The sequence below is a fragment of the Schistocerca cancellata genome, chromosome 6, assembly GCF_023864275.1.
Source record: "Schistocerca cancellata isolate TAMUIC-IGC-003103 chromosome 6, iqSchCanc2.1, whole genome shotgun sequence".
Taxonomy (NCBI): Eukaryota; Metazoa; Arthropoda; class Insecta; order Orthoptera; family Acrididae; genus Schistocerca; species Schistocerca cancellata.
Window position 1 is genome coordinate 251917109 of NC_064631.1, and position 288358 is coordinate 252205466.

General features: G+C 42.5%; 1 protein-coding gene across 1 annotated transcript; it reads left to right on the plus strand.

Moving 5' to 3' along the window:
- Nucleotides 1-6655: 6655 nt before the first annotated feature.
- Nucleotides 6656-204130, plus strand: LOC126088269 (trissin receptor-like). The gene is made up of 6 exons (XM_049906400.1): nucleotides 6656-6695; nucleotides 6839-6983; nucleotides 40512-40671; nucleotides 65495-65752; nucleotides 101712-101963; nucleotides 203741-204130. The coding sequence occupies exons 1-6, from the start codon at nucleotides 6656-6658 to the stop codon at nucleotides 204128-204130; spliced, it is 1245 nt and encodes a 414-aa protein (XP_049762357.1).
- Nucleotides 204131-288358: the final 84228 nt, after the last annotated feature.

A 288358-nucleotide genomic window follows, 5' to 3' on the forward strand; every position in this document is an offset into this window, starting at 1 on the left:
AGGTTCTATAGTAACGAGCGATATAACAAAATAATGGATTTTCTGATGATAAAGGAAACTGAAAGCAATAAAACAAAGTTTTAAATTTGAAAGTGGCTCGTTCGTTTGCTGATTTCATTATTCAATAATATCTCCTATTAGTTAATGCAGATTTTCTGCAAACGTATAATTAAGTACGTAGTTATTGATTGCTACTAACATACTTCGTCCCTGAAACAGTCTATGTGGTGGTCTGATTTAGCGAGCTATCAGTTTCCAGCTCTTCTCGTGGTGAACTCTGGGTAGTGGGCTCGAAGACACTTATAACTGTGTCGTTCTTAGACGGAGGTCTTGTTGAGCAGTGATGGAGCAATGGACTGTTCGCAGCTCTACGATGTGGTAAGACGCAGTTAGAATGTGTGCTAGTTGTTAATCAATCACAGAGGTCTTGTGGTTCACGTGTGATTATTTTCTTGGTTCGTATGGAAAAATTAAGGGTATAGGATTTCACTGGAACTTTCATGATTTGGAAGCGTGTTTCCCATGTGGAAACCCGGTCTTCGTGCCTGTGTGAGACAAAATACAGAACCTGTTTTCTAGTGATCTGTCCGCATGGTAGAACATCTAAATTCATCACACACCCTATCATCGAGATTTGTTCAGCGCTTTCCACTACATAAAGATTTTGATGTATTTCATTTATTCATTGTGTCGAGAGCTGAGTGTGAGGCGTTTCATTAAAAACTAAACGAAATTAGCTGTCTTTTCCACCTTTCGGCTGCCTGAAGGAATATATACCTAGTTGCCATAGCACACCTACGCTCGATGCACAGTGCACAACTTGCCGTCAATGGTGGTAACAGCTTTCGAGAATTATTACTGGGAGTAATTTCATAAATAGAACCAATCAGTGTGATCGTCAGACGTGCGTGATTTTTCATCACAAATGGGAGGTGTAGAATTTTGGTGATGGTGTCAAGGTCACAGTTTGTTCATTTGGTAAACTGTGTTTATTTGATGCCTTGCATTTGTTTGTTTTAATAGAAATGTGGGTCTACATGCCCATGGTACGATTATAGTGCAACGATACTTGAAAGTCAGATGCTACCACTTCCTGTAAATTCAGTTTACCTTTGTAATGCCTATTGAAAATCATTGCGCTCAGTAACGCTTCCCTGTCAGGCTCATGTTCTGTTCATTTTTGGAGTCTGATGTCCACAGCTTCTGGTTTAGTAATTAGAGTCGCCGCCTCTAGATCTCTGTGTTCCAGGTTCGAATCCAGGCCATATTGAAAGTTTCCTTTTGCTCGGAGACTATGCCTTTGCGTTATCTTCGATGTTTCATCTCATCTTCATCGACCTAAATGGCGTCAGATAAAAAGACTTACACAAACACAACCACACGGGGCCTTCTGGTCAATACTGCCGTGCGATCTTTTCGTTTTGCAGTGAGATCGGAATACTAATATAAATCATGAGAGAGCATTTCTCATTGCAATGAATATTCCGAACCCTTAAGTGGGTAACCCGTTTCTCAAAAAGTAGCAAGAACTTTACAACTTCACGAAACTAATGCAATCTTCGAATGAACATAAATGTTAGTTTACAAAGGTGAAAAAATAATAGAGCGTCGTTAGTAAAAATAAGCTGAATAGCTACTGTCAAATAAATATGAAAGAAAAATAAAAACAGATTACCTGGCCAGTCAGTGAACGGAGTCGTACAATGATAGCAGATGCTGAGAAAGTAAGTAAGCTGCAAAATATTAGGAATATTATAGTTTAAGATCGAAGTACAGTTAAAAAATCTAGTTCAGAAAACAAGGATTGTTATTTTAAGAACAGTTTCAACATGTACAGCCACACAGAAGTAAATTGAAAACAAGTATGATGATAACTGCCTGCTCAACATGCTTATGCAGGTAGTAACAGGAGATGCTGAGGGAATTAGCATAGGAAAAGAGACCCCTAAAGTAGTAAATAAATTTTGCTGTTTAGGCAGAAAAATAACTGATGTAGGCCGAAGAAGAGAGGGTATAAAATGTAGGCTGGCAATTGGAAGAAAAACATTTCTGAAGAAGAGAAATTTGTTCTCAGCGAATGCCGATTTAAGTATTAGGAAGTCTTTTCTGAGAGTATTTGCATGTAGTTTAGCCATGTGTGGAAGTGAAACGTGGACGATAAAGGGTCGGGATAAGAAGAGAATCGAAGCTTTTGAAATGTGATGCTAAGACGAATGCTGAAGACTAGATGGCTAGATCATGTAACTAATGGGGTGGTACTGAAGGGAACTGGAGAGACAAGGAATTTGTGCACAGCTTGACTAAAAGAAGGGTTCGGTTGGTAGGACACTGTCTGTTACATCAAGAGATCACCAAATTAGTTTTGGAGGGAAGTATGCCGATTACAAATCGTAGAGAGAAAATAAGAGATCAGTACTTCAAGCAGATTCAGAGGGATGTAGGCTGCAGTAGTTATTAGGAGATGAAGAGGCCTGCATAGAAAAGGGTAGCATGGAGAGCTGCATCAAACGAGTCTTCGGACTGAAGACCACGACAACAACAATGGGTATAAGCGCATATGTTTCGGTTGGTGACTAAGGACGGCCTACGGTTAGTACTTCCAAGGTTTTTTTTTTTTTTTTTTAATGAATTTCCTCCAACTATACTTAAGATATTATATTTACTTCGCTCTTCGCTACTAGTTTCGACGTTGCATCAACGCCATCTTCATGCCTGTACACTTTGACGAAATCAGTTGTGTGTCGCTCAGTCTAGAAGTCCGCGGTGAGATCATCACATGCTCCACATGGATGGCCGGCAATAACTCCCCGCCACTGAAGATATGGATGACGCAACGTCGAAAGTAGTAGAGAAGTAAATATAAAATCTTAAGTACAGAATTTCATTTTTAATAAAAATCATACCAGCTGTGTCCCACCTTCGTCCAGTTTAAATAAGGGTGTACGAAGATTCCAAGTATATGTCCCAAGAGCAAGCCGTTAATTTTTATTTTTCCCTGGAGTACAGATCAGGTGTTGAAGTGTGGTCGCGTGAACGTAGGACAGCTAGTCTTTACTGACAGGCGTAGTTCACTAACTGGTGCAATTATGACCACGCAGAAAATATAAGCTCGTAAAGTTCGTGACATGTTTGTGGGAAAAGTGTTAGATGCAGAGAAAAAACAACAGACGTAATTACGTGTGATTGTATTGAGATACCACAAATAAAAATACCTACACTTAACACCTCCATCATCCGGTATACTTTTGATTGACTTCCACTAAAAGTAGAGCGGGCGGTAGCATATAATCTTGTTGTAGAGTCGAGGTCCTACAGATTCGTTGATAGTGGGGCAGTGGAAATCCCAGATAAGATTATTTGACAGGTGAAATCCAGTTGCAGCATTGACATGCAGCTGATAGATACCTTAGGAAAGCCGTGGTCAGAAACAAAGAATGGGAACTGTTTTTAATTTGAGTCTGAGACATTAGGTCTTACACAAAAGTGTAAACGGCTACTGTATGTGTGACTGTATTTGGCTAATGTATACAAAGTAAATTTAATACCATAGTCGACGTATTCAGTGTCCTCTGACGCTATCGCCCGGAGGCAATGAAATCAACTGTGACTTGTTGTCATGGTAGCTCTCCGACCATCTTTATAAGCACTGAAGGAGGATGTTCTACCAGAAGTATGAATTAATCATGTGATATAACTTTGCCAAAGTTGACATTAGTGTTCACAGAAAGTGTGGATCGTGATTTCGAGTTCAGTCTAGACAAGAGTCTCTCTGTCTCTGATCAAAAATCCTTGTCGTCTTTCCATGTCATTTAACTGATATCTAGATTCAGGCTTAGGATATCCCTTTTCAGATTTTATAGCTTCCCTACCACGTTCACGCTTCTGAATTCCACGTTTTGATTCGCAGAACGTTGCCACTGAGATCCGAATAGGGGACTATTATGGAAGCTTTTGCCAATGAAATGATGAGATCATCGCGGCAGTTTTTCAATTACAGGCCACGTTAGCTGTGGATACACATCATGCGCCTTGAAAGCAGTGGTTTCCATTGCCTTCTGCATTCTTATGCTGTTGGTCATTACCGATCCTTCCCTCTTGTAGGGGCAGTTCCCACCCCAAGGCGAAGAGGATGCTCTGAATCTCTGTCTGCTTCTCCTCCGTCTTTGACGAGGCTGTGGGCAAAAAGTGGATGACTTGTAATGCTGGAAATCTTTGGCCGCCATTACTGACTATTTTTATTCAAAATTTTTTGTAGTGACATGGTTTGAGCTTGGGACCGAAGACATTTTGATTACTAATCATAGATGCTACCACTAGAAGAGCACCTTAAACTTAATTTATATCATGAGGCACGTCGTAATTCCGACGTAAGTCTCGTGTCTGACATGACTAGTCACTAAAGTAAAAGACGCAGCCTCGGATGAAGAAACGGAGATGGGGGTGCGTGTTGTGGGGGGCAGGGAGTTGGGGTGGGGGGAGGAGCTCTGGGTCAGTTGTGGTTACTGTATGGACGGGATATCGACGAGTGTAGCCTAGCAGACGCTTTGAGAGCCTCAGATGTGTGTAAGTTTTTATATGGCGCTTTATAGTTTTTGCTTACGGCGAGTAGGGCAAAATGAGGCATCGAGATATTTCGTTACATCGATCTCACGATACTGTCTATGTACGGAACCATAATATACAAACATTATTAGAAGTTGTTGTTCATTTCTTATAAAGTTAAAAAAAACATCTCACACCTGAACGAGCAATCCTCGAACACAGTTGAGTACAACATAAATATATTCACGGGAGATGGGGATTTGGGGATCGACATTATTAGTACGGGCTCGAAAGAATGATATTTAAAATAATAGTTCCCAACATTCCGAAAAAGTAATCAGTTTCCTCTTTGTCTCCCTAACATTGGAGACCAATACGTTAACGAATGCAGCTTCACCAAAATTATTCTAGTTTTAGTTAGATATGTGCGAGATCAACTGTTCAAAACAGCCTTAGTAAAGTCAATAAGCATTATTAATGAGGCAATGCTATAAGAAGATATCATTGATCTGATGCTGACATGATGTAACACATGAACAATACTGAGATTCGTATGTAGTAACCGTTTGTGAGACTGATTGCTGAAAGCTATTTACGTGACTTCATATAATGCATATAATTTTTTGAGAGATACGTCTATATTACAAATGTGTTTTGTGCCCGAATTAATGAGGGGAACGGAGATGACATGCTGTAGTGATCACTGGTTCCAACAGAGGTGCTTCACAGGAGTTTCCTGTGTTCAGCGATACTGTTAGCTACGTTGCTGTGAGTAATAGCTCCGGTACACCTTGTTGTATAAGACTTCATACTCGACGGTAAGGAGAGGTGCGGCAACTGTCGTCGTAGGACAACTGGACAAGAAAAGAATTGATATCGAACAAGTTATCACAGTGAATGGAAGATTAAATTAACTTGTATTTCTCCAAACGTACAAAGTATCAGTACAAATGACACGGCAAGAATTATCGTCCATTTCATAATGTCCAAAAGGAAGAAGCTCCCTGCAGTACTTTATCAACTATGATGTCGACTACCGGCGTGTGCATTGCTACAGGTAATGAAGAAGCTCTGAACGCCAATACGCTGAGTCACTGCCGCCGGCCGTCCTATATGGCTGCTACGTACTTCAGTGCGTGTATTCATTCTGAAGTGCATAACAGATGTAACAAAGTAGGGTAGAAAGGTAAAGTCTATAGCGCAAACCCCTGACCGGATTCTCGGCCGACTACACTTGGAGTGCAGCCCTGTGATCCACCGTGGCAATAGGAGGGAGAGATTGGCCGGTCACTCACCTTGCCCGCCTTTCATCCCAGGAAAGAATCCCGTCACTCATTTTGATAGCAGGCTGAGTGGACTTGGGCCATCCGAGAGAGATTAGGACAAGGAAACTTCCCCACCCGCATCCCAAATTGAACCAGTGACGTCAAAAATTCCATCCATGTACAGTTACGGACGGTATGTCAATTCGTTACATACAGGGTGACAATTATCGAAGTACGCGAAATGAAATCGTCGTAACTTCTGAACAGTTTGCGTTATGACGTTCAATCTGCACGGTTGGCCACGTTGCATGATGGAAATTAGTATGCGCGTGCGCTTTGGTTTAGCGACGAAGCCAGCTTTCATTTGGATTCGTTCGTCAATAAACAAAATTGGCGCATTTGTGGGACTGAGAATCTGCGTTTCACGATCGAGAAGTCTCTTCCCCCTCAACGAGTGTGCAACGTCCAATCATGGAATAATCGCTGCGATATTTCTTGATGGTACGATAACCCCAAAAACTTTGTTGAACTGAGAATAGCCGTTCAGGAGGTCGTCGGTACCATCCACGTCCCTACACTTCAGCGGGTCATGCAGTATTTTGCTATTTGTCTACGCCACATAATCACCAATGCGGGAAGGCATATCGAACGAGTCAATACCTAAGCCCGAATATCTGTAGTGATGATTACCTGTTGAGGAAAGTGTGTGCACGCCGTAATTTGTAACTAATATAACTTTTTCATGTAGTTCCACAATTATCACCATGTACGAATGTGATGGATCCACAAGTAGTACTGAGTCATTAATACTCATTTAAACTAACAGCGCAGGGAAATTTGACAGTCTAATGGAGGCTGTGCTTCTCACCCAGAAGAATCCAACTGGTGGTCAGTAATGTTCACAGAACACAGGTGACATAAGTGGATTTCAGATGGATAACATAATGGTCTTAAGAGTGCACATAAGTGATAATCTAATAACTGCTGCCGCGAAGGCACTAAACAACTGTGTAGCGGTGTTGGTTGTGCAGGTAACCTGTTGGTGATCGTGGTGGTGACCATGTCGCGCCGGCTGCGCTCCATCACCAACTTCTTCCTGGCGAACCTCGCCATCGCAGACCTCTGTGTCGGCCTCTTCTGCGTCTTCCCACACCTCTACCTGCAGCTCTACAATGAGTGAGTACCCGGTCAGGAACTACACTTCGTACAGAAGCGTGCTCAACACTTCAGCGTTGTGCGTAACTATCATTTCCATTACCTCATGAACTTTAATTTGTGTGAACTTTTGTAATAGTGATATGTCTTATTAACTTATTTAAAGAAGTTACGAGTACTGAAGAACACAGAGGAATAAATAGTGTTATGAGAAGTTTTGTCCTTCGAGGTTTACAATATTGGCAAATTCTTAATAAATTCGAAATCTGAGTCCTATTGAATACACATCTCGTCCTTCCAAACATCGCGGCAACACGTAGCTGTAATAGGCCTTAATTTAAGTTGCACGGTTACACAATTAGAGACAATACATCTCCAAAAAGAGTATAAAAAATACAACCAACACGACGAAACCTAATGGGTTTTCGCTGTTTCCCTTTGAAGCACATATACGACATATGATGGCACATTGCTATAAGCAGCAAATGGAGGACATATACCGTACCTAATGTTGTTTAGCATACTTCCTGCAACCTGATGTCGAACCATATCGAGTGCCCTCGCCAATCGCACCAGTCTCATATTCTTATTTTCTGCTTTAGTGCCCTCTAGGCCAGTTCCAATTTATTCCTACATCTTTCATTGCCCCCATCATTCTAGTATACCTTCATTGTTTTATTGTTTCCAGTTTTCCTTTCTAAAGACGACTTTTCGTTAGTTCTTCTTCTATTCTGCTGTTATTTTTCCAAGTCGTTTTTCACGTCTTGAATAAATGTGGATGCTACCTTCTTTCCCTCTAGATATTTTAAGATTGTTTCGATTAACTTATAGTCTTCCATTGTCTATGCCCAAAGAATAGTAATCCCCTCTTCCGTAAGGTTTCTGATGCGTCTTTAATGTTGTTAAAAATTTTGTTGTTATTTTTTAAATTAAAAAATCTGAAGAACCTAACATTTTCTTTCGAATTATTTTTTTCCTTTTTCTAATAATTCAAGTCTATACTTCAGTGTCAAGCATTCGCTAGCTTGTAGGCATTTCAATTTCACTACTGTGTTCTAATTTGTTATTTTTCCGATTTTATAAAGGTAGTATTTTTACCTGTACTCTTAATTATAAAGAGAGCTCTTTCCATCTTGTGTATCCGTTCCTATACAGAAGATGTTGCTAAATCATTGTCTTGGATTGTTTCTACTAAATATTTGACTTTTTACCATTTCATTGGGATCAACGTCTGTACTTTTAACCACTAGATCATTTTTCCTATTTGTCGAAAATTTTGTTTCCTCTGCTGACATTCATAGATGTGACACTTTGGCTATGCTTCCAGGAGACTGTCTTCTGTGACTTTTGTTGCTGGATTCCTGAAAATTTTGTAGAATCATGGGCATATGTTCTCGTTTTTGGAAATATCTTTATTCTTCTTCCCGAGTGGTAATGTTTCATGAATATATTCTTCTTTCAAGATTCTCACACTTTTTTCGTTGACGTAATGGAAAAGGAATGGAGATAAGTGAAGCTCGGATGTGGAGTTTGCAGTTGCTTTACGCAACGCATAGGGTCTTAATGTTCCGTGGATGTCCAACACCAGCAATAAGAGGTTCCAGGAGTAGCGTTGGAAACCTTAAAGACTTACATTAAAGGAGAAGCACCTTGCACGTGCTCTGAATGCAATTTTCTTGCCAAAACCTGGTAAATGAAGAGTAATGGATATTGTCTGAAACATGCAGAGACTAAGCTTTTGTACCACTGTGTGTCAGAAAGAAAATAAAATACAATACTTATAGGCATACCAGGATTTAAAGGTATGGGACGTATTGCCTCCTATGTTCTTAAAACGTTCGTTGTTCCTACTGAAGAATCTTTTGTACATGTTAAACCCAAAACCCAAACGTAAAAGTTTGTTAATCCGTCATGTAGGAATAAATGCTGACAGTAAGAAGAATCTAAGTGAAGCAAAATTATTGTAGGAAATTCTGCAAGATGAAATTTTCGAAGCCTTATAGCTAAATTTTATGTCTTATGTGTGAAATCAACGCACAAATAGTTAAATAGATTGAGAGGAAATTCTAGAGGAATGAATTACACACGAAACAACAAACAAAAGTAACATAGGACTGATTAATCTCCTTAAATCTTTTCAGCTGAAATGTATGTCAAATTTATTCAAAAAGGTGCAAGGAAAGAGGAAACCTAAATACCTCTTCATGTGATTTGAAAATTCCTGATCTACCATGTAACGATATCTAAAATAAAAGTAGGGAAACTCAGAACGTCAAAGTACTGTACTAGGAAAAGTACTGTACTAGGAAATGGTAAATTTGACTCTCATCACTACCCTCCTAAAATAAATCCTAACCTTATGCTCCGGAAAATCAAAAGCAAGCGAAACTATTTATTAAGTTACTGGATAAACAACAGAAAACTTTCAAGAGAAAATTAAAATAATACGTCATAGTAACTGGCAAACACTGTACAAACAAATTAACATCAGTCCGACCAAGGCGTCTTCATTTTTCTTCAGTCTGGTTCCCATAATCAACCACAACATCAGAACTGCCTATCAGGTGCCTTTATCTTTTCTAAAGCCAAACTGATCCTCATCTGACACAACTTAATTTTTCTTTATTATTCTGCTTGTTATTTTTGTCAGCAACTCGAATTATTAAGATAATTGTACGGTAATCCTCGCACTTGCCGGGTCTTGCAATCTTCGTATTTGTGTGAATGACGTATTTTTCTGAAATGAACATGGTATATCACCAGACTCATACATTATAGACACCAATGTGAATAACCGTTTTTCTGCCAGGTCTGTCAATGCTTTTAGAAATTCTGACGGAAAGTTATGTATCACTTCTGCCTTATTCGATCGTAATGTTTCCAAAGCTCATTTAAAAATTGATTCTAAAATTGGATCACCTATCTCCTCCATATCTACTTCTTTTTATTTTCCTATCTCGACATTAGACAAGTGTTTACCATCTTAGAGGCCTTGAATGTACTACTTCCACCTATCCACACTCTCCTCTGCAATTAACGGTGGAATTCCAATTTTCTCTTAATGTTACCATCCTTGTCCTTAAGACAATCATTTCTTTTTCTACTTTTTCACATTTTTCCTTCAGTCATTTCACCTTAGCTTCCCTACACTCACTATTTACTTCATTCCTAAGTGACTTGTATTTCTGTATTCCAGAATCACTCTGAACGTTTTTGTACTTCCTTCTTTCATCGATCAGCTGAAATATTCTTTCTGTTACCCAAGGTTTCCTTCGCTGTTACCATCTTTGTAACTATATTTTTCCTTTCAACTTCTGTGATTGCCCTTTTTAGAGACGCCGTTCCTCTTCAATTGAACTGCCTACAAAGCTATTCCTTATCGCAGTATCTATAGACCTAGAGAACATTAAGTGTACCTCTTCATTTCTTAGGTTTTTCCGTATCCCACTTCTTTGCTCACTGATTTTTCCTTCAGCCCACTCGTCATCATTACTAAACTGTGGTCTATATCTCCTCCTCGGTACGTCTTACAATGCATATCTGATTTCAGAATCTCTGCCTGGTCAGGATGTAATCAAACTGGATTCTTTCCGTATCTCCAGGCCTTTTCCAAGTTTACCTCCTCCTCTTGTGATACTTGAGCAGATATTTGCTGTTACTACCTGAAATTTATTGCAGAACTCAATTAGTCTTTCTCCTGTCTTGTTCATATTACGAAGCTCATATTTTCCTGTAACCCTATTTTCAATTTCTTCCCCTACAACTTCATATTATTGTCGGCCTTGGTTTCCTGTCGATTCTGATGAGAACAAGCGTGCCAATGAGCTTTTCACAGTAACTCACTCTCTGCTCTACCTTCCTATTCATAACGAATCCTACTCCCGTTTTACAATTTCCTCTGCTGGAGATACTACCCTAGTTTCATCTGATCAGTGTTCCTTGTTTTCTTTCCATTTGACTTCAGTAGGTTGAGCCTTATCATTTCCCGTTTCAGATTTTCTAGATTCCCTACCATATTCAGACTTCTGACATTGCACTTCCCGCCGCGTAGAACGTCATCTTTTGTTTGGTTATTCAATCTGTCTCATAGTCACTTCCCCCTTGACAGTATCCTCCCGGAGAAGCGAATGAGAGACTAGTCCGGAATATTTTGCCAGGAGAGGTCATAATGGTACTATTTCAATTACAGGCCACATCTCCAGTCTATAGTCCGCCGCTCGTGGTCTCGCGGTAGCGTTCTCGCTTCCCGAGCACGGGGTCCCGGGTTCGATTCCCGGCGGGGTCAGGGATTTTCACCTGCCTCGAGATGACTGGGTGTATGTGTTGTCCTCATCATTTCATCATCATCCAGGAAAGTGGCGAAATTGGACTGAGCAAAGATTGGGTAATTGTACGGGCGCTGATAACCACGCAGTTGAGCGCCCCACAAACCAAACATCATCATCATCCTCATCCAGTCTGTACACACACTGTGCCTTTAATGTAGTGGTTTCCATTGCCTTCTGCATCCTCATGCCTTTGATCAGTTATGATTCTTCCGCCTTTCGGGGAAATTTCCCACCCCAGAGGCAAGAGAGTGCCCTGAACCTCAATCCGCTCCTCTATCCCTTTTTAGAAGGTCATTGGCAGAGTGAGAGTGACTTCTCATGGCCGAATTCACCTGTCACCATTATGACAATGTTTATTCAAAATTTAAGTGGCGGCGGGTTTCGAACCAGGGATCGAGGACATTTTGATTGGTAATCAAAGACGCTATCCCTAGCCGCTGGTCCCGTCCTAGTATTTACATAAGACGCTTCCTTGTCACTGATCGGAAAATGGCAGTACGTGGCCGAAACTGGACATTTCTATGGAAGATTTCAAATAAATCACATTTCAATGCACAATCTTCATGTTTTTTAAGTATTCGTTTTTAAAGTTCTGCAAAAAAATACATTTTACACTTATTAGGAAAGCGAATAAATTCCTCAAAATATTAAGAGAAGTCTTCAGACTCTGATATTTAAATTGGAATTAATATCTAGCTTTGACAATTGCTATAGAATAAGCGGAGTTGCTTACTTTGGTCAAGCTCTTCCTTGATGACGAGGTGTACTTCAAGTCAGTTCGTTTCTCGTTGATGGACTGGCATATGGGGATGGCCCCATGACCGTCAGTATAGTAGTTTTCGTGGGATCGCATTTCAATATGCCATGTATCATCTGTATGCTAGAATAAGAAATGAACTTATAGACCAACTAAGAAACTGCACCTTTAGTTGTACTCAGGGATACGCTATCAAAGCGCTAGAATACGCAAGTAACTAGCTACAAAGCTGAAAAAAACGGAACTTCCATCATATTTGATAATTTTAAAGTAAAGCTTACTTAGAATATTCACGCTACAATGATCTTATGGCATTGTTGGCCGGGAGGCCCCATCCGGGGAAGACCGGCCGCCGAGTGCCGGTCTTATTTCAGTCGACGCCACATAACGTGACTTGTGTGCCGGTGATGAGGACGAAAAGGGCAAGACAACACCCAGTCCACGAGCGGAGAAAATCTCCAACCCGGCCGGGAATCGATCCCGGGCCAACTGCATATGAGGTAAGCGCGGAACCACCCAGCTAAGCAGGCAACCCAAACCATAATAATTTTTGCCCTTTGTAGCCTAAAAAAAATACTTTTATGCAAAAAATGAAACGCCTAGTCCGTCCTTATGATGTCATTTATTGTATGGCTACCCCCTAAGGCATGAAGATGGTGATCTGAAGCACCGAACTGGTAGCCAAACAATTAATGACATCGTAAGGATCGCTGTAGCTGTTTCGTTTTCTTACATAAGAGAACGGCCGTGGCCCTCCAGACCCCCGATCACAGGCAGGGACATACAGAAAATACTTTTGGCCAATAAAAGGAACTGCCACAAAATTGTTTTCTCTCTCTCTTTTCTTAGAGATTTTTAAGGAAATACCTTTTTCAGTAACCTCTGTACCGTTTTTACGCGTACTCTGATCCAGTAGCACCAAGAGAACTGTGTTCTACACTGAAACTCTGAAGGTGGCCGTATTTTTTTCCAACAGATTCAGAATAATTACACAGTGTATTCCAGAAGGAATGGTCCGAGTTCAGGGTCTTTGTACGAATACCATTCGAAGCAAAACAAATGTTGAAAACATGGGCTCTGAGATGGAATGGATGAACACTTCTTCATCATCGACATTTTGAGACAAATCTCTTGTACTGCAAGCTCGTTACTTTCCATATTTTGAGAGGTGGCAGTATGAACTAAAAGAAGGAAGAAATACAGTAAACATGAGCTGTCAGCACTTGTTCATTTTCGCTACTGTGAAATAGAGCTGTTCTAATGAACAAGTGCCCGTACCTCTTAAGGTACGCGTTTTAGAGTCCGTGTTTGTTAGACATTTTTCCTTATAGTAGTCCAGACTACCTCCTCCCAAGATAAGGAAAGCAAAGAGCTTGCAGTGGCAGAGATTTTTGTCACAATATTGAAGATAAGAAGTGCTCACAACTCTTAAGGTATTCATCTCAGAGCAAGTGTTTACTAGACTTTACTGCTTCAAATAATCGTTCGTGTTATATCCTTGAATACTGACTATTCCGTCTGGGACTTATACTACTACAAGCCCTTGCTAATTTTGTGAAATTACAATTAGCGTTTTGTGAAATTACAATTAGCGTGACCACAGCAAAATTGTACGGATAATTCTTACATTAAATGTTACATACTTTGTATGTTGCTACTTGTAATATGTGATACGGCTGTGTTTTCTGTGCTTGCATGGTCCAGGAAGAAGAAAGAAGCTTTTCCTTATATTTCTTAGTTATTGTTTGATTCTCCATACTAAACCGTTCATGTAAGTTTAAAATAACATTGAGATCTGCAATTTTGATACGAAAATGGAGTTACGGAAATTGTTTTCCGTTCTGAGAATTTTACGTTGTCTGAAAAGACGGGAATAATAAGTTTACGTATATAGCCCTCTCCCTTAAACACACACACACACACACACACACACACACACACACACAGAGAGAGAGAGTGAGGGAGAGATGGAGAGAGAGAGACGGGGGGGTACACAAACGGGGGAATGATCTCCCGTACACGTATTTGAAAAAAAAACACATAGTCACATTTCAGCGTGAGAAAATCAACAGTTGAAAATTTTTAAGATAATTAAAAATGTAAAGTAAGTTGCCGGAAAATAGGCCAATACCCATAAACGGAGGCACAAAAGGATTTTCGGGTTTTCTCGAAAGGGCTTGCAGGAGCACATTTATGAGCGGTGTTTCCGGATCATATTTTTTCTCAGTCTGCATGAAACCGCATTTCAGGGAAACGTAACGTAATGAAAGAACGAAATAACCATTTATATTCACCTTGAGAAAGATTGGTGGTGCTGGAAATACGGAAGTAGCGGAGCGTGATGAGAGCGTATTCCGCCACTCACTGACATGATTTGTGCTAGCGCCGGGTCACGGCCTGCTGGAAGCTTTTCCAGTCGGTTCCGATTCAACGACGTTGCTTCACCACACGAGAGTAAAAGGTTCTCACAACCGTATTTTTAGAACTCACCGTCAATCAATAGGTGTAGGAGACTAACACATTCAAAATTAAGAGGAAAATAAATTACAGCCCTCGTTTATTATTATCCATAGTGCTTTTTGGGAACGTTTATTCTTTTAGTTTCCTCACGCATTGGGCTATTAGCTTACTTTAATACTACTGACGCTGTCGTTTCCTATCTGTCATAAAGCGTATCTGTAGTATATGTTTCCTTAGCTTTCATCAGTTATCAGTACGAATGAGATGAATCCTAAGTGATTTACCATTTCATTCTATAGAAATATTTTCAAGCTTTCATGCTTTATATTTTAAATTTAGATCTTATTTCTCTACATCTTATCCATGTACTTTGCTAACCTAATAACAATTCACTTACGTGCTCTGTAAATTAGTGACTTCTATTTCGTTAGTTCGACGCCTTACTTTACACACCTAAGCTTAACATTCTCTCTTCCTACATTTTTCCTTAAATTTCTCTGAAGTTTACTGTTAATTTAATCGATTCATTCAGTTCTAATTTCAGCATAACGTGAAATTTGTAACTCTGAATTAATTCACCTTACCATTTGTTTATCTGCAATAACTATTGTATTTGTAACGTACGCTCCACCTAACTTACATCTTGGGTGGGCTGAGCAAATTACCTGTACTATTTCCAACTCAACACAAGGGTTAAGGGAACGATTGGTTTCAATTAGGCATCTAGCTGCAGAATCAAATTCGAAAAGGAAGATGGCAAGCTCTTCAAAATCAGCCTCGAAAACTGCTATGGGGGCTACTTAGGAAAATCCTAAAGAGAGCGATGGTATAGACTTAATGACTCGGGACTACAAAGAAGACACTATTCCAAAGAGTGAACATAAAATAAAATTGTAATTTATGGGACGAAGCTGACAGACAAGATTGTGCTACCTACAAAGGAATTAAACTAATGCTGCACACCGTACAAAACATATTTTGGAGGATGTTGGATGTAATAGTTAGGTACGCATATAAAAACTGATCATAAAAATAGTACTAGTTTAAACAAGTTGAAATACTGATAACGTAAGAAAAGAAGGTAAAACTCTACGGAAGTGTGGAAAAATATCGTGAAAAAGGGGTCAGAGACGAAACGTCACAAGGAGGGTAACAGTGTTGATTTGTCCGCACCCTTAGCTGAGAGGTCAGCGCGTCTGACTGCCAAGCAGCGGCCCTGGGTTCGACTACCAGCCAGGTCGTGGATTTTCTTCACTCAGGGCCTAGGTGTTGTGTTGTTCTCGTCATTATCTGATCATCATCGACACAGAAGTAGCCGAATGTGGCGTAAGCTGAAAAGACTTGCAAATTGGTTGCCGAACTTCCTCACGTGGGGACTCCCGGCAATCAATGCCACACAATTATTTCATTTCAGTTTGGATTATACCAGAAAAATGAACAAACGATGAGTTCTTTGTATTCCGCCAGATAATGGCAAAACAGTGAAAGGGCACATGATATTCATAGATTTAGGTCAGGAAACATGGAGATGTATGGGAAGTAGCTAGTGCTGAAGAAATATGTGCGTCTCATACAAAACTTATATGAAATGCCAGAAAGAGGTTTCATACAAATGTAGACTTGGAAGAATTAATACCAGTTCGTGTTTGCTTGAATGATGGATCATTGCTTAGCCCCTAATTTTTTGATTTAGTTGAGGACATCTTGTCAAGGGAGCTGGAGAACAAACCGCTATGCTACTAAGCTGCACACTGTTTGCACAGTCAGTTAGTTAGATCCATTTTCCGTGGATCAGTTTTACGATTAATTGTAATGATGTATGCCGGATCATTTTACATTCACATTGAACTCATATGTAAATGTGGCTACATTATGACCATTCACAATTGTTACCTTTCTTCCCTTTTTTTAAATACGGTTTTGAGTCAGTAACTCCTATCCACTACCTTTTACACAACACAAAAATAGGGATTCTTCTACGATCTAGAAGAAGTTGTCAAGGAGAAGCTTTTTCAGTTAGTTTTAAAATTTATATATGATTTCTGTTAGACATTTTATATCATTTCTCAAGTGAACAAACATTTTTGTGGCAGCGTGGTTCATCCTTTTTTGTGCTATAGACAATCTTAATATTTCTTCTGAAATTGCAGTTATGTTAACATTGTTCCTTCTGAATTGTAGTGGTTTAAATACAACAAATTTCATGAGGGAAAAATTACACCATTAGGCAGTAGTCGAAATGTCTAACTTCGTAAAAAAATGTCTACAATATTATCGTGGGTGAGCGCCACATATTATTCTTACAGAACTTTTTTAGTAATGAGCATTTCGTTCATAATGCTGAGTTACCACAGAACGTTAATCCATGTGACAGTACTGAATGAAAACACCAGTTCTTCTGACGAAATATGTATTTCTTGATTGATTACAATACTAGTATCAATCGCAAAAAGAACTAATTCTGCCGCTTACAAATATGAAAAACGATAGTGGACCCAAAATTGACCATTGTGTCACCCTATAAGTGATTTCTCCCCAATCGCCGGCCGGTGTCGCCGTGCGGTTCTAGGCGCTTCAGTTTGGAACCGCGTGACCGCTACGGTCGCAGGTTCGAATCCTGCCTCGGCCATGGATGTGTGTGATGTCCTTAGGTTAGTTAGGTTTAAGTAGTTCTAAGTTCTAGGGGACTGATGACCATAGATGTTAAGTCCCATAGTGCTCAGAGCCATTCCTCCCCAATGAGAAGAATCTCTCCTGCTTACATTGCTTGTATTGTAATGTATTACTTTCTTTATTCTTTCAGCTGAATATGACATTATCCAGTAGTCATCACGGAAAATACAAGCTGGCAATATTTTGTTATTTAGTCCTTGTAAAATTTCGTGAGTGAATGAGTCAACGGCATTCTCATTAGAGTAGATCTTCTGAAATCCAAAATGTGATTTACCGTGTAAATTATTGTTGCTCAGGTGAACTATTACTTTAGAATACCAGAGTTTTACAAAAGTTGTGGAAAATAACGTCACTTGTGAAACGGGTCGATAGGTATTGGAATCTCTTATATCACTTATACAATAGCTTAACTAAATTTGTCTGTAAAAGTGCCCTGAAATGGTGATGAATTACATGTTTCAGGAAAGACAGTGCTTATCGTATGAGAGCAAGTCTTTAATACTCTTTTGGAAACACCATCAAATCGATACAGTACGAGACTTATTTTATGAGAAAATATATAATTTTCTTAACATGAGGATATCGTTTTGTGAAGCATCAGCAAGTATGACGTACAGTGCTAGCTGAAAGACTGGAGACGAGCGTTGAAGGAGAGAGGACTTAAATACAGAAAAAGAAAACTATCTATTTCCTGAGGAGTGGGAAATGTGAAACAGTTCTGCTGAATGGGAAAGACGACAATTTGCATTAGGATATCACTCAAAGGTGACAAGTACTACAATTCTGCACCTTAAGATGTATGTATGAATGCACATCATGGTAATGTGATGTGCGGAATAGGGAAGGAATTCATGGGTCTCAGTGTGACAAAAACACAGAAGTTTAAGTCATTGTCAAAGAGAGGACGTATAAAGTACTCGTGAGACCATCACTGCCCTACAGAGTGACGTCATGAGCAAGTTTAAGAAATCAACACAAAAGAATAGATCTAGACAAGATGAAGATGGTGTGATAAATGTCCAAAGTCTGCAAAATTAACATAACAAATGCAAAAATCGATATATATGCTGTCACCAAAATTGATGTTATTGCGAAGGAGGATACACGCGTGAATTTGTCATTAAGATACAAACTATGTTCCAGACGGTATGACTCTAGTAGCAGAGACATGTTATGAGATCAGAAACGCACTGCAAAAGTGGTGATTGAGAAGGTAGCAGAATGCTCCACGGGTAGAGCACAATGAAAGAAGAACCGGGTCAGACATATTCGAGGTGACCCGATTTCGAAAGAACTGACGCAAAGGTGAATTTCTATATACTAATCATCATTTTCAGTTGATATGGCATCGAATGCGTCAAACATTGTTTGTCAGAGCTATAACTGTAATTTATAAATACACTATTCAGAAAAGTTCTCATGATATTAAAATTTCAAAAAATTAGCTTTTTACAAAACAAACTTATTTCACAAAATCGTCCAATTCTTCTTAAATTTAAACGAATACAAGTCTGGGATGCGACTACTTTCGTTCCTGTTGTGTGTTAAAAACTATAAAGAAGCACAAAACTCAAGTGGAACTTGCTGCACAAAAAGAATTTTTCTTGCTCTTGATGCACATCATTAGCCGTGTCGTGTCCTCTTTCTTCAATGACGGCAGTACAGCGTCTCGACATACTTCGAATCAGCTGTCGAATGAAATCCTGTGGTATTTCTTGCCTCTCCCGTTATACGTCTCCCTGTACCTGCTGTAACATTTCTGCAGGATCTGCACGAGCCCTGACGCTTCTCTTCAAATAATCCCATAAGTGCTCTATGAGGTTCAGGTGGCGACTACATTTTGGTTACTGTAGGACATTGATATTTTGTCGTCGAAGAAAATTATGGACTTAGGGATGCTACATGGTAAAGAGCATTATAGTGGACAAGTAGAAATTTTTCTCCAAGATCTTTGCCAAAGGTCGTACTTGAGGATCAAGAATGTCCCTGATATACCTCTTCGGTGTTAAACCTCTGTTTTTACAGCTCTGTTCTAGTGTCCACTGTAATTCCTCTCACACATCATTATAGTGCCCCCACCAAAGGGACTTTGGCAACATTATAGCTTCCATATTACGATCCCTAGACTTCCCCACACCACGATACGACTGTCGTTTCCGTGTAAGCTCACCCTAGTCTCGTTGCAGAGCTGCACTTTCCTCCAACGCCTTAACTGCCGATGTCTGTGGTCTTCAGCAAACTGCATTGCCCTTTCTTTATGTAATCTGGCTAAATGAGGAACATTATTCTAACGTCTGTACGTAAACTGATTTACGTGGAGTCTATTATGAATTTTTTGATCACTTAACTGCTGTGCAGTAGCTTGGAAAAAAACCTTCTTGTAGTCCACGGTTTTTTTTTTTTTCTACGACACGAGAAATCGAAGTCAGCGATCAACAGCTTTGTTTTCCTTCTACCACCAGAACCTTGCTCTCTTCGAACAGTATGCGGTTCATTGTATCTTTTCTGCAACTTGGACATTCCATTTCAACTTACACCAATTTATCTTGCTGTGTATCGCTGCCAATGATTCTCCTCCAGAAGATCTATTCCACGACTGACTTCCTCCGCTGCTAATTGTCCGTTTACCCTCTTACCCACTCTGTCACATAGCTCCACGCCATTGCGAAGTTCCATACTGCATCCCTAACCTGCTGCACGCTCCACACTCACTTCGTTTTACGCAATGCGTACGTCAGGTCTATCTGTTTACATGGTGAGTAAGTCTAGAAGGCTAAGGATGATGTAAATGTGAGGATAATACGATATAGGCCGGCCGCGGTGGTCTAGCGGTTCTAGGCGCTCAGTCCGGAACCGCGCGACTGCTACGGTCGCAGGTTCGAATCCTGCCTCGGGCATGGATGTGTGTGATGTCCTTAGGTTAGTTAGGTTTAAGTAGTTCTAAGTTCTAGGGGACTGATGACCACAGATGTTAAGTCCCATAGTGCTCAGAACCATTTGAACCATTTGATAATACGATATATTTGTCACTGGTAATGGAAATGCTACAATTTACATTATTTACACGCGTGCGCAAGACCTCAAAGTAGTGATAACCTTTTTATTTTTTACTTTTTTTTACTTATTTATTTTGTTTTTTTGAGTGGTGTACAAATATTACGCGTGTTACAAAACTATTTTATGATGTATGTCAAAGTGGAAGTCAAGAAGATAATTTGCGTAATGAATTGTGTCTTTATAACCGTTAGTATTAGGATTATTAATTCAAAATCTTAAATCACAGACTCTCTAAATACAAAATTGACGGTGTAGTTCCTCTGGTAAGGGGAACAGTCGATTTCCTTTCCTGCCCTTTGGTAATCCGAGATCATGCTCCATTCCTAATAACCTCTGCTCAACGAGATGCTGAACTCTAATCTTCCTCTCCTTAACTACTACGTACAAATGTTCAAATGTGTGTGAGTCCTTAAGGGACTAAATTGCACAGGTCATCGTCCCTAGGCTTAAACACTACTTTAACTCAAACTAACCTATATCAAGAACAACAAATATACCCATGCCCGAGGGAGGACTCGAACCTCCGGAGGGAGGGGCCGTAATACGAACAGACATAACGCTGCGTATGTGATTTTATAAGAAATCATCAACATAAATCCCAAATTTGGATATACCAATTGGTCCCAAATTTGGATATACCAATTGGTCCCGGCGGAATTTCGAGTCCTTCGTCGGGCATGGGTGTGTGTGTGTGTGTGTGTGTGTGTTTGTCCTTAGGAGAATTTAGGTTAAGTAGTGTGTAAGCTTGGGGACTGATGACCTTAGCAGTTAAGTCCCATAAGATTTCATACACATTTGAACATTTGATAGACCAATTATTTTAGAAGTTATTGTATACTTTGTGTTTCGTTACGTTGACAAACTAGACTGTCCAGTCACATTAACGTGATCACCAGTCAAAAGTCTGGGTATACAGCAGCGAGACGTGTAGGGAGAAAGAGAGAAGGAGTTTCTGGAAGGTTCCGACAGGGACGCGGAGCATGCTGACTCCAGTGCTGTGGCCAGCTGCGCTATGGTTCTCGGTTGAGCGTCCTTGGCCCGAAGAGCCCGATAGAAGTGGTCGCACCAGTTCTCAGCTGGGCTTAAGTCTGGGAGTTTGGAGGCCAGGGAAGTACAAGGAACTCATTCTAGTACACGAACACTGCGAGATGTGTGACACGTTGCATTGTCCTGCTGGTAGATGCCATCGTGCCGAAGAGAAACAAACTGCATGTGGGGATTGACATGGTACCAAGGACAGATTCATGCTTGTGTTGATCCATTAACCCCTCTAGAACGACAAGATCAGTCAGGGAATGCCACAAAAACATTCCCCAAACCATGACGCTCCCTCCTCCGCTCTAGACCTTTCCGACGATTGTTGCAGGATGTTTGGTTTCAAGCGCTTCATGTCGTCAACGGCCATCTGTACGAAGGAACATAAAACGTGGTTAATCTGAAAAGGTCACCTGTTGCCACTTAGGAGACATCCAGTTGGGGTACCGACGTGTAAATTCCACCCTTTGTCGCCGATAAACAGCAGTCATCTTTGCTGCATGAACCAGGGACCTCCTGTGGTGGCCCAAATGCAGCAACTTTCACTGAACTGTCATTGAGGAGAAACATTTGGTGGTCCCTTGGTTCATCATGGCAGTCAGTTGCTGGAGAGTTTTACGTGTATTCGTCCGTACACATCTCCGCAGCCGTCATTCACCTGTGCCCTCTATGGCCCGTAGTGTACCACATTACCTCGCCGCCAGTTTTGAGTAGTGCCGGTTTGCTATTCATGGTATACTTTAACCGCGGCGACACACTAATAGTTTAGTTTACAAACCTATTCGTTTCGGATATGCTTCCATCCTCGGTCCGAAATCCAATTATCATGCTCTTCTGGACGTAAGAGGAATCGCTCCGTTTTCGTATAACTACAACGATTGCAGCGTGTTCCGCGTAAACCCGAGTCACTTTACGCATACCCTTCACTGATACTGTTGCCACGTGCCTTCTGTGAGTGCTTACTGCAAATTGACGTAAGAAATTGGCATCAGTCAGAACAGTGTGAGTGAACCTTGTAGTACATTCTAAATTAAATACCAGATACTATTGTAATTGAGATGTTATGTTATTGCACGGAACACCAAATTCATGAAATTGTACCACATAGTACATGCTAGACGTCTTCGCCACACCGTAGAATCTTCTTTTCATCAATCCGGCCAGATTCATAGGGTTCCGGGGAAATCGTTAGCTTCACTTTATGACCGAGAGAGGTACGTTCAGCTGAAACTCACTGAGCACGTGGTGAGCCCTTGAAGCATATTTGTCAAACGAAAATAAATATCTGATATGGACTTTTCCTTTTTTTTAGAAAAATAGTTGTTTTTCTTTCGCCTGCTTCGCAAGAAGAGGCTCGCTCAATTGCTCTATAAGAGTGTCCGCAGGAAATGTTTATCACTAACTGGCAACCGTTTCCAAGAACGGTGCTGCTAAAATGCCGGCGTTTGCTGTCGGACGAACAACAATAAAGTTGTTAAGGGTTTGCTCACTTAACACAAGTAAATATTTGTCTGGAGATATTAATTTGCTGAAAATTTCTTGAAAAGGATGTGACTTGCCATCATACAAAGTATCTCGTAAAAGCAGTCAGTGAAAATCGGAAATGTAAACTTCAAGAAATTAATACGAGAGGCGTTCAATAAATACATTTTTATCTGAAAGCAAGTTAGTTTTATTCCTGATTCCAGTACACCATACTGTTCACCGCTCTTTACGCTACAGACCCAGTTTTTAACATAATCTCCGTTAAATGTGACGGACTTAGGCCCCCTTACTCGGAGAGTCTGTTTGCCCACATGGTACCACCCTACTGGGCGACATCAGAGACAAAGTACTGACTCGTAAATTATCTTCCCGTCATCCACGTACTGCTTCCCGCAAAGTGTCAAACAGATGGAAGTCGGAAGGTGTGAGATCCAGGCAGTAGGGCGGATGAGGAAGAACAGTCCAATGAAGTTCTGTGAGCTGCTCTCGGGTGCCCAGACTTGTGTGAGGCCTTGCGTTGTCATGGAGAAGGAGAAGTGTATTTGCATTTTTTGTGGCTGCGAACGTACTGAAGTCATTTCTTCAATGTGCGGCCGGCCGGTACGCGGGAGGTGGGACAAGTTTGTCCGACCTTGTTGCGATGGTGACAGAGGCCTAACGACTCACCTTGCTTTTGAAACTTCCTGGCACCTTGCTTTTGTTCAGTGCCATGTCTTCGTACACATTCTCCAAGCGCCTTCGAATATCTGTAGTGCTGTGGCTGTCCGCCGAGGAAACACATCTCCATTACCAATGCCATTTTTGAATGCTACGTATAGCGTCACCACCCAACGGATCTTCATTAAACTAAAGATGCTGAAGCCGGTATATTCCACAATATCCCAAAACAAGTACCACATTTTTTCATCCAAAATTGACCGAGAAAACATGTTACATTACTTACTGAACGCCCCTAGTAAAATACACTCCTGGAAATTGAAATAAGAACACCATGAATTCATTGTCCCAGGAAGGGGAAACTTTATTGACACATTCCTGGGGTCAGATACATCACATGATCACACTGACAGAACCACAGGCACATAGACACAGGCAACAGAGCATGCACAATGTCGGCACTAGTACAGTGTATATCCACCTTTCGCAGCAATGCAGGCTGCTATTCTCCCATGGAGACGATCGTAGAGATGCTGGATGTAGTCCTGTGGAACGGCTTGCCATGCCATTTCCACCTGGCGCCTCAGTTGGACCAGCGTTCGTGCTGGACGTGCAGACCGCGTGAGACGACGCTTCATCCAGTCCCAAACATGCTCAATGGGGGACAGATCCGGAGATCTTGCTGGCCAGGGTAGTTGACTTACACCTTCTAGAGCACGTTGGGTGGCACGGGATACATGCGGACGTGCATTGTCCTGTTGGAAGAGCAAGTTCCCTTGCCGGTCTAGGAATGGTAGAACGATGGGTTCGATGACGGGATGACGGTTTGATGTACCGTGCACTATTCAGTGTCCCCTCGACGATCACCAGTGGTGTACGGCCAGTGTAGGAGATCGCTCCCCACACCATGATGCCGGGTGTTGGCCCTGTGTGCCTCGGTCGTATGCAGTCCTGATTGTGGCGCTCACCTGCACGGCGCCAAACACGCATACGACCATCATTGGCACCAAGGCAGAAGCGACTCTCATCGCTGAAGACGACACGTCTCCATTCGTCCCTCCATTCACGCCTGTCGCGGCACCACTGGAGGCGGGCTGCACGATGTTGGGGCGTGAGCGGAAGACGGCCTAACGGTGTGCGGGACCGTAGCCCAGCTTCATGGAGACGGTTGCGAATGGTCCTCGCCGATACCCCAGGAGCAACAGTGTCCCTAATTTGCTGGGAAGTGGCGGTGCGGTCCCCTACGGCACTGCGTAGGATCCTACGGTCTTGGCGTGCATCCGTGCGTCGCTGCGGTCCGGTCCCAGGTCGACGGGCACGTGCACCTTCCGCCGACCACTGGCGACAACATCGATGTACTGTGGAGACCTCACGCCCCACGTGTTGAGCAATTCGGCGGTACGTCCACCCGGCCTCCCGCATGCCCACTACACGCCCTCGCTCAAAGTCCGTCAACTGCACATACGGTTCACGTCCACGCTGTCCGGCATGCTACCAGTGTTAAAGACTGCGATGGAGCTCCGTATGCCACGGCAAACTGGCTGACACTGACGGCGGCGGTGCACAAATGCTGCGCAGCTAGCGCCATTCGACGGCCAACACCGCGGTTCCTGGTGTGTCCGCTGTGCCGTGCGTGTGATCATTGCTTGTACAGCCCTCTCGCAGTGTCCGGAGCAAGTATGGTGGGTCTGACACACCGGTGTCAATGTGTTCTTTTTCCATTTCCAGGAGTGTAGTTATCACCCAAAGAGATAATTAAATTAACAATGAGCAATATGACTGTTGCAATCCATTTTGTGGTCAAGCGACACACGTTGATCAGCCAACACACTCTGCCCACTGCACACCGCTAGACTTAGTGGCGCCTAGTGGCGTTGTCCGCACATGACGTGCCGGGGAAAGAATATGAGCGGAGCAGGACAAACTTGGAATCATTTTGAGGATGGTATGAGGCGCAAATGTGGAAATCCACTGACATGAGCTATGCTGACAAATAGCAGAATTTTATGTCCGATGCCTGCGAACTAACATATAGGAAACGGACGAGATGATCGGTTATTGACGCGATACTGTCGTGAGCGTCTGTGGAAACTGACAGTACGCTGACGAAAGCAAGAACAGAGGTCAGGTGTTGGACTTCCACGCCTCATTACAGATCGTGGACTTCCGAGGTTTGTACGCTCTGCAAAGCTGGATAGGCGGGGACCTCTGGCAACTCTATGGAGCAGAGTGCTGGAACAAGCACAAGCGTTTCGTATCACATTATTCGGCGCACACTGTTGTACATGGGTCTCCATAGCAGACAACGTCTTTCTATGGTGACCTAACAACATCGTCAGTTTCGGCCACAGTGAGCTTATGATCATCCAGGTTGGATCGTGGTTCAGTGGAGACGTGTTGATGGTTGGATGGATCACATTTCTTTCCATATGAGGTCGATGATCGTGCCAGTATACGGCAGACGAACAGCTGCTCGAGATACGAACAGCGCCATGGACGCTTGCCGGTGGGGGCCGTATTATGCTATGGGGGACGTTCACATGGTGTTCCACGGGATCTGTGGAAGAAGTCGAAGGTACCATGACTGCTCTGGTCTTCATGAAGATTACTGTGGACCATTTGTATCCCTTCTTCCTTGATGTCTTCCCCGACGGCGATGGCATTTTCCAGCAGGATAACTCTCTTTGTCAAAAGGCCATAATTGTACTATAATAGTTTGGGGAACATGATCATGAACTCACATTGATATCTAGGCCACGAAATTCGCTGAGATCGTCCCGTGCTCCAACTCTGCACCTACAAGCTAACATCCATAATTTATGGGAAACAGACATCACGTGCCACATACCTGTGGAACAATGGAACTGTGCAGATCAGATGGATTCCATGGCACTCATAATAGCTGCTGTATTGCTTCCTAAAAATGTATCAACACGTTTTTAATCGGTTGGTCATAATACGAGGGTTGGAACTTCAATAGTGGCATCTGTGTATTTACAGCTCGTACAAAATAGGTACGTGTTTCAAAGTTTTATTGACCTTCGAAGTAGTCACCATCATTGTGTATAATCCGTTACCAGCGATGTGAAAGTCGTAGGGTACTCTTAGCAGTGCCAGTTGTGTTGACAGTCCGAGCAGCGCAGTCTATTGCCTAACGAATTTGTAGCAGTATTGAAGCGAATGTCGTGAAATGTTTCCTTCAGTTTAGAAATCGAGTTGAGCTTACGAGGGCTTAAGTCAGGGGAGTGCAGTCGGTGGTACAGCACTTAGCAGCCCCATCAGTCATTGTCCTGCAAAATGATGGTCACGTCCTTCAGAAAGTGTCATCACTTCTGTCTCTAATCTGGTCGTAGGTTGTGTTCCAAAAATGAACAGCACAGAGACAGAAGTGATGACCCTTTCTAAAAGACCTAACTATCGTTTTGCAGGACAATGCTCAAGCACGTAGAGTGCAAGCTGTTACTGATTTTTTGACTTATGGGGCTGCTAAGTGCTATACCACCTACTGAACTCCCGTGAAGTATGCCCTCATGTGTTCAACTCGCTTCAGAATTGCTACAAATTCGTCGGGAAACAGACCGCGCCGGTCTAAGAGTCAACACAACTGACACTGCTAAAAGTATCCTACGGCCTCCACTTCTCTGTCAACGGGTTATATACAATGCTGGTGACTATTTTGAAGGTTAATGAAACTTTGAAACATGTATCTATTTTGTACGACATGCAAATAAATACTTGCCACTGTTAATGTTCCAACCCTCGTATTTTCGTGTTCTTCCACATGAGGTCTGAACGTAGTGTAGTTGTAAACCAGTCTGATTCTGCAAACTGAGACGATAATTCACTCCTCGGGTGCCAGAATTTGGGATAGAGTTTCTGCCACCGGTTAAGGTACGTGAAGTGGGATCATTTCAGACTGCATTGTGCGCTATGTAAAACTGATTTTTCGGGCGGACGAGAACAGATGTCAGACTTTGCCGTTCATGAGATTATTTTGGATGGCGTAGTTACGGTTAACTTTGGTACCGTATTCTGTTCTAGTTTTATTGTGTGTTACACGGTGAGACACATACCTAATTGCGAATGAAACCAGTAGCAGAACAATAAGGGGGGTCTAAATACTTGCTTATTGAAAGGGAATAGCTACTCAAGTGAGAAACGTGGTGCTGGTTATAGACAGTTAGGAACTGTGCCGACTTAGGGTGTGTAACGATTGTCATTCGATTTTATGAGATTGTTTTCAGACTAAACCAGAAATATTTGTGAATTTTTCAGTGGTTTTATTCGCAATAATGCTTGATCTGCACAGTTCCATTGTTCCAAAATTTTCAGTGCAACATAACGGCATTATTTAGTTTTTCAGTAGTTACTGTATCGAAGCTGCCAGATGAGATTAGTCGTTTGATGGCAGCATTCGCTATCATCGTTATGAAGTAATTAGAGCTTTCATGAAATGTATACTGACACGTAAAGTGCAATTTCTTAGGAACCTGAAATTTTTTAATTAGTGAAATACATACCTCTTACCACGCAACTTGAATGGGGTAAGTGGAAGGAACTTACCAAACAAGTCTGTCGTGCACGTACCAGGGAATATAAAAGAAAGGAAACAGTTTTTATGTGTAATAACACCCAGTCCTCTAAATTCTGTGACTTAACCATTACTGATCGAAGTACTCTATTGCTGTAAAATTTATTAGTGTATAGAGATTTCTTACTTTCAGTAGTTATTACCTAAGCTTTATCAGTCTTTTTCTTATTAATTTCACGGAAGATTTTTGTGCCAAAGCATGGTGAGAGCATTCGAGACAAATGGAAACATATGGTATGTAAGTCATAAAGGAGAAGTATCCAATTCCCAAGCCACATTTGGAAAATTAATAAAGGAAGAAGAGTTTCGATGAGAAATTTTCATGGAAAATGCTCGGAAATATGCAGTGTACTATGAGAGCGATCCTAAACTACGTAATACTGAAAAATTATCCTAGATAACGATCTACTGAAGGTTCTAATGTGTTTATCAGGTAGAGTATTCTACAAGGTAGCCGTTTTTCGCTTTCAGTATTGCTGCTACGAAAGATTTCCAGTACACAGTATCCTGTCGATTTGATATCTTCTTTTATCCCCTCCTGATGAAGTACTAGTGCTGTTAGAGTCCTTTCACAAATTATTAGCAGTTGCTAGCGGTGTCATTTCGTTAAGGTACCAGATGTCCCCGGAAACAAAGCTCCTGGCAGTTAAAAAGTATAAAACTTGGATCGACCGTGCGCAGTTAACGTTTTCACAGCACGAACTTCTTTCACCTAGATACGAGCTAGTGTAAGTATCCTTGTAAGAATCACAGAGTACTGTGCTAATTTGGTCAGTATTACTTTCCTCTTCAAATCAAATGTGTGTGAAATCTTATGGGACTTAACTGCTAAGGTCATCAGTCCCTAAGCTTACACACTACTTAACCTAAATTATCCTAAGGACAAACACACACACCCATGCCCGAGGGACGACTCGAAATTCCGCCTGGACCAGTCGCACAGTCCATGACTGCAGCGCCCTAGACCGCTCGGCCAATCTCGCGCGGCACTTCCCTCTTCGCTGATCACATTTTAAAGTGGACCCTACCACCATTACCCAGAGTAACGTCGAGCATAGGGTAACTTTGTTCTTATAAATAAAGCAGTGGATTATCATGAGTAAAAATCTCCTAAAAATTTAAATTTTAGAATGTTTTAACACGTCACTTTGATTTTATATATTACGCAAAGCAAATAAATATTTACTCTTGGCGAATAGAATGAATGTGCTCTAAACTAAATGTTTCTCCTGAGTAACGATGACTGTAACAGTTTAGAGGATTTGCTTCTGATGACTTTTCTGTATACCGACTAACTTATTTGGATCAAAATAAGATATTTCTCTTAATAACAAAGGAAATTTATTCCTAATTTGACTCCATGTTCAAAATGTGCTTCACAAATGTTGTCTAGTTCGTGTCAGGTACTTTTATTGAAGTAAAAATTAAAAGATAAAAAGGTCTGTTTGAAAGTGGACTTAAAAATTTGCTTCTCAGTTGCATTCAATCTAAGCTCCACCTAGTCCCCTGTAACGAGCTTGCATTCTCCTTGTTGTCCATGTGGAAGTGGAGAACTGCTTGCCGCTGAAGTTTGTCTCGCTCTTCGACGACAGCCCTCCTGAAGTCATCCAGTGATGAATCACTCCAAGCGTCTGCTGGTCCCAAACTTGCTCAGTAGGGTCTGCCGCAGTAGACGGCACAGACTCTCTCTTATTTAGTTTTATGGACTTCATGTAATCAACGTTAGGTGTGTCGTGTGCCCATGTGCTACCGTTTGCAAAAACAAACTCACAGCAGAATTGTTGACTGTAGAGCTTCCAATATATCTCTCATTTTAATTTGACGAAAATTACGATACACGAAATTATCAAACCTAACTTCCATGATTTTGATTGTGTTACATTTTTCATAGTCTTGAGAATAAATAAGAGGCAAATGTTAGATCGTCTATAATTTTAATTTGACATTTCAAAACACTATTTTTTACTTATCTTCTGCTCTTGGTTCATTACTACTAGTTATTATTGACACGGTTTCTTAGTGCACTGATACTGCTTGCAAAATCGATTCCAGTGTTTATTAATTAACTAAATGTCACAGACTATTTCTTTAAAGTTTCCACAATTTATTTAATTTCTCAGCCAATCATTTCCAAATAACATAAGGTCCGTAATACAAATAACAAAACAAACCTGCTCGACATAAAACTAAAACTGCTGCCAAATCATAATACTGACAATAATAGTTCATTGGTACTGTGAATTTTTTTATGTTTTGAACTGTTTCAGTGGTGAAAGATGTTAATAATAAAATTAATAATTGAAAATGCAGTTTTAATAACTAAAATTCTCATTAATTTTTACACAAAAAGACAAATCTCGACAATATTTGCGAATCAGCACCGCCTGTGTGCAGACGCAACCTTCATTTTTTTTTTACCATTCATACATATTTGTGCTTGGTTTGAATGTCGTGAGGGTTATAACATAGAAGTAAAAAAAAATTAAAGTCAAGTACTGTGAGACTTATTTATTAAACTAGATTTTTTTTTTTTTTTTTCATCAGTCTACTGGCTGGTTTGATGCGGCCCGCCACGAATTCCTTCCCTGTGCTAACCTCTTCATCTCAGAGTAGCACTTGCAACCTACGTCCTCAATTATTTGCTTGACGTATTCCAATCTCTGTCTTCCTCTACAGTTTTTGCCCTCTACAGGTCCTTCTCAAACCATACTGTGTACTCATTAGACTGTTCATTCCGTTCAGCAGATCATTTAATTCTTCTTCACTTTCACACGTGATAGCAATGTCATCAGCGAATCGTATCATTGATATCCTTTCACCTTGTATTTTAATTCCACTCCTGAACCTTTCTTTTATTTCCATCATTGCTTCCTCGATGTACAGATTGAAGAGTAGGGGCGAAAGGCTACAGCCTAGTCTTACACCCTTCTTAATACGAGCACTTCGTTCTTGATCGTCCACTCTTATTATTCCATCTTGGTTGTTGTACATATTGTATATGACCCGTCTCTCCCTATAGCTTATCCCTAATACTTCCATAATCTCGAACATCTTGCACCATTTTAAATTCTCGAACGCCTTTTTCCAGGTCGACAAATACTGTGAACGTGTCTTGATTTTTCTTTAGCCTTGCTTCCATTATTAGCCGTAACGTCAGAAATGCCTCTCTCGTCCATTTACTTTTCCTAAAGCCAAACTGATCGTCACCTAGCGCATTCTCAATTTTCTTTTCCATTCTTCTGTATATTACTCTTGTAAGCAGCTTCGATGTGTCCTCATCTCGTGGTCGTGCGGTAGCGTTCTCGCTTCCCGCGCCCGAGTTCCCGGGTTCGATTCCCGGCGGGGTCAGGGATTTTCTCTGCCTCGTGATGACTGGGTGTTGTGTAAGTTTGGTTTAAGTAGTTCTAAGTTCTAGGGGACTGATGACCATAGACGTTAAGTCCCATAGTGCTCAGAGCCATTTGAACCATTTTTAGCTTCGATGCATAAGCTGTTAAGCTGATTGTGCGATAATTCTCGCACTTGTCAGCTCTTGGCGTCTTCGGAATTGTGTGGATGATGCTTTTCCGAAAGTCAGATGGTATATCGCCAGACTCATATATTCTACACACCAACGTGAATAGTCGTTTTGTTGCCACTTCCCCCAATGATTTTAGAAATTCTGATGGAATGTTATCTATCCCTTCTGCCTTATTTGACCGTAAGTCCTCCAAAGCTCTTTTAAATTCCGATTCTAATACTGGATTCCCTATGTCTTCTTAATCTACTCCTGTTTCTTCTTCTATCACATCAGACAAATCTTCATCCTCATAGAGGCTTTCAATGTATTCTTTCCACCTATCTGCTCTCTCCTCTGCATTTAACAGTGGAATTCCCGTTGCACTCTTAATGTTACCACCGTTGCTTTTAATGTCACCAAAGGTTGTTTTGACTTTCCTGTATGCTGAGTCTGTCCTTCCGACAATCACATCTTTTTCGATGTCTTCACATTTTTCCTGCAGCCATTTCTTCTTAGCTTCCCTGCACTTCCAATTTATTTCATTCCTCAGCGACTTGTATTTCTGTATTCCTGATTTTCCCGGAACATGTTAGTACTTCCTCCTTTCATCAATCAACTGAAGTATTTCTTCTGTTACCCATGGTTGCTTCGCAGCTACCTTCTTTGTACCTATGTTTTCCTTCCCAACTTCTGTGATGGCCCTTTTTAGAGATGTCCATTCCTCTTCAACTGTACTGCCTACTGCGCTATACCTTATTGCTGTATCTATAGCGTTAGAGAACTTCAAACGTATCTCGTCATTCCTTAGTACTTCCGTATCCCACTTCTTTGCGTATTGATTCTTTCTGACTAATGTCTTGAACTTCATCCTCTCTTCATCACTACTATATTGTGATCTGAGTATATATCTGCTCCTGGGTACGCCTTACAATCTGATATCGGAATCTCTGTCTGACCATGACGTAATCTAATTGAAATCTTCCCGTATCTCCCGGCCTTTTCCAAGTATACCTCCTCCTCTTCTGATTCTTGAACAGGGTATTCGCTATTACTAGCTGAAACTTGTTACAGAACTCAATTAGTCTTTCTCCTCTTTCATTCCTTGTCCCAAGCCCATATTCTCCTGTAACCTTTTCTTCTACCCCTTCCCCTACAACTGCATTCCAGTCGCCCATGACTATTAGATTTTCGTCCCCCTTTACATACTGCATTACCCTTTCAATATCCTCATACACTTTCTCTATCTGTTCATATTCAGCTTCCGACGTCGGCATGTATACCTGAACTATCGTTGTCGGTGTTGGTCTGCTGTCGATTCTGATTAGAACAACCCGGTCACTCCACTGTTCACAGTAACACACCCTCTGCCCTACCTTCCTATTCATAACGAATCCTACACCTGTTATGCCATTTTCTGCTGCTGTTGATATTACCCGATACTCATCTGACCAGAAATCCTTGTCTTCCTTCCACTTCACTTCACTGACCCCTACTATATCTAGATTGAGCCTTTGCATTTCCCTTTTCAGATTTTCTAGTTTCCCTACCACGTTCAAGCTTCTGACATTCCACGCCCCGACTCGTAGAACGTTATCCTTTCGTAGATTATTCAATCTCTTTCTCATGGTAACCTCCCCCTTGGCAGTCCCCTCCCGGAGATCCGAATGGGGGACTATTCCGTAATCTTTTGCCAATGGAGAGATTATCATGACACTTCTTCAAATACAGGCAACATGTCCTGTGCATACACGTTACGTGTCTTTAATGCAGTGGTTTCCATTGCCTTCTGCATCCTCATGTCGTTGATCATTGCTGATTCATCCGCCTTTAGGGGCAATTTCCCACTCCTAGGACAAGAGAGTGCCCTGAACCTCTATCCGCTCCTCCGCCCTCTTTGACAAGGCCGTTGGCAGAATGAGGCTGACTTCTTATGCCGGAAGTCCTCGGCCGCCAATGCTGATTATTTATCAAAATTTAGGCAATGGCGGGGATCGAACCAGGGACCGAAGGCGTTTTGATTATGAATCAAAGACGCTACCCCTACACCACGGGTAGACCCGTGTTAGTGTTAGTGTTAGAAATAAATAATTTGTACCTGTGTGTATTCCATATTTGTCTTAAAACAGATCTGAAGATGGCAGTCTGCCAAAATCCGTCATCCACTTGCAGAAATAAAGTGCGATCTGCTTTGACAATTTTTGTATAACTGAGTCATCTAGTCCATTCTCGTAGTGAGTTGAGTAAATGCCTTCAAAAAGAAAAGCCCCGAATATGCTCCCATCTTTACGCAGAATTCTGACGAAAGACATAATTTATAATGCAGTCAGACCACATTTTATACATGTACGTAAGAGTTTGGAGTGCTCTCATTCGTCAATGGAAAGAAATGGATGTATAAATGAATATTCGAATGAAATTTGAGATTACCTTTCCTTAAAGGAAGTTTATAATTGGACTCAGGAAACCTATAACTGATCTTCCTTTCATGTAGATTAGGTGCAATAAGACTGCGTAACTTCTTTCCACATAAAACCTTCAACATAAATATGTACATCAACCCCGTCGAAAATAATCTGTTGAGCAGCAACTAATCTCGAACTCTCCGCCGCGCCTTCTAAGCCGTAGAGCATACAAAGAGTAGAAAAAGTACTTGCTGTCTGCAATTTGCAAAAGATCCTTCTAGTTGGAGCTTGGAAAAAGCTTTTGCTGATTGGTCTTTTGCTTACAATTAGGTATCTTTCTGCTGAAGGCACAATTCTGATTAAAGTTGTACCTGCAAGTGAATGCACGTTGCAAAACTAATACAAATCACGTAATCAGTCCCATATTTAAAAATTCATTTCATAAGTGAGAAGGGGATGAAAATAAATCGTAGAAGCTTTAGTTTGTTTCTTGACTATTGACCCTCAAACCATAACCGTTCATGCAAGAAACGTTATAGCAGCGCGGACGTGCGCCACGTGGCATACAAGGTCGCCACATAGGAAAGAACTGAACAAAGTAAAATTGTAGATGAATCAGAAAAATCTTGAAATCATTTATACGCCTAAAGCATGGATGAACTAATGAAAAACCGATAGAGTGATACGTGCATCCATGAATAACTACCTTTCTGAACAAAGGATTTTAAGTTTTAACGCAAGGGAAGGAACATGCAAGGTCCAGAAAATACCGCTAACACACATTACTGCGGGCTGCAAAATACATCCGTGCCTAACTACATTTCTTTTTGCCGGATGCATTAGAATGGCCATCACAAAATGACCGCAAAGCAAACTGCCACACCAGTTTTCCGCATCAAAACGTGGAAGCCGCAGTCACGAACACGATCAGAAAAAGAGCAGTACACGCGTTCAACAGGGCTCACAATAGTACCTACCGGACCATGCAGGCTTGTGAGTGGCCTGTACCTACTGACTCCTAGTTGCTGGCTAGAAGATAGGCCTTTAAACGCCTAGCCAAAGACTGTAATATCTTAGGTAATCAGTCACCTGGCACAGAATGTCGTAGCAACATGGTTATGATTCAGAACTTGTGGAAGAATGAAAAAATTTAGAATCTTGATGAATCTGTGTAATACATCACTGACAATTCCCGGTGCTCTCGGACTTAAGATAACTCGACTCTCATGCCTAATGAAGCTGTGGTGGTATGCGTAAGGTATTTTCTCCTTCGTAGTACTTTTAGCTATTCTACATCTCTTTATCTCAAACAAAAACTACATCTGGGTAACTTCCTGGCAGATTAAAACTGTGTGCCGGCCCGAGATTCGAACTCAGGACCTTTGCCTTTCGCGGGCAAGTTCTCTACCAACTGAGCTACCCGAGCACGACTCACGCCTCGTCCTCACAGCTTCACTTCTGCCAGTACCTCGTCTCCTACCTTCCATACTTCACAGAAGCTCCCCTGCGAACCTGGCAGAACTAGCACTCCTGAAAGAAAGGATATTGCGGAGACATGGCTTAGCCACAGCCTGGGGGATGTTTCCAGAATGAGATTTTCACTCTGCAGCGGAGTGTGCGCTAATATGAACCTTACTGTACCGCTTTGTCCGCGAAAGGCAAAGGTCCCGAGTTCAAGTCTCGGTCCGGCACACAGTTTTAATCTGCCGGGAACTTTCATATTAGCGCACACTCCGTTGCAGAGTGAAAATCTCATTCTGGATAAGTCTGGGGAAGTTGTAAAATATCAAGAGTGCTATACACTAGTTTTGAGCAGTGCCATTCGCGAAATTCACTTTCGCTAAGCTGTATGTGATTTATTGTTCTGTCTGGGCTATCTTTCAAGGTAAGAATCTAATTATTAAAAAAAAAAAAATTCTTGGCACAACACTTAACACTGAATTCTCGGTGCACTCCAAATCTAAAAGGCACTTTTGAAGTATACATGCAGTCAGATTTATTGAGATATTCGACAGAAGAAAGCATGACGAAATTATTTCATGGGGCGAGCAAATCATACGAGACACTCGAAATAACTTCATACTCCAAAATGAATACAATAATTCCAACTCCAAACAAGGAAGCTGTTGTAGATGTGAGTGATATCAACCCACCATTTAAATAAACCATGACTACAAAAGACGGACACGAATTATTTATAGAAGAACGAAGTAACTGATAGAAAATGACATCAGAGGTGGTCATTGTGGGTACGGGAGAAATGCACGAACACATGAGGCAGTTTTGACACTTGATCATACTTTTAAAAAATGAAAACCAATATCTACAGCACTTGTACATATAATATGCTCTTTGAAGTTCTGAAGATGCCAGGGATAAATTCAGAAAAGAAAATATTATTTATAAATTCAATAGAAATCACACAGCAGTTATAAAAGACGAATGGCATGAAATGGAAACAGTAGTTGAGAAGGAACCGAACAGGAAGGTAAATTTTAATTCAAAGAAAAAAAAAATGAAACCATAAGTTTCACTGGTGATTTCATAGCTGTTAGCAACGACGAACGGCCTGGAAGATCAGGGAACGTAATGTCTAAGGTCTTGAAAAACGATTGATTGTCAGAGGGATATGAATAAAACAATTGTAATCCAATGTAATAGATCCAATCAGGAGATTCTAAGTGAATTACATCAGGAAATGACGTTAGAACTATTAAGTGAGGTTTTACACTGAAGAGCCAAAGAATCTGGTACACCTGCCTAACATCGTGTAGGGCCCCCGCAAACATACAGAAGTGCCGCAACACAACGTAGGATGGATTCGATCAGTATCTGAAGTTGTGCTGGAGGGAACTGACACCGTGATTTATGCAAGGCTATCCATAAATCTGTAATAGTAAGAGGGGGTGGAGATCCCTTCTGAACAGCACGTTGCAAGGCATCCAAGATATGCTCAATAATGTTCATGTCGTGGGAGTTTGTTGACAAGCGGAAGTGTTTAAACCCAGAAGATTGTTTCTGGAGCAACTATGTAGCAATTCTGAACGTGTGACGTGTCACATTGTCCTGCTGGAATCGCTTCAGTCCGTCGTAATGCACAATGGACATGGATGGATGCAGGTGATCAGACAGGATGATTACGTACGTGTCAGCAGTCAGAGTCGAATCTAGATGTATCAGGGGTGCCATATGACTCCAAATTCACACGCCCCACACCATTACGGAGCCTCCAACAGCTTGAACAGTCCCCTCCTGACATGCAGGGTCCGGCGATTCATGAAGTCTTCATATTCGTACACGTCCATCCGCTCGAACTAAACTGAAACGAGACTCGTCCGAACGGGCTATATGTTTCCAGTCAACAACAGTCCAATGTCGGTGTTGACGGGCCCAGGCGAGGCGTATGGCTTTGTATCGCGCAGTCATGAAGCGTACACGAGTGGATCTTCGGCTCCGAAAGCCATATCTATGTTGTTTCGTTGAAAGATTCACACGCTGACACTTGTTGATGGCTGACCGTTGAAATCTGCAGCAATTTGCAGGAGAGTTGAACTTCTGTCTCGCTGAACGATTCTCTTCAGTTGTCGTTGGTCCTGTACTTTCAGGATCTTTTTCCGACCTCAGCTATGTCGGAGATTTGATGTTTTACCGGATTCCTGATATTCACTGTACACTCGTGAAATGATCGTACGGGAAAAGCCCCACTTCATCGCTACTAACGGATATGGTGTGTCCCAACACGTTCAAACTCACTAATATATTGATAACCTGCCATTGTAGCAACAGTAACGGATGTGACAACTGCGCCAGACACTTGTTGTATGTAGACGTTGCCGACATTGCGCCCTATTCCGCCTCTTTTATATGTCTCTGTATTTCAGTACGTATGCCTATACAAGTTTCCTTGGCGCTTTGGGTGGAAAAGTAACTGACAACGAAAGAGGTGTACATGGTATAACAACCAGTCCGGCAACAGTAAAAAGCGTTCCTAACAAACATAAATTTGTTAACATCAAATATCAATTTCGGCGATATGAAATATTTTATTGAGTGTAGTTTTATGTGGAAGCGAAATGTGAACTATGAACAGCGTCTGAAATGCTCGAAAGCCTGGAATTCTGACGGTTATTTGGTTACATTGTATAGCAAATGAAGTATCGAATGGCACTGAGGAGCAGTGCAATTTGTGTCACAATTTGACTGAAGTAAGGGATTGCTTCATAGGACACATCGATGATGGTAGGTAGTCTATGTATGTATGTGTATGTATGAGGGATAAGGGGGAATTGTGGAGGGATTCTATGAACTTACTAAAGTAAGTAAGTACAAGTAGATGAACTTTGTGGTAGTTATGCTGAAAAGCAGGGGTTTGCAAAGGACAGACTTGCGCACAGAGCCGCATAGGCTAATATTCTTAGGACCGAAGACCCCATCACCACAACAACAGCAACAGGAACATCACTGAATCTGTTTACGGTTTAACTATTATATTCCCGCATGACCCGCAAACTACCAATGATCTTAAGTACAATTAATCTACTTGAAAGTTGGTAGCAGCTACAAACTGAACATTGTACCGCACTGTATGAAATTGCCAAGTAATACAATCTAATTGGAGTTATATGCAACAAAAACTGGATTTTCTACATCTACATCTACATCCACGGTGTGTGGCGGAGGGTACCTTGAGTACCTCTATTGGTTCTCCTTTCTATTCCAGTCTCGCATTGTTCGTGGAAAGAAGGTTGTCGGTATGCCTCTGTGTGGGCTCTAATCTCTCTGATTTTATCCTCATGGCCTCTTCGCGAGATATACGTAGGAGGGAGCAATATACTGCTTGACTCCTCGGTGGAGGTACGTTCTCGAAACGGCAACAAAAGCCCGTACCGAGCTACTGAGCGTCTCTCCTGCAGAGTCTTCCACTGGAGTTTATCTATCATCTCCGTAATGCTTTCGCGATAATTAAATGATCCTGTAACGAAGCGCGCTGCTCTCCGTTGGATCTTCTCTATCTCTTCTATCAACCCTATCTGGTACGGATCCCACACTGCTGAGCAGTATTCAAGCAGTGGGCGAACAAGCGTACTGTAACCTACTTCCTTTGTTTTCGGATTGCATTTCCTTAGGATTGTGCCAATGAATCTAAGTCTGGCATCTGCTTTACCGACGATCAACTTTATATGATCATTTCATTTTAAATCACTCCTAATGCGTACTCCCAGATAATTTATGGAATTAACTGCTTTCAGTTGCTGACCTGCTATATTGTAGCTAAATGATAAGGGATCTTTCTGTCTATGTATTCGCAGTACATTACACTTATCTATATTGAGATTCAATTGCCATTCCCTGCACCATGCGTCAATTCGCTGCAGATCCTTCTGCATTTCAGTACAATTTTCCATTGTTACAACCTCTCGATATACCACAGCATCATCCGCAAAAAGCCTCAGTGAACTTCCGATGTCATCCACAAAGTCATTTATGTATCTTGTGAATAGCAACAGTCCTACGACACTCCCCTGCGGCACACCTGAAATCATTCTTACTTCGGAAGACTTCTCTCCATTGAGAATGACACGCTGCGTTCCGTTACCTAGGAAGTCTTCAGTCCAATCACACAATTGGTCTGATACTCCATATGCTCTTACTTTGTTCATTAAACGACTCTGGGGAACTGTATTGAACGCCTTGCGGAAGTCAAGAAACACGGCATCTACCTGGGAACCCGTGTCTATGGCCCTCTGAGTCTAGTGGACGAATAGCGCGAGCTGGGTTTCACACGATCGTCTTTTTCGAAACCCATGCTGATTCCTACAGAGTAAATTTCTAGTCTCCAGAAAAGTCATTATACTCGAACATAATACGTGTTCCAAAATTCTACAACTGACTGACGTAAGGTCTATAGTTCTGATTTGGTATACGTTTAAACGAAACGTATTCACGCAACTGAAGTGGAATTTGGGTGTTATGCAGTAGGTAAAGTCTTGCTTGAACAGCTGCAATAAATGAGAGAGAAACAAGGGTACGCCGGCCGCGGTGGTCTAGTGGTTCTAGGCGCTCAGTTTGGAACCGCGCGACTGCTACGGTCGCAGGTTCGAATCCTGCTTCGGGCATGGATGTGTGTGATGTCCTTAGGTTAATTAGGTTTAAGTAATTCTAAGTTGTAGGGGACTGATGACCATAGATGTTAAGTCCCATAGTGCTCAGAGCCATTTGAAACATGGGTACAGATTATTTCATATGTAGCAACTACCTACAGATATAAACAGATAAAGTCTCTGCAGCACATGCTTATATCCAGAAAACTTATATCAGCAACGCAACGCACAGCAACCGAAGTTGGAAGAGAGGTACGGCCCAGGCAGGAGTCGTGGTAAGTCTAAATGGCATAACCCGTATGTCGACGACGATTACAGCGGTCCACGCTACTGGACAGAATCTTAATGCAATTGACTGTTGTGATTGGCCGTTTATGGGTAATTAACCTTTAAAAACCGACGTCAAGAAGCCAACTTAAGGAGTATGCATCAAGTAGTGTAATTTCTTCAGATTTTCTGGTTAAACCTATGTACCTTGCAAGCAACCGGGTGGATCTGTTGCAGCTGGCTGCTCGGTGAGGCTATGTGCAAGATGACGGTATTCGTCCACACTCTGAGCTACACGGCGTCCATCCTCATCCTGGTGGTGATCTGCACTGAGCGCTACGTCGCCATCATACACCCCATCGCCTGCCGGCGCATCCTCACGCCGGCTAGACTCATGGTAAATTTCAGCCGTATTTTTTTTTCTATAGTAGCCCGTACAGCGTCGGAAAGGCTACGTAGGTTAAACTATATGTGCACTCCTGGCCAGGAAAACTGCAAAGTAACAAAAGTTTGCCCGCCCGTTTAGCCGAGCGGTCCAACGCACGGCTATCCGGAGTGGGAAGGAGCGCCTGGTCCCCGGCACGAATCCGCCCGACGGACTTGTGTTAAGGTCCGGTGAGCCGGCCAGTCTGTGGATGGTTTTTATGCGGTTTTCCATCTGCCTCGGCGAATGCGGGCTGGTTCCCTTTATTCCGCCTCAGCTGCACGATGTCGGCGATTGCTGCGCAGACAAGCTCTCCACTTACGCGTGCACCACTATTACTCTACCACGCAAACATAGGGGTTACAGTCGTCTGGTGTGAGACGTTCCCTGGGGGGGGGGGGGGGGTCCACCAGGGGCCGAACCGCACAATAGCCCTGGGTTCGGTGTGTGGCGACGGAGGTGTGAAGTGAACTGCGGTAGCCGTCGTGGGGTTGTGGACCACTGCGGCTGCGGCGGGGACGGAGCCTCTCCGTCGTTTCTAGGCCCCCGGTTAACATACATACAATACAATACAACAAAATTTAAATTGGCATGACGAGAAGTATATGTTTAGATATAAAAATAATTGCCATTTCAGCGCAATCGCCAAAGTAGTTAGGCGCAACACACCAACTTTTGTGAGTTTCTTCGCCAGCAAATGGCGTTCGATTGTTGTTTCTGATAGTGTTTGCGTTATGACTTGAAAAAGAAGGGGAAACATATGAGGGGCTGTCAAATGAAAACCGAACACCCGCCACAACGTGACTGTGGAATAGCTAGATTCAAAGTAATCACGATATACGTTAAGACATTTATCTCACTGGAAGACGAAAGGGTCAATTCTCTTTTCGTAGAACGAATTCGGACGCTGGTGGATCCACAAACGCACCGACTCTGCAATTTCTTTGTCCGACTGAAACCGGCGTGCACACACGGCCTTCTTCAACTCGTCAAAGATGTGAAAGTCACACTGAAAGACACGAGCTGTAAGAAGGATGTTACCGTGTTTCCCAACAAATTCGCTGAAGAGTACTACACATGCACACAAAGTTGACACTCGTCGCTGTGGCTAATTGGAGCGACCGTAAAAGCATTTCCAATTTACAGTCGCTCCCATCAACCATCGCGCCGAGTGTCGATTGTGTTTGCCAGAATAATAGCTTTCGTCTGATTGCCAGAAGGGGGGTGGGGCAGAAGGATGATTTCGTACGTTAGCATTCCTGGGAGGTTGGACTTGACGGTGCGTAGTAGCTTGCGCGAAGTGTCTTCATAGCGCTGCACAGTGCTTGTGGATCCGCGATGGAGAAACTTGAAGGGCAGAGCGCACCTGCAGTCGAAGGTCATCATGACATTTGGTGCCACCATTTCAAACTCGAGGGTAAACGGCATAGCTAACACTTGAAACATCCCACATCTCCCCACTAAAGAAATCCATAACTATATATGTTTGACATAGTTACAGTTTGGGGGCGATCTGAAAATTATGTTTTCTTGAAGAATCAAATTAGCCAAGATCGTTAGCAATTCATTTTACTACTGTGACCGTTTCCGACAGATCTACACTGTCGTCGTTGAATGGTTGAAATGGCTCTGAGCACTATGGGAGTTAATATCTGAGGTCATCAGTCCCCTAGAACTTAGAACTACTTAAACGTAACTAACCTAAGGACATCACACACATCCATGCCCGAGGCAGGATTCGAACCTCTGACCGTAGTGGTCGCGCGGTTCCAGACTGTAGCGCCTAGAACCGCTCCGCCACACCGGCCGGTGTCGTCGTTGAATCTTGTAACATTGTTAGTTGTACATGCTTGTTACAATATGTGATTTCACTTTGGCGTAAGAAACGTGAGCATCTAATAATATTAAAAGATCCGATGATGACAGTGTAGATCTGTCGAAACCGATCATAGCAATAAAAAAAGTGCTAGCGATCTTAGCTAACACTTCCTGGCAGATCAAAACTGTGTGCCAGACTGAGACTCGAACTCGGGACCTTTGCCTTTCGCGGGAAAGTTTGGAAAGTAGAAGACGAGGTACTGGCGGAAGTAAAGCTGTGAGGGCGGGGCGTTTTGTGCTTGGGTGGCTCAGATGGTAGAGCACTTGCCTACGAAAGGCAAAGGTCCCGAGATCGAGACTCAGTCCGGCATATAGTTTCGTACTGCCAGGAAGTTTCACATCAGCACACACTCCGCTGCAGAGTGAAAATCTCATTCTGGATCTTAGCTAACTTGACTCTTCAATAATAATGTAAATCCAAAATTGTTGACACAAGTTCCGGTAAGGTAGTGATGTGATTACTCTTCGGTGATAGGGCCCTGTGTTCGGCGAGCATCTCGAGCGTGAAACCTAAGTCAATGCGCAGCGCTAAGAAAACACTTTGCGGAAACTGCAACCCGTCATCGAGTCAAAACAAGCTGGTTGCTATTGGACGGAATCATCTTGTTGCACGATAGCGCCCACCTGTGCACTGCCGATCAGATAGTGGCTACAGATGAATGATTTTGGTTGGCAAACATTGCACAATCCTCCACACAGTCCGGATTTATCACTGTGTGATTTTCACATCTTTGCCGACCTGAAGAAAGACATGCGAGGACGTCGGTTTCAATCAGACGAGGAAAAGCAACAGTGGGTGTGATTGTGAATCCATCAGCAGCCAACCATGATCTACGAAACATGAACTAATCGTTTCGTTTCCCATTGGTATAAATGCCTTAATGTGTAACGTTCTGAATGAAAAAGTTCCATATGTTCTGTTGTGGCGGGTGAAGATAATGCTGCACTTGTTAGTCAGGATCTCACCATTGCCATGCGAATATGGAGCAGATGGGTTCAGCAGGCCCATACACAGTGCCACATAGAACATCATCAGTCCTATCTGACTGACACTCTGCCATGCAGGATCATACAGTCACGTCACGTATCTTGAGTCAAGAGATGGGTATTTTTGCCACAAGATAAGTCTCATTAGACAAGTAAACCTAACTAACCTAAGGACATCACACACATCCAGGCCCGAGGCAGGATTTGAACCTGCGACCATAGCGGACATGCGGTTCCAGACTGAAGCGCCTAGAACCGCACGGCCACACCGGCCGGCTTCAGCCAGGTGTCCGGATACTTTTGATCACATAGTGTAACTAAGGTAGCTGTACAGGAGTTTTTTAAACATCAATAAAGTGACCTAACGGTAACACAACACATTATTGAAGTGCACTTAACAGTAAAATGGCGAACAAGACAGAATGGTCACAGCACGCCTGTTTTTACGATGAACGGCTCGGGTCTTGTACGCTCTTCAAAAAGCCATTGAAAATAATTTTGCTAAGTTTGTTAACAACGTCTTTGATGTCTTGAACTCTAGAGCCCAAAAATATGATTATTAACCTCTGCGTAGTGGATTTAGAATGAATCTCACAATTCTGAAAATTAGTCTAAGCATATTGTTAGATATTTGTTTAGGAATGCTTGGTGGTGATAGATTGTTGACTTTCCAGAAAGATTTCAACACTCCTGGGTCACTTCGAAGACCTAAAAAGTATTAAATACGTTTATGTATTAACTTTCATACTAAATCAAGATTGCTTGGAACTTTTTTCCGTGGGTACGAGGATAAGATATATTTTACCATAACCCTACGCTATTGGAAGTAAGGAACAGGGTACGTCTCCTTATATTGTCGGATAACGGAAGCGATATTTCTTTCTCTGAAACACTTCAGTTACTGAAAAATTAAACGCAGAGTTAGTGTGTCGCCGACTCATATTCTGCATCCCTAAGTTTAACTGCCAGTGAGCTCTGTGTAAATGTTGTTAATGATTTACCTGTGCCAGAAATCGCAGAAGCTACGAATGTCGAAGAAAATTTATTAACACACATTTTAACAGTGTGTGATGAGGCGTCTCTGGTGTCCTTCCAGATTCAGTGGAGTACATTGCCGGTTCCACTGCATTTAAGTGCCAAAACATTGATAAATCGTTAGGTTTTCCAGTAGCAAAAAGTGAAGTACAGGAGCCTTATGCATACTCGATACCAATTACATCTGATGGTGGTCTTTACTCTCCAGCGCCAGCATGGACAGACAAAGGGTGGCAGTTTGTAGAAGAATCTGTTATTTTTCATGTAAATGCAACGAGCAAAGAAAAAGTAATGTTGTAAACTCTCTATGCTCTATTTAGAAACAACTCAATTATTGGTTTTTATATAATAACGAGACCATTTATAAAGATTAGGTATCTGAATCAAGAAGCAAAGTTATAAGTCATGAAGAAATGTGCCATAAAGAGGATGCAGATATGAACTGCATCTTATTGAGCTACTTTTCATCTTTCAAATTATCATTTATTTAGTCCCAGTACGTAATACATGTGTGTTTTCATTTGTCAAACTGTGTACTCAACCAAAAAAAAAAGGTAAAATGAACGTGTTACACACCACAGCATTTGTGGTGCGACGCATCTGACGTATAGTCAAATTGCTTTGCCGCACTGTGCATGCTCACCTTGACCTCAGGAGACTCCAGTTATTTACAAGCATTTCTGTCGGAATAGCCACTCCTGGATTTACCCACATTCCTTATTCACTTCCATACAGTACACGTAAGGTATGTGGTGTAAAGCCCAAAGTGGGGTTAAAAACCCTCAGCGAGTTTTCATACTGACTGACATCGATTCAGGAGTTGGATTCCAGGTGGCAGGTTTGTCTTACTGCAACATTTTATTCTAAGCTCTAGCTCGTCCCGACAGGTAGCTCTAGAGGTGAGAAAATGAGGTAAGTCTGTTTTTTACTACTCACATGTAGCTTTTCCAATGTTTTACTTGAACGTTGTTTAATGTAGGGTTTGAAAAGAAGAATCAACGAATTACTCGTTGACACTAGTGCATTTAAACTTCACTTCCGCATAGAAATAATTGTACCAGTTTGTCCGCAAAATCAACACAGGCACCTTTCGCAGAAAATGGAGAAATGGGGCAAATACCAGCAGTTGGTTAGTGGTAAATCCCAGCAGCTACAACAATCTGACGACAGTTAGCTGTGATAACAGCCGCAAAAGATGACATTCAACACACACTGCGTGAGATTATGTCAGTGAAGATGTAATTACACTGTGTAAAATAAAGATTTAGGGTAAACTTTCTGATAAAGCATTAGAAACTCTGCTTCTAACAAAGAATGAATGAAAGAAGAATGCAGGGGAAAAGTATAGCTTCTTACTGAGAATAAAAGGCGTTCCAATGAAACAAAAGAGCATACTATTGAAAGAAAACGACGTAAATTAGATTTAATTTCATCACTGCCGAAAATTAAAGAAAACAGCCGTCAAACAGTCAGCTGATTATTCTTCAGACACAGATTCAGACTTCTCACCTTATGACAGTAGCTTGGATATAGCTATGGACATATTATTTGGCAGAGAAGTATCTGATGACGGAGAACAAGTGGCTGTGAGTTCAAGGAACAATCAGAGGTACTATGTTTACTAGGCACCTCGATAGCCTAGCCTGGGTAAAATGGTTAAAATGGCTCTGAGCACTATGGGACTTAACATCTCAGGTGATCAGTCCTCTAGAACTTAGAACAACTAAAACCTAACTAACCTAAGGACAGCACACACATCCATGCCCGAGGTAGGATTCGAACCTGCGACCGTAGCGGTCGCGCGGTTAGAGACTGAAGCGCCTAGAGCCTCTCGGCCACCGGCGGCCGGCTAGCCTGGGTAACTGAAGACTTTCAGGTTACTCTACTAATCCTCTATTCACGGAGCAGAAAGTACTATTTTTGCACAGATATTTTTATGCATTACGTTCAAATTTATGTGACATATCAGTTTCATATTGTGTAAGGTAACTTGACTAAGTTATTTTATTACTTAGTCATCAATTTTTATCCCTGTTTATCTAAAATCGGAGTGCGGAGCTCTAGCCCGTTTTATGGAGTCAAATTGTAGATTTCTCTATAATGAATGATGCTACAGAGCTAGAATTTGGAGGGGTATAGGTAACAATCCAAAAAAGGATTTCAATAGGAAATCAGGGGAAAATCCACCACTTCGAAACCATAATATTAAAAACACTGAAAATTTCGGAGCTTCACCTCCTCCTACCCTACATTCTCGGAGATGCTTCGGTTTCATGGTTGTACAGTTATTTTTTTAGTGTGAATGCTCCCTTTGCGTGTGTCAGTCCACTTCTTACATCCCCGTTGTTTCGTACCTCACGCGTTATTTTGCTTTCAAGGTAACTGAATTCCTTCGCTATGTCTACAGCGTAGCCAGGAATTTTGAAGTTATGGTTGACACGCAAGTCGCCGCAGTGGCGTCAGCAAAAAATACTTGCAATACGGCGGCCGAACCCCGAAGGCGATATCCCGGCCAGTAAATGACATACGATCATTTCATTTTGAATTTACGTTTATCACGGATATCATTTTTACTATTCCTCATTACTTCCGATCATCTTTGATTCACGGCAAGTCTACTTTCTGTGGTCTGTAGATGGTTCATTCCATTCACGACGTTCTGTGAACCTTTCTCAAATTCACAGAGGATAGGCGGCATCAGCAATTCTAGTCGCTGACATACGTTCGTCCAGAAAATTAATCACAGTCCTGAATCATTCTTATATTTCCTTCTTTGCTTATTCAACAAGCTGAATAGTAGACCAGAAAAACTGCATTCGTATCTTGCAGCCTTTTTGACCCGAGCTTCTCTCTCCTGGCATTCCAGTCTTGTTGTTCCGTCTTGGTTCTTCTTCAAACATTCCTCAACAAGTATCCACCTTTAGCCACAGTCATACTTATTTCACAGAAGAGCTCAAAAACCTTCTACCACTTTACATTGACGGCAAATGTAGCTGGTTTTATTTTCTGCAGTCTTGGTTACATTACAAGGCGTGACGTCATAACTGCCACCCTGCGCTTCTAAATTTGCTTCTTAGGATACAGAAGTCGTAAGTTTTTCTGTTGAGTATTCACCAGTCGTTGCTCTCCCAGTATTATCAGTCATCTACCCTACACGTGTATTCCGATCCGGTTACAATGTACAGAAGTCGCGGAACAGGTTTACAAGATAGTGTAGTGAATTTACCCAGTAAAAATACCCTCGCAAATTAAATTTCGGTTTACCTGCTTTGCAGCTAATAACGTTCTAGCCATTGCTAATGTTTAGTCCGTGAGACGGTTAGACAAAGTTCAGCTCGTTGTCGATGAATGTAGACGGCTTTTCTTTCTAACCATCCAGCCACTCACATCAGCAGCGTGGTATGAGCCAAGAATTGAGAGAAAGTGTTGCAATATCGAGTTAAACTAATACATGATTAGTATCGGTCTCATCAGAACAAGCAGTATTCTGACCACTGTAACAGAAATTAGCGCCATTGTATTACGGCAAAAATAATGAAGAAATTGTTAAAAGAAAGTATCTTGTCTTGCAGAATATGATGAAGGTATTAACGAACTGATTAAGAAACATATGAGTAACTCTTGACGAACATACAAATCATCAGCTGATGTGCATATTAAGCTTGGCGCTTTCCCTGAGTAATTGTGCAGTAGTTGAATCGGTTTTCTTCACTATTTATAAAGGTCTTACTGAAGTATAACGGCTTAGGAAGGTATTTAACGTAAAATATTTCCATGACGATACGTTCCGCATACGCTCAGCAGTCCTTTATATTGTGGAAGTTGCAATACCCAAAATGAAAAACCAAAAAGACTCAAACCTCACAGAAACTGTAAAACAGTGTACCAGAACTGAGTGGTTCAGCCCAACAGCGTCTTCGAATGTGAAGTTATCAGGTCAATGTTACACCAAAAATTGGAAATGACTGTCAGTTTGCCGGCCTATGTGGCCGAGTGGTTCTAGGCACTTCAGTCCGGAACCACGCGACCGCTACGGTCGCAGGTTCGAATCCTGCCTCGGGCATGGATATATGTGACGTCCCTAGGTTAGTTAGGTGTAAGTAGTTCTAAGTGCTTGGGGACTAATGACCTCAGATGTTAAGTCCCATAGTGCTCAGAGCCATTTGAACCATTTTTGAACTATCAGTTTGGTTTGTAGAAGCCCAAACGAATCACATACCTGTGAAATGCTAAGTAAGTAGTATTTTCGTGTGATTCATGTGCCAATCTGTCGAACAGCCGATTTGCAACATATGCTGTCAAGTTGTAAACCATCTCTGTGAGACCACCCACACATCCACCCACCCACCCACCCACACACACACACACACACACACACACACACACACACACACACACACATATATATATATATATATATATATATATATATAGTGTGCTTGTGAATTACAATGCATCATATACTCCACAGCAGTAAAACATAGTTTCGCGACAATTCTTCACAATTCATGGCTAGTTCAATGAAAATAACATTGTCACCGACAGCTTGCGGTGGTGTCGGAAGGGGAGGGCACGACATTGTTGCCTGTGAGCCGCCTGCCATGTTTGACAGGACGCTACATGCACCTACAGAACATGCAACAGGCGAGCATCTGGAGCGCGGTTAACTAACATTGGCTGGGCCCAACCACTCAACTTGCAGAAACATCATTCACAAATTTATTTGAATCGAAGTATATCCACTGTATTTCGCTAAAATTTATGACGAGATAAGAAGACTGAGTATTGTGGAGCCCGCAAAAAAAAGTACTATTTGAGATTTAAATGCTGTAATCTTGTCACGCGGTGTATCATGCCCGTATTGGAACCTGCTTCTATAGGAAGCGTTGCCAGTTTCGAATAATGCTCGAAGTATGCGGTCACGTGCTCCTTCATGAATAAATCAGCTGTCTGATTGGCTTGTGTAATCAAGCGTGCTCTAATGCATTCGAACTGTTTCCTCTCTCTGACAATTCACACGAATCCTATTTGATTCCACCAGCGCTTTTAGGAATCCTAAGCGACTATGTTTCATCACAGTTAACAATGTGACAAACAAACGCTAATTTCAGTACATATGCAACAACACCTTTATCTGGGACGTTTAAAAAAAGTGATCCATATTCCTACAGCAGGAAACACGTGTCAGAACTGGAAACAACTCGTATAAACATAAGTCGGGAAATTAATCGTTTTTGAGATACGGATAATTTTATTGGTGGCGACAACGGTCATTACTCACAATGCGATCTATTGGAGATAAAAATAATAATGCAAAGTATCTTCAGATAGTAATAATGAATTATCTGGCTAAGATGTCTGTTTTGGGGTATTTCCTAATTTATGTTTTTAGTTCTACGTATAATAACAAATGGAAATCTTAATTAACAAATACTGGATAATACCTGTTAATAAAAGTAAAATCTTTGTGATTTTAGTGACTTGTATTGTAACATTGAAATGTGATACAGAAATACCTTTTCGTTAAACGAAAATAAACTATATATATATATATATATATATATATATATATATATATATATATATATATATATATATATCAACAATGCCGTTAAATTTCTTGAAATAATAAAGTACGTTAGATGTTCCGCATTTCTGTAATGAATTATAATTTTTTGTGAATACATTTTCATGCGAACTATAGGGAAGGGTGATGAACTTACACCAGAATTACCACTTTTGTGTCCTGCGGATCACTAGTGTTCCATGGGAATTGAGTAAATGTTCTTCAAAGTCTATTAACAACATCGTGGTTTTTATTCGACATTTTTCCTATACTAATAATTTTTTAAAATGTTATTATAATTTCTGTGTCATTAGTTAAGAATTTAATAAAATAAGTTTTCTCATTTTTAAAATTTCATTTATTTAAAAATAAACAGGCTTTTCATTTGGTTACCAGAATTCTCAAAGTATTCCATCAGAGGAAAAGTTTGGTACCCCTCACCAAGAGTATACTGTTCCTAGCAACACATGGTGTGGATCGATTGGTACTTCAGTCTAGTGACTAGTTTTCGAATCACATGAAATGACGTAAGCAAATGCGTACTAGAGATCGCCATAATGAGAGTTGGATTAAGATTCAGGGTGAAAGAATATCAGTGATAAAATTCGCTGATAACTTTGCTATTATCAGTGAAAGTGAAGAAGAATTACCGGACTTGTTGAATGAAATGGCCGGTCTAATGAATATAGAGTATGAGGTAAGGCTAAAGCGAAGAGAGTCGGAAGTGGCGAGAGTAGCAGACATCAGATTAGCGATAAAAAAGAAAGTAATAATAGGGTTTCCTACTAGAAACATTGATATGTAGGGATCCCAAAAATACATCTGGAATGCAGTGTTTGGAAGGGTGACGTTCTGCTGAGGGATTTCGTCCGGTTTCATGCAATTTCCCTCTTTATGATAATTCTGGGCCGCATACTATGACAGTCCTGCAGCGTATTCGATGAAAAAAAATGGCTCTGAGCACTATGGGACTTAACATCTATGGTTATCAGTCCCCTAGAACTTAGAACGACTTAAACCTAACTAACGTAAGGACATCACACACATCCATGCCCGAGGCAGGATTCGAACCTGCGACCGTAGCGGTCACGCGGTTTCAGACTGAAGCGCCTAGAACCGAATGGCCACACCGGCCGGCGTATTCAATGAGACATGCTTTGTTCACAGACCCTGCAGCCCGGATTTGGCTCCCTCCGATTTTATCTCTTGCTCACATGAATCTCTGGCTATAAGGAGAGCAATTTGGCAGAGATAACACTTTCAGACCAGCTAGGGAATTCGAGGAAATCACAGGAGTCATTATATGACGAGGGGATTGGAAAGTTGGAACTAGGACTGTTGATATTTTTAGCAATATCGGGAATCCGATGTATCGATATTTTAAAAAAATATTGTTGCTCACCTTCCATATATCGAAAGAATCATCATATATATATCGATATATCACCAACATGATACATACTGGAAAAAAGAAATATCGGTTGCACTATATAAATATACTGCCAGTTTTAGAGCTGTGTATTTAATTTTCTATTTATTATTCGATACTCTGCACATCAAGTTAGCAGCCTGTTTATTCCCCTTAGAGCAAGAACTGAAAGGAAAACGATGCACGTTCATGCTTGGCGTTAACCACTTTGCTAACAATGCTAATTGCATATAAATGGAACAGTAAAAGGTGTCAGATGGGTCCGTCGTTCGGTTTCCGTCACATATCGGTTTTGTGTGGAACACTTCATATTGACTTCCCTGTTTCTTCATTTCTGTAAACGCCAGGAAACTAGCAGCTGTAGCGTCAAAATTGCGTGGTGAAGTTCAACATTGCAGTTTCTGTCGGTAGCGTCGAGCGCTGATTACGTCAACCTTTCCCTCACGTGCCTCCGCCCGCCGCAAAAACCATTCTTGTCATTTAGATTTTTGTTCATCAGTTTCAGCAGTTGTTTTTGAAGCATACTGATGGGAAGAAATAGCACAATAGTTCCGTTAAAAATTATTTTTTAGCACAATTGTTGTGCTGCATCTTTACATCGAATATCTTGTTAGCCTATTCGTACCGCCCCACACCCCACAGTGCAGTCGGACTTCTTCTTTGTGCAATCTGTACTTTCTTCACATAGTAAAAGAGAAAGACTCGATGTGATGTAAGCTCGAAAAATAATAGGACTCCTTGGCACAGTGAAAATAAAATATTGTTCTGCACAATTTCAAAAGAACAACTGAAATATTTATCGAAAATTGCGAAAAAATATAATATAAAATAAAAATGTTGATACACGATTTTGCCATGTCGATATCAATGTAACGGTGAAATGGATATTGGTCATATATATCGATATTTCCTGGAACTAACGATATATCAGTATATCGATATGTATAGTGAAGAGATCTTGTTGGAACCACGCAACAACAAATGTATATGTAGAGGAAACAGCGAAATCTTGCAAGTAAAATACTTTTTTTATTTTCACTTTGGTGGCTGAAACGTACTTCCTGGTCTCCCATCTAAGAATTTCATACGATTTTACTTTTCATCAATTACCGTAACCGTTTCGACAATCTGTTCACGAACAGGCTACCACTTCTTAACTATTGGACACTGGAATGCAGTAACAATCAATTTCTATTAGGGTAAAGTTTACGAACGCCTCCAGTCGCGGCAAACACTTGTGCACACCGCGGTAAAGTGACTGCACTAGCAGTCCTGTGCAGTCCACACGGCGTGCTCACCTGTTCTGTGAATGACGCATCATTCCCCGGATAGAGCTGTCAAATGCAGAGAGAGGCTAGCTACGTCCCACAGTTCCCCAGTTCCCTTGGCGGCTGCCCGTCACAACCCACGGCAGCTGTGCCCGCCCCCACACCACCACCAGCCGTACGTCTCATCAGCCAAATGTGACAGCCGCGCTGAGGTTTCTGACCTCTGTGCTAGCGTCGAGAGCCTGCAGACGATTTCTCTAGAGTAGGTACGTGTCCAGCATACACTTCTACCATCAATTATTGTTGTACTTCTCTCTGAATTAAAATATTCCTGCCACAGTGCTTGAGGTACTTAAGTCGCATTCTAGAATTTGTAGGATTTAAAATGTTCGTCTTCTCACACAGTTCAGATTTTCAAGGAATTTTTTGTATCACTTAAACCAAATGCTGATTGTATGAAAGGTTTTCGAACGACTTCTTATCCGTTCTTGTCAATGCCGATATAACTCTGCCGGGTATAACACGTTTGCACAATTCAAGTCTCACGCCACCCGCGACGTTACTTACTCGCTGTTGTTGCTTAGTTAGATAAAAGTTTGTAAATTCTCTAATAGGTTATTGTTTCTTATCATTACTAGGCTTCAAAGACTCCATAAAAATTTGCAACTGCAATGCCCTAAGCCCATTTGAGTCAGCGACACGTAGTAAATCTCGCCAGAAATACAAACAAAATCTAAGTCTCCTTGTGTTATTATATTAAACGATCACCCATATCTTCGATTATCTTTTTTACGTATCCACATTCGCTATAAACTCAAACTACGGTTTCCGCACTCTGGTGTCTAGTTCTGATCACTAGCCACTGGTGAGTTCGAGCGATTTTCGAGTGTTCGCGGTCAAAAGGAAAAGAGAATTAGTGCACTGCGTCGTATGAATGGATTCATTGCACCTACACGCGTGCCATGATCAGTGGTTGCTTGTTGGCAGCACGAAACCCCAAGTGTCTCTGAAGTCTATGGCTGTCTTCCCATTGGCACCCAACACACTCGTAGCGACCTCACACAACGGCATTCGGTAAGTGTCTTTCCGGAGAGTCTGCGACATTCAATTTATTTAATTATTTATTTTGGGGAAGAGAGGTCTGAGGACATCAGTCTACTGACTGGTTCGATATGGCCTGCCATAAAATCCTCTATTGTGCCAACCTACTTCACTTACATACACTGCATGTTATTTCTTGAATGTATTCCAATCTCTGTTTCCTACTACAGTTAGTCCACTCAACAGCTCCCTCTGGTACTACGGATGGTATTCCACGATGTCTTAAGACATGTCTTACCTTTCTGTCCCTTCTTTTCAGTTTTTTCTGTACCTCCCTTCTTCGCTGATTCGGTGGAGAACATCCTGATTTCTAATCTTGTAAGTCCACCTAATTACAAAATCCTTCTACAAAATCACAAATTAAACGCTTCGAATCCCTTCCTTTAAGGCTTTCCCACAGTCCGTAAATCACTGCCATACAACGCCAAACGTACATTCTCATAAATTTCTTCCTCATGTTAAGGCAGATATTTAATACTACCAGACATCTCTTGGCCGCGAATGCTGCCCTCCCCTCCCCCTCCTCATTTCACTTTGGTAACTTGCTTTTTAAATACTTCTTGGTCCTTAAGTTTGTCTAGCTCTTGCAATTTCTTGGGATGTACTTAACATATTGCTGTGCAACCAGCCCCATTCTTTTTGTGGTATTTCATGTTATTGATTGAGTAAGAAATAATACCGGGTGCCGATTTAAAAGAGACACAAGTTGTTGTTGAAACTAATACTTGTTTACTTTTTAGAATGTCTCATAGTATTTGTTTTCATGAGCCCCTGTCTTACATTCATACTAGTGAAATACGTTTTAAAATATCTGTTGTTGTTCCAGAGGTACTTGGGATAAAAAGTTTAACTGGCCCACACTATTGTTGCTTTACAAACCCATGTGATTCTCTTAGCTACGAAACGTGAATGAATTTCAAAAAGAGCAATTCCCAAACGTAGAGAATAAGAAGTAGAAATAAAAGTGAATCAGTACCAAGAACTCACCCGGTTCGCTGACAAAAGTGCCCTTAACTAAAAAATAGTGTAATAAATCGCGTCGTTGTGCATCGACGTAACACACTAGGAGCAGAAGAGTCGTAGTAACGCCGCGACTTCACGAAGGATGACCGAAGGAACGTTGTAGGTGTTGCGACTTTTCCTTCCCCAAATTTCTGTAACTTTTGTTCTAATTTTTCCAAGCAGAAGGGTACTAACTTCTTTTTTGCAACTGGTTGATGATTATTTCGATGTACACGTCCAGTTACTAAAGTAGCTTCCTAAACGCGTGTTTACCAGGGCCATACTATGCACCAGTGTGTGGCCATAATAGAATGAGGCGAGTTTGTTTAAGGAGGTAGCATTATCAAACAAAAACAAAACAAGTACGTTTTTCTTAGCAGTTTTACTCTGTATGAAAACCTATACTCTAATTTTTAGTTCTACATAATTGCCAGGAATATTGAGAGAACCAGCTTTGAATACCATACTCGTAGAAATCGGCCTTCTGAGCATAACTTTTGATAATTTAATCGTTCTGTAACATTTGCACAAAGCGCACATATTAATGTTTATGAACGATGGGATCGTACAGAAATAGGTGATAGCTCTTAAAGATTGCCGTACGAATATGCTTTATTACTAACGAAGTGCGACCTTCAGGCATTACTGAAGATTTGGCACAGAAATATTTCGACGTTAATAAAATTGGTAAGATCAGTCTACTTGCTTCATTTTTGTTTCAGACTGGTACTTACTTTAATAAACACTTTTCGTATTTGCGTCAACAGAACATGGCAATATTGCCCTGTGGCTGAGCAATATTGGTGATAAAGCAGGCCGTTGCAGTTGTTTGCCGTGGTATGTCGGAGGTGTTGCCGGTGTTATTCACATATGATGGAAAATATTTCGCGTGCCTGTAAATCCTTCCACTTGACCTTCAGCCTTGCGTGCTCTTTGTAGCGCCAACGACGCTGCCGTGCCAAGCAACGTAAACCTAATGACGATACACTATCTTCACTGTGGGCAGATTAGAGAACCATGAATTTACGAATGTAATACGCACATCTGCGCACAGAACTTTGGAATACTTGAAGTAATATATACAGTGACTGCGGTCTGAAGAAGGATGTTCTCACTGCTACTGTCGTGGTAGAAGAGCTGAGTAGAGAACCATAACTGTATTCTTAAATTTGTAAAGTAAACAACCAACCAAATGACAGAAGTTTATTGTTCAAAACGATTTCGGGCTTGCAGCCGGTCGTCGTAAACTTCATTGCACGATATTTCGGCTGGACAACTGCCAACTATCTTCAGGTGAGCCGAACGAGAACTGACGAGGACGATTTTTTTTCTTTATTGCTATTTTAAACACCTTGTACAAAGGTGGGCTGTCAGCAGCATAGTACGTTGCTCTGCAGCCACGAGAGGTACAATAAATGACGTAAAGGAGGTACAGATAATACAATAAAAATGGCGGGCAAAAACTGTAGACACTAAAAACTATATACACTAACCCGTTTACGCTGGACAAGAAAAAACACTAAAACCTGTTGACACGGCGCACAAAAACAAGGACGATTGCGACGGCACAGGTGAACGGTGGTGGCGTGATGGCGAAAGAACACCAAACACAAACACGAAGGCACACACACGAGACACTGATGGCGATAAGCTCCGGCGCGCGAATGTCCACTGAGCGTGTACGAGTCTGGGGACCTGCCAAGAGAGGAGGAGGGGGTGGTAGAGGGAGAGGGGAGAGCAGAGATGCCCAGGGCAGGGGGGATAGTGGGGAGGAAGGAAGGGAGGAGGGGGGAGGGGAAACCCAGGGGAAGAGTGGTGGAGGAAGGGGGGATGTGGGGAAAGGAGAGAGAAGGGAGGGAGGGTGCCCGAAGGAAAAAACACAGGAAGTGGGGGGGAGGCTCAAAGTTGATAGGAGGGGTAGATGAAAAAGGAGGGCATCATCAGGGAGGAGGAGCTGACGGAAGCCACCTTGGGAGAAGGTAAGGAGGGTGGAGAGATGGAGAGTGGGTGGGACAAGGGAATACAGGCGCAGCAGTGGGCAGGGGTGGGAGAGGATGGGTGAGACAAGCAGGTGAGGAGGATCGAGTTTACGGGAGGTGTAGAGAATCTGTATCTGTTCGAGGAAAAGGAGGAGGTGGGGGAACGGAATTAGGTCGTACAGGATCCGTGTGGGGGAGGGGAGACGGATGCGATATGTGAGGTGGAGAGCATGGTGTTCAAGGATCTGAAGGGATTTGTAAAAGGAAGGAGGGGCGGAGATCCAGGCCAGATGGGCGTAACAGAGGATAGGGCGGATGATTGATTTATAGGTGTGGAGTGTGGTGGAGGAGTCCAGCTTGAGGAGACGGAATCGGGAGCGTGCCTTGGCTTGGATTGACCAGAGATGGGGGGTCCAGGAGAGGCGACGGTCGAGGGTGACGCCAAGGTACTTAAGGGTGGGGGTAAGGGCGATAGGACGGCCATAGATGGCTAGATAGATATCGAGGAGGCGGAAGGAAGGGGTGGTTTTGCCTACAATGATCGCCTGGGTTTTGGAGGGATTGACCTTAAGCAACCACTGGTTGCACCAAGCGGTGAACCAGTCAAGATGGGATTGGAGAAGGTGTTGGGAACACTGCAGGGTGGGGGCAAGGGCAAGGAAGGCGGTGTCATCGGCAAACTGGAGAAGATGGACGGGGGGTGACGGCGGCGGCATGTCCGCCGTACACAAAAGGTACAGAAGGGGGGAGAGGACGGAGCGTTGGAGGAGACCGGAATGCCATATGTGGTCTTAGGCACGTTCGAGGTCCAGGGAGAGGAAGATTGCAGAGCGACGGGAATTAAGCTGTTCGGAAAGGAGATGAGTGTGGTGGAGGAGAAGGTCATCAGAAGAGAAGGACGGCCGAAAGCCACACTAGTTAACGGGAAGGAGGCGGTGCTGGCGGAGATACTGGTGGATGCGTCGGGTGAGGATGGATTCCAGGACCTTGCTGAAGACCGAGGTAAGGCTGATGGGACGCTAGGAGGAGACGGCGGACGGCGGTTTGCCGGGTTTAAGGACCATCAAGATATGGGAGGTTTTCCACAGGTCGGGATTGTAGCCAATGTACAGGACTACATTGTAGAGCCTGGCGAGGGTGGAGAGGAAAGAGACAGGAGCTTCACGAAGGTGGCGGTAGGTGACACGATTGTGACTAGGAGCGGTGTTGCGTTTTGTGCGGAGTGTAGCAATGAGATCCTGTGTAGTGATAAGGGCATTGAGTTCCGTGTGTGCAATGTTGTCCAAGTACTGGAAACCAGGTGCGGGGGGAGGGACAGAGGTATCAGTTCGATCGCGGACATCCGGGAATAGGGAGTAATCGAACTGGGGATCGTCGAGGATGGAAAAGACATCGGAGAGGTAGGAGGCAAAGTGATTGGCCTTACTAAGGGTGTTAGGAAGGGGTGATCATCATGGAGAAGAGGATAGTAGGGGGAGGGTTTATTTCCGGTAAGGCGAGGAAGGCTGACCAGAACTTGGACGCGTTTATAGGAAGGGTAGCATTCAAACGGATTCATATAAGTCGCCAGTCCCGGCGTTTCTTAGCCGTGAGCAAGTTTCGGATGTGTCGCTGGAGTTGCCGGTGGCGTCATAGTGTGTCCGGGTCACGCGTTTGGAGGAAGGCACGATACATACGGCGGGATTCACGGAGGAGGAGGACAGCCTGTGGGGATAAGGTAGGACGGTGGGGGTGGATGGCGACAGTAGGGACGTGGGCCTCCACGGCCTCAGACATGGTCTGCTGGAGAAAGGAGGTGGCATGGGTAACATCGTCAGGGTGGTGGTAGGTGAAGGGGTGGCTATCGATCTGGGTGGAGAGGGTATCCCGGTAGGCATTCCAGTCAGCACGGGAACGAGGACGGTCTCCGCTCCAGCTTATATAGTGCGCTGATAGTACTGCCGCTCATGCGCTGCAGTCGCGGAGACAGAAGGGCCACACTGCCAAGCGGCAGCGCCTTCGCTGGTGGAACTGCACTACTCAGCTGCCGTCGGTTTTGTCGCTGGCCGCAGCTATCGAAGTCTTCTGGCGTCTTCGTCTCGAGCAAATTTCGGAAGTGACGGGATTCTATGCGTTATTCAATTGGTAACCACTGTCACGGTTCATTAGATTTCCCGCAATGCGTATTTCAACTGATTTTTTGATAATGGATTCCCTAAAAGTTATTGCTGTAGCCAAAATCGAAGTTTTGTCGTACTGTTACTAAATGATATTGCTAAATCGTCTGCAAACATCAGGCAATATATAGATAACACACCTCTACCTAAATAGATTAGTTGGTCAATATTGACTGCTGGTTTCTTTTTGTGCCATTCTTGTATCAGTTTCTCAAGGACACAGTTGAAAAGTAGTGAATGCATTCTATCTCATTATCTTACTCCAGTTCTGATTGCAAACGGATCATCCATATATTTAACGTTGGACTTCGTATATGTCAATATTTACACACGTAGATCTCGTTACTTGAACATCTAGAAAAGTCATTAGCGGTCAATTGAGCCGTAAGCTTTCTGAAACCAACGAAAATGGAGCCTAAATTTTTGCTACATATTCTCTGATGTCTTTGGATTAGCTTTAGGTACAATATTTTCCTTGGACACGAACGGTCTGGTCTGAATCCTGGCTGATATTCACAAATTTCTGCTTCAAGTTGTTTCTGTGCTCTATCAAGGAGACAATGGGATAGAATTTTATATGTAACTTATAGTAGTTCGATTTCCGTGTAGTTATTTACGTCTGTTCTGCCTCCCTTCTCGTGTAATGCGGGATTAACCCATTTTTCCAATCTTCTGGAATGTTTGCCAAATGTCTTGCATAGTTTTAGTGATTTTTTTCATGGTGTTCGAGCCGGCTAATTTGAGAATTTCTGCTAGGATTCCATCTTCCCCAGATGCTTTACTGTGTCTTGGGTCTTTTCACCTGTCTGACAATTTCTTCTTCATCTGGGTTAACGACCATTTTATTTTTATTTCAAACTATCTCTCTAAATTTCTTGAGTTTTTCCACCAAAGCGTCTCTTACAAAGAGATATTTCAGAGAGAATTACAATTAAGCTAGGTATACCTCCTTACTAAACAGCAGTAACCAAAAACGGAAGGGTGACCACCTGTGAGATTGTAAATGGTATACAGTCTTTCGCACTGATAAAGGCCTGAACAGTTCTCGGAAGAAATGTCGCTACGATATATTCATTATTCTGGACAAGTTATGTATCTAGCAGCAGTTCACTAATTAATGTTTAGGAAATAATTCGCTCTCCTTTGTTGCTGTTTCTTGTAAAATGCAAACGCAGGACAGCCGCACTACCTTTCACCAGCTCTCTGTCGCCCATTTCGAGGCCATACTGTGGCCTGCGTAGATATTCATGATGTGGAAATCTGTTACCCTTAATGTTGATGAAAATAATGGATCGTTTTCGCAAATGATGTTTTATGTAATTACTTGCGAATGGTTTTTGTCTCAGTAGATTAACTTCAGACCAATCGGTGGCACTGAGACTTTATAAAACTTCTGCGAGGGAGCTGAGGAAGTACACATCTATACACCTTACACAGAAATTCATATACAATAAAATTACGTCAGCTATTATACTGTAACGCTAATTCTCACTTTTTAGTTGTTATAAAGGGTTTTTAATCCATTTGTCAATTATCTTTGATTTTTATGCATTTTGCCATGTTACGTGTTATACATTCGTTATTTGTCATGTTTCAATGCTCATTAGTTTCTTCACTCATTACGGAGAGGGCGACAGAGTGACACCTCTACACTGTGTTGATAAAAGTAATGGGATACCTCCCAACAACGTGTCGGACCTCGTCTTGTACCGGGTGGTGCAGCAACTCGACGTGGCATCGACTCAACTAGTGGTTGGAAGTCCCCTGCAGAAATATTGAGCCACGCTGCCACTATAGCCTTACGTAATTGCGAAAGTGTCACCGGTGCACGATTTTGTGCAAGAACTGTTCGATAAGATTCATATCGGTCGACCTGGGTGGCCATATCTTTCGCTCGAGCTGTGCAGAATGTTTTTCAAACCAATCGCGAACAATTGTGAGCCGGTTGCTTGATGCATTGTCATCCATAAAAATTCCATCGTTGTTTGCTGCAAATGGTATCCATATACCCGAACATAGCCATTTCCAGTCAATGATCTGGCCTGGTGGATCAGACGACCTAGAACATTCCAAGTAAACACAGTGCTCACCATTATGAAGGCACCACCAGAGTGCACAGTACCTTCTCGACAACTTGGATCCATGTCTTCGTGGGGTGTACACCACATTCTGACGCTACCATCAGCTCTTATTATTGAAATCGGCTCACCTGACCAGGCCACAGTTTTTCAGTCGTTTTGGGGTCCGAACGATATCGTCACGAGCCCACGAGAGGTGCTGCAGGCGATGCCGTGCTGTCAGCAAAGTCGGTCGTCTGTTGCCATACCCGTTAACGCCAGATATCGCCGCACTGTCCTAACGGATACGTTCGTCGTACGTCAGACAATGATTTCTGCGATTACTTCACGCAGTATTGCTGACATACCTAAACGATCGCCGCTGCTGTCGGTCGTTAGTGAAGACAGTCTGCCACTGCGTTGTATGGGATGAGAGGTAACGCCTGAAATTTGGTTCTCTCGCCACACGCTTGACACTGTCTCGGAATACTGAATTCACTAACGATTTCCGAAATCGAACGTTCCGTACTTGGGGCTCCAGCTCCTATTCCACGTTCAAAGTCTGTCAATTCCCGTCTTGCGGCCATAATGATGTCGGAAACCTTTCCTCATGAATCACCTGAGTAAAAATGACAGCTGTACCAATACAGAGCCCGTTTGTACCTTGTGTACGTGATATTACCACCATCTGTATGGAGGCATTACGTTATTCCATGACTTGTCATTTCAGTGTACGATTGCAGCTAGAACCAGCTCGTGGTTCCAGCTAATTTGGTATTGTCAGTATATCGTCTGTATGAGACACCACTGGAGATCATACAATAGTAATTTCCTGGTGAATAAACTATAAACTACGAATTCCTTTCAATAAAACTGAGCCGTGTTCTCCTACCTCTGGTACATCGCCAGAGGGTGCCACGGTGCTTAGCGTGGCATCGCTGGCGGCTTTCGGAGAGAGAGGAGGTACTAGCGTACGGGCAGTTGGTGGTAGGTGTCCTGCGTGGACGGCCGCGTTTCCGACAGAGCGACGGTGATTGTTCAATGAGCGTAAAGTTGAAATTACTGTTATAACCAAATACGTCGTTGTTCTGTGATTACTAATAACTTGGCCAGATTACTACCTTCCGACAGAGCGCCGTTGAGTGTTCAATCACTGTACAGTCAAAAATACTGTTAACAAATGTTTTACAGCCACTAGCAATTGAACTCTTTGCTTGTGACTTGGTTGATAACAAAGTTTTAGGTTTTTAATATATATATATGAGTCATCTAACATTACCGCTGGATATATTTCGTAAACCACATCAAACAGACCGAACGTGAGGAGAGAGGGGCCATCATTTCATCATTTGCTGCACACAATTGCAATCTCTGGCGTAATGAATGTCGTACACGCCGCAGTACATCTGGTGTAATGTCGCTGCAGTCTGCCACAATACGTTGTTTCATATCCTCTGAGGTTGTAGGCACATCACGGTACACACGGTACATCATGGCCACCACATTGAACATCTATTGGCCTGACATGTCGGGATACACTCTATTCCACTCCGTAATTGAAAACGGAAACCACGTGTGTACGTGTACCTCACCCCTCATGGTAATGTACATGTGCGTCCGTGAAAAAGACCAATAAAAGGGAGTCAGCATGTGGACGTAATGTGCTGGTCCAGTCTCTTCTGTACCTAAGGTCCATCACCGTTCCCCTTGGATCCCTACGTAATTCGGTGCTCTCCGATACACACGATCGAACAGCGGAGGAGTGGTACTCAAGCGTCAACTTTACGTTACGATATCTTCGGATGTAATTAACATTTTACAATGCAACAAACGGTACTGATTACGTATTTGTTTATATGTTCAGATGTGCTAACAAAACTAACGCGGTTCCATTTTAAAAAACGTAGGTTTGCGTTAAAAAACATACTTCCGTGCATTTTTGTATGGTTTGTATTAAACAATTACACTAGCCCCTCTCTTCACGTTCAGTCTGTGGAATCGGTTCGTCAGTATTTGATGTGGTTTACGAAATATATCCAGCGGTAACGAGGTGACTCACCCTGTATATATATGAGCCCCTTCTACGCATGAATATGTTGGGTCGCAACAGGTCTGGCGACTGATTATTAGCGTTTCCAGAAAGATAACAAAGTTCTAGTTATATATATCTCACGAAATAAGCATCAAACGAAAAAAATACAAAGAACGAAACTCTTCTAGCTTGAGGGGGAAACCAGATGGCGCCATGTAGGCCCGCCATCTAGCGGGCCAACCATAGCGCCATCTTGTTTCCCCCTTCAAGCTAGACAAAATTTTGCGTTTCACGCTTATTTCGTGAGATATTTGGCCCAGTCACGATCAATAGACCACCATATATACAATTGGCCATTAAAATTGCTACACCAAGAAGAAATTCAGGTGATAAACGGGTATTCAGTATTCATTGGACAAATATATTATACTAGGACTGACATGTGATTACATTTTCACGCGGTTTTGGTGCATAGATCCTGAGAAATCAGTACCCAGAACAACCACCGCTGGCCGTAATAAAGGCCTTGTTACGCGTGGGCATTGAGTCAAAAAGATGGCGTGTACATGTACAGTTGCCCATGCAGCTTCAAGACGATAGCACAGTTCATCAAGAGTAGTGACTGGCGTATTGTGACGAGCCAGTTGCTCGGCCACCATTGACCAGACGTTTTTAATTGGTGAGAGATCTGGAGAATGTGCTGGCCAGGGCAGCAGACGAACATTATCTGTGTCCAGAAAGGCCCGTACAGGACCTGCAACATGCGGTCGTGCATTATCCTGCTGAAATGTGGGGTTTCGCAGGATTGAATGACGGATAGAGCCACGGATCGTAACACATCTAAAATGTAACGTCCACCGTTCAAAGTTCCGTCAATGCAAGAGGTGACAGAGACGTGTAACCAATGGCACCCCATATCATCAAGCCGGGTGATACGCTACTATAGCGATGACGATTGCACGCTTCCAATGTGGGTTCACCGCGATGTCGCCAAACGCGGATGTGACCATCATGATGCTGTAAACAGAACTTGGATTCATCCGAAAAAATGACGTTTTGCCATTCGTGTACCCAGGTTCGTCGTTGAGTACACCATCGCAGCGCTCCTGTCTGTGATGCAGCCTCAAGGGTAACCGCAGTCATGGTCTCTGAGCTTATAGTCCATGTTGCTGCAAACGCCATCGAACTGTTCGTGCAGATGGTTGTTGTCTTGCAAAAATTCCCAATCTGTTGACTGAGGGATCGAGACGTTGCTGCACGATCCGTTACAGCCATGCGGATAAGATGCCTGTCTTCTCGACTGCTAGTGATACGAGGCCGTTGGGATCCAGCAAGGCGTTCCATATTACCCTCCTGAAATCACCGATTCCATATTCTGCTAACAGTCATTGGATCTCGACCAATGCGAGCAGCAATGTCTCGATACGATAAACCGCAATCGCGATAGGCTACAATCCGACCTTTATCGATGTCGGAAACGTGATGGTACGCATTTCTCTTCCTTGTGCGAGGCATCACAACAACGTTTCACCGGGATACGCCGGTCAACTGCTGTTTGTGTATGAGAAATCGGTTGGAAACTTTCCTCATGTCAGCACGTTGTAGGTGTCGCCACCGGCCCCAACCTTGTGTGAATGCTCTGAAGAGCTAATAATTTGCATGTCACAGCATATTCTTCCTGTCGGTTAAATTTCGCGTCTGTAGTACGTCATCTTCGTGGTGTAGCAATTTTAATGGCCAGTAGTGTGTGTGTGTGTGTGTGTGTGTGTGTGTGTGTGTGTGTGTTTGTGTGTGTGTCTTTGGTTACAACAGGTCTGAGAATTAACTTAACATTATTGAGAATTGTGCCCCATTTGTTGATTTGACTGTGTAGTGACCAAAATTTTGGTATATCCTTTTACATACATTCTTCCGACTTAAGTGTTGAGAAGACAAGAAACGTCGATATTTATGATCATTGCAGGGCCAGCAACATGCATCGGAAGATGTTCCGCACCCAACCGTGATCTATTTCGCTGTACCTTGGGCGCGTAATTAGATTGAGAGAATTGCCTATTCTGAGGTGCGCCACTCGCTATCTTTGTCGGAGCCTGTATTGCTCGATGCCCCGGCACTTGGCCTAGCCCTCCCACGTACATTCCTACTTAACGATAAATCCAGACTTTAGTAGGCCCATATCAAAAATGTAGAGTTGTAAAATTTACGACGGTTTATTAACAATCTAACGTTTTTGCCCCTTTAGTTTTCTACGGTTCAAGGACCCTCTGCTGTAGTTGCTGATGGAGCCTTCTGCACTGTGCGGGCAGGCGGTGGTGGCGTGGGCGTGGCTGCTGGCGGCCGGCTACTCGTCGCCGCGGCTGCTGTGGATGAAGACGGTGCGGCTGGGCAATCAGACGCTGTGCGCCCCGGACCGGTCGCGCTACGACCAGGGCCTGCTGGACGGGCTCACGTTCGGCCTGCTGTACGTGCTGCCGCTCGCCGTCATGCTGGCGCTCTACTCGCGCATCTCCGTGGCGCTCTGGCGCAGCAGCCGCGGTCTCTCGCCGGCGGGGCACTGCCACCAGGTACCGTAGCCTCGACCACCTGCTGTGCAGGCGTACCAACATTGCCCCTGTATATTGACTTTTGCTGCTTGCACCCAATGAAAATCAAAATTTATAAATCCTGTGCCTCCAGAACCTCTCCATTTGCTAGTTTAGGATCAGAGGAACAGTTTAAAACAAGTGACGCACACATACTTTCGCGGCGTAATGATTTAGTCATCAGACCTGCCTGGGTAGCCGAGAATGCTAATGCGCTGCTTCCTGGACTCGGGTAGGCGTGCCGGCCCCGAATCGAATCCCCCCGGCGGACTAACGACGAGGGCCGGTATGCCGGCCAGCCGGGATGTAGTTTTTAAGCGGTTTTCCACATCCCACTAGGTGAATACTGGGCTGGTCCCCACGTTCCACCTCAGTTACTCGACTCGCAGACATTTGAAAACGTTCGCACTATTTCATAGCTTACTCTAGACGCATGCAGCTGGGGTACACTAATTCCGTCCTTAGGGGTTCGGGGTGGCGACAGGAAGGGCATCCGACCACCCTCTGACACTAACATTGCCAGATCCATAGTAACTAGGCCGACCTCGCTTTGAAGCGGGACAATGGCCCAAAGAAGCCGATGATGAATGGTTTAATCATCAGATATCACGCATGCAGCAGTACGACATTTCTCGGCAGTATACTTTTCGCCTATCTTCAAAGTGAGTTGATAGAATGAAGCAACTGCATTCACACTTTAAAGATGAGAGCTGCGCCACAATGCCTAAGGTCACACAGATCGCAAGGGTAAATGGTCCAGAATGGAATTTTCTCTCTGCAGCGGAGTGTAAGCTAACATGAAACTTCAAGATCACAACTGTATGCTGCACTGAGACACGAACTCGGGATCTTTGAGGACGGGACATGAGTCGTGCTTGGGTAGCTCAGTCAGCCAGCAAGGTAGCTCAGCGTGTTGGCTGACTGCCCCTGTAATTAAAAAAAAATAAAACAAACTGATTGAAAGGATCAAAGATGAAGTTGAACGGGTTTCATGTGACATCCACCTCGACTAAACCCAACGAACAATAACGAACAAAATTGACGAAAAAAGCGAAAGAAAAGTAGGGTCAGCACCTGCCTGAAAAAGGCGGAGGTCCAGCACACAGTTATAGTCTGCAAGGAAGTTTCGTATCAGCACGCAATCGGCTACAGAGTGTTAATTTTGTTTTGGAAACATCCTCCGGCTGTGACTAAGCCGTGTCTCTGCAGTAGCCTTTCTTCCAGGGATGCTAGTACTGCAAGTTTCGCAGGAGAGGTTCTATGAGGTTTGGGAGGTAGGAGACGAAGTACTGGCGGAAGTGGAGCTGTGAGGACGGGTCGTGAGACAAGCTTGGGCAGCTCAGTCGGTACAGCACTTTCCTGCGAAAGGCAAGGGTTCCGATTTGTCGGTGCAATAAACAGTTTTAATCTGTCAGGTAGTTTCAGAGTAAAAGATGTTGATTTGTGTCAAATACCGCAAATCTAGCGACATCTTAACGAGTCGAAGTTATGGTGTTTCTTTTTTTTCTCATCTGTATGCTGCATGAGAATGTTGAAACTGTAGCGTCGACTTCATCTAGGACTCGGTACTGAAGGATTTGATTAGTAGGTAGCGGTTTCAGCCTGGACAAAGAATGGAATGTGGAGCTTTCTTCGATATACTCAGAAAGACGTCGCCACTATGCTGCATATCTCTGTATCGATCGAGCATCGGACCACAATTTCAGTTCACACAAAGCTCCATTCCTTCTGTACTCTTCGACACAAGCGCAGAATTTAAAATAACGGATGTAAGTGCTGTTTCTGCCGTCTGTCACTTCACGCGGCAGATGGGGGAAAGGCTATGATCGAAACATTTTTTGATGAAGTGCAATTTCTGCTGCTGCACCCCCGAACTCTAATGGATCGGCCCAAAATACGCTTTCCACTAACTACGTGTCTCTGAAGTTTGTTGGACCCGAGGTGAGCTAGGAATGAAACAATAAGGCTTATGAAATTAAAATCGTAAGTTCGTAGGCTAGAGTCAGTTAACGTAAATATTCCTTGTATGGTACCAATCATATCACACAGTAACCGTCACTGAATAAAACTTACTTTTCAGGCTCGACTTTGGTGGTCATTTTCTTGGTATGTTGGTATAGTGTACTATCCGGGGTCTGTTTCATTTTTCCATGACGTCTTTACTAAGAATGACATCGCGCTACAATTCAGGAAGACCATTTAAGATGTTGCCTCCTATGGTGGACGGAGTGAGAAATTCTAATTTATTTAGTGGGGTGAAAGGAGTGGCGATCTGCTGTTGTCCATAGCCCAAAACAGTGTAACCCATGATTTGTAGTCATCGACAAAGGGAGAGTATAGCCCTGTTTCCCTCGTGCGAGCCCTGGGTCGTTGTTTGTTCTATCCGTACGACTCTTACGATGACAGCGAGGATGGTACGAAGCTACAGCCAAGCTCCTTATCACATATTATGGTGTTTTAATATTGGAATGGTGTGTCGTCCACCACTGGTGGCTTCTACTGCCCAAGCAGAATGTGACTTTCGTGCACCAAGATGCATGTCGCAAGTACCATACCGCTCTCGCCGATAAATACTTATTTGCTATCACTGCAGTCACAGTCCGCCTTGTAAACGACGGAAGGATGCAGAGCATCTATACTGTCCCTTGTGGAACCTAACTCATTCTGGAGAATACGGTTGCTGTAGATGGTCGTGAAATCAAGCGAAAATGTTTTCCTATTCTGTCACACACTCTTTACGCATTCTGCTGGCTGCCGTTTATCTATGTCCTGCCGGTAGTTCGTTCTTTTATTGCTTGCCATTACTCTGCATATAAATTTAGGAGTATAGACATTGTCGCAAAGCGTTCTCCTCACCCGTTTAAGTTCAGATGTTAAATTGTGAACATTACTTATATGCTGTGGTTGACTGATCAGAGGTTGGATGACAGTCCCTCTGTGCCGGGATTGTGGTACGATTTTGCATGTAAATACCTGTCCGTATGTGTTTGCTTCCAAATACTCAAGTCATAGCGTACCATCGAATATCATTTACGCTTTCACATCTAGGAATGGGACTGCACAATGATATCTACTAACTGCAGCATAACCTGAATCTTTCTGCTCAGGGTGTTCAGATAAGAACCCTCTGCAGGTCTCATTCCTCGTAGAGAGTATATCGTTCACGTGTCTGAAACAACATCGTGGACGTTCTGAAGCTAAACTGCCGTTACAAATATTCAGTGGGACAATTGATAACAGCAGAGCTCAAATCCTTGTGCTGCAGGAAACCAGTATAATAAAGGTAATCACACCTTGCACCGCAAGACTAGTTATACAAACGATTTTCCGGAATTGTGACATGTCTCGCTCATTAGAGTGGTCATGATTAAATGTCAATGGATCATGGACAAACAAGGTACACCAGTGGACTCAAAGGAAAGTCACTAAAGCCATGTCCGAAATGTTATATATTTTGTACAAGAAAATATGGCTCGAAACTGAAAAACGTTTTATGTTAAAAAATAAATTTGCACGAAATGAAACCAACGTATTAAAAAATAAACGCAGTGTCTTAAAAAACAGTGCTCAGACGCTGAAAGCCAAAGCAATACGACTTCTCCATTGGAAAGCAATATAACAGCGATTCTGCATGTCATAGATCCTAAAAGACCTTCACACCTTCCTGAATGTATGTGGCACCAGATGGCTGTGTACAGGTGACTCAGTATCCATACATCACAGCCCAGTGTTCAGTGGGCGAGTTTGGAACTGGCGCTCGATATCGTCTTTCCATAAAGATCAGGCAAATTGATGGCCGAACATCAACGAGAGTTCGCTGCAATATTCCTCAAACCGCTGTAGCATCATATGGACTTGGGAGATCAGCGGTTATCCTGCTGGAAGATGCTATCTGCCTCGGGAAAGACCTCAAGCATGAGGGAACGCAGCTGGGCCGATATTATGTTCACGTAGCCCACAGCTGTCAAGGCGCCTTCGCTCACTATCACAGGCCTCATGGTAGCCCAGGTGAATGTGCCCTATAGCATAACACTGCCTCCACCGACCTACACTACTGGCCATTAAAATTGCTACGCCAAGAAGAAATGCAGATCATAAACGGGTATTCATTGGACAAATATATTACACTAGAACTGACAAGTGATTACATTTTCACGCAATTTGGGTGCATAGATACTGAGAAATCAGTACCCAGAAGATCAAACTCTGGCCTTAATAGCGGCCTTGACACGCCTGGGCATTGAGTCAAACAGAGCCTGGATGGCGTGTACAGTTACAGCTGCCCATGCAGCTTCGACACGATACCACAGTTCATCAAGAGTAGTGACTGGCGTATTGTGACCAGCCAGTTGCTCGGCCACCATTGACCAGACGTTTTCAATTGGTGAGAGATCCGGAGAATGTGCTGGGCAGGACAGCAGTCGAACATTTTCTGTATCCAGAAAGGCCCGTACAGGACCTGCAACATGCGGTCTTACGTTATCCTGCTGAAATGTAGGGTTTCGTAGGGATCGAATGATGGGTAGAGCCACAGGTCGTAACACATGTGAAATGTAACGTCCACTGTTCAAACTGCCGTGAATGCGAACAAGAGCTGACCGAGACGTGTAACCAATGGCACACCATACCATCAGTCTGGGTGATACGCCAGTATGGCGATGACGAATACAAGCTTCCAATGTGCGTTCACACGGATGCGACAAACATGATACTGTAAACAGAACCTGGATTCATCCGAAAAAATTACGTTTTGCCGTTCGTGCACCCAGGTTCGTCGTTGAGTACACCGTCGCAGGCGCTCTTGTCTGTGATGCAGCGTCAAGGGTAACCACAGCCATGGTCTCCGAGCTGATAGTCCATGCTGCTGCAAACGTCGTCGCACTGTTCGTGCAGATGGTTCTTGTCTGTTGACTCAGGGATCGAGGCGTGGCTGCACGATCCATTGCAGTCATGCGGATAAGATGCCTGTCGTCTCGACTGCTGGTGATACGAGGCCGTTGGGACCCTGCTGAACCCACTGATTCCACATTCTGCTAACAGTCATTGGATCTCGACCAAAGCGAGCAGCAATGTCGCGATACGATAAACCGCAATCGCGATAGGCAACAATCTGACCATTAACAAAGTCGGAAACATGATGGTACGGCCGGCCGGTGTGGCCGTGCGGTTCTAAGCGCGTCAGTTTGGAACCGCGTGACCACTACGGTCGCAGGTTCGAATCCTGCCTCGGACATGGATGTGTGTGATGTCCTTAGGTTAGTTAGGTTTAAGTAGTTCTAAGTTCTAGGGGACTGATGACCTCAGTAGTTAAGTCCCATAGTGCTCAGAGCCATTTTGAACCATGATGGTACATATTTCTCCTCCTTTCACGAGGTATCACAACAACGTTTCAGCAGGCAAAGTTGGTCCACTGATTTTTGTATATGAGAAAACGGTTGGAAACATTCTTCATGTTAGCACTTAGTAGGTGTCGCCACCGGCGCCAACCTTGTGTGAATGCTCTGAAAAGCTAATCATTTGCATATCACAGCATCTTCTTGCTGTCGGTTAAATTTCGCTTCTGTAGCACATCCTCGTGGTGTAGTAATTTTAATGTCCAGTAGTGTAAATAAGTCGCATGATTCAAAAAAATGGCTCGGAGCACTATGGGACTTAACTTCTGAGGTCATCAGTCCCCTAGAAATTAGAACTACTTAAACCTAACTAACCTAAGGATATCACACACATCCATGCCCGAGGCAGGATTCGAACCTGCGACCGTAGCGTTCGAGCGGTTCCAAACTGTAGCGCCTAGAACCGTTCGGCCCTCTGGCCGGCCGTCGCATGATTCGAACAGCCGTTAGCCTAGGTACAGCATATTAGGACTTAACCTTCGTCATGCTGCGGAGGCCCATATTCAACAATTTGCGCTGATCGCTATAGTCGAAAACATTTTACTCGTCGTTCAACTACTGACCATAGATGATAACGGTAGTAGTTGCCGAATAGCCTACTGGTTTCGCTGTTTAGCGACATGTTCGTTCCAAGGCGCTGCTGCCCTTTGACAATGTGCCATATGACCATGGACTTACCCTTATCGTCGCTAGACTGAGTCTCCAGTTGTCTCTGCCCCGTTTATTTACTTTCCTCGCCGCGTTACGTGCCCTTTACACCGACTGGTGGCTTTCGGCCTTATGGCGGATAGAGGTTATTTGTTTGGCCTCATCAGTGTGAGTTTCAAAATCATAATTGTTCATATACTCTTCTACCTGGGTCATCCGACGTCAGACAAATCCTGTCAGTGAAGGTTCCATTCCAAGTGTTGCCTCTCACATCTTCTCTGACCTATCCTCACTGTGGTGAGGTTTTCGTATTGTTGCTTTCTGCAGACCTATAGGGCCTAATGTGATGGCATGGAGACGGTTTGTGTACTGTCGGCTAGACAGAGACCTCCTAGTGACCTCTAAAAACGAAGCAGGCTATTACGACACCTTCTCCTCAGGGAAGCTAAAAGCTATAATTTGGAGGCAGCGTTAATCAGCTCGTGCTGTTCATCATGGATGGTCACTACTGTGTAGATCTTCGTTATTTTGTGTCTCACGAAACGTTCACTGTTACTACGGTACTGCTACAGTGTACTCCACATTCAGCGGCCAACCTCCCGTATTAATAGCCGTTCTTATGATAAAGAAGCTATGCACTTCAGGCGTAAAGTTGAAACGAGGCTTTGAGGCCGACAGACAGCCGACAAGTAGTATTGTTCTTCACACCACCTCTCGTTCCCCACACGGGAGGCGATGAGATGCAGTATTTTCACACCGCCACATCTCGTCACATGAAACACTGATTTGAGTAACGGAAGAGGCCAAGAGCCATTTATTTGTCAATGTATAGTAAATAACTACGCATTGTAATAATGTATTTTAACGATTTACAAGGAGAAATGAATCCAGCGCCACTGACGCGCCTAAGAAACCATAGACTAATTCAACGCGCATATTAAAACGTCGATATTAAAGACAGACTCTGAAGTCACTTGAGTATTACAAAAAACAAGCGCGCAACGCATCGTCACTGCCGGACGATATCTCTGTCTTTTTATCTCCTGTATAATAAGGACGCACCATTACATAGACGTCATTACAAGATTTGTAATTTTTTTAAATTTGTTGATAAATACTGTAATTTTGTTGCGTGTGTGACTATAATGTGTGAAAAACACAGAGTGGTTAATGAATGGACATTTCTACGCGATTACTAAACTTTTCAAACCACTCAAGCTCAGTCATTGTTATTGACGTAAGTGTTAACATGTTATATGTACGTCTAAGTTCGTAATTAAAATGTCAAATACTCTAAATTTGTATTTGCTTAATCATTTACATTCTATGTGCCAAGTTGCCGTGTTTTTTTTTTTTTAACACACAAACAGAGCCAATCGTTGATTCGCGACTCCATGTGGTCTTGTGCACTACGACCAGATAACAGGTATACTTGAAAAAAGAGACAGCATTGGTCGTATATTTTTTACTATCGCAAAATCGATTGTCTGTCACTGAGTGACCATCTTCAGTGCTAGAAGTTAAAAATTTTTTCACATTACGATCAGAGAGTACAACATAGAAAATCACAATTACATCTGCAAATGAACATAACACTTGTTAGAAACAAACCTGTATTGTATAACTTAAATTAGGATGCACTGTTGTCACTAAGCTTACGGCAATCACATAGACTGAGGTCGCTGTTTACCTGCACTTATTCAGCAGTCCTCGGTGTGACGGGCCTTGACACGCCCTCTATGTGACATGTGTCACGTGAAGACATAGTATTACTGGTTTTGCGAATTATTAACACTAACTAACTCTTGTACTTTAGTGAATGGTGTAGTAATTCAAATTTAAAATGTACGTACAACACATAGCAGACGCAGGGGAATATCTAAAATACATTGGCGTATTGTTTTTAAACAATAAAACATAAAATAGATCGATGATAAGTTGTTAGAGTGCAGAACATATAAAAAGCAAAAGATAATGCAAAAGAATAATAAATGAATAACATAAAAAGAGGCGTAACACAGGTTTTTTAAAAAACATAATACCCACCATCTGGCGTGGGAAGTCAGAAGTACAACGTTCGTAATTTATGTAACAAACGTTAATACCAAGGAGTCAAATATATAAAAATAATAACGTTAATACCAAGGAGTCAAATACATAAAAAATAATAACAGTACGAAACTGCCGTTACTTAATAATTAAAATGCCGTGCAAATATAAGGTGCGAACAAGTAGTATACATCAATCATCGAGAAACCATCATGAGGAAGGACAAGTAATAGTGTCACTTATACCAAAATATACATCGTACTTTAGAGAAATTAAACATAGACTATGCACTATATCCAGCTACGAGAACACATATAATGGCCGCTATTTCAACTATCTCAACACATTGACACACATGTTTTCAGTTTGTTTTAATAACATTACTAATTTGGGTTTTATAAAAGATGCTTCTTCCTTTTTTGTTCTGTAATTTGCAGAACTTATGGACGCCTACTGAACATAATTTTACTACAGTCGACATCTCGTAGGCGTTGACACAAAGTAATACAAACCGGTTATCACTTTACGTAATTATTTTTAAGGTATGTTAACAATTCCTTTGCTATTTGAGTAAGTGCTGGATACTACACCATTCACTAAAGTACAAGAGTTAGTTAGTGTTAATAATTCGCAAAACCAGTAATACTATGTCTTCACGTGACACATGTCACATAGAGGGCGTGTCAAGGCCCGTCACACCGAGGACTGCTGAACAAGTGCAGGTAAACAGTGACCTCAGTCTATGTGATTGCCGTAAGCTTAGTGACAACAGTGCATCCTAATTTAAGTTATACAATACAGGTTTGTTTCTAACAAGTGTTATGCTCATTTGCAGATGTAATTGTGATTTTCTATGTTGTACTCTCTGATCGTAATGTGAAAAAATTTTTAACTTCTAGCACTGAAGATGGTCACTCAGTGACAGACAATCGATTTTGCGATAGTAAAAAATATACGACCAATGCTGTCTCTTTTTTCAAGTAGAGCCAACCGTGCCCGACGTGTCATTGTGTGGACAGAACAGTCGAGGCCGACTTTAACATACTCCTCCCCCCTCTTGCAATATTCGTCAAACTGTTTTAAACTGGTCCTTAGGTACATTTTCATTGCGAGTGACGTCCGGGAATTTCTTAGCAAACTTCTCTAATCGCACGTCGCTCGCACAAAGCTTCACTGTTCCACAATAGTACGCGACACTTCCTAAACGGGAAAGGGAGCCAAGCAAGTATATGTCGCTGCCCCTTCTCAATCTGATGCTTAAATAATAATAATAATATTTCCTTACATCAGACACCGGAGACACAGTTCAATCGACGGAGTTACGCTGAGAATGCTTGCTTACGCTTACCTCAATTAATAAGGTGGCCCGTGTCAGGAGGTGGGTGGTGAGTGCGAATGGCCTCACTCTCAATTTCAAACATAATCAGTTCTGTACATCTAGAGGTACTACACCACTGGTAAGTGTAACACATAGTGACAAAATTATAAGCAGGGTGTAAAGTTAAAAATTTTTGGTTTTCCATGTTGATGAGATTTTAAAAGGGGAGAAGTACATTTTGGAACTCCTAAAACAATTTAGGACAGTTGCATTTGCACTTAGGATAATTGCAGCTCTTAGGGACAGACAAATCAGTAAGTTGACATATTTTGCATATTTTCATTCAATAATGACATATGGAATAGCGTTGTGGGGCAACTCATGTTCCAGAAACAAAGCCTTTATTGATAAAAACCGTGCTGTAATAATAATATCTGGTGCTTATCAAACAATTACTTTGTAGACATCTGCTTAAGGAATCACTCATTCTGACTAATAATTCACAGCGTGTTTATTCTCTCATCATATTTTCTGAAAATAATCCACTCCAGTTCAAAAGGGACAACACTGTGCAAAATTACAATACCAGAAGAAGAAATGAGATTAACTACTCCACATTAAGATGGTATTTAGCACAAAAAGAGGTGCACAATGGTTGCAACCAATAATTTCGCCTCGCGGTGTAGCCGAGCGATTTAAGCTTAGGGACCGATGACCTCAGGAGTTTAGTCCAATAAGACTTACCACATATTTCCAACATTTTTTATAACTTACCACGGAGTCTTAACACGTGACAGACACAAACTAAAATATTAAAACAATCACAACTCATTGTATTCTGCAGAAGAATTTTTCTTGATGTAGTAAAAAGTTGTAAATGATCAGCCTGTAACCATATTTACAATTTAATTTGTTTTTTGGATGTAAAATGACTCGTTCCGCATCATTATGTTATATCGTGCTAATGATCCTTGAAACATGAAACTGACTTCATCGACGCACCAGCGATTTGGTAGGCGCCTGATTTACACGCTTTCAAGTGACGCTCACTCACTGCGAGTAGTCGATTTTGAAGTCAAAGTCGCTCATGTAAAATGGGCTACAATCAATTGGTGAATGATAAAAGCTTACTAGCCCTACCAACATTTCAAAGACAAGCTAAACACGTTTTTTGTAATCTTTCCTTTCACCTCTGCCACATCCCTGGTCCTGGGAAACTGTTTGACGCTTGTCCTATCACGAGCATAATAATCAAAAGGGAGCCGCTGGCGCTCCATTAAGTGAAAGATCCGTTGACAAGCCATTCAAAAATAGCGAATCGTAGTAATATCTGTTGCTTTTTAGCTTGCAGTGAGATCAGCCAGAGTCGTATCGTGGGAAGAATATGTCTCAAACAATTTCCTGGCTGCTCTTATTTAGAGTAGTTTCCGTATATCATTTCTAGACCCTCCCTTAGCAAGTCAGCAGTGATCTCTTCATACACCCTTTTTGAATCTCAGCTGCAGCTCACCTGACGGCCATACTGCTTTAAAATATTGCCTTAATTTGTTCCTCGTATTGGATACATAATAAATAAGTGTATAATAAGAAGGGAAGAAAGAATCTGTTGATTGGCATACACGAAATAATAACTAAAAAATACTAGAACTAAAGGTGGATTAAAGCGTAAAGAGTTTAAAGGTTTCTATTACAAACAAGGTCATGAGGAACGTCTGTGATAAATTTACTCTCAAAACAGCGATTAAAAGAAATAAACAATTAATAAATCATAGCTAGACATAGAACTATCAGGAATATGTCCCACAAACGTACAATTCTCCGTCCGACCAGGCCTCAGAATTCCCAACGGTACCGACCGGCCGCCGTGTCATTCTCAGCCCACAGGCGTCACTGGATGCAGATATGGAGGGGAATGTGGTCAGCACATCACTCCCCTGACCGTGCGTCAGTTTACGAGACCGGAGCCACTAATTCTCAATCAAGTAGCTCCTCAGTTCTCCTCGTAAGGGCTGAGTGCACCCCGCGTAACAACAGCGCTCGGTAGACTGGATGGTCACCCATCCAAGTGCTAGCCCAGCCCGACTGCGCTTAACTTCGGTAATCTAACGGGAACAGTTTTTACCACTGCGGCGAGGCCGTTGGCTAGAAATATACAACACTGGAAGTAATATAGAACACAGGACATACCGGTACCACACAATGAACAATTCATATAGAAAGACGCCAATGACTATTAAACTTTTTATTTCCACTACTGCAATTTCGACCCTAGGGCCATTGTCAAGTGCAGGTGTTTTGGCTTTAACCATGTCAACTTTATACAAGCTGACACATTTGTATAAAGTTGACATGGCTTAAAGCCAAAAGTCTGCACCTGATAATGGCCACAAGGCCGAAATAGCAATGGTGGAAATAAAAAGTTTAACAGTCACTAGCGTAAACATGATGTCTTTAAAAAAATTTTTACGTGACTGTGAATTCCAGTTATGAAAAGTTAATTCATATAGACTTCATTTAAGCATGGAATTTATTATTTGCGCTTTTATAAAAAGTTGAATGTAGTCCAACCTGAGTTCTGTCAAGCGAATCATTTTCGTCGAATCAAAGTGCAATATTACGATAAAAGCGGCGCTGACATGTGATACTTGCTGTAACACTAACATTTTATATGAATACAAGTTAGTAACAGTATTCATCGTCTCAATGATCAAGTTATTTTATTAACGTTTCATCGGATTAATAAAGGAAATGAATTTATTGTATGAACTCAGGACCATTGTGAATATTTTGATAATAAAACCGTCTAGATTGCTTATTAATATTTCTTTATTTATTACGACTTTTCGACTGCTGCCATCGACAGATACGAAAAAGCTTAGGAGTTATCAAGGAAGGTTCTGTGTCAGTACCATAATCTTTGTCTAATCGCGTCAATTAATTCCCCGACTAGGCAAAGGTTTTTATACTAACACAGAACCTCCTTTTAAAAGTTCTAAGCTTTTCGATGACTGTTGATGGTTTCAGTCGTAGTAAGTAAACAAATTTTAATAAGCGGTCTGAGCGGTTTTATTCACAAAAGAATGTTTTATTGGCCACTGAAGATTTTGTCTGTACAAGTCGATGTAGTATAACTCATTGGACAAAAATTTCAATAACCAAAGAGTGAATGCAGTATTTGGTGTTGTGTGTCTTCCAGTGTGTGTTGTCAGTATCCGACCATTCCATAATTTCTATTGACTTTTCTTGTCAATGTTTTCCAGTAGTTGGCATTTATTTGCATTGGACATTGAATTTGAGGCACAATCAGTTTCAGTTAATTTGATGTGGTATAGCACCTCAATATTTTTTGTTGAAGCAAACTATCTTCTGATTTTCCTTTGCAATTAACTCAGTCTTAATCCCATAGAAACAAATGTGTTACCATTTGTGGGTTAGATCACCAACTTTCCAATGGAAAAGAAGCTTCTACGTGGTTGAAATACTTAAACCTCCCATCTGAATGAAGATGGGGAAGGTCCCTCACCTGCCAAGGAACGTTATTTAAAAAATGGCAAAGCATCTGGGTGGCACAGCAAAAGTCGCTGGCCAAGGCAAATAGGGTTCCACTTCACCGTGAGTGGGCGGCTTCTTTACATCAAAAGCAGGAGCCAGGCGGCAGGGAAACGGGTTAAACGGCACAGCGAAAGGCCTCTTAATTGGACAGAGTAGAGAGGAGTTGCATTTACTTTGGAAAACCTAGTTCCCGGCGTAATTTTCTGGGCCTGAAGGTTGCATCGTCCAACAAAATTTAATCAGTTCTCTTTATCATTTATGAGAACAGCAGTATTCTTGTTTACGGTAAAGCTATGAAAATGATGATTAGGATGGAAAACTACCTGAAATTTTGGTTATTTCAACATTACATAAATAATAGATTAATACGAGTCAGTAATGCAAGTCTAAGTTTCGTATCACCCTGTTTGATAAGAGAAAACCAATGACACAGATGAGAGCCATAGGAACAGTCTCGAAGAGACTAAGACACTAGCGGTGAAAACATTGTGAACAAAGTCGATACACAATTACTATGCATGTAACAATACGAAACAGTTATTTGGACAGTTGTCTTATGAAGGCCAAGAAACATAAGTGGTTTTTTGAAAGAGACTGAAAGAACAATAATAATAATAAGACCGTGATAAGCGCATGTTACACCGTAAAGCGACAGACAAAATCTCTAGGCTTAAGAAGCAATGTAATGGAATACAGAATCCGTGATGGAGTTTTTAGTGCGATATCGTACTAACAGTCTTAACAAGACAAAATACAAATGTTGTTTAAAATAGCTTATAATAATAGGGTCCTCACGTAAATGTAATGTGAACATCATGCTAGGAATACGTATTCCGTGGAAGAAATGCTACATGTAAAATCAAGTAAATAAAAGTGTCAGATGAATTGTCAAAACAAAAATGATTACAACAGTTAAAAAACGTCATCTCACGTGAAAGCCGTATATAGATTCTCTATATCAGGTATGTATTATGTAAGGAAGTGATTATACATGCGTAAAACTTTACGATTAAGATAAAACATTACAGAAAATGAAAGTAACCAAGCATATGTAACATGATCAAGGTCTAACACCAATACACACTCACGTAGAAACTGGCTAAGTAGTCTGCTTAATGACATGGTTAAAAGATGTACACGTCGCAGTTGAGTTTTTCCTTTCTTTTTTTTTGTAAGTCCCCAGAATTAATTTTGTACTCACCAGAAAAAGTAAACGAATTAATATGCTGACTTTATGTCGCATAGTACTGACTAAAGTATTTTTAGTGCAAATACCTACGCTCACTTCAGTGTTGTGATTATTCTGTCAGACATAAGAGAGGTGTATGGCGGAGAATCTTATCAACATTTTTCTTCTTTTCATAAAGTAACATCCTTATCCCAGATGTCGAGTTTCGGACGTTATTTTGTCCATTATACTAGACGAATATCCGTTATTGACAGTTATGTGTCTCAAGACAAAAAAAAATGGCTCTGAGCACTATGGGACTTAACATCTGTGGTCATCAGTCCCCTAGAACTTAGAACTACTTAAACTTAACTAACCTAAGGACATCACACACATCCATGCTCGAGGCAGGATTCGAACCTGCGACCGTAGCGGTCACGCGGTTCCAGACTGTAGCTCCTAGAACCACTCGGCCACCCCGGCCGGCTTCTGAAGACAAGTTCTTTGTGTTCAAGGGGAATACTAACCCATCTGTGGCACCTTTTTTGGGGGGGGGGGGGGGGTCTTAAGTCTTTTGACTGGCTTGGTACGGTCAGCCCCGAATTTCTCTCCTGTGCCAAACTCTTCGTCTCAGTTATTTGTTGGATACACTCCAATCTACGACTTTCCTTACAGTCTTGTACCTCTACAGCATTTTCTAGTACCGTGGATGTTACTCCCCGATTTCTTAACACTTGTCATACCTTCCTGTACGTTTTTGTTGTCAGTTTTTCCGCAAGTTTCTCTCCTCATCGGTTATGTGAAGAACCTCCTCATCTTTTATGTTATGTCCAACTAATTTTCAAAATTCTGCTAAACCATCGCATCTCAAAAGATGGTTTTCCCACAGCCCATGAGACACTTCTACCTAATGCCGTGCTCCAAACGTACGTTCTCAGAAATTTGCTGTCACGACCACTTTATAAGTTACTGATGATGATGATGATGATGTTTGGTTTGTGGGGCGCTCAATTGCGCGGTTATCAGCGCCTGTACAATTTCCCAATCTTTGCTCAGTCCAATCTCGCCACTTTCATGAACTCTGATGAAATGATTAGGACAGCATAAACACCCAGTCATCCCGAGGCAGGTGAAAATCCCTGACCCCACCGGGAATCGAACCCGGGACCCTGTGCTGGGAAGGCGATAACGCGACCGCGAGACCAATAGCTGCGGACTAAAGGTTACTGAGATTCATGTAATTATATCATCCCATTCGTTTCCTGTAAATATCAACAAAACCTCTTAAAGACTAAACAAAAGTACATAAAAAGTAAGAAACTATTGGCTTCAGGCTGCAGTTAAAACAAGAAGGAATATGTTCAGACTGCCGTTGAGTGATCATCAAGTTTATTGTAACATGATCTATTCAAGGCATCCAGTCTCATGTTCAGATCTACTTGATCACACACATAAAATCGGTGTGAGTTACGCTTACCTGAGGCACGCGTCTTGCTGCTGTCGATTGCAGAAATGTGAACTATATGACCACTCGCAAAGTGACACGCTTAATGTCCGGCCACAAAAAATAATTGGCGATAGTAACACGTGGCCCTAAGATAAACATACCACACGTCGATTTCATATACACGTCTAAAAGCCTGGAAATTCATCATGTTACAATAAAACTGAAGATTATTTAATGACAGTTAAGGCAAAGTCATTAAGACAAAGCCATTCTTTTCTTCAATTTATCATTGGATTGCATATCCATGTTTACGTCAACGTTGGAAAGTATACACTTTCAGCTCTCCATTAATTCCTCTGGATACCTAACAAACTCCACAGACTTTGTCTCACGAAAGATGTTACTAACACCTCTGCGGCAAGGGATATAGCAGAGAGTTCTTATTACAGACGAAATAAGTGTCGTTTCCCTAACAAATTTTTATTTTCCAGTAACAGGGAGTTTGTCAAATACAGAAAGGAACAGGCGGTACATTTTGATACCTCACAACAACGGTTGGGATAATTTAAGGAAAAACACATGGAAGGCGGACCTACATATTTCGTCATTTTTCACGTCATGGAATACACTTTATTGCTTAACAGAAAATTTTATGATTACAGATTAAAAACCTTGTCAAAAAACGAATAACAACGCTCACAATAATTTAAAAATCTTGAACAGGATAAATTCATAAATAAGATTCTTTAACAATTTATAGTATTAAGAACAGAGCTTAAAACCATGAATATACATATGTTCCCAAAAGCAAGTCAGAAGTGACACCAACTAGGTGTGACTGCAAGCTGGTTCAACAAACTTAGTTTTACCAGCAAAATGAATTACAAATGATTGCCACTAAAAGTACTACTAAAAGTACTAGCAATTTACAACCATGGAGTAAACTTTAAACAAATACGCAAGACACACCCAAAATACAGAAAGGATAACAAGTCAGGCCACTGACTGTGGCTGCTGGAAAGCCCTTACAATTTACAAACCATAATAAAACCCCTTGAGCAATAAAATCCGCAAGCCACCAAAGTACAAGAAAAGCTGGGAAGGCATACAATTTAAATGTAACTGTCAACTGGTACACACCAGCATAAATATTAATAATGACCCTTAAATAAATATACAATCCCTCAAAATACAAGAAAGGTGACAAGTTACGGCAGCCAGTTATCACAACAAACTGGAAGATACCATCTTAGTATATATATAGTTAGGCTCACAGGCCACTTGACCATCTTCTTCTTCTGTGCGAATGCACAAACAGTGCCCGAACTCTTACGGGAATCGGCAACGCGCCGCGAGTAATGAGTATAATGGGCGGGGGCACTACGAATGTAGTGCGGGACAATACGTTGAGAATGTGGGTTTCGCGGGACGCATGCCAGAGATAAATCCTTGCAGTCGCGCTATCCTCTGTATCCTCGGTGGCTCAGATGCATAGAGCGCCTGCCATGTAAGCAGGAGATCCCGGGTTCGAGTCCCAGTCAGGGCACACATTTTCATCTGTCCCCTTTGACGTATGTCAACGCCTGTAAGCAGCTAAGGGTGTTCATTTCAAAGTAATTTAAACTGGAAGCCGCCACGTGAATTTGACAGCGATTGGAGTTAGCTAATGACTGAGGACAAAAGAACTCAGCACCTCATTTTCAAAAGTGTAAGCCTTTAAAATTTAACATGCTCCAGAAGTAGCAAATGGGGTCATCAAGATTTAAACAAGTTGTTAAAGGACAGGTATAGTCACAAGGAGCATCAGACTTCCATAACACACCTTAAGAATTGTGTGCTTGCTCATCTCCCAATATATGGATAGATCAAGGGTTCCGGAATTAAATGGGCTACACTCCGCCATGGCAAGTACAAAATCGATCAAATTTACATAACTTGAGCTGAGATAGACCCCTGGCTGTGGGAAACCTAGACGTCGAGTGACGACGGAAGTAACGCCGCAGCAGGAAGGAAACACGTGTCTGCTCCTGACCCAGGAAAAAGGAAAGCGTCGTCCGCTGCCAGAACTACCCTGCCAGCATCCATCAGAAAGGAAATAGTAAGCTGCTCAAATAAGGTTACAAACGACAGTATCTAAGATATAGCAAATATTAATTTACTGCCGAAGTGGCTACACTACAAGTCATGACTTGACTCTCCTTAATATTACATGAATATTGACGACGTAAACTACAACCACCAGCAAATCCAAATACCAGGGAGCACTCTCTTATAACAGTGCATTACCTTCCACACAGACTACATTGTAGTCTCAGTTACATCGACTCAATTTACAACAGGGATTATTCATACATTTGCAATGAGTATGATTCCGCTCAGGTACGAAGGAGCCATGACTTCCAGGATTCCACGCAGGACAGTTATTCCCTGCAATCCACGCAGGTGATCAACAGGTGATGTAATGTTTAAGCCCATAGTTGGCCCAGTGCTTGCTTATCAGGCTGCATGCAGCATGAGGTGCCCGCAACTCGCCACTATCAATAGATAATCTAGCCGAGAGAACAAGAGTGCCGCAGAAACCAACTCAACAGCCATATGGCCTCCCGCTAACTGCCAGGACGATGGACCACCAAACCCAACAACACACTCCTCGACCAAAGACCCTAACCCTGATTAATGACCAGGATCGACATCAGTTGTTAGTGGCGCCAGCGAGGAGACAACCCTTCCAAAACTAGAGCCGCCATGGCGCACATTTGAAACTTTACGTCGGTATTCGTGGGAAAACTCAAATGGAACAATTCGTAGCACGTTAGCAACGTGGGTCCAGAAACGTGCTGCCACATACCAGAGATTTGTGCTAACTGGGAGAAGTCAGCGTCTTACGTAACTTCCGTCTTGGCCACGTCTGCCGTGCGTGCAATGTCGGGCGAACAGGGTTAAATATGACACTGATATAAAATAATGCAACGGAAATGCTATGATCCAGTCCGGCTACAGGTAGAAGTGACGTGCATTATATGAACAAGAAATCATTTTTCACCTCCATATTACATCTGACACACTTTCTCATTAATTTTGCGTTGTGTGGAAGTGGATTAACGTGACGTTAAATGGAAATATTTGCAAAACAGATTACATTCATAGCGATAGGTAGTTATGGGGAGCAATAAACAATGTTGCACATACAAGTTGGCGCTGATTACAAATGAAATTACAGTCTCTTAGTTACAATGTGTATATACAGAACGAATCAGTATTCTACCGCGTTTGATGTGGCCCTCCACATTTCCCTAAACATTTTTGTACAATACTTTCTTCTGTTACCCATAGTGTCTTCGCAGCTGCCTTCTTTGTACCTACGTTCTTTTCCCCACGTCTGTGATTGCCTTTTTCAGAGATGTCCATTCCTCTTCAACTGAATTGGCTACCGAGCTATGCCTAACAGCAGTATCTGTAGCCTCAGAGAATTTCCACTGTATCTCTTCATTCCTCAGTTCTTACGTAACCCACATTTTTGGCCATTTATTCTTTCTGATGGTTTTCTGAAACCTCAGCCTACTCTTCATCACTACTAAATTGTGATCTTAGTCTGTATCACTTGATGCAATAATTTACCAACAGCCGTATGTATTGTAGAAATTTATTTTATGAACATAAGAAGTTCATAAAATAAATTTTTACAATACATACGGCTGTTTGTTAATTATTGTGCATGGGGGCTTAATTAATTAAAATGCCAATTTTTAGTAGCTGTATGTTCGGTTACGAAGTCTCGCAACCGGTTGGCCCTGAGTAGTATTAGTACGCAATCTGACTGCATAGAATAACAATAAAGAATGAAAGGAAATTTCCGTTAACACAGTTCATTAATTAAGTCCCCAGCAACTATAAAAGCTACGAAACAACATAGCACAAGTGTAACTGTTCTGTGTGTGGAAGTGTGATTCAACGTACACACCTGGCACGGTTCTTCCTCAATACGACAAGTTATTTTAAACACCATTTACAATGAAGCAATAAAAAAACCAGAAATACTATAACTGCACATAGAAACCAGAATTACAGTCAAATACATGAACACAAGCCAGATGCTTTGTTGACTGAATCTGTGACCAAGAGGCATTGTTACTTACGAAATTTGAAATAAAAAAATTTTTAGTTACCTTCACGTATATTGACGAAAAATACACTGTGATCATTGCAACATCCCCAATCAAACAGCATCTGCCGTCTCGTCCAACAGAATGACTGCACACGACATGCCCTCGACTACACTCCTGGAAATTGAAATAAGAACACCGTGAATTCATTGTCCCAGGAAGGGGAAACTTTATTGACACATTCCTGGGGTCAGATACATCACATGATCACACTGACAGAACCACAGGCACATAGACACGGGCAACAGAGCATGCACAATGTCGGCACTAGTACAGTGTATATCCACCTTTCGCAGCAATGCAGGCTGCTATTCTCCCATGGAGACGATCGTAGAGATGCTGGATGTAGTCCTGTGGAACGGCTTGCCATGCCATTTCCACCTGGCGCCTCAGTTGGACCAGCGTTCGTGCTGGACGTGCAGACCGCGTGAGACGACGCTTCATCCAGTCCCAAACATGCTCAATGGGGGACAGATCCGGAGATCTTGCTGGCCAGGGTAGTTGACTTACACCTTCTAGAGCACGTTGGGTGGCACGGGATACATGCGGACGTGCATTGTCCTGTTGGAACAGCAAGTTCCCTTGCCGGTCTAGGAATGGTAGAACGATGGGTTCGATGACGGTTTGGATGTACCGTGCACTATTCAGTGTCCCCTCGACGATCACCAGTGGTGTACGGCCAGTGTAGGAGATCGCTCCCCACACCATGATGCCGGGTGTTGGCCCTGTGTGCCTCGGTTGTATGCAGTCCTGATTGTGGCGCTCACCTGCACGGCGCCAAACACGCATACGACCATCATTGGCACCAAGGCAGAAGCGACTCTCATCGCTGAAGACGACACGTCTCCATTCGTCCCTCCATTCACGCCTGTCGCGACACCACTGGAGGCGGGCTGCACGATGTTGGGGCGTGAGCGGAGACGGCCTAACGGTGTGCGGGACCGTAGCCCAGCTTCATGGAGACGGTTGAGAATGGTCCTCGCCGATACCCCAGGAGCAACAGTGTCCCTAATTTGCTGGGAAGTGGCGGTGCAGTCCCCTATTGCACTGCGTAGGATCCCACGGTCTTGGCGTGCATCCGTGCGTCGCTGCGGTCCGGTCCCAGGTCGACGGGCACGTGCACCTTCCGCCGACCACTGGCGACAACATCGATGTACTGTGGAGACCTCACGCCCCACGTGTTGAGCAATTCGGCGGTACGTCCACCCGGCCTCCCGCATGCCCACTATACGCCCTCGCTCAAAGTCCGTCAACTGCACATACGGTTCACGTCCACGCTGTCGCGGCATGCTACCAGTGTTAAAGACTGCGATGGAGCTCCGTATGCCACGGCAAACTGGCTGACACTGACGGCGGCAGTGCACAAATGCTGCGCAGCTAGCGCCATTGGACGGCCAACACCGCGGTTCCTGGTGTGTCCACTGTGCCGTGCGTGTGATCATTGCTTGTACAGCCTTCTCGCAGTGTCCGGAGCAAGTATGGTGGGTCTGACACACCGGTGTCAATGTGTTCTTTTTTTCCATTTCCAGGAGTGTAGTACTGCTATCGACTTCCTGTCAACAAGCACTGCCCACAGCAACCTGTGAACTACAACTGGCCACGGCAACTTCTGAACTACCACTGCCAGTGGAGGCGGCTGAATAATACTCTTTGGCGCAATCTCTTGCGCTGTTACTCACTGTAGCCACCTTTCAATTGTATCAAGAAATATATGCCAGCCGTTGTCCCACAGTCCACAATGGATCAACAAAGATTAGTCTGTATTAGGTCCTGGGTACATCTTGCAGTCCAGAATTAGATTTGGAATTTCTGCCAGACCATGACGAAATCCAGCCGTAACCTTTCCATACCTGGAGGCCTTTTCCAAGTATACCTCCTGCTACTGTGCTTCTTGAAAATAATGTTCGCTATTACTACCTGAAATTTATTGCAGAATTCATTTAGTCATTCTCGTCTCTCATTCGTAATACCAAGCCCACAATTCCTGCAACTCTTTCTTCTACTTCTTCTTCTAAAACCACATTCCAGTCCCCCATAACTGTCAGATACTCATCGCCCTTTACGTGCTGAATAACCCGTTTAATAGCCTCAAATACTTCTCGCCTTCGGCTTGCTACGTCGGCATGTTTACCTGAACTATCCCTGTCGGTTCTGATGAGAACAACCATATAACTGAACTGTTCACAGTAACACACTTTCTGCTCAACCTTCCTATTCATAACGGATCCTACTCCCGTTACACCATGTTATGCTGCTGTTGATACTACCCTGTATTCATCTGAAAGGAAACTCCTGTTGTTTCCATTTCACATTAGTGATCCCTATCATATCTTCATGGAACCTTAGCGATTCCCTTTCTAGATTTTCTAGCTTCCCTACCACTTTCAAACTTCTGACTTCCACACCCCGACTCGTAGTGTTTTATCCTTTTATAGGTTATTCAATCTTTTTCTTACGATCACCTCCTCCTTGTCAGTTCCCTCCCAGAGATGAGAATGGAGAACTAATCCGGAATCTTTTACCAATGGAAAGATCACCATTACACTTTTTCATTCACAGGCCACATGTCCGTGAATTAACATGATAGGTCTTTAATGGAATGGATTCCATTGCCTTCAGCTTCCTCGTACGGTTGATCATTGCTGATTCTTCCGCCTTTGGAGTAATTTCTCACCTCAAGAGTAAGAGAGTGAGCTGAACCTCTTCCACTCATCCACCCTCTTCGACAAGGCCATTGGTTGGAAGAAGGTGACTTCTTATGCCGGAAGTCTTAGGCCGCCATAGCTGATGATTTTTATTTCAAATTTAAACCATTTTGGACACTGGACCCGGGACCGGGGACGTTTTGTTCACTAATCAAAACTGCTGCCTCTAGACCGTGGGTATGATGGTGATATCGGGGTATGAACTTTCAGTTTGGGATAGGGTAAAAACGGACTTTTTCGTGTATTCTGTGTTAATCATTTATCAGAGTTGAACATGGATTAACACATGAAGGAAACTACTCTTGTAAGCCTGGACGGTCACAAGGAATGAATCAGAGATTCCCCACTAATGCATGAGTAATTTCCGCTTTACCTGCAGTGTTATACGCAATGGAATATCCTTCACTGGTAATCTCATCAACTTATCCGCACTTGGCAGTAGAGCTGCACACAAGATTGTGCCTCAAAGTGTGAGGATTAACTTGGTGGCGCGACCTGATTCACGTAACAATGTTATTAGAACATGAGTGATAGCTGAAGGCAGTAAACCCGTTACAGAGTGACTATTACTCTACACATATGGTTCATCACTCAATCGAACTTAAAACTGGCCAAAACGCAGTTATCCAAATCGAAACCTAATGGTTCAAATGGCTCGGAGCACTATGGAACTTAACATCTGAGGTCATCAGTCCACTAGAACTTAGAACTACTTAAACCTAACTAACCTAAGGACATCACACACATCCATGCCCGAGGCAGGATTCGAACCTGCGACCGTAGTGGTCGCGCAGTTCCAGACTGAAGCGCCTAGAACCGCTCGGCCACTGCGGCCGTCTCGAAACCTAATGGAGGCAAATTTAACGCAGTACTCCATTATCAAATAAAGCACTCAATGTAATGAATCAAAGAGAAATCACTGCTGAGGGCACATGTTCACTTTCAGCACGAGCAAAGCCGAAGTACTTGTGCAACTATTCCTCACGAAAGTTAATTAAAGCAGTTGACTACAATAAAAAAGCCACCTTTCTTTAAGCTGCATTACGACTACAAGGACAGGCAGTTTCATTACTTTATGTAGGCCGTAGTTCTCCACACAGATCGCTTAGCCAGTACCTCGGGCCACCAAAGCGCAGCACAATTGTACTACGCAGTTGAGGCCAGGGGTAGTGTTGTCCATGCAGCGCCATGTGGAAGTGGGGCTACGGGGAGTTCTTTTGTCTGCACTTTGGTGTTATCTTTTACTTTCTTAGAGCAATTACACATATTTTTTATCGAAAGATAAAGGAATTTGGAAGTAGGAAATTATAAATTTATGGTATAATTTAAGAAGAGAATAAAAGAAGACAGGTATGAGTAGATATAGATATACCTTCACCAACGCCACCTGGGGAAAGGGAATTAGTACTGAACAAGTCTAGCGTCTAGATATGGTGCTACCGGCTTTAATAATTATCGACATGAACTTCCAGTTCGGGAAAACTCGTTTTCTTCAGCCCATGCGGATCTAAAGTATGGTGGTGTTGTCTGTTAGAGTCCTGTTTCAGATGATGATTGTTAAGTTACATAACAACTACTGTTAGTAGTAGTAAAGAAATTCTGCATAGCTTTGGAACCGTGTCCTGCCTCAGTGTAATATAATTAAGTTATATACTGTTTCTGCAAAGCTGCAGGACGGGTAGCAATCAATGAAAAACTTAATATTTCTTTTATAGAAACATTTTTGTAGGTTAAATCTAGACTTTTTTTTTGAATTTTGAAACCATTAATTTTTTATATTTGCTTAATACTGATTCGGTTCGATTTTCCTTGTTTACTTGATAAAAAATTTATACTACATTCTTATTATTAGATTTCCAATGATGTCTTCGCTTATGTAACTACTTAAGAACGTTTGGTACGGGTTTAACGTGGATTCTGGAAAAATATCTAGCTACAGACTATTCTAATTACTTCTACATTTAATTAGATTCGTTCGTAATAAGATATAATTTGCAATCTTTGATTAATATTCACGTGAGTAGGTGCGCATATAATATGTATAATTTGTTTGTGTACGTTCTGTCAGTGTTGTCGTTTTCACTCGTATCATCGTCAGTACTGGAGCTATCTATGTCGACCTGTCTTCTCCGCCTTCTGTATTGATGATATGGTGCTTTTGAGATGTTGTTGGCGATTGCGTTCAACTGTGTCCATGTATCTGGGTTCCTCATTGCATCGTACAGTGTTGGTCCCGTTATGTGTTCTACACAATGCATTAAAAAGCATCCGGACAACCCCAAAAAAATACGTTTTTCACATTAGGTGTATTGTGCTGCCACCTACTGCCAGGTACTCCATGTCAGGGACCACAGTAGTCATTAGACTTAGTGAGAGAGCAGAATGGGCCTCACCGCGGAACTCATGTACTTCGAAACTGATCAGGTGATTGGGTGTCACTTGTGTCTTACTTTCGTACGCGAGATTTCCATACTCCTAAACATCCCTAGGTCCACTGTTTCCGAGTGGTACTGAAGTGGAAACGTGAAGGGGCACGTACAGAATAAAAGCGTATAGCCCGACCTCGTCTGTTGACTGACAGAGACCGCTCACAATAGAAGACGGTCGTAATGTGTAATAGGCAGACATCTATCCGTATCATCACACAGGAATTCCAAACTGCATCAGGATCCACTGCAAGTACCATGACAGTTAGGCGGGAGGTGAGAAAATTTGGATTTCACGGTCGAGTGGCTGCTCATAAGCCACACATCACGACGGTAAATGCCGAACGACGCCTCGCTTGGTATAAGGAGCATAAACATTGGACAATCGAACAGTCGAGAATTGTTGTGTGGAGTGTCGAATCAAGGTACAATATCTGGCGATCCGATGGCAGGGTGTGAGTATGGCGACTGTCCGGTGAGCGTCATCTGCCAGGGTGTGTTGATTCGACAGTAAAATTCGGAGGCGGTGGTGTTATGGTGTGGCCGTGTTCTTCAAAGAGGGGGCTTGCACCCATTGTTTTGCGTGGCAGTATCACAGCACAGGCCTACACTGATGTTTTAAGCACCTTCTAGCTGCCCAATGTTGAAGAGCAATTCGGGGATGGCGATAGCATCTTTCAACACGATCGAGCACCTGTTCATAATTCACGGCCTGTGGCGGGGTGGTTACACGTTAATAACCTCCCTGCAATGGACTGGCCTGCACAAAGTCCTGACCTGCATCCTATAGAACACCTTTGGGATGTTTCGGAACGCCGACTTCGTGCTAGACCTCACCGACCGACATCGATACCTCTCCTCAGCGGAGCACTCCGGGAAGATTGGGCTGCATTCCCCAAGAAACCTTTCAGGATCTAACTGAACGCATTCCTGCGAGAGAGGAAGCTGTCATTAAGGCTAAGGGTGGGTCAACACGATGTTGAATTCCAGCATACCCATGGAGGGCGCCGCGAACTTGTAAGTTATTTTCAGCCATCTGTCCGAATACTTTTGATCATATAGTGTAAGTCCCCCCTCCCCGCCCCCCCCCCCCCCCCCATGAACCATGGACCTCGCCGTTGGTGGGGAGGCTTGCGTGCCTCAGCGATACAGATAACTATACAGTAGGTACAACCACAACGGAGGGGTAGCTGTTGAGAGGCCAGACAAACGTGTGGTTCCTGAAGAGGGGCAGCAGCCTTTTCAGTAGTTGCAGGGGCAACAGTCGGGATGATTGACTGTTCTGGCCTTGTACCACTAACCAAAGCGGACTTGCTGTGCTGGCACTGTGAACGGCTGAAAGCAAGGGGAAACCACAGCCGTAATTTTTCCCGAGGGCATGCAGCTTTACTGTATGGTTAAATGATGATGGCGTCCTCTTGGGTAAAATATTCCGGAGGTAAATTAATCCCCCATTCGGATCTCCGGATGGGGACTAGTCAAGAGGACATAGTTATCAGGAGAAAGAAAACTGGCGTTCTACGGACCGGAGCGTGGAATGTCAGATCCCTCAATGGGGCAGGTAGGTTAGAAAATTTAAAAAGGGAAATGGAGGGGTTGAAGTTAGCTATAGTGGGAATTAGTGAAGTTCGGTGGCAGGAGGAACGAGTCTACTGATTGGGTGAATACATGGTTATAAATACAAAATCAAATAGAGGAAATACTGTTTTTTGAAAGTGACATGCGCTGCAATACTTTGAGGGTAAGGGCCATGTCTGGTCACAAAATAACCCTGCCACGGCTGAGGTTGTCATGGCAAAACCGTAACTGCTCCCTGATACTGGGGAAAAATAAATAGACTCGACCGCGCTTATCATTGTCCCACTCTTTTTGAAAAGGGTCCACACGCCAATTTTTAGTTGGTACCTACCATCATGTGCTGCCCACTGATCTGAAACACTCTCTCAGGTCTACCAACCTCCACCCATTACGTTCAAGCCCGATATCTGATGGTTACATCGATCGGGTAAATTCCAAGCACGAGATGCAGCAGATCGACACTCCAAAATGTTCTAAGAATCGAATGAAATTATTTCCTCATACTAAGGCTATAGCGCACAGAACACACAAGAAAAGCTCTGCTTCGCCGGCCGGAGTGGCCGAGCAGTTCTAGGCGCTTTAGTCTGGAACTGCGTGACCACTACGGTCGCAGGTTCGTATCCTGCCTCAGGGATGGATGTGTGTGATGTCCTTAGGTTAGTTAGGTTTAAGTAATTCTAAGTTCTAGGGGGGGTGATGACCTCAGAGGTTAAGTCCCATAGTGCTCAGAGCCATTTGAACCAAACCCTGCTTCTCCCACAGGTAGACTCAAATAAATATGTTCACAGATTTGTAACTATACAGAGATTATCAGTGCAAATGGTACGACGTGGAAATGAAGCTGGCTGACACATTAATGGCGTTTTGTTGTAAAATGGTAAAATTATTAAGATTCTGATTGATAAAAATAATGCAACAGATTTGCACCATCAGTATTCTCTTCACAAAGGACAAGGACACTTCTGTGTCATTTATATAAGACTATTAGTTAGCATCAAGCAATCAGAAATGGAAGTTGACTAGTGCAATTATCTCTGACTTTTTTTCTCGAACGCTTATTCCGGCTTGTTGTGAATCTGGGTTAAAACTGACACGAAATATGGAGTACAGATTAAATTCCACTGCAGAGCGAAAATCTGTATGGTACTGTCAATGTAAAGTACGTTCTGATTCGAAAATCAGTCGGGATGTTTCTCTTTTCTTTTCATTCCTTCTCCTAGAGTGACAGTGTCTGCCATACAGTATCACTGAATGACCTGCTGTGAAAGGTAACATAACTATTCTCCTGATGATGTGGCCTGGTATCTCCGCTATGCAGCCGTTTGCCTCCTTCTCCTATTCTCACCACAGCGCCCCAGAGTGCTGCTGTCTCCCCGTCTCTAGCACTCGCCGCAGGAAGTTCGTTAATGGTCGTAGCGCCGCTCGGACTATTAGCGCTGGGGTTATTTAATTATTCCGCTCAGTCCCCGGCGCTCGCAGCCACATGTCGAGGCGTGTGCGGAGCTTCGCAGCGCAGGAGGTGCGCCCGAAATCCGTGCAGTCCGCGTGGGCTAGCGGTAGTCCCGCGCCGTAGCCGCTGTTCAGCCGATAAAATATGGAAATCCGTTGTTCCAGGCAAGCGAGCTTGGACATGATACGTTAGAGCCATGCCGACTGTTCGCTGATTCTACACACCATTCGCTTAACAGCTGGCCATTTAAAATTTCTGTTCGAGTGAACCATGATTTGCTTCGATCCACCAATTAGACAGTTAGTGTCTAGATCTCTTCCAGGCTCTTCTTAGTGAATTATGCACTTACTAGCCGTATTATTGTGAACATACGCTACTATCAGAAACAATCACTTGGTGTAGCATACACAGCACATGTACGATGTGGAAGAAACTCAAAGAAGTGGTCATTAGATCTTTATCGTTATCTCAATATATGATCAGTAGATTTTTGTGTACATCGGTGCACAGCCTCTGCGAATTTTTGAGCGAAATCCTGCATAAAATGTTTATTTAAAAAACAAAAACGGCCTACACACGAAAATTTCTTCCATCAGTGAATCTATCATACCTGATGTGCTTGCTGCATCTGTTCGAGAGTGAATGGCAGAACCCTGAGACAGCGCAAACAACAGTTCAAGTGCTCGCACAAACGTTCTGTTCGTTACGATCCCACTAAAGTAAGATGAGAAAGTGCCCCGACTTTTCGAGCCATTCAAGTCCACCTCCATTTCTTGGGCAAGGCGTTTTTCTGAAATTATGCCTAGAGAAGAGTATGATTTACATGAATCAGCTCATTACTAAATCACTGAACAGTGCCTTTCAGCCGCCCGGGGTGGCCGAGCAGTTCTAGGCGCTACAGTGTGGAGCCGCGCGACCACTACGGTGGCAGGTTCGAATCCTGCCTCGGGCATGGATGTGTGTGATGTTCTTAGGTTGGTTAGGTTTAAGTAGTTCTAAGTTCTAGGGGACTGATGACCTCAGACGTTAGGTCCCACAGTGCTCAGAACCAGTGCCTTTCAAGTGCATAAACAGTACTGGAAATTGAAGCGGATACGAAACTAACACCATTGTGTTACACGCACCACATTGTAATCTCTTTGCAGTTGTCGCAGCATATTTGATCTCTAGGTTTGCTGGCTTCAGCTCGAATATTCTATTCCTGTGGAGTATTAAATACCCGTTATCAGACGAACGTTCCCGTCTGTAGTTAACATTTACTCAGTTTCTGTAATTCGCCTCATCGGCACTTGCACAGTGTGCTTCCCGAAACGCAGGGTATCATACTGTATTGAATCCCGAAGAATGAAAAATAAGGTTTAATAGACCTACGACAACGACACTATTAGAGACGCGCTGCGTGATCTGAATGGAGGATGACTGGAGCAGAAATCGACTGTGTCCTTTTACAAGGCTCTATTCCGACATTTGCCTCAAACGGTTTGGGAAAACCACGAAAAGCTGCATCTATATGTCCGTATGGGGATTTGAACAGCGGTTTTCCCGAGTGTTAGTCCATTGTTGAAACCACCACGCCACAATTCTGGGCGACTGAATGACGCAAAGCTTGTATCGGTAACGCAGGTTCAAATGGCTCTGACCACTGGGGGACTTAACGCCTGAGGCCATCAGTCCCCCTGACTTAGAGCTATTTAAAACTAACGACATCACACACTTCCATACCCCAGGCAGGATTCGAACCTGCGACGTAGCAGCAGCGCGTTTCCGGACTGAAGCGCCTAGAACCGCTCTGCCAAAGTGGACGGCGATAACGCAGGTTTCAAACAATTTCTACACTCCTGGAAATTGAAATAAGAACACCGTGAATTCATTGTCCCAGGAAGGGGAAACTTTATTGACACATTCCTGGGATCAGACACATCACATGATCACACTGACAGAACCACAGGCACATCGACACAGGCAACAGAGCATGCACAATGTCGGCACTAGTACAGTGTATATCCACCTTTCGCAGCAATGCAGGCTGCTATTCTCCCATGGAGACGATCGTAGAGATGCTGGATGTAGTCCTGTGGAACGGCTTGCCATGCCATTTCCACCTGGCGCCTCAGTTGGACCAGCGTTCGTGCTGGACGTGCAGACCGCGTGAGACGACGCTTCATCCAGTCCCAAACATGCTCAATAGGGGACAGATCCGGAGATCTTGCTGGCCAGGGTAGTTGACTTACACCTTCTAGAGCACGTTGGGTGGCACGGGATACATGCGGACGTGCATTGTCCTGTTGGAACAGCAAGTTCCCTTGCCGGTCTAGGAATGGTAGAACGATGGGTTCGATGACGGTTTGGATGTACCGTGCACTATTCAGTGTCCCCTCGACGATCACCAGTGGTGTACGGCCAGTGTAGGAGATCGCTCCCCACACCATGATGCTGGGTGTTGGCCCTGTGTGCCTCGGTCGTATGCAGTCCTGATTGTGGCGCTCACCTGCACGGCGCCAAACACGCATACGACCATCATTGGCACCAAGGCAGAAGCGACTCTCATCGCTGAAGACGACACGTCTCCATTCGTCCCTCCATTCACGCCTGTCGCGACACCACTGGAGGCGGGCTGCACGATGTTGGGGCGTGAGCGGAAGACGGCCTAACGGTGTGCGGGACCGTAGCCCAGCTTCATGGAGACGGTTGCGAATGGTCCTCGCCGATACCCCAGGAGCAACAGTGTCCCTAATTTGCTGGGAAGTGGCGGTGCGGTCCCCTACGGCACTGCGTAGGATCCTACGGTCTTGGCGTGCGTCGCTGCGGTCCGGTCCCAGGTCGACGGGCACGTGCACCTTCCGCCGACCACTGGCGACAACATCGATGTACTGTGGAGACCTCACGCCCCACGTGTTGAGCAATTCGGCGGTACGTCCACCCGGCCTCCCGCATGCCCACTATACGCCCTCGCTCAAAGTCCGTCAACTGCACATACAGTTCACGTCCACGCTGTCGCGGCATGCTACCAGTGTTAAAGACTGCGATGGAGCTCCGTATGCCATGGCAAACTGGCTGACACTGACGGCGGCGGTGCTCAAATGCTGCGCAGCTAGCGCCATTCGACGGCCAACACCGCGGTTCCTGGTGTGTCCGCTGTGCCGTGCGTGTGATCATAGCTTGTACAGCCCTCTCGTAGTGTCCGGAGCAAGTATGGTGGGTCTGACACACCGGTGTCAATGTGTTCTTTTTTCCATTTCCAGGAGTGTATAAATAACAGTTTACATAGTCCATCGAATACAAATTCTTTCCCTAGGAACACCTATTTTCATTCTGGTGCACAAACCCATAAGCAGAAGAGTCCACTGAACACTTCACTCATACTCAAGTCTGTAGCTCAACGTTTAATTCGTAAGTAACGTGTTGCACTATAGCCACTCGATTGATCTTCAAACATTTTTTATGGAATACTATATGACAAAACCGGCATTTCCCGGGTAGTAACTTTGCCAATTTACTTTTGGAAACGAAAACAAAAAATGAACTTTGATTATAAAGTAACAGTGAAAATATTTCATTTCCATGTGTTCATTAAAACATTACTGATATTATGAAACTGACGTACAAAGAAATGCGCATAATGGTACAAATTTATAAATTGACCTGCGCGCAAGCCTACAGCGCGATTTTGTGAACGTTTCTCTAGCAACGCCTTTTCATAGCTCTATAGTTGGCTGTTGTTTTCGCCTATAGCTGTTGGCGCTTCACAGCATAAATCTGTCAAAATTGCTGCCGCTTGTCAGGGATTTCCTTAAATTGACTTGACTGTAGGTGTGTCCTATTACTAAAGAGTAAATACACTCCTGGAAATGGAAAAAAGAACACATTGACACCGGTGTGTCAGACCCACCATACTTGCTCCGGACACTGCGAGAGAGCTGTACAAGCAATGATCACACGCACGGCACAGCGGACACACCAGGAACCGCGGTGGCCGGCCGCGGTGGTCTAGCGGTTCTGGCGCTGCAGTCCAGAACTGCGGGATTGCTACGGTCGCAGGTTCGAATCCTGCCTCGGGCATGGGTGTGTGTGATGTCCTTAGGTTAGTTAGGTTTAAGTAGTTCTAAGTTCTAGGGGACTTATGACCTAAGATGTTGAGTCCCATAGTGCTCAGAGCCATTTGAACCATTTGAACCGCGGTGTTGGCCGTCGAATGGCGCTAGCTGCGCAGCATTTGTGCACCGCCGCCGTCAGTGTCCGCCAGTTTGCCGTGGCATACGGGGCTCCATCGCAGTCTTTAACACTGCTAGCATGCCGCGACAGCTTGGACGTGAACCGTATGTGCAGTTGATCGACTTTGAGCGAGGGCGTATAGTGGGCATGCGGGAGGCCGGGTGGACGTACCGCCGAATTGCTCAACACGTGGGGCGTGAGGTCTCCACAGTACATCGATGTTGTCGCCAGTGGTCGGCGGAAGGTGCACGTGCTCGTCGACCTGGGACCGGACCGCAGCGACGCACGGATGCACGCCAAGACCGTAGGATCCTACGCAGTGCCGTAGGGGACCGCACCGCCACTTCCCAGCAAATTAGGGACACTGTTGCTCCTGGGGTATCGGCGAGGACCATTCGCAACCGTCTGTATGAAGCTGGGCTACGGTCCCGCACACCGTTAGGCCGTCTTCCGCTCACGCCCCAACATCGTGCAGCCCGCCTCCAGTGGTGTCGCGACAGGCGTGAATGGAGGGACGAATAGAGACGTGTCGTCTTCAGCGATGAGAGTCGCTTCTGCCTTGGTGCCAATGATGGTCGTATGCGTGTTTGGCGCCGTGCAGGTGAGCGCCACAATCAGGACTGCATACGACCGAGGCACACAGGGCCAACACCCGGCATCGTGGTGTGGGGAGCGATCTCCTACACTGGCCGTACACCACCGGTGATCGTCGAGGGGACACTGAATAGTGCACGGTACATCCAAACCGTCATCGAACCCATCGTTCTACCATTCCTAGACCGGCAAGGGAACTTGCTGTTCCAACAGGACAATGCACGTCCACATGTATCCCGTGCCACCCAACGTGCTCTAGAAGGTGTAAGTCAACTACCCTGGCCAGCAAGATCTCCGGATCTGTCCCCCATTGAGCATGTTTGGGACTGGATGAAGCGTCGTCTCACGCGGTCTGCACGTCCAGCACGAACGCTGGTCCAACTGAGGCGCCAGGTGGAAATGGCATGGCAAGCCGTTCCACAGGACTACATCCAGCATCTCTACGATCGTCTCCATGGGAGAATAGCAGCCTGCATTGCTGCGAAAGGTGGATATACACTGTACTAGTGCCGACATTGTGCATGCTCTGTTGCCTGTGTCGATGTGCCTGTGGTTCTGTCAGTGTGATCATGTGATGTATCTGACCCCAGGAATGTGTCAATAAAGTTTCCCCTTCCTGGGACAATGAATTCACGGTGTTCTTATTTCAATTTCCAGGAGTGTATACTAAAACTCCATGCACGATGCGGCATTTCTTCACTCAGCTCAGTCTTCATGACGTCATATCTCTTTAACTATTTGTTGTACAATGATGTATCTATGTTTGTACATTCATCTGCATACTGTCTGCGAAATTTGTTGCGAATAAAATTTGCAGTAATGAATTAATAAATTTAAACATAATCCATGATGCGGCATTTTTTCACGTGTCTACGTCTTTATGACATCTCCTGCTCAATGTTTCTTACAATGATATAATTTTGTAGTTACATTCAATGGCTTCTGCAGAAACTGTTTGAAAAATGTGTTGCTAGTACAGTTGGTAGCAATGAAGTAATAATTTTACGTCAAGCACAATGGGGCAGTTTTTCACGCAGTTCAGTGTTAATAACGTTTTGTGCTCTACATTATGTGTAGTACCATGATATAATTTTGTTGGTGCATTTAGCCGCATGTCTCGATACTGTGTGCGAAATATGTTTCGAATAGAGTTACAAGCAAAGAAGTAATAAATTTAAACGTCATGCATGGGGTGTATTTAATGGTCTAATCTTTTGTAATATTTTCAGGTGAATTGTACCGTTTTCTTTTTTATTTAATGTTTGAAAAGGCTTATATGCTATCTGATGGTGGTCATTAATGTCATTTTCTGTGTTACTAATGTATCTGTGCCAGAACTGCGGCTGAGACCTCTTCGCTATTCCTTTCGTGTAATACCTTTCCTTTTTATAGATTAGTTCAATTTCCAAGGAAGGCTTTGAAAGTTACTTTTATATCCTGTTTGTTTTTCCTGTACTGCTTCCTTAATTTTGGTTGACCATATTGATAATCCACGCAGGAGATTTGCAAACCACAAAAAAAGCAAAATCGAAAATCAACAAGTTAGATGGAATTAATGCTGCGTTATTTAAACATGGAAAATTATCGTTCCGGCTTAAACTGCCACAGTTTTTTATATGCGTCGAAAGCAAGAAGATTTACCACAAAATAGCAATAATTCAAAAGTAATATCGATAAATCAGAAAGGGGATAGGATATTTTTGGGATCTACCGATGGATAAGCTTACTTGACACAGTATATAAACTTCACACAAAATTTATAAACACAAGTAAGAAACAGTATCAGAATATTTACTAGTGGAAGAAAAGGTCGGATTTTTTAAGGGGCAATCAACTACTGATTCAGTTTTTGTTTTAGGACAGTTTATTGAAACGCAGAGACACTTTAACAAAGAGACCTATATCAATTGGCTCTGAGCTCTATGAGACTTAACTTTTGAGGTCATCAGTCGCCTAGAACTTAGAACTAATTAAACCTAACTAACCTAAGGACATCACATACATCCATGCCCGAGGCAGGATTCGAACCTGCGACCGTAGCGGTCGTTCGGTTCCAGACTGTAGCGCCTAGAACCGCACGGCCACATAGTCCGGCCCACCACAGGAGGTACCTGGTTCATGCACCAAACCGGCTTTGCTTTCGATTTCAGATGGTTCGAGTTTATAAGAGAGAAACAAATAGGCAGTCATGGTCTACTGATGCCATGAGCAATGCTGTGGAGGCAGTTAATTCTGGCCATTGTGGGTATTTGGAGGCTTCAAACCAATTTGACGTTCCCCAGACTACTCTGGAGAGATAAGTTAAATAAAGAAGGGGAAACCCTGACTACAATATTGATAAAATGGCTGGGAAATTTTAAAATGTATTTACAGAAGCACAGAAACTTGAGCTCGTTAAGTACTTAAAAAGTTTGGAGGCTATATCATTAGGCTTAACAATCAAAGACTTGTGCAACGAAACTAATCAGTTGGCTGTAAGATATGGCATTGTTCATAGATTTAAAAATGAAATTGGAGGCGAAGATTGGGCTAACGGGTTCCTTAAAAGACATCCTACTTTTTCTGTTCGGAAACCTGAAGCAACATCTGGTGCAAGAGCCATGGATTTTAATATAGTAGCTGTCGATAAGTTTTCTCATTACTAAGAAATGTAATTGACAAACACGAACTAATGACTTCTCAAATATTAATCTGTGATGATAGAGGCGTTTCAGTTACCCTAAAAACCAATCAAAGATCATAGATTGCAAGGGGAAACGTCAAGTAGGATCGTTAACATCTGTAGAAAGGGGCGAAACTGTAACCTGCCTCATTTGTATGTCAGCGAGCGGAGCATACATGACTCCAATGCTAATTTTCCACGAAAGAAGAAGCTGAAAGAATTTAAGTTAGGACTGCCACCAGGAGGTTGGGCTCAGGTCCACAGTACCGGATGGATGACCATAGAGTCATTCTGTGTATGGATCGAAAATTTGTGGAATTTTCTAAGGCATCAAAAGACTTCCCAGTTCATCTTAAATTAGATGGCCACCCAACGCATGCCAAGATCATTGGCGTTATAGACTACGCGAGGGAGAGTGGCGTTTTGTTGCTACGTTTACCACCACATTGCTCTCACAGATTTAAGCCGCTTGATGTTTCTTTTATGAAGTCTGTAAAGCTTCATTATAGTGATGAGCTTCGAAAATGGTTACGAAGCAACCCAGGGAAAGTCGTAACTCTCTTTCAAATTTCAAAGCTTTCTGGTTCAGCTTTCATCAAAAGTGCAACATTGAAAACCACTGTTAAAGGTTTCGAGGCTACTGGAGTATGGCCCACGGACCCAGCCATATTCACAGATGCAGATTTCCTCCCGGCAGACACTACTGACATCGGACTTGATAGGCTGCCAGATAAAGAGGTTATTATACCTGGACCTGAACAATTGGAATTGCCTTCACCTAGCAAATCAGTTAAAAAGACGACGGCAATGGGTTGGATGATCAAGCTGGTGAGTTTTCAGCGAATTGGAACAATGAACTGCCGCCTTTTTTTATTTTTTATTATTTTTTTTTACTGACTGGTTTGATGCGGCCCGCCACGAATTCCCTTCCTGTGCTAACCTCTTCATCTCAGAGTAGCACTTGCAACCCCTACGTCCTCAATTATTTGCTTGACGTATTCCAATCTCTGTCTTCCTCTACAGTTTTTGCCCTCTACAGCTCCTTCTAGTACCATGGAAGTCATTCCCTCATGTCTTAGCAGATGTCCTATCATCCTGTCCCTTCTCATTATCACTGTTTTCCACATATTCCTTTCCTCTCCGTTTCTGCGTAGAACCTCCTCATTCCTTACCTTATCAGTTCACCTAATTTTCAACATTCGTCTATAACACTACATCTCAAATGATTCGATTCTCTTCTGTTCCGGTTTTCCAACAGTCCATGTTTCACTACCATACAATGCTGTACTCCAGACGTACATCCTCAGAAATTTCTTCCTCAAATTAAGGCCGTTATTTGATATTAGTAGACTTCTCTTGGCCAGAAATGCCTTTTTTGCCATAGCGAGTCTGCATTTGATGTCCTCCTTGCTCCGTCCGTCATTGCTTATTTTACTGCCCAGGTAGCAGAATTCCTTAACTTCATTGACTTCGTGACCATCAATCCTGTTGTTAAGTCTCTCGCTGTTCTCGTTTCTACTACTTCTCATTACCTTCGCCTTTCTCCGATTTGCTCTCAAACCATACTGTGTACTCATTAGACTGATCATTCCGTTCAGCAGATCATTTAATTCTTCTTCACTTTCACTCAGGATAGCAACGTCATCAGCGAATCGTATCATTGATATCCTTTCACCTTGTATTTTAATTCCTCTCCTGAACCTTTCTTTTATTTCCATCATTGCTTCCTCGATGTACAGATTGGAGAGTAGGGGCGAAAGGCTACAGCCTTGTCATACACCCTTCTTAATACGAGCACTTCGTTTTTGATAGTCCACTCTTATTATTCCCTCTTGGTTGTTGTACATATTGTATATGACCCGTCTCTTCCTATAGCTTACCCCTACATTTTCAGAATCTCGAACAGCTTGCACCATTTTATATTGTCGAACGCTTTTCCCAGGCCGACAAATCCTATGAAAGTGTCTTGATTTTTCTATAGCCTTGCTTCCATTATTAGCCGTAACGTCAGAATTGCGTCTCTCGTCACTTTACTTTTCCTGAAGCCAAACTGATCGTCACCTAGCGCATTCTCAATTTTCTTTTCCATTCTTCTGTATATTATTCTTGTAAGCAGCCTCGATGCATGCACTGTTAAGCTGATTGTGCGATAATTCTCGCACTTGTCAGCTCTTGCCGTCTTCGGAATTGTGTGCATGATGCTTTTCCGAAAGCCGCCTAAGAATCACAAAGTTATTGAGGCTACTCGTTCTGACGACACAGCCTCCTCATTTCATGTTTCACCTGAAATTCTAATGCCCATGATAAAAGTTAACGAAAGCAAGAAAAGGGCAAAACGGAAGTGGGGAAGACTGTTGTTTTAACTGATTCGCCGTACAAAAGAGAGTTAGAAGCCATTATTAAGGAAAAAGAGAAAAAGAACTTTGCCAAAGAAGAAGGAGCAAAGAGAAAACTATTTGCCAAAGCGAATAAAATTAAGAATTCAAAAAAGAAAGGAAAGAGTCTGAAGATAAATGAAAAAAAGGAGAGATCATCCAATGCTAACAAGAGTGATTATGAGAAAAGTTCTGACTGTGAATGTTTATATTGTGGCGAGTTTTACTCAAAATCAGTTGAAGGTTGGATCTCTTGTTCCATGTGCAAAAAATGGGCGTACGATTTTTGCGCAGGATAGATAGCGGAGATGATGAGTCTCTCCTCGTGTGTGAATTTTGTAAATAGCCTTAAGAAAAGGATACAATACATGAAAACTGTAGATTGACATTAACATTCACTTTAAACTAAATAAATACCGAGCAAGCCAATATTTTCTGCATTTCCGTTAATTTTATACTTTTTTATAATCTCTTGTACTTACCACCACAATCTGCCCCATGCACGGGGCAGAATGGGGCAAATGACATACCTTTCTGTTTTTGAGTGAAAAAATATTGTTCTTTTATTTCATCAAAATGTTCCTGTATTTTTGTGATTGATACATCATAACGTATTCACACAAAAACAGGTAACTCTCTTCTTTAACACTTTTGTACTGTTAATCAATGTTTTCAACTTTGTACCCCGTTCTACCCCGGGTTCCCCTAGTTATTAGTGTGCAACATAAACACAAACAAGTTTTGAGAGCTATATTTGGTCAATGGACATGAAACTCTACGATGCTAAGGTAGCTACACAGAATACTATCAGTGCATCATATATAACACAGTTTTACCTTACAGACTAGTGAAAGGTTGACAATTTTTGATTGGAAAACTGATGGAATCTTAATTTCTGTTTTGCCACTATGTGAAACGCCTGCAGACAGCCAATTAGTTCTCTTACAAACCCACTATTCCGGTGTAGACGGCAGAAACTAAGTTCATAACCGATTATGACACGGTTCATATGATAGCATACTCAGATAGACCACTATTTACAGGATTTGTGGACATCAGTACGGCTAAAAGTGTTGAAAACTGAAAGACTCATTACGTACAAAAAGTATCGAGAAAGGATATTTCATTCGAGACGGAAGTGAGTGCCAGTTTGAAACTTCTTGGCTTATAGTTCAGATCTTAGAGAAAGTTTCTATATTTAAATACTGAAGTGGTTTAGATTACGTAACTGCACACAGCCCGAGTGACCGGGACTCCTGACGGTGATGAATCCTCAGATACCACGTGGCATGAAAGAATGCTTATCTATAATCATCGATACTCTCCCAACAAGAAACTGGTGACGCATAGTTAAAAATGGCTGCTGGAGGACTGCGATGTAAATGTTCCTAACCAGTCGTATCGTAGAAAACTCCAATCTGTGATTTAAAAGATGGACATGCACATCAGATAGCTGCCGTTATTGAGGATATGGTTTACACAGTTCTCACCACATATGATCGGGTATTGCCCTTCTGATACACGTAAAGTGCAGTTTCCTGAAAGAGAGACAGCACCCCGTTTCTTCAGTTTCCCTCACGTAACAGTTGCTGTTGAGATTGCATTTAATACGTATAAACTGAGATCGCATGCCTCCAATGGTACCCAAAATCGTCACATATTGAGATTCTACATTATAGCGTTTAACACACAAGCCGCTAAATTACGATAACTACAGCAGCGCTTAATAAGCGCGTGACCATCACTTAGTTTTCTCAACACCTTTTAGTTTCTGATAAAAGACGCCGTTGTAGTGGCGCGTGTGCCATCGTTCCATCCCACTAGAGACGGTGTGGAAACCTTGCAGTGTTACAGCGTCGAGCGAACGCAGTATTGCTAAACCTATACTGTCCAACTACGAGAAAAAAATTATGGTCATTCCGTGAGGTGGTCATTTACGTTTTCCAGTAATCGCGCGTCGTTGCCTTTTATGTTGGCTGGTTTCGCAAGCAAATAGGAATCGCAGTGTACAGGGGAGGAAATTGTCATGAGAACAACATCCTACTGCGCTCCCGTTTAGTCAACACAAAGAACCCATTAAACAGCCATTTTCAAGCACACAGAGGCACTTCCATGAGCAATGACATACAAGAAAAAAGTAGGTCTGCATGCAATAACTCAGTTAGTGACATATGGACAATACACTGAAATATGCTGCTAACTTTGTTCCAAACTACCGTCAACTTCCCTTGGTTAATAGAGATGTTGGGGTTGATGTGCCTTACCTGCTACCCTAATGTCTCCAGTAATGATTTTCTCCATTTTGTCTATACTTCTTCAGCAAATCCGTTCTAAGTGTTCTATATAATCTACTTCGCAGTGCTTCAGAGAACTTTCACTTAGCCTTCCTAAATGCTGGTTAGAAATTAAACAATATACTTAATATTTTAATTATTTTTTTGAATTTCAGCCTAAACTTCATGACGACTGTGGAGTGATGCGAATAAACATCATCAGTTTAAGATGCTTTCCTGTCCAAAATTCTGTTGCAGAATAATACATTCTGCATGATAATAGATTTACACCGTACAGAGGAAAGGAAAATTTCGATTTTCTTTCAGCAGCACTGTGGTTGGTGCTATATAACTGTGTTTTCACCAGACGTGGGTGTTATATGAATGTTCCAAGATTTACGTCATAGATAAGCCAATATGGCTACAATTCCTGGTAAGGTATTAGATAAAGTATGTATCGATCAGAGAAACATCGCCTATTAAATAAAATATCCTGTCGCTGAAAATCACGAACATGAAGCAGAAATAACGAAGGAAAGAACCATGACAAGTAAGACTAATTCATCTATACAACAAATCTTTGTTTGTTATCCAGTTAGTTTCGCGGCGATGGAGACTCATCATCAGGTATACGGATTTATAAGTTATTCCACACTAAAAGCAACAGATGACCCAACATACTTTGTCCCATTGAAATAAAACTGCTTAATCGACAAGGGGACGGCAGTCCAATTTAAAGTAAGGCAGAAGTTGGGGAACATCATTGCAATGCAGGAGAACTAAGGCATGACGTGGTCTTGACAACTTGAGGAGTGCAGTTGTCGCCTAGACGAACTGAACTGGACCGGCTCAGGCACCGGGATAAAGAACATTGGGTCATGTACTGCTTATCTTTTGGAATAACGCCGTGAAACTGGTTGGATCAGAAATAAAGATTTATCAAACAGCTAAAGCGATCTTATTCATCATGGTACAATCGTACAACTGTTGATGCCCACAATGCAAAATTTGCTGCAACAAAGTTAAGCTTGAGCTGTAGATGACATCCGGTTGAGGATGCATTATTCCTACTGCGATAAATTCAAATCAAAGAGCTCTGAATAAAATAATGTCATAAATCACTCAGTACTTGAAGAATGCTCTGACTCTGTTGTAGTTAATGTACAACTCGAAGAAATTTTTCCTTCAGAAATTTGCAGTATTTTCAAAGACTTACGTAAGCCAACATTGATCTACAACTCGACATATGAAAAAAAAGTCTTTCAGTAGGACCGAATTTAACTGTAATGAAGAAAACACTTACTTACCCGATTGTCAGGATGATTACACAATAAGTTCATACTGAAGCACAAGTCGATTAACACAGCATAAAAAAATCTGTATCTGAAGATAATCATATAAAAACGAATAAGAACACTGGATGGTAATGAAAGATTTAAGAGCACTTATAGAAATGACTCACAGTCCTGGACTAACAATGAAGAAGTGTTTTTAATAAAAATGATCAACAAAGGCTGACAAAGACCTGTCCCAAGATTTACTCTCGTCTTCCCAACGACCTTATCAGAGATGGCGAACGAGTGATGGAAGTTCAGGACGCCCTCTCCCCCTTCGTGCAGGAAAATGTACCTAAAAGGTAGAAGAATCTGCAATGATTAACGAAATGATGAAAAGTGTCCAGACGCTTCGTCCACCGTAAAAACCAATGAACAGTGTCCGAGTGAAATGTTTAATGTGAGAAGGGGAATGTGAAATCGGATATGCACAGGCTGACTGTAGGTATAGAAACGGTCAGTAAATGAAATGGAATATGGTCAGGCGAATTACGTTAATATCAACTTCAGATATTCGTATAAAGGGAGTAGGATTAGTCACGAATACGAAAATAAGGAAAGAGTAGGTTACAGTGAACTGTTCGGAGATAATATTATTCTTATGAGAAAAGAAACTAAACCAACGCCGACAGCTACAAATTTCGGATATTAACAGTAAATATACTGTTCTGTAAGTGAACTGTTCGGAGATAATATTATTCTTATGAGAAAAGAAACTAAACCAACGCCGACAGCTACAAATTTCGGATATTAACAGTAAATATACTGTTCTGTAAGTGAACTGTTCGGAGATAATATTATTCTTATGAGAAAAGAAACTAAACCAACGCCGACAGCTACAAATTTCGGATATTAACAGTAAATATACTGTTATGTAATTACAAAAAGAGGATGAATACTTGAAATACGCGAAGAGACGCAGGAAGATAGCAGCTGTGTTACATGTTGGTGAGACAGAGCCGGAAATTTGGAAATGTGTGGTAAGGACTAAGGGACTAAACTGCTGAGGTCATCGGTCCCTAGGCTTACACACTACTTAATCTAACTTAAACTAACTTACACTAAGGACAACACACACACCCATACCCGAGGGAGGACTCGAAGTCTGCCGCTTTGGTCGAGAGGTTCTAGGCACTTCAGTCCGGAGCCGCGCTGCTGCTACGGTCGCAGCGATGTCAGTTGCTTCTCAGTGCACTTAAATACGCATTAAGTCATAAAACGTAATCATACGTATTATAACAAGGCGACAATAAATAAAATATTCAGTACATGCGGTTAAGTAACAATTTGGTAGTAAAATGCATTATCAAGTTCAAAGTGTCTATCTCAACAAGCACTTCATCTTCGTGAAAGTAATATGAAATTATCCCTTTCATTTATTTAGCTTCAAGACCAATTACTATCATGACAATTAGCAACAATCAGCACAAAGGAACATGAATGTGACACATTGGCAATATCGCACAGGTGATAATATTCTGTATTTTAAATAACTTGTATAAAGTGCTGTTTCAGACTTGCATTGGTTCACGGACGTCGCGTGGGACACTGTTGTGGAAGCTGCACAGTACTTCAACGAGACAAATGCTCGTCATATTTATGTGCACCTGAAGATGACGAGCAGCTGTTTCGCTTAAATACTGTGCAGCTAACACGTCATTATCCTACGCGACGCCCGTGAACTAATGAAAGAACTTATATAAACCTCATTTCCGACTTCCAACTTGGAGTTCAAGTTTACAGCAAACAATTAAACTTTAACGTGAACTACAGAGCATTGTCACAACGTTACAATGTACGTAATACGTGTGATGCTCTAGCCGTTGATGTCTGTACTTGAAATAGTAAAGGCTTCCTCTGATCTTATAGTAGCTTCTTGAGATGAAAGGTTCAGCGATTAGTCCATGTCAGAGTTCGGTAACTGACGTTTCATTCGCATGATTCTCTTCACAATAAACAATGAACTCCCCACTGAGAACTCCATACAAATTTTTGATTCATTCTGCCACTACTTGCCCACTCTATTCACAATTTAGGCAGCTTTAATTTTCAGATTTCTTCGCTAACATTACATATGTGATTTTGACAGTCAAATTGAGTCCTACTAATACTTAATACGAATAACGCACTGCCTTGATTATCTCAAATTCATTTATTTACTCCAGATATTACGTGTAACCTTTCCTAGAAGGATAGATCAATCAGAGTGTTTCGGAAACGTAGACATCTTTCACATTGATTTCTTACATATTTACATATTATCTTTCTCTTTTCCTCGTAATATCCAGCTATTGGCACTACTACACTCCTGGAAATTGAAATAAGAACACCGTGAATTCATTGTCCCAGGAAGGGGAAACTTTATTGACACATTCCTGGGGTCAGATACATCACATGATCACACTGACAGAACCACAGGCACATAGACACAGGCAACAGAGCATGCACAATGTCGGCACTAGTACAGTGTATATCCACCTTTCGCAGCAATGCAGGCTGCTATTCTCCCATGGAGACGATCGTAGAGATGCTGGATGTAGTCCTGTGGAACGGCTTGCCATGCCATTTCCACCTGGCGCCTCAGTTGGACCAGCGTTCGTGCTGGACGTGCAGACCGCGTGAGACGACGCTTCATCCAGTCCCAAACATGCTCATGGGGGACAGATCCGGAGATCTTGCTGGCCAGGGTAGTTGACTTACACCTTCTAGAGCACGTTGGGTGGCACGGGATACATGCGGACGTGCATTGTCCTGTTGGAACAGCAAGTTCCCTTGCCGGTCTAGGGATGGTAGAACGATGGGTTCGATGACGGTTTGGATGTACCGTGCACTATTCAGTGTCCCCTCGACGATCACCAGTGGTGTACGGCCAGTGTAGGAGATCGCTCCCCACACCATGATGCCGGGTGTTGGCCCTGTGTGCCTCGGTCGTATGCAGTCCTGATTGTGGCGCTCACCTGCACGGCGCCAAACACGCATACGACCATCATTGGCACCAAGGCAGAAGCGACTCTCATCGCTGAAGACGACACGTCTCCATTCGTCCCTCCATTCACGCCTGTCGCGACACCACTGGAGGCGGGCTGCACGATGTTGGGGCGTGAGCGGAAGACGGCCTAACGGTGTGCGGGACCGTAGCCCAGCTCCATGGAGACGGTTGCGAATGGTCCTCGCCGATACCCCAGGAGCCACAGTGTCCCTAATTTGCTGGGAAGTGGCGGTGCGGTCCCCTACGGCACTGCGTAGGATCCTACGGTCTTGGCGTGCATCCGTGCGTCGCTGCGGTCCGGTCCCAGGTCGACGGGCACGTGCACCTTCCGCCGACCACTGGCGACAACATCGATGTACAGTGGAGACCTCACGCCCCACGTGTTGAGCAATTCGGCGGTACGTCCACCCGGCCTCCCGCATGCCCACTATACGCCCTCGCTCAAAGTCCGTCAACTGCACATACGGTTCACGTCCACGCTGTCGCGGCATGCTACCAGTGTTAAAGACTGCGATGGAGCTCCGTATGCCACGGCAAACTGGCTGACACTGACGGCGGCGGTGCACAAATGCTGCGCAGCTAGCGCTATTCGACGGCCAACACCGCGGTTCCTGGTGTGTCCGCTGTGCCGTGCGTGTGATCATTGCTTGTACAGCCCTCTCGCAGTGTCCGGAGCAAGTATGGTGGGTCTGACACACCGGTGTCAATGTGTTCTTTTTTCCATTTCCAGGAGTGTATAAATAATTATATGCTGTAGGGAGGACATTTGCTTGCATTTAGTCAGATTTTATTCTTGACGATATGATGGTTTATTTTTGTCAACAATAGGTCACCGAGATTCCATTGCAATATTCCGTATTGCATTAATTGAAATGACATTGTCAGATGGAAACAAGCGGTTCATATCTCGACGTAAATAAAACAAAAGTTAAAGTCGCTCTTCCTTTTTTTAAACAATTTCCGGTTACAGTACGATGAACAGCATCACACAACTTCCTAAAAACTATCATCTTACTTCTTCTGAAATATCCACTATGACCACGACCATGATGATCAATGCATTGAATCCAGCAATAAAAAAGGAAATGTCACTTGCTCCTTTTTTTATTTTGATTAGAATGACATTGTTTTCCTCGGAATCTTCATCGTCTCCAATTCCTACTGCATTCAGATGCAAACACATGATAAAGAATAAATGAAATTCTTAAGTCATTTCAGATGTCTTTCACAAGACAGTCATTCTATCAAATTGTGTTATGACTATATATTATTAATGATCTGTATTGTTTTCAGCTCTGTTCAATAAGTCCACCTAGTTCTACAGTTTTTACAGTAATATATTTGCTATGTCTGCTTTTCTATCAGTATCGCAAATAGAATGGAAGACCCAGTGCTGTGAAGGCGGTTCGTGAGTCAACCGTTCTCCTATGGTCGTGGAGCCGAGATGCTGTCTCCTGAAGCAGGTTCCGTTTAACGGATATTGAAAACAGGAGGCAGATAGTCTAGGGGACTCAAGGACGTATTTCTGCGTTCGTTGAGAAAAGGCAACTCTGCGTTTCTTGCTCGCTTGGCGAGCATCTTGGAAAAAGAGATATTCAGTTCATATTGGTTCTGCAGAATGCTATGGAAAGGCAGACTGGAACTCTTTTCGCCTGGCGGAGATTGGAGAGTTCTGCTGCCTGCAAGAGCCGCCGTCTGTTCAACTTTGTTTCGAGGGACTCGGGGCAACAGCTGCTAGTGTGAGAGCCTCGCCCGCATCGGCACTGGAAGGCGGTTGGTGGCCTCTAGCGGAAGCACATACAGTTATACTTTCAGAGCAAAATACCATCTGCCACCAGTCTCGTTTATTGAGTTCAGAGAAGAATGGCTCTCAGAAATTTTCGAATAAAAAGGATAGAACAAACGCCAGTCAATTTCCTGTCATCCACAGGTTTTCCTAGTATTAACAGGTGTGGTGTATAGCATCATATGGGATTATGTATTAATGGAGACTGTTCAAAATGTATTAAACATTAAACACAGCAAAGTATATGTGTCACCTCAGTAGAAAGAATTTCGCACCCGGTTCCTTACATAACGTAGATGTTCAAAACTTGCTCAGTGATCTATATCTGCGTCTATGCTTTGCATGAGAGATAAAACTTCGATCGTTTGTTGGAGATTTTCGCAGTGCTATCGTAATGGATTGATGGAAGAATAACTGTGTTCTGTTACTAGCCTAATTTCATCTTAATTTTCTCTAAATAAGCGATACGTAGAGGTTTTTCAAACATTTATTGATACCAGAAGAGATATCTTGAAAAGAAGTTTAGGAGCACATGAGGCAGTAATGATCCCACACCTTAAGAAATATTGATGTTTGTAGATTTGGAGAAAGCTTATGACAATGTTGACTGCATTACACTCTTTGAAATTTTGAATGTAGCACACATAAAACATAGTGAACTAAAGTCTTAGGGAGACATGAGGTAGTAGTGACGCTACATCCAATTTTAGAAGATAGGTTAAAAAAGGAAGTGCTACTTTTGTAGTGGCTGTAGACTTACAAAAAGCTTATGACTGTGTTGACTGGAATAAATCGTCGAAATTTGGAAGGTGGCAGAGATACAGAGAACGAAAGCTTATTTACAGATTGTACATAAACAAGATTATGGTGATTAGAACAGAAGGTGAAAGGAAAGCAGTGGTTCAAAAGGAAATGAGGCAGGGTTGAGTAGGAGATGAGACACTAAAAGTAGTAGATGTGTCTCGCTATTTGATGTCGAAATAACTGACTATGGCCGTAATACAAAGGATACATTTTTGAAATGGAGGGTTTTTAACGTCTAATATAAATTCAAGTGTTGCGAAGTCTCTCCTGAAAGTATATGTCTGGAGTGTAGCGTTGTATGGAAGTGAAATGTGGACGATATACTATTCAGACAGGGTGGGAATAGAAGCATTTCATACGCGGTGCTGTAGGAGAATACTGATGATTAGACAACCAGATCAAATAATCAGTGGTAAAAATGTTGTGGCAGAACTGCACTACAAGAAGCGATAGGTTCACAGGACAGATCCAGATGGATCAAGAAAACTGTCAGTTTGATAACGGAGGGAACCATGGGCGTTAAAATTATTTCACAGATAGAAATAGGCACGATTACAATAAGCAGGTTCAAGTATATGTAGGTTGCAGATTATTCATAGTTGAAGACCCTTGCACATGGCAGACCAGCGTAGAGAGCTGCACACAACCAGTCTTCAGACGGAAGACCACCGCAAGCAATTCAATTTCTCGGCTCTTGACACTTAGTTCTTTAATTTGGATAGATATACTTTACTCTTTTAGCGTCTCCCAGTTAATGCAAACAAGTCATAACGATATTCAGATTGTTTTTCTCCCTAAGCCCGAAATTCCTCGTCGGCTCGAACTAATGTGAACACCAAAAATTCAAGTATTATCCAGCTGTAGATAGTAGAAATATCATGTGTATAGCATTTTTCATGGACAGATAACAACGTAGATGAGCCTATTGTCAAAATCTATATCATATTCGCAGTTACGTGTGAATGATTGAAACACAATACTCTCCTCGTAGTTCCAAACTTGGTATTGCGCCAGAAGATAGCGTGTATAAAAGGAGGGAATGGCGTTATCTCACGTGTCTTCCAGTGACTTGGGCGACTTTATTGTACTTAATTGTATCCATGCAGCTAGACACTCAGCTAAAGTTTATAGTTACACAAACTTCCAGTTTTTGTAATAAATTATTGCACAATCTCTGACTCTTCCTTACCTTACCAGTCCACCTAATTTTCAACGTTCTCTGTAGCACCACATCTCAAATGCTTCGATTCTCTTCTGTTCCCACAGTCCATGTTTCACTACCATACAATTCTGTACTCCAGACGTAGATTCTCAGAAATTTCTTCCTCAGATTAAGGCCGATATTTGGTATTAGAATATGGGGTGTCTAGCAAACCTGCTTTCTCGGGTCGCTAGCCAACAATTCAAGCAAATCGTATTAATAAGTTTTATTACGAAAAATAAAGGACAATACTTAACTTCGAGAAGTACACAGATGTGTCCAGATGTGTCGCAAGCAAAGGCTGACAGGCAAATAAGAAATCACTTCAGTATAACAATTCCTTTTTCTTCTCTCCCTGTCTCTCTCTCTCTCTTTTCTTTTTTATTTTTTTTATTTTTTTGAGGGATGGGGGTTGTCAGTCTTGTGACTGGTTTGATGCGGCACGCCACGAATTCTGCTCCTGTGCCAACCTCTTCATCTGAGAGTGGCACTTGCAACCTACGTCCTCTATTATTTGTGGGATGTATTCCAATCTCTGTCTTCCTCTACAGTTTTTGCCCTCTACATCTCCCTCTAGTACAGCGGAAGCCATTCCCTCATGGCTTAACAGATGTCCTATCATCCTGTCCCTTCTCCTTATCAGTGTTTTCCACATATTCCTTTACTCTCCGATTCTGCATAGATACAATTCTGTACTCTAGACGTAGATTCTCAGAAATTTCTTCCTCAAATTAAGGCCGATATTTGATATTAGAAGACTTCTCTTTGCCAGGAATGCCCTTTTTGCCATTGCTAGTCTGCTTTTGATGTTACCCTTGCTCCATCCGTCATTCGTTATTTTACTGCTTAGGCAGCAGAATTCCTTAACTTCATCTACTTCGTGACTATCCATCCTGATATTAAGTTTCTCGCTGTTCTCATTTCACTACTTCTCATCACCTTCGTCTTTCTTCCATTTACTCTAATCCATTCTCTGCACTCATTAGTCTGTTCATTCCATTCAGTAGATCATCTAATTCTTCACTTTCACTGAGGATAGCAATGTCATCAGCGAACAATTCCTAATACAGGCAAAGTAACACAGTTGATGCATTTATCCAGGCCGCTGGTCTTGACGCTTCTATTGAACTGGGGCTCTGCCAGTCCGGCGCGGCGGTTATGTTCTCTTTGCAAAGAGGCCGCTTTTGTCGCGTTGTCGTCCTGGAGATGGATCGGTCAGCGTGCAGTTGGCTGAGGTCTTCTACGCAGCCCCCTCTGCTCCCTTGTTCCCAACTGGCGTGCCGGTGCTTGCCTTTACGCCGTAAAATTAACCCTAGTAATATCTTTTATTATGGATAGCTACTTCTGTTACAGAGAAGAATATTTATAAATAAAGGTGGCTAGAGTAGAGAAAGAAAAACTAAATTTAAGTGTATCGCTAGTTATTTGAGTAGTACTGGAATTAATATGATCGTTCCTATTAAATTTAAGCCTGTGTGCTGGATAGTAACCAATAAATCACCAGCTGGTAGCCGTTGTACAAGTAACCTACAAACCCAATCGTTTTACCTTATTTTAGGGAAAAAAAATGTATATGGTGTAGATAACATGTAAGTAGCTAAGTAAAGTAAGACCATACAACACTCCAACTGGTCACAGAGCGCTAAAAATAAGAGAACCTCAGAGATATAAGAGATGAGAGGGAATATAGTTCCATGCTAAAAGCTGAAAATCATACGTAAATCGTTTAAATACTAAAAACGATTAACGGGAGAATAACAAAAACCTAGCCGACGGAAAAATGAAAACATCTATCAGCTGAGACTGTAGCTTAAAGAAATAATTTTATTTGCTGTTGATCAATTTCAGTCTCATGATCACTGTCAAGCTAACGTTTCTAAATGCTGAGGCAATTTTTCTAATATAGGGTCTATTAACGTTTCTGGTACGATGACTTACGTGAAAATGTTGTTAATGATCACGAGGTTAAAATGAATCAGTCTTCTACATAAATAAAAATGCAAATGTTCGTTTGCTCCGAAAGTTCTTCACTTACTGATTTCAAAGTGTGACAAAACTTATGTACGTATTGAATCTCCACAAATAAAGTACGCTGTTGGAAGAAAATTCGCAAAACCGAAAAGGAGTTGTGCGTCATTAACTAAAGGTCGTAGGCTTGTTTCTACATCTGAAAGATGACGTGTGATCAGATTTCATGAAAGTCGTACAAGAGTGGCGCTTAGTAGTGCCACTATGAAGATGCAAATCGTGTTCGCTTAAAATAATCGCTATAACGGTTACCTTTGAGACTGGACGTGGTAAATGGACGTCGTTCAAGAATTTGTTTAAAGCGACAAATACGCCGTTAAAAACATACCAGAGAATTGTGAGTGTGAAAGAGGTAGTGGCTTCCCACGCCCGGGTTCCCGGGTTCGATTCCCGGCGGGGTCAGGGATTTTATCTGCCTCGTGATGGCTGGGTGTTGTGTGCTGTCCTTAGGTTAGTTAGGTTTAAGTTCTAGGGGACTGATGACCATAGATGTTAAGTCCCATAGTGCTCAGAGCCATTTGAAAGAGGTAGTGTAATAGGGCTGCGAGAAGCTGGAGGTTCCTTCTGCGACATTACAGAAGGACTTGGCAGGAAAATACCCCCTGTACATGATTGCTGACAGTGGCGTTCACGACGTACAGTCGCAAGAAGACTGGCATTCGGACGGCCAGGTGGCACAATCGAGAGGGAAGACTATCGTGTTCGCCGTTAGGCTCTGGTGCATCATACTGAATCTGCTCAACAATTTTAACACATATACGCTATATACCTTACATATATATATATATATATATATATATATATATATATATATATATATATAATTGTGGATAATAGTTGGCATTAAGAGAGCTTTACTTTTGGCTTATCAGCTTATATTATAAGACTACTACAAAATCCGAATCTGCGATAACAATTAACAAGGCTCACGGTCAGAGAGAGGTACTAAGAGGAGATGGTGAGAAGGGAGGGTAGGGGAAAGATTTAGAGAGGAAGTGACGGTCAGAAAGAGGGGAAGAGAGGAACGGAGATAGAAGGGGAATGATATGACACACATAGAGAGGGGGTCAGAGAGAGAGGGAGCAGGACGATATGGAGATTGGACGAGAATACGGACGGAGTAAAGAGGCATGAGGCGATGGACATAGAGAGCGGTTAAGAGAGGCGCCTGTAGGAGATGGAAAGAAAGAAGGAAGAGAGAAGGGGGAAGGAGGTGATGGACAGAGAGAGATAGTGGAGGAGGTGGACAAACGCGGGTGGAGGAAGAGATTATGACATTTATCCGATTTCCATACATATCAGAAACCAGTGATTTCTCTTTCTTGAAGGTTATGGACTAAGTTAAGAAAATACTCGTTATTGAAGTCGAAGGTATGATGGTTTCAGTTTAGCATGGAATATGAACTTTGCATTAACACAATATCTTGTCTTTAGCATTGCTGGACACGGAAATCACCTAAGCTGTGCAATAAAATGAATTTTGCTTACTCTTTATTATATTTATTTCAGTCTTCCTGTTTTTTTATGTTGCTTCAGAACTAGTAGTTTCTGTATTGGTTTCGATCGTGTTGCGCTCGGGACGTCGAATAATTTTTAGGCTTGCAGACCGCAAACAAGTTGAGATTGCTGGAGAAGGAATGTCTTAGAGGGGGGGCGGGGGGTTGCTTCTGGGGACGTATTCTTAAGTCCTCGTATCAGCGTAAGTGGACACTTTAAAATATGCTACCCCAAAGCGGTAGGAGTTACACGGGAGAGTGTACAAGATGAACCAGAACTGCAACGACACATTTTCAAGGCTTATTCAGTGATACCTTCTGAGTATTTTGGTTCAAATGGTTCTGAGCACTATGCGACTTAACTTCGGAGGTCATCAGTCGCCTAGAACTTAGAACTAATTAAACCTAACTAACCTAAGGACATCACACACATCCATGCCCGAGGCAGGATTCGAACCTGCGACCGTAGCGGTCGCCCGGTTCCAGACTGTAGCGCCTAGAACCGCTCGGCCACTCCGGCCGGCTATTTTGGTGTAAGGGACCCATAGTCAGCCAGCGGCTCGTTACAGAGTTATTTCATTCCATTCGGTTTCTTAACCCGATTAGATTTGTGCCTATACTGCGCTGAAAGTAGTGCTCAGGACCTCAAATATAGAAGGCAATGACTGTGTGTCTTGGGTCCATTTGCTCAGGGTACCTGCTGACGACAACAAATAAAGGCCTCTTTAACTCATTTCCCTCGAGTTTGCCTTCAGTGCTGCTCGGCTCTGTGTAGGGGTTTCTATTTACAGCAGTATTAGTTGTGCGTTAATTGTGACACACGGCAGTACGGTGGATTGGTTTGCAGATGACATGGTTAAATATTGTCGTCAGCATGTGTCATCTCTATTCGATCGCTTCTGAATCCCATATGCAGCAGGGTTTGCTGGATCATTGTCATAACGCATAACGGCCACTGCCGTGTGCTTGGACGCTGAGTAGGCACACATTGTAGAATGTCGTTTGGCCTTTGTGTACCGTCATAGTCAGACGTTCGTATTTGAAATTCCTATCATGCGATACTCCACAGTTACGGATGAAGAGTTGGCTGATATGCACCTTGTTAATGCCTTCACTGAATGCAATGGATGAGTGGCACAACGATGCGTTTCTAGCTGTCTCCGCAGCGACGTCAGCCATGTTAGCTGTTAATAGTCCATTAACGAAATTCTATGCCTTGAGTTGTACGTTTTGGTGAATACATACTACAGGCTTCTGCACCGTGTGAAGATAATTTCCCAGAAATAAAGGTAAATGGGTCAGGAAAATGAATATACTGATGTGCCAAAACATTATGACCATCTGATTAATAGCTTGTTTGTTTGTCCTTGGAACGAGAACATACTTAATGCGCGTATCAGGGAATCCGACAGTTTTTGGTAGGTTTACGGAGGTACGTGACATGAGATGTCTACGCAAGGTCATCTAATTCGCATAAATAACGGGCCGATGATCTGCATACGCGGCGGTGGCACCAGATAGCGACCAAGATGCGTTCTGAAGGATTTACATCAGGCGAATTTGGTCATTCAGACATCAACGGACTTTACTATAACGCTCCACAAACCAATGTGGTACGGTTCTGGCTCCGATACGTGGACAGTTATATTGCTGGAAGATGATATCACCGTCATGGAAGACATTAAGCATGAAGGAAGACAGGTGGTTCGCAGCCGTCAGCGTGCTGTCGGTCACTTCCTCAGGAAGCACAGGAGAAGTCTCCCACATACCTGCGTCGGTGGTGCGCTGAGCGCTTTGAGCTGCCATTCACCTCGATGACGGCGTTTGTGGAGAAGACCATCGACCTAGTGTAGAAAAAATGTGATTCACACGAAGAGCCAACACGTTTCCAATGATCGACCGTCGAATCCCGATGGTTCCGTGCCCACTGCAACGGTAGTTGATGATGTTATTGTGTCAACATGTGAACACACAGGAATGGTCTTTTCCGGAGGTCCATTTTCAAAAATGTACGATGAACGGTGTGCTCCGAAACACTCGTGCACGCGCCAGCATTGTAGTGTCTCGGCAGAGATGCCAAAGATCACAATCTATCCTACTTTACAGGGCAGACAAGCCTCCGATCCCGACGTTCTGTGAAGGGTCGTGAACTTACAACCATTTAGTGCCTAGTGGTAGTTTCATTGTCGTGTTCTTTCCGTATACGATCGTGACATTAGCACATGACCATTCGACCACCTTCGTCGTTTTCGAGGACAATCGGCGAAATGCAATAAGAGTACGAGTGAGCGCCGTATATATAAGCGATCCAGAGGTCACCGCTGTCAATCACGTGAGGTCGGCTGTGCTATGATCTCTGAGCTGCGGACTAATTTTAGCTGTGTGAGGACTTCAGGAGTCCAGTATCAAAAGCCACACTCAAAAATTACCCCATCTTTGTCATGAGGTGTTCCATTCCGCTGTGTTTTGATTACTTCATTGAAACTACATATTTGTATTTCGATGAAGAATAGGGGAAGGTCTTTAGGATGATCTCTGATATTGCCAACTTTCTCAACTGAAATTAATCAATTGTCACGCTGTTGCTGCAATGTTGACATCCATATATTATCCAGCTTAATGCCTTCATATTTTCTATTAAAATATGACGCCTCGGGCGTATTGATAAATCGGCTGTAGCGCAACATGTGTTTCAGGAAGGTGATCATGAAATAAAGTTTAGTCAGACGACCGTCATAGCAAAGACGTCGCATTATTATGAGCGAATGTACAGAGAGGCGACTGAGATTGCCAAACACTGCAATAATTTTAATAGAAAAGATGAAGGCATTGCCAACATTGCAGCAACAGCGTGACAATCGATTAATTTCAACTGAGAAAGTTGGCAATATCATAGATCATAGCACAGTCGACGTCACGTGATTGACAGCGCCGCCCTCTGGATGGCTTATATATTCGGCGCTCACTCGTGCTCTCGTTGCAGTTCTCCGATTGTCCTCGGAGGATGCCTTCCACAGTCGAAGGCGAAACGTCAGGGGAGAGTCTTATGTATGGACCACGGCATCTCAACCCGGAAGTGATAAGTGATGAGTGGCCATAATGTTTTAGCTTACCAGTGTAAGTCATAATTATATTATTATTGAGTAATGAGACGCCGGAGGACGTTGGTTCCTTATGCCTAAGTACTCAGAAGCTGTCCCTGAAATATCCATCTATGGGCTTCCGGTTCTCCTTGTATATGGGGCGCGGAGCTCGTAAGGCCGAAGGCAGGAAAATTTTGGTTCATACTTCCATCGGGTACTAGCTCGTTAGATGCGGAAGAAGCTCGAATTTGATAAGGATGATGAAAGAAATCCATCGTGCACCTGTCAAGAGAACTATTCTGAAATTAGCCACAAGCGACTTAGGGAGATCCATGAAAACGAGTATCGTTCCTAGTCTAGTTTCAGGCCGTAATATGAAAATTTCTTTTCCAGGATACAAGAATTAGAGTTCATTGTTTTAAACATCTAGTATTATTTTTAAACACAGCGACGTAAAATAGCAAATACGTAAGACCACATTTGTGGTCAATATGGAGCATGAATGTTGATGACGTCAAATGGAGAGTATGCAAGTGTCGCTTGGATGAAATTATCTTTTGCTAACGTTTATGTTAAATAAAAAACCCAATGCAATTTGGTGCATTAACATATCCTTAAATAGTCATCAGTTCATCATGTGTCAGGGTGTAGCCCTTTTTACCTTAATCGGAATCTTAAAAGATCCAGAGAAAATTAAATTAAATAAATCGTTCTGTAAATCGGTTGCAACCTGAAACCAAGTATCAAAATCAGTTTAGTGATATTATCTTATAATTTGGTAACTTTTGTGCGGAATGCTACATTATCGTCGGTTCAATACATGACGAATGATATTCTGACAAATGTTGTTGTTGTTGTGGTCTTCAGTCCTGAGACTGGTTTGATGCAGCTCTCCATGCTACTCTATCCTGTGCAAGCTTCTTCATCTCCCAGTACCTACTGCAACCTACATCCTTCTGAATCTGCTTAGTGTATTCATCTCTTGGTCTCCCCCTACGATTTTTACCCTCCACGCTGCCCTCCAATACTAAATTGGTGATCCCTTGATGCCTCAGAACATGTCCTACCAACCGATCCCTTCTTCTGGTCAAGTTGTGCCACAAACTTCTCTTCTCCCCAATCCTATTCAATACTTCCTCATTAGTTATGTGATCTACCCATCTAATCTTCAGCATTCTTCTGTAGCACCACATTTCGAAAGCTTCTATTCTCTTCTTGTCCAAACTATTTACCGTCCATGTTTCACTTCCATACATGGCTACACTCCATACAAATACTTTCAGAAATGACTTCCTGACACTTAAATCTATACTCGATGTTAACAAATTTCTCTTCTTCAGAAACGCTTTCCTTGCCATTGCCAGTCTACATTTTATATCCTCTCTACTTCGACCATCATCAGTTATTTTGCTCCCCAAATAGCAAAACTCCTTTACTACTTTAAGTGTCTCATTTCCTAATCTAATACCCTCAACATCACCCGACTTAATTCGACTACTTTCCATTATCCTCGTTTTGCTTTTGTTGATGTTCATCTTATATCCTCCCTTCAAGACACTATCCATTCCGTTCAACTGCTCTTCCAAGTCCTTTGCTGTCTCTGACATAATTACAATGTCATCGGCGAACCTCAACGTTTTTATTTCTTCTCCATGGATTTTAATACCTACTCCGAATTTTTCTTTTGTTTCCTTTACTGCTTGCTCAATATACAGATTGAATAACATCGGGGAGAGGCTACAACACTGTCTTACCCCTTTCCCAACCACTGCTTCCCTTTCATGTCCCTCGACTCTTATAACTGCCATCTGGTTTCTATACAAATTGTAAATAGCCTTTCGCTCCCTGTATTTTACCCCTGCCACCTTTAGAATTTGAAAGAGAGTATTCCAGTCAACATTGTCAAAAGCTTTCTCTAAGTCTACAAATGCTAGAAACGTAGGTTTGCCTTTCCTTAATCTTTCTTCTAAGATAAGTCGTAAGGTCAGTATTGCCTCACGTGTTCCAGTATTTCTACGGAATCCAAACTGATCTTCCCCGAGGTCGGCTTCTACTAGTTTTTCCATTCGTCTGTAAAGAATTCGTGTTATTATTTTGCAGCTGTGGCTTATTAAACTGATTGTTCGGTAAATTTCACATCTGTCCACACCTGCTTTCTTTGGGATTGGAATTATTATATTCTTCTTGAAGTCTGAGGGTATTTCGCCTGTTTCATACATCTTGCTCACCAGATGGTAGAGTTTTGTCAGGACTGGCTCTCCCAAGGCCGTCAGTAGTTCCAATGGAATGTTGTCTACTCCGGGGGCCTTGTTTCGGCTCAGGTCTTTCAGTGCTCTGTCAAACTCTTCACGCAGTATCGTATCTCCCAATTACATCTTCATCTACATCCTCTTCCATTTCCATAATATTGTCCTCAAGTGCATCGCCCTCGTATAGACCCTCTATATACTCCTTCCACCTTTCTGCTTTCCCTTCTTTGCTTAGAACTGGGTTTCCATCTGAGCTCTTGATGTTCATACAAGTGGTTCTCTTATCTCCAAAGGTCACTTTAATTTTCCTGTAGGCAGTATCTATCTTACCCCTTGTGAGATAAGCCTCCACATCCTTACATTTGTCCTCTAGCCATGCCTGCTTAGCCATTTTGCACTTCCTGTCGATCTCATTTTTGAGGCGTTTGTATTCCTTTTTGCCTGCTTCACTTACTGCATTTTTATATTTTCTCCTTTCATCAATTAAATTCAATATTTCTTCTGTTACCCAAGGATTTCTACTAGCCCTCTTCTTTTTACCTACTTGATCCTCTGCTGCCTTCACTACTTCATCCCTCAAAGCTACCCATTCTTCTTCTACTGTATTTCTTTCCCCCATTCCTGTCAATTGTTCCCTTAGGCTCTCCCTGAAACTCTGTACAACCTCTGGTTCTTTCAGTTTATCCAGGTCCCATCTCCTTAAATTCCCACCTTTTTGCAGTTTCTTCAGTTTTAATCTACAGGTCATAACCAATAAATTGTGGTCAGAGTCCACATCTGCCCCTGGAAATGTCTTACAATTTAAAACCTGGTTCCTAAATCTCTGTCTTACCATTATATAATCTATCTGATACCTTCTGACAAATATCAAAAATTAATCGTAGGCTTCCACGGCCATTGTCACTGTCAATACAGTAAAGTAAACGGCTTCCTGCGCTACTATATAAGATCTTAAGTCTCTCTCATTCAGAAGTCAGCTCAGCACAAGTACTGGGAAGGCCATTGGCAATAGTGGTCGAAACGTAGGACAATTTTATATATTGACAATGCGGTCAACAGCCCAGAAGAATTTTATTGACGAATATGAGAAAGGTTCACCAATCATATTTTACTTTCCTGTCTGATCAGAACAATATAAGAGATCAATCCACAAAATATTTTCAGAATAAATTGATCAGAATTAAAATAAAAAGTAGGACATAAACACTGCTTGTTAGCAGAAAATGAGCAACCACATTTGTTCACAAATAAAGTTAGAGATATAAGACAGGTTTGCAACTGCAGTATCAAGCCAAAGATCTTTGCTGAAAGAACTCTTTCTTCGATAGAGGGCGGCGAGGGACTTACCCGAAACTTTCTCAATTAGGTGGTCGCCAGAATGCGCTCCGCCTTGTTCTGCCGGTGGTCGCGCCCTCAATAAAGGATCCGGCGCAGCCGTGAGTACGATATTCCTTTCGTTCGAATCATTATGTATCACAAAGTAATGTGCCATAAGAATTATTATTATATCTAATAAGGAATGTTTTTGCCCCATATGTCTACCTGGAAAAAAAACTGATGGGTGATGGTTTTTTCATGTTGTTGTGGTCTTCAGTCCGGAGACTGGTTTGATGCAGCTCTCTATGCTACTCTATCCTGTACAAGCTCCTTCATCTCCCAGTACCTACTGCAACCTACATCCTTCTGAATCTGGTTAATGTATTCACCTCTTGGTCTCCCTCTACGATTTTTACCCTCCACGCTGCCCTCCAATGCTAAATTTGTGATCCCTTGATGCCTCAGGACATGTCCTACCAACTGATCCCTTCTTCTAGTCAAGTTGTGCCACAAACTTCTCTTCTCCCCAATCCTATTCAATACCTCCTCATTAGTTACGTGATCTACCAACCTAATCTTCAATATTCTTCTGTAGCACCACATTTCGAAAGCTTCTATTCTCTTCTTGTCCAAACTATTTATTGCCTATGTTTCACTTCCATACATGGCTGCACTCCATACAAATACTTTCAGAAACGACTTCCTGACACTTAAATCTATACTCGATGTTAACAAATTTCTTTTCTTCAGAAACTCTTTCCTTGCCATTGCCAGTCTACATTTTATATCCTCTCTACTTCGACCATCATCAGTTATTTTGCTCTCCAAATAGCAAAACTCCTCTAGTACTTTAAGTGTCTCATTTCCTAATCTAATACCCTCAGCATCACCCTACTTAATTCGACTACATTCCATTATCCTCGTTTTACTTTTGTTGATGTTCATCTTATATCCTCCTTTCAAGAGACTGTCCATTCCGTTCAACTCCTCTTCCAAGTCCTTGGCCGTCTGTGACAGAATTACAATGTCATCAGCGAACCTCAAAGTTTTTATTTCTTCTCCCTGGATTTTAATACCTACGCAAAATTTTTCTTTTGTTTCCTTTACTGCTTGGTCAATATACAGATTGAATAACATCGGGGAGAGGCTACAACCCTACCTCACTCCCTTCCCAACCACTGCTTCCCTTACATGTCCGTCGACTCTTATAACTGCAACCTGGTTTCTGTACAAATTGTAAATAGCCTTTCGCTCCATGTATTTTACCCCTGCCACCTTTAGAATTTGAAACAGAGTATTCCAGTCAACATTGTCAAAAGCTTTCTCTAAGTCTACAAATGCTAGAAACATAGGTTTGCCTTTCCTTAATTTTTCTTCTAAGATAAGTCGTTGGGTCAGTATTGCCTCACGTGTTCCAACATTTCTACGGAATCCAAACTGATCTTCCCCGAGGTCGGCTTCTACCAGTTTTTCCATTCGTCTGTAAATAATTCGCGTTAGTCTTTTGCAGCTGTGGCTTATTAAACTGACAGTTCAGTAATTTTCACATCTGTCAACACCTGCTTTCTTTGAGATTGGAATTATTATATTCTTCTTGAAGTCTGAGGGTATTTCGCCTGTCTCGTACATCTTGCTCACCTGATGGTAGAGTTTTGTCAGGACTGGCAACGAGAGCACGAGTGAGCGCCGAATATATAAACCATCCAGAGGGCGGCGCTGTCAATCACCTCCCAAGGCCGTCAGTAGTTCTAATGGAATGTTGTCTACTCCCGAGGCCTTGTTTCGACTCAGGTCTTTCAGTGCTCTGTCGAACTCTTCACGCAGTATCATATCTCCCATTTCATCTTCATCTACATCCTCTTCCATTTCCATAATATTGTCCTCAAGTTCATCGCCCTTGTATAGGCCCTCTATATACTCCTTCCACCTTTTTGCTTTCCCCTCTTTGCTTAGAACTGTGTTTCCATCTGAGTTCTTGATATTCATACAAGTGGCTCTCTTTTCTCCAAAGGTCTCTTTAATTTTCCTGTAGGCAGTATCTATCTTACCCCTAGTGAGATAAGCCTCTACATTCTTACATTTGTCCTCTAGCCATGCCTGCTTAGTCATTTTGCACTTCCTGTCGATCTCATTTTTTAGATTTTATATTTTCTCTTTTCATCAATTAAATTCAATATTTGTTCTGTTACCCAAGGATTTCTACTAGCCCTCGTCTTTTTCTACCTACTTTATCCTCTGCTGACTTCACTACTTCGTCCCTCAGAACTACCCATTCGTCTTCTACTGTATTTCGTTCCCGCATTACTGTCAATTGTTCCCTTATGCTGTCCCTGAATCTCTGTACAACCTCTGGTTCAGTCAGTTTATTCAGGTCCCATCTCCTGAAATTCCCACCTTTTTGCAATTTCTTCCGTTTTAGTCTACAGTTCATAACCAACAGATTGTGGTCAGAGTCCACATCTGCCCCTGGAAATGTCCTACAATTTAAAACCGGGTCCCTGAATCTGTGTCTTACTATTATATAATCTATCTGATACCTTTTAGTATCTCCAGGATTCTTCCATGTAAACAACCTTCTTTTATGATTCTTGAATCAAGTGTTAGCTATGATTAAGTTATGCTCTGTGCAGAATTCTACCAGACGGCTTCCTCTTTCATTTCTTAGCCCCAATCCATATTCACCTACTGTGTTTCCTTCTCTCCCATTTCCTACTGTCGAATTCCAATCACCCATGACTATTAAATTTTCGTCTCCCTTCACTACCTGAATAATTTCTTTTAGCTCATTTCTTCGTCATCTGCAGAGCTAGTTGGCATATAAACTTGTACTACTGTAGTAGGCATGCGCCTCGTGTCTATCTTGGCCACTATAATACGTTCACTGTGCTGTTTGTAGTAGCTCACCCGCACTCCTATTTTTTTATTCATTATTAAAGCTACTCCTGCATGACCCCTATTTGATTTTGTATTTATAACCCTGTATTCACCAGACCAGAAGTCTTGTTCCGACTGCCACCGAACTTCACTAATTCCCACTATATCTAACTCTAACCTATCCATTTCCCTTTTTAAATTTTCTAAACTACCTGCCCGATTAAGTGATCTGACATTCCACGCTCCGATCCGTAGAATGCCAGTTTTCTTTCTCCTGATAACGACGTCCCCCTGAGTAGTCCCCGCCTGGAGATCCGAATGGGGGATTATTTTACCTCCGGAATATTTTACGCAAGAGGACGCCATCATCATTTAACCATACAGTAAATCTGCATGCCCTCGGGAAAAATTACGGCTGAAGTTTCCTCTTGCTTTCTGCCGTTCGCAGTACCAGCACAGCAAGGCCGTTTTGGTTAATGTTACAAGGCCAGATCAGTCAATCATTCACACTGTTGCCCCTGCAACTACTGAAAAGGCTGCTGCCCCTCTTCAGGAACCACACGTTTGTCTGGCCTCTCAACAGATACCCCTCCGTTGTGGTTGCACCTACGGTACGGCTATCTGTATCGTTGAGCCACGCAAGCCTCCCCACCAACGGCAAGGTCCATGGTTCATGGGGAGGTTTTCATATGACCCCTAATAAGTAAAGCAGAGAAGCCCACCACCGAATAAAAATGTTTGGAAGATACGGAGATGTACCTGTTGTACCAGCCATCAGGTTTATTTATCCCCAAGTTTCTGCATTTATGTGCATTCGATGTTTGAAGATGAAGAAATATAAAGACTTGATAAGCCCTAGAAACAATATCGCTTAATAGATAATTATGAGCACCAGATTGACATGCCTTACAAATGAGATAGTATTTGGCCAAAACTTTTTTATAACATAACAGTCCCAGTAGCATACAAATATTTTATTATTCATTAACAAATAATATTGTTTCTAGTACCTGTGTGATCTTTAGATTTCTTCATCTTCAGACATTATTAATGAACATTATTAATAACCAAAGCAGCATTTAATTCCACTGGAACTACTTAATTATAAAATTTTTTAACATATAATCGCTGACTTTCCAATAGAAACAAGGTACAACGTCTTAAAACAATTTTAAAACTGAAAAAGTATCTGGTGGGAGAAATAAACTTTCATACATTATTTTCCAAAATAGAAGTTTTAATGTTGTCATATGCTGTTCCAGTATTTGCCATATTTATGCAATAGCGGAGCGTCAGTGTGAAGAATTAAAACATAACGGAACAGAAGAATAAGCATATCAAGAAGGGCACCAAGAGGGTATGCTACATACGTTTAGTTGTGTGAGGACTTCAGGAGTCCAGTATCAAAAGCCACACTTATCACATTACCCCATCTTTGCCATGAGGTGTTCCACTCCGCTGTGTTTTGATTACTTCATTGAAACTACATATTTGTATTTCGATGAAGAATAAGGGAAGGTCTTTAGGAATCACATGAACTATTGTTGTGAATCATATGCACCTGCGTATGTTAACATAATATATTGTTTCGAGCAAACGTTTAGCTGCTTATCAGATATCTTCTATAGAATATCTATTGTGCATACCGGCTATTATGTGCTAATGTCCTCTAAAGTTGCACTGCAACATTGATCTATCAAAAGCATACTACACGGAATAGTATGCAATGATTTCACTAGAAAAAATTCAGTATCATGCGTGGTTTTCTTAGAACGAAGATTGTAATCAGATTGCAAGTATTAAGCACAAGTATCATCAATAATGAAAAACAAATGAACGTATAGTGTATGTTTTCAGAAACAGCAAAACATTTCACTTAAGAACGAGAATGGTTCACATTTTCTAAATAATTAATTTCATGAAGCTTTTGGTTCCCGTATTTGGCAAATTAAAATGAGGCTGCTCTGCAGAAAATAATTCTTGAGGATTCATCAAGTGTTACTGAAAAGCAGTCCTCTACGTGAAAATGTATGGGCGGCAAAAATTTAAGTCTATATCGCATAGTTTTGTGGTAGGTGACATGGCAAATGTCAAGTCTGATACAGTGAAGCGCCAAAGAAACTTGTATAGGCATGCGTATTCAAATACAGAGATATGTAAACAGGCATAATATGGCAGCGACGAAGTGGGGATTCTCCCGTATGACCATTTCACGAGAGTACCGTGAATATCACTAATCAGGTAAAACATCAAATCTCCGACATCGCTGCGGCCGGAAAAAGATCCTGCAAGAACGGGATCAACGACGACTGAAGTGAATCGTTCAGCGTGACAGAAATGCTACCCTTGCGCAAATTGCTGCAGATTTTAGTGCTAGGCCATCAACAAATATCAGCGTGCGAAACATTTAACGAAATATCATCGATATGGACTTTCGGAGACGAAGGCCGTGTACCCTTGATGACTGCACGACATAAAGATTTAAGCCTCGGCTGGGCCCGTCAACATCGACATTAGAGTGTTGATGACGGGAAACTTTTACCTGGTCGGACGAGTCTCGTTTCAAGTTGTATCCAGCAGACGGACGTGTAGGTATGGAGACAACCTCATGAATCCATGGACCCCTCATATCAGCACGGGTCTGTTCAAGCTGGTGGAGACTCTGTAATGGAGTGGGGTGTGGGCAGTTGGAGTGATATGGGACCCTTGAAACGTGTAGATACGACTCTGACGAGTGACACGTACGTAAGCATCCTGTCTGATCATCTGCATCCGTTCATTTGCATTGTGAATTCCAGCAGGACAATACGACACCCCACATGTCCAGAATTACTACGGAGTACCTCCAGGAACACTCTTCTAAGTTTGAACACTTCTGTTGGGCCACCAAACACCCCAGATATGAACATTATTCAGCATATCTGGGATTCCTTCCAAGTTCCTGTTCACAGGAGATGTTCAACCCCCTCGTACTCTTACGGATTTATGGACGGGTTTTATGGTGTCAGTTCCGTCCAGCACTACTTCAGAGATTAGTCGAGCCCATACCACGTCCTGTTGCGGCGCTTCTGCGTGCTCGTGGAGGCCCTACACGATATTCGGCAAGTGTAGCAGTTTCTTCGGCTCTTCACTGTAGCACAGTCTTACAAATGACAATATCCTATCAAAAGTATGCAGACACATTTTAGGATTATGACTTCGCATTTGTGACTGCTTGAACTCTGCTGTCGCACTTTCAACGAGGTGTCTGAGTTTCTGTGGAGCAATTGCAGCTCATGCTTCATGAAGAGTCGAATTCAGAATAGGTAGTCATGTTTGACGATGAGATATGGAGCGAAGTCGACGATGTACCTCGAAGGTGTTCCATTAGTTTCAAGTCGGGAATCTGTTCTGACTTATCCCAAACGTGTTCCATTGTGCTGAGATCGGGACTCTGGGGAGACATATTCACTTCAGAAGTGTGACTATCCACAAAACATTTACTCACAGACGCAGCTTTATAAAAGGGTGCACTGTCACTTTGGTACAAACAAATCATTGTCGAACTGTTCTTCTACAGTACACAGTACGTAATGCTGTTCATTGTATTGATATCCTCTCGCATTTAACTTTTTCTCAAGCGAAATTAGGGGACTACAGCCTAACCATCAAAGACAAACCCATAGTTATACCACCTCATCGGTTCTTCACTATTGGTACTAAACATGACTGGAAGCGTTCTTCAGGCATTCGGAAAGACCAAACTCTTGCATCAGATTACCACAGGTTATTCATTACTCAAAATCACTCGTTTCCAGTCATCTACACTCCAGCGGCGTCGCTCTCTACAGCACCTCAAGCATCGCTTAGCAATCACTACAGAAATTTGTAGCTTATGAGGAGTTACCGGACCACTGTACCACATACATTTCAACTCCCTACGTACAGTCAGTGTGCTATGTGGATTGGCAGCAGCGCTCTGGAATTCTTCCGCTGACATCACTGCGATCTTCTTACAAGCTCCATCCGCAATGGTCGACAGTTACCGACACGTCAGTAAAGGATACTTGCCTGGCCTTGGTTTAGTTATGGTGTTTACTCTGCGTTTCCACTTTACAATCACATCACCAACCGTCGTCTTGGGCAGTTTTAGAAGAGTTGACATGTCCCTAAAGGCTTCGTTACTCAGGTGACAAGTAATGACTAGTCTAAGTGTACAATCAGACACGTCAATTACACCACACTATCTGTCGTGACAGACATCGCTAATCAGTGAACTGAGATTAAATGCGTTGGTTACTACTACGTCTCTACTATCATAAAGAAACCGAGACGCTCTCTCGGAATATGTTTATTTTTTTTATAACATGATAAGCTCCAACGAGTTGGCAGAAGGTGAATCATTTGCGTCAGGACATACAGTTATCGGACACCCCACGGCTGCGAAATACACTGCCGAGTTAAATTATTATGAAGACCCAACGCAACAGCCTATTTCACTACACACAGAACGTGGAGAATCTGGAAACGAGCCAGACTTATTAGTATTTAAAGCCAAACTGTTTGCCTAGCGGAGGATTTAACGGCAAAATTGAGATCCGATTGGCCCCCTAGGCGTTCTGAGGAATGGAGACCAGAGAAGTACTGTGTTGTCTCAGTCGTCTTACTGCAACTTTAAGGCTACGGAGAGAGGATCATTATCTTTAGGAAATACATAAATCCCATCAGGGGATACAGTTTTAACATAGAATTAAATGATATCCATTACGATGGATGCTCCTTCCACATTGGTTATCAAATGAACGAATGCGTCACACCCATTCCTTACGTGCTGACTGACGCAGTACCAGCATCGGTAACAGAGTGAACGCAACATTGCCGAACGTGCCGGAGAATTCCAAGACAGCGGTGAGCGGAACTCATCGCAGAAAACTAAACGATGCCCTTGACAGCTGTCAAAATTCGACAGGGCTGAATATTGTCGTCAGCTTGTGCGTTAACTACCGTTTGCATCGGAGTCCCATACCCAGCAGGATTTCCTGGACCCATGTCATAACCCCTGTGGGTCACTGCTGCTTGCTTCGACGCTGAGCAGACAGTCCCACTGTAGAATGTCGTTGAGCCTTCATGAACCGTCATAATCACACGTTCGTATCTGATGTTCTTGTCGCACGAAATCCCACAGTTACTTTTAAGGATACGCTTAATGGTGCACTTTTACACACTCGAAATTATGCAGCTAAATTATAAAGCTCCCCACTTCAGAATATCGCCCTCGTTTTCCCATGACCAGACTGTTATCCATTTTTTAAGTCTGGAAAATTGTTTTATCTACTCTTAACGAGAGCGATAAAAATGAGTGAAGTTGATAGGCTTACTAAGTGATTTACGTTGTAGATAACGATCTACACGTCACATGGGCAGCTGATGATAATTTGGTACCTTGTGAGTTTATATTTAATAAATACTCACTAGAAGTTTCATGATGCATAGAAACAGATAGTGATTATATGACACATTCCTCTGTTCCCAACTCAGCATGGGAACTGAGAGAAGTACAGAGAGAAATGCCGATGGCTCACAGTACTAGTTGTACAGAACCAGATAAACTTTTTTAATTGTTTTTCGTCACGCATGTTCAAAGTAAATATCAATCAATCTTCCATTCCTGTTCTCATACTTTTTCCTCATCTAGCACTCACAAGGGGACGGCGTTTACGCGTCATCGCCGATTTCGTCCAGATTCATGATAAATGTAGAGCCAGAGCAGAATAATAGCGACAAGAGTGGAGCTCCAGACGGCTAAGCGCTCAGAAAAAATTGACATTTAAGCGCGGATCAGGCGGAGTAAGAGCCATTTATGTTGGCCTTACGCCGTGGTTGGCGCAGCGGGAAGGTGACAGAACGGTAATGCGCGGGTCGTCAGGTTGATTCCTTATGCGGAAACTGGTTTTATTTTTAATTTTTCCATCTCTTATACTCAAAATAATCTCAAATAATTCTCAATTTATGGTGTTTGTTAATATTTTCATAAAGGGCAGAGGAAAATCTGGGATTGTAAATAAATTTCCAAGGAACAATTAAACTTACAACGTCCACGAGGACTGCAAATAACATTTCAAGAAAGGACTGTAATTAAAGACTATAGGAATCCGTACATAGTTAGTTCGCTTTGACCTTGCCTCTGAATACATTCCATAGTACATCACCAGCTACCGTCCCCAATACTTAGCGAAGTGCTGCGCTGTGTGTGGTTTGCTGCCAAACCGTGCGAGGAGAGAGAACCGTTCATGAAAGTAAACCAGGTTGATTATTGCATAGAAACATTTAAAGAAAGAAAAAGACATATAACTGTAAAACCGCAGAGTGTGCAAGATGCCGAGAAAATTGCGGGTTCCCCATATTTTACCACGAATAAAACCTCACCATCTGGTAATAATCAACTATAATACAACAAAAGCATCTGATTTTGTACATGAAGTTCTCAGATTTGTATTACAATCCATCCCTTGAAATTTATTTGCGATTCCAATTCGCTTCCGCTTTTTTTTGTGTCTTGTTTCAGATTATTTTCAGCACAAGTAACATAAAAACTGTAATTGCAGAAGGACTCAAATCTATGAAGCTCGGATAGCCGTTCTATGATCTTTCCGTTGCGCCAACTGCTGCCTCGAAACTACGGTAACATAAACTGCTCATGCGTCGCCAAAAATCAAATTTTTTTCCTCAGCATTCGGCCATCTGCAGCTGCCACTACTGTCAGTCTCATTTCTGGCCAAGTCCAACACGTACGAGGTCTGTTCAAAAAATTCTGGAACATCCGTAATTTCCAGCCAATGATGTACTGGAGCGAAATTCGGTTGGCATCCCTGCACAGGCCTGATTAGATGTGTAAAGTTGAAAGTTTCATTTTTTTATGTTTGTTACTCACTGTTCAGTGCTGTATTGATTTGAACGTTGTGTCGCAGTGTTTGTGAATTTCGAGATGACGGAGTTGGAGGAACAATGTGTCTGCATTAAATTCTGGGTGAAATTCAAGAAAACATTTACAGGGACTCACCAAATGATGCAGGAAGCCTACGGTGGTAAGTGTTTAAGGCTTACTCGAAGTAACGAATGGTACACACGGTTTAAAAATATCGGGACGGATCTTAAAGATCCTCGTTCAGTACGCCCTTCGACGTCTACCGACGACGCTCACGTCAGGGACGTCAAGGGAATTGTGGGTGTTAATCGAAGACTGACCGTCTGAGAAGAATGCAACATTTCAGTTGGATCATGTAATGAAATACTAATACAGCATCTAGGAACGCACTGTGTTGCCACGGCTCGTGAGTAAAGACAGGAAAGACATTCGCTTCGCAATCCGTAAAAAGCTTTTGGATCACGCAAATGAGAACGACGTATTCGTTAGTGATGAGACCTGGGTCTACTGTTACGATGTTGAGACCAAGGTTCAATCTTCAGAATGAATCGGGAAAGGTTCTCCAAGACCAAGATAAGTTCGTCAAGTCAGATCAAATGTCAAAGCCATGCTAACTGTTTTCTTTGAAGGACTTTTTCATCGTGAATTCGTGCCACAGGGACAAACTGTTAACCGACGGTAAATCGAGACGCGTTGGGACGCCTGCAAGAAAATGTGAGAAGGAAACAGCCTGAAATGTGGCGAGGCAATTCATGGCTCTAGCATCACGATAACGCACAAACACGTTGATCCCTGTTGGTGCATGACTATTACACAAAAACAGAAATCACTGTGCTGCCTCATGATCCGTACTCTCCAGACCTGGCCCCTGCGGACATTTTTATTTGAAAAGTAGAAAAGTCAGTGGGAAGGACGAAGATTTGCAACGACAGACGAGATGAATGAAAGTCTGCAGACGACGCTTCGCGCGATCACCAAGAAGCATACCAAGACTGCTTCCGGAAGCGGAAACGGAGTTGGGAGTACAGAAAGAATTTGTGGGCAAAGTTACGGAATTTTTAACAGACACCGTATAATAAATTTGGGCAAAATCGGTGGCGAAGCTGTTCCCTTGTTAGTGGATACTAATGAATTGATGATATGAGATATCACCCACTTTGAATATGAATAGTTTTATTCCGTGACGTAACTGGTTAACTGGGGGCCTACAAATTTTCTAGACACAACATATACAACATAGTGAAAGAACTTTATACTATAAGAGATTAGATACGGACATGGGTCACACAGTGGTAGGACATCATCGACCGTAATAAATTAAAAAAGATATGTAATCATAAATGTTACGTAGTAAGTTATAGCCTCGTGGTACCAAATGGAAAGGTAGAAGGTGCTGACAATCTGAAATTAAAGAATCGCTATATTGGTAAGCGAGAAACAGCTGGCATATTTCCGTTGTGGATATACTATGAGGTGGAAAGAAGAGTGCACAAAAAATTATGGGTCTTTGGGAAGTTGGGACAGTTAAAGAAATAAACAATTAGATCGAACGCAAAAGCAATCACAAGAGATGGTCACAATACTACAAACAATTACTGACCAATCCAAAAGTAGATAGTGATGAGGTGAAAGGAAATAGGCTCGAATGCGTTCACACATTGTCGTTGATAGAATTCATATGAAATGGATAAATGCCACTGATTGCACCAACCTAAATACAAAGATTACTGAATATGCCTCAGACGCACTAATAACGAAAATTTTAATTGTCTTTAGTATATGTTGGACTATGTAGAAGAAGATTGGGTTATGGCTGTTGTAATGTCCATTTATAAGAAAGTAAAAAGCAAATGCTGTGGTGATCCTAGGAACATAAGTTCACTAATACCACAAAAATCCATCCGAAAGTTATTAGAAAGAGCCTAAACATAACTGGTGAGTCGTTTGTAGCGGAAGAATAGCATGATCTCAGGCGCTTACGGCTTTATTGGACTTCTCCGGCACTTTCGCCGAACATTGTTGCGTCACCGTTGCTGGTGTTGTGCAGGTCAGCATATGTAGTATTCGTTCATTTGATCCATCAATGCTAATGGAACATCCATCGTGAAAGATGACAATTCTATGATAAGATTGTATCCTCTGATGAGAATGGTGTATTTCAGAAAGATAATGGTCCTCTTTCCATAGCTTTAAAGTAGCCGTAAGACGACTAAGAGTACATAGTATGCCTCAGATAGGAGCCTACATGAACGCCTAGGGGGGCCAATCGGATGGCAGCGTTCTCCGTTAAGTACTCCGCTATCCAAACAGTTTCGCCTTATATACTCATAAATGTGGACCATTTACGGCTTGACTGCGTGCTGCGCGTACTGATAGGCTATTACTTTGGGTCGTCAGAATAATTTAACTCGACGGTCATACATAATGCTATAACTGCATGTGCTGACGGAAATGATTCACCGCCTGCCCACCCGTTGGAGCTTTTCATGTTCTAAATAAAAATAAAAATACTCCGAGAAATCGTCACAAGCAAAATTGTTCTTTCTTTATGATAGTAGAAGTGCAGTGGTAACCAACGCATTCAATCACAGAGCTCTGATAGGCGATGTCTGTCGCGCCAGGTAGTGAGGTGTAATTGACATGTCTGATTCCACATTAACCGTTCTTTCTTCACAATAATAGAGTGTTAAATAATGCGTCGATTGCAGGTTTCCTGAGAGAATGTGTAGCCAATAGTACTAGCCCGTAGCATAGAGTGTGAAGAGAGATAGTGCACTCTCAAAAATCAAACAGACCGAGTGAATGTCACAAATTCAGTATCTTTGTGGCATCGCAGGTGGTATCAGATCCGTCAATAAGCCGAAAGGAATCACAGTGGCACAGTTATATTGGTACTGTAAAATGCAAACGAACACATACGAAAATGTCTTATCTCGAAACGCATTTATTTCTGGTAAACGTGTTACAAATGAATTTGCTGTTTCATAAATTAGCAGATGACAGTATAGATATAACTTTGAGCGTATAATTTTGTTACTCGATGTTCTGTGAATGAAAGACTGTCAGACTTATGAGATATCAAATTTCAAGTTTTTATCATCATAAAACGGTATTTGTAAAATACGGTTCAGCAGCAGGGTGGTTATACTTTACTTGGTAGTTACTGTAATTTGATGTTGAACTCCACTTCGACGTGATCTTTTACAGGAAAGATATGAGAGCTTACTGTACAGTCAGTCTCGCCCCTACAAAATTTAATGGCTCTTTGTTTACTGTGATACCGTTGTGATCGAAATTAGCGTAGTATCATAATAGTGTTTGCTACTCGTAATAGCTGAAAGGTAATAATTGTTTTCCTAGGAGTTTCTCCACTAATCCTCACCCATATTCAACTAGGATCCCACATTTTCTCCGAATCCCATGTAGCTGCCTCGGTGCAAGCGTCTTAACTATCAAACCGTTCTCACAATGCCCGATTTTAGAATAACGGAACCAAAGAATGGAACCTGAATTGTAATCTCTCACCACATTTTTTCTCCGTTGTGTTTTGACTCACAGATATTGATGTTGCAGACGCTGTTTAACGAACCTTATTCAATGAATTTTCTTTAGATACTATTGCAGCTTTATATCATTAACAAAATCTTAAATGAGAAGGCTTACGTAATGAAAAACCATAGATTGCCGTAAAATCACGGTTTACATGGCACTTCTTGAAGCAACTCGGGATGATGGCTGATCGGGGCTAGCTGAATTGATAAAAATTCAAAATACAGGACGGACACTGACAGCGTTCTTTTGCTTCGTTAGCAAGCAACAATGGCTAGAGAAGACGTGAAACACGAAACAAAACGTTCAGCGAAGACGACAGAAGAAGGCGAAGGCAGTACATCTATAAACTAGATTGTGTGTGTCGCTGATGTTGATAGCACCCGAAACAAGTGATTATGGGACCCATGTCGTATACTGTCTTGCTACTTTAGTCTGTTCGCGCCGAATATCTAACGGAAATGCGCATACCGTAATGACCTTGCTTGTTGGTTAACGAAGAGCAGTCTGGTGGAGTTATTTTTGACCAAGTGAAAGTCAAACGTTAGGACTCTTCAGCGCCAGTCTGGAAGGAAAAGCTTGAAAAAAGTCACACAATTCAAAACGAAATAGTCTCTATAATAGTATCCAATATTCTAATGTACTTGTAGAATGTATGCAGAGAATAGTATTCGGAGAATGCAGTAATGTATATAGTGTAGCATTGGTTTGGGGCTTTAAACACATGAAATTCCATCTGAATCGTGGTAGGTCAATGAGAAATGTGATTAAATGATATTAATTAAAAGCGTCAAAGTGGTGGTGCTCAAGAAATTAGAACAGCGTTATTTTACTCAGTGTATCTCAACTGAGCTACAACGGAACTTTACACTAACTCTGGACTGGTAGATTCTGGATAGGTTATGAAAGGAACTAACAACTCATATAAAAAACTTGATTAGATTTTAGATCGATAGCAGTATTCTGTGATCACGATAAATGTTGTCTATACTACATTAGCTCAGGATTGGGTACGTGAGTGAATCACTATTTCCATTATCATCATGAACAGTCATTTGAGGTTCACTGCTACACAAATCATCATCATCTATCTCTGCCCAAAGGCAGGTTTCCACATGGTAACTCTCGATACCCTCCTGTCTTCTGCCATTCTCTTCAGGTCCGCGTAATATCCGCTTACATTTATGTCGCCTGTCATCTAATCTTAGTCTCTACAAAGGCCTCATCTAGACTTTCCCGTGCATTACGATGTTTAGCAATACACATATATTCTTTTACGTAGTAATCACGATGTTTTTTTATCGCATGGAATCCAAAATAAATCTTGCTAAATTACTCGCAGGTATTCAAGAGTAATTTCGCATACGAATTTTTTAGTGGTTTTCCCCATTTCGCCTAGCTGGATAACTCCTTGCTTACATTGCTTCTATGAAATTCCACCTCTGTTCACGAGAATGAAATGAATTACATGAAGAATGTTGCATGTAGCAGACAGCTTAAGATTCCATAATAACTGTTCGTACTTACCATTCCACGGTGAAACATCGTCGGCATGTCATGTATTGTGAACGTATATAAGCGATGAACCGGATGTTTATCACCAATGTCCACTGCGAGAGTGCATACCACCTGGAGGCAATACTGGCACAAGACGCGGTAAGGAAAGAGTATAAGCAGAGCAGATAAGAGTGGGGAACCATTCTAAGTGCGATGGGGGCTGGAAATTGGGAATTCCCCTGACATAAGCGAATTTGACAATAGCACGTTTTAATGAGATGGAACGTGAAGAACGAGATTGGGAACAAGGCTTTTCGGCTGTTTGCATGTAACTGTAACAGGCATCTATGAAATATGGTTAAAGGAATCTGAAACCATGATTAGGCGTTAAGTGCTCGACGATACGTCTCATCATAGAACGTGATCGGACTGCCCGCTCCGAAAACCAGGATGGGCGCCGATGTTTGATAGATCTGACGACAGAGTACAATCAATGCTCGTGCAGGCGCAAGTATTTAGATACGCACCATTCAACGTACATAGTTGAACGTAGGGCGCAGCAGTGGACTATCTCTACGTGTTCACCTGTAGGACGAGCGACATCGTTAACTACTACTGAACTGTGCCCAACATTATCCAGACTGGTTCATCTTGCCTTCTACGGGACCTGTGGTAGTAACTGCAGGTACCACCACAGTAATGGACTACGTGACGAATACTGCGGGCCACCTGCATCCATTCATACTTGATGCCTGCTCCGATGGCGATGGCATCTTCCAGCAGGATAACCGTCGTCAGAGTTCCGGAATATTGCTACAAGCATGACTGTGAACTTGATGTCTTTGACACTAAATCTTTTTGGTATGAGCGCGATACGCCACATATGGGACATTTTAGGACACCCGGTCAATGCCAACCAACTCGCAATGAACTGGACCAGTATGATCTATGGACAGACATCTGGTGCCACTCTTTTTTTTCTTGTTATCAGTCTTGTGACTGGATTGACGCGGCCCGCCACGAATTCCTCTCTTGTGCTTACCTCTTCATCTCAGAGTAGCAATTGCAACTTATTTCCTCAGTTATTTGCTGGATGTATTCCAATCTCTTCCACTACAGGTTTTGCCCTCTACAGCTCCCTCTAAAACCATGAAAGTCAGTCCCTCGTGTCTTAACAGATTCCTACCGCCCTGTTCCTACTCCTTATCAGTGTTTTCCACATGTTCTTTTCCTCTCCGATTCTGCGCAGAGCCCCCTAATTCCTTACCTTACCAGTCCACCTAATTTTCAACATTCGTCTGTAGCACCACATCTCAAATGCTTCGATTCTCTTCTGTTCCGGTTTTCCGACAGCCCATGTTTCACTACCATATAATGGTGTGCTCCAGACGTACATTCTCAGAAAATTCTTCCTCAAATTAAGCCCGCTATTTGATATTAATAGACTTCTCTTGGCATGGAATGCCCTTTCTACAATTGCTAGTCTGCTTTGATGACCTCCTTGCTCCGTCATTGGTTATTTTACTGCCTAGGTAGCAGAACTCCTTAACTTCATATACTTCGTGACCAACAATCCTAATGATAAGTTTCTCACTGTGCATCTTCATATTTTCGCGGCGCAAATACTGATCCATAAAATTTCGAGCGTGCAGCCGCCTAACTTCTTCTTTTAATATTTCGGCTGAACACCGTCCAGCCATCTTCAGAGTGAGCCGAGGTGACTGACGCTCCAGCACTTGCTCCCTCCTTTTAAAGCCTTGGACCGCACCAATGCGCATGCGGCCACAGATAACACAAGGCGCCAGAGACGTTAATCGGCGAGAAAGACGTAGGGCATATGTATGGAAATACACTACTGGCCATTAAAACTGCTACACCAAGAAGAAATGCAGAGGATAAACTGGTTTTCATTGCACAAATATACTGTACTAGAACTGACATGTGATTACATTTTCACGCAGTTTGGGTACATAGAGCCTGAGAAATCAGTACCCTGAACAACCACCTCTGGCCCTAATAACGGCGTTGATACGCCTGGGCATTGAATCAAACAGAGCTTGGATGGCGTGTACAGGTACATCTGCCCATGCAGCTTCAACACGATACCACAATTCATTAAGAGTAGTGACTGCCTTATAGTGACGAGCCAGTTGCTCGGCCACCATTGACCAGACGTTTTCAGTTGGTGAGAGATCTGGAGAATGTTCTGGCCAGGGCAGCAGTCGAACATTTTCTGTATCCAGAAAGACCCGTACAGGTCCTGCAACATGCGGTCGTGCATTATCCTGCTGAAATGTAGGGTTTCGCAGGAATCGAATGAAGGGTAGAGACACGGGTCGTAACACATCTGAAATGTAACGTCCGCTGTTCAAAGTGCCGTCAATGCGAACAAGAGGTGACCGATGGAACCCCATACCATCACTCCGGGTGATACGCCAGTATGGCGATGTCAAATACACACTTTCAATGTGCGTTCACCGAGATGTCGCCAAACACGGATGCGACCATCATGGTGCTGTAAACAGAACCTGGATTCATCCGAAATAGTGACGTTTTGCCATTCGTGCACCCAGGTTCGTCGTTGTGTACACCATCTCAGGCTGTGATGCAGCGTCGAAGGTAACCGCAGCCGTAGTATCCGAGCTGACAGTCCATGCTGCTGCAAACGTAGTCTAACTGTTCGTGCAGATGTTTGTTGTCTTACAAACGTCCTCATCTGTTGACTCAGGGATCGAGACGTGGCTGCACGATCCGTTACAGCCATGCGGATAAGATGCCAGTCATCTCCACTGCTAGTGATACGAGGCCGTTGGGATCGATCACGGCGTTCCGTATTACCCTCCTGAGCCCACCGATACCATATTCTGCTAACAGTCATTGGATCTCGACCAAAGCGAGCAGCAATGTCACAATACGATAAACCGCAATCGCGATAGGCTACAATCCGACCTTTATCAAAGTCGGAAACGTGATGGTACACATTCCTCCTCCTTACACGAGGCATCACAACAACGTTTCACCAGGCAACGCCGGTCAACTGCTGTTTGTGTATGAGAAATCCGCTGGAAACTTTCCTCATGTCAGCACGTTGTAGGTGTTGCCACCGGTGCCAACCTAGTGTGAATGCTCTGAAAAGCTAATCATTTGCATATCACAGCATCTTCTTCTGTCGGTTAAATTTGGCGTCTGTAGCACGTCATCTTCGTGGTGTAGCAATTTTAATGGCCAGTAGTGTACATCTAAGTCTGCGCAGTCGATCCACACGGTGATACCGATGTATCACTGCGAGCTGCACGGTCGCCGCTTCTTTGTGATTTTATTACAGAAAGCGCCGGATTCAAAGATTTCACCAATCTGAAGCCGCTATCTCTATTAATTAAATTTGTCGCCAGGCGAATTTCAATTGCTTCCTTCACTACGGAGTCCCAGAAAGATGAAGTCGAGGCTAAAATTTCGACGTTATCGTACACCATTGAGATCCCAGTGTCAATACAGTGCTCGGCCACCGCAGATTTATTAGTTTGTAAGAGCCGGGTGTACCTGCGGTGCTCTGTGTCTCTCTCCTGGATAGTACGTGGTAGTCCGTCCGATACACGAACGTCCGCACTCTTGTAAACCCCAGACTTCCGAAGCGCCAAATCATCCTTAACGGTACCCAGGAGTGCTGCTGTCTTTGGTGGAGGGCGAAAATTCACTTTCACTTCATGCTTCCTGAGGATCCGTCCTATTTTTGACGATAGACTTCCCACGTATGGCAGGAAAGCCATATATTTAAAACTTTCCTTGTCGTCTTCTGATTTTCTTCTACGCACAGTTGGTTTCATCTGCAGCGCCTTAATGAGTGTTGTGAGTACCCGTTGTCTTCAGAAACTTTTCTCAGGTGTATAAGCTCGTCCTCCAGACTACTCTCCTCAGCAATGAGTGTACTAGAGCTCTGAGTACACTCAACGTCTGTGCGCGTAAATATAAATCCGTATGGGTCGGTTTTCGATAAACCTCGTGTCCCTAGGTGCCATCATCTTTACGCCGTACCAGCACATCCAAAAATGGAAGGAATCATTTTTTCGATTTTGTCAGTGGATGGATGGAGTTCTGATGATCTAAAAATCCTTTTAACTTGTCTTCACCATGGGGCCACACTACAAACGTGTCGTCAACATTCCTCCAAAATACTGTAGTCTTCAATCTTGTAAATTCCAGTGCCTTCTCCTCGAAGACCTCCATAAAAAAAGTTGGCCATAAAAAACATGTATACTTGAACTACCTTTGTCGGTGTTAGTTTGCTGTCGATTCTGATAAAGACAACCCTGTCACAGAACTGTTCACAGTAACACACTCTCTGCCCTATGTTCCTATTCACAATGAATCCTACTCCAGTTATACCATTTTCTGCCGCTGTTGATATTACCCTATACTCATCTGACCAGAAATCATGGTCTTCTTTCCACTTCACTTCAGTGACTCCTACTATACCTAAATTGAGCCTTTGCATTTCCCTTTTCAGATTTTCTAGTTCCCTACTACGTTCAAACTTCTGACATTCCACGCCCCGACTCGTAGAACGTTATCCTCTCATTGATTGTTCAATCTTCTTCACATGGTAACCTGCCCCTTGGCAGACCTCTCCCGGAGATCCGAATGGGGGACTATTGCGGAATAGCCGGCCGGAGTGGCCGAGCGGTTAAAGGCGCTACAGTCTGGAACCGCACGACCGCTACGGTCGCAGGTTCGAATCCTGCCTCGGGCATGGATGTGTGTGATGTCCTTAGGTTAGTTAGGTTTAAGTAGTTCTAAGTTCTAGGGGACTTATGACCACAGCAGTTGAGTCCCATAGTGCTCAGAGCCATTTGAACCACTATTCCGGAATCTATTTCCGATGGAGAGATCATCATGACACATTTACCATTACAGGCCACATATTCTGTGGATAGGCTTTATGTGTCTTTAATGCAGTGGTTTCCATTGCCTTCTGCATCCTCAAGCCGTTAATCATTGCTGATTCTTCCGCGTTTAGGGGCAATTTCCCACCGCTAGTACAAGAGAGTACCCTGTATCTCTTCCCGCTCCTCCGCCCATTTTGCCAAGGCCGTTGGCAGATTGAGGGTGACTTCTTATGGCGGAAGTCTTCGGCATAAGAAGTCATCGTCCTCCGGAAACGAACAACGGTATGTCGAATTCATGCCACGCAGAATCACTACTATATTGCATTCTAAAGGTGGAACAACATACTATTAAAAGGCGGCCTTACAAACTGGATCTTCAGTGTATTTCAGCGTTAGTTTTAAATTGTGGAGTTCGACTTTAATGCCTTCTTAAACAAAGTCTTGATCATGTACACTAACTTGATGCTGTAAAAAATAGAAATTCAATCATTGTTAATCTACTGGTTAACAAAGTTATTGTCAAACGAACAGAAGCTTCAACATTCTATACCTGTAACAATGCTAAATCTAAGCAAAATTTTCAAAAAAATTGGTTCAAATGGCTCTGAGCACTATGGGACTCAACATCTTAGGTCATAAGTCCCCTAGAACTTAGAACTACTTAAACCTAACTAACCTAAGGACATCACACACACCCATGCCCGAGGCAGGATTCGAACCTGCGACCGTAGCAGTCCCGCGGTTCCGGACTGCAGCGCCAGAACCGCTAGACCACCGCGGCCGGCGCAAAATTTTCATTCGTTGCTACTAATTGTAACTATTACAAATGTGAGACAGGATTCATCAAAACAATCTTTCGCTGCATGGAACATATAAGTATGCGTAGTCATGTTTGTGCATTTTCTGTGTGTGTGTGTGTGTGCGTGTGTGTGTGTGTGTGTGTGTGTGTGTGTGTGTGTGTGAGAGAGAGAGAGAGAGAGAGAGAGAGAGAGAATGCGCAAAATTCTTATTCAAAGCCTGCAGTTTTCCACTGTAAATAAGAATACAAAAACCATATTATATTATTTTGAATATGGAAATGTTGCGGACAGATATAGACTCCTACGTAGTTGCCTCGTTACGTTAAACGTATTCTCGCCCACAGCAGTGGAAACTTTCTCAGCAGCTTCCTGTGAAGAGGGAGTAAAGAAAAGGGAACGCAAGTGGAAACTTCAATTACTGTGGTGCGACAGCAGTTGCAAAATAAGCTTGAGTAAACAATTGGTTCTTGAGAAGGAAGAATTTGTATTTTGGTACAATATTCTTGCGTTTTATCTCTCTCACACTTACTACGTAACTCGTAAGGAAAACTGGAAACATGGAAATGTTTTATATTGAGAACTATTATAAAGATTTTGATTTTTCATTAGTAGTAAGAAGACACGAAATAGTTTGCAAATTCTTGACTGTCAAGGGGTACTTCGATAAACTAATTCATTTTTCCAAATAGGCTTAGGTAAATGATTGGACTTGTATGGGGCAACATTTTAGAACAAATTGGATTAAGCACAAAGAGTAGATATGATACAGACGCATTCCATCTGTACCAAACTCTCCATTTCAGAGAGGCATTTACAACAAACGCCATCAATTATTTGTCAATTCCAATTTCTGCCTGCCTCTAAAGCTTTTATCCTTTACAGCTCCCTTTATTATCATGGAAATAATTCTCTCATGTCTTAACACATGTCCTATGTTCCTGTCCCTTCTTCTCGTCAGCTTTTTCCATATGTTCCTTTCTTTGTCGATTCTGCAGGGCACCTCCCCACCTCTTAATGTATTAATTTTTAACATTACTCTGTAGCACCACATCTCAAATCCTTCGATTCTTTTGTGTTCAGGATTTCCAAAAGTCCATATTTCACTACGAAACGATGCTTAGCTTCATACACACACTCTCAAACATGTCTTCCTCAAATGAAGGCCTATCTTTGACACTAGTAGACTTCTTTTGGAAAGACAGTACAGTGTGTTCTTACGTCCTTGCTCCTCCCGTCATGGGTTACTTTGCTTCAAAGGCAGCAGAATTCCTTAATTTCATCTACTTTATAATCAGCAATTTTTATGTTAAGCTTCTCACTATTTTCATATCTGCTGCTCCACATTAGTTTCATCTTTCTTCGGTTTACCCTTAATCCATATTATGTACTCATTAGATTGTTCATTCCGTTCAACAAATCCTGTAATTCTTCTTCACTTTTTTTTAAGGATAGTAACGTCATCAGCGAATCATATCACTGATATCGTTTCATCCTGAATTTTAATCCCACCCTTGAACTTTGCTTTTACTTCTGTCATTACTTCTTTGATGTAGAGATTGAACTTCATGGGCGAAAGAGTGTATCCTGTCTTAGATCCTTTTTACTACGAGCACTTCGATCTTTGCTTTCCAGTCTTATTGTCACTTCTAGGATGTTGTACGTGTTGTACATTACTACCACTTCTCTCAGAATTTCGAACGTCTATCACTATTCTACATTGTGGAAGACTTCTCATAGCTCGACAAATCCTACGAACGTGTTTTGCTTCCATTATCAAGATCGTCGGGACTACCCCTCTGGTACCTTTATTCCAAAACACAAACTCATCTTCACCTAACAGATCCGCAGTTTTCTTTTCCAGTCTTCCGTGCGTTATTCTTGTCAGCGTCTTGGATACGAAAGATGTTTAACTGAATGAGCAATAGTTCTCTTACTTCTGTGCCCTTGCTATCTACGGAGTTTCATTCCTGGTTGTCTTCCGGAAGTCTGACGATATATCGTCCGTCATATAGATTCTACATACCAACTTCAATAGTTGTATGATTATAACTTCCCCAAATGATTTTGAAAAGTTGATAGAATGTAATCTATCCCTTCTGCCTTATTTGATGTGAAGCAAATATCTTTTAAATTCTCACTCTTACACTGGATCCCCTATCTCTTCCATATTACTCTGTCAACCTTTTCTATCGCGTCGTCAGGCAATTCCTTCCCTCATGGAGGCTTCCGATGTGTTGTTTCACCTATCCACTCTCCCATCTACGGGAAACAGTGGAATTCCTTTTGCACTCTTAACGCTGCCACCCTTGCTTATAATTTCAGCGAAGGTTGTTCTGACTTTTCTATAAACTGAGTCAGTCTTCCGACGATTATTTATTTTTCGATTTCTTTACAGTTTTTTTTCCCTAGAGCTATTCCGGCTTGACTTCCTTGCATTTAGCCTTTATTTCATTCATAAATAATATACATCGCTCTATTGCTGGCTTTATTTGGACTTTTTACTTTTTTTTTGTCAATCAGCTGAATTATTTCTTCTGTTACCTAAGATTTCATCGCAGTGACCTTCGTAGCACCAATGTTTGGCTTATCTAAATCTATGATTGTACTTTTCAAAGATGTCCACTCTTCTTCAACTGAACAGTGTACTCTGATATCCCGGTCGCAGGTTCGAATCCTGCCTCGGGCATGGATGTGTGTGATGTCCTTAGGTTAGCTAGGTTTAAGTAGTTCTAAGTTCTAGGGGACTGATGACCTCAGAAGTTAAGTCCCATAGTGCTCAGAGCCATTTAAACCATTTTACTCTGATATCCCTCAGCGCAGTATCCACATCTTTTACGAACTTCATCGGTGTTTCGTCATTCCTCAGTACTTCAGTAACGCACTTCCTTCTACATTGATTCTTCTGTACGATTCTCTTGAACTTTAGCCCACTCTCAATAGTCTCTAAATTATGATCGGAGTCTTTATTAGCTCCTCGGTACGCCTTACAATCCAGTATCTGATTTCGAAATCTCTGTCTCACCATAATGTAATCCAGTTGGAATTTATCCCTGTCTCACAGCGTTTTCCAAGTATACTCCCACCTGTTGTGTTTCTTGAACACAGTATTCGCTATGTATGAATGCAGAGTCTCGCGGCGATAATATTGAATAAAATGTTCTCGGTTTTCCAACCGCGTCAATTGCTTAAAACTACACGAGCTTTCGGCCAATCACTCCTTGACCATTGTGAAGTGTTATGATTGCCAGTGGGCTGTTGGTGCGCTGTCGGCTGTGACGTCACTGGTGCCCGTGACATTGCCATAAATGGGCATGTTTTCAGTAGGCGTTGGATGTGCCCTCTTCAACCACGCTATCGCTGAATCCCAGGCAGCGCTGTGTGGTTTTAAGCAATTGACGCGGTTGGAACCCCGACAACATTCTATTCAATGTTATCGCCGCGAGACTCTGCATTCATACATTAGGTACCCCTACGGGGAGGAAACGTGGTGCAGCGTGAAACGTCTCGGAAAGCTGCTTGCCAAGAAGGCAAATTTGTTAAGTTCGCTAGCCTTCCTACTGCGCTGCCGCGATGAGAAGAAAAATGGTTCAAATGGCTCTGAGCACTATGGGACTTAACATCTGTGGTCATCAGTCCCCTAGAACTCAGAACCACTTAAACCTAACTAACCTAAGGACATCACACACATCCATGCCCGAGGCAGGATTCGAACCTGCGACCGTAGCAGTCGCGCGGTTCCGGACTCAGCGCCGAGAACCGCCAGACCACCGCGGCCGGCGCGACGAGAAGACCATACCACGATTTGCTATGGTATCTCATCATATCAAAACCGTTGCAACCAGGAAGATATTTCGTCGTGCCAAAAAGTGTTCAAATGGCTCTGAGCACTATGGGACTTAACATCTATGGTCATCAGTCCCCTAGAACTTAGAACTACTTAAACCTAACTAACCTAAGGACATCACACACACCCAGTCATCACGAGGCAGAGAAAATCCCAGACCCCGCCGGGAATCGAACCCGGGAACCGGGGCGCGGGAAGCGAGGACGCTACCGCACGACTACGAGCTGCGGACTCGTCGTGCTAGCTTTGCATTATTACGAGAAAGGATTCACAGCACAAGGCAACAGCTGAATGCAAATGGACGTGCTCTTATGGCCTTGCACCTGCAGTTATCAATAACACTCACAGCCTTGGACTGGAAATGTGTCGACGCTGCTACAGTTTCTCAACAGACGTCAGCACAGAAACGAACTACACAGAAGCAGAAAGGAAAGTTTGGCCGCCTTTCGCAACAACAGCATGGTACGGATCACAGATCTTCAGAACGCCCCGTCATCAACTTGACGGCGAGAGATATAGACGCGGGTGCAATGACGGCACTTAAGAAAGGACTTAATTTCGCACCTTCACCGCGGGACATTCCTGTCTGCGAAATAATAAGCGGTGTTGAACAGGCAGTCCACAAACTCTCACATGAAACAGCGGACGAAATACGGCGACAAACCAGCCGTATACTGACAAAGGCGAAGTTACCAGCATCCATCATTACCAGAACTGAGCGCAACAGCCTTCGAGCACTACGTAATGATGAAAACATTGTGGTACTTCCTGCTGACAAGGGCAATGCCGCCGTAATTATGGAGTTCGAGGACTATGATACGAAGATCAGTGCGCTACTGAACGAAGATACTTACCGGAAGCACCCAAGCGACCCGACATCAAGAATAGTAAGAAAAACATGAGAACTTCTTAAGCGATCTTCAGTGTTAAGACAGTGTGGTTAAGAATCTTCTCCCACAGGCACCTAGACCACCTACTGCTTATGGTTTACCGAAGATACACAAGGACGAGACGCCATTTCGCCTTATTGTGTCTACAATCGGTTCTCCAACATACAGGCTGGCGAAGTACTTGGCCAAGCTCCTTGCTCCACATGTGGGACACTACGAACGTCATATAAAAAACTCAGCTGAATTTATCAGCAGAATCAACCGTCTACGCCTTAGTGACGATGATATTATGGTCAGTTTTGATGTAGTAGTATTGTTTACGAATGTGCCTATCAAAGACGCTTTGGACCTAATTTCCCAGTACTTTGGAAGTGACGTGGTCGAGCTATTTAGGCACACTTTTACGTCCTCCTATTTCATGTACAGCGGCCAGTATTAAGATCAGACAGACGGCGTAGCAATGGGTAGCCCGTTGGCTCCAGATGTTGCAAACCTCTTCATGGAGAATTTTGAGGATATTGCCATTGATACTGCGCCATTGAAGCCGAAGTGTTTCTTTCGATACGTTGACGACACGTTTGTCATTTGGCCACATGGACGCGAGAAACTAGACGAGTTTTTCGAACACCTCAAGAGTAATATCCAGTTCACCATGGAGGTGAAAAAATATGATGCATTGCACTTCCTCGACGTCCTTGTCTACCGTAAACGAAATAGGTGCCTTGGCCACAACGTCTACAGAAAACCCACTCACACAGAACTGTACCTGCATGCAACCAGCCATCATCATCCAGCACAGAAGCGCACAGTATTACAAACATTGGTGCATCGTGCAAGAGTAATATCAGACGACGAAAACCTGCTCCATGAACTGAGCCACCTACGCAAGGTTTTCAGGAATAATGGCCACCAAGTGAAAGAAGTGGTTTCTGGGAAATATCGGAATAAGGCCACCGACGAAGAGCAGGAAAAGAAACTTGATTTGCTGCCATTCTGTGGCTGTGTGTTGGGCAAGATAAGCCGCCTGTTGAAAAGACACAAGATCAAATCAATCTTCAGGCCTCCAACGAAAATCCGTCAATTACTGAGACCAGTTAAAGACGCATTAGGTCTCAGAACACCTGGAGTCTACGAAATACCTTGTGAGTGTGGCGAGAAGTACATTGGACAAACAGTGCGCACTGTGGAACAACAGGAAAGAACATGAGACGTATTATCGCCTACGCTATCCAGAGAAATCTGCGTTAGCTGAGCATGCTCTAGAAAACGGTCACCACATAAAATTTGACGATACCTCTGTCGTGGCTCGCACTAACGGCCTCTGGGACAGTTTAAATAAAGGAAGCTATTGAAATAAAAATTACCGCAAACACCCTGAATAGAGACGGTGTCTTGCAGCTCAGCGCTGCGTGGGATCCAGCGATCGCCCGGTTGAAGAGAGCACATCGAACGCCGACTCAAAACATGTCCATATATGGCAATGTCACGGGCACCAGTGACGTCACAGCCGGCAGCTAGCGTATATAAGGGCGCACCAACAGCCCACTGGCAGTCATATCACTTGACAATGGCCAAGGAGTGCTTGGACGAAAGCATATATATATATATATATATATATATATATATATTTGTGTGTGTGTGTGTGTGTGCGTGTGTGTGTGTGTGTGTGAGAGAGAGAGAGAGAGAGAGAGAGAGAGAGAGAGAGAGAGAGAGAGAGAGAGCCTTATATATTATTAGGTAATATGAAATGGAAGGTATCAAACATTGATATAAAATATCTGTACTACATTACTTGATAACATTTGAGATCGTAAGGCCGAAATACGTACGACAGCATAAAATTAGTAAATGCACTGGTCAATGCTAATATAAGTTTTTTATTGTATAAAAATGGCCATAACATTTCATAAAACAACTATGCACTTTGCTGTATCACTCAACTGTTGACATGGACTCACTCTGTGCCCTGCATTCCTATTCATAACGAATCACACTCATGTTATTCAGTTTTATGCTGCTATTGATTTTACCCTATATTCGCCTGAGTAGATCCCTTCCCTTGTTTCCAATTTATTTCACTGGTCCCCGACTATATTTAAATTAAGCATCTCCCCTTTTCAGGTTTTCTAGCTTTCTTACCACTATCAACTATCAAACTTCTGACACGCCACTGCTCGACTCTTGGAATGTTATCCTTTCGTTAGTTATTTAATATTTTTTCTGATGGTCACCTCCGTCTTGGTAGCCCCTTCATGCAGATCTGAATGGAGGACTAATCCGGAATCCTTTGCCAGTGGAAAGGTCATCTCGAGTCTTTCTCAGTTACGGGTCACACTTCCTATGGATACACATTATGTTTCTTTTTAGTGCAGTAGTTTCTTGCATTGACTTCTCAATTTTCACCCCGTTGATAAATGCAGATACTTCCGCCTTTTATGGGCATTTTACCTTAGAAAGGGCAACCGAGTGCCTTAACGCCTGTGCGCTTCTCCAATCTCATTGATAATGCCATATGTAGTACTTGTTCATGCACTTCATGAAAACGGCTGTTTCATTAGCTGTAGATTCTTTTAGTGCTAGAAATGATTGTGATTGAATATGTGGAAGATGTACATAAAACTGGGCATAGTTTTTCAGTGCCCTTCAGAGAAAACCTTTGCTCTTTCAGCAACAAATATGGCTTAATCATGTACGCATTGAACACTTATCTTGTTAAAGGTGGTTGTTTTCGCTGGAAGTATAGGAAAGTTGTGTTTAATTGTATTCGATGTTACTGAAACATTTAAATGTATGTGATTTCGAAAATATTGTTCTTGTCATTCGGGGTCAGTAATGACTTAACGATCCTTACACTTGATTTGATTCTTTTTTACAGGTCAGTCCATGATAATATATTGGTGGTTTCTTACTAGGTTTCACGACCTTTACAACGTGGCTTGATACCTTAATCAGGAAGATAGGTATCGTTAACTGATTTGTTAATTTAATGTTCCAATTTTACAATGTGCCGTTGGTTCTTTTGCAACAAAAATATAATTACGAAGATATCGCTTATTGGAGTATGATGAACTGCTCCTGTATATTATTGCGTCACATACTGATTTATTTTCGATACCAGCTAATTGTGAAATACATACTTTTTATACTAACTACATTCTTACAGTAATACAGTAGAAAACTCTGCAATGATTATCTCATTCAAAACAGAATCTAGCAATCCGTGCAGATATATGATTCACTGAATTCATTTTATCCAGAACGTAGTATCATTTCAGTGATTCAGTGTATGAACTGTACTGCCTTAGAAATACACTTTAAGGAATAGATAGAAAATTCAGAGCTTCGTACGCTAACAAATGACTTATAAAGAAAACTATAGCGACTGAGTGTCTGACAGTCAAACAGTGAGAAATGCTTTTAATTTTAAAATTATGATTCTTACCATCTTAATTTCAATTACTCAGTGTTCCTAGGCATCCATTCAGCAAAGTATTGGCGTGTTTCGTTGTTATTGTTCCTTATGTATATGTAAAAATGGCTCTGAGCACTATGCGACTTAACTTCTGACGTCATCAGTTGCCTAGAACTTAGAAATAATTAAACCCAACTAACCTAAGGAAATCACGCACATCCATGCCCGAGGCAGGATTCGAACCAGCTACCGTAGCGGTCGCCCGGTTCCTGACTGTAGCGCCTAGAACCGCACGGCCACTCCGGCCGGCTGTGTGTATGTACTTCAAGAGTAGACGTACTTGTAAGATACTTTGGTGAATGAAGATGGCTGTCTCCGCTGACTATCTCATTACTTCTATTCCTACCCATGGCTTCAGAAGCTTTATTGAAGCTTACACAGGTACGGTATCGTAACTATCAAGTGCAGTACCACTCACGAGTCTAAATCTAAAGAATAGCTCGTCTGACGACTGCCAGAAAAGCTAGGGCCGTGTCCTCTCATTAAGACTGAGCAAGCACGTAGCTCCCTAATCCTGAACGGTACGAGTTCTTTTACTTTTGTGTGCCTGGCTACTGTAAAAGCGCTCCGACGTGGAATTGACTCCCTTTGTTCTTTTACTTGGCTTGTCTTCCGTAGCCTCCTACTTCTTTTTCTGTCTCACAGACTGCCCCTGTCATTGTTCGTCCCTACTTTTCTTTAGTACTTCCGTTTCTCCTCTCTTTTAGCCATCCACGAGCCTGGCGTCTGATTTCTACAATCTTTCCGAGGAAAACGATTGTACTGCCTTAATTCTTCAGGACTTGTCACAAGCAGTGAGAATGTTAAACTGCCATCAGCGAAAATAATTCTAGGTTTGAATTCTTGCTTTTTTCTTGCTATTTTAAAGGCCATAAATGTTTCTGCTCAAACTTGTTGACAGATTTTGATACAAAGTGTTGAATTCAAAATTGTACGAAATTTGAAATTTTGGAAAGTTTGGAAATTTGTGGTAAGTTCCTATGGGACTAAACTGCTGAGGTCATCGATCTTTAGGCTTACCTAATCAAACTTAAACTAACTTACGCCAAGGACAGCATACACACCCATGCCCAAAGGAGGAATCGCAAGGCGCCTTGGACCGCACGGCTATCCCGTGCGGCTTTAAAATTTTGCTCAGTTCTCTAACTTAGTAATTTCAATGCTTGAAGTATTGAAATATAGGTCGTAAAACACTATTTTCAGTGTAAGTATCATCCCTAAATCTGTTATATATAACATTTTCTTAGTTTTGCTTGGAAGTGAGGAGTTGCTGTCAGCTTAGCAGCTTGGTAGCTCTGACAGTTATTGGGACAAAATGGCAGTGTTACCTACGAGAAAATTGGTAACCTGCTCTCTCGTGAAATTAAAACCTGATTATTCCGATTACTTTTATCTGATTAACTGAAGGTTTTTGATGCTGCTGGAAGCACAGTAGGTTAAGGGCCCGGACGCAGCTAGATCGTAAATGAAACTACAAATCTTTGTCAAAACGACATTAACATCAAATTTCGAGAACTGTGATAGGTGGCATTGCTGACCTTACGTACGGCGGAGTAATAGTGCGTTACGCATACAAGCATACTATTGGCGAGACACAGGCCTAGGTCATGCATAATTGGGGACCTCTTTCACTTCCATAAAAGTGAAATTGTTAGAGATTGTTGGTTGGACCATTTTTGTTTTACGTGTGTGTATCCTGATGGAGAAAGAGACTTTCTTCCAGTGCTAAATTTCTTGTCTTCCGATTCTCTGAGTGCCCTTCACCCGCTGAACGTTTTAACCCAGCAGATATATTAATCCAGACTATCAAGGATGCCCTCCTCCAACTGCAGCAACTGAGGAAGAAGGTGTTCTGCCGGGTACCAGGGCACCAGGGAATTGTGGGAAACGAAAGTTCCCATCTAGCAGCCGAAGAGGAGTGCCTTGATCCTCGCGTATTTCAGTGTGCAATCCCCCTGCGTGCTAAGACCTCGCTGTTGAGCTCCATAGTCTTGCATCGGTGGGAGGATGAGTGGCCCGGAAGTGACCGACATTAAAATCCGCGTCGTAAGGCACACATTTAGGCCGTTCCGTACCTCATTCGTGACGTCAACGGGATGAGATCCTTCTCAGTTGTCTTTACACAGGCCACAGCCCTCTGACGCATGGCACCTTGCTCCGGCGAGAGGACCCTCCAATGTGTAGTGCTTCTGGCGTACGGATAACTGTGCGCCACATTTTATTGCACTGCATTTTTTTCTGAGCAGCGGGCCGCGGCTGATTTCCCGACGGAACTGCTGTCTATATTTGGTAATGATCAAACGAAAGTGTTTAGAGTTTTAAAGTATTGTGAATTGTCCAACATTTTTACTAAGATTCTAGGGGGGGGGGGGTGGTTTTGATATGTTCACAGCGCGACGCCCGTATTTTATTTAAGTGGCCAGCCAGTGACATTTTCCTGTACCTTCCATTTAGCTCCTTTGTCGTTTTACTTGTGTTTTAGTACCCTGTATAGAGTCTTTTATTCCTTCCCATTGTCTTAGCGTTCATGATCACATTTTAACACTTTTTTTCTACATTATTTCCTTTTACAGTGTGTAAGGTCACTGACAGCTTCCGTAAGAAACAAACACACACGCACGCTATTGATAGTTACCAATGACCACAGAACGGACAACAATGTGCACTTGTGTTAATTCATAGGGAGGAGCAACAGCTGACTACTTAAGACAGTCCTCACAGGAAAAAGGACAAAAAAAAAAACAAAAATAGGAACTGCCGAAAGTCGAAGAGATGTTCATCTATTTAAATAAAAATAGCATTGGAATACATCTTGAAGAAATCACAGTCTCCCACAGTCTGCAATGTCGGGGCTAACCATTGTTGTAGCTCATTCTCGAAACTAAAATGAGGAAAGCGAAATAACAGTTGAGATAAATTTCTGCCATGTATGCAAACGTCAAAATATATAACCATTCTCCATGCAAAAATTAGAACATGGATTTTCTTGAATTACAAGCCGGCCGGAGTGGCCGAGCGGTTCTAGGCGCTAAATTCTGGAACCGCGCGACCGCTACGGTCGCAGGTTCGAATCCTGCCTCGGGCATGGATGTGTGTGATGTCTTTAGGTTAGTTAGGTTTAACTAGTTCTAAGTTCTAGGGGACTGATGACCTCTGAAATTAAGTCCCATGGCGCTCAGAGCCATTTGAACCATTTCTTGAATTACAGCGCCAACTACCTAGAATCAAAACAAATGTTTAAGACAAAATGTACGTAGTTTTTCATGTAGAATCTGATTCTGTTATAAAAAATGGGTTTCCCATTTGAAATTTTAAGTTGCCTCCCGCCCAATCCCAGGCTAATTATAGCACCAGCAGATGTCTCCCTTGAAAATAATCAACTTTAGATTCTACACATTTTTTCGTGTGAAGCTTAGTTTTCGAGTTATTCTGATTTGTCAACTTAAAATTTACACCCTATATACAAATATTTGCATTTGAATGCAACCTTTATAAACTATGTCGAAGTAATGGTATGTACATTGTAAATGCAAGGAAAGATTACGTAGCGAATTCCTCATTCAAAAATTGCATTAAATGTTAGTTGTTTGTCAGAGGGCTGAGGTATGTCTCGTGCAAGTAGAAGAATTTACCAGCACGTGTCAGAATTCGACAGCGGAAGACTATCGTCTTTCATCCACTATACATTGCTGCCCGATTTGATCGGGATCCCACGACTGTCATGCCGAAATTGAATATATCGCTATAGGAGAACCGTACTCAGTGCTATGGGGGACCTCAACGGCCCCATAGGAAAGGCGCCCGAGGAGAGAGACAGAGTTCGCTCAGCCGTCAACGTTCGTGTAACCACGTCACGTACCTCGAGTCAGCAACTGGCCTTGTTCACAGAAAGACAAATACTATCACGGATAATGTGATGAATATGGAGTACCATGAACTGTCAACATAGCGATCACTATCATTACTTCCCTTGATGGAACAACAGAAAAAGGCGCGATAGTGGTGCGCCCAACGACAGCACGATGTCATCTTACGAGACGAGTTTCAGCCCTGCGTATAACATCAGATAAACATATTTGCTTGTGTGAGTTTCTGGGCGGTCGAACGTTGCCAATCTGGATTTTTCATTGTCATATGGAACCAACATCTGGCGTGATGGTAAGGAGTGCCATCGCCTCTGGTTCGCATTGCCGGTAATTTGGCCAGCATGTACTACTTTACTGAAACATTTAGAGTAGTGGCTGTGAGCTCTTTTTGATGTAAAATTTTAGAATGAATTCTGTGATTGGAGCACAACGATAGGTATCAATTGCTAAACATCTCGATCGCTTTTTCAGAATTTTTATTTGTTAGTAACCGGTTTCGGTTGCTAACAATGAAAACCGTATTTATTCGCATCTCGCTCCATCTGCCGCCACCACCTGCCGTACTTGCGGTGAAAAGCCTGAAGGTGGTCTGAGGAAAGGGTTCCAACACCACAGTGTTTCTTCCCAGATGATAAATAACATGTAAACCTCCGATTCTCTTACAGGCTCCTTGCTAGCATATTACTGACCCCACTAAAGTTCTTTAAAGACTAGTTCCCAAATTTCCCATCCATAATTTTACGTGTCATTGGACCACAGAAATGAGCTGCGTCTATATTATTGCTGACACTCGTAAGTAAAGCCGTAGTTATAACCTTCTGAAGAAGGACAGTAAGTGCCTGAAACCGCTTAAGATATTAAATTTATTTAATCTAACAGGTTACCCATTATTTAGGTATATCCACAAACAGTGGCTGAAGATGAATAAAATTTTACATTGTACTAAAACACCGATTTTTTAAAGAATTGAACTCTCGTATATAAAAAGCTTCAGTTTTCTAATTAATTTATTAATGAGTTGATGTATTAAATATTTGACGTTAAGCATGTAAAAAAGGAAAAGCTTAGAAAAGGTTTGAAATTATGTTTAAAGCCCGATAGAAGACGCTTTGTACTCTCATTATCAAACAATTGTTGACTGCAGTCTGAGTAATTTGCGCCCCATTTTAAGAATTTCACGCATCTCAGTGTCTACGGCGTCATATCTCCTGATGTGTATGTCGTACAGTAATATAGTTTTGCAGGTACATGCGGGAGTAAGTTCCGATACTGTCTGCGATATCTATTGCTAATAGATTTAGTGGTAAAGAAGAAATAAATTAAAACGCCACGTCAGATGTAGCAATCTTATTGCTTTAAGAGCGAAAATGTGATTAGCCTTAACGCTTCACCTTGCATAATTTTATAGGAATGTCAGGAAGAAGAAGTTTCCTAAAAATTGGAAATTATGTGTAAAGTATGATGCAAGTCTCTATCTGCTCTCATTCTCAAATACTAGACGAATATAGTGTGGGTCTTGGAAGTATGAATTAACAAACGCCCTCAGTCACAACTTTTCGTGTTCTATTAAGTACACGATGCATTTCGGACCAAAAAATGGCTATTCGTCGATTCATGATATATGTCGGATCCTGTGGGTCCATCATCAGGTGTAATTTGTCTTAATACATGAATTATTTTTTTCCTGGAATGAGGTCGTTGAGTGACTGTAGGAGGATACAATGCATTTGTTGTAATGAATTGTGATTGTTTACTGAAATAAATACCTTGATCGTCTGATGTGTTTGAGGAATAAAATTGTTTCTGATAATTTGTATAGTGATACCCTTGCTTACAACATTATAACTCAATCGTGACCTAAGAACGAAGTGTGTAACAAAATTGTGAGTCTAGATTTCAACTCTTGTTGGAGTTCTCTTCGTAATTTTTAAAATTTGTTGTGATTATCAACAGCACATTTAACCAGGCCTAACAGAATACAAATGAAATCACTATAACGTTCAAATATATATGTTTTAATTTCAAACAAACTTGGTACACTGTCATTTGATCTGTACAGAAGCCCTGTGGGAATAAAAATCAACTACCTCTCAAACATGTGTTGCTGGGGATGAAAAACGCAAGTGACGCACCACGTCCAGATAATTTTTTTTAATTTTGTCCGTATTTCGCAGCTTCAAACGTGACTGTATTCAATACATTGGAAGAATGAATAATAAAAGCCTACAGTCATAACTTTCAGTGTTATTTTAAGTACACGATGCATTTCGGGCCCGTGGGTCCATCATCAGGCGTAGTTAGTCTTAATACATGCTTTATTTTTTCCCTTGAATGAGGTGAAATGCATAATCCTGCCATGAAAAGATTTGGTGTTAGGTTATGAATTTCGTAAGTCAAATGCCGAAAGTGCGAAATAGCGGAAAATATGAACAGTGTAAACTCACCACATAATCCAAGAAAACCGTTTTTATCACTTTAGCACCAGAATACGTCCTACTGTCCATCGTTTTCGTACACACTCTTCATCTTTTCCACTATTTGGCTCCTATTTTCCGCATTTGACTTACGAAATTCATAACGTTGCACCAAACCTTTTCATAACAGGAAGTAGGAGTGACATATCCATACGCAAAAACAGAAGTTAAATGTATCTTAATTTTCCTTGCACAGTATCTGTCTTTCACAAGGAAAGCGTGATTCTGGCACAAACAAATCACTTCTGTCAAAGGCGATTACAATTATGACATTATGAAAACAACTTCTACATGCTTCACAAATTATCGTTAAAACGTAGTTTATGCTGTTCGGTGCGAGGTTGGCTGCATTTTTATAATTTTCAGACTTCACCGTGTAATAGCTGTAGCGGAAACATTTTCTGCCTGTCTCGGAGCTTTTTTCTGAAACATTTTCTTGCTGCGGTTGGCACGAGGTAGCCAGCAAGGCGAAAATTTCTTCCCGTTGCTTCTGTAATAAAATAAAGAACGTAACATGTAAGAAGCTAGAAGTGGAGAAAGACGTCGAAAGGTACTGTGGAGAGGAGAGATGGAGAGAGAAAGAGGGAGAAAAACATAAGAGTGTCCATTATACGAAACATTTAGTGGTGCCAGTCCAGAAAAGCGTAGCTAACTGCATAGTAATTCCACGCTCGTAAAACTCACTGCTGTGAGCTATTCTCATTATTTAAGGTTCTAAAAAACTTTGTACTTGCATGTCTCTCTTTTAAAAGAAAGCGACTTACCCAAGCGACAACAAAGAAACATGTTCCTTCATTCTTTTTCAATGGCAACTAAGCAGAAAGAAACGCTACTGACAGTTTACGAATTCTGTGACAAAAATCGTAATCATAGTAGGCAATGTCGATAAAGAAGCAAACCTCTTTTTATCAAGTCTCATAAAATTTTCCTTCGTTTTAACTTCTCTACACAAATTTCAAGATGCCTTTAGTTACTTTCGTTTTGAGTTTACAGTGTGTACTATTTTCAACAAGAATCAAGACTAGCCCGGCTAGTACGGCAAGAAGAGTACAAATTTTTTGTAAAATTATAAGAGGCACTCGGTATTAAAGGTAGGATTTTATATTTTTGGAATTAGATGCGTTTTTTCATAAAAACACATTGTAGAAGTTTACATTAAGCCATCTCTTTTACTTTTTGAATGATCACACTTCGAAATATAGGAAGCGCATAATATTAATGTTACCGAGTTAAATTTATGGAACTAGAATCAGTTTATTATAAAAACACATGATAGGAATTTCGAGGACGATACATCTTCAACTTTTTGAGTTATTAAGACGAAACCAAATTTTGTACTTAAGTTTCGTAAAAGGAGTTAGATTAAGTAACCTTTGTTACTTAGCTACAAAGCTAAGATGACAGCTCCATTTCATGAAATTTAATATTGAAGTGTTAGTATGTTTCACGATTATATTGTAAAGCTTCAGGATATGGGCGAAAAAAACGGAAACAATTTGGAGTCCATCGTCTACCGTTGGTTCCATTTCGAAAATTCTGGAGTTAGAAATTTAAGAGCTGTCGGCCTAAGGATTTTGTAGAATCTTCTTGTAGAAATAGTAAACAGCCATCAGCTGCACGTTAGAAGTTTTATTAAAACCCTTTCACCTTGATCTTAAAGTTTATAAAACTTTCACCTTCAGAAGGAAATACAGACAACCTAACCAAGTTTATACAGCTACAATCGTATCTCGTTACGAATACAAAAACAAAAACCTGTTCAGACCTACTGGGTTACACGTTGTGACACAGGTACATTAAAATATAGCCAGAAGACATCAGCCAAATATCACATTCCACCTCCATAACAAATTAAAACATGTACAACATGATTGTTGTCATTAGATATTTCCTCACCAATCTACAGTTAGTGCACTAGCGTCACGTAGGCATCAGAGGGCACTGACAGTATACTCAAGGAGGGTGCGTGATAGTGAATAAAGATTTGTCATTCCAAACTTGCTTGAATGGTTAAAATTAAAATAATGACACTGAAAAGCAGCTCAGATTTAGCCGAACACATTTCTAAAATTACTAAAATGGCAACAATTAGTAAGTTATCATCTAAAGAAAGGTCATTGTAGTAAGAAGAAATTACGTGAACTGTGAATTTTGCGGATAGAATGAGTAACAGAAGGAACCAGGATGGGGAAAGGAATGGGGAGTGGGTAAAAGGGGAGAGCAACAGTGGTAGAGGGAGAGAAGGAAACGAGGGGGAGAAGATGGTTAAATGTGTATCCGGAAATAATATGAAAATCAAACCTGTAGAAGTAAATGTTATATCGTCCGCCCGGTTAGCAGTGCCGCGTAACGCACTTCTTTCCGGGCGAGAAGGCGTGCCGGTCACCGGCACGAATCGGCCCAGCGGATTAGTGTCGAGGTCTCGTATGTCGGCCAGTCTGTGAATGGTTTTGAGGGCGGTTTTCTATCTGCCTCGGCGAATGCGGGCTGGTTTCCCTTATTCTGCCTCAGTTACCTTATGTCGACGATTGCTGCGCAAACACTTTCTCCACGTACGCGCACACCATAACTACTCTACCAGGAAAACATTGGGGTTACACTCGTCTGGGGTGAGACGTTCCCGGGGGTATCCACTTGGGGCCGAACCCCACAATAAGCCTGGGTTCGGTGTGGGGTGGCGGTGGGGTGAATGGGCTGCTTTAGACTGTTGTGCGATTGTGAACCACTGAGGGCTACGCGGCGGGGACGAAGCCTCTGCATCGTTTTAAAGTCCCCAGTTCCATATAATACAATAGAATACAGTATGTTATATCATAACAAAGAAGAAACACTAGGATTAGCAGGCGAGGAAAACGACATATCTGATAGTAATATGGGAGATCGAGCCTTTTTTTTTTGTCCTTGTTCATTTAAATGAGTCCGTCTTTTCTTTGAGAGTAAAATATTTAAAAATCCCCTATTCTTTTAGCAGGTCAAGTATGAAATCTTTACTCTCTTTATGCAAACGCTCTAAGTCTTCTAGTCTCCCTGCTGTGTGTTGTAAAAGAGGCAGATCTTCACCAAAAGTGGAACAGTACACATTTCTCTCACCTTTACTTAGCAGGTGATCTTTATATCTTCTTTAAAACCGTCTTCTTGTCTGTCCTATGTAGTACTTACCACAGTAATTAAATGTAATTTTATAAACCATAGAGTTTATGAGACGATCTTCTTGTGCTCTGATACAGTGGGTAAATTTTTGTTTTAGGCTACTGTTCACAGACAAAGCAACTTTGCAGCCACATTACTTATTTATCAGTCTCCTTATACTATGCTAAAAATTTTATAGACATTGAAGCCATGGTAAAGTGGTTTTAATAAACCTTCCAGTTTCCAACTGATTGGCTACTTACTGTTTGTACAAGAAGATTTAACTCTACGGTTGCTGCTCCAGCTACGTTCAAAATGGCTCTGAGCACTATGCGACTTAACTTCTGAGGTCATCAGTTGCCTAGAACTTAGAACTAATTAAACCTAACTAACCTAAGGACATCACACACATCCATGCCCGAGGCAGGATTCGAACCTGCGACCGTAGCGGTCGTTCGGCTCCAGACTGTAGCGCGTAGAACCGCACGGCCACTCCGGCCGGCGCTCCAGCTACGTACAAAATTATAAAATTTTCTGGAACATAAATTAATTACAGAGTATCTATAAAAAAACTGGAAACGTTGTTCGTATTCAACTAAAATAGGATTTAGTCATACAGAGCGCTACTGAAGACACTAGAAGCAATTCTGGAGCGAGTTTTCACTTCGATGTCCGCGACGACATAAGAAGGGATGTTAGTTGGTCGTTGTCAGTCTTACAAAAATGTGGCTACGCTCTGCTGTGAATCTTTTCGCGTTCGCTTAAGCCTCGGATGATGTTAAGTACCGCTTGTATTTCTGTCGAATCGTATATTGCTTATAACTTGTGAAACTGCTTAAAAGTAAATTTAATTGGATTAAGATTTTATTTGGAAAGCCAGTGTTCCTTATTGGTATTTTGCTTTGTGTGCCACATCACAGCGCACTCAGCCCTTCTATCGGTTTAGTCGAACTGTCTTCTAACAGACGTTATAAAAATTACATTCGTCATGACATACCACGGACGTTAAGAACCGAGAAGAGATGAATAAAAGAAAGTCGTCCTACAAATCTAACAGTCTGATTCCATTTTAAAATTTTATCATGAAGAGCAACGATGCCATTTTGATGTTATATAATGAACTAAATATTTTTTTGGGGGGTGGAGTGCGGAATATATATGTTTTCATAAAGAACATCTGCAGTCACATAAGTTACACTGATGGGTCACACTATATACTGATTAACAACGTGCTTTTACGACTATGGAACGCAATACGTGTGACTTTGTAAGTTTCCGGAGGAATATGACACTTGGTGTCGCTAGAGGTTACGCAAATTCTGTGAATTACAAGTTAGTGGTTTGTGGTCATGGTGCTTGCACCTTATACTATATCAGACGTGTTCCGTTTGGTGCAGATCAGACAATTTCGCAGCCAAGACAAAGTGAATTAACAATTATAATCCTCTAATCACTGTAGCACGACTCGCGTTTGTGACAAAGAGAGTAGTCCTGCTGGAAGATTCCATCGCCATTGGTGATGGCATCAAGTATGAATGGATACAAGTATTTCGCAGTAATCAACCAGTCGCAATGCCCGTGATGGCCTAAAATAGTAGCACAGGTCCGGTAGAAGCCCAGGTGAATGACGCCTTGGAATAATACTTCCCTCACCGTTCTGCAGCTGTGGCACAGTGAATGTTTCGAGCAGCCTTTAGCTTGAATAAACTACTTTTCCTGAAACGACCATCGACCTGATGTAACAACAAACGTGATTCATTCAAGCAGACGACTCATTTCCATTGATCCATGAGAAAATCTCGATGATCCCTTGCCTACTGCATTTGTAACTGACAATATCGTTGGGTGGACGTGGGTCACATTTGCTGGCGAGTCTCTTGCTCAACGAAGTGTTTAGAACGGTGTGCTCCGAAACACATGTGGTCACTCCAACATTGTACTCTGCATTCAGTTCTGCAATAGATCTCCGCCTATCCACTTTACAGAGAAGACCACCTCTGACCTCCACAATCCGTACGATATTGCCGTTCCTGTGTTGTTCAGAAATACGTCCGGACATGCATGAATGTCCGAAGTAACAGGCACTGCGGTGACTACAGCCATTACGAAGTACATGAAATGTGTTCGCAATTGCGAGAACGAGGAACCATAAGCTCTATATGGGAATGACAACAATTAAAATTGTTTTCGGACTGGGACTCGAATCTAGATTTACCACTTTACTCCAGCGGTCGGCGTAACCGCCTTGGCTATTCGTACACGCTCGCGGCCAGACACAGACTTCCTTATGTCTCCATTCCTGCCTCATAACCTGTCCTCGTACTTGCATTATACAATTCCCGTACACGGGAGGCCATTTTAATTGAAAGTCAGTACCTTATATCGACGGATAAATATGATATTGCAGTACCTTTCTTGTTAAGAAGAACGGGGCAGTACTGCAGTAATATATTTATCAGCCGATACCATGCAGTAACTTTCAGCTGAAATGTCCTCCCTTGTACGGGAATTACTTATTGTGTGTAAGAGTACAGGTTGTGATGCAGAAACGCTGACACGTTGAAGTTCGTGTCTGGCCGTGAGTCGTGCACGGATAGCCAAAGCGGATAAAAGTGAGAAATCCGGGTTCGAGCTCCAAACCGGCAAAAATGTTCATTGCCATCATCTTACACAGCTGATGGTTGTTCGTATTCGCAACTGCGAGTACACTTCATGTGTTCCACGATCTTTAGTGACGCATGGACGTAAAGCGCCTTGTCACTTACACGATTTTTCTAAGTCTTTCAATCACTTTCGATAGACGCTCAAGTCAGTAGACGCCCCAGACCCACCATGTTTGCTGTTCCCGAGATACTCGTTTACAGGCATCGGGCCATTCAATCAATCATTTTTGTATGTCACTTATTTAACTGCATATCCCCATTTACGGCTGTTACCGTCAATGGAACGATACACTATTCGTCTCAGCGCTTATAAAATTTCCGTATCAAGTCGCCTGCCCGCAACGTTATCTATCGGCATTCAGTCTCGCCATGGGCAATGGGCAATGGTCACAATGTCTCGTCTTTCAATACGTCTTCCATCTTCTAAGCCATCTGTGTCCATGTTGTAGGACATAGAACCATTACACTCACGTCAGGTCATTATACCCTTATACCGTCGTCTAAGAAACATAAACGGCGTTTATTCGATACAGAACGGTGACAAAGATGTTTAATAGGAAACAGAATCTTACAATTGGAGGCAATATGTCGTCTCCGTTGCATCTACTCAAGCTTCTCAAGAAAATATGACATGTCCACGCCATGGCTGAGCAGCGAAACACTAGGATCAGATTAAATTAACTTATTCTTACGGCTAGATAGACACTAGAGTAGCCACAATGCTGTTAAGCATGACGGCCAGTCACCAAGAAGTAGTGAGTGCGATAAGTGCGAGTAGCTGCTAATCCAACACTATTCAACAAAAAAGGTTTTAGGGAGGTTACAAGTGTAAACAAACATAGTTACGGCTCAGCTTATCCCAAGTGACGGCAGTACCACCTCCGAAGAGTCATAGAAAGAAGTAGAAATGACTCTCTTCTAGGTAAATGTAAATGTCGTTTGGCTAGTAGAGATGGGCAAAACTGTTCTTTTCAGAGATTGGATCAGAACTGTTCACTCCCTGAAATGAATTAACTCTTTTTCATGACTCACCACTCATTTACAATAGAAAATAAATGGAAGGCACATTGCCCTTTAAACTTGGTTTATTCCAGTACTATACCTGTATTTTGATCTTATTTGATCCTATTTTGAAGTAACACAGATAATGAGTAAGAATTTTGTATTGTTTATTGAAATTTCCACGATATGACAAAGTTTTTGATTATTGATTTATTTTGCACTATCGTGGGTTTTTGGGTGATCGGAAAATGTTGTAACTTGAGATTTACATTAACAATATATTTGGCTATAATGTATTAAAATTTCATTAACCTCATACAAATACATCACAAGCCATATATTTTTAAAGTGAACGTTTCCTTTCGAAGACGCCTAAAATCGCAAAATCCGTACCAGAATAAGAAAAAAATATATAAATTTGACTGTAAAACGAAAGTGCTGCATATAGCTTTACGCAGAATAAAACAAGTAAAATATTGGTGTATCACATTTTGCGATATGTTTATCGGTTCGCTCGTAATTAAAGCATAAATTCGAGTATCCATAATAAAAATCCTATAGTAAGAGGAGTCATCAGGAACCTAATCTAACCAGTTTAAACAAATAAAAATAACATAAAAACAATTGATGTATACATAACATAATAATGTAATATACATAGCGGTATTACCACGAAGAACAATATCCAGTGGGGACGAACTCCAATGCAGAGGCGCTGAGTCGAGCAGGTCAAGGCGCGAGCTGTATTACTGCGTGAGCTGAGACCGCAGAGACCAGAGTGACACCTGAGTCGCTTTGCTCGACGCTCTGGCTAGAGTCGAGACGGTGGGGTGAGCGTTGAGCGGGCGAGTTCCGAGGGTGGGGGGGAGCGGTGAACTTACCTGCTCCGAGACAAATCGTCCGTTCCCTTGCGAGCATGTTTTTGCAAGTAGTTCCTATGTTATCCGCTAGGTGGCTCTCTGTCCTGTTGCTCGCATCAACTGCCCAGAGGGCAGGACGTGCGACTGAAACGATCGCCGACAGAGTGCGATGCGAAGTTAAGCTGCGCCAGACACTGCACAGTGCACACGGCAGACGACGCACAGAGATGGCACGGCATATGTGAAACACAAAATCCAATGGGGCACTGCAAAATGCAGGCAGCCAAGGTAGAAGCAGGGCAGAGGCCGGCGCTGGCTGTGTTGTGTGGCGTGCACTGTGCTCTGACCAGCAGAGACGCAGCTGATATGCTCCGTCTCTCTCTCTCTCTCTCTCTCTCTCTCTCTCTCTGCCGTGGGAAACGTTTGGAGCTACCGTTCTTTTTTTCTGAATCACTGATTGTTCACTCCATTGAAAGATTGAACTCTATGAATTAGTTCAAGAGCGGATCCCCCATCTCTAGCGGCTAGGGCCTCCCGTCGGGTAGACTGTTTGCATGGTGCAAGTCTTTTGATTTGCGCCACTTCCGCTACTTGCGCGTCGATCTCTTCTACGTGAAAATGCTAGTTCCGTTATCTCTGTTGTCTATCCTGTGGCCACTGACAGAAATATTCAATAAATTGGGACAGAGATTCGTGCAGTGAGCGTTATCATTTCAGTGGTTGGGCCTCAAATTTTACCTGCCGACTATGCACTCGCAATTCAGGGAACGCCAGTTCTTTGTATTAAACACAATAAACTTCATCAATATTTGAGAACATTTCTCATGGAGAACAGCGGTTTTTCACTGTACTTTAAAATGGACGTAAACAGTCTCGACCGCAAAGAACCTTAGCATTTGTGGTTACCGGTTTCGGTCGATTTGTGACCATGTCCAGACCTCATACCATGTTGGCGGGCGGTGGCAGTGAACGGAGCAGCCGTTACGATCTCCACGAACTCCACAGGTAATCACAAAAATTAAAATTCCTGGCTTTCGAGACTGTTTATGTTGCTTTTAAACTATTATCTTACGTTCACAATCCAGTGTGATGCATCAGCTCCCATACAACACAGCTGCATCCCGAAGTAAAAACTGTTCCATGGTACCAGAGAGAGATTTCATATACGATTTAAGACATATAAAACCATTTGTAGTTTACCAGTAGGTGGTTTCTGAGTTCTGAGCTTGCGCTAAATACCATTCGCAGTATGTACACAAACAGCCCCAGCTTTAGTGTGAGCGGCAATCTGGGACTGTTCGCTCATGACGCTCTATACTGTTCCGGGATAGTGTCGTCAGTCAGTGACAACAAGAGGATAGAGAATGTCATAGACAGAATTTCTATTTGGTGTGCTGAAGACATGTTGCTCCAAACGTAGCAAATGTAGGTAAGTCTGATGGTGAGGAAAAACAATCCTGTAGTGTTGTAATACAATATCAGTTGTGTGTTGCATGGCACAATCTTATCGAATAAATAAGCAAAGCGATGTGAAATGGAAGTAGTAGGGAAGGCGAATGATCGAATTCGTTGTACTGGTTGTATTCTAACATAATGGAGCTCTTCTATAAATGACCCCGCGTATAGAAACTACAACGATCCATTCTTCTGCTGTAGTGTGTGGCATCCACACAAGGTCGGATTAAAGGAAAAACTCGAAGCAATTGAGGGGCGTTCTGTTAGATTTGTTACCGGTACGTTCGATCAACGTGCATACTTCGTAAGTACTTCGTCAACTAAAATTGAAATCCCTGGAGGGAAGACGATGTTCCCTTCGGGAAAAATTACTCAGTAAAATAGGGAAAACCGGCATTACCAGATCACTGCAGAACGCGTAGGTACCGCAAGGACAAGAGGTATTAAGTCTCGCACTGGGGCATACATTCATTTATCCTCGCTTCTCTTGCGAGTGGAACAGGAAAGGGAATGACTAGCGGTGGTACGCGATACCTAAGATACCTTCTGCCATGCATCGTATGGTGGATTTTGCAGTTTGTATGCAGATACAGCAGCAGTTCTGAGTGGCATGGATTCCACAAATCTTCTAGTAGGTTTCTGGATGTACGTGACACTGGAAATACGTGCTTATGTCACACAATTCCTGTAAATTACAGGCCACTGCACTGTGGGTATGGACCCGATGTCCGATAGCGTCCCATATGTTAAATTTAAAAATTTCCAGGCGAATTAAATTTCAGGATTACAGCCGGTGGTCGTAAACTTCACCCCAAGATATTTCAACTGGACCCCTCTCAGTCAGCTTCAGGTGAGCCATCGAAGACTGACGAAGACGTTCTCCGCTCACGCTATATAGCGCGATGAGAGTATTGCCGCTCATGCGTTAGATTCACGGTTACAGAGGGAGCACACCGCCTGGCGGCAGCGCCCTCAGTTACTGAACTGCGAAGATCAGCTATTTTCGGCGTTGGATCTCGCCGCAGCCATCGGAGTATTATGGCATCTTTGTCTGGAGAAAATATCGGAGACGACGGGATATCCCGATATCCAGCTGTTAGCCACTGTCTTCAAATGTGAAGCTCTTTAGGAAAAGTATCTGCATCCGACACTGTATGAGCTCTGCATACAGGCGTTTTAAACACAAGCATGGGTTATGGCAACTTGAAGAGTGTAAGTACAAATTTTTGTGACTGGGCTTACGGTAAATAGAATGTCCCAGAGAGCGTGACTCTTCCGTCCAACCGAAACATCCAGTGCACTACCTACTATTACTACATCTAGTGGACTACCTCTGATAAATTTTGTGAGTGGTGCTGAAGAAGCTGTAGGACGCCTTCCTATAAATGCTGGCGAAGAAATAAGAAGGGAAACTTGTCGTAGTCTTTGAAAGCTCGTTCTCAACGTAGTAATATAACCTATGAAGAAAGGACTGCGCTATGAAATCTCCGAGAGGATCTGGACATAGTGGTTATCTTCAGAGACCATAAAGTCGTTGAGACAAAATGGGAGCGTACCACCAAGACTGTATGGTCTTCCTAATGTGCACAAAGATGGCCTTCCTTTACGTCCTATATGTGGAATATTGACGCTACCACATATGATTTACTCAAGCATTTTACTTACTTGCTGAGATCATTGGTTGGCAAATGTCCACATCATATAAAGAACTCTGCCGATTTTATCAACAGGATGAAGACTCTCAACCTAAATAGTTCGGACCTTTTAATGAGATTCGATGTAATATCTCTTTTTATAAAGGTACATCTTACTGATTCCTTGACGGTAATTGGTAAACATCTTTAGGCGGGCATTACTGCTTTGTTTCGGAACGCTCTTTCCTCAACCTACACTCCTGGAAATTGAAATAAGAACATCGTGAATTCATTGTCCCAGGAAGGGGAAACTTTATTGACACATTCCTGGGGTCAGATACATCACATGATCACACTGACACGAACCACAGGCACATAGACACAGGCAACAGAGCATGCACAATGTCGGCACTAGTACAGTGTATATCCACCTTTCGCAGCAATGCAGGCTGCTATTCTCCCATGGAGACGATCGTAGAGATGCTGGATGTAGTCCTGTGGAACGGCTTGCCATGCCATTTCCACCTGGCGCCTCAGTTGGACCAGCATTCGTGCTGGACGTGCAGACCGCGTGAGACGACGCTTCATCCAGTCCCAAACATGCTCAATGGGGGACAGATGCGGAGATCTTGCTGGCCAGGGTAGTTGACTTACACCTTCTAGAGCACGTTGGGTGGCACGGGATACATGCGGACGTGCATTGTCCTGTTGGAACAGCAAGTTCCCTTGCCGGTCTAGGAATGGTAGAACGATGGGTTCGATGACGGTTTGGATGTACCGTGCACTAATCAGTGTCCCCTCGACTATCACCAGTGGTGTACGGCCAGTGTAGGAGATCGCTCCCCACGCCATGATGCCGGGTGTTGGCCCTGTGTGTCTCGGTCGTATGCAGTCCTGATTGTGGCGCTCACCTGCACGGCGCCAAACACGCATATGACCATCATTGGCACCAAGGCAGAAGCGACTCTCATCGCTGAAGACGACACGTCTCCATTCGTCCCTCCATTCACGCCTGTCGCGACACCACTGGAGGCGGGCTGCACGATGTTGGGGCGTGAGCGGAAGACGGCCTAACGGTGTGCGGGACCATAGCCCAGCTTCATGGAGACGGTTGTGAATGGTCCTCGCCGATACCCCAGGAGCCAACAGTGTCCCTAATTTGCTGGGAAGTGGCGGTGCGGTCCCCTACGGCACTGCGTAGGATCCTACGGTCTTGGCGTGCATCCGTGCGTCGCTGCGGTCCGGTCCCAGGTCGACGGGCACGTGAACCTTCCGCCGACCACTGGCGACAACATAGATGTACTGTGAAGACCTCACGCCCCACGTGTTGAGCAATTCGGCGGTACGTCCACCCGGCCTCCCGCATGCCCACTATACGCCCTCGCTCAAAGTCCGTCAACTGCACATACGGTTCACGTCCACGCTGTCGCGGCATGCTACCAGTGTTAAAGACTGCGATGGAGCTCCGTATGCCACGGCAAACTGGCTGACACTGACGGCGGTGGTGCACAAATGCTGCGCAGCTAGAGCCATTCGACGGTCAACACCGCGGTTCCTGGTGTGTCCGCTTTGCCGTGCGTGTGATCATTGCTTGTACAGCCCTCTCGCAGTGTCCGGAGCAAGTATGGTGGGTCTGACACACCGGTGTCAATGTGTTCTTTTTTCCATTTCCAGGAGTGTATTTTATATTCAATCATGAACAGACTGACGGTGTTGCCATGGGCGGCCCCTTATCTTCCATTGTGGCTAACGTTTTCATCGAGGATTTTGAGGAAATAGTTCTTGAATGAGCGCTTCTGAAAGAAACTTTTATTTGGGGGCACGTTGATGACAGTTTCATAGTGTGGTCCCACAGAGAAGATAAGTTAACGGGCCTTTTACACCATCTTAACTCCGTTCGTGAGAACATTCGATTTACTATGGAATTTGAGAAAGATGGTTGTCTCCCGTTCGTGGATGGTTTGTTAAGACGAAAGAGTGACAGCACTCTGGGACAGTCCGTTAACCGTAAGCCCAATCACACAGATTTTTACTTACACTCTTCAAGCTACCATAACCCATCTCAAACCATGAGTGTGCTTAAAACCATGATACACAGAGTGCATACAGTTAATTGGCCTAAAGAGTTTGCACATTTAAAGACAGTGTTCAGAGACAATGTGTGCTCCATCCGGCATATTAACAGAGCATTCTCAGCTAAAATCAAAAACCGGGAAGTAGATAATGAGAAGAACGCGTCGGCAAAGTCTCTAGCTTTTCTTGGAAATATTTCATCCAAACAGCAAGAATACTTAGTAATTTTCAGGTATAAGTTCTTTTTGCTATAAGTAAACTTGTAAGAAATTCCACATTAATAACCTTTATCCGACTAACTTCACGACTTTTAACATAAATGAAATTCTCAGATTGCGAAAACAGACAGGGAAGACATCAGCCGTAGAGACGTTTATGTTATCGCCACTCAGTTTGTAGAACATTGAGAAGGAAGTAAATGCCGTTTCGAGGTAGAAGAATCCTCTACTACTGCGCAGTTTTCCGCTCTTTTGGGTCAACTGATTGCGTCTCTGATAGTTACAGACTCCGAAATGAACTTAGCAGTAGACGAAGGCACGGAACATCGATGGAAATTAAGATACGAAGTATGTCAACACACACCATGACGGGAGAATTGTAACGTTACACTGGTCACTGTTAGCAAATTAGTTAAGTACTTCCAAATGTAATAATTACTTAATGAAAGATTGTGTTCTATGTCTCTTTTAGTAATTAGATGCTGAAGATTGAAATCATTGTTTCAAGTGTTTGATTCCACAGTGCAGAAATGGTTTCCCTCAAAGAGAGGGTTCCTATTAAAACTACCAACTGTCCTACAAGTTAGAAGGGAAATTTAGATATACGCTAAGTCTCTCGATCGCGAAGTACCGATCGGACGCCGTGTCCTGATACGACCACCGAGTATTTTCTCCACATTCAACACACCATACACCGTACATTCCATTGGACGTCGTGCCCTCTTGCTCTTAGCCAGCTTCTGGACAGTTGAGAACAACGAACTCGTGGCACTCATGGAGAGTGGGTTTGGAGTTCTACTCAGGGGATTCCTAGTTTGGTTTTCGGTGGGTAGCTTACTTCCCTTAAAGCGAAGGCCCTGATATTTGAAAATGACCCAACCAGTTACCTTCCATGTCCCTGTGCAGCGACGGAGTCAGGTTTTTAATGACCAATCCTTCGACTGACACTAAACTCTTTTTTCGATCCTCACCACTTGTTCACGAAATATTCAATGCATTCGCGATTGGGAATAATGACAAAAATCAGCTGCAGAATTTAATGACGATAATGAAAATCTGTGCCGGACCGGGACTTGAACCCAGATCTCCCGCTTATCGCTGGCGGTCGCCTTACCAGTTGCCTATCTGTGCACGTGTCACGGCTACATCCAAACTGCCATATGTCGTCAACCATGCGTCTGCGACCTGGACTCCTACATCCATTATGTACATTCCCCTACAGGTCAAACATTGTATTTGAAAGTCGGTTGCCCGGTATCGGCAGAGAAATACCATAAAGCAGTGACTGTGGTATTCTCATTACGATGAAAAGTTTCTTTGGAAACGCATGCATTTGTCTACGAGATCATAAATTCGCCAATAGCTCCACCACCTTTATATGTTAACGTTGGCTCGTATTTTAAAATTTGCTTAATGAAAGAAGATTACTCTAATCTTCTGTAGCAAAATAATATATTTAATCAAAACAATGGCTGCATGGTATACTTTTCATAACTTTTCGAAGGTGATAATCTGACGTGATAAGCTGTATGATGCCATGAGCTCTGAATGAAATCCATGTGAAGTTAATTTTCATAACACCTAACTTATAAACGAAACTTAAAACTAGACTGAGGTATAAAAAATGAAAGAAGGCAGTGTATTTCCCAAATACTTTTGATCATAGGTCTTTTATGGCTCAAATGACTTTCGAGAGCATTTTTAGTTCCATAAATTATCATATTACTTTCACTTTTATAAGAGAATGAATTATTTTCGAACTGCAGGTATTTATATTATGCATGGTGTAAATTTTAAGTTGACAAACCAGAATAACTCGAAAAATAAGCTTCACACGCAAAAATGTGCAGAATCCAAAGTTGATTGTTTTTGAAGGGGACATCTGCTGATGCTAAAATTAACGCTCCACCATTTCCCACGCAAAAATGAGAACATGGATTTTCTTGAATTACAACGCCAACTACCAAGAATCAAAACGAATGTTTAAGACAAAACGCACGTAGTTTTTTATCTGATTGCAATAGAAAATGGGTGATTCCATTAGAAATTTTAAAGTTGCGGGCTAATTTTAGCATCAGCAGATGTCCTCCTGGAAAATAATCAATTTTGGATTCTCTAAATTTTTTCGTGTGAATCTTATCTTTCGAATTATTCAGGTTTATCACCTTAAAATTTACACCCTGTATAGGCCCAGAAATGTCAAAGACAGCCATTGTAACACTCAAAATTCACAAAATATCCTGTAAGGAACTTTTTTTCCCCGCTTTGGGCTACAGTGTCAGTGGACGGAACTGGAAAATATGTGGCCGAAATAAAGTGAGGCACTGGACGGAGCGACACAGACACAGACGCTGAAACTACGGTCCTCCTCTTAGCTCAATAACGAACTCTGTGTTCTCGTCACATCGTGACCTGAATTCTGACGATGTGGAGATTAAGCTGTTTGTTTTCACTGCGAAGTGGCGCACTTCGCGAGAGAGCGGGCTGTCCTCATAGATGCGTCGTCAGTTACAAGCAGATTCGGCTTCATTGTAGCGCAATTGCGTTGCTCCGTCCGAGATGAAAGCAGCCGGCTATAATCAATATGGCTGGAGAGAACTCCGTAGTTAGGATTTGCGTAACAAGGTGTGCGGCATTTTACTGAGTTAAATACCAAACATACGAGCAGAGTCTCACAGAACACGTGGATAAATTTCGAGTGGCACCCTGCTACTGATGATGATTCGTCCTCTCTGTGGGACGTTAAATTCACAAGGAACCCCTTGAGTGCGAGGTCACAAGTTAAACCTTTAGTAAGGCTCATTTGAAAGTTTTGTGTTAACAGTTACGGCAGAAAAAATATTAGCTGATAATGACTCATCCTGTGCATCAGGAGGAAGACTGAAAATGAATGTCCGTAAAGTACAGAGATCAAACTTTAGTGAGATGTATCTACAACACTTCACAAAATCGACATCGTCGACGTTCAACAAATGTTCAAAACAAATCATTAACTTTTACGATGAATACCAAATCAAGATTCGGGCGGCACAGTGATCACGACGTATGGCGCCATCAAAATTGAAGGCGAACTACTTGGGAGTTACAGCACGTTGAGCTAAGAAGCCAGTCTTAAAGAATGCGTATAGAATCAAAAAATGGTTCAAATGGCTCTAAGCATTATGGGACTTAACATCTGAGGTCATCAGTCCCCTACACTTAGAGCTACTTAAATTTAACTAACCTAAGGAGATCACACACATCCATGCCCGAGGCAGGATTCGAACCTGCGACCGTAGCAGCAGCGTGGTTCCGGACTGAAGCGCCTAGAACCGCTCGGTCACAGCGGCAGGCATATAGAATCATATTCGTGTAAACAACTGGTGGAATATGACGGCATGTAGCCGAATGTGAAACAGTCTGTCATCAAGCTTATCATGAAACTGGCAACGCGTTTAGGCGTAGCTGCAGATAATGCGGTAAGATGATCTACAGGCACGAAGAAAACAAACTTTGAGAGGGTAAATTCGTCCAGTGGTTCCATGTGGTGTGAACCGCAATGCCACACATTTTTGAAGGGATAGTATGCTCTAAAAGAACGTGATGTTTATGCGCAGAGGAGAAATCAAACGACAGCAAGTTATTTTGACCAGCTATTGGCCGGAAATAGTGCTGATACCGTAGTTGCAGATCACTCACTCCCATTTTCCCACTCTTTCTTGCCGTGACGTAAATATTCACTGCTGTTCTTGCAAGATCACGCACACGAGAAGGAATCGTAGGTGGCAGAGCACATTCAAAATCTCGAAGCACAATAAATAGCTCTACAGCTAACTTACCATTCCTATTAACACCTCGCATAATTGTATACGAATGCGTTAAGGCATTGATGTTACCTGACCTTGATACAAATGTCTAATTTTCAGGTTTTCTTTCATATAAATTTTCTCTTCAAATCGCGATTGTTCAGAGTTCAAAACAAATTCCTTACTTAACGGTGGGATAAGTTTGTTTATCTCACATACAAATTTTCGTGCCGACACCATAGTCCGTGCATCTTCAAGTTGCCGCTTTGTTTGAAACTTCGTTATCCTACGTCTTCCAATTCTGTAGAAATTTTTGAAGTTACGCAACATCCGTTACATCCCTTGAAATCACTGTAATCTATGTCGTGCGCTCTTTGATGTATATAAAGTAGGAGATCACTATCATGCACATCCTGTAAATTGTACGGAACCCCTTTGAAACGCGAAACACTAGTTTCTGTAATAAGTGCGCTTGACCCCTTGAATATACTGTACGTCGTTTTCCTCATGCACTGCACAGTCATATTGCTGCGGACTTACTCGATATATGTTCATAATTGTTTTTTTACTATGCTGCTGATTACGTTCCATTATCACTTTGTTAAGCACGTATCGGCATCATTGTACTACTCATGTATATTTTCCGCACGGCCAAGCGTACACGACACCATACGTTCCACTGTCTTAACTTCCAGAGACGCTAATATTTCATCTGCCACTCCTTTCTCACTCTGCAAAATTCCTCTGATTCCTTTCTGTTGTAGATATAATGCAATGTTTCCTTCGTTTATTTTTGCCATTGCTCTGCTTTGTATCAACAGCACTACCACTGTAGCACTGTTATGAGTTACCCATCGACTAAGCTCCGTAGCCTCATGTTGAGCTCATCATTGGATACATCCAGTCCCGCCTCATGTTGGCGTTAGCCGTCAATATTTTGGCTGCATGGTACACAATATGTTGGGCGTCGAATGCCGTAAACATCATTGGCCTCTTGCGACTTCGCACTCCAGGGGTTCTTTGCCAGTGTTTTGCCTGATTCTGGCCGGGAGATGAAGTCTATATGACGGCAAAAGATTTGATTTCCATCCATCCTTCTAGTGATGGCAACACAAATACAACACCACAGTTTTGTACTGTGAACTTATGTAGGGGAATTCCTTGTCACTGCATCCACTATTATCTGCTTTGGACTGCCACATTTACTGATAATTTTGACACAATTTTACCGTTAATAGGTCAAATATTTTCTTTCTTGTACTTCACTACTCGATTCTCCTGTTACGCACCCTTTTCATAAGAAACCTTTGTCAAAGTTATTACTTTTAAACAAAAGTGAAAAATCCTCCGCGATTAGCCGAGCGGTCTAGGGCGCTGCAGTCATGGACTGTATGGCTGGTTCCGGCGGAGGTTCGAGTCCTCCCTCGGTCATGGGTGTATGTGTTTGTCCTTAGGATAATTTAAGTAGTTTGTAAGCTTAGCGACTGATGACCTTAGCAGTTAAGTCCCACAGGATTTCACACACATTTGAACATTTTTGAAAAATCCTCACTATCCTCTCTTAAACACCTGCTATGATATTTATTTGTCGTTGATTTCTTTGAAAACGCCTTCAGCAGTTTTTCTTCCTGTCCAGCTGGTTCTCGTTAGGTTCGCATTTCCATCACTTCCAAGTGCTTTCTATTTCCAGAATGAGATTTTTCACTCTGGAGCAAGAGCTAAGTTTCACAGCTCTAGAGGAGCATACTCTTTGTTGTGCCGTACGACAATGCCCTCGCCGGCAAAACGGTGCCTTCTTTGTTTTTCTCCGGAAGGAGACCCAGTGGAACAATAGCAAAAAAATGACACATGAAATATATTCGCAGTTGCGAATATGAACGACCATCAACTATATAATACAATGACTACAGTGAAAATTTGTGTCGAACGAGAACTTGAACGCCGGCATGTATTAGAGCCGGTCCAGCAGAAATTTTGGTTCTCGTCATTCCATTATATAGCTGATCGTTATCCAAATTCCCAACTGCGAATACATTTTACGTATTTCATAATGGCTGCAGTCGCTGCAATGCCTGTTCCTTCGAACATGTATGCGTGCGCGAAGGAATTGCACCGGACTTCTGAACAATACCGGCATTGCAACATTGTATTTAAAATACAGTAATAGTTCTCATTATTGAACTGTATGTACGATGGTTTACTTCGTACAATCCTTGTCCACAGAAATGCTCTGATAATTTACAACTGCCTCTGAATACTAGAGTATCACTTGGTACTGACATATTAAGAGACAACCCACTTGAAGAATAACTAATAACGTTTACATAAAGTTCTGCCAAAAACGTTTAATACACTGGTGATTTAAGAAAGACGATGCTGTCGTCTTGATCGTTGACTGAAAACTGGGCAATCCTTCCTCTGCTTAGCCGTGAAGTAGATGAAACGTCGCGGCGGTATGGAGAAACGCTAGGAAGTGTGGCTACGGCGGAGCTGCTCATTTGCCGGTGCGGCTATACTCTTTTGTGGTTTCTTTGCGAGGTGTCTGCCTTACTTAGGCACACCGTTCTTCGGGCGACATTACATTCTCCGTGAACGTCTTGAAAAATAGGTTTCCTTTCATCCTTTGCAGTGAATGAAGTGTTCTGTAAAAACTGCCTTTCTTCGTTTCCCTGCTGTATCCGTTGTACCTAAATAATGAAACTCGTCCACTTTCTTACTTTACTTCCTTTTACTTTATTTCTTTCAATTTTCAACTGAGATATCATTCTATTCTTGTGGTGTCTGTCATTTTTGCTTCCATGTAATAACATGTCTGTCTCTAACTCCGTTTATTTGATGCAGTATATTTTCAAAAAACTATGACCGTGGTAAGTGATCTGTTTACTTCATTGCCAAAAATCATTAAACATCTTCCTCAGCGTGAAGCGGATATATATGCATCGAGGTCATCAAGGACGGAGCACAAGTTCGGATTGTGTCAAGGATGGGGAAGAAAATCAGTCGCGCCCTTTCACAGGAACCATCCCGGCTTCAGCATGGAGCGACTTGGAGAAATCACGGAAAACCTAAATCTGAATGGCCGGACTCGGGTTTGAACCGTCATCCTTCTGCGATTTGTATATAATTCAGGTGAGACAGACAGTAATCTCTTGAATGAAGACGCTCACCAGGCTCTAATTCTTACAGGAAGCAGCCAAATGCTGCGATTAAAGAGGATAGTGGACAAAGGTTGCTACTCCAGTTATGTGTGACCAAGTTAAGAAATTTCTTATGACCGGGGGCGTTCTAGGGTAATTCGTGCAGTTTCAGTGACCCTTGTGTCCGAATGGCTTAGTAATCACAGCATGTGTTTAGTAAGCAGGAGACCCGGGTTCGTATCAAGATGTAGCACAAACTTTTAACTTTCCCCATTGATTTCAATCAATGCGTACGCGTAACCAATGTCTGTAATTCTTTTGTGTCTCAATCACGATGTGGGTTACAATTTTCTGTGGGTTACAATTATCTTAACCGACATTGTTCTGTTAGCTAGGCTATGTCTGTAATATTTGTTTTCCAAAAATGATAATTTACGCTGAACGGTATGAAAACGTGATAAGTCGTGTCGAGAACTGCATTAGATGAACCATGTGGCACATCGTATACGAATAAAATTTACTGGTTTGGAACTACTGCAGACAGCCTGATGAAGTCTTCCATAGCAGGCAAATATTGACATTCTTATATTTTCACATTCCACGGTCACATAACCAGAAGGATTTATCGCAGTTGTTATTATTATTATTATGTTCTGACACGTTCCATCACATTTTGATGAAGTTATAGTGGTTCTACAGAGAAACTTAAGTAACTGACGTGCGTGACGTAATGCAATCATGATTTTTTCAAGATATAGGAGAGAGCAAATATTTAATTGTCAGTAAATAACAATAGGTAGTGTAATTCTGTCTGACATCTGAGCTCTAAAACATAAATGGAATGACTTAGGTGCAACAATTCCCCCTCTGTTGAATGGAAGGACAATAGCTGATACATGTGCAAAAATGAAATATCAAGAGCGCCGTCAGACATTAGATTAGATTAGATTAGATTAAATTAGTACTTGTTCCGTACATAATGAATACGACACTTCGTAATGATTAAATGCTATATGGCTATCTGTCAGACTTTTGATGCTATCAGGTAAATGACCAAAGACTTTTGTGGCAGCATAATTTACCCCGTTCTGAGCCAAAGTTAGATTTAACCTTGAGTAATGATCATCCTTTCTCCTCGTGTTGTAGCCATGTACTCTGCTATTACTTTTGAATTTCGTTCGGATTGTTAGTAACAAATTTTATAAGTGAATATATATATTGTGAGGCTACAGTGAATATCTCTAGCTCCTTAAATAAGTGTCTGCAGGATGATCTTGGATGAGCTCCAGCAATTATTCTGATTACACGCTTTTGTGCAATGAACACTCTTTTACTCAATGATGAGTTACCCCTGAATATGATGCCATACGAAAGCAGAGAATGAAAACAGGCGTTGTAAGCTAATTTACTCAGATGTATATCGCCAAAATTTGCAGTGACCCTAATAGCATAAGTAGCTGAACTCAAACGTTTCAGCAGATCCTCAGTGCATCTTTTCCAGTTCAACCCTTCATCAATGCACACACCTAGAAATTTTGAATATTCTATCTTAGCTACCGATTTCTGATCGAAGTCTATATTTATTAATGGTTTCATTAAATTTACGGTGTGGAACTGTATGTGTGTTTTGTCAAAGTTTAATGAGTGCCCATTTGCAGAGAACCACTTAATGATTTTCTGAAAAACATCGTTTACAATTTCACCAGTTAATTCTTGTCTGTTGGGTGTGATGGCTATACTTTTACCATCGGCAAAAAGTACCAGCTTTGCATCTTCGTGAATACGGAATGACAAGTCATAAATATAAATTAAGAACAGCAGAGGACCCAAGACCGAATCTTGTGGCACAACATTCTTGATTGTTCCCCAGTTTGAGAAATCACCAGTTTTTTGCATATTATGTGAACTGCTTACTTCAACTTCCTGCACTCTTCCAGTTAGGTATGATTTAAACCATTTGAGCACTGTCCCATTCATAACACAGTACTTGACCTTATGTAGAAGTATTCCATGATTTACACAATCAAAAGCCTTCGATAGATTACAAAAAATCCCAACGAGTGACTTCCGGTTACTCAGAGCATTTAATATTTCATTAGTGAAAGTATATATACCATTTTCCGTTGAAAAACCCTTCTGGAAACCAAACTGACATTTTGTTAAAACTTAATTTTTACAAATGTGTGAAGCTACTCTACAATACATTACTTTTTCAAGAATTTGGTATAAGGCAGTCAGAAGAGAGATTGGGCAGTAGTTGTTCACATCAGACATATCCCCATTATGCAGTGGTTTAACAATGGCATACTTCAGTCTATCTGGGAAAATACCCTGCTTCAGAGAGCTATTAAATATGTGACTAAGGACCCCACTTATTAATTGAGAACAAGGTTTATTATCCTGCTGGAAATGCCATCAATTCCATGTGAGCTTTTATTGTTGAGAGAGTTTATTATCTTCCTAATTTCAGAAGGAGAGGTGGGTGGAATTTCAATTGTATCAAATGGTGTGGGTAAGGCGTCTTCCATTAACTGTCTTGCTTTTTCTAATGAACATTTAGATCCTATTTTCTCTACAACATTTAAAAAATGATAATTCAAAATGTTGTTTATCAAGTTTCCATTCGCTTTGATGGTGATACCGTCATCCTATACTCTTGGTTGCCCTGTCTCCCTTGTAATAATATTCCAAATTGTTTTGATTTTGTTATCAGAGATATTAATCTCAGACATGATGCACATACTTCTGGACTTTTTAATAACCTTTCTTAATGTAGTACAGTAGTTTTTATAATATTTGGCTGTTTCTGGGTCATTACTCTTTCTTGTTGTTACATACAGTTCCCTTTTGTAGTTACAAGATATTTTTATTCCTTTAGTGAGCCAAAGCTTTTTGCATGGTTTCTTATAATTAGATTTAACTACTTTCTTGGGGAAACAGTTTTCAAATTATCTTACACGCGTATCATGAAGTAAGTTATATTTTAAATTAGCATCGGGTTCCTTGTACACCTCATCCCAGTCTAACTGCTGAAGATTTTCTCTGAAATTTGTAATTGTTGTGTCATTAATTGAACGCACAACTTTGGAGGCTAGTTTTGAATTACTGAAAGGAGCTGAACATCATGATCAGAAAGCCCATTCTCAACAGGACAAGAATTTAATTTTTTAAACCTATCTTGGTCTATAAACGTGTTATCTATCAGTGTGCTGCTGTCCTTTACTACCCGAGTAGGAAAATTAATGAGAGATGTCAATTATAAAGTTCATATATAGACTACCGGTTTAGAAGATATAATACGCCATCATCAGGGCCTCAATACCAGATAGTGGCTGGATTTTCTAATGAAAAACACATGTATGTCATATGGGAAAATAACTGTCTTGTCTTCGTACCAGCTTATTCACACTCTGCATTAGCACGCAACACCTCGAACACAAATCATACTTACGTTTGTCATTGACAGCCTACAAAATAATTGGAAGATGAACTTACAGCTGCCGGTGCTCTTGATATATTTTTACATAAATTAGAATAGTGCCATCACGTCTACTATGTGTTACATATTCTTGACTCCCGTGGTAAGAATATTTTATGTAAACAAAATGCAGTTAACTAGTAGTGGACAGAGAATAAATGTGGGTCCATTGTATCACAACGCTGAGTACGCGTTCCTTAAACGAGGGAGTAAAGAGACCTTATTTACTATTTGATTGTAGCTGTGCTTAGTATAATTACGTAGATTGGACCAAGTTAGATAGTCTAAGGTTAACGAGTGCAAGTAAATGTAGATTTCTAGTTTTTTCTTGAATTTTGCGAGATTTAGCAGTACTCGTTTCGTTTCGCCCAAATTTCAGATGGCTTAAATGGCTCTGAGCACTATGGGGCATAACATCTGAGGTCATCAGTCCGCTAGAACTTACATACTGTATGAGGATATTCAACAGGTAATTCACTACGGAAAGCGACATGTTAATGCAGTTTTCATGACGAACTTGAATGAGGTATTAGGTGAAGCATTATAGGATAGGCAAGAAATGGTTCAAATGGCTCTAAACAATATGGGACTTAACACCTGAGGTCATCAGTACCCCAGGTTTAGAACTACTTAAACCTAACTAACCTAAGGACAACACACACATCCAAGACCGAGGCAGGATTCGAACCTGCGATCGTAGCGTACATACGGTTTCGAAAATATTTTAAAAAAAAGGTATGTGTGGAACAATACGAATCGCTCAAGCTTACGTTATTATGCTGTAACGAGCTAATGGAGACTATCTGTCCCTTTTATTAAAATGCACTGCAAACATCTCTGGACCTCCTCCGAATTTTTGTCGTTGAGTTCTTTTCTAACCTGTGTATAGGAATGAGTAGGTCTTGGTAATACCATGTGCCGTTTACATAAGGAGCGAGCAAAAAGTTTCCGTTTGAGGGAGTTTCTGCAGCTTTTGTGTAATGTAGAGCGACTCAGATGCTGCTATATAAGCACCGGCATGTAGGCGAGTGTTAGTGCGACGTTCGTGTCTTTCCGACGTTCGTATGGTAAGTATGGAAACGTGGACTACACTACTACCAAGTACGTCCAAACAGAACCAACGTGCTGTTTTTCGTTTCTTGACTGGCAAAGGACAGACACCGGTAGACGTCCGTCGGAGACTGAAGAATGTGAATGGGACAGCACGTCTGTCGAAATGTACGGTTGTGGAATAGTGTGCCATGTTCCTTGCTGATCGCGATTCGGCTCGAGACTTAAGTCCCCATACCACAAATGTCGTAACGCAGAAGTTAGGCCTCTGAGAGACATTCGAGTACCCGCCCTATAGCCCTCATTTCTCCCAAAGCGATTATCACACCTTATTTCCTTAAAACAGCCGTGAAGGGTCGATGCTTCTTGTCGGACGACGATGTGTAGCACGTTTTCACGAACTTCTTCATAGCAGCACACGGTGTTTTATCAAGTGGGTACCTTCAACCCGATGCGTCGGTGGGATACGACTGCCTCAGTGCTCATGGCGATTTTTCCTGATTAGCATACCGATTGTGCACTGTACGGCCTTCGAACTAAACTCTTTTATCGTCCCTTGTAACACGATCAGATGACTTGTGCGGATTTTGTAATTACCTTCCGCCCAGTATGGGAAAGCTGATCTTCTCTTTGTTTAATTTAATATTTAGTCACCTATCGACCGCTTGAAAAACTCCTTAGTACTGAATTCTGTAATATCTTCCCTTCGATTGTAGTGTTTCTTTTCCGTTGCCGTTATGCTACATCGGAGTCCTTTTCAGTTTCCTGCAGAGGCGCTGTACAAGCATTTTTTCTGAGACTGTACTTCTTTGTAATCCATCATGGTATTTGATTGTAAACACTTTCAGAGCAGTGTCAGTTTAAAATATCATGATATTTTGTAAGTGAGAGAGGCGAAGATACTGTTGCTCTAATCTTCTATCACTCATATCTGTGGAATATTCACAACAATGGATTTCTTTATTGCCTCGTTTTGCAACTTTCTTATGAAGTTTGCAAAACTCTATTTCGATACCTTAGTTCTCCCCTTACACATACTTCCATTCTGTCCTCAATTAGTAAAGATATTGACTTGATATTCGACTCTCTATATTTACGAGGGTTGTCCAGAAAGTAAGTTCCGATCGGCACAGCACAGTGAAAACCCGATGAAGCTTTGCACAGATGTGTTGAGTAGTGTCTCTAGTACGACCATCGCACCCAGACTCTCTTTTCAGTTTTGAGCGCACTGTGGACGAGTAAAGGTGCCTAGAATAACGATGTCTCCCGCCATGTAGGAGAGACCGATGAGAGGCTTCGCCTTGATGAATGCAGCCCACCTAACACAACTGTCACGCACTTCCTTTGTCATGGCAATTCTCAGCCGCACTCTGCAGGGGCACTGAAGACGCTCCTGCAGCCTTTTCGATGGGAAGTGTTCGATCACCCACAACACAGCCCTAATTGGTTCGTCATGAGTATCATCCCTGTTCGCATGAGACGCTGGATACGAAGACAACACTTGGGCACAGGCTACGCGCTATAGGCCAACGTAGAGAATTCTCGGAAAGCCCAGGCGGCTGTCTTCTATGACGATGGTGTTGGAAATTTGGTATAACGCTCCGACAAAAGTCTAAGTCGAAGCGGCGACTATGTAAAGAAGTATCTGGAGAGTGTAGCTAACTCTTGCAAATAAAAATTTCTGATTTTGACTGTGGTTTCCATTTAGCAACGGATCGGAACTTACTTTCTGGACAACCCTCGTATTCATGTATATTTATTCTGGTGAAGACGATGGGAGTGAACCTCATCGACTCGTCGCACACTACGCCAAACTGACTTGGATGGATATGCGAAAATTTTACATTAGTTCACTCATTAATATTTTTTATAGTCTAAGCAACTCTATTGAAATATCCTTACAATACAATGATCAATAAGCATACATGTGATCAATATAAACACGTGCTTCTCTTTCGATCGAAACAGACTCTCGGAATAGCGTGGCTCTTTCACAGGGCGCTTCTTGTTACGGCACCATCTAGGAGCATGCGACTGTCCTCAGCTCATCACTCGTGCAAAAGACGTGTAAACAATTTCAATCAAACATCAGCCTATAACTAGTGCCATTCCTGTGCAACAATAATATTTTTTTTATTCTTTGGGTCATCAGTACGACCCATCACGAATTGCTGCTTTGTGACAAAATCTTCATCTCATAATAGCATTTGCACGCTACATACCCAATTACCTTTTGGATGTTTCAAGTCCCTATCTTTCCCTCCATTTTATACCTCCTAATTCTCCCTCTCATACTGTTAAAGTTCTTCCCTGATGAAGTAACACATGTCCTATCACCCCGTCCCTTCTCTTGTCAGTGTTTTCCATATCTTCCTTTCTTCATGGAGTATGGAGAGAATATCTTCATTCCTTATTTTATCATTTCATTTAATTTTCGACATCGTTCTGTAGCATCACATCATGAACGCTTCTGTTTCTAGATTTTCGCACACTTCACGATTCATTAACATACAATGCTCAGCTCGCACTTTCTCAGAAATTTCTTTCGCGTATTAAGGCTAACGTTTGATAACAGCAGACTGCTTTCTGCCAGGAAAGCCTTCTTTGCCTGTGTCGATCTGCTTTTTACGTCCTCCTTGTTTAGTCTGTCACATGTTCTGTTAACTTTAAACATAACAAAATTCCGTAAGTTCATGCATCGTTTTCCCCATTTTGATTTTAAGCCTAATCTCATTTCTGTTAATCCTCATTACTTTCATCTTTATTCGATTTTCTCCGAATTCATATTCTATCAAAGATTATTTATTCCATTCAATACTTTTAAAAATCTTTTCTCTGTTACACCCCAGTTTCTTGTAGATTAGCCAATTCCGGCCTTATAGGCTGTTCTCAGGCGCTTGTAGCAACCCACAATATCCACCCATAAGCAGGGCACATAATGACCGACCTTAATTGCCAAGTTCACTATCAAGGCAAGTTTTTCCTCTATATCGAATCTGCCTCGCACATTAACGACTAAGGCTGGTCAGCTGAAAATGTAATATCGTGTGGCTAGGGACCCCCATCGCGTAGACCGGCCGCCTGGTGCAAGTGTTTTTAGCTGACGCCACTGCGGCGCCTTGCTTGTTGATGGGGAAGAGATGATGATGAAGAATACACAACACCCAGTCCCTGACAGGAGAAAATCGCCGACCCAGCCAAGAATCGCACCCGGCCCCTTTGCATGGCACTCAGTCGTGATGACCACTCTGCTGTCGAGGCGGACGGCAGGTTAGGTGGCCAGCCTGGGCATTGTTTCTAGGAAGTTTCCCCACATACAATAAGGTATATGCTGGACAGGTATTCACTCCACCCTTCAGTTACAAATTAAAAACGCCCGAACAGGCCTAACAGTATCGACCGGCGGCCGTGTCATCCTCAGCTCACAAGTGTCACTGGATGCTGATAAGGAGGAGCAAGTGGTCAGCACACCGCTCTCCCGGCCGTAAGTCATTTTACGAGACCGGATTCGCTATTTCTCAATCAAGTAGCTCCTCAGTTTGCCTCACAAAGGCTGAGTGCACCCTGCTTGCCAACAGATGAGGTACACATATTCCGTCCAGAGAAGAGTGCTGAAGAGCGTCCACTGTCACCAACATTGTCAAAACCCATATAGTAATGGTGGCTCCATAATGGAAATGAGCGTTTGGCGTCATTGGCCGGGAGGACCTTATGGGGCAGGTCCGGCTGCCTTGGTGCAGGTATTACATTCGACGCCACACTGGGCGACCTGTACGCCGGATGGGGTTGAAATGATGATGAAGACAACTCAACACCAAGTTCCTGAGAAATAAAATCCCCGAACCAGCCGGGAATCGAAAGCGGGCCCGTAGGACAGCAATAAGTCACGCTGACTACTCAACTATCAAGGCGGACGGTGACTCCTTAGAGAAACGGGAAAAGGCAAAGAAGAAGAAGAGAAAGCAGTGGACATAGCTGGATATAAACTTGTTATCAGTACCTATAGCATTTCTGAGTGGACTGTAATGCCAGAACTGGCCGATCTGAAAACGTAATAAAGTAGATAATTGTTGAAACTTCCTGGCAGATTAAAACTGTGTGCCCGACCGAGACTCGAACTCGGGACCTTTGCCTTTCGCGGGCAAGTGCTCTACCATCTGAGCAACCGAAGCACGACTCATGTCCGGTACTCACAGCTTTACTTCTGCCAGTACCTCGTCTCCTACCTTCCAAACTTTACAGAAGCTCTTCTGCGAACCTTGCAGAACTAGCACTCCTGAAAGAAAGGATATTGTGGAGACATGGCTTAGTCACAGCCTGGGGGATGTTTCCAGAATGAGATTCTAGATAATTGTTAATAAAGCAACAGCCGCGAGGGAATCATGACAGTGTAATTTAAAAAATTCACGGCTGTGGTACCCTCCACGCAGAAAATTATCGAGCTTTTGTTTGACTGGGAAAGTCGTTCTGGGGAATGGAGCAAGGAAAGGGGGCAGAGGTCATTGACCCGGCAAAAGGGAGCCGCTAGGCCAGCATAATTCAGCAACAAAGAGGTGCTAGTTCTTTCTTCAGAGGCACCCTAAGAGAATGGATGTGTATCCCGTAAGTTCACTACTGGCCATTTAAATTGCTACACCACGAAGATGACGTGCTACAGACGCCAAATTTTACCGACAGGAGAAGATGCTGTGATTAGCTTTTCAGAGCATTCAAACATGGTTGGCGCCGGTGGCGACATCTACAAAATGCTGAAATGCCGAAAATTTCCACACACAAACCGCAATTGACCGGCGTTGCCTGGTGAAACGTTCTTGTGATGCCTCGTGTAAGGAGGAGAAATGCGTACCATCACGGTTACGACTTCGATAAAGGTCGGAATGTAGCCTATCGCGATTACGGTATATCGTATCACGACATTGCTGCTCGCGTTGGTTGAGATCCAATGATTGTTAGCAGAATATGGAATCGGTGGGTTCAATAGGGTAATGCGGAACGCGATCCCGGATCCCAACGGCCTCGTATCACTAACAGTCGAGATGACAGGCATCTTATCCGCATGGCTGTAACGGATCGTGCAGGCATGTCTGTCATGGGGACGTTTTGCAAGACAACAACCATCTACACGAACAGTTCGAAGACGTTTGCAGCAACATGGACTATCAGCTCGGAGACCATGGCTGCAGTTACCCTTGACGCTGCATCACAGACAAGAGCGCCCTCGATGGTGTACTCAACGACGAACCTGGGTGCACGAATGGCAAATCGTCATTTTTTAGGATGTATCCAGGTTCTGTTTAGATCATCATGATGTGTTTGGCGACATCGTGGTGAACGCACATTGGAAGCGTGTATTCGTCATCGCCATAATGGCGTATCACCCAGTGCGATGGTATGGGGTGCCATTGGTTGCACGTCTCGGTCACCTCTTGTTCGCATTGACGGCACTTTGAACAGCGGACTGTACATTTCAGATGTGTTACGACCCGTGGCTCTACCCTTCATTCGATTCCTGCGAAACCCTACACTTCAGCAGGATAATGCAAGACCGCATGTTGCAGGTACTGTACGAGCGTTTCTGGATACAGAAAATGTTCGACTGCTGCCCTGGCCAGCACATTCTCCACATCTCTCACCAATTGAAAATGTCTGGTCAATGGTGGCCGAGCAACTGGCTCGTCACAATACGCTAGTCACTACTCTTGATGAAATGTGGTATCGTGTTGAAGCTGCATGGGGAACTGTACCTGTACACGCCATCCAAGCTCTGATTGACTCAATGGCCAGGCGTATCAAAGAGTTGGTTGTTCTGGGTACTGATTTCTCAGGATCTATGCACCCAAATTGCGTGAAAATGTAATCACATGTCAGTTCTAGTATAATATATTTGTCCACTGAATACCCGTTTACCATCTGCATTTCTTCTTGGTGTAGAAATTTTAATCGCCAATAGTGTATGTTGAAAGCACTAACAGTATTTACACGTCTGTAACATCTACATTATTCATCAAAAATATGTGAAGAAAATGATAATAATGGAGTAATAGTATTTCTGATCCTAAAATGTGTGCACTTTTTGTCATAAATACGTACACCTCGTCATGGACACACATACCCACACACACACACACACACACACACACATGCACAAAAAGGAAAGTTCGATTTATGTACCACCACATATATAAGGCACAGTGGACTCAAAAATTAAACACTTCCACATCTAAATTTTTTCATTACTGTTCTATGTTCATTAAAATAACACACTATACAGGCAAGCAGTAATATTTTAGTGTTCCAAAGAATTGGTCTATCTGAGTTACTTTTTTGCAAATGTTGTTGTTGTTGCTGTTGTAGTCTTCAGTCCTGAGACTGGTTTGATGCAGCCCTCCATGCTACTCTATCCTGCGCAAGCTTCTTCATCTCCCAGTACGTACTGCAACCTACATCCTTCTGAATCTGTTTAGTGTATTCATCTCTCGGTCGCCCTCTACGATTTTTACCCTCCTCGCTGCCCTCCAATGCTTAATTTGTGATCCCTTGATGCCTTAGAACATGTCCTACCAACCGGTCCCTTCTTCTTGTCAAGTTGTGCCACAAACCCCTCTTCTCCCCAATCCTATTCAGTACCTCCTCATTAGTTATGTGATCTACGCATCTATTTGCGAATGTAGAAACACATAAAGGTTAAAATAACGTACTAAGCTGCCAAGACTGTGAAAGTCAACAGTTCCAAAAAACTAGTAGGCTTCAGTACTCACACAATATTCTAACACCAGTGTATGCTTGCCATAATCTGACAGTGGGTTTCGGATACAAGGAAAGCGCAGTTATTGAAGAACTTACATATGAAGAAATACTATCATAATGAATGCAGACTCCCTAACCGAACACCGTAATGTTGTTATTATTGCTGTATCACAGTACAAAATGTGTGGCTAAAATAATCTACTAAACAGGCAATGCAGTAATAGTTGACTGTTCCTCTTAGGGCTAAATGAGGCAATGCTTCTGGTGGCACAAAAACTATGTTTCATGTCCTGACCAGGCAACAGTTTAGGGTGGAAGACGATAATGAATGCATCATGCTTTACACTAGAAAAGTATTGCTGACATTATTGACTGGACAATAAAGCTTTTTTTATTACTCTTAATCCTGGACCTACCTGTTGACATTCTCCACAGAGTTACAAAAGCCAACTATTGAGGATGGGTGTGACATGTGGCGATCAGAACTGTGGTATCAAGGCTCTCTAAAAATGGTTTACAAACTGTATCTGCTTCATAAAATACTAAATAATACCAATACATATAGCATGTTTATCGGCAAATTAAACATATTCTGAATGCCTTTTCCTTCTTTTTTTTTTTTTTTTTTTTTGAACTGTCAACTTTTACTGCCTTACTCGCTTAACGTATTATTTAACTAACATCAGTTTACTACAGTTATAGAACAATAAGTCAAATAATTTAGATTTGGAAATATTGAACTTGAGGTTCCATTGTAACTTGCACCAACTGTGATACAAATATTTAACTTTCCTCACTGCCAGGTGCAGGTAAACATGTAAAGCAGGTCACTAGTGCAATGCGTACTTTGACAAATGGTACTGATATCTCGGGTATGGAAACAACATTACGACACTTGATACGAACATTGTGAATGCTTATGTATTTCTGAAAATAATACAGGCATTTTAGACAAGGAAATATATGTTTAACTAATATTTCCAGTATTGTTAGGTACGTAAAAAATAATACAGACATTTTAGACATGAAGATAGCATTGTAACATTTAATTTTGGTAGCACAGATATGTGTGTGTGTGTGTGTGTGTGTGTGTGTGTGTGTGTGTAGTGGAAATAACAATCCAATGGGTCTCCCTACAGCACCTTCGTGACGAAACAACCTTGCTTCACCAGGTTAAATGTTCCGTACCGGCAATAGAGATACCAAGAAGGAAACGACGACTTTGCTACCTCCAAGGAGGAAAACTTGTTGCCCTTACACGACTACACTCTGCACTGTTCACGGCAACCTTCGCGTGTTCCGGCTGCTAGGCAGCGGACTGCCACTGTCCGGCCAAGCAACAGACTCCGCCTTCGCGCATGCGAGCCGTCCCCAGACCGCTCATTCAGAAGCTCCGTGCTCTCGTGGTGCGCGAAGAAACTCAAATGAAAGCACCGTTGCTGGTTTAGCCACAATATATCAATATGAATTCATCAAAATATTTATGTCAATGACATAAGTTGAAATTTAAAAATCTAAAGTACTTAAAATTGTACATGTCCAGGAAAATAACAGAGGTGCCAACATTTAAAATTTAAAGTTACTAAAATTGTACCTTATTAATCACAGGTTGTGAAAAGTCAAAATGGAATAAAAAAAACCAATTCATAAGTAGTGAAATAACAACTGCACTGCTGTACAGTTATGACAAGTTTTGATGCATCTAGCATTTTACCCAATCAGCGTACAGTTGTATGTGTCTCGGATGACACGTATGGGAAGGAGGGAGGTGGGAGTGGGAGTGGAAAAATAGTGATACTGCGGTATTAAAGTGTAGCACAGCTATCGTATGGAAGATGGAAGCCAATAACTTTAAAGCTAAGAAGTTATTGAGATGGCGCACCTAACATTGACATATGAAGTGTCTTTCTAATTTCGTAATGAAATTTAAATATTGATAACACACTCTGGATGCACGTAGTTTGCACTAGAGGGCGCGTGATGTGCGATTTCTGCTTCCCCACGTCGAGGTCACGATGGCACTCCGCTAGGCCGCCAGCAAGTGTGGACAACTTTCAAAGCTTTATATCGATGTTTTACTTTCTTTGTGAATTTTAACAAATTGTTTCATGTGTCGATGTTAAGTGCATCTTCTAAACAACTTCTTGGGTTTAAATTAATTCTGTTTAACTTTTTACACAATTTCTTTGTTGCATTTTATTAATGCAGAGTAGCAGTGTATTTTGTTCTTCCTCTCTCACTTTTTTTCCCTCCCGTGCCTATCGTGCGTGACGCTTGGGTCTGTACGATGCAAAGTGAGTTTCGTAAAATGGTAGACGCCTATGAATGCTGTCACAAGCGCACTACACAGCAGTTCCTTTTATTTGACAGATTATGGGTGTTACGTTTTTAACAAATTTTTACTTTACAATACTTTTGATAAATCAGTTAAAATTTAAGATTTTCAAAATTTAAAATATTTAAGTCTGTGGTATAGACAGATAAATATAACACCAATGAAAAGAGATGGATCGAATATTACCTATATATCTAAGAGGTAGATAATCTGTCAACTATTTGCAGACCCAAGTATGGCGCATATCAACACGCAACAGAATACAGTATTCGTACTATCTATCGAGCGTTTGCTCTCTCCGTAGCAAATTTAGACACATACGTACACACAACCACACAGATAACCAAACCCACATCCAGTGACCAAGCAGCAGTTGTCAGTCTCGCTGCGGCTGTGGAAGTGTGCGTTTGGGTGTAGGTGTAGCTGTGTGTGCGTATGTGGATACATTGGTTATAGACAAGGCAAACGCTCGAAAGCTAGTGCAAATATTATTTTCTACTACGTGATTTTATGTGCCACAAAACAGGCCGCAGTAGGTGAATTGTTGCCTTTCCCATATTTTACTTGTTCACAGAAATAGCGGATATTTAATATTTTGCTTTAGTTTTGGATTTGAAGATAATCATTAAATATGTTCGAAACGAAGTATCAAATGAGACTAATTACAGATGGGGCTGTTATAACACAGATTTTAAGATTATATATATATATATATATATATATATATATATATATATATATATACTCCTGGAAATTGAAATAAGAACACCGTGAATTCATTGTCCCAGGAAGGGGAAACTTTATTGACACATTCCTGGGGTCAGATACATCACATGATCACACTGACAGAACCACAGGCAAATAGACACAGGCAACAGAGCATGCACAATGTCGGCACTAGTACAGTGTATATCCACCTTTCGCAGCAATGCAGGCTGCTATTCTCCCATGGAGACGATCGTAGAGATGCTGGATGTAGTCCTGTGGAACGGCTTGCCATGCCATTTCCACCTGGCGCCTCAGTTCGACCAGCGTTCGTGCTGGACGTGCAGACCGCGTGAGACGACGCTTCATCCAGTCCTAAACATGCTCAATGGGGGACAGATCCGGAGATCTTGCTGGCCAGGGTAGTTGACTTACACCTTCTAGAGCACGTTGGGTGGCACGGGATACATGCGGACGTGCATTGTCCTGTTGGAACATCAAGTTCCCTTGCCGGTCTAGGAATGGTAGAACGATGGGTTCGATGACGGTTTGGATGTACCGTGCACTATTCAGTGTCCCCTCGACGATCACCAGTGGTGTACGGCCAGTGTAGGAGATCGCTCCCCACACCATGATGCCGGGTGTTGGCCCTGTGTGCCTCGGTCGTATGCAGTCCTGATTGTGGCGCTCACCTTGCCGGCGCCAAACACGCATACGACCATCATTGGCACCAAGGCAGAAGCGACTCTCATCGCTGAAGACGACACGTCTCCATTCGTCCCTCCATTCACACCTGTCGCGACACCACTGGAGGCGGGCTGCACGATGTTGGGGCGTGAGCGGAAGACGGCCTAACGGTGTGCGGGACCGTAGCCCAGCTTCATGGAGACGGTTGCGAATGGTCCTCGCCGATACCCCAGGAGCAACAGTGTCCCTAATTTGCTGGGAAGTAGCGGTGCGGTCCCCTACGGCACTGCGTAGGATCCTACGGTCTTGGCGTGCATCCGTGCGTCGCTGCGGTCCGGTCCCAGGTCGACGGGCACGTGCACCTTCCGCCGACCACTGGCGACAACATCGATGTACTGTGGAGACCTCACGCCATGCCCACTATACGCCCTCGCTCAAAGTCCGTCAACTGCACATACGGTTCACGTCCACGCTGTCGCGGCATGCTACCAGTGTTAAAGACTGCGATGGAGCTCCGTATGCCACGGCAAAATGGCTGACACTGACGGCGGCGGTGCACAAATGCTGCGCAGCTAGCGCCATTCGACGGCCAACACCGCGGTTCCTGGTGTGTCCGCTGTGCCGTGCGTGTGATCATTGCTTGTACAGCCCTCTCGCAGTGTCCGGAGCAAGTATGGTGGGTCTGACACACCGGTGTCAATGTGTTCTTTTTTCCATTTCCAGGAGTATATATATATATATATATATATATATATATATATATATATATATATATATATATATATATATATGCGAATTCGGTCGTGACGGTATGTCACGTTATTAAACAAACGCTAGTGAAGCCGGAAATAATTCGCAATTGCTAAATGTTTATAGTAGATGGATGTACACCCTCTCCTCATCATACTGTCTCTGAGCATCTCCCCCTCTCTCTGTCAATCACTTCCTTTCCCCTCGCCGGCCGGGGTGGCCGAGCGGTTCTAGACGCTACAATATGGAACCGCGCGACCGCTACGGTTACAGGTTCGAATCCTGCCTCGGGCATGGATGTATGTGATGTCCTTAGGTTACTTAGGATTAAGTAGTTCTCAGTTCTAGGGGACTGATGCCCTCAGAAGTCCCATAGTGCTCAGAGCCATTTGAACGATTTTGAACCTTCCCCCTCCCTAAGTTCATTTCCTCTCCTCTCTCTGTCCGTTTCCTCTTCCAGTACTTTCTCTGACTTTGAGCCTTTTTTATTGCTGTTGCGAAGGAAACCTTGATTGGAAAATGCAGTCACTTACAATGAATGGGTAAATCGAAAGGGCTCATTCTTATACACGGTATGAGAGAGATATCTCCAGATACTGGATTGTGAGGATAGTAACTTTAGCTACACTGTTTTGTATGGTTTTAATCTGTGACTGGGGAGAATTACGATGTTTCAGACGATTCCGATTCCATACTACTGTTCTAGTTCCAATCCAATAATCCATAAATACAAGTTTCCTGATTTCTGTTAACATCGATTGCGAGAAATAAAAGGAACAGCAGACTGTTTTGTATACAAGTTTTATTTTACATGATGCACGGTGAGTCACTAACTACTGCCATTAAGAATAACTCCGAAAAAAAGATAGGAGCTGAAAAGTTAGTGAGACGAAAGTTGCACTGAACAACGGGGGCCATAATATGTCGTTGGTTTTTTGATGCTAGGTTGGGTCACTTCAGAGATGTGAAGGTCAACTTTGTTTTTTAAATGGAATGCTGTAGTTTGGTATTTATTTTTTGATAGCGGCTATCGAGACGAATCCAATGATGTGCAACAGCAAGGTCTTTGAAGGTCAGCGAAGGTCACAAAGGTTACATGAACGTCCATTTACAGAAGGTGTTCGAAGTGATGACCATTGGTATCAATGCAGTGCTGCAATCTCCTTATCATGGATTGAGTGGTATTCCTTATCACATCGAAGCACATGCTGCGACAAAGCTCTCTCGCATATATTCAGCTGTATTTGGAACGTCTTTGTAAACAATGATTTTTACGAATCCCCACAAGAAAAAGTCCAGGGGCGTCAAGTCTGGCGAACTAGCCATCCACGATACATTTCCTCCTCGTCCAATCCAACGATTTGGCAATTTCCTCTGCAACTCATTTCTAGGCATCAGCGAAATTTGTGACGAACACCCGTAGTGTTGATACCTCACAGATTCTGTTCCTTGTTCCTAAAGCTATTTCTTCCAACAACAGACCTCTTGTTTCTTGCAGGAATGTGGTGTACTTCCTACCATTATGATTTCCTTCGATGAAATAGGGGCCTATAATACTGTCCTACAGAATCCCATACCATACAATCACCGACCACGGTGTTTGGTACGCAACTTTCCGCAGCCAACATGGATTTTTAGTTGCTCAATAATGCAAGTTATGCAAATTAACATTTCCATGGTTTGTGAATGTAGCCTCGTCAGTAAATAAAATCAAATGAAGAAACGTGTGATCCCTCTGAATCTGAATTTGAGCCCATTGGCAGAATTCAATAGGACGCATACAATGCGTACCATTTAATTCTTGGTGGAAACTGATATAGAAGGACGATATTTATGGCGACGCAGAACACGAACAACATTACTCTGGCCCATGGTAGATTCCCTCACGATTTGACGCGAAGTAACACAAGGAATCACAGTGGCTAGAATACCAATTTCCGTTTCTTTGGTAGTAACTTCCCTTTGCCGGAATTTTTTCCGATGCGTTAAAGATCCAGTTGTTATCGATTTATCAATACATTTAAATGTACGATGTGTTGAGTGAGTACATTGAGGATATCTTTCAGCGTATAAGTCTCTAGCTCTCACTGAATTTTGTTAGCATTCTCCGTAAATGACAAGCATGTCGACTTGTCCTTCGAAGGACTACATCATTCACATTCACTTGATTCGACGATACTAGTCTTACCATTCCCATTACTGTTGTATTGCGAAACCATTGAATGGTGTTAAAACATGTCAATGTTCAAAATGTGTGTGAATTCCTAGGAGACCAAACTGTTAAGGTCAGTGGTCCCTAGACTTACACAATAGTTACAGTGACTTATGCTAAGAACGACGACACACCCATGACCGAGGGACCACTCGAACGTCCGGCGGGAGGGGCGCCGCAATCCGTGACATGACGCCTCAAACCAAGTGGCCACTCCGCACGGCCACATGTCAATAGCACGTTAGACGGATACGCCGTATTCGGCGAATATTTACTAATGGCAAGTTATACGAGAGAAAGTTGTCAGAGTATGTGCTTCAATAAGTACCGAAGTGATAAGGAATAACACTAAATCCATGATAAGAAGATTGCAGCACTGCATTGATACCAATGGTCATCACTTCGAACACCTTCTATAAATGGACACTCATACCACCTTTGTGACCTTCGTTGACCTTCAAAGACCTTACCGTTACACATCATTGGATTCTTCTCCCAAGGCTCTATCAGAAAATAAGTCCAAACTATTCCCATTTCAAAAAACGAAGTTGACCTTAATATCTCTGACGCGACCCCACCTAGCAACAAAAACCAACGTCATATTATGGCCCCCGTCGTCCCATGCAACATTTGCTCCACAAACGTTTCAGCTACTATCATACTTTCGGAGATACTTTAGGTCGCAATAGTTAGTGACTCACCCTGTATATTTAAGTGACCTTAGTTAAAGTGTTTCCAACAAAGAAAATTCAACCACAATTTCACAGCACGGCAATGCGCATCATTTTTTTATTCATCCACTTGATGTTAATAGTAAGCCAAGACAGTTTTTCTAAAAAAAAGTATGTTCTGTATGTCCGTCCAAACTTTTAGTAGAGTATTGGGTAGAGGTTTTAAATGAATCGGTGATACACTTTCTGAAAATTTTCTAGCGACATTTCCAATCAAGACAACGTAAGCGACTGGGGATAGGGCGTTCATATGCGAAGGACATCTACATTAGCACGTACTGTAGAAAAGGTTAGAATTTCAGTCGTCTCGGTTCAGCATGTGTCCTGTTGCCTAGTAGGACCGTCATGGGCTCCGATAACTTCTTCCAAGTATGATAGCATCCTGTGATGCCAAGAAGGCAATTGCTCGTGCCACAACATGTGATCGTGCATTGTCTTGCTGAAAAAAATTCGCCTAGGATATTGTGTAGAGAGAGAGTGGCTACAGGTTGCAGGATGACATTCACGTTGTGAATCACCAGGTTTTGGCTGCGCAAAGACTGTTCCATTAAGTTTTGGGTGTGCTGCCGCAAGAATTCTCCTTCTTCTTCTAGTATTTCGGCTGTATAACTTTCAGCCATCTTCAGAGTGAGTCGCAAGTCGTGCGGCTGCACACCCGAAACTTAATGGAACGACATACACGTTGGTTACACTGATCACTGTGCCCTGGATATGCACCAGCTGTGACTTGTGGTTGTAACCAACAGCACCCCACACCATATGGCACTGAGATGCGGTATCTCTTTTGACATTACAGTCACTGTAATGCCGCTACCCCTGCCTGAAGCGAACCAGAAAGCGGCCATCATTTTCAAACAAACAAAACCTGATGCCATTCCTGCCCCAGTAACGTTGTTCCATATACTATTGCCATCTATCATGTTTCTGCACATTCAGCAAAGGTACTTGGAGAAATGGACGACGTGGAAGTAGTTCATGCCGTAATAAACGGCGACGGACTGTGACCCCTGATAGTTTACGATGTGTTCCACTGTTCCACTGTTACGTCAGAGGCGAGGAGGACGCAGACCTACCTGCAATACCATTTGGATGAGGTGTCAATCTTCTCGGGGGCTGGTCTGGATGATACGACCAGACACATCGTTGTGATCCACAGCCTTCCGCCAACAATTCCCTATAAACCCGTTGCACCGGTGAAACATTTCGTCCCACGCGCGCGGTAATTTCCGGGATGGATGCATGACATTCTCTCATATCTGTAATGCGTCCTCTTTCAAACTCACTGATATGACGGAACATTTCGCACATACGTCTGCGAGGCATTCTGCACTTCTGCTCAAATCACACTGATGCATTACCTTCGGTTTATAGTAACAACGAGAGCCGCAGGCACGTTTTACCGGTAGGTGGAGCTGCTCCGCAATTTTGATCTTGAACGCGCGGGCCGATTCATGCTTCAAATAACAAGCCTTTCTGCAGAACATACTAACGTACGTATTCCGTAAATAAGAACGTCTTGTCTCTAGTCGTTCTTGGTGTTCAGTTTTTTTCTGAACATTATGTATTTGAAAAATATATATTCTATGGGTGTCCGGATGTTTATTTATGTATAAATTTAACTTTTTGAAATTATTTCTAGCAACGAAACCTTGTTGAAAACTATGTAGCGTATTGATATACACTCCTGGAAATGGAAAAAAGAACACATTGACACCGGTGTGTCAGACCCACCATACTTGCTCCGGACACTGCGAGAGGGCTGTACAAGCAATGATCACACGCACGGCACAGCGGACACACCAGGAACCGCGGTGTTGGCCGTCGAATGGCGCTAGCTGCGCAGCATTTGTGCACCGCCGCCGTCAGTGTCAGCCAGTTTGCCGTGGCATACGGAGCTCCATCGCAGTCTTTAACACTGGTAGCATGCCGCGACAGCGTATACGTGAACCGTATGTGCAGTTGACGGACTTTGAGCGAGGGCGTATAGTGGGCATGCGGGAGGCCGGGTGGACGTACCGCCGAATTGCTCAACACGTGGGGCGTGAGGTCTCCACAGTACATCTATGTTGTCGCCAGTGGTCGGCGGAAGGTGCACGTGCCCGTCGACCTGGGACCGGACCGCAGCGACGCAAGGATGCACGCCAAGACCGTAGGATCCTACGCAGTGCCGTAGGGGACCTCACCGCCACTTCCCAGCAAATTAGGGACACTGTTGCTCCTGGGGTATCGGCGAGGACCATTCGCAACCGTCTCCATGAAGCTGGGCTACGGTCCCGCACACCGTTAGGCCGTCTTCCGCTCACGCCCCAACATCGTGCAGCCCGCCTCCAGTGGTGTCGCGACAGGCGTGAATGGAGGGACGAATGGAGACGTGTCGTCTTCAGCGATGAGAGTCGCTTCTGCCTTGGTGCCAATGATGGTCGTATGCGTGTTTGGCGCCGTGCAGGTGAGCGCCACAATCAGGACTGCATACGACTGAGGCACACAGGGCCAACACCCGGCATCATGGTGTGGGGTGCGATCTCCTACACTGGCCGTACACCACTGGTGATCGTCGAGGGGACACTGAATAGTGCACGGTACATCCAAACCGTCATCGAACCCATCGTTCTACCACTCCTAGACCGGCAAGGGAACTTGCTGTTCCAACAGGACAATGCACGTCCGCATGTATCCCGTGCCACCCAACGTGCTCTAGAAGGTGTAAGTCAACTACCCTGGCCAGCAAGATCTCCGGATCTGTCCCCCATTGAGCATGTTTGGGACTGGATGAAGCGTCGTCTCACGCGGTCTGCACGTCCAGCACGAACGCTGGTCCAACTGAGGCGCCAGGTGGAAATGGCATCTCTACGATCGTCTCCATGGGAGAATAGCAGCCTGCATTGCTGCGAAAGGTGGATATACACTGTACTAGTGCCGACATTGTGCATGCTCTGTTGCCTGTGTCTATGTGCCTGTGGTTCTGTCAGTGTGATCATGTGATGTATCTGACCCCAGGAATGTGTCAATAAGGTTTCCCCTTCCTGGGACAATGAATTCATGGTGTTCTTATTTCAATTTCCAGGAGTGTATAAAGTTTTTGATATTTTTCTTACATCTTTTACTAAAATGTAGCTATGTGAATGCTTATTAGAGCATTGTGTAAAAAATATGACGTAGGATTATCAGGAACTTTTCGAAAGTTTTTGTATCAACTTTAGGCTACGACTTGTCTTTGTACAGGGTGTTTCAGAAGTGATGGTCAGTATTGAGGGATATTCAGAAATGGTCATTCGAAACAAAAAAGTCAAGTAAACATGGGCCCTAAAGCGCGTATCTTTAGAGCTGTGAGCAATTCATGATTTTCTGTACTGCGATACTCTTCTACGGCAAATTCTCTGCTTTCCATATTTTTCGAAGTTGTAGTATGGACCAAAACACGAAAAAATGTCCAAAACATGTGCTCTACAATGCATACCTTTAAATTTATTAGCATGTGTTCATTATAACAGATGTGTTTCAAAGTAGCGGAGATGAACAAGTTGTAACGCATTACTATGTTCACGACGTTACTCATTGAGCCATATACGTTATCTTGCATTTCTAACTGCTTCTCTCACACAAATAATGATAAAATTCATAAATTCAGGGTCACCGCCAGCCCAAGCCGTTCCCAACCATTTAGAAAAAAAAAACGAAGCTGGAAAATTAATTAATTCAGTTACTATAATAATTTAATTACAAGTATGCAGATTTCTTTAAGCAGCCAGATAAATAGCACTCCATGTCGCGCATGAAGCAACTTGATTAATTCAGGATTGGAAATCGGAGTAATTAGGTAAGATCAACGCCACAGAATTTATCTTTTACGTAGATTATTTATTGTATCTATTTGGTTGCACATCCTAACTACACATAAGAGGTGCCTGACAAGAAATATTTTAGTAAGAATTACGTGAGAATGTAACAGAGCACAATTTAACTACAGCAAGAAGAAACTCAGAAAACGGGGGTGGGAGACAATGATACTATCATCTCCTTTGCATTCATACCATAAAAATATCTCAATGAGATTCGCATTACGATTCTACGAATGCACTATTCTGGACAGAGGTTTAACCAATACACGAGGTTGTGCGATTATTATTCAACATATTAGCTGCACCTGCTGCTTGCGAACGGCCGCACTAGAGCACGTGGTGCATTCCGAATGAAACTGTTGTGCTGCTTTGTAGAAAGCGCACGAAAGAACAGATATTCTTGCAGAAATTATAGCTCATTAAACAAGAAAACTGTTAAAATAAAGCCTATTGCCGTGCCGTGGTGGACCAGAAGGATCTTTGATTACCAAACACGTGGCATAAAATTGACACACAAAGACAAAAGTAACTTCCACAAAATATAAGATTAAAAATCATTAAAAATCATACTCGTTTCGACACAGTATTTCAGTCACGTATGGTTGAAGTGATCTTAACCAGCTTTTCCTAATCAGATTTACCGTTTGAAATTCTACTTCATGTGCGTTCAAAATGAACAAAATAAGTTCCACAGTTTTAACTCAAACAACCAAAAATCGCCTATTTAAAGCAATATAATTATGGCACATTCGGAAAAATAACTCGCTTCACACGCTTCAGTTAAGCTGAAGTTCTTAAGTATTTCAACAGTTAAACATAACGAAGTCCTAACTCAATTTGCTTCCTATCACCTGAAACCCCCCTTAAGAGCTACGATCCGTACTCACCAAGCGTTCACCGAAGAGTGCCGCTTTCTCTTTCGAGATTACCTAGCTCTCTGTGCAGCGGAAGATACCAGAGGGGTAGCCCTCCGTCTCCAACGTCACACGCAAAAACAGCCTTCGACACAGCCTTCGACTAAGATGGATAAACCTTTCTGTTCAGTTATTGGAAACCTAAGTTGGTCATCCTGTGCTCTCCTTCGAACGAGAAGCAACATCGTCTGCTCCCAGCAGACGATGACCAACTGAGCGTTTCCCACAAAACAAAACCGAAACCCCATATTAAACACAGACATATAGTATTCAATAGGTCTTATTTGAGTGATCAGTCTCTCTGGAAGAGTTCATGAATTGAGCTAAAATCTGGTAGTAACGTGAATAAGTTGTACCGAATTCGACAAGCGTCTTATGAAACGACTTGACAGAGTCGTTTCAAAGTGCTCACAGCTCTTAAGGTATGCGTTTTAGGGACCATGTTTGTATGTATTGTATGTTAACCGGGGACCTAGAAACGACGGAGAGGCTCCGTCCCCGTCGCAGCCGCAGTGGTGCACAACCCCACAACGACTACCGCAGTCCACTTCACCCCTCCGCCGCCCTACACCGAACACAGGGTTATTGTGCGGTTCGGCCCCCAGTGGAACCCCCTTGGGAACGTCTCACACCAGACGAGTGTAAGCCCTATATTTGCGTGGTGTACGCGTACGTGGAGAACTTGTTTGCGCAGCAGTCACCGACATAGTTTAACTGAGGCGGAATAAGGGGAAACAGCCCGCCGTCGCCGAGGCAGATGGAAAATCTCCTAAAAACCATCCAGAGACTGGCCGGTTCACCGGAGCTCGACACAATTCCGCCGGGCGGATTCGTGCCGGGGACCAGGCGCTCCTTCCCACCCGCTAAGCCGTGCGTTAGACCGCACGGCCAACCGGGCGGGCGGGAGCATGTTTACTTGATTTTTTTGTTTCGAGTGATCATTCCTGTCATATTCCTCAATATTGACCATCACTTCTGAAACACCCTGCGTAATTAGTATCATTTCTTATTGTGTTGCACATCACGTGCGCGGAATAACGCTAACTGCCGGTTTCTGCCGCAGCCGTCCATCCGCGTGCGCTTCTCCATGCGGTCGGAGCGCCAGTGCCACGCGGCGGACGGCGGCGCCGGCAGCTGCCCCGGCTCTCCCACGCGGCCGCCCCCGCCGCCGGCCTCCGCCGCCTCCACCGCTGCCGCGACGCCGGCGCCGCAGCACCAGGCCGTCTCCTCGCTGCACGTGCTGCGCGCGCGGCGCGGCGTCGTGCGCATGCTGATCGCCGTCGTGGTGACGTTCGCCGCGTGCAACCTGCCGCTGCACGCGCGCAAGATGTGGCAGCTGTCGGCGTCCTCGTCGTACGACGGCCAGTCGGCGTTCAGCGCCGTCTTCACGCCGCTCACCTTCCTGGCGACGTACCTGAACGCGGCCATCGACCCGCTGCTGTACGCCTTCATGTCGCGCAACTTCCGGCGCGGCGCGCGCGAGCTGCTGTGCGGCGGCTCGGCGGGGTCCGGGGCGCGCCGCCGCCTGCGCTCGCTGTCGCTGCTGCAGCGGCGCGGCTCCTCCCGCTCCACGGCCAACTCCAGCCTCACCAACAGCGGCTGACAGCAGCGCCAGTCGCGCCAGTCGCGGCTGTCCGTCAAGCAGCAGCAGCAGCAGCAGCAGCAGCAGCAGCAGGAGGAGAAGCCGGCCGGCCCCGAGCCCGCCGTCTGCCACTACGACTGACCGCCGGCCGCGCCCAGGCGGGGACCGCCGGCGGGGGCGGCGCCGCACCTGCGACAGGCGGCCGACGCGCACCGCGTCCTCCTCTGCACCGACCTCTGAGACTCGCACCTTAGGTGCCTCTCACTCTCCACAGGCACCTTCATCCGTCGAGAAACATTGCACTTCATACTAGTCTGCGGGATCTTCGTGGCTGTTGTCTGAATCGTTAAGTCGTCGGCACACGGACCGTGCTGTCGAACGTTAACGTTGAGCGTGCCAAGTTCAACTTGCTGCTGAACGCTCAGGAACGATGCGACGTGTGCATACGGTACGTGGGCCCCAACGTGGTATACGCGATCGCAACGCACTCCGGCGGCAGTTGTGGGATGTTTCTAGTCCGTAAATCACACTGTTTACTCAACAGGCTGCGTAAAATTCCCACGTTAGCTCTATCAAAGGCACATTTCCTCCATTGTTCATATCGTAGTCACGTTGTTTTATATGTAATATACACATCTAAAAGCTTCTATATCGATGTACATGTTTTAAGTCAAAAAGAAAAGTACTATGTCCAGTCAATAAGAAGACAGGCTTATAATACAAGCTCCATTACAAACAGTGGGACACAGATTTGCTATACTTCTCCACATAAGATAAGCACTATTTTATCTTCCCCACATTTTAGTAAAACCCTAAAGTCATTCTTACTTGATCACTGTTCGTACCCAGTAGCTGAAATTATACAACATGTAAATCACGAAACTCAAAAGAAAAAGGAACAAAATATCTTTATACAACTAGCGCAAGCTGTCTTGTAGATTAAGCCAATCGAACAAACTTACTCCTAAAAAAAAAAAGGTGAACTTATGTTTACATAATATCAAAAATTATAGTATATACTTACATTAAACTAACAATAAACCATCACAACCTATTATATACCCGAATATAATGAAAAAAATATTTAGACTTTGCGAGATGCGAACCATCATCAGATCATGTAGCAGGTCTTGATTCAATAACGCTACTCACTACGCTTTTTTTATCTCATGTTTTTCGTTATCGTTCGTTGTATCTGCTCGGGGCGGACGTCGCAAGACACCCGTTTCAGTTCGTCGTTGATCCATTAACTCAGTTTTTTTTTTTTTTATTATTGCAGAAGGCAGCTAACCCTCTGACCGAACACGCTGAGTTACCGTGCCGGCAGGATAAAGTAATAGCTACTTATTTAGGGTCTTCTTACAAGACCTTACGACATGATAAAAGCTTTAATCGTAGCTATGTTACTAACTGGAATTTAATTATAACAAATTGTACCAAAAACAACGTGCTTTTTCATGGATCCTCAGTGTGTCGCTACCTTCAAATGATATACTCTTATAATACGCAAGTTACAATAATTCTTTTGCCACGAATGTGGTGTCTCTCATTATTTTATTGCAACGAATCACTCAGTCAACAACAGGTTTTCGAATGATTCTCAGTTTGCTGGTTCTCAGAAACGACATATATACGCCTAGGCTTGAACTGAATGCCAATATGGCGCCTCACAGCTCAATGCTGAAGGGAGGTGGCGTGCACGTGACGTAGGTGGCATGCATGTGACGTAGGTGGCGTTGTGCCATATGACTGGTCAACGCTCAGACGCACGCTCAGGGTATCTGACATGCTAGATATTGCTCTGCACGTTTGGAAAGACTCCCGAACGTGCTATTCCACGCTATGACGTCAGAAACTCGGCACGCTCAACGCTCAAGGTTCGGATGCACGGTCCGTGTGCCGACGGCTTTATGCCGAGTCATTCATCTCTTAGAACTTCTTCACTGCGCGCTTCTCACTGCCAAGCAATCAAAATCCAAGTGGCTCAGAACACGTTGTCTTCGCGTGCACCCCGCGTCAGTGACAGCAATAGTTCGCGACCATGTCTAGATATCATTAGAAAAATGTTGATGACCAACGCTTAAGCCGTCGGCACACGGACCGTGCATCCGAACATTGAGTGTTGAGCGTGCCGAGTTTCTGACGTCATAGCGTGGAATATCACGTTCGGGAGTCTTTCCGAACGTGCAGAGCAATATCTGGTACATGGCTCTGAGCACTATGGGACTCAACTGCTAAGGTCATTAGTCCCCTAGAACGTAGAACTAGTTAAACCTAACTAACCTAAGGACATCACACACATGCATGCCCGAGGCAGGATTCGAACCTGCGACCGTAGCGGTCTCGCGGTTCCAGACTGCAGCGCCAGAACCGCGCGGCCACTTCGGCCGGCTATCTGGTACATGTCAGATGTTCTGAGCGTACGTCTGAGCGTTGACCAATGAGGTGGCACAACGCCACCTACGTCACACGCTCGCCTATCACTTCAGTACACAGTTCTGAGGCGCCACATTGGCAATCATTCCAAGCCTGTATGTACAGGGCCGGCGCAAGCCCAGGTGCCACCCCGCCCGAGATGCTAAATTGCCGCCCCCCACCCCCTATTTCTTTTACGTTTGTGGAATTTTATTTAAACAAGGCGAAGTGGTGACGCGGCAGTGACGAGGTCACGTGACGAGGTACAGCGAGGCTACGGTTAAACTAGTGAACTAGTACCCAACAAGAAGAAGCAAGAAGCTCACAATAAGTATGTGACCGATTATATGGATACATGTATTATCAGGCAGCAGTTTTTAAGGCATTACGAACAATAGAAAGAAATACGAAATTTGCGAAAGCTGCACAACTTTTGTCAAACAAAAATGAGCTTCAAAGATAGCAAGGAAACCCTTAGAAGCAATGTTCTGTCTATGAATTTTCGTTTTAGAAAGTGTCAAAATTAACGTTTTGTTTTGTGCGGACGAGAGGACATTGTTGCTAAAACACCATACTTTCTCAGGTTTTCATCAGAAGCGACACGTAGTTTACTAAGACGAAACATGGATTCACACGCATTATACAGTAAATAAATGTTGGCAAAGTGATAGTGTGCGAGCAGATTGTCAAACAAAAGTGCCGGTCAGATATTAATTGTTGTTCAGGCAGGCGGAGACAGGTGTTTCATGGCTCAAAAACCACCACTTCCGACTATCGCTCAGAAACGGATTGCAAAAATTTTCAAAAATACGTCGAAACCCAAACTATGCCAGGCTTATTAGCAATGTCTTTATCCCTTGTAATTATTCGCAGCGTATTTACCCGTTCGGAATACTTCTAGCCATTGTAGGTGTTGGACATGTTTGACTTCAGTAATGTTCAACCATTTTTACCATAATGCGGGAAGAATAAAACACTCGGAAACTGCCACTGAAGGGCTTAGCAAAATTGCTTCATGCTTAACATGTAACCGCAGTATCGAACATTGCATTCGAATCTCCCAATTAGATTTCATCTTCTGCAAAACTAGTTGTGAGTAAACGCACAGAGCGTAACAGGCTGGCAGCGCTCCACTCATAAGAATACTGGGATTTACGCCAGACCGCTTCCCCCCTCTCTTTTCCTCCGGCGTAAACACGTCGGGGCTGCCACACAGTGGCGAAGAAGACATTAGTCCTCCTCCCTCCACTTGTTCAACAGGGGCGGCCGGCAGGTAGTCGAGGCGCCATGCCACAGTTCCCGAAGCCGCTCCCTCCGAGATTTGGCTTCGAATCCCCTCTTGGGCATGAATGTTGAGCTCGCCCTAAAACAAAAAGAGGGGGCGATGAGGGAGGGGGGGGGGGAGGCGGCAATTTGCCGGGCCTCGGAAAGTGCTGCCCCGTGCGGTCGCACGTTTCGCACGTGCCTTGCGCCGGCCCTCTATATGTATATATGCCGTTTCTGAGCACCAGCAAATGGAGAATCACTGGGAAACCCGTTGTTAGTTGTGTTATTCGTTCCAATAAAATAATGAGAAGCAGAACATTCGTCGCAAAAGCATTATTGTAACTTGCGTATTATGAGAGTAGGCTATTTGAAGGCAGCGACACACTCAAGATCCACCCAAAACCCATTGTTCTTGGTACAATTTGTTGTAATTAAATTTGAATTAGTAACATAATTATCTATGATTAACGTTTTTAGCAAGGGGTAACACAGTATGGCTAACAACAAAGAGCGTGTTGTTGGTTTAGTTAGCCGGCACAGTAGCACAGCATGTTCAGTCAGAGGGTTAGCAGCCCTCTGTAACAAAAAAACTAAGTTAAGGTATAAACGACGAACTGAAACGGGTGTCTTACGACGTCCGCCCCGAGCAGATGAAACGAACTAAAAAAAACGAACAAAATGAGATTAAAAAAGAACCTTAATCAGTAGCGTGTCTGTCCAGTAAAGAGTTTTTATTCGCGTGGTGGTTCGCGTCTTAACACTTCGAAAATTTTTTCCTAACATTCGCGTTTTTATTAGGTTCTGATACTTTATTATTAGTTTAATATAAGTATATATTATAATATTTGGTCTTATGTAAATATAAGCTCACCTTTTTTTGAGGGGTGTCTTTATTCGATTGGTTTAATCTACAGGACAGCTTGCGCTACTTGTGTAAAGATATTTTGCTCCTTTTTCTTTTACGCTCCGTAATTCACATGTTGCAAAGATTCTGCTGCTGGGTAGGAACAGTGGTCAAATAAGACTGACCTTGGGGTTTTACTAAAATGTGGGAATGATGAAATAATGTTTATATTATGCGGAAAAGTATTCCAAATTTGAACCGCACTCTTTGTAATGGAACTTTTATAAGCTTGTGTCCTTATTGATTGGACACGGTACTTTCCTTTTCGTGGACGATGAAGGAAATGTGCGTTTTAATGGAACTAACGCGGGAATTTTACGCGCGCCCGTTGAGAAAACTGTGTGATTTACGAACTAGAAACCGTCTCTAATGACCTCGTTGTCGACGGGACGTTAAACACTAACCACCACCACCACCACGAACTAGAAACATCCCTCAACTTCTGCTGGAGTGCGTTACGTTCGCGTATACTACTTTGGGGCCCATGTACCGTATGCACAAGTCGCATCGTTCCTGAGCGTTCAGCAGCACATTGATCTTGGCACGCTCAACGTTGACGTTGCCGTTCAACAGCACGGTCCGTGCGCCGACAGCTTTATGGTCACCTTCCCATTAACGAGAATTCAAACGAAGCACTAATAATAATAACGCATGCAAGAAGAATGAGGAATCTACCGCACAATTTGTAACGTTACCGTTTCGTACTATACTAACCTCTACATGCCTTTGTGCGAAAGATAACTTGAAGAATCGTTGAACCAACCTGTGGGAGAGGAAGGTGCTGCACGAGGCACAATCTGAGCTGTACACTATACAACGTGTTAGAGGTGTAAGTGCAGATACTTTTGCTGATGACTTGGAACAGTGTTCTGAACAACGTTACACCAGCGTTTACTTCATTCGCAGGCTAGTAATTATAGCTATTACGAGTAGTAAGTTTTTAACTCGGTTAGTACCTCCAAGTATTTGTGGCTACCTGCTAACACGAAAGACGCCCAGCCTGGCTAGCTAGAAACGTAAGCAGCCACCAGGAAACACTCGAAGCTGCTCGGTATCAACAATATTGTAATACTCCGCTCCATTTCATTATCTCCTTTCAACATTTACCGAATGAAAACGGCCCACCAATAGCCGGCTGAAGATTTTTACTCAATAATTCCACGTCTCCGGAAAAGCACTGAAAAACAGATTTTAATGAGAGAATACGACTGCGTCTTTCTAGGAACACCAGTGGAGTCTTGAAGAACACTGCAGCAGAGGTATCGAAGTGCCGAGCATGGAAGAACTTTGAGGACGAAGATTTTGCCATCACTAGACTTTGTATTTAAAATCTCCAGTTGTGATGACTTTTACCATGTGTCACTTCATAAATCACCTTCTAAACTTCGTTTCCAGTGGTAGCTGCTCATAGACACATCCGTGAACTAAGTGATACTGCAGTACCCTGTTCAAATTCAACGAACATCCGCACTTAAGTTGTCAAGTAATAGTAACTAATTGATTCTGGAGTCATTCTCCAGTCATCTCTGACGTCGGCTGTACCACAACTCATTAGATAGAGTATATTGAAAATCGTAGTTCGAATTTATTCATATTGGACGCGACGTCGTGGTTGTTAAACTCGATATTAAGATGTAGACTCAAACACTTTTCACAGTTCAGAAGCACTAGAATTGACGCATTTCGAAAGAACAGATCTTCACTATAACAATTACGCTACCAAAATTTTATAAAACTGATAAGAATATAAATAAAAAGTTAAAAATTCGTCCTCAAATCATTTGTAATTGCGTCTTCCTAATATGTGCATAGAAATCACTTGTCCGTTTGTAAAATAAAGTAAGTCATAGTATACAACGTCAAGGTTGTGAAAGGCATATAGAGAACCCCGATAGTTCGAATCTCGACACTCACTGAATGCTAACAGCATGACCAAAGTATCTAACCGGAGACCTTGATATTGTAGCAGATATACTAAATGAGAAAACTATTGTCTGTGTCTTCAGCAATAGGATCATTACTTACATTTACATTTTTACCGCTACAAATCGTAACCCTAAATGTTCCCGTAGATCCAATTTCCTACCCAAATTCTGCGTATGCAAAATCGTGACATCCTCCTCAGTCCTACAATGAGTGCTCAGTGCATAATGTGCATGGTTATAGCCGACTATTCGAAATATGAAGCCAAAAAGCGGACTTGTGTTTTATGTGCATTGGAGAATCAACAAGTCTGATCAACGTAGTTCGAATTGCAATTATTACACTAAATTTTCTAAATATCATTTTATCACATTGTTATGTTATAAATTATTCATTTATTTACATCCTACCTTACTGACTGTCATTTCGACTTAAATACGGTTTAGAAAACTTACCCATCTTTCGTGATAAATTATCGAATTACGGAATAGCGTCAGGCTTAAGTTTCTGCGCGACATTTCCAATTACCTTCTTAGCCTGTCTAGAGCATCAAATTGGCTGGGAGCTTCGATGACGTCAGTATACACACCGAAGGATACACTGGTAGCAAGACTGGGGAAAATATTTGTAATTTTTTTTTGTTATGAGTCATCACATAATTCACTGGTGCAATCTAGTCCGGCACAATTCCTTTCTTGACCCTAGCTTTTCACCTCATGGGAGCACTTCCACCCTACGTCATCAATTGTTGAATGTACTCCAATCTCTATCTTCCCGTACAATTTTTACCCCGTACATTTCCTTTTAGTACAATGGAAGTTACTCCGAGTTTGCTTAACATTTCCTGTCATCACATTCCATCCTCTTCTCAATATCTTCCTTTAGTTCCTTTCTTCGCCAATTCTACGGAGAACCTCCTCTTTCCTTATTTCTTAATTTCACATAATTTGCAACAACATAGCAGAACACATCAAATACTTCGATTCCCTGTACGGTTGTCACATAGTTCATGATTCACTGCCATACAGTGTCGCGCTCCGGACGTACATTCTCGCAAATTTGTTTCTCAAGTTAATGTCGAAGTTTGATACCAGTAGAGTTCTCTCTATTTTGCTAGTGTGGGACTCCTTTTTATGCCCTCAGTGCTTTGACTGCCATATGCTATTTTGCTTCCAAGGCAGAAGAATTCCTCAACTTCCTGTACTTCGTGATTTATAACTATAATGTTACGTTTATCGCTACTCTCACATTCGCCTTTCTTCGATTTATTCTCAATTTGTATTCTTTACTCATTCCAAGGGTGCTGATGTGTTCGCTGTTAGGCCCTAAAACTATATTCACATCACATCCTCACTGTCCACTGTATTTAATAAGTTCCATAATTCTCCATCCTTTTCGCTGCCGATAGTAATATCATCAGCGAATCTTTTCATTGATATCCTTTCACTCTGAATTTTCATCCCAAGCTTTAACGCTTCATTTATTTCCATCACTGCTTCCTTGACGTAGATACTGACCAGTGTGGTCGAAAGACGATACATCCCAGTTACACATTGTTTAATCCGAGCACTTGATTCTTGTTCTTCCAATATTGTTTTGTCTTGGATCTTGTGCATATTGTATAACATTCGTCTTTCCGTATGTTTTACTACTATTTTTACCGTTACTTCGACATCTATAGAGTTTTACATTCCGAAGGTTTGTTATATACGAGGGTTGTAACTTTAACAGTGGCAACTATTTATTTACAGCTCTTACAAAATAGGTGTTTCAAAGTTTTACTGACCTTCAGAGTAGTCACCAGCATTGTGTATAACCCGTTGCCAACAATATGGCGCCGCGCGGGATTATCCGAAGGGTCTCAGGCGCTGCAGTCATGGACTGTGCGGCTGGTCCCGGCGGAGGTTCGAGTCCTTCCTCGGGCATGGATGTGTGTGTTTGTCCTTAGGATAATTTAGGTTAAGTAGTGTGTAAGCTTAGGGACTGATGACCTTAGCAGTTAAGTCCCATAAGATTTCATACACATCTTTTTTTTAACGATGTGGAAGTCGTAGGATACTCTTAGTAGTGCCAGTTGTGTTGACAGTTCGAGCGGCGCAGCCTATTGCCCGGCAAATTTGTAGCAGTTCTGAAGAGAATACCGTCAAGTGTTACTTCTGTTCAGAAATGGAGTTGAACTAACGAGGGCTTAAGTCAGGGGAGTGTAGTAGGTGGTATAGCACTTAGCAGCTCCATCAGTCAAACATATCAGTAACAGCTTGCACTGTACGTGCTTGAGCATTGTCCTGCAAAATGATTGTCAGGTCCTGCAGAAAGGGTCATCACTTCTGTCTCTATGCTATTCATTTTTGGAAGACAACCTACGACCAGCTTAGAAGTGATGACACTTACTGCAGGACCTGACCATCATTTTGCAGGACAATGATCAAGCACGTACAGCGCAAGCTGTTTCTGATTTGCTTGACTCTTGGGGCTGCTAATTGCTACACCACCTACCACACTCCCTTGAGCCAGTGTAAGTTCAACTCGATTTCTAAACTGAAAGGCACACTTCACGGCATTCGCTTCAGAACTGCTACAAATTCGTCGGGCAATAACCCGCGCAGCCCAAATTGTCAACAACTGGCAATGCTAAGAGTCTCCTACGACTTCCACATGACTGGCAGCGGGTTATGTACAATGCTGGTGACTACTTTGAAGGTCAGTAAAACTTTGAAACACGTATCTATTTTGTACGTGCTGTAAATAAACAGTTACCACTATTAAAGTTCCAACCCTCGTATATCCGTTCCGTCTTACTTCACCGCCTATCCTACAGAGCCCTAGGTCTTCCATATCGACTCCCGTTTGTTCCTCATTCACGTGACCGGATATCCCCTTCGTCGAGAACTTCAGTGTACTCTTTATACCCATCCAGGCTTTCCAGTGCTTTTCATTGCATTCTTGAAGTGTTGAATTTTCTGTATTCTGAGTGAATCCTTCCGACTACCATTTCTTTTTGGATTTCTACACATTTTTTCAGCAACCATATCGTCTTGCTATCTATATACTTCCTATTTATTTCAGTCCTAAATGTTTTATACTCCTGTACATCCAAAATTTCCCTATAATTTATTATTTCCTTCTTTCGTCAGTCAGCTGAGGTATAGCTGCTGGTACCCGAAAGATTCTTCGCAGTTACCTACCTCGTATCTATTTTGTCTGCTCAGCTTCTGTAACTGTCCTTTTCAGAGAAATCTACTGTGGCATTCATTATCACTGTATCTACAGCCTCAGAGAATTTCAGACACATCTAGTCATTCCTCGCTACTTCATTGTAAGATATATGTACACACTGATCCTTCCAAACCATTCTCTTAACGTCAGGCTACTCTTCATCAGTACTACGTTGTTCTCCATGTCTATATCTGATCCTGGGTGCGTACTACAATGCAGTACCTGATTTCGAAATTTATGACTGGCCGTGTTGCAATGCCGATGGAATCTTCCTTTTCTAAGTATACCTCCGTCTCTTATATTGTCGATCAGTGTTTTCCCTATTACAGTGTGTGGCTAAAATTTATTGCACAACTCAGTTATACTCTCTCTTCTCTCATTTATTGTACCTACCAATATTCTCCCGTAACTATCTTATACTCTTTTCCCTAATACCACTTTCAAATCCGTCATGAATATTGCATTAACATCTCGTTTTCCGTACTGAATTACCTGTTGAATATCTTCATACCGTGTCTCATCCTTGACATCTTTTGTCAGTGACACTGGAATATTGGTGGCTCTGTTTGCTGTTGGCTCTATTGAGGACAATTCTATTCCTAAAGTAATCATGCTAACTCACCCTCTATCCTACGTTCCTGTTCATAACGAATCTTACTCGAAAGTCACATTTCTGGTATTACACTATATTCCTTCTCTAAGCTTTTTCATTTTCACATTTTCTAACTTAAAAATTTCGATACTTGGCTCTCAGAATTGTAGAATATTACATTTTCTCCACTTTGGCAGTCCCGTTATGGAGATTGGACTGTGCGACTAATACGAAATCTTTTATCAAGTGAGACATCAACAGGTAACCTTATCGTTTATAGGCGATAGGTCCTGCAGATACATATTATACGACTTTATTTAGTGCTTTCCATTGCCTTCTGCATCCTTATGACTTTGGTAATATGTGGTTCCTCCGCAGTTTAGGGGCAGTTTCCCAGACGAACCACGAGAGGTTGGTTCACTTCTCTGTTCTTCTGGGTAAGTCCATTGGAATAAAGAGGATGACTTCTTCTATCGCAAGTTTTCTGACGTCACTGGCGATGAATTTTATTCCAAATTTAACGAGTGGCTGGGTTTGAATCAGATCACCAAGACGTTCTGGGTACTGGTTAAATATGTAACTTTTTTTGCGCCTACGTCGCCCCTCGTAGTCCATTTGCGTTCACCATCGATAGCCTTCGGTGGGAACCCATACACCACAAGTGTTTATGTCTGATTCGGTATCATTGCAAGTTCTGAAGCTCAACACAGCTGTTTACTATCTCCACTCCAATTTCTGTTCCTTATCACTTTTTTAGTTGTTAGCAGTCGTCCATGGGTTGTGCGGTGCCTATTCTGTTTTCCAATTTATACTTACCAAGTTTATGTAGTAGTCTGTTCCTGAGAGTTCCCCTGATATTCATTAGTCGTTTCATCCTTGCTTTATTGTAGAGCTTTCAGGAGTATTCGTTGCAGGTTCTTTGGAATCGAAACTTGTATATGTCCCGGGAAGCCTTTTTCACCTGCTGGTGTTCCCATTGTTCCAAGACATTTGTCAGACATCTGTATTGAATGAACTGAGATTTCATAACGTGACTTATATTTCAGCGACCGCTGTACGGCTCCTAAGACTTATATTGTCAATAATAGCGGGAACTTTTCAGATAGTGTATTCTCAAATATTGTATCAATTCACAAATAATAACTATTATGAAGGGATGATTTTGCACAGCCTAGTCAGTGAAATTTCTTCTGTTCCAGTGCCGTAACTTTTTAGACAGTCCCAGTAAACTCAACTCTAACATATTCACAACAATATGAGTTTTTTTAATCCCAGGGAATAAGGAGTGTTCTGAGTGTGTCGTTACTTGTGAAAGCATGGGGTGTTTCCACCACCAGTTTATAACCGGAAATTAACGCCTCACAGAGTAAATGGTGACAGAAACTGCCCATTCTGTTAAGTTTAGGGGTAATTAAAAAGCACGCACAAAACACTTTCACTCAAAAACCCCACAAACAACGTTGGCTATGGAACTCACAGCTCTGGTACGCAGTTAATTTTTTATTTTGGAGTTCCTTAAACTTTCACTCTGAAATGTTGTTATTTCAAGAATGCGACCGTTTTTAATGCTATAGTATCGCTCTGCTATTTGAAGTATTATGATGTACACTATACGTGCTTGACAAGCATTCCGTTTTCAGAAAACTGAAGGCTATAGTTATTTAACAAACACAAGGTATGTTACTCCCATTTGACACCAGAATTTGCTTAATGTAGTCAAAGTAACAAACTGAAAAGTACACTGATGTATCTCGCTCAGTATGTGACTTTACTAACGTCTGTATGTGTCACGCGCATCTAATACCCTCTGATTCCATGAAGGAGACGAAGTATTGCTGTACCTTTTTCAACAATGTTTCACGTAAATTCGATGTTATTAGTGATTCAGATATTCTGTTCAAGACAGACTCCATTGAAATATTGCTCCCCTTTCTTGACAGAACAAGACACATAAAGGGAATAAAGGCCTATTCTTTACTTTACATTTAAGCGTAACACATTGCACAACATAAACTTTAAAACTTAGTTTTATACTAACAATAGTCAGCGAGGAATTAGTCTCATGGGCAGTAAACTATAAGGCCTCCTTTGTATTCCGCACTATAAGTAAATTAGGTATTTTGAAATGTTAATGAATTAGATACCTCAAATATTGTTAGAACATACTGTATAAACAGTTTACAAATCAGGTCCGTATCACTATATTCTTATTATAATATCTTTCTTTAACAGTATTCTGACTTCTTCAAAAATTTTAAAGTAGTCCGCCTGTGTACACATACAGTACACACATACAACTAAACCATCTTCAGAATTCTGTTGGCTAATGTAAGATTTTAGTGCATTAGAAACAAGAAACACCTTAAGGGTTACTTGGTGGTTGGTGTGCAAGATTATTTCGTCCGCCTTATTTTCTTCATCAGTAATGATCCAATTTATAAGAAATTAACCAACGACATCATGCTTTTAATGAAACTATATAGATGTGTCTGTAATGAACGATGAGGTGATAATTCCATAGTAGTCTGGCGAACAGTGTCCTAGGCAATCAATAACGTGAGTAAGAAGAAGACTGATTCTACTGCATACAAAAGGGCAAAATGAAACGAAAGAAAGACTATGAAAGTTCACGGTTGCAAGCAGTCCAATTGTACCAATTGCGTATGTTCTTCCAAGGCTCAAATAAAACTACAGACCTCCCCAAAATGAATGAAAGCAATAGAAATGAAATAGTTCACTACCGTCTGGAAGTCGGGAAAATAGGTGAATAAAAGGAAGCTCTCGTCAATAATTACCTTCTCTCCAGGAACCAATGAGCACTTTCTTCTATTAAAATTAGTGACTTACAGTTTTAGATTAAATATGAACGAAATGCCCCTGACACTAGCTGTAACTGAGGAACGCGGACGGACCAGAATATAATATTGTCCGGAAATGTGCAGTAAACGATTTTTTCACATATTTCAACCATGGCTCAAGATGCAGCTCTCAATTTTCTAACAATTTACTTATACCTGTGTCACTACCAATTAATTATTTTGAGTCACAGAGCAAAACAAAAGTTCACTATGAATTATTTTCCCTTTGTATTGTACTATGCTTTCACCTATATTTTTTAGAAACCAGCTGCTCTTATGCCATCTCTCGAATGTCTGCGTGTGCAAATACGTACGGCCGATTATTATTAGAAATATAATATACGAATTTATTTATCTGATGAAATTTGGTCCAAGAACTTTAATGAATTAGAAATATTTACTCTGTTTTAAAAAATAAGAGTTTTCTCTATGTCTACTCAATCCTTCAGCCTCCGTTCATTAGGGTACAAATGTAGCAGATTTGCAGTCTTGCTTTTCGATCTCATTCGTGGATGGCTTGCAAACAGGAAGCCGGCACCCCCTTCTGCATATATCTGAATTTAGATACATTTAGTGTCGTACTCGTAAGGTAATAAGAAATATTGGAGCAAATAATATGGCAATTTTGGATGATCGGATCTAGGAATTTCGGGAGTAAGCCCCTTTTTAATGCTAGAAGTCTTTCTTTTAGCTTCTTCATAGTACCGTTTGTTGAGTATTTCAATGATAGTCTCACACAGACTGTCCCATTTCATCATGAAGAACACAGCTATTCATTGACTGTTGCTTGTCTCTTCCGTCTAACAATACTGAAGAATTGGTCAAATGAGGTTTGGCAAACGGCCTCACTATTGCACATACGAAAGCCACTTTCATTCCTTATTTAGTGGCGTCTCTCAGTAATGCAATTAATGGTTGTAGACGGACTTATCCGCATCGGACTCAAGCTCATCACAACATAATGTCACAGATAAATGTGAAGTTATTGATAATTATATTTTCAGAGTTAATGACGTGTCCTTATGAGGTCTTATTCGTAAATTTCATTCCTCGTGGCTTCCCAGCGCCCGAACACACCATTGACGTTACAGCTATGTAGACTTCCCGTACCGGAGTCATGACGATTAAAATTTTTATGGGTGTTTTTACCGATTCATAACATAAAATACTTTTATTATAAACTTAAAAAGGACGTTTCCGTCGAAATACAACGGCCTTCCTGAGAACAAAACGGTCGGAACGTTGCGTTTTAAGTTTATAATCAAAGTACTCTATACTATGACAAGGGACACTACCCACAAGAATTTCCGTCATCATCTGCATTATGTCTGTCAAGGTTGTTTGTTCGATGAAAGTCCCTTCGGCTTAACCTCATCGAAAGTTAGATTAATACGAAACCCTCAGCAACGATTCAGAAGAAGAGATTAACTTTGTAGAGTATTCCTTACCTTAAAAAGCGGAGAAGGATATTCGGAGCATGTGTCCAGAAGAAAGGAATCTTTCCTGACGTAATTGTTTAACTTGTAATTCTTGGTTTCGAGTGATTTCTGTACGGATTTTAAAACGAAGAACGAAATGTTTAATTTTGATATTTGTGAATGCATTAGCGTTAAGTGACAGTGATCTCGTAGCTATGAATTTTTATAGCAGAAAACTCTATAACAAACTTCTTTGGAAGATTGTGAACGTAACTGTTATTCAGTGCAAAGTAGATACACGAAGACTACAGGTATAATGGAACACAGCATTACTGCATTACGAGAAACCGTAAAAAATTAGAGAAACTATACTGTAAACAGAAACATGTAAAATATTATATTTTTGTGAAATTATTGTCTTTTGTATTGCCTTTATGTGTAATGGACAACGAACTGTTATTTATTTCTTGATATTCTTTCACTCCTGTTACTATGATAGAAGTACCACAGGAACGTGTGCACCAATAAATTTTTATCTTTGTTCTTGTTTCAAGATTAGTATTCAGATATATTTTATTTTCAAAAATATCGTGTTGTAAATATGATTTGATACCAAAAACAATGTATGAAATAAAATGAAAAGAAAGTTGTATAAGAAATGAATAACGAAGGAAAAGAAAACCACGTAATGAGTAGCTTTTGTGTTTCATTCCTTAAACATAGTTTTCGTTCACTCTTTGTGGGCACAACTGGATAGGTCAAAGATACGCTTTTCAGTTGGAATACATAACGTCAAAAATACATCGACAATGCTTTCAAACCTAGAACATAACGTATCAGTTGCTACGCACAGCACACATATGAATATACTTCATTTTACTAATTTATCGTTGTTCTACTTACAATTTTTCATCTAAATATATGAAAATACCTCCTAAAACATCAACTCTAATCAGATAAACTCATATAATTCTTTATTAGTTATCATGATAATAAATTTTAATGTTATAACATTAAAAGTACTACACTTAGGCTGAAATTGTAGTTCTAAAAGAGGTAGCATTCTATTTTATGTACAATAAGTTGAAAGAAACAGTCCCGTATTAAAACATCCTTGAGTTCCGTGCAATGATTATTTGTTTAAAATTTATATAGTCCTCATGGCAATATCGTGATTCATAGTTGACATTCACTTGTTAGCCGCAAACAACAAATAGTATCGGTTGTCGTGTACTCCAGATATACAACTGGAGGATGCACAGAAAACTTCACAAATGATGAGGTGACATTTCCTCGGCACTGATCTGAGCTCTCGTTCCTTACAATCTGTGTACCGATAATTGGCGACAAATGGGTAAATTTGGTCGAATATCACTGACACTTTTTTATTCCAGTCTGTAGGTGAGGCACCCAGCTAAACCATAAATTGTCCGAATGGTGCCCAAATGCGTTTACCAGTAGGTTTTCTGCCAGTTTGCTCGCATATTTCGCCCCCGTAACTTACTATTTTTCGTCTTGTTTGCACACCGTAATCTACAGAATGTAGCTCATGGGTTGGACACTCTAAAGGGATTTCACACCCTTCATTTGTTTTTGAATTTGCCTGGCTGTATTCTTCAAAAAGAAAAAAATTAGAGAAAAACCCGCATCCTATACACACACCTACATTAACTTCAAATACATTGTTCTTGCAAGCTTCCGTCTCATTGGAGGTGCGGATATCCTGAAAGGGGGTTTTAAAGCAGTAATGTTCGCTCTCTTCTCTGTTTTTGGCCTTCGAACTAGCATTGATCTCCGTTCCCTCACGAGAAACGAATCGAGACATTGATGTATCGTCTCAGGCTACAACAGAAGAGGCTGGAATGAGGAACTGAGTGATAGGAGAAATTTTTTAAGAAAGAAAACTATGAGGAAAAAGGAGGTGAATGGAATTTAGGTTGCCCAGATATCAGAGGATAACTTAAACAGTGGTGAATGGAAACAGATGCTCGAATTAGGGACACGACTACAGATGAATAAGCGAAATCATCCTTTGGTGACATATCCAAGGTGAAATGACATTTGGTTAAGAAAGGCTCCATCAGCATGCCTTACTGTCAGGATCTGCCGTTCTAGAGATACACACGAGACAAATTATAATGTTCAGCCTGCTGTAATTGCTATTACGCAAAAGAAAAAACGTTCTAGCGCAACTATGCCTCTGGAAGTGCCCAAATTTGTACCCGTCTAAGAAATCTAGTAGGAACGTGCCAAATGGTGAGATGACTATTCCCAAACAACGTGAGATGATACACAGAATGTGGAAACGAATTTGTGGTAGAAGTGGAAGGATAGGGATGCCTCCGCTCTTACCAAGGTCGTTATTTAAAACAACATAAAGGGTACACGATGTTAGTAGGGGAAGGGTGGTCATAACTAGCTTTATTTCCCTTAGGTTTATGGTATAATACGAGTAAATTGGTGAATCGATATAGTACGTTATCTCTTTGTACAACACTGGATGAATATTCTTGCTTCCTAATCAAATGTAACGTCGTTGGAAGACCATTATTTTCTTAAAAATGGAAAAAAAACTGAAATTTCAGTTTTTTTCACAATTCCCAAATTCCATATTGACAGGATATATTTTTTGGGAAATAAATTTTACAAATTGAAAATATCTTACAAATGTTCGTCGGTGACGTTACTGTTTTTCCTTTGATAAATTATTTTCTGTTTCATTAACATAAATATACAACTGAGAAAGCAAAACAGAAATGTGAAACCAGTTATGAGAGCAGTAATGTTAGGGTAGTGTGTACAAACAAAGTTTATATGACAGCATAACGTTTCTGTTCGGGAGCAAGAGATACTTGGAAGACCTTTTCGTCAGAATTGGCAGCAACTTTACTGCAGAATAACAGGGGTGAAAAAAGCGACACTAAATTAAGAGAAACATGTTTTCTTGGAAACAAGATTACGTACAAACAAGGAACTGAGAAAGAAGTTCGCTTACGAGGCAGCCATCGTAACGGTGTGCATGGTTTCCTCTTAGAGGGTGGTACTGTTCCTCATACGTCATGCCGTACGCCTTCTCCTGCCGTAGTAATTGGTAATGTGTCCGATTCGCTTCTCTTGATAACTCACCTTATAGTGAATGTTATACAACGTTGTACACAATGGTTCTGTTTTCGAATCCAGAGCTTGCCGACATGATGTTTACTTATGGAAAGGAAAATATCAGTGGGCGGGGTGCAGTAAGGTGGTATCAGAATACCAGCCTCCGCCAACAACCACAGCACTGAATGTTTGCAGTAGTGTTTTGCTGTTTGAGACAGGGTCGTTTCTGGAAGCAGGAAATCGTGAAGGACGTACCTGATATGCACGGACACCGGACTTGGAGGAAAATGTGCTTAACACTGTGGAAGGCCGCCACCGTGTCAGTACCAGGCAGTTGGGCCGCCAGTACACGATAAGTGAGACGACTGTGTGGAACATTCTCCATGACAATTGCTACTACCCTTATCACTTACAGCCTGTGCAAGGCTTACTAGCAACAGGTTTTTCACATCGGAAGCAGTTCTTTTCACTATTTTCTTCACCAGACAACCACGATCCCGGGCTCTGTGTCATTCATCCTGTTCACAGCTTTCATAACAGTCATCTGTGGAATAATATGCAGTACCCTTCATGGTATGGTGACGTAAAATCAGCATCGGTGTAGCTGGAATGTGTGGGCCGGGATTATTGCCGATCATACACTCCTGGAAATTGAAATAAGAACACCGTGAATTCATTGTCCCAGGAAGGGGAAACTTTATTGACACATTTCTGGGGTCAGATACATCACATGATCACACTGACAGAACCACAGGCACATAGACACAGGCAACAGAGCATGCACAATGTCGGCACTAGTACAGTGTATATCCACCTTTCGCAGCAATGCAGGCTGCTATTCTCCCATGGAGACGATCGTAGAGATGCTGGATGTAGTCCTGTGGAACGGCTTGCCATGCCATTTCCACCTGGCGCCTCAGTTGGACCAGAGTTCGTGCTGGACGTGCAGACCGCGTGAGACGACGCTTCATCCAGCCCCAAACATGCTCAATGGGGGACAGATCCGGAGATCTTGCTGGCCAGGGTAGTTGACTTACACCTTCTAGAGCACGTCGGGTGGCACGGGATACGTTCGGACGTGCATTGTCCTGTTGGAACAGCAAGTTCCCTTGCCGGCCTAGGAATGGTAGACCGATGGGTTCGATGACGGTTTGGATGTACCGTGCACTATTCAGTGTCCCCTCGACGATCACCAGTGGTGTACGGCCAGTAGGAGATCGCTCCCCACACCATGATGCCGGGTGTTGGCCCTGTGTGCCTCGGTCGTATGCAGTCCTGATTGTGGTGCTCACCTGCACGGCGCCAAACACGCATACGACCATCATTGGCACCAAGGCAGAAGCGACTCTCATCGCTGAAGACGACACGTCTCCATTCGTCCCTCCATTCACGCCTGTCGCGGGCTGCACGATGTTGGGGCGTGAGCGGAAGACGGCCTAACGGTGTGCGGGACCGTAGCCCAGCTTCATGGAGACGGTTGCGAATGGTCCTCGCCGATACCCCAGGAGCAACAGTGTCCCTAATTTGCTGGGAAGTGGCGGTGCGGTCCCCTACGGCACTGCGTAAGATCCTACGGTCTTGGCGTGCATCCATGCGTCGCTGCGGTCCGGTCCCAGGTCGACGGGCACGTGCACCTTCCGCCGACCACTGGCGACAACATCGATGTACTGTGGAGACCCCACGACCCACGTGTTGAGCAATTCGGCGGTACGTCCACCCGGCCTCCCGCATGCCCACTATACGCCCTCGCTCAAAGTCCGTCAACTGCACATACGGTTCACGTCCACGCTGTCGCGGCATGCTACCAGTGTTAAAGACTGCGATGGAGCTCCGTATGCCACGGCAAACTGGCTGACACTGACGGCGGCGGTGCACAAATGCTGCGCAGCTAGCGCCATTCGACGGCCAACACCGCGGTTCCTGGTGTGTCCGCTGTGCCGTGCGTGTGACTATTGCTTGTACAGCCCTCTCGCAGTGTCCGGAGCAAGTATGGTGGGTCTGACACACCGGTGTCAATGTGTTCTTTTTTCCATTTCCAGGAGTGTATTTTGGGATTAGACTTCCGTTCACGTCGCCTAACAGGCCGGAACTATCAGCTTTCTTGCGGGTGACTTTGCCTTCTCTGCTGGAAGGTTATATGGCTGCTACATGATGATGCTCCAGCGCACTTCGCCGTTACCGTCCGGATGCGTCTCATTCGTGGTCGATGGATCGGACGATGGGTCCAGTTGCATGTCCAGCTCGTTCACCGGATCTCAACCCGTGCGATTTCTGGTTATTGGGCCATCTCAAAAGTATCGTGTAAGCAGAGCCCATTGCAGATGTGGAGACACTGGAGCAGCGTATTCATGCTGCCTTTGACGCTGTCTCGATGCAGCTTAGCCGATGTGAACGTGTGAGGCAACATGCTACGGCGCGTGCACGCATACGTAGACGCACACGGAAATAATTTTCAACACATACTGTAACTGTGGCCGCCTGGTAGAGTGCGTGTTAGATTGCAGTCCTTGTAACAATGTATGACTGAACAAATGGTCTCAGCATGGAAAGCATGCATTTCCAGACATAAGTTCACAAGACCTTTTCTGTTCCGTAACCTCTCATCGACCAGTCCCTAGAGTTTGAACACGATGGAAAAAAATCACCCTGCATAAATTGTGTGCTTAAGATCTACATCTACATCTACATACATAGTCCGCAATCTACCATACGGTGCGTGGCGGAGGGTACCTCGTACCACACCTAGCATCTTCTCTCCCTGTTCCACTCCCAAACAGAACGTGGGAACAATGACTGCCTATATGCCTCTGTACGAGCCCTAATCTCTCTTATCTTAGCTTTGTGGTCTTATGTAAGTTGGCGGCAGTAAAATTGTACTGCAGTCTAAATTTCCTCAGCAGCAATTCACGAAAAGAACGCCTCCTTTCCTCTAGAGACTCCCACCCGAGTTCCTGAAGCATTTCCGTAACACTCGCGTGATGATCAAACCTACCACTAACAAATCTAGCAGACCGCCTCTGAATTGCTTCTATGTCCTCCCTCAATCCGACCTGATAGGGATCCCGAAAGCTCGAGCAGTACTCACAAATAGGTCGTATTAGTGTTTTATAAGCGGTCTCCTTTACAGATGAACCACATCTTCCCAAAATTCTATCAATGAACCGAAGACGACTATTCGCCTTCCCCACAACTGCCGTTACATGCTTTTCCCACTTCATATCGCTCTGCAGTGTTACGCCCAAATATTTAATCGACGTAACTGTGTCAAGCGCTACACTACTAATTGAGTATTCAAACATTACGGGCTTCTTTTTCCTATTCATCTGCATTAATTTACATTTATCTATATTAAGAGTTAGCTGCCAATCACAAATCCTGTCCAATTCATCTTGTATCCTCCTACAGTCACTCAACGACGACACCTTCCCGTACACCACAGCATCATCAGCTAACTGCCGCACATTGCTATCCACCTTATCCAAAAGAACATTTATGTAGATAGAAAACAACAGCGGACCTACCATACTTCCCTGGGGCACTCCAGATGATACCCTCACCTCCGATGAACACTCACCATCGAGGTCAACGTACTGGGTTCTATTACTTAAGAAGTCTTCGAGCCACTCACATACTTGCGAACCAATCCCATATGCTCGTACCTTAGTTAGGAGTCTGCAGTGGGGCACCGAGTCAAACGCCTTCCGGAAGTCAAGGAATATGGCATCCGCCTGATACCCTTCATCCATGGTTCGCAAGATGTCATGTGAAAAAAGGGCGAGTTGCGTTTCGCAGGAGCGGTGCTTTCTAAAGCCGTGCTGATGCATGGACAGCAACTTCTCTATCTCAAGGAAATTCAGTATATTCGAACTGAGAATATGTTCGAGAATCCTGCAACAAACCGATGTTAAGGATATGGGTCTGCAATTTTGAGGATCCGTCCTTCTACCCTTCTTATATACAGGCGTCAACTTTCAATTTGAAAATTTTGTCTCTTCCGTTATACATGTATAAAATCATCTACGATGGAGACAGTGAAACTGTTCGGTAAATATTTAAGAACTGTTGAAGATCAATAAAGAAAAGTCTTTTTCTATTTCTTTACTGTAGTAACTTTCGTCCGCACCTCGTGGTCGTGCGGTAGCGTTCTCGCTTCCCACGCCCGGGTTCCCGGGTTCGATTCCCGGCGGGGTCAGGGATTTTCTCTGCCTCGTGAAGACGGGTGTTGTGTGCTGTCCTTAGGTTAGTTAGGTTTAAGTAGTTCTAAGTTCTAGGGGACTGATGACCATAGCTGTTAAGTCCCATAGTGCTCAGAGCCATTTGAACCATTTTTTGTAGTAACTTTCCTGTGTTCTTAACTGATGCACGTAGTGTTTACGAAATGGAATTTCACTCAGACTTGGAAATGCGGAGTGAGTATCAGCTGTGCACTCGGGCGGCAATTGCGAACCCACCTCGGTGTGTGGGCGGCGCCGCAGTGGCCCCCATTAGCAGCCGCCGGCCGGCTTAGCAGGGAACCACGGAGGCAGTCGGCGGCTGCCGTCGCAGCTCGCACAATATTGCTTTCCCGGCTGTCGCGTTTCAGCTCTGCTGCTTCTGAAGCCGTTTCACGCGTCCGCAATTAAATTTCATTATGAGGGAATGCCGAGAGAGGCAGCGCAAAGGAATGAATAATCGCAGCCATCGCTGCTGGTTTTGATACAGAATCCAGCGTGAACTCGCAAATGCACTAACACTAAAATAGGCGAAAGCTGTAACAGTACAGGAGGTATCAGCGGCGGCTGGAGCAGATACAATAGCTAGCCAACTCTGTTCACTGTTGATTGACGAATATGTGAGACGCGCCAAATGTAATATGATAAATTTATTCTTATCTTACTGATTTATTGCACTTTATCTGATTAGGGCCATCATATCTCCTCTTCCACGAGAGATACAGCACCTTTTTACATCATTGTATTATACTGTAGTGAACTGGGGACCTAGAAACGACGGAGAGGCTTCGTCCCCGCCGTAGCCCTCAGTGGTACACAACCCCACGACAGGCTACAGCAGTCCACTCACCCCACCGCCGCCCCACACCGAACCTACGGTTATTCTGCGGTTCGGCCCCCAGTGGACCCCCCCCCCCCCCCCCAATGTTTGCGCAGCAATCGCCGACGTAGTGTATCTGAGGCAGAGTAACGGAAACAAGCCCGCATTCGCCGAGGTAGATGGAAAACCACCTTAAAAACCACCTACAGACTGGACGGCAAACAGGACCTCGACACTAATCCACCGGGCGGATTCGTGCTGTGCACCGGCACGCCTTCCCGCCCCGAAAGCAGTGCGTCAGATCACACGGTTAACCGGGCGGGCTTTTTTTACATCATAGCTGCCTAAGAAAAAACAATTTTAGTTCCACAAAGAGTATTAAAATTTTTTGAATGTCTATAATGACATTGTAAGTAATTGTGATAATGAATAACTTTAATAACTCATTATCACAGCAGCAGTAGTAGAACTTAACTTTACTAAGTTCCACTGCTGCTGCTGCTGTCATTAATAGTGATAATAGTAATAATGAAAATAATGACAATAATAGCAATAATGATAGCGGAAGATCTAAAAAGAATTTATAGGTGTAAAAAATATGTGTTTTCTGATAGAGGGATTTCTGGCAAAAGGAAATTTAAGGAGACTGAACCAGCTATGAATACTGGGAAATGAGGAAATGTAACGAGTCCATTCAGAGACAGTGATAATCACTATTTTTGCTTTAGAAGATATAACATTGACTATCTTCTGAAGCGGATGATATTCAGTTCTCTAATATACTGTGAGAAGTTATTACAGAGTCTGGTTCCTGTTACTGAGTGGAACTTCGACAAAGTGACTGAAGGACGGAGTGGGACAGAGAGGGTCTTGCTCTGATTGGAACTGATGTTTCTGCCATGTTGTTGAGACAAGAACGTTAAGATCGAGCAGAGCTATGAGGGACAGCGTACACTGATAAAATAATAGAGGAGACTGAGCGCATGGAAATCTCTACGCTTGTCTCCGCATATCATGGTGAAATAGGACCAAAGAGTCGAACATAACAGACATATAACGAACACAATCATTCTTAACGAGTTCCAGGTGCCATGAGCTTTGCTGAAAAATGCCTGGTAGAACAACGTCACCTTAATGAATTACTGAAAGTATGAATGTTTGTTCATGTTTCTTTTTCAGGCCAAGAGGGAAGAGGTTTTCGTAGAACATGGAGAGATACTGACGCCTTCTTACACACTACATTTGCATGCTCAGTCCAAATCAGATTTTTCATACGTTATTACTCCTAGACACATTGCTAAGAGAGGAAAGTTGATATTTGTCCCATCTAGGGTTAATTATGCTACGGCTTCTCGATATTTCTGGCTGTTGAGCGTGAATGACCAACCCGTACCGCTTGGGTTTTGGATGGGTTCAGACTTTAGTCCTTTACTCTGCTCCCAATTTGATAGTGCTCACAGGTTTATTAGTTTTGCACTGAAGGTTATCAGCATACATCTGGTAATGGAAGTAGGAAAAAACTGATGACGCATTTACATACAACCAGAAGAGTATAGGAACTAATGCCGAACGCGGGGGCGCCTGATACAACCTGCCCCCATTATGACTTTAAGTTTGCCGACATAATATGCTCTTAGAGAGTGGATTTTGAAAAACATACCTGTCCATCGAAACTGCTGTCATTTTATTGATTTTTTTCCTTCTGTGGGGACCAAAGTCATAATCTGCTTCTTCAATGATATGTCCGCCACTTGACTAAGATTTTTTATTATTCATGTATTTCACACAACAACGGCCTCCGCTTTATAGGCATTATCAAGTGTAAAGGTGGAAACTGAAACCAATAAAACGTATCTCTCATATAATGGAAGGTTTAATGTGATAACATAAAACCAACACAAATTACTTACAGAATCATTAAGTATCCGACGTGTCTAAATGACATGTCATCGTCGGAATATCACAACACATTTATGGTCATATACTTATTAGAATCATCGAATTTTAGATATGATTGTAAGAACTAAAAGCAGATATTACAGTTGACATAACGCACAGCGGAAATCATTTTAATCACTATGCTCTGCTAATGTTGGTCAATACAGTGCTGCGGTGGGCACGAAGCTTATACAGCGATAAACACTGACATTTATTTACACCAGTAATTATTATTTGGGTAACAGTTCTGTGTGAGCAACATGATCTTTGGCGTGACAACACAAGGAATATGAAGAAGATGTTTATTTCGCTTGGCGTTCAACACACTCTTACTCGTAGTCATCACAATATCTCTCAGAATACAGTCCATAAAAGGCGTACATAATGTTTAAATACAGACGTGTTCAAATAAACAAATAGTAATCCCGAAACAGTCTGCATAAATATCCTAATAAAAATTTGTAATCTATTGTGCTGCGGTTAACATACGTTAAGGAGAGGACATTTGCACTTACACAGACGACAAAAACAACAAACTCTATAAACGTGCCACAGCCACATCCACACGGCATCAACCTCACATGAAATGTATGTACATATTCACTTAATTCCATAACATTAAAATCACATACAACAACATTATGCCAAGATACGAGTATACATTAAAATGACCCCACGTAAGTCATAAAACCAATTTACCATTACACTGATAAATTTAATTAGTTAAGAGTCCTACAAAAGTCCTGTCATTCTGATTTCAGTTGTAATGACAGACAATTCCTAACCTCTGAAACTACTCTATTCGTAATGATGCAAAATAATTTAATATTTAATGTGATTATAATTACATTCAATCATGTTCCTATATAAATAGTAATGGAATTGTAAATATATTTAGAAGAAGTGTTAATTTGCTTGGAGATAAAAAAAACTAGCATTTGAAGAAAGTGGAAGGGAAACACATGTTGGTTTGCACAAAAAATTTCGCAAGATATGAGGGCAGCTTGATCGATAACCAACATCAGAGAAAATGTTGCACGAGCGTTCTAAGCCCTCTTTAGTTAATCGTAACGTTCAAGACATGAATCACAAACAAACAAAAATCTCAGTGAAAGTGATAAAATTCCGAAAGTAATGCCATGTGAGATGTATGAAATCATGCGGGACAAAATGAAAGGAAAGATCCCGGGAAGTAATTTTATTTCGATACTAGCGATTTATGTAATGCAAAACAAACTGAGGGAACTCAGCACACCTCAAAACTGGAATAAAACGTAATTACGCAGGCGATGGACCTCCAAGCATAAAAAAGATATGCATTTCGAAAAAAAAATGATATTGTCGCAGCTTAAACAATAATATGCAGTTATACGATAATGTTAATAAAAGATAGAAACTTCGCTGGTACATGTAATTCTAGTGAAATCTGCTGCAACACGAATGGAGCGAGTAGCTTACTATTTGAAAGATAGATAAGATCACACAAGAATGCAGCAGAATTATTTTAAAAATAGTTCGAAAACATTTGTATACCTCTAAAGTTGAATGACATTGTAAATTATACACGTGGAGGTAAGAATACATTGATGTTCAGTGAAAGAATCTTCTTCTTAGGTGAAGTGCTCAATTTATACTCGATGCAGTCACATTTTATTTCAATTTTATGATAAGTATATACAGGGTGTTTCAAAAATGACCGGTATATTTGAAACGGCAATACAAACTAAACGAGCAGCGATAGAAATACACCGTTTGTTGCAATATGCTTGGGACAACAGTACATTTTCAAGCAGACAAACTTTCGAAATTATAGTAGTTACAATTGTCAACAACAGATGGCGCTGCAGTCTGGGAAACTCTATAGTACGATATTTTCCACATATCCACCATGCGTAGAAATAATATGGCGTAGTCTCTGAATGAAATTACCTGAAACCTTTGACAACGTGTCTGGCGGAATGGCTTCACATGCAGATGAGATGTACTGCTTCAGCTGTTCAATTGTTTCTGGATTCTGGCGGTACACCTGGTCTTTCAAGTGTCCCCACAGAAAGAAGTCACAGCGCTTCATGTCTGGCGAATAGGGAGGCCAATCCACGCCGCCTCCTGTATGTTTCGGATAGCCCAAAGCAATCACACGATCATCGAAATATTCATTCAGGAAATTAAAGACGTCGGCCGTGCGATGTGGCCGGGCACCATCTTGCATAAACCACGAGGTGTTCGCAGTGTCGTCTAAGGCAGTTTGTACCACCACAAATTCACGAAGAATGTCCAGATAGCGTGATGCAGTAATCGTATCGGATCTGAAAAATGGGCCAATGATTCCTTTGGAAGAAATGGCGGCCCAGACCAGTACTTTTTGAGGATGCAGGGACGATGGGACTGCAACATGGGGCTTTTCGGTTCCCCATATGCGCCAGTTCTGTTTATTGACGAAGCCGTCCAGGTAAAAATAAGCTTCGTCAGTAAACCAAATGCTGCCCACATGCATATCGCCGTCATCAATCCTGTGCACTATATCATTAGCGAATGTCTCTTGTGCAGCAATGGTAGTGGCGCTGAGGGGTTGCCACGTTTGAATTTTGTATGGATAGACGTGTAAACTCTGGCGCATGAGACGATACGTGGACGTTGGTGTCATTTGGACCACAGCTGCAACATGACGAACGGAAACCCAAGGCCGCTGTTGGATCACCTGCTGCACTAGCTGCGCGTTGCCCTCTGTGGTTGCCGTACGCGGTCGCCCTACCTTTCCAGCACGTTCATCCGTCACGTTCCCAGTCCGTTGAAATTTTTCAAACAGATCCTTTATTGTATCGCTTTTCGGTCCTTTGGTTACATTAAACCTCCGTTGAAAACTTCGTCTTGTTGCAACAACACTGTGTTCTAGGCAGTGGAATTCCAACACCAGAAAAATCCTCTCTTCTAAGGAATAAACCATGTTGTCCACAGCACACTTGCACGTTGTGAACAGCACACGCTTACAGCAGAAAGACGACGTACAGAATGGCGCACCCACAGACTGTGTTGTGTTCTATATCTTTCACATCACTTGCAGCGCCATCTGTTGTTGAAAATTGTAACTACTGTAATTTCGAAAGTTTGTCCGCCTGAAAATGTACTGTTGTCCCAAGCATATTGCAACAAACGGTGTATTTCTATCGCTGCTCGTTTAGTTTTTATTGCCGTTTCAAATATACCGGTCATTTTTGAAACACCCTGTATGTACTGCTTTCATGACCTCCTCGTTAACTTCAGTTCCTCTTGCATGAGGATAGATATGACGGAAGGACGAAGATCTCTCAAATAGTGTCATTGTTCGAAAAATTCGTATTTCAGATCCCTCTGATTTTCGTTTGAGAAAGCCTATTAACGGGCACGTCAGTTTACTTGAAAGATGATTTTCGTACTTTTCGCTCCTTAGTGGTTTACCTTTCGCAAGCTTACCACTACCGAGAGTCTTTTTTGTGTATGAAAGAACTCTGTCAATATCCAGCCGGTCACAGCCACTGCAGCTTCTTAGGTGGAGGTCTACCGGCTTCCGATCATAGCCAGGCAGTTGTAGAACCGGGCCTCAACTGCAGTAACGAACTGAAAGTCGATACTGCTGATGAGCTCCTTTTTCAATTACTTTTAGTCACTAGCCAACAAATTTACTATGCAACTTGACACCGCTTTCTCGTTGTCATTCCTGCTCTACTAAACCCACAGTGACACTTGATTCACACGTTTAATGACCAACTGTGAAACATGCTGGCGCCATGCGCTGCTACCTATCTCATAAGCTTATATACTCTGAGCAAACTCTCTCTTAACGAATCACTTGTTTGCGAAGTATAGATCAGACACCACACCATTCACGTTCGTATCTCTCAAGTTCAGGAACTTTGGCCGGCGCGAGCCAGTGAGAGCAAATTCAGTTGTGCCAATATAATCTGAACTAAAAAGTTGCACATTTGCTTCTGGGTCCTACTTCGGTGCAGCTTAAACGATATGGAGGCATAATGTGGCGTTTCCGTGCTTCTGCATGCCGTTTGGTGCTATTGAGTAAGACTGGAGCAAGAGCACTCCTTCTTGGCCCATTCACTATTCTCGAGTTCCAAGTACATTTTCAAAAAAATGTTTGTTCGAATTAACTTGTCGCACCGCGTATTTGATGATTTGCTATCGGACTTCGTTATTCCTCTGCGAACTATTAAAACCGCTCCAAACTGGGGTGGTGACATTCAGTTCTAGCTGTTTCATGAGTTAGTAGCAGTGGGCTACAACGCCTCTCTCTCTCTCTTCCGTAAAAGACATCAGAAACATTTTACATTGACTGTGGAAGTTATCCAGATGATTTTGTGATTTGTGAACTTGTTCATCAGTTTTAGTGATTCAAACCTCCTCCTCCCCCCCCCCCCCCCACATACACACACACCAATCCGTCACCTTTGTCCTACCACGGAAACAAGGAATGGGGACACCCTTTGGAGTACGGATAGCTAGGACACAAGAGTTCTGGAGTGAGAGGTACTAGTTAAATAAATAAAATTTACGTTATTGACAAAATTTTACTGTGGCACTTGTGCGGTGTACACAGATACTAATAAAAAAACTTACAGTTCGCATTAGGCACATTATGTACTAACAGATTCCAGTTTTCATTGTAATTCAATAAGAAGCATACAGTGAGGGTTCTTAAGGTTCAACCGGCCCAAGCCGCCTTTAAAGCAAATGAGACAAACTAAGAAGTAACCCAAATGCAGCTGGCCTTTCGTCACCAAACAATTATAAGAAAATAAGACCTTAATATACCTTACAGTTCTCAGCAGTCTCATCTAAAAGGATCATTTATCATTCTCGGTTCCAATTGCCACTAGCAGTTGAATTTTCTGTCTGCACAAATAGATTAAATTTTAAGTGACTCGGCGCTTAGGAGCCTTTAAATTCTCTAACGAGTTTATCAGTTTGGATCGATCCTACAGCTTAAATTTTCAAACTAAACAAACAGTTAAACATTCAAATCAGCACGATGCTAACCGTTATAACAGCTCACGCATACACATTAACTTGGTGCTTAGTCTTCTTTAAATTCTCCAATGAACTTACCAATTCGAATCGGCAAGAGCAGTTTTATCTTTAGGAATATACCAAATTCTTTTTTTTTAAATCCGACCTTTGGCTGACATAACACACACACACACACACACACACACACACAAAATTAAAACAGCTTCACCGCCGTAGCCACAACTAAACTAAGCAGGTTAGAATTTTCCTGACCAATGACAGTGCTTGGGTGTTTCAATTCAGAGCACTAATGAGGCTAACCGTCTACCAGGACGTGCTCAGACACAGCCTCCGATCGCGATAAAACATGAAAAAGATAGCTGCCTTAACCGTTGCCTTCAGCGCTGACTAAACACCCCCTTACAAGTAGGTCCAGCCAGTCACATGGAATATTATGGGCACTAGCTGCTTGATTCTTAACCAAACATAAGGTGACGACTTGCCAATGAGTAAACCCTAATATTCTGCCACATAACAGGAGGAAGGCTTTAAAAGTGTTCGGTGATAACAGTTTAAACACAGAAGTGCGATTGGGGGCTAGACATGAACTATTTTACTGACACAAATTAGTCTAAAAGAACTCTCATGCCAGTACTGACAGAATATATTAAAAATGGCCGTGAGAATAATCATAATAGAGAATATTTGAACTAGGTGGTTCTAGCCATTCACATATCAACCCAAAACACATATGCAAAATTCTCTTCGCTAAAGTAGTTCACCTGCCTAAGACGGTCCTAAATGTTTAACTTAAGAATGTCTGAAATAACACCCACTGGGCTACCAATACAGCTACATAACAGACAGTTTAAAAGGTCTGTAACTGCTCTGCGTTTTAGATGTTTTTAAACACACATAGGAGATGACACTCGCTTCAAAACAGTATTAGCTCACAACTACAACGCCTCCTAATTTTAGTCACAAAGCTTTACATTTGCCCAGTAAGACCCATCTCAGGAGCACACACCAAGACTGCCACAGTTCTAGCGAAACCCACGCCAAATTCCGCTCAACCCGAACCTTTCAGCACACCACAACGCGATTTTTATGACAAATTGCTGATAAATGCTCCCAGAATGATACTTGACGATGATGTTACCAGAAATCTAAGAGTAGTAGTTCCCGCTCCGCACTCCCAAACCTTCGTGACACCAGCCGCAGCGGCTTGTTTGATCCTCGCATCGTGCCAGGCCTTACTGCTCTCGACGATGGTTCATTGCCCCACGACGAGTCATCAATCCGGCTCCGCTGAAGCGTGTGACGTATTTCATACTGACTTGACCGCTGCCCTCTGCGCTTCGCCCTCACACTGACGAGCGCCGCCCTCCTCCTTAAAACCCAGTCCCCGTCCAGTGCTGGAACTATGGCTGATGTGAATCGATAGCCAGAGAACTCAGCGGCACGTATCATTGATAATGTCACTGTGTACCACTTGACACTGTTGGAAATTTAGAGGCACTGTTAGAGCTTGTTCACTTTTTACCGAACCCTGAGGTGTGGTGTGGGGGGAAGGGGGTGCAGAAGGTTTACCTACGACTGCCGCCGGGACACGTTTGTTCTGTGCTGACAACACACGCAGGATATGGTTTTCAGCGTCACAACTATGTACAGCAGCAAGGTGAGACACATAGCCGTGCGGGATTAACCGAGCGGTCTATACGCTGCAGTCATGGACTGTGCGGCTGCTCCCGGCGGAGGTTCGAGTCCTCCCTCGGGCATGTGTGTGTGTGTTTGTCCTTAGAATAATTTAGGTTAATAGTGGGTAAGCTTAAAGGACTGATGACCTTCGCAGTTAAGTCCCATAAGATTTCACACACATTTGAACATTTTGAACATTTTTTTGAGACATACACACACACACACACACACACACACACACACACACACACACACACACACACACTCGCACGTAATAGTCGTTCATGTTCACATGTGGTACTTAATTGTAATAAAAACTATGATATTAAATTATGCCGATTCCTATGCAATTATTCAGACATATCATTTACAATATTTGTTTAACTTTTGTATCACAGATAAGATAAAACAAATTCGCAAGAGAGTAACAAACTGAGCATAAAATAAAATAAATGAAGAGTACAAAAAGCAAAAAATTCTGAATCGAATCAAACTTTTGGCGGAAAATCAGACTTAAAAACTCATTAATTAGTTGTTTTCTAATTTTGATTCTGATGAAAGAACACCTACTGTTGCTGTTTATCTTTAATTAGAGCTTCAAAGTCAGGCTCACTTGGGCTCTACTCTGATGTCTTCAACAAAAAGTCCGTTTCTGTATTAGTCTTTAATGCACAGTTTTAAAATTACCCGTGCAAAAGAATTTGATTACCATTAAGAAAATTCATTATGTTTGCCTCAGAGTAGCCTAGAACTCTGATGATGTTTAATTAAAGGAGACCTCACGCTTTCATTTGCAAGCGTTTCTAAGCAAACGACGCTTTGTGGAATTGGGTGATCACTGGTTTCTGTACCGTCCTTTACTGTGAGGGAAAATTGTAGTTAGCGTCCATCACACGTTCCGCTATGTACTGGTTTACGGTTTTTAACTGCATCCTTGCAGGTAAAAGGAGCTTCCTGGCTGAAAGATCGCTGCATGTTTAACTTAAAATACAATCATGTATAAGTGACACAACCAATCTGAAGTTCACACTTCGATTACAGTACTCAAGAAAAATCTCGTTGTAATACGCACACTGCGGTTCTGCGCAGAAGAGCTTCTGTAAAGTTTGGAAGGTAGGAGGCGAGGTACTGGCAGAAGTACAGCTGTGAGGACGGGGCGTGAGTCGTGCTTGGGTAGCTCAGTTGGTAGATCACTTGCCCGCGAAAGGCAAAGGTCCCGAGTTCGAGTCTCGGTCCGGCAAACAGTTTTAATCTGCCAGGAAGTTTCGGCTACTACCGTACTTATCTGTGTCCTATGTACAGTCCGAAACAAACATTCTGCTGTGGAACCATTTTTCTTAACGTTGTACTGATGCTGCTTTTATCAGTCAGTTTCTCAGCATTACTTAATTTAAAAAGAAGTAACAGAAGAGAGTAATTTTACCTATATCAGCACGTAAGTTGTGTACTTGGACGGGTACCACGTGAAATATCGTTGAGTACCACCATTGGTTGGCGTGCCATCGTCTGTGAATTCCTGATCTGAAGTGTTTACAGTGGCTCTACTATTTCTGAACGATCCTCAAACATTTTCTCCGATTTTTCGGACGCACGTTTATCGCATAAGACAATTTTGCTCCGTCCCCCGGGAAGCCACCTGGAACTTTTCATTCAAATTGGTTCGAGGTGGCCACATGGAACCCAAAACAAATTTCCTACATTCTCTATTCTGAAGACAAGTCACCTATTATATCTGCAAACACGCACTTAATAGGTTCCGTAAGACAATGTGACGCAGTTGCTGAGATGCGGATAGGAGTAATGATTTTGTAACTTTCAGGTCCACTTCAGCCGACTATATAGAAAATTTAGAAGAGATATCTATAACAAATGGCAAGTACATGTGCCCTACACGGATCGAGTATCTAAGGCAATTCACTAAACTTTTGGCCTTGGAGTACACAACTAGTATACGAAATATTTAGCCTCTGCTAGATAGAAATGCTCTAATTTATTTGATTTTGCACTTAAATTTGCACAAGATATCTTAAGCTGTCAATCGGTCAATAACACATTGTGCATTACATCTATGTCTTCATTAATGATTGAAAGTTTGTAACAATTGCATCAGAATAACGACTATGACTAAATGTTGCCGCTCAGTCTTAACAGTTAACAATGAAGCATCAGATATTTTACTACTTTTATCAAAACTGGAAGTACATCCACTGACGATGAATTCTCTAATCATGCAGTACGAGGCGTCGAGGTATTGCAGTTTACAAATAATAATGCATGACCTACGAGATGGCTACGATAGGATACCGTAGAAAATAAATTGTTAGGCACTTACGCTATCACATAAGACCTAGAAAAATAGTTGAAAATTTTTTATTCCTTTAAGTTGTTCTGTCAGATTAAGCTCATTCAACCTTGTCCTCGTACACATTGATAAAAGTTCCTTGAGCATTTTTTCTTTCATTTTGTCTCGCCCACTACTGCTTTGCAGGCCCGTGCCTGATGAGGACGGTGACTCGTACAGCTGCTGTGCTGCATCAGCCTTTCGCCAGGATCGGACGTCACACGCTGCCTGAGAGACACATGCAAACCGGCAGCCACCACGATTACACAAAATACAAGTCATGGAAGGCTGCAGCAGAAAATATTGTAGTTCCATCTTATAAAGTCCATGTTTTGACCCTTCTGCTGCGTCTTGTTCAGAATAGTGAGGTGTTCCTGGTTATCCGAAAGAAGTACAAAGTGCTCAGGCATTTCCAACTACCCACCAGCGTAGTTATTAGAGAATCCATCCCGCAAACACAGGCCTGCAACAAAAAATGGCTTCATCGCGACAATAGAGTGACGTGAAAGAGATCTATGGATTACTCCACCAGCCCAAGGTAAGTGCCTGTGTTTTTGAATTCACCGCAAAACCTAGGATAAGGTACTAATCTGAACAATTGGGCTCATTGATTTTCTTTTAGGCGAGCTTAAAGAAATCATTATCATTAGCAATTTAAGTATCTGGTACGGGCATGCATATTCAAGCATAGAAATATGTAAACAGGCAGAATACAGCGCTGCGGTCGGCAACGCCCATATAAAACAAGTATCTAGCGCAGATGTTAAATATGTTACTGCTGCTACAATGGCAGGTTTTCAAGATTTAAGTGAGACTGAACGTTGCGTTATGGTCGGCGCACGAGAGATTGGTCACAGCATCTCCGTGGTAGTGATGAAGGGATTTTTCCTAACGACCATTTCACGAGTGTACTGTGAATATCCCGAATCGGATAAAACTTCAAATCTCCGACTTCGCTACGGCCGGAAAAAGATCCTGCAAAAACGGGACCAACGACGACTGAAGAGAACCGTTCAACGTGAAGGAAATACAACCCATCCGCAAATTTCTGCAGATATCATTGCTGGGCCGTCGACAAACGTCAGCGAGAGAACCATTCAACGAATCATCATCGATATGGAGCTGAAGACCCACTCGAGTACACTTGATGACTGCACGACACAACGTTTGTGCTCATCGTCTGGGCCCGTCAGCACCAACACTGGACTGTTGATGACTGGAAACATGTTTCTTGGTCGGACGAGTCTCGTTTCAAATTGTATCGAGTGCATGGACATGTACCGGCATGGAGACAACCTCATGAATCCATGGAACCTGCATGTCAACAGGTGACTATTCAATCTGGTGGAGGCTCTATATAGGTCTAAGGGTGTGCAGTTGGAGTGATATGGGACCCTGACACGTCTAGATAAGACTCTGAAAGGTAACACGTACGTATGCATCCTGTCTAATCACATGCATCCATTCATGTCCTTTTTTAATTCCGACGGACTTGGGCAATTCCAGCAGGACAATGAGACTCTCCATACGTCCATAATTGCCACAGAGTGGCTCCAGAAACACTCTACTAACTTAAAACACTTCCGCTGGCCACCAAATTCCCCAGATATAAACATAATTGAGCGCACCTGAAATGTCTTGCAAGGTGATATTCAGAAAAGATCTCCACACCCTCGTACTCTTACGGATTTATGGACAGCCCTGCAGGACTCATAGTACCAGTTCCTTCCAGCTCTACTTCATTAATCGAGTCCATGCCACGTCGTTTTGCGGCACTTCTGAGTGCTCACGGGGGCTCTACAAGATTTTAAGCGTGTATACCAGATTCTTTGGATCCTCAGTGTGTGCTGCTGTTGTTGTTGTTGTGACTTTCAGTCCAGAGACTGGTTTAATGCAGCTCTCCACGCAAGCTTATTCATTTCCAAGCAACTACTGCACCCTACATCTATATGAATCTGCTTAGTGAGTTCATCTCTTGGTCTCCCTCTGCGGTTTTTACTCTCCACGCTACCCTCCAGTACCAAAATGATGATCCCTTGATGCCTCAGAACATGTCCTACCAACCGATCCCTTCTCTTAGACAAGTTTTGCCACAAATTATTCTTCTCCCCAATTATATTCAGTACCTCCGCATTAGTTACATGACCTACCCATCTAATCTTCGCCGGGCTTAGTGACCGAGCGGTTCTAGGCGCTTTAGACTGGAACCTAGTGACCACTAAGGTCGCAGGTTCGAATCCTGCATCTGACATGGATGTGTGTGATGTCCTTAGGTTAGTTAGGTTTAAGTAGTTCTAAGTTTTAGGGGACTGATGCTCTCAGATGTTAAGTCCCATAATACTCAGAGCCATTTGAACCATCTAATCTTCAACATTCTTCACTAGCACCACATTTTGAACGATTCTATTCTCTTCTTGTCTAAATTATTTATCGTCAACGTTTGACATCCATACATCGCTACACTCCATACAAGTACTTTGAGAAAAGACTTTTCTGAAACTTAAATCTATACTCGATGTAAACAAATTTCTCTTCTTCATAAACGCTTTTCTTACCATTGTCAATCCACATTTTATTTCCTCCTTACTTCCACCATCATCACATATTTTGCTCCCCAAATAGAAAAACTCATCTTGTTTCCACTTAGATCTTTCCGTTCTCTGTCAGATTCTCCACGCAATATGATATATCCCTTTTCATCTTCATCTGCCTCTTCTCCCATTTCCATAATATTGCCCTCAAGTACATCGCCCTTGTATAGACCCTCTACATACTCCTTCCATATTTCTGCTTTCCCTTCTTTGTTTACAAGTGGTGTCCCGTTTGAGCTATTGATAGTCATACAAGTGGTTCTCTTTTCTCCAAAGGTCTCTTTAATTTTCCTGTAGGCAGTATCTATCTTACCCCTAGTGATATATGCCTCTACATCCTTACATTTGTCCTCTAGCCACTCCTGCTTAGCCATTATGCACTTCCAGTCGATCTTATTTTTTGAGACGTTAGTATTCCTTTTTGCCTGCTTCATTTACTGCATTTTTATATTTTCTCCTTTCATCAATTAAATTCAATCTATCTTCTGTTACGCAAGTATATCTACTAGCCCTCGTCTTTTTCCCTACTTGATCCTCCGCTGCCTTCACTATTCCATCTCTCGATCTACCCATCCTACGGTATTTCTTTCCCCTCTTCTTGTCAGTCGTTCCCTAATATTCTTTCTGAAACTCTCTACTACCTCTGGTTCTTTCAGTTGATGCAGGTCCCATCTCCTTTAATTCCTACCTCTTTGCAGTTTCTTCAGTTTTAATCTACAGTTCATAACCAATAGATTGTGGTCAAAATCCACATCTGCCCCAGGAAAGTCTTACAATTTAAAATCTGGTTCCTAAATCTCTGTATTGCCATTATATAATCTATCTGAAACCTTCCAGTGTCTCCAGGCCTCTTTTACATATACAACCTTCTTTCATGATTCTTAAACCAAGTGTTAGCTATGATTAAGTCATTCTCTGTGCAGAATTCTACCAGGCAACTTTCTCTTTCAATCCTTACCCACATTCCATATTCACCTACTACTCATCCTTCTCTTCCTTTTCCTACTATCGAATTCCAGTCCCCCATGACTATTACATTTTCGTCTCCCTTCACTATCTGAATAATTTCTTTTATCTCATCATACATTTATTCAATCTCTTCGTCGTCTGCGGAGCTAGTTGGCATATAATCTTGTACTACTGTGGTAGGCGTCAGCTTCCTGTCTATCTTGGCTACAATAATGTGTTCACTATGCTGTTCGTAGCAGCTTACCCGCAGTCCTACTTTTTATTCATTATTAAACCTACTCCTGTATTACACCTATTTGATTTTGTGTTTATAACCCTGTATTCACCTGACCAGAAGTCTTGTTCCTTCTGCCACTGAACTTCACTAATTCCCACTATAATTTTAACCTGTTTATTTCCCTTTTTAAATTTTCTTACCCACCTGCCCTCAGTGTACAACTATTAAAATTCAAAAGGCTGCTCTTAATGTTCTTAATTGTCTCTCGAAACGCATTGCTTATTGTGTGATAGAATTCCAGGAACTAAGCACTTAGAACGAATTATTAGTGACCCACATCAAAGAGCATACAGGTCAGTAGGGAAAACAGTAGATTGTTTGAAACGATACGGATAGATAGTTTGAAATAGGTAGTTTGAAATGATACGGGCATTGGAGTTCTCTGATGGCGCAATGGGACGTTTGACCCACATTCTGTGAAGAGTATATTTCAGATCGGTTCTGTGATCCTGCATCACAGATATAAAGCATGGCACTGCAGTGGCGAGTGCAGGCCAATCAGGTCTATGGGACTGGTGTAGTAAGTTGGGTCCATGTGAAGACGAGAAGGATTAGCTGAAAGGAGCTATTGTGTTCGAGCGTATGCTTCAAACCACAGCCGGAGTGAACCTTCCCCATATTTTAGTGCATCAGCTGTATGTGTCTTACCGCTTACAGGGAGTGGTGTACCACTTGCAGCCATGAAACGCGGGTAAACACGAGGGTGGTTAAAATGATACTAATCAACAGGGACCGCTGACGAGTGTCTCGCTTAGTCAATGACAGTCGGTTTGAAATCAGAAGGAACTCGTGGTGTCATTGAGTCCAGTTCTAGTTCAACAGTTTCTGAGCGAATGGCATAAGTTGGATATGTTCAGTCTCGTATACCATTAAAGCCCATTCCTTGCAGCAACACCTAAGGCTGCTCGTCTTCAACGGCCAAAACAACACAGAAACTGCACAGTAGCTGAGTGGGGGCGTGTGGAGATATCGGGAGAGTCGTACTTTAACCCCTTTACAAATGACACGTGCAGTCGAGTTCTCTGATGGCGCAATGAGACGCTTAACTCACATTCTGTAAAGGGTATATTTCAGATCGGTTCTGTAACGATTGGTCTTAGATGCAGTAATTCTCTGTACTGTGAAAAGAAGGTGTTTATTCGAACTTTTTCGGTGACGAATCGTTTACCTTTCTTCCACATTTTCTTGATGAGTTTGCTGTGGCCATTCCAGTCTGCAAAGTTGACAACAGGGTGAAGGGGTGTAAGCCTAAGTTTCTGGTTTGACTAACTCTCAAGCATCATATCGCTAATCGGCTGATCAGTTCCATCACCAACCCTTAATACCACTGACAGCGTCTAGGACTGTATGGGGCTGCGAGTGAAACTTAGTAACAACCATCCTAGCTCTAGAGTATCCGAACATTAATGAGTGTCTTCAGTTGGATACGGCATATCTGGCAAAACCTGTGGACTCATTTTCTAACCAGACCTTTCGGTATGTGATTTTCTGTGAGAATTTTCGAAGAACTTTGTCTATGGACCTCTCCACCTACTAATTTTGGTGAACCGGACACCTCATACCAAGCACAGTGATTGGAGGAACACCATCTGAGCTGCCAGAAATGTGGGCCGAGTTTACCTGTCGTCTGGATGTTTCTCGTGCGCCCGATGGAATGAAGAGTAACATTTCTGAAAGGTAAATGGTAACTTTGATCTGTATCTACACGTACACTCCTCAAGCCATTTTACATGACGAATTGTGCATCTCACGATTGTCATCGACTATCTGTCCTTTCCACATCTGTACTGAGCGAGGCCATACATCTATATTCCTCTGTACAGGCTCTGATTTGTCTTATTTTATTCTCACTGTCCATACCCGAAATATACAATTGTGGGGCCATAATCGTCGCACAGTCTTCTTGGAATACTTCTTCGTTTTCCTCTTTTTCGGCTCTACAGCTCATAGTGAGCCATGGCCTCTTCAACAATTTTCTCCTTTCATCTTGGCCTGTTGATAGAGCTCTCCACTCTCTATAAAGCATTTGCCAGAGATCCTCAATGAGTCCATCCTCCCATCTGATTTTCGACTGCCTCGTGATAGCTTTTTGGATAATTGCGAATCAGTCACCCGATCAGTCTTGTTAGAGCAAAATAGGCGTTATGGCTGGTATTACTCTCTGCCTGATATCATAGGAAGTACCATTTGAGTAAGTGACTGTCGAACACAGATGCTCGATATGCACAACTGCCTCATTGTTACTGGGGTAGACATCATTCTTATGGCTAGTATTACTCTCTACCTGATATCATAGATAGTACCATTTTAGTAGATGACTGTCGAACACAGATACTTGATCTGCACAACTGCCTCATTGTTACTGGGGTAGACATCATTCTTATGGCTAGTATTACTCTCTACCTGATATCATAGAAAGTACCATTTTAGTAGATGACTCTCGAACACAGATACTTGATCTGCACAACTGCCTCATTGTTACTGAGGTAGGCATCATTCTTATGGCTTCTATTACTCTCTATCTGATATCATAGGAAGTACCATTTGAGTAGGTGACTGTCGAACACAGATACTTGATCTGTACAACTGCCTCATTGTTTCTGAGGTAGGCATAATTCTTATGGCTTGTATTACTCTCTACCTGATATCGTAGAAGTACCATTTGAGTAGGAGGCTGTCGAGCACAGATGCATGATCTGCACAACTGCCTCATTGTTACTGAGGTAGGTATCATTCTTATGGCTTCTATTACTCTCTACCTTATATCATAGGAAGTTCCATTTGAGTAGGTGACTGTCAAACACAGATGCTTGATCTGCACAACTGCCTCATTGTTAGTGAGGTAGGTATCATTCTTTATGCCTTTCGACAGCTATACATTTTGTTTTCTGCTAGTTGTTATACATTGAAGTGCCAAAGAAACTCGCATAGGTATGTGTATTCAAATACAGAGATATGTAAACAAGTAGAATACGGCGCTGCCGTCGCCAACGCCTACAGAAGACAACCTGTGTCTGGTGCAGTTGTTAGATCAATTACAGCTGCTACAATGGCAGGTTATCATGATTTAAGTGAGTTTGAACGTCGTATTATAGTCGGTGCACGAGTGATGGGACGCAGCATCTCCGAGGTAGCAATGAAGTGGGAATTTTCCCATACGACTTTTTCCCGAGTGTACCGTGAATATCAGGAATTCAGTAAAAAGCCAAATCTCTGGCATCACAGCTATACTTTAAGTATAGTCCTACAAAGACGATCAAATTTATAAACATTAAACAAGCATACGACGATGTAGATAGAGAGAAATTTTATCGTGCTATGGTAGCATTGGGAATCCCTAGAAAATGATTAACGCTGGTGAGACTGACTAAGCCAGACACAAAGTAGCACAAGAGTGAAAAGAATGATGACTGACACGCTAAACGCCCAATGACTAAACAACGTTCAGTGACACGCTCTGGAGTGTCTTCCTCTCAAAGCTGCGCTGAAGAAGGTGGTGAGAAAGGCAAACCTTTCGTGGAGAGCCAGTTTTCCATAAATCACTGTAGATACTTGCTTATAGAAGTGACAAAATTGTAGCCGCAAGAACCCGGAAGCAATGGGGAATACATTTGTTGCCCCAGAACAGTTGTTGTTACACACTGAAGAGCCAAATAAACTGGTACACCTGCCTAATATCGTGTAGGGACTCCACGAGCACACAGAAGTGTCGCAACACGACGTGATATGGACTCGACTAATGTATGAAATAATGCTGGAGAGAATAGACATCATCAGTCCTGCAGTGCTGTCCATAAATGCTTAAGAGTACAAGGGGACATCTCTATCACGTTGCAAGGCATTCCTGGTATGCTCAATAGTGTTCGTGTCTGGGGCATTTGGTGGCAAGCGGAAGCGTTTAAACTCAGAAGAGTGTTCCTGGAGCCACTCTGTGGCAATTCTGGACGTGTTGGGTGGTAAATTGTCTTGCCGGAATTGCCCAAGACTATCGGAATACACAATGGACATAAATGGATGCAGATGATTAGATAGGGTGCTTACGTACATGAAACCTGTCAGAGTCGTATCTAGACGTATCAGGGGTCCCATATCACTCCAGCTGCCCAGGCCCCACAGCTTTACGGAGCCTCCACCAACTTGGACAGTCCCCTGCTGACAAGCAGGAGCTATGGATTAACGAAGTTGTCTCTACACTGTAGACACCTGTCCTCTCGATACAATTTGAAACGAGACTTGCCCGACCAGGCAAAATGTTTCCAGTTATCACCATTCCAATGTTGGTGTTGACGGGCCCAGGCGATGCTTAAGGCTTTGTGTCATGCAGTCATCAAGGGTACATGAATGGGCCTTCGGCTCTGAAAGCCCATATCGATGATGTTTCGTTGAATGGTTCGCAATCTAACACTTGCTGACGGCCCAGCATTGAAATATGCAGCAATTTGCGCAAGGATTGCATTTCAGTCACGTTGAATGATTCTCTTCAGTCGTCGTTGGTCCCGTTCTTGCTGGATCTTTTTCCAGCCGCAGCGATGTCGGAGATTTGATCTTTTATCGGATTCCTGATATTCACCATACACTCGTGATATGGTCGTACAGGAAAATTCCCACTTCATGTCTACGTCGGGGATGCTGTGTTCCATCGTTCGTGCGCCGACTATAACAGGACGTTCAAACTCACTTAAATATTGATAAACTGCCATTGCAGCAGCAGTAATCGATTTAACAACTGTGTCAGACATTCGTCTTATATACAATCACTTTCGAGACATCTCCCTGTTTCAAGTACTCCTACATAAAACAAAAGTTTGCATCAGTAACAGCTGACAGATTATGTAGTAAGAAAATGTGCACTTGACAAGCACAGAGGAAGATCCAAGATGTAAGATTTCGAAAGGAATAGCACATACTAGACAACGTCTGAGCCACTATATAGCCATGTACACCACAGTGGACGTCAGGATTATGGCTCTGGCGATAATCGTCACCGTAAAGAGCCACCAGCGCAATTCTGTATCCTACAATTGTTATGTTTGTATTCCATCTGTTGACAGCGACTTTTGCACCCAATTAGGAATTGACGAAGTTATTCGTTTTTGCTTCTACCGCTTGATACCATACTTCTACATCTGCACAGCTAACGGCGAATGGGGGGAGTAATACGTTTTCCGTCTCTTCTTGGAAAATGCTCTCTCAAAATTTTAATAATAAACCCTTCTGTGATGAGAAGCGCCACTCTTGTATCGACTGCTAATGTAATGTGTTGAGTATGTCGATAACGCTGTCTCGCCGACTAAACGATACTGCAACGAAAGATGCCGCTTGAGTCTTTAGTATCCCTTCAATCAAGCCTACATGGATATTGATGAACAGTACACAAGAATCGGTCGAACAAGCGCTTTATAATTCAGTTCCTTCGTTGATGAGCTACATTTCCTATCAATCTAGGCCTGGAATCTGCTATTCCTGTTACTTGTTTGATGTTGTCATTCCAATTAAGGTCGTTCTGGAAAGTTAATCCTAGATATTTTCTAGCAGATAATATTCACAGTAGTTTCTCATCAATTGCGTAGTTGTACAGTAAAGGCCTCCTTTCCATATGTATGCGCTATATCTTACATTTATTTACGTTCATAGTCAGCTGCCAGAGCCTGCATCATTCATCAGTCCTCTGCAGGTCATTCTCAAAATCGGTACTGTCTTCTTGCGATGCTTTGCAATAGACTACGGCATAATCTGCGAACACATCAAAGCCACCCATACACTTCCCTTGAAGGAAGATAAGTGTTTAATGTCCTATAGACGATGACATTATTAAAGACGGAACACAATTTCGGATTCGTGGAAGGATGGAGAAGTAAATCGGTCGTGCTCATTCAAAGATTTAGGGAAACCACGAACACGTACATCTCTCATCCGGAATGCGTGTCCGATGTGCTCTTCACTGCGCCAACTCCTCGGTCTCTCTCCTCCAGTATGTACAGTACATGTAGCGATACACATCAAAAGCACCGGGGTTCGCCACATACGGATAAAACAGAAGTCAGGTAGACTGGAGGTAATATCACCCTTATCCACAATAAGTTAAAGGCAGAAACAAGAATACTGAGACACTGTACTGTTACAGAAATACAGATTACATAACAAGTAATCACGTAGGTATTTACCAAAGGAGATTTCACTAGGCTAGTAACTCTGCTGAAGGTGCCTCATGGAGCGCTAACAGTGAGACGTAGTTCAAGGCGTAAGTCTACGAGTATGTATCCATCGAGGGAAGGATTCGTTAGATCGGCAGAGCTCAGCGTTGGACAAGTGTTACTCCTTATGAGCCGGCACGGGGTGGCCGAGCGGTTCTAGGCGCTACAGTCTCGAACGGCGCGACCGCTACGGTCGCAGGTTCCAATCCTGCCTCGGGCATGGATGTGTGTGATGTCCTTAGGTTAGTCAGGTTTAAGTAGTTCTAAGTTCTAGGGGACTGATGACCTCAGAAATTAAGTCCCATAGTGCTCAGAGCCATTTGAACCATTTTTGAACTCCGTATGAGGAACCAAGGAGCAGTCGGCACAAAAAAATGGCTCTGAGCACTATGGGACTTAACTTCTAAGGTCATCAGTCGCCTAGAACTTAGAACCAATTAAACCTAACTAACCTAAGGACATCACACACATCCATGCCCGAGGCAGGATTCGAACCTGCGACCGTAGCGGTCGCGCGGTTCCAGACTGTAGCGCCTTTAACCAGTCGGCACAATTGCTAGGCGTAACTCCTTCTGATGACTGGATTCTCGATGGTCGTGCGCCAGCCTAAGTTTCTATGAGCAGGACGTCTGCAGCACGAAATATTTTCAAGCACGTGACTTGCCACTGTACCTAACTTGCGGAGGGAAATAGTTCCGCACTGGCTGCACCTTCTGTCTTCTACCGGAATGCCTCCAGGTTGCGAGATTACCGCCTTCTGTAGAGGTGTCCTGAGTTCTCAGCGATAAGAAGCCGCGATATTGTTGTGGTTAATGTGCTAGCTTTCTACTTAGAAGCTGTTGTGGCCGTAGCTGTTCTGTAGATGACTGAGCAGGCAATAGACGACGCCTAAGGTTAGACCACCCGGTCAGATATCGCATTCAATATGTGCAGTACTTGTAACGATACATACCAAAGCCACCGATACACTGTCCTTGAGTATGAGTAGTACGAGACCATCGAAGATAATCATGACTACTGGCCACTGAGATCGTATTACCATTATAGACAGCAAATAATAAAATTTTACTTGTGAGAATACATTACATCAGACAGAATGCGCACTTAAATTTATAGGTGATTTGTAGGTGCGCAGGAAGCGAAAATTAGCACACACAGCTTTCGTCACTTGCAGAAAGAATGGCTCCAACATGATTCGACACTGAGTGGAATTGAGCTTGGATGACAGATATACAATGGGTACGTCATTTGAAGCTTTTTCAACTTTAAATTAGAATTCATCACTTGTAGTGGCTGGCAATTGGAGACATGTCAGACTCTTGGCAAACAGCCATAAGGTGTTTCCAGTAGATAAGAGCTCTGGAGAAAGTGCTGATCAGGAAAAAATACGTCAAGACAGCGAGGGAACGTCCGGTCTTACTTTATCTTGCGGCCGGCTGATGTGGCCGAGAGGTTCTAGGCGCTTCAGTCTGGAACCGCGCGCCCACTACAATCGCAGGTTCGAATCCTGCCTCGGGCATGGATGTGTGTGATGTCCTTAGGTTAGATAGGTTTAACTAGTTCTAAGTTCTAGGGGACTGATGACCGCAGACGTTAAGTCCAATGGTGCTCAGAGCCATTTGAACCATTTTTATCTTGCGACAGCATTCAGCCACCAGCCTTAAGGCATCAGAAATTGAATGGATGCTATCCAGTTTACAAATTATGCAACCAGAAGCGATCATGTTGTTTACCCATTGGCATCCACGCCATTACGAAATGCGCTGGGCCTGAATGTTGAATTCAAACTAACGGCGGTCATTCTTTTTGGAATTTCCTCACTTGCGGACCTCAATCGTGATACTGTACGTAGCAGTGGTACTAGCCGCAAAAGTCAGATGGTGTCGCTCCAGTGTCCAGTGTTGTTTTTGAGCTCACCACAGATAACCTGACCCTCTCTCTGATGTTGCGACAAGAGATGACACAGAAATAGTTGCTGTGCTGACAGCCCTTAGTACTCAAAAACCTATCTCATTGCCCGTATAGATAATTGTCTTGAAGCAAACATGTCCATTTTCTGAATGAAGCTAATTTAAGTGTCTGTACGATCATGGATGGCCGAGGGAAGTATATGTCCATCCTCTTGGCCGTTAGTCGCTTGGGAGTGTTGAGATCCTACTTGCTATTGAGCGCAGTCCTCCAGAATCCATCGATTACATATTTCCATGACAGTTAAGGTACTTCAGATCAACACGAGTTGCCTGTAACCTGCTGTGTAAGTATACCAGGCATCTTCCTTCTCACACGAAATATAACATCATCGTCAGACAAACAACAAACGTGGAAATGCGATTCCTAAACATAGAAATCTACTGCTTACAGAAATGCATTACTTATACTTACTTTGTGCATATTAACCACTTGTGAATGCAAGCTTTCTCGTTTGTTGCATACCGCGTTTGTGGTGATATAATTTGATGACCAGCAAGGTAATTCTCGTGCGTTTCGATGTTCTAATCTTTCAATTGCTGATACATGGTTTCACCTCTTGTGGGGCAACTCGATATTGAGATCACGAAGATGAATAACCACTCACACGACGGCATAACACAGTCGCTTGGAGATCAGACCTTGTGGACTGAATCGATTTCAATGACTGTACAGACAGAACTAGAGCACTGCATAAAGAGAACTAGCAGCGATGAACACAGACAGCAAATGATTCCACAGACAATACTACCGAGACAGATGGCAGTAATAGAGGTAGTACATTAGAGGACAGCGGTACAGGTGAAGACAGACCAGCATAGAATACTCACCGAAAGGTCACGAAAACAAGTTTTCATAAGATAGTAATATTAGATTGCAGGACAAATGCAGAAATAGAGGTCTGCAGTGGCTGTTATGTAAAGTAACCTAACGTAGAGGCAGAATCATGCCATCTGAGTGCAAGAGGCTCAAAGTATTGCTGAAGCACTCGTCCTCGGAGAGTGAGTAGTAGTAGATCTGGCCGTTGTTGCCTGCTACCGAGAGTATCGATGTCTTTCTGAGCAACTCCTTCCTAGGCAACATTATTGGAGGCATTCTATAAATCAAGAATCTTTTCTATCAATCTGATTTTCTATCTTCATAATACATAAACTGTTTATGTTAGGTATTTCCATTTCGTTATTAGTTCTAAGATTAAAAATGTTTAAATCTGCAAGATTTTTAAACTTTGTTGAAATTAGAAGAAGTCAAATAAGTCTCAAATTCTATATTTGTAGAATTTCAGATTGAGAAAGCATGGCCTGTCTTGGAAACTAGGAGGCAGGCCATTTGTAAATGTCAGCAAATAAAATAAAAAATTAGGATGAGGTCACGGAAGTACTATGGAGCTATACACAAGCACGTGGTGCTGCTGAGGTGATTATGTTAAAACTTTTATCGTTTCGAAAAAGTGAAATTTCTCTTCAGATTTTGACAAGAAAAGGAGTGTTCAGAATAAATTACTGAGTATCAGAATCTAAACTGCTTTTCTGTTAAAATTAATATCCTATCTTATTCTGTTACTTGTACTGAAACTACGGTAAATTAATTATAATAGCCCGTCTCCACGATAATCTATTTCGAATTTTGCCATCTTCCGTTTAGAGTTCATTCGCAGAAGGTACGGAGAAGCCTTTACGTGACACAAGAAATCAATATACTCGGTTACGGAGTTCATATCCCATGGGTATTTAGTTAAGAGGTGACGAAATACAAGGGATTAGACAATATTTATCTTATCGGCTGATTACCTTTGAAGTACACGCCTGGAAATGGAAAAAAGAACACATTGACACCGGTGTGTCAGACCCACCATACTTGCTCCGGACACTGCGAGAGGGCTGTACAAGCAATGATCACACGCACGGCACAGCGGACACACCAGGAACCGCGGTGTTGGCCGTCGAATGGTGCTAGCTGCGCAGCATTTGTGCACCGCCGCCGTCAGTGTCAGCCAGTTTGCCGTGGCATACGGAGTTCCATCGCAGTCTTTAACACTGGTAGCATGCCGCGACAGCGTGGACGTGAACCGTATGTGCAGTTGACGGACTTTGAGCGAGGGCGTATAGTGGGCATGCGGGAGGCCGGGTGGACGTACCACCGAATTGCTCAACACGTGGGGCGTGAGGTCTCCACAGTACATCGATGTTGTCGCCAGTGGTCGGCGGAAGGTGCACGTGCCCGTCGACCTGGGACCGGACCGCAGCGACGCACGGATGCACGCCAAGACCGTAGGATCCTACGCAGTGCCGTAGGGGACCGCACCGCCACTTCCCAGCAAATTAGGGACACTGTTGCTCCTGGGGTATCGGCGAGGACCATTCGCAACCGTCTCCATGAAGCTGGGCTACGGTCCCGCACACCGTTAGGCCGTCTTCCGCTCACGCCCCAACATCGTGCAGCCCGCCTCCAGTGGTGTCGCGAATGGCGTGAATGGAGGGACGAATGGAGACGTGTCGTCTTCAGCGATGAGAGTCGCTTCTGCCTTGGTGCCAATGATGGTCGTATGCGTGTTTGGCGCCGTGCAGGTGAGCGCCACAATCAGGACTGCATACGACCGAGACACACAGGGCCAACACCCGGCATCATGGTGTGGGGAGCGATCTCCTACACTGGCCGTACACCACTGGTGATCGTCGAGGGGACACTGAATAGTGCACGGTACATCCAAACGTCATCGAACCCATCGTTCTACCATTCCTAGACCGGCAAGGGAACTTGCTGTTCCAACAGGACAATGCACGTCCGCATGTATCCCGTGCCACCCAACGTGCTCTAGAAGGTGTAAGTCAGCTACCCTGGCCAGCAAGATCTCCGGATCTGTCCCCAATTGAGCATGTTTGGGACTGGATGAAGCGTCGTCTCACGCGGTCTGCACGTCCAGCACGAACGCTGGTCGAACTGAGGCGCCAGGTGGAAATGGCATGGCAAGCCGTTCCACAGGACTACATCCAGCATCTCTACGATCGTCTCCATGGGCGAATAGCAGCCTGCATTGCTGCGAAAGGTGGATATACACTGTACTAGTGCCGACATTGTGCATGCTCTGTTGCCTGTGTCTATGTGCCTGTGGTTCTGTCAGTGTGATCATGTGATGTATCTGACCCCAGGAATGTGTCAATAAAGTTTCCCCTTCCTGGGACAATGAATTCGCGGTGTTCTTATTTCAATTTCCAGGCGTGTATATAAGGTGTCCCAAAAAACAGCGGAAAATTTTAGGACAGATTCATTATGCAGAAATAGGTAAATACTGTTTAATAATCATGGACACTAAAGTGCATACCTTAAGAGGTAAGAGCCCTATTTCGTCTTCGATAATATGAAACAGATATCCTGTACTGCAAGATGTTTGGTTTCCATATTTTGAGAGGAAGAAATGTTAACCGAAACAAGAAAAAAGTCTAGTAAACATGGGTCTAAAACGCACGTTTTAAGGGTTATTAACACTTCTTCATCCTGGTGTGAAATACATCTCTTCTACCGAACTCGTTCTCATAGCTCTTGACGTATGCATTTTAGAGCCCACGTTTACTAGGCATATTTTTCTTGTTTTGATCCATACTACCTCTTCCCAGAATAAAATAGCAAAGAGCTTGAACCAGAAGAGATTTGTTTCATATTATCGCCGGCCGATGTGGCCTAGCGGTCTTAGGCGCTTCAGTCTGGAACCGCGCGACAGCTACGGTCGCAGATTCGAATCCTACCTCGGGCATGGTTGTGTGTGATGTCCTTAAGTTAGTTAGGCTTAAGTAGTTCTAAGTTCTAGGGGACTGATGACCTCAGATGTTAAGTCCCATAGAGCTCAGAGCCATTTGAACCATTTTCATATTATCGAAGATGAGCAAGTGCTCGTATCTCTTAAGGCATGGGCTTCAGAGCCCATCTTTACTAGAATTTTTATCTTGTTTTGTTGTAAGTAATTGGACCATAAGGTCTGTCAGTGTTTTTGTGGGACACCTTGTGTAGTTTTGTCTTACTAGAAAGCAGATTTTACACGGTTCTTCTGTTTTAAGTAATAAATCCTTATAATGACACGTACTGTGATATCTTTATGTAATTGTTAGTAGCTGCACTATTCGAACTAGCTTGATTTGGTGAAATAAATGAAGTTTTACTTAAAGGGTAACCTTCCAAGACGACAACATAGTTGATTTCTTCACGTAACAACAATGTAGTAAAGTGTCGTATTCAAGATAGAATGTCGTTGAGGAATAAAGAAAACGAAGAAGAGGTATCATTTGAGATGCCAAATTGCAGGCTAAAGACTGATAACGTCTCAAAGTTGGTATCTTCTGTATATTACTCCCTCATCTGTAATGAGCATAAGATCTGTTTGCTTCCTTTTGTGCATGTGAGTGCATTTTCAAACACAAACGCACACGCACACGAACCCCTGTACTCTGACGTACATGTCCTGCCGAGCGCTTGTGAATGAAAGACGTGAGATAAATTAGTTTCAGAGAGGACGATTTACTTTCAGGCTAAATTTTTCATACATCGATCGAAAAACTGAGTTTGTCGTTTTCACGGCATCTATATGTGGCTAACGAAATTGAATTCAGTGAGCCGGATAATACATTCTGTAGCCGCGCTGATTCCAAAATGGTATACTGCATGGACAGGGCTAGTCAATTGTAATCTGGTGCCAACAGCTGCCCCAACGATCGTCGATACAAAACTCTGCTAATTTTGCATTCAAACGACATAGCGTTCGGACTTCTGTTTTTTTTTATGCAAAACAAAAAGAAAGCAAATATGCAGTTCAGTGCTGCATTGTATAAATTTTAAATAACACTCTGATATGCATTTCATATTGTTTATAACGAACACACATTCGTGCTTTTACAAAGAAGGAAGAAATTGTTTCTCAAGAAATTAGGTGCTGGTCCCAGTAGTACTATGTGGAAATGGAAACGGGGGGGGGGGTGGGGTGGGGTGGGGGGGGGAAAGCAAGGGTAAAGTGGCCAGGACGGTAAAAGTGGCCAACGCATATTTTATGCCATGAATATTGTTGCTACCTACCGGGAAGTGGTTAAACTGGTTCTAATATGGGCCACCACTGTTTGCAGTGTGTTTGACACAAGAAGTTTGTTCCGCTATAATTCAGGGTAAAGTTTTCTATGTTTCGGTCGAGTGATATAATGTAAGTAAGCTAGACTAGTCTTGTTACTTCATTGATATTTAGAGAAATACTTTTTTAAGTAATACTTTTTACCGTATACTTGAAAAAAGAGACAGCATTGGTCGTATATTTTTTACTATCGCAAATTCGATTTTCTGTCACTGAGTGACCATCTTCAGTGCTGTATTGTATAACTTAAATTAGGATGCACTGTTGTCAATAAGCTTACGGCAATCACATGTTTCAACAAAGTCTATTAGATTACAAATGTTTTTCCTTGTTGTTTGTTTTTATTTCATAGTTTCATCTGTGACCCACTAAAGTTCGGATGGTGTCCGATTGGAATAAGTGGTCACGTTGTCACACTGGTAAGGGTTAGTTACATCCAAATATCACGCATAATACTTTAGGTCAGATTTACTTTCACCCCTTTTATATATAAAGCTGTTGCCTGTCTTTCTGTCTCCTGAATTAATTTACATTGTTTTATATCTTCTCCGTTCTATTATCTGTGTATTAATACAAAAGTACGATTGGAAACGATCGGGCCAAAGCATTTGGTATTATTTCAAATACTAGGACATCAAGAGACCTAGGAAGTATGGCCGAAAATCAGAGCATCAATTATGGTATCTTGTTGCGATGGAATGACCACATAGATAGGGAAAAGTATTTACTTCATAAGGCTTCAGAAAAATGTTTACAGGTCCTACATTGTATTTTTGCTTTCATCTACAAATATTTGGTCTGAAAGCTCTTAATATGAATATTCAAAAAGTGTGAACGATAAGCTTCTATCGATAACCATAGCTTGGTGAAAATTATATTCCCTTAGAGTGGCTGCTTTACTCGTCCCCTACAGGTTTATTTCTGACAAAGAACATACAATCTGTGAACCACATCCTATTGGCAGGATGTCCCACTTCCAATTCATGACTTCATAACGTGAGATATTTGCTGTTCTGATATCTCAGCACAAATATGATGAGTCACTACTAGATGTTTCCCCGGGTTTCTTATTTATAGAGGGAACAATAAAGAAATGGCAGTCATTAATATGATCAGTGCGTTCATTCCACATTATCCGCAGATCAAATGGCACACGACATTCAGTTTCACTCATCCAATATAGCATAGAGTAAATATAGTGTATATATGGATACCCCCTTTGTTTTTGAATTAACGACTACGACAACTTTAAGAAATGATGAAACGCGAAAGAATGAATAGTATTCATTACTTCTACTCGAAAACAAAGATTTTCAAAAGGTTTGTAAAACGGAGCTTAAAAAAAGGGGCTGCAAGTACGGGCATCCATAAAAATGTGCAAGATATCTTTTGAAATATTTTAATAAAAAGGGTTAAAACAATACATAATGGTAGACTAGTCTACAAAAAGCAACTTTCGTACGTTTATGCCTGAACCCTGAAATGATTTACAATAATCGTAAACGTAAGTAGCTCCTTGAGCGACAGCACAATCTAAGTGTGTCCACATTTGGCACATAACACATTTAATTACGTATCTGCTCTCCTGTCTTGAGAGAACTTTTCATCACAAAAGATGCAAACTGCATCGCGTGAACAGAATGAGATTTTCACTCTGCAGCGGAGTGTGCGTTAATATGAAACTTCCTGGCAGATTAAAACTGTATGCTCCGCTATATCCTTTCTTTCAGGAGTGCTAGTTCTGCAAGGTTCGCAGGAGAGATTCTGTAAAGTTTGGAAGGTAGGGGACGAGATACTGGCAGAAGTAAAGCTGTGAGTACCGGGCGTCAGTCGTGCTTCGGTAGTTCAGATGGTAGAGCACTTGTCCGCGAAAGGCAAAGGTCCCGAGTTCGAGTCTCGGTCGGGCACACAGTTTTAATCTGCCAGGAAGTTTCATATTAGCGCACATTCCGCTGCAGAGCGAAAATCTCATTCTGGAAACATCCCCCAGGCTGTGGCTAAGCCATGTCTCCGCAATATCCTTTCTTTCAGGAGTGCTAGTTCTGCAAGGTTCGCAGGAGAGCTTCTGTAAAGTTTGGAAGGTAGGAGACGAGATACTGGCAGAAGTAAAGCTGTGAGTACCGGGCGTCAGTCGTGCTTCGGTAGCTCAGATGGTAGAGCACTTGCCCGTGAAAGGCAAAGGTCCCGAGTTCGAGTCTCGGTCGGGCACACAGTTTTAATCTGCCAGGAAGTTGCATCGCGTGAGTCTGATTTATCCCCATTGTTCACATCGAGGTCATTATCGCTGTCCACAAGGTGAGGGCTGCAGGAGCCTGAAGAGTCCGATGATGAATCAGATAGTTTTGTGGAAGAAATTTCATTTTCTTGAAGGTGTTTGAATTTTGCGCCTCTGTCCGCAGGGCGGCGTCTAACCTCAGAAAAATTTAACGACCGCTTCTTGACAGACAGCAGTTTTGTTAAGCGACTTTGTCAACTGATCTTTGTATGGCGACCAGTGATGTGGCAGGCAGTTGCTGCTTTTCGAGCCCGCATTGTCGGGACAGAAGATTTACCGAATGGTGAAGCTGAATTTGTTGGAGTTCCTGGAGAACTTCCCGGTGTTTCAATGGCTTCATCAACTTGCATAGATAGAGCTATATGTGACTGTACATCAGGATGACTCCAAGAAGAAGAAGCAGATAATGTCCATGGTCCAGAGACAGGAAGTAGAGGAGCATGTGACTTAGAAACATTAGTTCTATGTTCCACAGTGGAGCAAGTGTTTCCTGCAACCAACTCAGCAGCTACGAAATCAGCCTCGGTGAAGATTAACGGTTCATGGGGTATAACCCAATTACTTTAAATCCATTTATTACTATATGAGCTGATTAGGTACGAAGGTAAGCTTGGCCAAAAACCTCCATAACGTCGTAAGATGTGAAAGGACGCCCACTGTGATGCAACCATACTCTCACTGCCTCGCTGTAGTACGTTTCCAGAGGTCCTATGAAAGTCATATCTAGAGGCTGCAATTTGTCGGTGCAATGTGGAGGAAGCCAGATGACAGCCACGTTGTGTTCTTTCGCCAAGTCAATCAAATCTGGATTTAGAACGTGGCTATAATGACTAGCCAAGTTGGGGAGTCCTTTGTTCAGTCGGACATGCGAACAAATTATTTTGAACCCATCCTGAAGGATGGGCTCTCCCAATTGGAACAGGGGGATAGCCTCTCATTAGAGCTTGGTACATGTTGGCTCAAGCAAAAATTATGATTGGCGGGACAAATGTCGCGAAACGCTCACGCGTGCGATAACTGTCACTAAAGTCCCTCTTTCTGCAGACGTTAGTGCTGCAATTTGTTTCTTCCCTTTAATCCATATCACTTTTCGTATTTTGCTTTGGACAATGGACATGTCTGTCTGCCGGCCGGTGTGGCCGAGCGGTTCTAGGCGCTTCAGTCTGGAACAGTGTGACCGCTACGGTCGCAGGTTCGAATACTACATCGGGCATGGATGTTTGTGATGTCCTTAGGTTAGTTAGGTTTAAGTAGTTCTAAGCTCTAGGGGACTGATGGCCTTAGATGTTAAGTCCCATAGTGCTCATAGCCATTTGAACCATGTCTGTCTCGTCCACGTTATACACTCGGACTGCTGGATATGGGTGTTTGTTGAAAGCGTCTGCCAATAAACCAAAGAAAACAATCACATTCTCTTTAGTGAACCATAAGGCTCTCGCATACGAAGTTCCAAAAGATATGCGAACTGGCAGCTGATCCTTGTGTCTCTCAACAAAAAGATCAGCCCAAGCTCGTCCTCCTTCTCCTCCTCTGAAAAGGGTTGTCAGACTATTTATCTGGGCAAATAAAAATGCCGTTCTTCTCAGATCCGCCAAAGGGCACCCAAAGAATTTTTGCTGCATATCCAGAAGATAATAAACTAGCTGTTTTCGAGGTCTGCATTTAAAATAGTTTCCTTCCAAGCTTTGTCTCTCGAAAGGCTTGCTCAGGGATTTTATCAAGTTTAAGGAATCTCTGCAACGTGGTACGAGGCAATCCGAAATTCTTGCAGCACATTTCATAGAAGCCTTCTTTGCTTTCACAGGTGCTATGGCACGTACCATCTGAGATTTATCTGACTGATCCCTCTGTTTCTTACATTCACACCCCTTCTTCGTTCTAGGGATTGTAAAAGGACCAACAATAGCACTAGGGTCTATCATCGCAGTTTGTAAATTCTATTTGTTTGTTTGTTGCAGTGTGAGTTGCATATATGAATGGTTCAAATGGCTCTAAGCACTACGGGACTTAACATCTGAGGTCATCAGTGCCCTAGACTTAGAACTACTTAAACCTAACTAACCTATGGACACCAAACACATCCATGCCCGAGGCAGGATTCGAACCTGCGATCATACCAGCAGCGCGGTTCCGGACTGAAGCGACTAGAACCGCTCGGCATCGGCAGCGGGCCGTATATATGAACTTTAAACAAAATTCGACTAACCATATCCATATAAAATTGTTTAAATATTTTACATTGTTTAAGAAAAGATATTGTGTAATTATGGGACCTTCTTAAATAGGGGGTCCATTTTTACACCAACCCAATGGGCCCATAGTCACACCAATCATTCTTAAGGAACAGGGCCACTATCACGTCTAACCTAATAGCGTGTGTAGCGTAAAACATGCTTCTCAAAGTAGAATTCCGTTATTCCAGATATCACTGAAAAACTGTCTTAAACTAATCAGAAGGACATAAAAAGAAAACGATTTCACATACCTGCCAAACGTTTGCAGTCCCGAACAAACATCAATTCACACAACAACCGATGCTGTAACTACACTGCTCGAAACAATGCTTCCAACTGTTCACTGCTGCCGTCTATTAATAAGAGCCTCCGTTTCAGTCCTGGTCACCAGACTGCAGCACTTCAATACCCTGTTCGTGAGGGGTTCCCTAATTACACCTTATTCTCTAAAACATATGTGACACGGGGTACTTACTGGAATTAAGGAAAACATGGAACCACCAGAATAACTTTCTTTTCACATAAATTGTTTATATAACAATATATAGCCATACAATTTTCTTTAACAAAATGAACAAATTTGCAGAATTCTTTTGACCTTAAACCTTAGGTTGAATAAGCTTTTGCAAAACGTAATCTGAAGTGCTGTATTAAAAAACAGCAAACAATATAACAGTGATAACAAGACGGCCGGACCTGCAGCCCGCCCGTTATCGAGTGAAACAGCGGTGTTTACTACCGCGCTGAACACTGTCTTATTAAATGCCCCTCTGCAACACATGAAAACTATACAAGCACCATTGATGACAAATGTGATTCAATTACCCAAAATAGATGACGTAACTTTTAATTTGAAAACTGTATGTCGAAAGGTTCGGGATTAAGATGCACACCTGCGCTTAAAGGTTACACAGAGTAGGAAACAATATGACAATGATAAGGCTTGCTTCAAAGAAACCAACCTCTTAATTTTAATCGACAACTAAGGTGCGACTGGATCCTAATCCGTCACTTCTGACAACTTTATTTTGACTAAAGCTCTGGTGACAGGTGGCTGTTAATATATTCAAAGCTAAACAGATTGTCAGCTAATAAGACCACTCTAAAGGAACGTCTTAAAAAATTACTTGTGGACACTTATTACAAGAGACCTCACTCAGCGGAACCACAAGATCCAGCTAAAATACACCATTAATAACCAAGTCTTTCAAACACAACAAAGAACAGCTTAGTACAACAGGTTGTTCAGATTATAACTAATGACTGAGAAATGCAATTACATTCAAAGAATTGAACCGGTTAACATCTAAATCTAATTACAAGCAACCTCTTTGTTTCACGGCAACCTGTGCCTTAATACAATTGTTTCGGCTGTATTTCCAACCAAGAGCTGATTCATTAAAACATTAATGATCTGGTACAAACCAGAAAGGAAAGGCAATATAACAACGGGACAAATTTTCAAACGACAACTATTGTCTTATTACAATACTACGGCCTATATTTACGACCGAAGACCAATTAAAACTCTGTGGGGCGGGTGTAAACCAGACAATAATACGGAGGGCAGGTAGAGAATGGCACAAACCACCACCAGAATTACAAAATGTTTCTCGGTTACTGAGTGGTACAAGAAGACAGCCAGGCCACGAGCGTTCGTCCGACACGAATGCTGCCAACCAACCGACTGCATGTCGTCCTGATGCCTGTAGTCGACTCTGGTGAAGTACAGGGTGAGCACAAAATCTTGCCCTGGTTATAAAAATATATAACAGAATAACCGTTTAACATAATAAGTTATATTTGATGCCGTTACATAGGTTTGTGTTACTCGTTGTTGTGACCAATATACGGCGCTAGTGTTCCTCAACACAGACGAGGTCGTTTAGGTCACGTTAGGTTGGTGGCGAAATGACGTCGAAGCAGGAGAAAGCTTGATTTTGTTTCATGAAACGAAATCGCCCATCAGAGTTCAGCGTAAATTTCGGGCTTCTTATGGACGCAACCCTCGTGACTTTAAATCAATAAAGCGATGGTATACAAAGTTTAACGAAACAGGCAGCGTTGAAGATCGCCCTCGAAATGGCTGTCGTCGAGTGAGTGTTGCAACTGTTGATTGTGTTCGGCAATCGTTTCAACGGAGTACGTCTAAATCAACGCGTCAAGCATCACGTGAACTTCAAATACGGCAGCAAGTGTGGTGAAGATTCTTCACGAAAGGCTTAGGTTGCATTCTTACAAAGTGCAAATCGTGCAGGCCTTGCAACCGAATGATTTGCTGACACATGCTGATTTTGCAACTGAGATTCTCAACAGGATTGATGGCGCTAACGGTTACTTAAATCGCATATGCTTTACCGATGAATCCACCTTCCATGTCAGTGGACAGGTAAATAGACATAATGTCCATATATGGGGTTCTGAGTCCCCACGTCTTACTGTACAGTTAAAGCGAGACAGCGAAAAAGTGAATGTTTGGTGCGACCTGATGGATAACAAGGTTTTTTGACCTTTTTTCATCGTGGAAACATCCGTTACTGCTAACATTTACTTAGACGTTTGGCCCACTGTTAGAAGAATATCAACAATGGATACTTTTTCTCGAGATGGAGCCCCCCCCCCCCCTGGGCTTTGATAGTGCGTGATTTCCTGGATGAAACATTTCTGGATCGGTGGATTGGAAGGAATGGTCAAACATCCTGGCCACCTTGCTCTCCAGACATTATGCCCCTTGACTTCTTTTTCTGGGGCTATATCAAGGACAGAGTCTTCGTCACACCAGTTGCTGATGTCGACGAACTGAAAGCTAGGATACAATCTGCTGTGGGTACTGTGACAGAACACATGTTACGAAACACCTGGCCGGAACTGGAATACCGCCTTGACATTCTCCGAGCTACCAAGGGAGTACAATTTGAGGTTTACTAATGTAAGTGGACTTTAAAAAAAATCTAGTAACACTAACCTATGTAACGGCATCAAATGTAAATTATTATGTAAAATGGTTATTCAGTAATAAATTGTTATAATCAGGACAATAATTTGTGCTCACCCTGTAGTCCGATATCTTCGCTCTGCGCAGGTCCTCCTTGCGCAGCACGTGGCTTTGGCCTCTCGGACTTCGTGACTACCTCCTGCCACGACGCTGCCTCCGATCCCCAAACTTCGTGCCTCCCTCACGGGGCAACGAACCCCGTATATATACATCGGCAAGCAAAGACCTTCTAAAGGCAAAACCCACAGATACCAACTCTTCCTCATAGAAATGGGCAATTGGACTGCAAGAGGGATAGTCGATGCTACACCTGAGCCAGTGGAGTCAGACAGAACAGTCTACTAACTCAATGGTGCCACGGCTCAATGTGTGGTGTGTAGTTATGATCTAATCCTCTGGCTTATAGACAAAATTTAACAAATACGTCCATTTTTTATAGTAATTGTAAATGAACATAGATAATGTAAATGAATACTTTATAGAGTGAAGTAAGACTGCAAAGGAAATATGGCGAAAGTTATCGAATTATAAATGAATTTAAGCGACAATATGGTTCGACGCACTTAGAGACGTCATTCTGCAATTGAGAAACACTTAGAAAGAACCCCTAAAAGCCCTTCGAGAGTATTCGAAACACGTTTGCTTCACTATAAAAATTCTTAGGAAGTGATACTCTCAAGTGGCGACAAAGCTACTGTTCACAAGGTGAAGACATAGGGAGCCTGTACCCCAACCGCCGATGATGACATGCTATGTCAGTTAAAACATCATACGCTACAAACTAATTGTACGTGGGGCCCCGTATTTAGCGAAAACAGCGTCAGGGTAAATAAAGGCTCGAAAGCTGACCGTTAGTGGTCTCACATATTACCATATATCGCTTAATCTTAGTACATACTTGGTGCATTAGAACCTACCTCCTCCAGGTGGTACGAGTAATACTTGAGGTCCTTTTTATTTAATTCAGTTTGGAAACGAATTTTATTATTTATGCTTCCTAGTGAGCTTATCAGCTCATGCATCCAAGTTGCTGACAAGAATATTATACAGAAGAATTGAAAAAAACACTGCGAATCTGTTGTATGACGATCAAATTGGCTTTAGGAAAGGAGAAACTACCGGACCGGCAGTTCTGACGTTGCGCTTGATAATACAAGCAAGCCTGAAGAAATGTAATCGTTAACAGGATTCATCGACCTGGAAAACTGTTCGACAACGTATAATCGTGGAAGAAGTTCGAAGTTCTGAGAGAAATAGAAGTCAGCTATGGGAACGACGGGCGACTGGCAATATGTACTAGAACCAAGAGGGAACAATGAGACTAGAAGGTTAAGAATGAAGCTCTAGATTAAAATGGTGTAATAAGAGAGCGATGTAGTCTTTCACCATTACTGTTCAATCTATACATAGAAGAAGTAATGACGGAAATAAAAGAAAGGTTGAAGATTGGAATTAAAAGTCAGGATGAGAGGATATGAATGATAATATTTGCTGACGACACTGCTATCCTTAACGAAAGTGAAGAAGAGTTACAAAAGCTGTTGAATGGAACGAAAAGTCAAATGGTTATAGGACATGGATTGAGAGTGACCACAGAAATACGAAAGTAATGAGCAGTAACAGAAATCCAAATAGTAAGAAGCGAAAAATCGAAATTAGTTATCACAGAGTAGAAGGACCTAGTAGCTCGGAAGCAAAATAACCCATGACGTACGAAGCAAGAAGGTCATAAAAATCAGACAAGCACAGACAAAGAAAGGATTCCTTAGTGTCAAATATAGGCGTTGATTTGAGCATCTAAGTTTGAAGAACACCATTAAACGTTTATTAATAGTGGACTGTTGGAAACCCAGAAGCAATGAGAATGGGAGCGTTTGAGATATATTGCAGCCAAAGCATGTTGAAAATTAGGGTGACTAATAATGTGAGGAATGAGACGGTTCTGCAGTATTATTGAAGTAAGGGACATGCGGAAAACACAGACAAGAAGAGCAGGATAACAGGACATGTGTTGAGACACGGGGAATAATTTCCATGGTACTGTCGGGAGCTTTAGCGGGTAACGACTATAGAGGAACACAGAGATCAGAATATATCCAAGAAGTAGTTGATGAAGTCGGTTGCAAGTGCTACCCTGAGATGAAGATGTTGGTACAGGAGAGGAATTCGTGGTGGGCGGCATAAAAAAACCCAGAAGACTGATGGCGGCCCCCATCATACCATCCACCTTAAAAAGAAGAAAATAAATTAAAAAAACTGCCTGATATCAAGTGGAATATCTTCCAGAAGTTAATTTGACATAATCTTCTGTTTCTGTTTTTCTTTTCCTTTTTTCTTTTTCTTTTTTATTTAGATTTTTCGCTTCACACTATTTGGATTTCTGTTACTGCTAATTACTTTCGTCTTTCTGTGGTCGCTCTCAACCCATGTCCTATAACTATTTGACTGTTCAAAATCCTAGTTGTATCTGATAGGAGATTTCTTAAATCATCTTTTCTAAGATAAAACATCAGTCTACAACCCATCGAAATCGCGAAACAGACATATTTAAAATTCGTTGTTGTACTTTCTTCTTTTCTTTTCACACGAATTAGTACTATCTTATTTTCATTTATTTTCGTTTCTAAAGAAATTTCCTATTGTCAAATATTTTAAGTCATTGGAGGAACTATTCAAAAACTGAGACGGCTTTTTAACAGATCTTCCGGAACATACCTTTCAGGAAAAGAGCTATTCAGTGCAAAAACTTTGATGAAAATAAATGAGTGTTTTAGTTAAAGATGCGTTCACTGCAGATGCAGCGTTTTTTGAAATTTACCCTTCGAGCGGTAGGAAAAACCTCCAATTTTTTTTTAACAAACGTCTAAAACTGTCAACTGTGCCCCAGTTGCAGGTTGCCTATCTAACGGCCTCCAGAAATAACAAAAAGTTGACTATCAGTATTTCATAAACTACGTACTCAGATCATTTAATCATTTAAAATATTTTCAGAATCTGCTCTTTAAGAGATATCATCTTGTGAAAAAGTTTTAACGAAAATTTAAGTATTGTAGCTAGGAAATGTGTATATACAGGGTGGTCAATTGATCGTAACCGGGCCAAATATCTCACGAAATAAGCGTCAAACGAAAAAACTGCAAAGAACGAAACTGGTCTACCTTGAAGGGGGAAACCAGATGGCGCTATGGTTCACCCGCTACATGCCGCTGCCATAGGTCAAACGAAAATGATTTGCGTTTTTTTGAATAGGCACCCCCATGTTTATTACATATTCGTGTAGTACGTAAGTAAATATGAATGATTTATTTGGACCACTTTTTTCGCTTTGTGATAGATGGCGCTGTAATAGTCACAAACATATGGCTCACAATTTTAGACGAACATTTCGCAACAGGTACGTTTTTTAAATTAAAATACAGAACGTAGGTACGTTTGAACATTTTATTTCGGTTGTTCCAATGTGATACATGTATCTTTGTGAACTTATCATTTCTGAGAACACATGCTGTTACAGTGTGATTAGCTGTAAATACTACTTTAATGCAATAAATGCTAAAAATGATGTCCGTCAAACTCAATGCATTTGGCAGTACGTGTAACGACATTCCTCTCAACAGTGAGTAGTTCGCCTTCCGTAAAACATGGACCTTTCCGTTGGTGGGGAGGCTTGCGTGCCTCAACGATACAGATAGCCGTACCGTAGGTGCAACCGCAACGGAGGGGTATCTGTTGAGAGGTCAGACAAACATGTGGTTCCTGAATAGGGGCAGCAGCCGTGTCAGTAGTTGCACGGGCGACAGTCTGGATGATTGACTGATCTGGTCCTGTAACACTAACCAAAACGGCCTTGCTGTTTTGGTACTGCGAACGGCTGAAAGCAAGGGGAAACTACAGCCGCAATTTTTCCTGAGGGCATGCAGCTTTACTGTATTATTAGATGATGATGGCGTCCTCTTGGGTAAAATATTCCGGAGGTAAAATAGTCCCCCATTCGGATTTCCTGGCGGGGACTACTCAAGGGGACATCGTTATCAGGAGAAAGATAACTGGCGTTCCACGGATCGGAGCGTGGAATGTCAGATCCCTTAATCGGGCAGGTAGGTTAGAATATTTAAAAGGGGATATGGATAGGTTAAAGTTAGATATACTGGGATTTAGTGAAGTTCGGTGGCAAGAGGAAAAAGACTTCGGGCAGGTGAATACAGGGTTATAAATACAAAATCAAATAGGTGTAATACAGGAGTAGGTTTAGTAATAAATAAAAAAAATAGGAGTGCGGGTAAGCTACTACAAACAGCATAGTGAACGCATTATTGTGGTCAAGATAGACAAGAAAGCCCACACTACAGTAGTACAAATTTATATGCCAACTAGCTCTGCAGATGATGAAGAAATTGATGAAATGTATATTGGGACAAAAGAAATTATTCAGGTAGTGAAGGGAGATGGAAATTTAATAGTCATGGGCGACTGGAATTCGACAGTAGGAAAAGGAAGAGAAGGAAATGTAGTAGATGAATTCGGATTGGGGCTAAGAAATGAAAGAGGAAGCCACCTGGTAGAATTTTGCACAGAGCATAACTTAATCATAGCTAACACTTGGTTCTAGACTCATGAAAGAAGGTTGTATTCATGGAAGAACCCTGGAGATACTACAAGGTTTCAGATAGATTATATAATGGTAAGACAGAGATTTAGAAACCAGATTTTAAATTGTAAGACATTTCCAGTTGCATATGTAAACTCTGACCACAATCTATTCGTTATGAACTGTAGATTAAAATAGAAGAAACTGCAAAAAGGTGGGAATGTAAGGAGCTGGGACCTGGATAAACTGAAAGAACCAGAGGTTGTACAGAGTTTCAGGGAGCACATAAGGGAACAATTGACTGGAGTGGGGGAAAGAAATACAGTAGAAGAAGAATGGGTAGCTCTGAGGAATGAAATAGTGAAGGCAGCAGAGGATCATGTAGGTAAAACGACGAGTGCTAGTAGAAATCCTTGGGCAACAGAAGAGATACTGAATTTAACTGATGAAAGTAGAGAATACAAAAATGCAGCAAGTGAAGCAGGCAAAAAGGAATACAACCGTCTCAAAATGAGGTCGACAGGAAGTGCAAAATGGCTAAGCAGGGATGGGTAGAGGACATATGTAAGGATGTAGAGGCTTATATCATGAGGGGTAAGATAGATACTGCCTACAGAAAAATTAAAGAGACCTTTGTAGAAAAGAGAACCATTTGCATGAATATCAAGAGCTCAGATGGAAACCCAGTTCTAAGCAAAGAAGGGAAAGCAGAAAGGTGGAAGGAGTATATAGAGGGTCTATACAGGGGCGATGTTCTTGAAGACAATATTATGGAAATGGAAGAGGATGTAGATGCAGATGAAATGGAAGATTTGATACTGCGTGAAGAGTTTGACAGAGCACTGAAAGACCTAATTCGAAACAAGGCCCCGGGAGTAGACAACATTCCATTAGAACTACTGACAGTCTTTGGGGAGCCAGTCCTGACAAAACTCTATCATCTGGTGAGCAAGATATATGAGACTGGCGAAATTCCCTCAGACTTCAAGAAGAATATAATAATTCGAATCCCAAAGAAAGCAGGTGTTGGCATGTGTGAAAGTTACCGAACAATCAGTTTAATAAGTCACGGCTGCAAAATACTAACACGAATTCTTTACAGACGAATGGAAAAACTGGTAGAAGCCGGGCTCGGGGAAGATCAGTTTGGATTCCGTAGAAATTTGGGAACACGTGAGGCAATACTGACCCTACGACTTATTTTAGAAGCTAGATTAAGAAAAGGCAAAACTACGTTTCTAGCATTTGTAGACTTAGAGAAAGCTTTTGAAAATGTTGACTGGAATACTCTCTTTCAAATCCTGAAGGTGGCAGGGGTAAAATACAAGGAGCGAATGGCTATTTACAATTTGTACAGAAACCAGATGGCAGTTATAAGCGTCGAGAGACATGAAAGGGAAGCAGTGGTTGGGAAGGTAGTGAGACAGGGTTGTAGCCTTTCCCCGATGCTATTCAATCTGCATATTGAGTAAGCTGTAAAGGAAACAAAAGGAAAGTTCGGAGTAGGTATTAAAATCCAAGGAGATTGAATGACATTGTCATTCTGTCAGAGACAGCAAAGGACTTGGAAGAGCAGTTGAACGGAGTGGATGGTGTCTTTAAAGGGGGGTATAAGATGAACATCGACAAAAGCAAAACGAGGATAATGGAATGTAGTCGAATTAAGAAGGGTGATGCTGCGGGTATTAGATTAGCAAATGAGACACTTAAAGTAGTAAAGGAGTTTTTCTATTTGGGGAGCAAAATAACTGATGATGGTCGAAGTAGAGAGGATATAAAACGTAGACTGGTAATGGCAAGGAAAGCGTTTTTGAAGAAGAGAAATTTGTTAACATCGAGTTTAGATTTATGTGTCAGAAAGTCGTTTCTGAAAGTTTTCGTATGGAGTGTAGCCACGTATGGATGTGAGACATGGACGATAAATAGTTTAGACAAGAAGAGAATAGACGCTTTCGAAATGTGGTGCTACAGAAGAATGCTGAAGATTAGATGGGTAGATCACATAACTAATGAGAAGGTATTGAATAGAATTGGAGAGAAGTGGAGTTTGTGGCACAACTTGACTAGATGAAGGGATGGGTTGGTAGGACATGTTCTGAGGCATCAAGGGATGACCAATTTAGTACTGGAGGGCTGCATGGAGGGTAAAAATTGTAGAGGGAGACCAAGAGATGAATTCACTAAGCAGATTCAGAAGGATGTAGGCTGCACTAGGTACTGGGAGATGTAGAGGGTTGCACAGGATAGAGTAGCATGGAGAGCTGCATCAAACCAGTCTCAGGACTGAAGACCAACAACAACAACAAGAACATGTTGTCCGGTGTTGTCGGTGGATCACGATAGATCCATCAACTTTCCCCTTAGAAAGAAATCCGGGGACGTCAGGTCCGGTGAACGTGCGGGCCATGGTACGGTGCTTCGACGACCAATCCACCTGTCATGAAATAAGCTATTTAATACCGCTTCAACCGCACGCGAGCTATGTGCCGGATACCCATCATGTTGGAAGTACATCGCCATTCTGTCATGCAGTGAAACATCTTGTTGTAACATCGGTAGAACATTACGTAAGAAATCAGCATACATTGCACCATTTAGATTGCCATCGATGAAATGGGGGCCAATTACCGTTCCTCCCATAATGCCGCACCATACAGTGACCCGCCAAGGTCGCTGATGTTCCACTCGTCGCAGCCATCGTGGATTTTCCGTTGCCCAATAGTGCATATTATGCCGGTTTACGTTACCGCTGTTGGTGAATGACGCTTCGTCGCTAAATAGAACGCGTGCAAAAAATCTGTCATCGTCCCGTAATATCTTTTGTCCCCTGTGGCAGAACTGTACACGACGTTCAAAGTCGTCGCCATGCAATTCCTGGTGCATAGAGATATGGTACGGGTGCTATCGATGTTGATGTAACATTCTCAACACCTACGTTTTTGAGATTTCCGTTTCTCGCCCAATTTATCTGCTACTGGTGTTCGGATTAGCCACGAAGCAGCTAAAACACCTACTTGGGCGTCATCATTTACTTCCTAAATTTTGATTTACTAAAACTAAAACTCTCCCTCTCTCTACATAGGGTGGAGTTTGAGAGAGAGGTGTTGGAGTTATACAAATGTTGACACAGATATAAATTTTTTCCGTAGATTCGGATAAGGTTTGTTTGTCTTGAGGCCACACAACTTTTAGTTATCAGACAAATCATCTGACTAGCTAACTAACTAACCAAACTATTTCAGCAAATCAAGATTTACGAAGTAAATAAGTATTTTTTATTTATCGGTAAATATTTTCCACGAAAAAATGAGAACATGGATTTTCTTGAATTACAGCGCCAACTACCAAGAATCAAAACAGATGTTTACGACAAAATGTACGTATTTTCTTAATGTAGAATCAGATTCTGCAATAAAAATTGGAGGTACCCATTGGAAATTTTAAAGTTGCTTCCCGCCCCACCCGCAGGGGCTGGGGTGGCGGTTAATTTTAGCACCAGCAGATATCCGCCTCGAAAATAATCAACTTTGTATTCCAAACATTTTTTCGTGTGGAGCTTATTTTTCGAGTTATTCTGGTTTGTCAGCTTAAAATTTACACCTTGTACGTACCCAAACCATCTCTTCTGAATTAGGAAGGGAGTGTGTTTCGTTCCAGTGAGGCTATTAGTGGTCCTTTTTTTCACTCTACATTAGTACGGAATTTCAACGACTCTAAAATTTTCAGGAGTGATACTCGCAGCCGGGCGGCCGACGCAGAGTGACAAGAAACACCTGCTTAGTAGCACTGGCAACATAGCTGCTGGCTGTCGTGGATGTCCTTTTCGCATCCCGGCAGCAACTGCTCTAACTGTCCATAGCATTGACTACTGGACCGGCTGTGCTCTGTCCACGTCGGTTGGAGTGATACGGCTGGGCGCGATCGCTGTCCTGCCAAAGACAATAGGCGCTGTGTGCACAACACGAGCACCACAGCACGCTTTTATGGCAAGGCCACCCAATGCATTGACTCGCTAGCGTTCAGTGCCGTCCGTGTACATTTCACTGCCGCACTGTGAGGGATGACATCTGCGGCACAGTCATGTCCCTGTCCTCTACGTCAAGCTTAATCCTTCTTCTTTATAACCACGAACCGTAACGATAACACAGAAGAGCAAAGCGGATAAAAATTATAATAAACATTAACGTTATCCTTTAAAATTCAACGACCTACTGTTGCTTGTGATGCGTGAAGGCTTGCCTTGACTATTTCTTTTCTGCTGGAGAAATATTGTTACATTCTGCATTTACAATAAGTGGAAAGGAATGCGTCAATCACGAATATTTATTTTTTCATACATTTTGACGATATGGACATACAGATTTATGCCTGGATGATTAGCAGACGTGTAGCTTGGCTGTTAGTACATCTTACGGGCTTCGTGGTCGTGGGCCACAAAACATTTTCGTTGCTAATGTTACATCAAGCGGTGTGCTGTAAATCTTCAGAGGTGGTACCGGTTCCGCTTTCTTGTAGACTGACTGGTTAGACATCGGAAAGTGACATAAATACCGTGAGAAAGGGGCTTGGTAGATGGTTGTACATAAAAGGCAGAGACAATTCTTCACAAAAACGTACTATCAAACTGCCGTCTACCAAAGATAAAACATATCTATTGGTTCCTTAGAGCTACTATCTGCATATCGAAAAGTTTCATGGTTTCTACTTTTCTGTTTAAATTATACCAATGTTGATGTATTTCGATGGCTTCTCTATAAGAGAGTGGATCACAGTTCGTCATTCTCGATGGTATTTTTGTATATACTTCTTGTGTATATAGGTATCAAAACCGGTCTTCTACGTTTCCCCGCGGCACTCCTGACGACAGTCTTGAAAGATGGTAGTTTAAGTACATTTTCATTTTTATTGTATATATTGTCTGTTAACTAGTTTATGTGAGGCACTGTAATCTCCCCCTTCCTTCTTAATTCCAGTTCTACATCTACATCATCTACATCCATACTCCGCAAGCCACATGACGGTGTGTGGCGGAGGGTACCCTGAGTACCTCTATCGGTTCTCCCTTCTATTCCAGTCTCGTATTGTTCGTGGAAAGAAGGATTGTCGGTATGCTTCTGTGTGAGCTCTAATCTCTCTGATTTTATCCTCATGGTCTCTTCGCGAGGTATACGTAGGAGGGAGCAATATACTGCTTGACTCTTCGGTGAAGGTATGTTCTCGAAACTTTAACAAAAGCCCGTACAGAGCTACTGATCGTCTTTCCTGCAGAGTCTTCCACTGGAGTTTATCTATCATCTCCGTAACGCTTTCGCGATTACTAAATGATCCTGTAACGAAGCGCGCTGCTCTCCGTTGGATCTTCTCTATCTTTTCTATCAACACTATCTGGTACAGATCCCACACTGCTGAGCAGTATTCAAGCAGTGGGCGAACAAGCGTACTGTAACCTACTTCCTTTGTTTTCGGATTGCATTTCCTTAGGATTGTTCCAATGAATCTCAGTCTTGCATCTGCTTTACCGACGATCAACTTTATATGATCATGCCATTTTAAATCACTCCTAATGCGTACTCCCAGATAATTTATGGAATTAACTGCTTCCAGTTGCTGGCCTACTATTTTGTAGCTAAATGATAAGGGATCTATCTATCTATGTATTCGCAGCACATTACACTTGTCTACATTGAGATTCAATTACCATTCCCTGCACCATGCGTCAATTCGCTGCAGATCCTCCTGCATTTCAGTACAATTTTCCATTGTTACAACCTCCACAACCTCTCGATACACCACAGCATCATCTGCAAAAAGTCTCAGTGAACTTCCGATGTCATCCACAAGGTCATTTAGGTATATTGTGAATAGCAACGGTCCTATGACACTCCCCTGCGGCACACCTGAAATCACTCTTACTTCGGAACACTTCTCTCCATTGTGAATGACATGCTGCGTTCTGTTATCTACTAACTCTTCAAGCTAATCACACAATTGATCTGATAGTCCATATGCTCTTACTTTGTTCATTAAACGGATGTGGGGAACTGTATCGAACGCCTAACGGAAGTCAAGAAACACGGCATCCACCTGTGAACCCGTGTCTATGGCCCTCTGAGTCTCGTGGACGAATAGCGCGAGCTGGGTTTCATACGACCGTCTTTTTCGAAACCCATACTGATTCCTACAGAGTAGATTTCTAGTCTCCAGAAAAGTCATTATACTCGAACATAATACGTGTTCCAAAATTCTACAACCGATCGACGTTAGAGATATAGGTCTATAGTTCTGCACATCTGTACGACGTCCCTTCTTGAAAACGGGGATGACCTGTGCCCTTTTCCAATCCTTTGGAACGCTACGCTCTTCTAGAGACCTACGGTACACCGCTGCAAGAAGGGGAGCAAGTTCCTTCGCGTACTCTGTGTATCTATGTATCTACACAGATACCAATTGTCCACAACAAGCAAAGTCTTTTATGAAAAATTTGAGAGGAGTGTAGATTACAATAAAATCTCTAGTTTACTTAGCTTTTCGTGTAGAGTTGGCTCCAGTTTTTCTTGTCGAGGGGTCGGATCCTTCAGGCTGAAATTCTCACATTCTAGGTCCTCATGGTTGAATCGATCAAAAGAAATTTAAATATTGTTGTTGCAGACATTTTGTTGTTATGTTAATATGTTTTGTCAGAATTTAGTACATCATACAGCCTTTTAAATTTTCACGTTTACAAAGCCGAAACTCGCCCAAAATACGTCCAATCACATCATAGGCCTGCTTAAGTACTACTTCACTCTGCGGTAATAATCACATTCCAAAGGGTTTACAGTTTTCCTTGATAAATGAATTTCTATTAATTTCGGTTATTATTTCTTAAATCAATGCAGAAATAAATATAGTAAACAGTCCTAGATTGCGTAATTAATAATAGAAATGTTAAGTGCACCAAATAATTCATAATTTCAAATGTTTATAAAAAAATTATTTAACTCTACATTTAGCTCTAGTATTCTTCGATTGTAACATTGAAAATAAAATAACTCCTTTTTTATATAAATTTTAGCTTGAAATAACAGCATATTGTGAGTAAAATTATATCAAAGTTTTCAGGAAAGCATCTTTGATAGTAGTGACCTGTCCAGAATTCGAAAGCCGGCCTGTGTCGCCGTGCGATTCTAGGCGCTACAGTCTGGAGCCGAGCGACCGCTGCGGTCGCAGGTTTGAATCCTGCCTCGGGCATGGATGTGTTTGATGTCCTTAGGTTAGTTAGATTTAATTAGTTCTAAGTTCTAGGCGACTGATGACTTCAGAAGCTAAATCGCATAGTACTGAGATCCAGCTAAAATTCGAAAAATAATACAGGTAACGACTACTACTGTTGAGGAAAAGTAATGCTAGAAGAGGATGTTACGTTAGAGCACGGATGGTTTTTTCTGTGTTTTCTAGCCTGCTGGTAAGAGAACACCGCAAGATATGAACTTATTTACTTTTTTTTCCTCTCCTCATCCACCCTTTATTATGTCAGTTGGGATTGACATTTAGTCGTTTTTTAACTTCTCTCCGTCTTCGAGTTCTATAGTTTTGACTTGGGTGCATATGACCCCAGTTGTCTTTGCGCCCTAAAATAAAACAAAACATAACATCCACCCCTTCTCAAAAAAATAATCTCTGCAAGTATGACTGTGTGGACGAAAGTCGTTCAAATCCATCGGTGTGGGAAACAAAGACTTTCTTGTGCTTTCTGGCAGCGTAACGACAGCCTTGCTAAACCTTTCCAGTGAGCTTAAATTCGAGACAGAGTGTCCCCTTTAGTATCTCTCCTAGATAATGGTGGTGAAACTTACACTGGCCTATCAGAGCAAAGCAAAGTTGTATTTCGATGAATGAGAGATTTTCCTACTCTTCCAGCTCCCCGAACCATTAGCTCTCCACTCCGGCTCTCTTAGAATAAAGAGGTCCTCACGGTAACGGCTACCAGCTGTCGTCTTGGGAAGTTCTACCTTAGATATGGGGTCAAAGTGATAAGCAAGGATGTTCCTCAGAAGGCTCTTCGGTACATGTTGTGCTTCTGGCAGTGAGAGCAGACATTTGTCTTTAGTTAGGAAAGTGCTTCCTTGATTTTGCTGATTATTCGGGAGTGTTTTCCACTTAGAATCGTGGAGTTTTCGAGTGATTCTTGTAAGTGAGGCCTGTATTGGAATTCTTCCTTTGATCGTACCAATATGGACCATGTACCATCTGCACTGGTGCTTCTTTACTTGAGATTAACCTTGATTTTATTTAAAAGCAGTACTTGTTTCAACTTGACTGCGTGAATAAGCTCTTGTTAAATTAACGCATTACCAAATTTTGAGCGAAAGCTTTCAGTTCATCTTAAGCCTCTTTTTTACGCAATCTTCTGGTCCAGTGAGACATTTATATCATTCTGTTACCACGCCTATGTTTCACGTGTCTTTTTTTATACTAGCGAAGCAATATACTCCCCTTTTGTGTCGATTTTCAGTTTTCACATAACTACTTCTAAGCTCACGCAACCTAGAGTTTTCCCTTGGAACTTCTTTTAAGCCACACATCTACAACTGAAAGACTATATAAACTATATTGTTAATCTAATGTTAGATCTTGCCTTCTACGTGGGTTAACAGTCATCGTAATAAATTCACAGTCTTAATAAGAGTTTTCTTTCAAATGCAGTACACCGATGCATCCTATAAGTGTTCCCATGAAAACAGAAGATTTTAATTTTACTCGGTTTTTATGCATAATGAATGTTTCTGAGGACATATCATCATCGTTCAGTCGAACGATATTACTGGCATCTGACGGTTGATTAAGTTCGTCATTACTGAGTCCTTCTAAGTTACTAGCCGTAAGTAGAGCAGTGTCAGAGTTAAACTGGAGCAATTTCTGTGTTTCATTTCATTTCTCCTACCATATTGCAAATTGAGTAACTGCCTTGCACTCATAGGTTCTTGCCAATTTCGTACATAAAATATTCTAATAGGGATAGTAAGCTTACGCACTAGGCTTTTTCATGGAAGACAAGGACAAGAAGCGGTCTGCCCAAGCGATGCTTTCTTAATCTTTGCCAATTTGTGAACAGAATCTTTCCTGTTTCAACGAAATTTATTGTATTCGAACTCAGAATATGTTCATGAGATCTGCAGCAAACCTATATTTCCGATGTCGGTCAGTAATGTAGCGGGTCCGTTCTTTTACCCTTATTAAATGCAAGAGCCACCTGCGCTCTCTTCCAGTGGCTTGGGACTTGGCGCTGGGCTAGAAATTCATGATTACTGCACGACAAGAACGGGCCATTCCGCTGAGAACGCACTATAAAATCAAATTGGGATTCCAACCGAGACTGGCGACTGATTTGTTCTCAACTCATTCAGTTACCTCTGTAGTCCTGTGATGACCAACACTACGCCTCAGAACGGGAGTCTTCATGATGAAAATAACTACAGTATATACACTACCGGCCATTAAAATTGCTACACCAAGAATAAATGCAGATGATTTACGGGTATTCTTTGGACAAATATATTATACAAGAACTGACTAGTGATTACATTTTCACGCAATTTGGGTGCGTAGATCCGTGGTCTAGGGGTAGCGTCTTTGATTTGTAATCAAAAGGTCTTCGGTCCCGGGTTAGATCCCCGCCACTGCCTAAATTTTGATAAATAATCAGCATTGGCGGCCGAAGACTTCCGGCATAAGAAGTCAGCCTCATTCTGCCAACGGCCTTGTCAAAGAAGGCGGAGGAGCGAATAGAGGTTCAGGGCACTCTCTTGTCCTAGGGGTGGGAAATTGCCCCTAAAGGCGGAAGAATCAGCAATGATCAACGACATGACGATGCAGAAGGCAATGGAAACCACTGCCTTAAAGACACGTAACGTGTATCCACAGGATATGTGGCCTGTAAATGGAGAAGTATCATGATGATCTCTCCATTGGCAAAAGATTCCGGAATAGTCCCCCATTCGGATCTCCGGGAGGGGACTGCCAAGGGGGAGGTTACCATGAGAAAAAGATTGAATAATCAACGAAAGGATAACGTTCTACGAGTCTTGGCGTGGAATGTCAGAAGCTTGAACGTGGTAGGGAAACTAGAAAATCTGAAAAGGGAAATGCAAAGGCTCAATCTAGATATAGTAGGGGTCGGTGAAGTGAAGTGGAAGGAAGACAAGGATTTCTGGTCAGATATCGGGTAATATCAACAGCAGCAGAAAATGGTATAACAGGTGTAGGATTCGTTATGAATAGGAAGGTAGGGCAGAGGGTGTATTACTGTGAACAGTTCAGTGACCGGGTTGTTCTAATCAGAATCGACAGCAGACCAACACCGACAACGATAGTTCAGGTATACATGACGACGTCGCAAGCTGAAGATGAACAGATAGAGAAAGTGTATGAGGATATTGAACGGGTAATGCAGTATGTAAAGGGGGACGAAAATCTAATAGTCATGGGCGACTGGAATGCAGTTGTAGGGGAAGGAGTAGAAGAAAAGGTTACAGGAGAATATGGGCTTGTTAGAAGGAATGAAAGAGGAGAAAGACTAATTGAGTTCTGCAAGAAGTTTCAGCTAGTAATAGCGAATACCCTGTTCAAGAATCACAAGACGAGGAGGTATTCTTGGAAAAGGCCGGGAGATACGGGAAGATTTCAATTAGATTACATCATGGTCAGACAGAGATTCCGAAATCAGATACTGGATTGTAAGGCGTACCCAGGAGCAGATATAGACTCAGATCACAATATAGTAGTGATGAAGAGTAGGCTGAAGTTCAAGACATTAGTCAGGAAGAATCAATACGCAAAGAAGTGGAATACGAAAGTACTAAGGAATGACGAGATACGTTTGAAGTTCTCTAACGCAATAGATACAGCAATAAGGAATAGCGCAGTAGGCAGTACAGTTGAAGAGGAATGGACATCTCTAAAAAGGACCATCACAGAAGTTGGGAAGGAAAACATAAGTACAAAGAAGGTAGCTGCGAAGAAACCATGCGTAACAGAAGAAATACTTCAGTTGATTGATGAAAGGAGGAAGTACAAACATGTTCCGGGAAAATCAGGAAACAGAAATACATGTCGCTAGGAATGAAATAAATAGGAAGTGCATGGAAGCAAAGACGAAATGGCTGCAGGAAAAATGTGAAGACATCGAAAAGATAATATTGTCGGGAGGACAGACTCAGCATACAGGAAAGTCAAAACAACCTTTGGTGACATTAAAAGCAACGGTGGTAAGATTAAGAGTGCAACGGGAATTCCACTGTTAAATGCAGAGGAGAGAGCAGATAAGTGGAAAGAATACATTGAAAGCCTCTATGAGGGTGAAGATTTGTCTGATGTGATAGAAGAAGAAACAGGAGTCGATTTAGAAGAGATAGGGGTCCAGTATTAGAATCGGAATTTAAAAGAGCTTTGGAGGACTTACGGTCAAATAAGGCAGAAGGGATAGATAACATTCCATCAGAATTTCTAAAATCATTGGGGGAAGTGGCAACAAAACGACTATTCACGTTGGTGTGTAGAATACATAAGTCTGGCGACATACCATCCGACTTTCGGAAAAGCATCATTCACACAATTCCGAAGACGGCAAGAGCTGACATGTGCGAGAATTATCGCACAATCAGCTTAACAGCTCATGCATCGAAGCTGCTTACAAGAATAATATACAGAAGAATGGTGAAGAAAATTGAGAAAGCGCTAGGTGACGATCAGCTTGGCCTTAGGAAAAGTAAAGGGACGAGAGAGGCAATTCTGACGTTGCGGCTAATACTGGAAGCAGGGCTAAAGAAAAATCAAGACACGTTCATAGGATTTGTCGATCTGGAAAAAGCGTTCGACAATATAAAATGGTGCTAGATGTTCGAGATTCTGAAAAATGTAGGGATAACCTATAGGGAGAGACGGGTCATATACAATATGTACAAGAACCAAGAGGAAATAATAAGAGTGGACGATCAAGAATGAAGTGCTCGATTTCAAATGGTTCAAATGGCTCTGAGCACTATGCGACTTAACTTCTGAGGTCATCAGTCGCCTAGAGCTTAGAAATAATTAAACCTAACTAACCTAAGGACATCACACACATCCATGCCCGAGGCAGGATTCGAACGTGCGACCGTAGCGGTCGCTCGGTTCCAGACTGTAGTGCCTAGAACCGCACGGCCACTCCGGTCGCAAGTGCTCGTATTAAGAAGGGGGCAAGACAAGGCTGTAGCCTTTCGCCCCTACTCTTCAATCTGTACATCGAGGAAGTAATGATGGAAATAAAAGAAAGGTTCAGGAGTGGAATTAAAATACAAGGTGAAAGGATATCAATGATACGATTCGCTGATCACATTGCTATCCTGAGTGAAAGTGAAGAAGAATTAAATGATCTGCTGAACGGAATGAACAGTCTCATGAGTACACAGTATGGTTTGAGAGTAAATCGTAGAAAGACGAAGGTAATGAGAAGTAGTAGAATTGAGAACAGCGAGAAACTTAACATCAGGATTGATGGTCACGAAGTCAATGAAGTTAAGGAATTCTGCTACCTAGGCAGTAAAATAACCAATGACGGACGGAGCAAGGAGGACATCAAAAGTAGACTAGCTACGGCAAAAAAGGCATTTCTGGCCAAGAGAAGTCTCCTAATATCAAATACCGGCCTTAATTTGAGGAAGAAATTTCTGAGGATGTACATCTGGAGTACAGCATTGTATGGTAGTGAAACATGGACTGTGGGAAAACCGGAACAGAAGAGAATCGAAGCATTTGAGATGTGGTGCTATAGACGAATGTTGAAAATCAGGTGGACTGATAAGGTAAGAAATGAGGAGGTTCTACGCAGAATCGGAGAGGAAAGAAATATGTGGAAAACACTGATAAGGAGATGGGGAAAGGATGATAGGACATCTGCTAAGACATGAGGGAGTGACTTCCATGGTATTAGAGGGAGCTGTAGAGTGCAAAAACTGTAGAGGAAGACAGAGATTGGAATACGTCAAGGAAATAATTGAGGACGTAGGTTGCAAGTGCTACTCTGCGATGAAGAGGTTAGCACAGGAAAGGAACTCGTGGCGGGCCGCATCAAACCAGTCAGTAGACTGATGACCAAAAAAAAAAAATCCTGAGAAATCAGTACGCAGAACAACCACCTCGGCCTTGATACGCGTGGGCATTGAGTGAAACAGAGCTTGGATGGCTGTATAGATACAGCTGCCCACGCAGCTTCAACACGATACCAAAGTTCATCAAGAATAGTGACTGGTGTATTGTGACGAGCCAGTTGCTCGGCCACCATTGAACAGACATTTTCAATTGGTAAGAGATCTGGAGAATGTGCTGGCCAGGGCAGCAGTCGAAGATTTTCTGTATCCAGAAAGGCCCGTACAGGACCTGCAATTTGGGGTCATGTAATATCATGCTGAAATGTAGGGTTTCGCAGGGATCGAATGAAGGGTAGAGCCACACATCTGAAATATAACGTCCACTGTTCAAAGTGCCGTCAATGCGAACAAGAGGTGACCGAGACGTGTAACCAATGGCACCTCATACCATCACGCCGGGCGATACGCCAGTATGGCGATGACGAATACACGCTTCGAATGTGCGTTCACCGCGATGTCGCCAAACACGGATGCGACCATCATGATGCTGTAAACAGAACTCGGATTCATCCGAAAAAATTACGTTTTGCCATTCGTGCACCCAGGTTCGTCGTCGAGTACACCATCGCAGGCGCTCCTGTCTGTGATGCACCATCAAGGGTAACCACAGCCATGGTCTGCGGGCAGATAGCCTATGCTGCTGCAAACGTCGTCAAACTGTTCGTGTAGATGGTTGTTGTCTTGCAAACGTTCCCATCTGTTGACTCAGAGATCGAGATGTGGCTGCACGATCCGTTTCATCATAGGGATAAGATGCCTGTCATCTCGATTGCCAGTGATACGAGGCCGTTGGGATCCAGTACGGCGTTCCGTATTACCCTCCTGAACCCACCGATTCCATATTCTGCTAACAGTCATCGGATCTCGACCAACGCGAGCAGCACTGTCGCGATACGATAAACCGTAATCGCGATAGGCTACAATCCGACCTTTATCAAAGTAGGAAACGTAATGATACGCATTTCTCCTCCTTACACGAGGCATCAAACCAACGTTTCACCAGGCAACGCCGGTCAACTGCTTTTTGCGTATGTGAAATCGGTTGGAAACTTTCCTCATGTCAGCACGTTGTAAGTGTCGCCACCGGCGTCAACCTTATGTGAATGCTCTGAAAAGTTAATCATTTGCATATCACAGCATCTTCTTCCTTTCGGTTAAATTTCGCGTCTGAAGCACGTCATCTTCGTGGTGCAGCAATTTTAATGGCCAGCAGTGTATATGTATGATCCTCCAGTGTGAACGATTTCTTAATTACGTTGCCATTGTCCATTTCCAAGATAAAATGTATCATTTTTATGGAAGAATTCGACCAATTTAATGTAGAGAAAGTAAATATGAAACCATTTCGCTGGTATCCTTTTGGGGATGAAACATGTGTGGTATAGCCACACTATAAAAAAGTTTTTGAAGATTTCATTTGTTATTTAAATAATATAAATCCAAAAATCCATTTTACCGCAGAACTCGAAAATGATAGTGTGATATCGTTCTGGGATGAATTAGTTATGAGGCAGCCTAATGGAAGGTAGGAACATTAAGTTTTCCAGAAAGGTACGCATACTTGCGAAATAACTCATCGATACCAAACGAGTCTGCCTGCTTAAGCTACGCATATTTCCTAAAGAACTCACCGACGCCAAACGAGTCTGCCTGCTTAGCTGAGTGGTAACTTGCTTGCCTACCATGCAGAGGGGCCAGGTTAGATCCCCAGGATGGAATTTTCTCCATCCATGGACTGTGTGTTGTATTGTCCTCCTCACCATCTCATCATCATCGACGTGCAAGTCGCCCACTGTGGCGCCACCTGAAATAAGACTTGCAAACGGCGGCCGAAGTTTCCCGGACGGGGCCTCCCGACCAATAATGCCACACGATCATTTCATTTTACTTCATTTCATGCCAATGGGTGGGGAGGAACAAAGATTTTCTACGCTTTCTCAAAAATGTATATGATCATATTGAGAAGATTTTACAGAAACATAACATCAAAGCGGTTGTTAGACCAATAAAGAAAATAGGTCAAGTTGTTGGGTCTGTAAAGGATGTCTGTCGACGTGCGGGGCACATAGAATTCCATGTACGTATGGTAAGGTCACCATTGGATCTATCAAGGGAATCTTGAATACACGGAAGAAGGAACTTAAATGTCTTTGACAACTACGGAAACTTTTTTTAAGAAAAAAATATTTTTTTCATTTTCCGCTGGTTCTTAAGTGCTTCAAGATTAATCGAAGTGTGTTCTGTATATGAAACTGTATGAAAGGCAATTTGTTTTTGCCATACGCGTTTTGCTGGCTTTATTTGTAAATCACCTTCAGTGGTTTGTAATAAATGTCTCATTTTACACATGTAATAAATGAATTATGTCGTAATTGCAATATGTTACTACGTTACATTTTCTCACATTTTTCTCTTGTGTTTCCAATTAGGAACAACTATTGTAGCGCAGTTATCATCATGTTAAATTATACTTTGATGTCACTTGCGATTTACAGTGTTGTTGGTCCATATTAGTCCATATGTGTGGTCGGGGAGAGATGTTCATTGGGGCCTCATTCTCCAGCTGGCCGACTTCCGCCGTTTCTTCACCCACATTTATTACACCACATCACTTGTTCTTTTCATTCTGTGATCTATGTGTGTGTGTGATTACAGAGAGTAGTGTTACCAACTGTTGCTGTGTGTTTATATTCCGCCTTTTGTTAGTGTTGTGTGTGTGGTTTGATAATTTGATTCTGATTTGTGTGCATGTGTGTGGTGTGTGGTGTGTGGTGTGTGTGTGTGTGTATGTGTGTGTGTGTGTGTGTGTGTTTTGTTGTTTTCCTCGTGAGTGTGTGTTTATTTTTCTTTTAATATGTAAATGCATTATAAGTGGTTACTCGTGTGTGTGTGTGTGTGTTTTATGTTTCGGATTATTATTTTTGTGGGCAACATGGTCGGGGAGTTAGTGCTCATATTAATTTGGTCAGTAACTACTTTCTTTTCCATTGTAAGGGCTCTTTGCATGTGAAAGTTTTTTGTAATGGCTGGAGGTTTTATGTTCTGATTGTTCGGGATAATAATTTTCATATCTTGTTCCATGTTGGATGATTCATGTCCATGTTTTATTAGGTGTTCAGCAAAGGCAGACTGGCTGTTCTCATACTTCCAGCATGTTATATGTTCTTTATATCTAGTTTTGAAATTCCTGCCTGGCATCCCCCAATCAATATAAGCACTAAGTCCCTGATCATGATAGCCATTAAAACAATAGCAAACAGAAATCTGAAACATAACCAGACTATTTAATCAATGAATTTCCTCTCTCCTTTCTCTCTCTCTCTCTCTCTCTCTCTCTCACACACACACACACACACACACACACACACACACACACACACAGACTAACAGACACGCACGCGTGCGCCCGCGCAAATCAAACGAAAATCACCTACATATAGATCACAAAATGAAAAGTGCCAGTGATGGGGTATAATAAATGTGGGTGAAAAAACTCCAGCTGAAGCATGAATACCGAATGAACTCACATCCAGGACCATACTACGGAGTAATATGGACTAACAAAACTGTAAATCGTAAATAACACCAAACGATAATTTAAAATCACAATAACTGCGCTGCAAAAGTTGCTTCTAATCTGAAAAACAACAGAAGAATGTGACAAAATGCAACTTAGTGACATATTGTGATTACTACACTTTATTACTGAAAATGCTTCACAAATAAAAGAAGCGGAACGCATATGGCAAAAAACAAACTGCCTTTCATGTAGTAGCATAGACAGATCAATTTTATCTATAGTGACGAACTGCTATCCACGGCTACACATAGAAGCCATCGAAATATACAATCTGTTAGGTAAGATCGTAGTCGGGTTAATTAGTAAAGTGTTTGACAACAAACTAAAACATATACATGCGTCATATATGAATAAAAGCAAAATGCGATTACAGTTAATCATACGTCCAGTCACTTACAGAGTCGATAATTGCTTGGCATTTCTGAAGCATGTTTGATACCACGTGGAAGACACGTACAAATGCGTCGAATTTGCTTTGACAGCTGTTTCAAAGTGAAGATCTCTTTTTGTTGCATCTTTGATATAAGACCATACACTTTCAATAGGATTAGCTTTAGGTGACTGTCAGAGCCAATCCAGTACCTGCACACATTTCTCCTTCCTCCATCCGCTGCAAAACGTGCTGCTGTGCTTCTGAGGACGGTCCTCCTGCAATATACAATCTTAATTTTTGTCAACCAATGTTTGGCATTTGGCGTCAAACATCGTTGATAAACGCGGCGAGTAGGTTGTACTCATGTCTCTTCTTGTATATCACAGACAAGAATTCAAAGTCACTAAATGGTTTATGGTTACTGCATGAGGGACAAAAGTTCCCTCTATTGCTTTATGAAAGAACTAAGGTTATATATTTGAGCAATAACTAAGGTGATATCTTTTACCATATGCATGTAAGGCCGACCACGCTCTTATTCAGCACACTGTATAAATCTGAGGATAATTTTAACTGGAAAGTAGAAGACATGAAAATTAGTGATAATATATAGTAGCTCTAGAGATCTAATAATTTTAATCTTTCACAGATGACAGAGCGACAGTCAAGTTTTATCTCCGACAATGTCTATCTCTGCCGAACAAATGCAAACATCTTCATCGCTCCTTTTTCACAATACGCATGTCGCTCTCCGTAGTCCGACCAATCAATCGGTAAGACTCAGCCCTGCACTAAACGTTACGAACGGCAAGGATTCGTGGAACACTGCTATTCAATCTGGAAAATCTACCAGTAGTTAAGACATCCGATGGTGAAAGCCTTCTTTGTATAGACGTGTGGCTTCCACACCAGTGCAATGGACAGTGATTCTGATCCAGTAGAAGCAGATTTTATTGATAATTCCGTGGTTTTTGCTATTTCTTATTCAAATAATAAGATTCGTTGACTGGAATACAGGTAACGGTTTAGGAATTGATCGGGAATGAATACACTGAGCAGCCAGAGCATTATGAGCACCAGCCTAATAGCTGGTATGTCGTCCTTTAGCACGGATAACGGCGGCGACGCGTCGTCGTATGAAAGCAGGCCTTGGTGGGTTGCTGGAGGAAGATGGAACCACCTCTGTACACACAAGTCACTTAATCTTCGTAGATTTCAGGGAGGGGGCGATGAGCTCTGGGTACCCGTCCAATCACGTCCCAGATGTGACCTATCGGGTTCAGATCTGGCGAAATGGGGGGGCCAGCACATCAACTGCATCTCGCCATTGGGTTCCTCCAACTACTCCATCGCGCTCCTGGCCTTGTGAAATGGCGCATTGTCTTGCTGAAAAATGCCACTGTCGCTGGGAAACATGATCATCATGAAGAGAGTTAAGTGGTCTGCAGCTACTGTACGATACTCCTTGGCTGCCATGGTACTTTGAACGAGCTTCACTGGAATCATCGATGCCTGCGTTAATGCTCCCCAGAGCGTAATGGAATTGCCGCCAGGTTGTCTCCGTCCCTCAGTACAGGTGTCAAATAGCGGTTTCCCTGGGAGACGACGGATTCGCTCCCTCTCATCTACATGATGAAGAAGATTTCGGGATTCATCAGACCATGCAACGCTCTGCCATTGCGCCAACGTCCAGTGCCGTTTGTCACGGGCCCATTTCAGTGATACCTGCTGATGTCTTGCAGTTAACATCGGCACACGCATGGGTCGTCTGCTGCAGAGGTTCGTTATTAGCAGTGTTCTGTACACACTCCGTTCAGACCTACGAGTACTCCACTGAGAATTAATGTTCGCCGTCTGTCCTATTTACCCAGACTGCCCAGCGTATTACGTTCGAAATCTGTAACGATAAGTGGTCGCCCAACCCCACAGTGTCTCGACGTGGTTCCGTCTGCGTTTCGCCTCACCACAGCACTCGTCGAACACTCGACAAATCACGCAGTTTCCGGAATGCTCGTGCCGAGCCTCCAGTTCATCACAATCTGCCCTCGGACAAACTCAGATTGATCGCGTAACTTCCCCATTCTACTTACGGTAAGCACGCTTACTGATGCTACATGCACGGTGTGTGACTCTGACTAGCAGTCATTCCTCGCCAGGCGGTGCTGCAGTCGCCTGGACGGTTCTGTATCGATAGTAAGATGGTTGTCATAATGTTGTGGCTGATCAGTGCTTATTATATATATGCAGCCTGCCACAAAGTGCAACCAATCGCAATAAAATAAATGATACTGATAAACTCCGTGTGATCAACATACAAACATGTGCTATCTAAATCAAAAGAATAGGTAAGATACTTTGTTATTATAGTGTTTAAATGCTGATGGGAATGTCAACTTACAATCATGTTTAGAGTATACGCATATGAAACATACAAAAACATTATTTGTACACAATGGTATTTCGACTATATAAATGACCGGAAAATGGGTCTCGACCGAGAACTAGTCATTATGTAAATAAAAGTGATATCCGAAACTTGGGCTATTTTTCGTTGTGCTGATTAACACAAGCATGCAGGAAGTTCGTAAAACTGTCTCGGTTAGCACTTAGCATCAGACTGGAATATCACAAGTTTTCGAGGATTGCCTCCTTAATCAGAAGTTTGGGATATTATCCGAATTTGAGGTGGCAAGTTAACCACGAACCTTATATTCTGTTGAAATATTAGTTTTTAACGGACGGAGTATTCGCAGCAAAGTTCCAGAACTCACGTCTCTTTCCGAGAAAACAGTCGCTGAAACCCGAATAGACAGTAGGCCACTTTCCATATCACATTGAACGTATACGGGGACGAGAGCGCAAGCCCCCGAGGAGGATCAGTCCTTATAGTGAGAAGCAAAAACATTACGTCTAGTGAACTCCAGAGTGAATCCGGCTATGAACTAAGATGGATAAAGTAACCATTATCGGAGAACTTGGATTAGTAGCGGAATATTTCTACCGACCGTCGGATTAATCACATGAGTCATTCGACGTTAACCTAAACTAGACAGCACCGAAGTACCCAGATCGCACTGTATGGATGTACTCGGCGGTAGGGGCAATCAGTCTTACGAATATATTGCTTGATAACTGTTTTGGTAAGTATTTCGTCTCTCACAAGGGAAAGAAATATTTTAGACAATTTTGGCTACAAACAGACTCTAATTTTTCGACAGTGTCACTAAATAGACAATAGTCACCAAAAGCAAAAAGGTATTCATGAAATCTAGCAATTTTTAAATGATCTAACTGATTGGTAGTCTCTAATAACTCACTTAAATGATGAAACGAAAACATTACTTCTGGTTAATGGTCAGAGATCTCATGAGCTACGTGTACCAAGTGAAGAAGTTAAATAATAAAAGATGACAAAGACCTAACTCAGTTTAACGCAGCCATTAGAAGAATTTTGCGGAAACAGATACTACACCCTAGTTACGAAAGAGAATGCAGAAGAACTGATGAAGCAGACTTAATAGCATCTAATGTATCCATGATTAGGGGTAGTCTTGAAAAATTCAACAGTATTCACTCAGACTGGCGAAAGAATTATCAGTTCTGGTCAGAAGTAAGTTCTTAGAACCAAACATTCTATTCAGACTTTCGTGAGTCCGCCTGGTGTTGATAACTGCAGGCAGCAGACAGAAAACAGAAATCCAAAACCCACATTTAGAAACGCGCCAGTTTTTGACGTCCGCATAGTCTCAGAAAAGAGAGGTAGTCGTATTAATGAAATCATCTGCATTACTGAAAAACGGTTGAGACAACTAGAAGGGAACCCGGTGACAAGGCCTGACAAAATTCCTCCCAGATTGGAGAACGAAGTCTGTTCTAACATTAACATGGTTTCTACAGAGATCCTCTGAATGTCAGATGCCTCCGTTCATTCACGATATCCAGAGTGCCGTACATGTCGGTGCACAGGATGGTAACGTATTCTCGTGCAATTAAAACGGAGAACGGCTTGATTTGGAACCACAAGCAGTTTCGTAGCTTAAAACCAAAACCTCAGGCGTGAATCTGAACTAAAAAAGGGACAATATCAATTACAAAACGGCAAATTACCGCAGTCCCAAACAGGAGAAATAACAGACAAATATTCACATAAATTACGTCCAACGAGACCTAAAGGTTGGTATGGACAGAAAAGCCCACGTTCACTGCCCAGATAATAGTAGACTGTTATATTTTAA

Bases quoted from the DNA above. Each gene is read 5' to 3' on its own strand.
- LOC126088269 (XM_049906400.1), top strand. From the start codon at position 6,656: ATGGAGGCTGTGCTTCTCACCCAGAAGAATCCAACTGGTG. The intron at 6,984-40,511 runs GTGAGTACCCGG...GATCTGTTGCAG, and splicing joins TACCTGCAGCTCTACAATGA to CTGGCTGCTCGGTGAGGCTA. The intron at 40,672-65,494 runs GTAAATTTCAGC...CTGTGCGGGCAG, and splicing joins TCACGCCGGCTAGACTCATG to GCGGTGGTGGCGTGGGCGTG.